At 33.8% G+C, this 266,568-nt stretch overlaps 2 protein-coding genes across 13 annotated transcripts; one reads left to right on the forward strand and one right to left on the reverse strand.

The window, feature by feature from the left end:
- Window positions 1-20,465: 20,465 nt before the first annotated feature.
- On the reverse strand, window positions 20,466-139,018 carry Pign (phosphatidylinositol glycan anchor biosynthesis class N). Of its 7 annotated transcripts, XR_006848152.2 has the most exons (32): window positions 138,830-139,018; window positions 131,870-131,982; window positions 129,708-129,960; window positions 125,651-125,772; window positions 125,104-125,202; window positions 122,559-122,665; window positions 117,732-117,856; window positions 116,402-116,532; window positions 115,367-115,483; window positions 112,152-112,192; window positions 105,592-105,651; window positions 103,352-103,444; window positions 102,658-102,713; window positions 87,335-87,413; window positions 85,980-86,162; window positions 81,273-81,412; window positions 78,354-78,453; window positions 78,162-78,254; window positions 76,928-77,019; window positions 71,115-71,223; window positions 68,575-68,683; window positions 59,058-59,160; window positions 53,179-53,281; window positions 51,197-51,283; window positions 47,312-47,367; window positions 46,750-46,825; window positions 44,637-44,710; window positions 42,233-42,275; window positions 39,943-39,995; window positions 36,321-36,487; window positions 35,658-35,825; window positions 20,857-20,993 (listed from the first exon to the last, which is right to left on the reverse strand). XR_006848152.2 is itself a non-coding variant. In XM_058573854.1 (31 exons), exons 4-31 carry the CDS (start codon window positions 129,926-129,928, stop codon window positions 20,870-20,872), a joined length of 2,796 nt encoding a protein of 931 aa, XP_058429837.1. In that variant the 5' UTR covers window positions 129,929-129,960; window positions 131,870-131,982; window positions 134,359-134,480; window positions 138,830-139,018; the 3' UTR covers window positions 20,466-20,869. The 7 variants fall into 7 exon arrangements, 4 of the variants coding, with proteins under 4 accessions (XP_058429837.1, XP_046284152.1, XP_046284154.1 ...); XM_058573854.1 differs by lacking the exons at window positions 35,658-35,825; window positions 36,321-36,487 and adding an exon at window positions 134,359-134,480 and having other exon boundaries at window positions 20,466-20,993; XR_006848153.2 differs by lacking the exon at window positions 36,321-36,487.
- Window positions 139,019-139,211: 193 nt separating this feature from the next.
- On the forward strand, window positions 139,212-239,210 carry Relch (RAB11 binding and LisH domain, coiled-coil and HEAT repeat containing). Of its 6 annotated transcripts, none has more exons than XM_046428188.2 (29): window positions 139,212-139,979; window positions 155,189-155,278; window positions 164,880-164,951; window positions 165,063-165,118; window positions 165,222-165,335; window positions 169,605-169,808; window positions 169,905-169,996; window positions 170,632-170,925; window positions 173,413-173,488; window positions 175,294-175,389; window positions 183,864-183,976; window positions 190,126-190,216; window positions 193,000-193,071; window positions 198,019-198,159; window positions 198,748-198,912; window positions 200,672-200,819; window positions 204,691-204,847; window positions 205,664-205,787; window positions 207,915-207,963; window positions 209,561-209,640; window positions 212,183-212,289; window positions 213,991-214,090; window positions 218,686-218,768; window positions 219,769-219,832; window positions 221,201-221,339; window positions 225,401-225,517; window positions 229,149-229,237; window positions 230,531-230,601; window positions 237,499-239,210. In XM_046428188.2, the coding sequence occupies exons 1-29, from the start codon at window positions 139,451-139,453 to the stop codon at window positions 237,617-237,619; spliced, it is 3,654 nt and encodes a 1,217-aa protein (XP_046284144.1). In that variant the 5' UTR covers window positions 139,212-139,450; the 3' UTR covers window positions 237,620-239,210. The 6 variants fall into 6 exon arrangements, 5 of the variants coding, with proteins under 5 accessions (XP_046284144.1, XP_046284143.1, XP_058429843.1 ...); XM_046428187.2 differs by lacking the exon at window positions 218,686-218,768 and adding an exon at window positions 219,488-219,570; XM_058573860.1 differs by having other exon boundaries at window positions 209,570-209,640.
- The last annotated feature ends 27,358 nt before the right edge of the window (window positions 239,211-266,568 follow it).

Here is a 266,568-nt window from a genome sequence, read left to right on the forward strand (position 1 = left end):
TCTGGAGCATCTAATACCATTTACTATAATCTTCTAGAAAATTTCTCCTCCCTGTCCTGAGTCTCTTCTTCTTCCTCATCTTTATAGTCCTCCTTGGTCCCTTTTATCACTATCTTTTTTTTCCCTCTACAACTCTTACCTTAGCTCCTTAAATTTTTAGGTGAACGGGGGCTTCTCCCCATTTCTTACTATCTTTATATGCATCTAAAGGAAGAGTATACTAACTCTCATGGTTCAACTCTCACTCTTTAATTTGTCATTAAATATTGATAGTGATCTCTTTACCAGACCTTGGCTAAGTGTTGGAAATGCCACAATGAATCAGACATTGTCCCAACTCTTAACAATGCCATGGAAGTGCTAAAAAGGGAAATCTTGACCACTCTTCTGAGTACCTGCTGGGAGAGGCTTTTCCAGAGGAAGAAACATTGATCCAAGTCTATGATGGATGAGCAGGACAGCGACTGAGAATGGACAGTAACAAAATTGCACACAGTAACTATGCCACAGTGTCATCTCTCTATCAAAAGATATAAAAATAAGCCCAGATAAATGGAAACACGCATCATGTTCATCAAGTTGCCCTATTCAAATTGTTGGGTTTTTTGCTTATATACATATTTGCTACATACTGTGGAAGGTGAGGCCCTAAGAAGGGCATCATGGTGTGCCTATCCAGCTTAATTTGGACATTTTCGGTCAACATTAGGCTTTGTGAATATTCACATTGATAAATGTAGGTCTAATCCATCCACTATAATTATTGCATAATATTCCATTATATGAATAAACCAGTATACATGCTATGTCCTTACTGAGAGACAGTGATTTTCTTTTTGTTTTTTGATATTTTTCCCAATTACAGAGAAAGGTGTTTCAGGAACAATGAAGGATATATATATATATATATATATATATATATATATATATATATATAGAGAGAGAGAGAGAGAGAGAGAGAGAGAGAGACCAGAGGCAAGAGAAGAAAGAAGCTGCCTGGAAAATATAATGAGAGAGGTGAGCTGCACAAGATAAAGCTGGAAATAAGTAGCACTAGTTCACTAAAGCCTTTCTATGGCACACTGTGGCAATTCCCAGATGTACATATTTTGCCCATAATTTAAATACAGGTCTCGATTATGCAAACCTCCATTGGGGATTCCCCCAGGATTACCTATGGCCAACTCACCTGGAGCAAGTCTAAAATAAAACTCTTTTTAAATCTTGCCCTTAAATACCTCTTCTTCCTGGGTTTCTTAACTAAGTCCATGCACCCATATTCAGTATCTCTTAGTACCCTAACAGAAAGAGCCACAAAACTGTGACTCCTCCATCCCCCTTAGTCACTCCATTCGACAAGCCTGCAAGAAATTTCTATACCTCCATCTGAAGTTCAAGTTCCATTTGTCCTTTACTTAATGTATTGCTATCCATCTGTCTGGTCCTAAACTCCTCCAAGATAATGATAAACCTCTCAACAAGAACTTTTCGTATGTGAAATCTCCCCAGTCCCTCTACCTTTTCAGAAGTTGTTGAATTGTCCTCTGGGATACCACATAGTTTGGGACATATATTTGTTATATTATTTGTATCATGATAGCCCAGTTACCTGTTTATGTAGTTCTTTCATTCACTGGAATGTGAGTAGCACATAGTAAAAGCTTAGTAAAGGAATGAACAAAACAATCTCACAGAATCCTTCCCTCATAAGAACGTTTTCTAGGTTCCAGAAATGTGAATGCTGAGATTTAAATGTCAGAATCAGATTAATGCTATCGTCCCTTTTCAACAGATAATTTAAAAATTGGTAGGAAGAAAAAAAACCAAAAAAAACTAAAAAAGACCTGAGAAGCCAATTTGAACAAGAACGAATTCTAAAGAGTGGTACACAGTTAAGCCATCTTAGCCCTCCTTGAACATCAAAAACAGGTGAAAAGTTTCAGTATGTATATGATTCTGACAGACTCAACCACCCAAGAACTAACCAATGGCAAACCATATTGATACTGGACAAGAACAGAGATAATAGTGGCCCACAGGCCCCTCTTTAAAACCCAAACTTTTTCATTGGAGAGTAATCAACTTTAAAAATGTCTTGGGTAACTGTTCTGTAAAGTTTGATGCCTGTTATTGCTTCAAAATGTGCTCAATAAGCTTTCTTCACATGGGGAATCCTAATAGCCTCACAGCTCTGGGTCTGCTACTGCCATGGCTGTCAGAAGATATTCCAGAACAAATTTGCTTTGGGGACTTGACAGACACACCGGAAACTGCCAGGGAAGGAGGAAAGAGGTGACACTTTTGTCATCAAAGAGCAATGTAGAGCCATAAATATTGTAAATGTGCAAATACGAGGGGCTGGTGAAGGAATGTTCCCCCAAGGGACTTCTGTAAAAATGTACCTTTCTCCCATCCATGCATAGTACATTCCAGCACCATCACTCGCACTCCCCGGCAGCATGGTGAATGCTGGCACTCTGTCCCACACTCCACAGACGTCTCCAACCTCAGGCTGACAAAGTCAGTTCCAGCTCCCCCCCCCCCCCTTGCTCCTAATAATGCTGATGATCCCGATGATGAGGACAGCTGATGGTTTTCAGGTGCTTCATGCTTTTGTCTAGCCACTCCTCCTGGGGAAGTCTCTCCTTGCCAATTGTGACAACAAAATCTGCAATAGCATCAATACAGTAGAGGAATTCTGCTGGCTTTATTCTCCTGGGCCATTCAGTTGTTTATCCTTCCAAGGTTCCTCTGCAAGAATCAATTGAGTCATCTTGGATAGGCTTAGGCCCTTTAGACCATCTGCTCTAAAAAGAAATAGAAGAAATTAAGACAGGAAGGCTTTAAAAATATTTTAGTTGAAGGGAAGGCCGTTATTTAAGTGGTAATAGCAGGCAAATCATCATCATCATCATCATCATCATCATCATCATCATCATTTTGATAAAACCTCAAGAATTTTCTGCTTAAAATGTTTAGAAGCAAGTTTCTGTTTGAAACTTCTTGTCTATGTTATGATTCTTTTCTTTTTTTAAACTAGGGCTTGAACCTAGGGGGAATCATTAAGCTACATTGCCCACCCTGTTTTGTTTTTTGAGACAGGGTCTTGCTAAGTTGCTGCATCTGGCTTTGAACTTGTGACCCACCTGCTTCAGCCTTCAGAGAACCTGGGATTGCAAGTGTGCACCTCAGTGCCAGGCTTCATGTTATGATTCTAACTAGTCAAACTGAAAAGCAATGTGCTCTAAAGGATAACAATGCTGAACAAGGTGCCATTTTGAAAAAGCCCACATTTTCATGTAGATAAAAGTCCCTGAAAAAGAGGGGTTGCTCTTCCTTTAATAGCAGAGCTAATAAGGACAAGGTGTAGGAGTTACTTCCTAACTAAGGAATTTACCAGCAAAGGTAGGAAGGGCAACAGTCTGTACCCATAGAAACACCACCCCAATTTCCCAAAAGCAATTCAACATGATTATCTTTTGGGTCAGGAGGTCAGGATCACCACCTCCCTATATGAAGAACAGCACAGACATTGTAGAGCTATAAAATGGTCACCAGAGTCAAAGGCCACAGAGGGCTCCAGTATCACACAGAAGGAACAAGCCATGGGATTGGGGATATAGACTACTGGTGACTGAGACCCTTCCGTGTGGCTCAGGTGGAGTCCTATGTAGTCTTAAGGTTTGACTGGGCACAGAGAGAAGAATGGCCTCATTCCCCTCAGGAATTTATACCGCTTTTTTTCCTGCCCCTTTTGGACAAACTGATCCAGAGAACCATCTGGATCGCTCCATTTCCCTTTCTCCCCTTATTTCCTCTGACCTTCACCTGCAAAGTCTAAGTAGAAGGTGACTGGAAGGTCAATGGGAGTGTTTAACCATTTCAGCTTCCTTGATCCAACCTCACAGCTGACGCACAAGGGCCCAGCCAGGATTTCTGAAGGGACACATGGAAAGAGGACAGAAGGGTCGATGGGTAGATAGATGGATGTAAGAAAGGATGTGACACTCCTTCGTGCTTGACACTCCTTGCTTGACAGCCAGTGGAACTGGTTCAATCTAAAAAAGCTAAATTGAATGTGCAGGGAATGGGGGTTACTATTAATGATTCCTACACCCTAAGGTATATTCAGGAGCCAGCCCAGAATATCAAACTGCCAGTCAGAAAAGCAATAATAAAAGCTGCCAGGTGGGGGCAGGAGGAACAACCAGGAATAGGGGAAGAGAGCAGAACAGAGCTTCTAGCAGGACAAGATATTGGTCTTTCACTAAGGAACCTGGCAACAGCAGTCACAAACACACGCACACAGTTCATTTCGATGCATTCATTGCAATGGGCCGAACTCATAAAGCCAAATACAGACACATACACTTGGCTCTCGATGTCAGTAGCATCTTGGAGGAGCAAGTCTACCAGATAAAAGAAGGCGGCTGTGAGTGAGCCCCTGGCCACACAGGCTCTCAAATACACAGGCCCAGGGGATGGATAACAGGTCCTCACCTCATTATTCTCTTGTCTCAGACTCCACTGAGTTCAGTCAGCCTTGGAGGCCCTGGAATAGCAGCTCCAGCCATCAGACTGACATGAGATAAGATCTTATAAACCAGAATGTCAGTTAGCATTACACAAGACTTGGGGCTTTACAAATGAAATGGCACTCGAAGTCTTCACCCTGAAATTCAGAGAATGTTCTTATTATGGTGCCAGGCGCTGCTAAGGGATTGTGTGGTAGAATGTCTAACGTATGCCAAATCCGGATGAAGATAAGGAGAGTTGTGTGTAGGGCTCCTGGGGGAAAATTCCCTCCTGTATCCTAGATTTGGTCATGGATACCACAGAACTACCTAGAAAACCCTTTTCTAAGTTAGTCCCTGAGGGCAAGGTTTTAAAGGAAAACCATTTTATCATTAGTTTTTGACTTTCTGGTTTCAGATGGATCCAGGTACACACCAAAATTTTCAAAGGGAAAAGGAAAGTTTCAGGATATCTTACCATTCCCAGAAAAATATGCCTGGAATGTTCCAGAAAAGTCAAGCCATCAGCCATCTTGACATTAAAGAGTAATTAACTCTACCCTCAGGTTTATGTGCAGATCTTTTGTATCCCTATTTCATGGTGAACTACCGTACTCAAAGCAGTAAGTTGCTTGAGTTAGCCATGAAAGTGCTATGACTTGAAGTATGTATACTGTGGGTTTCCAGGTCTTTATAAAACTTTAACTGCTTAAAAAGAGACAACAAATATTTACTCCCACTGTTTAATGCTGATAAAAAGAAAAGTGAAAAAAATTATTGCTTGCTGTGTATACCATTTGGAAAATAGCTGGACCATACCTGAAAGGTAAATGTTAAGAATCTGATGGCAGCATGCACCACATCAACTTCACACATGAGGGAAACTTTCAAAGTGTTTTTTCCTAAGTGTGCTGGTTCTACTGGGTTATCTGTACACAGGGGAGAGTCTAGTTCTCACACTGTCTGCTTATGTTCCGCAACTACATCTCTAGAAGTAAAATATCGACAAATGCTCTTTTGCACATTATAGGATAGAATGTTTGGGAAAACTATCGATTTAGAATTAAAAAAAATAAAATCTCATTGTTTGCTTAGCTGTGAGTTCTTGGGAAAGCTATTTATAATTTTTCTGTGTTTCGGTTTTCCAATTTGTAAAATGGCTTAATAATATGTATCTCACAGGATTCTGAAGATTAAATAAGTTAGTATTTGTAAAGCAATTATAACCATATCTGGCACATTGTAAGGATTATATAAGTGTTTACTAAATATTTTTAGAGCTATATTAGAAATCCCCCTAAACACTGACAACATATGTTTACAAACACAAAGTATGGCATATCAAAGTTCTTGGTTTCAAGTAACAGATGCAGTCAATTTTTTCAAAGCTAAATATATTTATAATATTGTTTTTCAAAATGTTTAGAATAAAAATGACTTGAGAATAATTGGGAAAGCTTAAAATTGGTTGGGGATCAAGGGAAGCAGGGCAACAGGGGACACAGCCAAGCGGACCTACAAAGAACCTCACTGGAGCCCTGGCCACTGCTATAGCCTTGGTTGCCATTGGTAGTATCCAATGCTAAGCTGCCTGGAATAGCAGCATGGAGCCCATCTTCTTCTTCTAAGTAGAGGGAGAAGAACACTGCATCCCCAAAGTGTCTCATAATGGAGAGCCACCCCAAACAGGAAAAGGTCTGAATGCAGAGCAATGAAAATAAGATCTCTACAGTATGGCTCATGTGCACAGAATTCCTTGATTTGTGAGGAGTTAGATTGAAAGGAAAGAAGAGCAAATTTAAAAGGCTGTTTCATGAAATTTATAGCTATGAATGCCTACATTAGAAATATATATATAAAATATAAAATGTATTATATATATATATAAAATATTTATATATATATAAAATACACACACACACATATATATATACATACATATATGTGTATATATGTGTATATATATGTAATGAGATTAAAATGATAATAAAAATCCCCCCCCCGCAAAAAAAGCCCAGGACTGATGGATTTAGTACTAGTTTTATCAGGCTTTTAAAAAGTTAATGCCAATGTTCCTCAAACTATTCCATAGAAAGGGAGGAAAGCTCCCCAACTCATTCTAGGAAGCCAGTATTACTGATACTTAAATGTGGTAAGGACACAGTCAAAGCAGAAAACAACAGATCAATACCCCTGATGAGCATAGATACGAAAATTCTCAATAAAGTACTTTCAAATAAAATTAAATAGCACATTAGAAAATATTATACACCAGATCAACTTGGTTGCAATACAGGGATGCAAGGATGATTCAACATATATGCGAATCAATAAACATAATACAGCACACAAATAAAATCAAGGATAAAAATCATGTAATCATGGGCTGCGGTTGTGGCTCAGTGGCAGAGCACTTGCTTCACACATGTGAGGCACTGGGTTTAAGCCTCAGCACCACATGAAAATAAATAAACAAAATAAAGACATTGTGTTCATGTATAACTAAAAAAAATATTAAAAAAGAAAAAACTCGTGTAATCATGCTGGGCGCAGTGGCACATGCCTGTAATCTCAGCGGCTCAGGAGGTTGAGATAGGAGGATCACGAGTTCAAAGCCAGCTTCAGCAACAGCAAGGCATTAAGCAACACAGTAAGACCCTGTCTCCAAATAAAATACAAAATAGAGCTGGAGATATGGCTAAGTGGTTGAGTGCCCCTGAGTTCAATTCTCAGTACCAAAAAAATTGTGTAATCACCTCAATGGGTACATAAAAAGCCTTTGATAAAATTCAACATGACAAAAGGCCTGAATAATTAAGTATAGAAGGCTCATACTGCAATTTAATATAAGGCTATATATGGCAAATCCATAGCCAACATTATATTAAATGGGGAAAAACTAAAAGCATTTCTTCTAAAATCAAGACAAAGGCAAGGGTGTCCATTCTCACCACTCTTATTTAATGTAGTACTTAAAATTTTAGCCAGAGCAATTAGACAAGAGAAAGAAATAAAACAGATATAAGGGAATGGGGTTGTGGCTCAGCGGTAGAGCGCTTGCCTAGCATGTGTGAGGCACTGGGTTCGATAAGTACTGCATAAGAAAATAAATAAATAACATAAAGGCATTGTGTTTATCTCAACTAAAATATTATTATTTTTTTGGTACTGGGGATTGAAATTGGGCACTTGATCACTGAGCCACATCCTATTTTGTATTTAGAGACAGTGTCTCACTGAATTGCTTAGTGCCCTCCATTGCCGAGGCTGGCTTTGAACTCGAGATCCTCCTGTCTCAGCCTCCAGAGCCACTGGGATTATAGGTGTGTGCCACCATGCCTGGCTTCAACTAAAATAAAATTTTTAAAAAAGAGATAAAATAGAAAATGAGGAAGTTCAACTATCCCTATTCACAGATGATATGATTCTATATTTAGAAGATCTCAACCCCTCCACCAAAAGACTCTTGGAACTAATAAACACAATCAGCAAAGTAGCATGATACAAAATTAATGTATACAAATCAGTAGCTTTTCTATACACCAATAATGAATTCACTGAGAAAGAAATCAGGAAAGCAATCCCATTCACAATAGCCTAAAAAAAAGAAAAAAAAGAAGAAATGAAACAAACAAACAACCAACAACAACAATCAGGAATAAACCTAATCAAAGAGGTGAAAGACCTCTATCATGAAAATTACAAAATACCAAAGAAAGAAATTGAAGAACACACTAAATGATGGAAGGACCTCCCATATTTATGGATTGGGAGAATTGATATTGTTAAAATGGCCTTACTACCAAAAGCAATCTATAGAGTCAACATAATCCCCATTAAAATACTGATGACATTCTTCATAAAACCAAAAAAAAAAAATCCTAAGATTCATATGAAGACACAAAGACCTTGAATAGCCAAAGCAATTAACACCGAGAATGCTAATTTTGGAAGCATCATAATACCTGGTTTCAAAATATACTGCAGAGCCATAGTAACAAAATAGCATGGTATGGGCATAAAACCAGACATATAGACTAATGGAATAGAATAGAAGCCAGAAATTAACCCATATATCTACAGCTAACTGGATCTCAACAAAGGGGCCCAAACCATATGACAGAGAAAAGACAGCCTCTTCAACAAACTCTGCTGGATATTCACATGTAAAAGATTTAAACTAGACCCATGTCTCTGACCTTGTGCAAAAATGAACTCAAAATGGATCAAATAACTTAATGTAAGACCTGATACTATGAAACTACTAGAAGAAAATGGAAAATTCTTCAAGATATTGGCCAGGCAACAATATTTTGAATAGGACTCCAATAGCCCCAGAAACAAAAACAAGAATTGGTAAATGGGATTATATGAAATTAAAAGTTCTGCACAGCAAAGAAAACAATAGACAAAGTGAAGGGATAATCTACAGACTGGGAGAAGAATCTTTTCCAGTTATTCATGTGGCAGAGGATTAACATCCAGAATATATAAAAACTCAAAAACTTAGTATCAAAAGAACAAACAACCCAACTAATATGGGCAAAATTTCTGAATAGACACTTCTCAAAAAGAGAAGTAAAAATGGCCAATAACATATGAAAAAATGTTCAATATCTTTAGTCATCAGAAAATTGCAAATCAAGACTATATTCACATTTTACCCAGGTTAGAATGGTTAGAGAAAATATAATAATAATATATGCTGGTGAGGATGTGGAGAAAAAGGAACCCTTATACATACATGCAGTTTGTGGGAATGTAAGTTAATATAGTCACTATGTGGTATGGAGATTCCTCAAAAAACTAAAAATAGAACTGTCATATGATCCAGATATACACTCCTGGATATTTAACTGAGGGAAATGAAGTCAGCCTAAAAGAGGTACCTGCGTACCCAAGTTTGTTGAAGCTCTATTCATAATAGCCAAGATACAGGATCAGCCTAGATGCCTATCAACTGAAGAACAGATAAAGAAAATATAGCATATACACACAATAGAAGATCATTTAGCCATAAAGAATAATGGAAAATGAATTGAACTGGGGATTATATTAAGTGAAATGAGCAAGGCACAGAAAGACAGCTATCGCACATTTTTTTCTCGAATGTGGAAACTGGGGGTGGAGGGGAGACATAAAAGTAGAAGAACGTTTAGGGAAGGGGAAGGGAGTATGGCCCAGGGCTGGCAAGAGAAGGTAGAAGGGAGTTTAGATATGATTAAAGCATGGTATGTGTGTGTGTGGAAATGTCACAGCGAAACCCATTAATTTATATAATTGATATGCATTTAAAATGATACTAAAAATAAATTTAAAAATGCAAAGCTGTCTCATACTAACCTGCTTGAAATCAGCAGCTGATCCACTTCTCAGCTGTTTGACATGGATGGGTTACCCTGAGTCTGTTTCCTCTTCTACTAACTGTGAGTAAATAAAGGTTAGATTAACTAATTCTTCTAAAGTAGTTAGCAAAGTGCCTGGCATGCGGTAAGGGCTCATTAAGTATGAACTCCTGTAAATGTTTGATCAATGGAATTAAATCCTTTACTTCTGAATATAAATTGTGTTCTAAAAATTCGTCAGATTGATTCCTGACTTTTCTCGGTTGTTTGCAAATGTTTCTTTGTGGGACTACACTTTTTTGAAGTCTTTCCTCAAGGCTTTAGTGGCCATTCTTCTTAGCACACTGGTTTTCCTGAGCTTTCTCTGTCTCTAAACATTTATTTCATGCATCGCTGACAGGGCAGATACCATATGTTGCCTTGGCTTAATAACTTTAATCTATGCACAAACTTTGAGTCTGCAAGGCCACCAAGCAACTAATATTCTTACTGGGTTATAAAGCTTGCACACATTACTCAATGCATTTAATGTTTTAATCTAATTTGTGATAAGCAAAATGAGACCAAAAAAAGTGCCACGGGGCTGGCGATGTCACTACTGTTTTACAGATAAGTCAGTTCAGACTCAGAGAAGCTTGCCTGAGGTCACACGCTAATAAGAGGCAGAGCCCTCTGTGTGATCCAAGAGTGTATATAACGCTTATAACCAAGGGACACAGAGTTCTTTCTCCCAGTTCAGATGAGTTTCTTCAGAGCACGAATCAGGTGGAATATGTCTGTATGTATCCTTATCATATGGAAAATCTTGGATGAGGGAGGGGTCTAGATTTGGGAACTAAAATGAAATGCAGATAACAAACATTTTAAACCCATACAACCCGCTGGTGAACAGCTAGAAGCCAAGGTGGTCTTGCTTTGTTTTTGTTGCTTTATTTTCTGAATTTAATAAATTTTGTCTGCATGAGCGAAGTGTTATTTTGAAGTTTTATACTTAGTCTGTTCGATTGTTTGTCTTAACTAACCAGTCAATTCAGTTAACATATAATCCATAAATTGTAGAAGAAAAATCAATCTGAGTTTGATAGGTAACATATTTAATAGGACTGTATATTGTGTGATATATCATGCGTAAATATATACTCTGAAAAGAAAATGCACCCCAATGATAAGTAATTAGAAAATCAACTGATTTTTGTGTAGTTTTCTGAAGTTCAACTAAGACCTTGAACCAATGTTTTCATTCCAACTACAAGAAACAGGACCCATTGTCATAATGTTAAATTCCCACATTGATGCATTTCTCTTGAGACCAGAGAGTTCAATCACATTTATTCATAGAAGGCTAAATTTAAAAAATTGATTCTTAATAAGTTATGTGCTTACATTTCTAATTTCAAAACATGTTTCAGAAACATAAGGATCACAGAATTTAGGGTGCCTAAAGAGGTTTTGTGTTTCTCATGTATGAGGAAGCTGGAGGGGGCTGTCCTGGGCTAGGATGTCGAGTGGCTGAGGGTTCTATCATGGAAGCCAGCCATCTTCCATCTACTAGCTTAGCCTTTCTTTTCAGGTATTTTAATTTTTCGTGTTGCAATGTTGTAATAATCCTAGTGATTTGAGAGGCTGAGGCAGGAGGATGGCAAGTTCAAGGCCAGCCTCAGCAACTTAGTATCTCAAAAAATAAAAAGGACTGGGGATGTAACTCATTGGTAAAGTGCCCTCTGGTACAATCCTCCCCCGCCAAAGTGGAAAGGTCAAAAGGCAACAGGCAAAAGGGGGCACACCAGCTGAGTTAGAACTTTCTAGAAGCTCCACCCAAAGACTTCTGTATCTGTTTACATCTCACTGGCCAGAGCTACATTGAGTTGCATTGGCAATCCTCGTTGTAATGAAGTATGGGTTTTTTAAAAAAAATTGTGCATATTTCTGCTATAAACAAAGTCCCTGTTCTGATTATACAAGAAGGTGAGAATGGATGTTGGGTAGAAAACCAGCAATGCTTGCCACAACTAAAGTAAAAGTGTGAGTCTGAAGAACTGGTGTATTCTTTTTCCATCCTCTGGACATCCCATTATTTGATCTTCTTACATGTGATATGGTTATGGAGGAAGGAAACTCTGGAGAGATTCTAAACTTGGACCCACGAAGCTGTTCACAGGTTTAGTTTCATTCTGCAGCTAGTTTCTCAGTGACTATACTGTTCCTTTCACCTCTATCAACTGCTAGTTAGAACCTTGGCAATTCAGGCAGAGCACATAACTACCACATGACCTTAAAAAATCCTCACTTTAATTATAATGTTAACCCTTCACTAGGAGTGCTTTTTGCCCATGTCTGACCATTTGTTTAGCATTTGCTTAGTATTATACTGTGGGTCTTTGAGGTAGGACATAGGAGGAACTTGAGCACAAGGGTCTGGCACAGAGGGAGCACTCAGTAAATGGTATACACAAGCATAATTATTATCTCCTCAGTCACTGCAAGCTCTTCAAGGGCAGGGCTGATGTCTTATATTTTGTAGCCCCACTCTGCCTGGTAAGGAGAGGATACTGAAGTATTTGCTGATTAATGCAATGGATTATTTTAATTCATGTCACTGACTTGCAGATCAAGGCAACTACTGTCATTGTGGTGTAATTCCACTCATGCAAACTGAATGAAGGCTAAATGTATTTAGGCTTTAAAATTGCCATCCTATGTGGGCCATTTTCCTAGCAACCCAGGATGCAGTTGTATATCCTTAAAGGAGTCCACAGGTGTGGTGGTTAAAAGTCTGAGCTTTAGAGTTAGAATGAATTAGGTCTGGGGTGACTAGCTAGTTGGGGAGTTCCAGGAAATTCACATAACCTCTTTGAACACATTTCTTTTATGAAATATGAGGTCAATACCTACTGTGCTCAGCACTGGATAGGCCACAGCCAGGACTGCCCCAGAAAGCCCCTAGGTATACATGGGTGGGATAGTCTTGAATCCCATAGTGCAGCTGCAGCAGGATGTTGAGGCCTGGTTGGGCTAGCTCTCCTGAGCAGGCTGACTACCTCTTTTGGTGACCTATGGGAATGCTGCCATAGCTGGGAGCATGGGTGAGACCACACTCGGCTCCTCTACTTGGGTTCCCAAGAATCCCCTTTTTAGGGGGAATCTAGGCAAGCCTGAGAGACCTGTGGAGGTCAAAACCACCTATTCCCGCCCCACCTTTAGTATTTTTCCGGGTGTTACTGTAGATTAATTTGGATTGTCAACTTGATTGGGTTGAGATGCCAAGGATTAAGAGGATTATGGGCGTGTTAGTGAGGGCGTGTCTAGGAATGATTGGCAAGTGGGATAGCCAACTGAAATGGAGATCCTCCTAAGCATGGGCAGCACTGACCAATGGGATGACCACTTGGAAGGACGAAAAACTGCAAGAATGAAGCAGCAGCAGCAGACGCCTATTCCTTGAGGATATCAGTCTCGCTTCTTCACTTTCCCAAAGCATACTCTGACAGTGATTCTCCAGAAGGCTTAGGTCTTAGACTAGGGTAGCACTGTGATCCCTCTTGTTCTGGGGCTTCAGCCTCTTGGACTGTGCAGCTACTACTGGTTCTTCCAGCTCACCAGCCTGAAGATTGCCATTGTGGCTATCCAGCTTCTGGTTGCATAAGCCAACCTAATAAGTCCCCCTTTTTATAATTATACTTCCTGTTGATTCTGTTCCTCTAGAGAACCCTGTTACTTTTTACTGAAGTAAAAAGAGAAGTGAGCCAAATCCCAGACATTCTTGAGAGTATGGAATACAGACCAAGTTCCCTGAAGGAGTCACAATGGTTCGATTAAATGAAGTAATGAATGTAAAGCAGTTGTCAAAACATTTGGCATGTGGTAAGCTCTCTGCTGATTATTTATACTTGTGTTTGCTCAATAGGACTGAGAGAATTTTTTCTTTTGTTTTGAAGGAATAAATGTGAAAGATCTCTTCACATTTCCTGGAGGTGGAGGATATCTACAACTAAGCAAAGATGCATTAGTCAAATTGTAATTTTATTTTTGTGGCTTCAAACTTTAAGATTTTAAATTACTATTTCCAATACATACAGCTGCACCAATTTGCAGTCCCACCAGCAATGCATGAGTGTGCCTTTCCCCCCACATTCTCACCAACACTTACTGTTGTTTGTATTCTTAATAGCTGCCATTCTGACTGGAGTGAGATGAAGTCTTAGAGTAGTATGGATAAAGAAAATGTGGTATATATACACAATGGAATATTATTCAGCATTAAGAGAATAAAATCAAGGGCTGGGTTTGTGGCTCAGTGGTAGCATGCTTGCCTAGCATGTGTGAGATACTGGGTTCAATTCTCAGCACCACATACAATAAAATAAAGGTCCATCAACAACTAAAAAATATTTTTAAAAAAGAGAATAAAACCATGGCATATGCAGGTAAATGGATGGAGTTGGAGAATATAATGCTAAGTGAAGTTAGCCAATTCCCCCAAAACAAATGCTGAATGTTTTCCTTGATATAAGGATGCTGATTCAGAATGGGGTGGGGTGGGCGCATGGGAGGATTAGGGCAAAGGGGTGGGAGGGGAAGGGGAGGCATGAGGGTAGAAAAACTGGTGGAATGAGATGGACAACATTACCCTAAGTACATGTATGAAGACATGAATGGTGTAACTATACTTTGTGTACAACCAGAGATATGAAAAATTGTGCTCTTTTTTCACATGAATTGTAATGCATTCTGCTATCATATATAACAAATCAGAATAAAATATTAAAAAATGGGGTGCCTACATACCTTGTACTATTAGGCACAAAACTATAAAATCAGGGTGATGAAGACAACTAGTTTTCATAGAATTATTCTGCCCCATCAATTCTAACTTAAAGGTGGAATTGAGCATATCATCTAAAAATAAACATTTTAAATGGAGCTTTGGACTTGTCACAATCCACTATTTTTAGAAATATCAGTGAAAGCAACCCCTTTTTTGAGGGGGTGGGAGTAAGGTATCTGATGGAAGAAGAGTATTTATTGGAAGGCTACTGGAGTACCTCAATTAATTAAACATGGCCACCACTAGCTCTTAAACTTTACATCATTAGAAATATTCTCTCAATTCAAGTTGAAAATCTTGCAAAAAGCTCAGACTAGCCTGGCTTGGGTCAGATGTGAACCCCTAAACTAGTCACAAAAAACCATTTAACTTCTGCAGGGACTCAAGGCTGGCAATGGAGGCACAACTGTCTCAAAGGGGGAGTGCTAAGCAAATACACAGATGCCTGCTACACACTCACACTGCATTTACAGGAAGTGTACTTCCTGGAAACTGTCAGTTTCCGTTAGTTAGTACAAAAAAACACATTAGTACACAGGATGAGCTAATAATCAAATGGCTAAAGATAGGAGTGATATGACCAGAGAAACAAAAAGTAAGGGAAGAGAAAAGTAACATGGAAAAACCAAGGAATATACAAACCACCCCTTCCCCCACCTGCTTACCTGTCATGATACCACATATGCATTTATGTAAAATTATTTGTGCACAGAGTAAAAATTTAAAACCAATGAATCTTTTTATTTTAGAAGAGTTCCATAGAAATTCACAAAAATGGTAGTTACCATACACTTCCTTACCCAGTTACTCCTATGTTTAACATCTCGCATTAGTAAGGAAAATTTTCATAATTAATGCACCAATAGTGATATTAACTCAAGTCTAGAATGTTTTCAAAGTTCTTTAGTTTTTTACCTAATGTTCTTTTCTGTTTTAGGATCCCATCCAGGATGCCACATTACATTTAGTAGTCATATCTCCTTAGGCTCCTCTTGGCTATGACAGTTTCTTAGTCTTTCCTTGTTTTTGATATTCTTGACAGCTTTGAAGACTATCCCTATCTTGAGAATTATTTTTTTCCTCATGATTAGATCAGAGTTATGAATCCTAGGGAGGAAGACCATCTAGGTAATGTGGGTTCTCATCATATCACGTCCAGGATACTTGTTATCAACATAACTTATCACTGTTGGTGTTGAACTTGATCACATGGCTGAAATGGTATGACGAATTTTTTTTTTTTAAGACAAAGGGAAAGGATTTATTAAGCACCCATTATGTGTCAGACATTATGTATTTTATACAAAATATTACATCCTTGACTTCTCCCCTACCCCACTTTCCAGATGAAGGATTTAGGTTCAATGAGTTAAGCTTTTGCTAAAGATCCTACAACTGGAAAGAAATGGTGTTAAGATTTCTCATCCAAAAAAAAAAAAAAAAAAAAAAAAAATCCATGTATGGTAAGAAAGTATTTGGAAAGTCAATTCAATATGTTTTTCCAGAATAATCAGTTGCCTCCCAGATTCGCTCTTGACCTTTTCCAAACTTGCATCTCTTCCAGGGTTTCCTTCCTTGGTGTGTAGAAAAATCACCATCTGGTTACGCTAAACACCATGCATTTCCCTCTCCCCAACCCCTGCTCTATCCATCATAGACTGCTCTCGGTGTCACTTCCGGGATCCTCTAAACTTCTCCCTTCATGAAGCTTCCTTCTCTCCCCAAGACTGTAACAAGTAACTGATCTAGCCAGATCTGTTCTTGACCCCGTATGATGAATTTTTAATAAGATAAAACCAATTACAATAACTTCAGAGATAGGACAAGGAAAGCAAAGATGCATTAGTCAAATTGTAATTTTATTTTTGTGGCTTCAAACTTTAAGGACATTACTTCTTATCTGTGAGAAGAGGAACTTTTAAAATATTGACTATCAATTACTAGCTATTCTAGAAATATTGAATGTCACAGGTAAAAGCTAATGTCTGCAGAATTGACAATTATCCTTGTCAGTCATATTATTCAAGTCCATTGAATACATTAAAGAAATACTTCTAAAAATCCATAAATTGCTGATATTTGCTACAAGTGGTATCTGAAGCAAGTCAAGCTAACTAAATTCTGTGAAAAGAATTTATCAGTTCATTAGTTTAAACAAGAGTAATAGTTTTATATGTTAATGTTAGTCCTTTGAGGTCCATTAAAGAAAATCTTGACAGCTGATGTTTTTAAAATTTTTTTTGTGACAAAGCATCATTACATATTTTAACTCCTATCATCTTCAACAGTGTCTAACCCCAAGAAAACAAGCTGATATTTGTTGTGAATTTATTTTTCAGATAAAGAATGTAAAATATAAGAAACTCAGGATGCAATCCAGTAGTAGTAAATGTTCCCACATGAAAAACTAAATGATACTAAACAATTTAAACAGAGGCAGGCAGTACATTTTGAAGTTTTCCCACATTAAAGGCTAAAGTAAGTATGATTTTGCTGTCTTCAGGAAAAATTATTCAATTAAACATACAACACCCTATTTTTCAAAACAGTGTGACAAATTGAGTATGAGAGTTTATGAGGACATTTCTATAGTATGTCATCAAATGGGAGGGAGACTCTCACATGGGGTCTGCGATCAGGTAAGCAGAAAATTTGGCATATGGCTATCTTCCACTCTTCACAATGCACATAAATTAAGCTTCCTTAATAAAGAAATGTACCTATTTAACTTTGATTGACTATGTGTTTCTCAAGTATATTTCATCAAGGAACCCTTCTTATTATGACTTACATTTGTATACAAAGGAACTGATGTTCTATGGGACATGTTTTCAGAAATGCTAGTTGGTGGCTCACAAATACTATAATTCTATTGGTGAGTAATCAACAACTGCAATACATTTTAATATGTGATATATCTCAAATGATTTTTTATTTCTTCCTAGAATTAATATCAAATACAGAAATCCTACCCACTTTTACTCTCTTTAAAAACCATGCTGATGTGTGTTGGGGATGTAGTTCAGTGGTAGAGCACCTGCTTGGCATGGGTGAGGCCCGGGTTCAATCCCTGGTACCAAAAAAAAAAAAAAAAGTATATAAAAAAATCCCAAAACATGTTGATGAAAAAAAATGGAGAAATGCTATAAAGATATTACTCTAGTACTGAAAGCATACAGCATAACAATAATAAATGCTTTAAAGCATCTTACAGAGGACAGGAGGACTGTCAACAAGAATGACTGTGAAAAGGAAGGAAATTACTAAGTTATCTCTAAATATACTGTCATTTACATTATTTTCCTAAAAAAATGAAAAAGAGGCTGGGTGTGGTAGCACTTGTCTGTAATCCCAGGTATCAGGAGGCTGAGGCAAGAGGATTACAAATTTAAGGCTGACCTCAGCAATTTAGTGAGACACTTTCTCAAAAGAAAATCAAAACAAAACCAAAAACCAAAAAGGGGTAGGGATATAGCTAAGTGGTTAAGAACATCTGGGTTCAATCCCCAGTACCATAAAAGAATCCCAAGTACCATAAAATAAGAAGAACTTTAAATAACTTTGTGTTCTCAATGTTGCACACTAAATGTAATAATATAGAAAATTAGTCTATTGGTAAATTATTCACAGGCTGCAGTTCATTTCCTTAAAGCCTTAGTGCTCCCTCCCAAATTTAATCTTCATCCATGAGATACAGCATGTTTTTTTTTGTTGTTCAAGATTTTTCTACTTGATATGTCCACTTTACTTTATATAGCATTTTCTAATTTAAACCATGTGATTAGCAAATATCTTTTAAGTCCTGATTCAGAAATCTAGTACATTATAGATAGAATGAAAAAATATATGTCTTAAACATAAATACATTTTGCCTAAATATAATTTCTTTTTTGGTTATTCAATACAAAAATATATATTTCAAACACTTTAAGATATCTGAGAAAATGTACCATAGAGAGGTTCATTTCTCAGTGAGTCTGAGAGATCCAATTATAGTGCAGCAACATAAGCCTGGGGCTGTGGGTGCACTTTCCTCTTCTGCCAACTCACACTGACCCCAAAAGGCAATGTGAAGAAAAAAGCAGGCTTCAAAGAACATAATAATTAAAGATAAGGCACTGAGCACCTTTTACAATGTTGTAATAAAATATCCATTAATTTTTCTGTATGAAAATCTGGGAAAAAAATGAAAGGCAAAACTAAATATAAAAAGAGTTAAGTGATAAGTCTTTATGTAATCAGTCTTATCTGATTAGTGAAAAAAACTGATAAAAAGCTGAGCACAGCCTCCCAGAGACTAGAGGCTGAGGCAGGAGAATGCAAGTTCTAGGACAGCCTGGGTAATTTAGTGATACCTTGTCTCAAAAAAAAAGGACTGGGGATGTAGCTCAGTGGTAAGCGCCCCTGGGTTCAATCAATCTGCAGTTCCACAAAAAAAGAAAAAAAAAAAAAGATATAAAACTCTCTGAGGTTATATGAAAGTTCATGGATTCTCTTTCTGCCAATAGCATTGTTTGCTATGGTAGCTTAATTTTATATTATAGACTGATGCATGCAGTCTTATATTAACATCAATAACTCTCTATTAATATACTGATACTGCTGTATTCAGTGTCATGTCATCACAGTAAATTATATTTCATCATAAATAAAAATACAGAAAATATATTTTATCAAATTGAGTTTTGAGCTTTTAAAAATCGTATCTAATCACTTACCTTCAAATGTGAAAAATCTAGTAATTTGTAAAGGGTTTTCTTGTCACTAATATGAATTAATAATGCTATAACTAATTTCAAAAGCAATTATTTTTTAAAAATGGGTCATATACCAATAAAGGTTAGCATCAGCCAAATGCTTCTGGCATACCATGGGCAAAAGGCCAACTCTTCAGTGATATGTAAAGGTCACTTTAAGAAAAATCTGAATAAAAAATTACTCTCAAAAATATCTTGTCCATTAGAATTAGTTTACAAATGGAAATCTAAATTTAATGAGATGAATTTAGGCCCTTGGATTAGAATCTCACAACCAGAAGAACAGTTTTAACAAGAATTCTTATGATATTGTTTTAACCATTGATTTGAAAAATTCTGTTGAAACAATATATGAAAAAAAAAACACTACAGAGGTAAAAGATGTTGCATCTACAATTAAAAACTATTCCTTTTAAAAAGACACAAATACCAAGCATTCTACTTTCCCACCCCTAGAAATTCCATGATAAACCATAAATGGGGGAAAAAATGTCAAGGTTAAACTTGCATCTAACTATTGACTATGACACCCCTGGGCAATAGCACTACGCGTAAGACAGTATACTGCATACTGAAGAAAAATGACAAGAACTTGCAACTAGTAGAGCTTTAGTCAATTTGAAATAAGATTCCCTAATTGTCTTATAAGTGATATTATTGAGCAGTTAGAACTGCTACAAAACCAGTGCTGAGAGCTGATATATATTTACAGTGCCATGTGGTGAGCCCTTCAAGTTCAGCCACACCAGTGATTTTGGATGCCACCACTACCGCCCTCACAGAAGCATGATCTTCTTGGGGCATATGGGGAGTGGTACCTTGATGATCAGATTGTGATAAGTGCTCTGAAACATCACTGAGACAAGCAGCCAGCTAAAAGAAAACAAAATGAGAACGGAGAATGCTTTTCTATAGACATCATTACTGTTTCACAATGACTGAACAATCTTAAAAGAAAAAGAAAGAAAAGGAAGCTCTGTCGCGACCCCTTGCCCGCAAGGAAGACGCAACTCAGGAATCTTCTTTCAGCAGTTTATTCAGGCCCTTGATATTTCTTCTTCTCTCTCTCTGATGCCCCTCCCAGCCTTAATAAAGCATCCCAAGCCCCAATGCAAAGCTGCCGCGTGGAGCTTTCTCACAGGGTGGTGAAAAATCATGTGCCAACTCTCCCAGATAAGGAGTTGTTTGTCACAGACCACAGCGGAGCCAGCGTCATCTTGTAATGGCGACCATAATCTGCAGAAACGGCAGAAGCGGCTCACCACAAAGCTCCTTTATCCCAGATATCCTATAAGTTCAGAATTCAAAATATTATTTTTTCTACAGAAATATACAATGCATCAAAATGCATTTTCCTATTGAATCCTTAATGGGATTTTAGATGAGCAGGAGAGAGAATCCAGATGCTAAATGAAGGTTTCCATAACATCATATGAGATGGCTTTTGGGTTTGCCATACAGTCTGAGTTTCTTTGTTGTGAGCAGCTGTGCCAGGCCATTGAGAAACACCAGAAAGATGGTCATGGACATGACAATCACATAGTGGCTAATGCTGTAAAAGGAGAAAAATATGCAATCATTAGAGAAAAGAACACATGAGGAAGAGCACAAGATTCCTAAAAACGTTTTAAAACGGATATATCAATACATGGAATTACAAAGGTAACGATGATTTCAAAATAGAGACCAAAATATTTTTTTTTAAATCCAAACTTGTTATATAGTAATATGAGTACTGTATGTACTTATTATTAACAATAATAAACTATATAATAAGATCAGATTATGATTTCCAACCTATATTAATGTACCTATTTCACTGACATAGTCTCAGAATTGCAAACTTGGGACTTAATGGATTAATTTCTACTGGTGACAAAGTCACAGGAACTTGGTAATGTATACTGGACATTAATAATGCATACTGATTACATATTAATATTAATTCCAATAACACAAACTACCATTATGCTAAAATAGTGATGAAGATATTTTGATATATCTGTAACAATTGTAATGTTATAAAAATGTCTGTTATATGTTATAAAAATTATATTATATAACATATAAAATAAAAATATTTTATTATTTAAATTTATTATAAAAAATAACATAAAATAAAAAATTATATAACATATAATATAAAAATATATTATATAACATATAACAGATAAAAATTATTTATATAACAGAAAAAATTATTTATAACATATAACATATAAAATTTAGCAGTTCCTGTGACTTTGTCACCAGTAGAAATTAACCTATTAAATCCCAAGTTTTCAATTCTGAGACTATTTCAGTGAAACAGGTGCATTAATATAGGTTGGAAATCATAATCTTATTATATAATTTATTATTGTTAATAATATTTTAATGAATATTATCACTAATAATTCACTTATTACTTTTTATAAAAGAATAAAACTCTAAGACCATAAATACTTATTTTGAAGTTACCATAAGTGATGTATTTGTTGCTCAATTTAAATTTTTTAGGTGTTCCATAAGTGGGACAATAGGACATCTGGGTTAAATTTCGAAAACTTGTAAGAAAAACGAAAATGATTTTTTTCCCAATTCTTGAACCCTGTGGATTCTATCCACAGAATCCCCAAAGATGTCTGATGTTTTAGAGCATGCCATCTTATGCTCTGAAGTAAGTATGGAAGTACTTTGTCAAAACTAACAGTCACTGTAAGTAAAATTTATAACAAAAAAATCCCATTATTATGTACAATTATAATGCACCAATAAAAAAAATAATGGGGGGAAAAACCCTTTAAACTACCAGTCACTAAGAAAGAAAAACATTACTCAAGCTCAAGTTTTAGTCAAGAAATTTTAGCAAAGGAGAAACAGACACATCTCTTCATTAATCTCATAATCAAAAGCTATTATCTTCCAGACTATCAGAAAAAGAAGAGTGATACTATTAGAATTTCTTCATTCCTATCTATCAACAATAGCACATTCTGTTTTCCTTTTTAAACACAGTACTTATACATTGCATAGAACATATTAAAAAATTTTCAAAGAATGGAAAGAAATGTAGGTTACAGATCTGACAAAGGTACAGTAGGGGGGAGAGGCTTCATGAAGTGACACTAGTACAGTACTGCCCATACTAAGCTAAGGTGTATATTGTAAAGTTATTTCTTTTCAATGCCTATCAGTTACATTTAACTATTTACCTTTACAATGGATTTGCATAAATATATATATATATATGTATATTTTAACACTGTTCAACAAAGAGTGGGGAACAATATTTTAGCAGGCCTACAACACAGCTAGTGAGGAAGGGAGGTCATATTTTCTTTCCCTTCTCTCATCTACCCCCAGCAAATGGGAGAATAGTTTCCTTCCTACTTTCCCAACCACTTCAACTTCATAGCTAAGCAGCCCCAAATTGCTGGATTTAGGTCAGCTTTACCATGTTGTCATGTCTTTGCTCATTGGTAAGACTCTCAAGACCAAGAAAGAAGGGCTTTCTAGTTCGTGCAATTTTTTTTTTTTTTAAGTAATGTTACAGTTTTTAAGAGCCTCCAATGGTAAAGTTTTAGTCTGACAAAACTGTCTTTGGAAAGGCTGAAGATCCTTATTTAGAATTTCTCTAGGCTTACCCTGTAAAGTAAATATGAAACAAAAAAGGAAGAGCTGGAAAATGAAACAGCAAGGATTATAACCAGTTACGTTAGAAATCTGGCTCTAGTCTAGGATAGACTCCTTACCCAAGAAGAAAACAATAAAATTATATCCTTAATTGATGAACAAATATCAACACTAAAGGCAGTTTTTAAAAACTATTGTTTTCACTGTAAAAGTAATGTAATAGGTATTAGACATGAATTTTTCTACTTAAATTTATCTTAGTGTATGTGCATATTTTTTTTTTTTTACCTAGAATGAATATGATTCGGATCTTACCTTCTATTTAATTAAATTACTGATAATTATTCAAAAATAAAAACAACTATAAGACTATTATTATCTAGATGTGCTGGGAATAAAATTATATAGAAATTTATTTTAACATAATACTTTGGAAAACCTCATGCCAAAATAAACAAGATCGTTAAAATTAAGTGAGCCATACTGACATTTCATTACACAGAATTTGGTATATTGGTAAATGGATCTTACTTTAAAAGTTTTCCCAAGCAAGGTAACTTAAGTTCATCAAGGCACATGGATGCTGGGAAAATGAGATGAAGTAGGTGTGCTATCCCGTACTCCTCCTGCTAAGTACAACTAAACATTTTGGACATTATATAAAACTAACACAAGAAGACTCCAAATGGCAGAAAGAAGGTGGCAGACTGGCTAGGGCTCCTAGAACCCATGGAATCCACCAATGTGGGTTTTCTTTTTGTCTCATATGTATCAGCTTGCAGAAAGTATAAGCCCTTGGGGTTGGGGCTGTGGCTCAGTGGTGGAGTGCCTGCCTCGCACCCATGAGGCACTGAGTTCGATCCTCAGCACCACATAAAAAAATAAATAAAGATTAAAAAAAGAAAGAAAGTATAAGCCCTATGGAACTAGGAGCCATCAACTTTTATCTTTTTCCCCCATTGCATCTCTAAGGCCCTTCGGACATTCAATTGATGTCTATTATATGAAGAGGATAATTTGTAATTAAAATAAATAATAAAATATTCTTTTGTTTTATATTACCTCAGCAGATTTAATAAATCAGACTTCCCTAAAAGAGTAGTCATAATCAAAATTAAATGTTTAAAAAAATTTAAAGAAACAAAAGAATCTCTAGTAAAATGAGTCTTATGAGATATTAAAACATGAAGTGAGGGCTGGGGTTATGGATCAGCGGTAGAGTGCTCGCCTAGCATGTGCAAGGCCCTGGGTTTGATCCTCAGCACCACATAAAAATAAATAAAATAAAGGTATTGTGTCCAACTACAATTGAAAAATAAATATTTAAAAAAACATGAAGTGAAGTATATTGCTGGTATTAGAATCATTACTTAGAACAATGGATGAGAACAGAAAGCCTTGTCACACTATAAGACAATAAGATAAAGGAATAACTGTGAAAACTCAAAACTGCTCTGACTGGACTCACTTTAAATTTGTAAGCAAGACTAGGATTTTTTTTTTTCTCATCAGTGGCAGAGAACTCTAAGGTTGACTTCATAATTACCACAGAAATCTTCAACTCTATTGTATCTCTCAGACCTAACAGGACATTTAAAATTTGTTGACCAGTTCCTGAGGTCAAAATCTTCAACTCAATAAACTGCCTAAAAAGTTACAATTTCGTGCTATAAAAATGTTTATTTCCCAGGTTGGGGACCTAAGTCTATATTCAAGTGGTGAGATGACTAAGTTAAGGGAGTACAGTACAAAGTGCTCATTAGAGAGCCTAAAAGATCAAATACAGGAAAGCTCCATTTGATTTTGGAAACCAGGCAAGAAGGCTGGGAGCTGGGTAAATGAAGAAAAGTACAAGGAATATAATGTAAAAGACTACATTATGGAATGGATAAACAAAATATCAGCACAATGGATCACTATTTAGCAAAGGAAAGGAACAAAGTATTGATATAAGCTACAATATAGATGAATGTCCCTCACCCCCAATCATTACACAAAGTGAAAAAAATCAGGTGCTTATATGAATTGTCAAATCCCTGAGGGCAGAAAATAGATCAGCATGGATGGGTATATATATATGTTTCAGTGGTAAAGCATGGGCCTCACATACAGGAGGCCCTGGGTTTAATTCCCAGCACTATGAAGGAAAAAGAGAGAAGGAGAGAGGGAGGGAGGGGGAGATACAAGGCTGATTAGTGGTTGTCTAGGTCTGGGTATAGGAAAGGGGATAGATTGTAAACAGGTTCAAGGGAATGTTTTGGGTGATGAAAATGTTCAAAGACTAGATTACAGTGATGGTTGTATAACTCTAATAAACTGCTAAAAATTACTGAAATGATTTTAAAATCATTTGAGTAAGTCAAAACTTTAAACTGGATGAATTGATGGTATATAAATTATATCACAATAAAATTTCTAAGAGATAGAAAGAAAAAGCTACATGCCAGCAGATTTTTGTTCTGTTAAATTTTGTTACTATTTTAAGGTCAAAATGTTATGGCTGACTTTATCTCTTTTAACAAAAATGTTTTTTAAAACCAGTAAGTGACCCATTCTCAAATTTAATGAAAGTCTATCTATGGAAGGCATTCATACCACAGATCACTTATCTTCTTACAATGGCCTGAAATTACTGACTCTTGGCTCATTTAAACTAACATCATTGGCAGAAGACAGCTGTAAAGCTCATCAGCATCATGTCATTGAGCCGTAAGGCATCCAGCTCGTGATATTTTGCATCAGTCAAGTCTTAGTGTCATCTAAGCATTAGCAGAGTTAAAGGAACATGAAGTCTCAACTTGAAATGAATTCAGCTGTTTCCACTCTCCCCCAACTACACAAACATCATTTAAGTCAGCAGTTCTCAAGGTGTAATATGTGATGGAAGAGAAGGACAGTGTACCAGTGGAGGGGCATATAGAACTGCCAGGCAGGTCTTTTCAGCCCACACAATAAGTGATATAAGCTTGACTATAACTATATTCTTCTCAGTCAGGGTGATGGGTTATAGAAGCAGGTTATATCTGTCAGATGTACTGCAGCAAAAAAAGGTTGAGAACCACTGATTTGAATATAGCTTGATATTTATTCAAAGAACAAAGACACTTCATTGTTCACTTATTAATTATATTTAGGACATTCAAGAATAATCAAACAGAATCATGAATTTTCATTATATCTAAAGAGAAATGATAAATACTTTAGCTGTCATTTGTATTTTAATAAGATATAACAATAGAGCATGTAGGAAACAATTAAAGACCAAATGAACACTGCTATCAAATCAAACTGCAGCTCAATCAAACTGATGATCCTGACTCTATTCACCTCACTACAAACACATTTAGAGCGTAAATTTAAATGTAGATTTTTATAGTTGTGAATATTACCTCACAGGAATTTTTTCTCTAGTTTTAAAAATGCACTTTCAGTATGCCATATAAAAGGCAATACTCTGTAAAGTTTATGACCTGCAATAAATGAAGATAAAGTGTAAAGCTCAAAAGAAGAAAATACTAAATTAGCTCTGTCAGCTGAACACAACTTTATGGCCTGGGCAGGATATTTTTCACATGGTTGTTAAATGAATACCTGGATGGCACAGGTTCTCCAGAGGAAGGCTGCACTTAACCTGGGGCTTCAGCTGAATATATGGACTGCAGTGTATTCTCTTCAGAGTCCCAATTAAATTTTGGAAAAAATCTGCTCTGAAGATGCACTGTAAACAGAGAGTACTATACCTATAAATGGATACATTGTCTCATGTCCTGGTAAGGTGTCTTTATTGTTAAAGAAAGTACTACTTACTGATTAACCAAAAATTAAAAGCTGAAGAATCTCTCAAAAGCATTGGAAATCTACTGCAGTCATTTCAACAACTCTATAAACATTCCAGACACATGCCAGGCTGCATTCACAGGGCTCCAACTCCTCTCTAAAATTCTGGGATAGATTCTCACCACTTCAGTATTCATAACACAATACAATACTGAGGAAAAAAGGACAGCATTCTATTCCTATGAATAACAGGCATGAAATGGCTGCAGTTATTAACTATATTACTAACAAAAAGGAGCTTGAAAATAAAATGTCACGAAGGGAAACCACTGCAGGAACACATCTCAAATAACCTTGGTTCCCACTAAGGGAACACCACCAGTAAGTTTAATAATAACGGGAGCAAGACAAGAAAAATCTCTGCTTTTCAAATATACTTTCACTTAGGAATAATTAGAAACCCCAAATCTTAAAAGCAACAGTCTCACAAATAAAAAGCAGAAAAAGTATGATAATGAAATTCTGACATGTGAACCCTATTAACTGGTGTTTTACTTTTTAATCTGGAAGTATATCTTCCCCCACTACCCAAGCCTTTTCCTGGCAATAAATTAGATGTTTATGAAAATGCATGAACCGCTCCTGCCATTAGACCAACACCACGTGGTTCACTGAGGCACTATATGCTATTAATGGTGTACAGGGTAAAAAGGAAAGATTTTAGGATTCTAACTTGCCAACAAGAGCAGGGGGGAGGGCTGGGGTTGTGGCTCAGTGGTACAGCACTTGCTTAGCATGTGTGAGGCACTGGGTTTGATTCTTAGCACCAAATAAAAATAAAGATCCACCACCAACAAGAGTAGGGGAAACAAAACCAAAACCAAACAAAACCCTCACATTGTAGCATTTTTCAGGGACAATGCCACTTAGAAAGCCTAATTTCCCTAACTCGGATTTCATTTTGTCCCTTCAATCACATTCTCTTAAATTGGGCATTTTTTGGATGATACAATAAGAAGAAAAATAGAACTGGGAGATATTTCAATAGAATAATTTATATAGTTTAGTCCAAAGCCCTTACCCTGATGAACAGAACTGTGATCTGTGGTTCTTTACTGTATCTGCCTTCAAGAAGTTTTTGAGAACAAGCACCTATGATATGATATGATAATGAGATTTTGACATGTGAACCCTATTATATGGTGTTTTACTTTTTAATCTGGAAGTTAGATCTGGGAGTTAGATCCCTGAGGATAAAGCACTAAGGATGAAGCACTGAGAATAAGATAAACTAGGCTATACCATTAACAGGCTTGCCCTTTATCCTCTTCCCATCCACTTTGGGCCTTTAATATTGTATAGACAAGGCCATCCTAGGTAAACCAGGGAATATGATCACCATATGTATAGTGCAGTTACCATTATTTAATAAAAAAAAGAACATACACACATAAGATACTTTGATAGCATATTGTGCTCTGTATGCCATTAGTTAACTATGGAATATTTTAATGTGTATATATAATTTACTTAGAATACTAAAACATGGAGTTAACATCCATGTTTATGACTAGTACTGCAGAGAGGAGGGTCATCAAAACATTTTCAGTCTACATGTGCTAATATGCCATTCTGTTTCACTTGGTTTGGATGGTGCTCACTATTTTATGCCTTGTATTTTCTCTTTTTGCTATATTTTATGCTCTGATGAATGTTTTATTTCCATGATGACTACATAAAAGAATGCAAGGAATAGGGTGGAAGTGTCACACACATGCCAGGAAGAATGTCATGCTAGATGTTAAATGCAAGTTTTGCAACAGCTCTTTTAAAAAATGTATCAAGCAAACACACGTAACAAAAGCAAAATTAATAAATTGTACATCAAAATGAAAAACTTGTGAATCAAAGAATACAATAAATGAGTAAAAAGTCAACTACAGAATGGAAGGAAACATTTGCAAATAATATATCTGATAAGGAGTTAATATCCAGAATATATAACAAATTCCTACAACTTAACAACAAAAAACAACTAACCCAAACTGAAAATGAGAAAGTGACTTGTGTAGACATTTCCCTAAAGAAGATATACAGATGTCCAACAGGCATATGAAAAGATGCTCAATAGGAGGAGTTACAGTAGTCAACTTCACAGAAGCAGAAAGTAGAATGGTGGTTGCCAGCTGCTGGGAAGAGAAAAATGAGGAGTTGTTTAATGAGCATATAGTTTCAGTTATGCAAGATGAAACAGAAATGGAAATCTGTTGTACAACTGTTATGGTTTAGATGTGGTGTCCCCGAGAAGCTCACATGTGAGATAACGCAACAAGGTTTGGAGGAGAAATGATTGGATTACAGCCCTAGCCTAATCAGTGAGTTGATCCCTGACAGGATTAACTAAAGTGGCAGGGTGTGGCTGAAGGAGGTGGGAATTGGTGTACATATTTGTACCTGGAAAGTGGAGTCAGTCTCTCTGCTTCTTGATCACCATGATGTGAGCTGCTTTCCTCTGCCACACCCTCTGCCATGATGTTCAGTCTCATCTTGAGCCCCAAGAAATGGAGCCAGCCTTCTCTGGACTAAGGCCTCTGAAACTGTGAGCCCTAAAATAAACTTTTCCTCCTTAGAGTTGTTCTGGTCAGATCCTTTAGTCACAGCAGCAAAAAAGCTGACTAAAACAACAATATGAATATATTACTGAACTCTAATTCAAAAATGATTAAGAAAGTAAATTTTATGTTATATATATTCTGCCACATCTTTTTTTTTTTTTTTTTTTTAAGGAAAGAAAAGAACTTCAATGGAAAAAGAGGATAAAAATGGGCAATTTGGGTTTGGTGCTGTTAAATTTAACAAGTTTCACCTAAGTCTGTTTCTGTAGCAGGATGATAAATTTGTCCCCAAACTGCCTCCACATGTAGTGAACTGCAACCTTACTTGATATGTAAACAAATTACAAACTAATCTCAGAGTATTACAGCTGAGTGTCAGACAATCACAGCAGTTGAGCTTCAGCCAGGAATAGGCTGCCAACTGACCAAACTATGTCCTATAAAGCAAATAAAAAGCTTCATCACACCATGCCCATATAAGGCAAATACTGACTGCAGCCAATCAGGTTGTTCCTGTATGTCACTTCATTTTCTCCAGCTATAAATATAATCTGCACAGGCAATGGGGCTCAGCATTCTGAACTAACTGCAGTCCAGAATGCAGTTCAGTTCTAGAACCTTTTTCTTGCTCACATAAACTTGAAATTTAACACAGCTATTGTTTTTCTTTTTTAAGAGGGCAAAATACTATGACATGGTGAAGGGCCTTCTGAAATCACTGCAGTTTGAGTATTCTGACTTTGGGAAAAAATATGCATGAGCCACATAAGGACTTCAGGGAAACCAAAATCAAAACCCAAACTAAAAAACTGAAGACTGGTGGCCAAAGTATGACACTAGAAATACATAAGGATGCATGGTAATAACCCCGACAGTGCTGCTAGCCCAGTTATTACCTCCATTTCAAGGCACACATTCCTCACTCCCTTGTATAATAAGGTAACCAAGACTCCTAACTCATAGGCAATCATTCATTTATGAAAGTTAACACCTAAAATGGCAGAGCTCAAATAAATCTAAATATGGCTCCCAACTCATATGCCAATGAATGTATGATATAATTTTGTATAAAACTTTCACCATGTTAAGCCTCCCAAAAGCTATTTTCTAGAAATTTCTTTATTTAAACCTATGTTCTTTGAAATCCAAATTATTTTTCACATATCATATACATATGTATTAGTTTTTTTTTTTTTTTTTTAATCTCTATAGCTTTGCTCATATCCTTCTGTGGGCCTGAAGAACTCTTTCCAAATCTCTAATTCTCTTCATTGAAATTCTACCTTTTGTTCAGATACCAGTTCAAGTGCCAGACCCCACACAGTGTTCCCTCAGTCACTGGACGCTGAACTGGAGTGGCCCCTACCCACACTTTCTTATATTATAGGTATTATATGTCTTTCATATGGCCTATATTTGGCCATAATCTCCCAGAAAACAGGGCGATGTGTTAGAATCCTATACTTCTAGGGTTAGAATGTCCCTTATATGTTATTCATCAGAAGTTTTCATTCAGTGCTTGAATCCCCTATGCAATATCCCAATGAAGCAGTTATATCTCTCTAATGCTAGATATAAAGTCTCAAGGCAGGCAATTCCATTCATCTTTGGGAACATAATAATGCCTGAGAATATTTTATGCATGGCAAGTGTTTAATATGTGTTTTTCTGAAGAAATAATTTATATATTAAATGCATATATGATGCAAGAAAGAAAGAACACCTAGGTATGCTACTTCAATCAGTCTTTCAGAACCAGTTTCTCATCTGTAGAACATAAAAATAATTATATTTTCCCACATGCTAGGCAAATGCTCTACCATTGAGCCACATCTCCAAGTCCCAATAAATGAAATTTTTCCCCCTGTACTGGTGATTGAGCCCAGTGACACTCTACCACTTAACTACATACCCTGCCTTTTCTACTTTTTGTTTGTTTTGACACAGGATCTTGTTAAGTTGCCATGGCTGACCTCAATCTGTGATCTTCCTGTGTAGCTGGGATTGCAGGAATGCACCACCACACCTGGCTAATCATAATTATTATTATCATCAATTTAATATCTTTTCCCAATAATTAATTTTCATAATCACTGCTTAACTCAACTTGGCTTCCTCCAGGTTTGAGTAGAAGTTTTTCTGTGGCTAAACAATTCAACCCCCAAATAGTTTCTGGAAACTTCTGGGGATCCCAGGGAAGAAAACATAAACATGACTGCACTAAATTACTTAAAACAGCTTAACATGACATTTCTAAAGAAAAATAACCCATAAGTTTCAAGAGAAAAATGGTGACTGTCTTTGAATAAGCAACGTGAAAAACTGTGAGGGGGATAACTCCTGAACAAAGAGGTATATAGAACTTTCAGAATGGATAGGGGCCTGATACTGATGCAAGAAGGGAAAATAAAAGGCTAAAAGAGGTTTTCTTTTTTTCCCTCCCTCCCCTTCCCCTCTCTTTTCATCTATTTCCATCTCTTTTTCTTTTAAATGAAGGTGTATATTATTAGTGAGGGAGAAAAATAGAAGATAAGTTGTTCTGTTGTTGTGGAAAATACTCTCCCAATTAATTTTGGGGTGAAACCTAGTGGGACAGAAAGGAAATAAGAAAACATATGGAACCCGGGATGAACAAATGAGGATCAAGTAAACAGAATTAGAAATAGTTGTTGAACTAAATCAAGAAAACCTAAATAAGCAAGAGGGGAAAGGTCATGAGTTCATGGAAAGCAATCTTCTGTACTTGAATTCTGGGCATAAAAGTAATCAAGGTAAGCAAAGGGAAGGCTGAAGCTGGGAGAATGGGTATCTCATTCTAGCACCACTTTCTTGAACAGCCCTACCAGAAGTCCTGCTGGGTCGTACACAAAGTTTTAAGGTTTTAGCAGCATACTACTCCTGCCAGCTTCCTTTAACTTTTAACTCTGCTATCAGTCTTTTTTATGTCACAAGGCTTTCCTCTCAAGCACGGATGTGAGATTCACTACTTGTTTGCATCTCCTGATGTATATAAGAAACCACTCTGTTTATTGTGCAGTTTGGCAGTGTGCGCCAGAATGGGCAGTGCCTGTCTGTTACAGCTGTGTGACCTGTGAAAGCCGTGCCCTATCGGAAACCTGTTTTCTATCTTACCCCCTGCCTTTCAATATTTTCCCTTTGAAGACAGGACTTATACTCTGTACTTTTAACAAAGGTCTCTGGTCAACTTTTCTCACCTAAGATAACCTCATTCTTGGCTCACTTCCTCCTAAACAATATTTCTTTCTCCTTTACTTCTAAATTTACATTATTCAAAGCTTTCCAGTGAATAATTCCTTTGCAACAATAACAAATATAAGATTAGATACAAAGCCACTTTTTAAAAAAGAATTAATTAGATTACAATATATAGTCTTTGGGAAATTCTCTGTATGTAGAAGCAATGAAGGGCAGTTGGAACACTAGAACCTCAGTTACAGAAGTTCTACCTTTAACATCAGTTGAACAACTGGGTATAGTGGCATACACCTATAATCCCAGCCACTTGGAAGGCTGAGGCAGAAGGATCTCAAGTTCAAGGCCAGCCTTGAAACTTGGTGAGAACCCGTCTCAAAATAAAAAAAATAAATAAATAAAAATAAAGAAAGAAGAAGGAAAAAGAAAAATCCAGCTGAATTGAATTTTCAAGACCTGTGACATGAGCAAGTCAAAATCTCCATAGGGCCAATGTCCTCACCTGTCAAGTGGAGAGAGTAAATATATCTAATGTGAAAGATAATATCTATCTCACTGTCTTGTGATGAGGATGACATGAAATAATGTGTTGGAACATATTATAAATGGTATAACACAAAACATTTTTGGCAGAGGTGTGACTGATGGCCATCCTTTGACTGACATTCTGGACCCCTACTCAAGTTGAGCTTCTGTCTTTGCCTTTTGCCTAATATAAACTGATTCTCTTGTCTCTGAACTTCCATTGTCATGCCTTTTCAGGATTCATATCTCGAACACCCAAATGTTGGGTATATGGATTCTGCAAGCACAACTTTACTCTTATCTTGAGGGCAGTTCTCTGTCTAATCTGTGAACAATCTTCCTCCACTTGGGTCCCACATATTACCTCCAATTAAGATCAATGAAACTAGTGACATTCACTCCTTCCACCTATAATTTTCTTCATGCTCATTAGTAATAAGAAATGAAAATTACATCTCCCTCATAGAAAGGTGGGAAGGTACACTCATGTGAACATTGCCCTATATTTCTTTCCCTTTCTAATTAAGCTTGAAAAGAATGACCTAAACTTAAAATTCTACTTCCTGACTTCCAATTCCATTTGTGACTTTTCCCTTTAATTTTTAGTGGAGTTGTACATGCAGTACCAAAAAAGCAATATAATGGAGAAAGATTTATAACGAAAAGTAACAATCTCTCTTTCCTTCTCACCCACTTCGCAGAGCATCCACTCTATTTCTTTTTTGGAATGTCTGCTAGTTTTCTCCCTAACATGAATTAGTATCTTTATGTTGCTGTTTACTGAGCATCAATTTAAAGCATTATTTACTAGGAAAGAGGAGGATTCATGCCCTCCTACTCATTTCAATTTTAGATACTTATCTTAGTTCTTCTATTTTTCTTTATACATCAATTTGAGGTATAATTTACATAAGAGAAAATGGAATTATTTGAAGCATCCAGTTAGCTGAGTACTGACAAATAGCATACCCATGTAACCATCATCACTGTCAAGATATAGAACATTTTTAGTCCCATAAAATCTCCCAATGAGCCTCCCCTTTAAAAAAATTTAGTTGTAGATGGACACAATACCTTTATTTTATTTATTTTTTAGGTGGTGCTGAGGATTGAACTCAGTGCCTCACACATGCTAGGTAAGCACTCTACCACCAAACCACAACCCCAGCCTCCATATGCCCTTTTGTAGTCAAGTCTACCCTTGCCCCAGCCCCAGAAACTACCATTCAGTTTTCGGTGACTACAGATTAGTTTTGTTTATTCTAGACTTTTTTTTTTTTTTTGGTGGGGTGGATTAAACCCAGAGTGTTTAACAACTGAGCCACACCCCCACCTCTTTTTTCTATTTTATTTATAGAAACAGGGTCTTGCTGAGTTGCTTTTAGGGTCTAGGTTGTTAAGGCTAAATTTGAACTCAGGGTCCTCCTGCCTCAGCCTCTTGAGCCACTGGGATTATAGGTATGTGCCACCACACCTGGACTATTCCAGAATTTTTTTTTTTTTTTGGAGGGATACTGGGGATTGAACCCAGGGGTGTTTAACCACTGAGCCACATCGCCCCTTTTTTTCTGTCTTACTAAATACACCTCCGACTTCTAGCACTTTATTAGTTATATAAAAATTGCAATGTGTAGGGCTGGGGATGTGGCTCAGCTGTAGAGCACTCGCCTTGCACGTGCAAGACCCTGGGTTCAATCCTCAGCACTACATAAAAATAAATAAATAAAATAAAGATATTATGTCCAACCTCAACAAAAAAATAAATACATAAAAAATTTTTACAATGTATAGCCTTAAGCAACTTAGTGAAATCCTGTCTCATAGTAAAAAATAAAAGAAGGGCTAGGGATGTGGCTCAGTGGTTAAGCATCCCTGAATTCAATCCCTCATAACCCCCCAAATACAATGTGTATACAAATATATGTGTGTGTATATATATATATGTGTGTGTGTATATGTACTTTATCTTTCCTAAAGCACTCCTCATATATAATCTCATTTTAATGTTATCACCAAATTTTCTCCTTTTGCTGTCATCAGTAAAGGAAGAAAAGTAAAGTCTAGCAAGATTAAGTGATTTGTCCTTAGTCACAAAATCAAGGTTAGAGGTGAAAGATAGCTAGGTTTTAAGATGAGCTAGAAGTACTTGATAGAAATAAGGTTGGGAATGTAGCTCACTCAATAGAGTGCTCACCTATCATGGTAAGACCAAAAAAACAAAACAAAACAAACAAACAAAAAAAGCTGTCACTTACTAAAAACCTGTGTCTGTATCATAATCTACCAGGCTGACTTCAATTTGAAGTCAAATTTATTTCATCAAAAAGCTACTAAATAGAAGTTAAGTTCCCAGAAAGAAGTAAGGAAATGCCCAAATAATCCTGTTCTTGTATTCACTCCTTGCTCCAGTTAAATTATTATACTAAGAGGAATGTGAAGATGCCCAGGCAAAGCCAGGTGAACCCCCGTACCAACTGGGTGGCCATGTAGAAGGCTTGGATGATGATCTGGGGGGTGAAAACCCTCTTCTATGTATGATTTCACTTCCTTCAGAAACTCTGAAGCCAGCAAGGTCACTGAAGTGGTACCATCAACAACCTCAGCATCTTGGGACTTGGCAATGTCCACTAAAGGCTTTGCTGCAGGAAGGACAACATCAAGCAGTTTCAGAATAGTGGCCCCATCATTAGAAACTGTTGCTTTGCCTCAGCTGTCTACAATAAGTTTGTCCATGCTATGAGGACCCAGGGTGATTCTTACAACCTTGGCCATCATCTGGCAGGCACTGTTATTGCTTACAAGCTAAGGGATACCTTGGGAGCTATCAGTTCCCTCTTTCAACAGGATAATTGGTGTGGGCATCATTTTGGAAGCTTGATCAATGGCCCGCTAGTCCTGTTCTTCCTGTTAGGGCTACCCAGTAAACCCACCCCTACCCCTTTTTTAATATTTTATTATAGACAGGGTTTCATTGAGTTGCTAAGTGCCTTGCTAAGTTGCTGAGACTGGCTTTTTATGAACTCATGATCCTCCTGCCTTAGCCTCCTGAGCCACTGGGATTTAATAGGTGCATGCCACCATGCCCAGCTATAATTTTATACAAATGTAGTAATACATTATATACTCTTATATACCTGGCTTCTTTCACTCAATATAGTTTCTGAGATTAATCCATGTAGTTGAGTGCATCAGTCATCAATTTGTTTTTATCAATAAGTAGTATTCCAGTACATGGATGTAGCACAATTTGTTTAGCCATAGTTATGTGGTGATGAACATTTGGGTTGTTTCTGGATTTGGGCTATTATGAATAAAGACACAATAAAAATTCCTGTACAAGTTTTCTGTGTACATGTTTTTCCTTCTTTTGGATAAATACATAGGCATGAAATGACTAGGTCACAACATGGTGTGTATTTAACTTTTTAAGAAAGTCTCTTCCCTCTAGGTGTCATCCAGAAATAGAATGGCTACCAGTAAGTTCTATGTATGTGATAGAAATTTCTATGTCATGTTTTAGGCTAAGCAGTAGGGGTGCTTTGCTCTCTGGGTTATAGAGGGGAGGAAGCTATGAATGCCAGAATGGGGAAGAGATTTATTTTGAGTAGGCAGCACATATAACAAAGCAGTGAAATTCTCCCCAGACTTTTTTCAGTCTCTTTAGAGGCATCCTCTGGTTTTTTCCTGATGGTAAAACGCCTGTAACACTTTTTGCCCAGGAGTGGAGGTAGAGGAGAGACTATGGAGAGCTTGTTAATACCATTATTTGGTATTTGGTAGACAAGCATTCAATTAATCCCCTCTGGTTCCCTTTTATCACCCTTCTACATTATAGAGTCTGGAGCCTTCTAAGACATTTCCTGCCTATAGATTCTGGGGTGTTCCTTCTCTGATTATCCTTCTTCTGGAATTTGTTTAACTCACATTTGTGGATATTCCTTCTCTTGTCCTCTTCACTTTTCCTAGTTTTTTTTTTTTTTTTTTTTAAACTGGGGTCTTGGCAGAGAAGAAAAAACAATAATCTTTTGGTCTGCAGCACTCATCCAGAAATTGGTGGTCTAACTCAGTGTAGCAATCTAATACCAGATCATACCAGTAAACCTGTTCTAGCCAAGCTCATCAATGACCATTGATGCTTACTCTAATGCTCACTTTCATGTCTTTCCTTAATCTCTCTGTAACACTTGACACTGTATGACTTCCCTCCTTCCTGAAATACTTAAAAAAAAATCTTTATTTTACTTATTTCTTTTTATGTGGTGCTGAGGATCGAACCCAGGGCCTTGCACATGCTAAGCGAGTGCTCTACCACTGAGCCACAATCCCAGCCTCTGAAATACTTTTTGATCTCCACAATACTACTCCCTCCTGGGTTTCTCCTGCTGTGTGGCTTCTTTCAGTTTCAATTCCACACTTCTGTTCTCTGCTCTTCATCTTCTCTTACTTTACATTTTTTCCCTCAGTTCTGTGACTCAATATACTCTTTGAAACCTTGTACTTGCCATGTTCAGACAGCCCCTCACCTAAGAAGCCTTTTGTTACCCTGCAAGGCTGAGAAAGGCACTCTGTATGCCCCCACAGGACATAACAGACTGGCCTAGAATTTCTCCCATGGTCCCAGATTGCCTGATTAGGGATGTTTCTTTTTCTAGTTATCAGCTCCCTGAGGCCCAGGACTGTGTTTTTATTCCCAATTCCTCTGACATACAGTTGATACTTAACACACAGTTAGCACTCAATAAATATTTGCAGAATTGAATTGAAATCATGGATATCAAAAGGTGCTTTGTATTTTATACATGTTATTATTGATGGTAAAAATTAGGTTTTATACTGTGAAGCAAAAATATGCCAGGTAAAGATAAGCCTCAAGCCAATCAGAGAAAAGTCTAACATTCTTAATTAGTGTAATATAAATTAGTGATGCACATTTTAATGTGAAAATCAAATCCACTTCATTCCTTGGTACCTCTTTAACATCAAACCAATACAGATTTCTCCCATATAAAAGTCTTATTTCTATATTCATAGCACCATTCTTTACAATAACCAAGATGGTTTGTATGTCCACTGACAGATAAATGGATAATCAAAATGCTATATATACATATAATGAAATATTATTCAGCTTTAAAGGAATGAAATTCTGATACATATTACAACATGGAAGAACCTTAAGCATATTACACTAAGTAAAATAATCCAGTCACAAAAAGACAAATAGACAATAGAGGCTCTTGAGTAGTCAAATTCCTAGAAATAGAAAGTAGGATAGTGGCTGCTAAGGGCTAGGAAGAGGAAGAATGGGGAGCTGCTGCTTAGTGGGTTCAAAAGTTCAGTTTTGTGAGATGGAAAGAGATCAGGAGATGGTTTAAAATATGATTATGATGGTAAATGGTGTACATTTACCACCATTAAAGATAAAAAGTTAAAAAGAAGATAAAGAGTTTCACACAAAAATGCTATATTTTATCATAATATTTGTCAAACAAATAAAATTCTGACCTATGTTGAAAATGAAAATAAATAAATTAAATTGTGGAGGGAGTAAGGAGAGGTACATTAAATACCAAAATACTGTACAGTATTAAAAACACACACAGAATAACAGTAATAATAGTGGACATCTATTGAAATTTATTAGATGCCAGGAAAATGCTTTAACATGAATTCATTCCTTCAAAATGACTATGCCAGAAATTCGAGCTTTGAAAGATTAAGTCACTTAACAGTGGCCTCACAGATAAAAAGTGGCCAAAGAGGGACTCAAACCCAGGCACTCCAGTCTAAGCCCATGCTCTGGCCTACTATCTGCCTGGGCACCTTGGGATAAGAAGAAGATATCAAAATGTTCCCTCTGCTTTCGTTGATGAGACAAAAGAAGATAAAGTTAGTGATCTAATAAGTACCTTCTATGTGTCAAGTACATATGGCATATCAGAGATTCATATCAGATGCAGATCTGAGGGAATCCACAGTGTATTGAGAAAGGTGAATATACATGTGTGTGTGTGTGTGTGTGTGTGTGTGTATAAAACAAGTCAAGGCTATATAAGCCGTGAGCTGGCCAGAAAGGCAAAATGTCTAATGAAGTGTCTCATGCAAACACACACAATTCCTAGCAACACAAAATGAGACTAAATATAAACTAAATCAAATAAAATCAGTCTATTAAAACATACTCTAAAATAATAATAATAAAAAGAAGAAAACCTCATACTCTGTCTCAGAATGTTTTGGGGGAAAGAAAGAAAAAAAAGGTCAACTTTGTGTTCTTTTCAAAGAGAAAAACTTAACAGATTCTGGTGACTGACATTCATATCATAATAAAGAGGATAAAGATATTTTGTTCAGATTACACTTTCAGAAACAATTTTACAGGTATACATATTAAAATATTCCCACATTAAAGATTCTAAAAGTCACAAAATATTTTTTTCCAAAGGTAGATCACTACCAGGACACTGTAGTGATCCACTATTAACCCTCCAATTCAAGCAGTTTCTTTTATATCTTTCCATTGCCCTTTAGTCCTCTCTAGACATAACATTCCCCCTGACCACAGCATCCGAAGAAAACACTCGCTAATATGTTAATGCCAAGAGTTAGAGAGATGTACCTTGCTTCCAGAGGCTTAAAATAATTGCTATTTTCTATGTTTAATGCAAAATCACATTGGTGCCTTCTGTACTAACATATCATATAAGTTTTACTTTTTTACTACACTGGTAAGAACTATGGGAATATATACTATACCTTGTTCCAATATCAAGCCAGCTGCCATAGTCCTTAACCAGGAAAAAAAAATGCTGTAAAATAAAACAAAATGTGACTCCATTAAAAAAAAAATCTAAAAATAAAATTGTTTTAGAATCATATGTATCATATTTCTTTTGATCTTTCAGAATAACTATCTGTCTAGAATCAATAAGAATACACCTTTTACTGAAACTTTTGCTTGGACTAAAATGATCAATAGTCTAAAGCCAGAAACAGAATTATCATCCAATCAAATAAACATAAAAGTGACATTTTTGAATAACTAGAAATAAAAAACCAACCAACTTATATAAGACAAACTAAATATCAAAAATATATATGAAAAGAAGCCATATCATCTATTTATCAACTCCATTTACTTAAACTGCTTACTGTGTATTAAAAATCACTGTGTTAGTTCCTAGAGATAACTTCCCCTCATGAGACACATAATCTAGTGAATGATTCAAATTATCAGGTGTACCAGCATGTGAGGGAGGGAGGAAGGAAGGGAGGGAGAGAGGGAGAGGGAAAGGAGGAGAGGGAAGGGAGCGGGGAGCGGGGAGTTAGTTAGTTAATTACTAGAAAATACAAGCAATTACAGAATCACAGAAGGAGGGGTATAAGGTAAGGCTTCTCACTGAAAGGTGAAATCTGAGTGAAAAGTAGGAGTCAAATGAAATAGAGGATGAAGGGAAGACAGATGGGAAGCATGTTTCCAGCAGAGGGAAAAGCCTACATAGGCATCAAACATTCAGATAGTTTTATAGGTTCAAAGTGAAAACCTGGTGTAAAGAGAAAACAAACATGGAGGGGTGAGAAGCAGAAGCAGATCACAAATGGCTTTGCAAGTTAAATTACACAATCTGACTCTTCATGTAGAACTAATCAGGGAATTTCAGCTCTCTTTTATTACCATGTCTTGCCCATTTCTTACTTGGTGAGCAAAACTGAAAGCTGGTTTTTTGTTTTTTTTTTGTTGTTGTTGTTTTTTGAGATGCTGGGTATTGGCCCCAGAGCTTCATGTATACTAGGCAAGTACTCTACCCCTGAGCTACACTCCCAGCTCTGAAAGATGCTTTTTGTTCTAAAACTATGTATGATCAATTTCAGAAACATTGGACACATAGTTCCACAGAACACAAAATGCTCTCAACTAAATCTATTGACAAGGAAACCTGATTTGGAAGGTACTCAAATCTGTGTCTCTAGACACTTCTGACATGGGATGTTATATAGAAAAACATTGATCTTACTCCAAAAGGGTATGGCTTTTGTTCTCAAATTACTGGAAGGTCATTTCTAGGCCTTAGGATGTCAATTCTGACAGAAGTATTTTGCTTGGGGCATTGGTCACCAGATAGTCTAACAATAGGATTTATGATGGGAGTTTTGGGCCACATAGTACCAGTTTTACCCTGGGAAGACAGAAATTAAAGATCAGTCTTGTGGGTAGTATGTGATCAAGCTCCGATAAAAGACCTGGACATCAAAGCTAAGGTAAGCCTGTCTGGCAATGGTGACGTGTACTGTCATGCCTGAATGCTGAAAGAATAATGTTATCCTGATTCCACAGGAAAAAAAACAACAAAAGCTTTGCATCTGCTGTCTTCCTGGACTCTGCTCTATGCATCCTTTCCCTTGGATGATTTTAATCTATGATTTCACTGCTATCAACCATAACTGAATATAATCCTGATCAGGGATGCTTCTAGTGAATTATCAGACCTACAAGGGTTTTGGGGGAATCCTCAGACTTATAGCTATAAAATAGATTCCTCTTTGTGTTAATACACTATACAGAAGCTCCTCACTCAGAACTCATTTATTATAATTATTATCTTGATAACTCTTCCTAATGGAAAAGCTCTATTTCCTTTTGCCTTCCTACAATTCTTCCTTTTTTTCTTTCTTCTTTTAATCTGAAAGAAGGGGGGGGAAAGTCTACATTTTAAATTGGAGAATGATGTGTTACCTAAATCAAACACTAATTTCTGTTAACTTCCTGTGGAAGGTTCATTTCGGAAACAAAGCAATATGGAAGAATAGCTATAAAATGACAGGCTTGAATAAATCAAGTAATGAGACTTTTGACACCTTAAGAAGAGTGCTTTTACTACACACATAGTTTAGAAAAAATAATTTATCTGTGTCAGTTATGTCAGCACTTGGAACTCAGTATCTAAAGATTTTATGTGCAGAAATACATTCACGTGTCTCTTGATTAAATTATCTCAGCACTTAAATTCTCAATTTTATTTATACCAAATATACAAAAATGCCTTACCAAAGCCATAATGTCTGATATCACCAGGACAATGAGAAAAAGGCTGGAAATTAAAAAAAAAAAAAAAAAGAGAGAGAGACACACAATTTATAGTTAATACAACAGGCACAGTCAGGTACATTAAGATTCAAATGAAAATAATTAAATAACCCTTTAGGAAAAGCAATGCCCTAAAAATGGGAGAGTGAAAGGTAGGGTTACTCATAGCGCCACCCTAGCTCTGTGTGACTGACCTCTGGACTCCCTTTTACAGGAGACACATCTACCACCAGTTAGATTTTTGTTACAGCCAAAAACATTCCCAACAGATCATCCATCCGGTACTTTTCATGCCCCACACTCCTTCTTTTGGGCCTCTACCCAAAATATACAAAGCTTTGTTGATGAATCCAGTTACTAAGAGAAACTGATATTTAGAAAAGTTAATTTTAAGTCATGAAAAATAAAATAAAGCTAATAAAGCTTTTCTTTTCTTTTTTATTTTTATTTATTTATTTTTTTTGGTGATGCTGGGGATTCAACCCAGGGCCTTGTGTTTGTGCAGCAAGCACTCTGCCAACTGAGCTATATCCCCAGCCCCCTAACAGAGCTTTTCTACTTTACCTTTGTTCAATACATATTTTAAGGAATCAGAAGAATATAATTAGAATCATCTCAGTGGTTTGATGAACTAAGCCTTGGAATTATGGAACTAATAACCAGGTTATTATTAGTATAAGCTACACTCTTACATTAATCTCTATCCTTTCAAGAGCTATAAGAAAATGTTTAGCAACAAAAACCCCAGGAAAATGTGCAAATGAAGGAGTGATGGTATCACTGATATTTAAAAAGTGAATATGGCAGTAAAGGATAGATGGACTTAGGCTTGTGTGAAAAAGGAAACAAGAAAGGAAACTGCTAGGTTTAATGTGTGATATTCAATCTTAGAAGTCTGTGTGAAATCCTGGGAGAAATGTCAATGTCTTGTAAGAATTTAATGGGTAAAAGAGAGTATTTTTATAAAACCTTAGTTTGGCTACCTTTTGCGTCAGTTCTCTCTCTCCCTTGGTGTTCGGTTTTTCATTGCATCAATATCAAGATATAATTACTATACACACAGGCATGCATACACACAAATATACACACACACACACACATCCTGACAAGCCTTTGACTTTTCATTCCACGTGTCCCAGTTTTCAATCAAGTCTTAATTAAAACCCTCTGTAAAAAGTTTATTCACGGAAATGGAGGGCAGTACTTGTCATTCATTTTTTTTAATTGCATCTGAATAACACTTCCATGTGATATTGACAAAAAGTGTAAATGCTTTCAATATGATATTCATATAGACATCCTGCAAAAGTATACTAACATTTCAAACTACAAACAAAATTTTTACTATTCTTACATATTAGAAAAACATTTTTTAAAAAAATTATGGCACAATAGTGTGCTAAACTAGTTTTAGGTTAAGCTCATCAAGAGCAACATTTATATTTATGTTAATGCTAGTTGTTTCTTTCTTTTCTTTTCTTTTCTTTTTTAAAGAGAGAGAGAGGTAGAGAGAGGTAGAGAGAGAGAATTTTTAATATTTATTTTTTAGTTATCGGCGGGCACAACATGTTTGTTTGTATGTGGTGCTGAGGATCGAACCCGGGCCGCACGAATGCCAGGCGAGCGCGTCACCGCTTGAGCCACATCCCCAGCCCTGTTTCTTTCAACATTTAGTATGCCATTGTGATTCAAGAATAACAAATTACTAAGAACCTTTATATTTATATCAAGTGTTTTTTGGAGAATGCCTATGCTGATAATGCAATTGTACTAGTTTAAAAAAAATAAACAGATGACTTAACAGCTTCTCTCCCAGAATCTTGATCAAGACTGATTGCTCTAGAAATGCATCAAAACTCAGAAAGAATACTTTCTACCCCATTTCTCAAATGTGTAAAAATCAAGACTAGAAACTCAATTACTGATATTTAGAAAAGTTAGTTTCAAGCCATGGAAAATGAAATGTTAAAAAATTTGTCTAATACATATTTAAGAAAAAAGCCAAAAGAAGTTAGAATGATATCTCTTGTTTTAGTAGGCACAGTTATATGTAAAAGAAACAAGTAATTAATTATAATATTTAACATTAATATTTCACCCTTTGCTAGGGAAGTTCCTCACTAGTTAAATAATATTCTAATAACATTTTATTGCTTAGAAAGCATATCTGTCTGCTAGAGGATCTAATCAATTAATTTCCTCTGGCAACAATTGAACTCTGATTAGAAGGGTGAAATATTTTTCATTTTTGTAAGTAACAATCTATGTAGCAGGGTCTTAATAGCAATACATGAAATATCTTCAAATGTTTACTCTCACTTATTAAAAATGGGAAAATCCAATACTTCTCAATCATTAACCTTACCTTTTTGATGATAACTGTGTAGTTAACTGAACTGCTTCAAAAGCACACATGACAAGAACAAAAGGAATTAGAATCTGTTTAAAAGAACAAATGATGCCACTGGTAACTGAAGCATTTGAAACACTCTTTTAAACAAATACTTTCTCAAATAACTTTCACATATACTAGTGTGGAGCAAACACTGAAGTAAAAACATGATTCCAAGGACACAGAACAGTGATAAAATTGATTTAAAAATCTACATTAATATACACAGCATAGAAGATAACAAACATCAATACATACTCCAAATAAAAACCTATTATAAAATTTGCCGTGTTTAACTCATTTTAATAATTAGTATCAATTTTCAAACCATTCCAAGCAGCTGTGAAAAGCATAGAATGCCCAAATAAAATAGATTAAGCACCTGGTAACTTGATTTACAGATCTCTAAACTCATCTGGCTATTTGATACTGTAACACTATAAATATGATTCATATTTTATCAGTGCCTTTTGTTTTTTAAAAGATACATATTTATTTCTGGTTATAAAATTCTTATTAATTGCAATACATTTGAAAATATATACAGAAAGGTATAAGAAAATTTATACTACTTGAAAATTCATAATACAGAGCCAAGACTTTTAATGTTTTGAGGTATTACTTTTCAATGACCAATTAAAAAAATATGTATATGTATATATATGCATACACACACACACACACACACAAACACACACGCCACACCATGGTGAGCATGACTGTAATCCCAGTGGCTCAGGAGGCTGAGGCAAGAGGATCGCAAGTTCAAAGCCAGCCTTAGAAACTAAGCAAGGATTTAAGCAATTTAATGAGACCCTGTCTCAAAAAAAATTTTTTTAAAAGATGAGGGAGCAGGAGATGTGACTCAGTTTGTGGCTCAGGGGTTAAGTGCTCCCCTGGGTTCAGTCTCTAGTTAAAAAAAAAAAAAGACTGTATAAGTTTATTTTCCAAGTGAAGGACATATGAATAAAACAAGGGGGGCCCTCACTGATGACAGATAAGTCAACAAAAGTCATCTTATGTATATGCTGTTAAAACTCACTGAATTATGCTGGAGATTACAGATCAGTATTCAGTATTCTAATGTGAACCAGTTTGCCAGCTTCCCTGTCTGTCTTTGTTTCTGTCTTATTTTTAATTAGGCTTATGGTCTTTTAATAGAGAAAAGAACAACCACGATTTAAAGAATGTGAATGAAAATTAAGAAAGCAATAACATGTTCTCAAATAATTCAATAGAGAATAGACATAAGAAAATCCAGAATATCTTTTCAACATTTCCTAAACTTAACTTTTGTATTAGTACATTAATGAAACTCCTTAAGAGAATATATACCTTTAACAATTGCTACTTATATGATCTGAAGAGAAGGTAATAATTTTAGGTAGGCATTAATTACTTTATTTAAGTAAATATGTACTAACTACATAAAATGTGCCAGAGACTATGGTAGAGGAAATTTGTTAGTGGGAACAAGAAAAGTAAAATGACCTTGGAGAAGAAAAGGATGAACATAAATTATACTCCACTGGAGAGTCTACACCCATGGAAATCTGAGAATACGTCATTTTTCTACTGCTAGAACTCAGGTTGTGTCTGCCACATCCATGAATGAAGCACTCAATGACATATTTGTTGAGGGAATGAGTCAATTCTAGGTACTTGGATTATGAGGAAAGATTGTAACATGCTGTCTGTCTCAAGGTGGGGACCAGAGGTTCAGGGGACTTTAGAATCCTGAACAGCACTGCAGTTTTGATCACAGCTTCTCCACAGGCTTTAATAACCTTTGATAGGCCTTTATGAAACTAGCATGGAATCCTCTTTTGGAATCAAATACTCTTTCAGAGTAGAGCAAGAAAATTAACTGTATTTAGAAGTAAAGGGAAGAATGTACTACCTCCAGTTTAGTATTGGTGTCAATGCCAAGTCTTAAAGGTATCTTCTTTCTATGGCTACTTAACTCTATTACAATGACTTTACAATTTTAATGTCAAATTTTATAATTTAATAATCTTAAATCACAATGAATTCATAATCTTAGTCAACCAACAGCTTAATACAAACAATGAAAAAGAAAACTAACCTTCCACATCATCAGGGATCCCATCATGAAAGGACTAAATACAGTCAGAAAGCAATAGACAGAGGCAAGATCAAAGCTAGGGAATCATAAAAAAAAAAAAAAAAAGAGGAATTTAGAATTCATACTGTAACTTTTAAAATAATATTCTGCTTAAATGATGTTTAAATTAATTCTCTATAACCTACTCTTATTAAAGCACAAGCAGGGGCTGGAGTTGTGGTTCAGTGGTAGAGTGCTTGTCTAGCCTGTGTGAGGCACTGGGTTCGATCCTCAGCACCACATAAAAATAAATGAAGGCATTGTGTCCCTATACAACTGAAAAAAAAAAAAAAAAAAAAACAAACAAACCTACAAGCATACATTATACAGAGGAATATTGTAAAGCCACTGAAAATAAACAAGATAGGTCTGTGTGTGATGATACACACTAATCCCTAAAAGATATCATTGAGTATGAAAAACAAGGTACAGAACAAAAATCAGGGAAGTTCTAATTTGTATTATTCTTTTGGATATGCATGCACACACACACACGCAAACACATACTTTCATTTAAAATTACCTGTTAATAGAGGCTATATTTCCAGTTCCAAAAAATGCTGTCACTAAAAAGAAAACCTAAAAAAGAGGTAAGGAAATGCCAAAGCAAGTTGGAATTCATACCAATTTCATTTAGAAAAGACACGCCCATTCAACATGAGGGGAATTTACTTTTTGACTTGTACACTGATCATAATTGTTTTAACTGAATGTTTAATCATATTCCTCATATATATATTTTGAAAAAACCAGCTGAAGAAGCAACATACTGAGAACTGAGGCCTGGTAAGTCATTTTGGTCACTAGTCACTTTGGGAAGATTAGTTTCCTCTTCTTGAACATGAACAAGTTGGACCTTATCTGTAGTTAGCTGTTAATGACTTTTTCAAAAGAAAAATGCAGACCTAGTACATACAACAGACACCTTCATATGCAAGAAAATTTAGTTCTTAACCGCCTGCTATGTGCCCACAACATGTGAAACACATGCTAGACTCTTTGAAAGGCTCAGAAAGAAACAAGCATGTTTCAGAATAATTCAATTCGAGAATGAGACTACAGAAAAATTTGAGCATCTTCTTGGCATTTCTTAAAGTTAGATGTATGTTAGTACAGTAATCAAAAGTAGGTATTAATCTTACAGGTGCCCAGAGTTTACTGCTAGTAACATTCTTAAAATAATGCCTCACCTATGAAAGAGCTCAATAAATGCTAGTTATCTTATTATTATATATGTAAAAACTGGTACAGAAACCCTAAATAAGAAATATGAATCACAAAAACTTTCAGTGAAATAGTGGCATATGAGTTGGTGAGTTGAGCTTTAAATAGATTCATGCATCCATTCATTTAACCAATTATCTAACCAACTAACATTTATTGTCTAGTATATGTCAGAGACAAAGCAAGGCACTACGACTATATAAACAGACTGATATGGTAACTAAAATCAGTAAAGAAACAGTGGGAAAAAATAACACAGTCAAGAAATAGAAAGATGTGATAGAAACTTAAAAAAAGAGTTTATTGAAGGATAGAGTAAAAGATGAAATATGAAATACAGATTGGAGACATATTATTAAAAACCCTGAACTTTACTGTAGAAAGAATGAAAAGTAGCAAGTATTTATGTGAGTCACATAATCAAGAAATATCAGTGATTGTATAAAATTCTGATCAGAAAAACAAACAATTGGAGGCAAGAAATCCACCAAGGGAGTTATTTCAGTAGTCCATGTCAGAGATAAGGAAGTCTGAATCAGTGCAGTGACAGTGGACATAGAAAGACTGTGGGGAGGCAATGGGACTTTAGAAATAGGCAAGGAGCAGTTTGAAAAATTTGTGTGGTTGTGAACATGGTGATGGCATTAAATGAGAGGAGGCCTGTCACAGAATAATTCTGGAGAGGAGTAGAGCTGATAGGTTAGAATCTATATTTGGTGATGCCCAGGAGAACGTTGGACATGTGACACCTGACGTCAGGAGAGAAGTCAAAGCTAGATTAGCAGAGGTGAAGCTGTTAGCACAGAGGTGTCTGTCACCACTATAGGAGAGGATGGCAATAACCAGCCTCACAGAAAAAGGTTAATGGTGTATCTTGGAGAAAACATATGGTTCAAGGTCAGGGAAAGGAAGGGGTTTTAGAGAGGAATCATGATATAAAAAGTTAAAAGGAGAACTTGTATAGAGTCCTAATGGTCAAGGGAAAAGAAAAAAGAAAATCAATAGAATTAAATGTTACAGCATGGTCAAGTAAATAGATGAAACTGTGAAGTCAGGAAACCCCTGCATACCATTCAGAGTACAGTTTCAGCAGAGACATTTGACGAATATTGATAGAGCACTACTATGTGCCAGGCACTGTTCTAAGGCTTGTGGATATAGTGAATAGATTATAAGGAAATAATGGCAATTACTACGGATTTTTCTTTCAAGAAGTTTGGTAGTAAACAGGACAAAATACAATTGTAACTTAGGGGGATGTAGTATTCTGGGGGAAAAGTTTTTTTCGTTAGCATTGACTGAGTGGAAAGAATCTGTGAAGACAGAGAAAAGTGAAATTAAGAATGAAAACCAGGGGTAGAGAGGGGAAAATGAGAGTATTTATTTTTTTGGAAGAAAGTTCAAAGGAAATATTTGTTTATTTTATAGTAAGTTCAAAGGAAATACCTCTAATACTTACAAGCCATATATATGATAAGGGGTAGATATCCAAAATATATAAAGAACTTGCACAGCTCAAAATTAACAACAGCAACAACCCCCACAAATAATTCAATGGAAAAATGGGCAAAAGATCTGAAGATATTTCTTAAAACAGACAACACACACACACACACACACAATGCCCAACAAATATATTAAAAGATATTCAACATCACTAATGATCAGGGAAATGAAAATCAAAACCATAATAAGATATCACCTCATACCTATTAGAATGGCTACACTAAAAAAGAACTGTTGGCAAAGATGTAGAGAAAAGAAAATCCTTATAAACTGCTGGCAGAAACATAAACTGGTATAGCCATTATGGAAAACATTATGAAGATTCCTCAAAAAATTAAAATACACCTACCACATGACCCAGCAATTCCTCTTCTGGTATATATCTAAAGAAAATGAAAGTATCTTCAAGAGATATCTATACTCCCATGTTCATTACATGATTATTCATAATAGCCAAAACATGTAAAAAACCTAAATGTCTATTGGTGGATGAATGGAGAAAGAAAAAAATATATATATACATGCATGCAATGGAATATTACTTACCCTTAAAAAAGAAGGCAACCCTGCCATTTGTGACAACTTGCATGATCCTGGAGGACATGATGCTCAGAGAAGACATAGAAAGATAAATACTATAAGATTTTACTTAGATGTGTAAACTAAAATAGCTTTAGAAACAATAAGTAGAATCAAGGTCAGTAGGGGCTGGGAGGAGGGGGAAAAAAGAAGGTGTTGGTCAAAGTGTATGAAGTTTTAGTTACCTAAAATAAATAATGTCTAGAGATCTAATGTATGGCATAGTGATGACAGTTAACAATGTATTAGCTATTATATTATATATTAGCCATTATACACTTGAAATCTGCCAGAAGAGTTGATCTTAAACGTTCTCACCAAAAAGGAAGGAGGGAAGGAAGATAAGAAGGAAGGAAAGAAAATGATAACTATGTGAAACAAGAGGTATTTATTTAGTTTGTGATGATCATTTTAGAATGTATATGTATATCCCAGCATCGAGTCAAGTTAAACATTGTAAATATATATATATATATATATATATATATATATATATATATATATGTAAAATTGTTGTCAATTATACTTCAATGAAGATGAAAAACATTAAATTTTAAAAAAGGCATAACTCCCTATGAATTTCTTGGAGCTGGTCAGCCAGCCTTCCCAAAGTGACGCTTTATCATACTGACTTTCCTTTTTACTATATATACTTCAGCAACATTGCCTCTGATGTGACCCCAAAACCCTTATGAGACAGATGTTACATAATATAAATTTCATGTGAAACACATATAAAAAGATACAAACCCATAACAGTGATGGCTTCCAGGGTGAGAGAAATTAGACTGGAGTTAGGAGTTGAAAGGAGACTCCAGCTTTACTATAACATTTTAATTTTTGTAAAAAAAAAAATATGCCTGTGTGATAAAATCTCAATTGTTGATATCTTGAATGATGGAAAATATACACATTTATTTATTACATTATTCTTTATACTTTTCTGTATTTAAAAACTTTAAAAATGTGAACTATATATATGAGAAAGCTATGGCTGAGATGAGTTAATACACTAAGAGCTATTACATTAATACCTTCCAAGTATTCTCACACCATTAAATGGGAGGTAGCAGGTCTTAAAACTTCCAACAAAGGATACAAGGAAAAAAGCTCTACGGATGTCATCCAGACAGAGATGTCGAAACTGAATTATATCAGTATTATAGGAGAACTGGATACTTGTGAGCTGTGAGATAATAAGAAACACATTAATGCACATTAAAAATTGGCTTACTTCTACCTTCAAAGGTTAAACTTACAATGGCCAAGTTATCATGGCAGAAATACACCATGTGCTAGCAAAATGATGGACAAAAATTTTTTTCTACAGCAAAATTACACCTTAAAAAAAATCTGCAAAGGCTGGGCATGGTGGTGCACACCTGTAATACTGGCAGCTTTGGAGGCTGAGATAGGAGGATCGTGAGTTCAAAGCCAGTCTCAGCAATGGCGAGGTGCTAAGCAACTTAGCGAGACCCTGTCTTTATTCATTTATTACTTTTATATGTAATAAAAGTGGGAATTCCCTTTTTTTTCCAAAGGTAAGAAGGGGTTCTTCAGAGAGAGTCCTGATCTTCTTCTTCTTTTTTTTTTAAATAGTTTTTAATTGTCAATGGACCATTATTTTAGTTATTTATATGCGGTGCTGAGAATCAAACCCAGTGCATCATGAGTGCTAGGCAAGCGCTCTACCACTGAGCTATAACCCCAGCCTGAGTCCTGATCTTCTTAAACCCAAGTATGGTATATTAAATGGCATGGGAAAATTAAATGTTTCTCTGTTTCTTTGTTCTGTTAATTCTATTGCACTCAAAATGTTATTTTTTTCTCTAAGAAAGCAAAACATCCCTGGTCTTGGTAAAATGGAGAGTCACTCAATTACAACAAGCTGGGTGACTTTTGCTTAACTCCTCTGCCCCAGGTTGACTTTACAGAAAGACTACCCTCACCACTACTTCCTCTTTAAGTTCCTGGAGTGCTTTAATACTATTTTCTAGAAAAAGACAGATTTGCTTTCAGTTAAAAATAGAATATAAAAAGTGACAATGACCCTCAGTTAGTCTGTCAAAATATTTAATTCTTACCATTTACATTAATCTGATCAAAACGGCTTTTTATGTATTAATATTCCAAGGCTAAGAGTTAAACACAAGAAATTACTTAATATACTTCAATAAGGAGTCTTTGGTACTTAAATTAGTTATTCTGAATTATCAATGCTTCTCTATAAACTCAATTGCAGCCATTTAAGGATGGATCAACTGTCAAAGTATTTTTCTGCAATATTCATTTATCTGACCTCAGTAAAACTGTAAATATTCTATCACCAATTTCTCAAGACCTTCAGTTCTAAAAAAGGCAACAAACATCAATTTAGTTCTCTAACTCAGCATGATCAAGGTGTCCTTAAAAATGTGGTTGGCTTCTAGCCAATTCCAAGTATACTGTGTGGCATAAGCAGTGTAAGATGTGTGCTAAGGCCACAACCACTAAGATGACAGAACAAGCATCTTGGATTAGAATGTGGAGGAAAAACAACAGTGGGAACTTAAATGGTGACTTATGATCAAATTTATAAATTAACTTATGACAGCATGAAAATTCTTTTGACTAAAATAAATTGACAAAAGGAAATGTTGGATGTGAAAACAAGGAAAAATAAAATGAAGGGCATTTTTCTCTAAATATCAACGATTAAGAAAAACTCAATGGAGGGCTGAGGCTGTAGCTAAGTGGCAGAGTGCTTGCCTTGCATGTGTGAGGCACTGGATTTGATCCTCAGTACCACATAAAATGAACAAATAAAATAAAGGCATGCTGTCCATCTATAACTACAAAAACAACAACAACAAAAACTCAACCTATCCATTGCTTTTAAAACTATTAAATTGTGTTTTTCTGTGATAAGTGAAACTTTTTCTTGCAAATTATTTAACTTAATTGCTTATGTTAAATAAAATTTACTAAACTTCTTTAAATACTAAAATTTCAAGTACATAGAATTTTCGATGAAATATCATGACTCCCTTATAGTACACAGAATATTTCAATGTTCTCAGATAAATGCAATTGACAAGTCACCTTTTGTTTACAGCAAACACCAGATTGTTGTAGGGTTTCTTGTTCCATATGTATCCAGATGAACATCAAACATGATAACACTAATGGAAAGAGAGCTTCATACCTAAGTAGTGAGAAGTAGGGGGAGGAAGGGTAGAAACGAGAAGAAAAATACATGAACAAATAAAAACTCAAATTTATACTGGAGGTCTCTCTTTAAATAATTTTGATAATACTCCTCAGCCACACTGTCACAAATTTAAATTTTCTAGGTTTTCTAGAAGAAAATAATATTTAAAATTTAACTCTTAACACTATCATCTTTTAAATTTATTAAATCTTGAGATAATTACAAGTTTTAAAATAGTAAAGATATTTAAAAATAATTAATAAAATAAGTTATTCATAAAAGAGAAAGAAAGCATTAAGACAAAAGTAAAAAGATAATTTCTAATGCAAAATTTTATATATATATGAAAAAGATGAACTTTCCAAATTTCCTAAAAAAATGACTGCAATACAGGAACACGAACTTCTTGAAAAAAAATAAAAGATCCAATAAACACATAAAAATGTTTGGCCTCATCAATAACTAATATGGAAATCAAAACGATAATGAGATACTATACACTTATTTATCAGCATTAAAAAATATTCTTGACAAGAGTGCAATGAAAATGAACTCTTGTGTTCTCTTTATAGAAATATACACTTCTGGAAGGCCATATGGTAGTAGACATAAATCTCAAAAATATTCATAATGTATAATACCATTTCTAGAAATGTGCTCTGAGAAAATTCCAATTATAAAGATTTTGGATGTAATATTGTTTACAGAACAGAGAGTTCAGAGAAAACTACATGCCCAAGAGAATGATTAAATATGATATATTTGTAGGCTGGAGTGTAACGTGGCCACAAAAAAGAAAAGTGCCCACGAGGTAACATGGTGACAGAAACTTTTTTTAAGCAGCTTCTGCTGTGGTTTGGGATAAGTGTTCCACCTTTGCAATTACAAAATGCTTTATTATAGTACTTACACAGTTTTAATCACATGTCAATATGAAGACAGCACCTATTAGTTTATAAAGTCTTTGAAAAACAAACTCTGTTTTGTCACTATGGCAGGTCCAGCTCACCAGAAGTGGTTTTGAATGAGCTATTAACCTAATTGGAAGTTACAAGATAAAAGAAGGTAAACAAGCTTATTTTTCTTTTAACTTTTCAACTACTGAGTTCTAGGCCATATGGCACCATTTTCTTTTTTCTTTTTTGTCAAAATTTTATTTATTTTTTATTGGTTGTTCAAAACATTACAAAGCTCTTGACATATCATATTTCATACATTTTATTCAAGTGGGTTATGAACTCCCATTTTTACCCCGTATACAGACTGCAGAATCACATCAGTTACACATCCACGTTTTTACATACTGCCATACTAGTGACTGTTGTATTCTGCTACCTTTCCTATCCTCTACTATCCCCACTCCCCTCCTCTCCCATCTTCTCTCTCTACCCCATCTACTGTAATTCATTTCTCTCCCTTGTTTTTAAATTTTTTTTCCCTTTTCCCTCACTTATGGCACCATTTTCTAAGCATGAGACACCATAAAAACAAAATACTTTTAATTCTACCACAATCATAAAATGAAAACACTGAAGCTTGGGCAGGAACGCCTTTGAAAAAGCAAGCACAAATCTTTTGGTATGTAAGATTTAGAACATCCATGGATGTGAACAGATATTACATACATGAGAAAATATCATTAGTAAAGCAAGTATAGAAAACTGTACAAAGCAGTACCATTTATGGCCTACTAAAATAGTATTTAATATTATTTAAAAATGAAATGCCAAATGATTAAGGATATGATGAAATAATATCCCTTATAGTTTGTTGGCAACCTCATGAAATGGCACTGTTGTTAAGACAGATGCAAGTTTCTAGAAAAGTATATATTCAAAGGCCATCTATGCTATATTGAGAAAGAAAATAATTAAACTATGTAAAAAGCTTATGCATAATACTATAGCTCAAAATATTATTTATAATAACAAAAAGTATAAATAAATAAAATGATTAAAAACAGAGGAACTTGGGTGCATTCATATCATGAAATATTAAATATCTATCAAAATGAAGGCTAGTGAACTATGAGCCATTCGGGGAAAAAAATGCTTGTAAAATAATGTTAAATAGAAAAAAAATGATACAAAGTAGGACATGTACTATGATAAATTCTACGTTAAAAAAAAGATAAATACAGAGTTAGGGCTAGAAAGAAATATAGCAGAATATCAAAAGGAACATGTAATAATAACTTTTACCCTTATCATTCTTTTCTAAAATATGGCAATACTACTTTTATAATGACAGAAAAAAAGGAAGGAAGACAAAATTTAGAATGCCATTCAAGTTCAACTTCCACATGAGAGCTTGATGGCCCTAACTCAGTCCCCCTACTCAAATTCCTTCCTAGTCACTCTTCACATCATACAATCACAACTTAACTCAAAATAATTTGTTCCATTTTATAATTTACCTAACAGTCCTCATTATATAGCACTTTATAACTCTGTTGAATGCCTACACTACAGTAATAATTCTCTCTGTATGACTTCCTAGTACTCAGGACGTTGGAGATATGAAAGAAAAAACAATTGTTGGTTAATTAATCAAGAAGGTACATATCTAAGCAAAAGGGGACTGTAATTTATAAAATACTTGCAGTTATATATGAAGTTATTCCTTCCTAATGTATAAAAACAAATCCCTTAGTTCTACAAATGGTGCTACAGATTTATTTCCTTTCAAAAAAGTATATACTATGACCACTTTTTTTTTTTTTGGGTAAAATATAGATGAATAAAATCAGATCATGACAATCTTCCTATGATATATTATCTCATAAGACAATGAGAATTTTGTGTAAAGTCTGCAAATATGAATTAAAAACTGAAATATCAATAAAATGTCATCATGGGTTTGAAGAGAAAAAACCTTACTAAACTAGGATCTGCTGATTTGGTCTCTGTGCAAACTAAATAGGGCTGATAAGGTATTTAGGTTTATATTATAGTTTGCTATACAATGTGATAAGGTAAATAATATTTCAGAGGAAAATGTTTAATCAACTTACAAGACAAACTATTTTCAAGCATTACCATATCTTTCATTTGCATAAAATAAATCTTCACTAAATAAAATTAAGGATTGCATTGTTAGGATTATTACAACTGCATTAAAGCTGCATTTCTTTCAAGTATCCTATATTTCTGAAAATTCCTTAATTTACATAGAGAAACCTCTAGGTTATCTAAAATAGTGATGCTGAACCCTAACAGGTAGAATAAATTTTGCAAAATTGATCTGACACTGAAAAAAATGTACTAACCTAACTGATTGGACTGTACTATTTCAAGATATTTTTTATTTTTTTGCAAAGCTAAATATAGGTTCTGATCTTGAATACTATATCTCTTAATGCATTCATTAATAAGGTCATATTTGGCCTTAATATTTTGATTTTAGACATGAACTCTAACATTTTTTCTTCTTAAAATAAACATCCTTCTGATGATCTGTTTTATTATCTCTCATGACCACTAAATTGATGATTTAAAACCTTTAATATGCACCCCCAAGGTAAGTTATATGCTTAATTAATGCTACATTATAAAAGTTTTTCCACTCAAAATTAAACTTAAGTATCCTTCCTTTTTTTCCTTTCCTCCTTCATTTCTAACCCAACAAACCAGATCTATTTCTGGGTTTGTTCCTATTTTTTAATTTACTACATATTTATTTGAACATATACTGCTTTAGAATTTAAAGGTCCAAAAAGGAAATGAATTTATTCATAATTAAGTGACTATATAGAAGCTAGCACATTATTTCTGGACCCACTCAAATATTTATTTCCTTAAGTCAACTTCTGGGTAAAAATCTAGGGCTGGGGTTATAGCTCAATGGTAGAATGCCTGCCTAGAATGTGAAGGCATTGGGTTTGATTCTCAGCACCACATATAAATACATGTCCATTGACAACTAAAAAAAAAAAAAATTAAAAAGAAGGATCTCTTAATAAAATTTGTATGTCATACCAAAATGGTGGGTAAGAAATTATTTTATTTTTTTGCTTTCTTGTTTAGATTAAAAATGTGTGCATATTCTAATTCATTTCTACCTTGAAGGGTGCTAATATAACAAAATTATTTATTCTAAAATTTCATCAAAAAAGGAGGAAAACGTGAAGGGTTTTAAGGTCCTATGATGGTTAACACTCTTGAATATATGGTCACATACTTCAAATTTTATTTGAAAGTTCAAAGTTCTGAATCTCAAAGCAAGTCCATCTTAAGATCTTGTTAGGTAACTGGTAGAAATTTCTTTCATGCTCATATTATATCTTCATAGCTGTGGCCCACATCTGGTTAGGCAGGGAAAAGAGAGAAGATAGAAGGTGTGGAAAGCTTTGAGGAGAAAAGGAGATTTAGAATCCTACTTCATTTCCTATCTGGGTCTACAAGAACTCTCAAGGTCACTTAGGATGCTAAGGGCAACTATGAAAAGATTTTGAGAACTTGTCTCTAAATCCTGAATTAGAACAAGCAAGTTTCCCAAAGATTTAACCCAGGTTTTGGACCCAAATGGCTTTTAAAACTTATCTACAAGGGTAAATCCCTTGGTTTAGTCTAATTTGAATCAAAATACTCTATTTGGGCCAAAATTTGAACTTTGAGTAGTATTTATTCAATTTGTCTGTACTACTGATCAATTTGTCTGTTCTACTGTGTGTTAAATGTAAATATTTCTCACTCTCATAAGGATGAAATTTGAAAGCAAGTGAAGAATTCTTTCCTTCAAAGTAATTAGGGAGTGTATATAATTAAGTTCTAAAGAATGCTTCAGAATTCATGTTAAATCAAGCTACTGAAGACTTTATTTTATTTTGTAAAAAAAAATTTCAATAATAAATAAATTATTTAACCTTTGAGAAAATATTTTGAAATTTCCTTGAAAGAATATTTGACTCTAAAACATGTAAGAATAAGAATAAAACTAAAATATTATACTCAAATAACAAATAAATTAGACCATATATATATTTTCTTTTTTTTGCAATACTGTGAATTGAACTCAGAGACCACACATGCTGGATAAGGGCACTGAGCTATACACCCAGCTCTAAAGCATCATTTAAAAAGCATGAGCCAGTATAGTAGCCCACACTTGTAATGTCAGTGACTTGGGAGGCTGAGGCAGGAAGATTGCAAGTTCAAGCCAACCTGGACAACTAAGCGAGACCCTATCTCAAAATAAAAAATAAAAAAGGGATGGGGATGTGGCTCAGTGGTAAAGTGCCTCTGGGAAAATTCTCTACTACCCAAAATAAACCAAAATAATAAAATAAAATGCATGAAAAGAATGCAACAAAAATGAAATCCTTTTTTTAAAAAAAACAATATCTTTATTTTATTTATTTATTTTTATGTGGTGCTGAGGATGGAACCCAGTACCTCACAAATGCGAGGCAAGCGCTCTACCGCTGAGCTATAACCCCAGCCCCCCAAAATGAAAATCCTTCTAAATCTTTGAGACATTGTTTAGATTAAACTTTTAGAGATGGAATGAATTTTCTAACACTGTAGTTGAATGAAAATTTAGCAACTTCAGTACAAAAAATAGAAAAAGACAACAGACAAGGTATGAAAATGATAAAGAAAATAGGAGATTATGGATCAGGTCACATACAGAGTAGAAAATATTTATAATTTATACTTCAAGATTTACAAAACACTCTTTATCTCCACAGCTTAAATACTAATAGAGAAAATGTCAATATGTTACTTAAAATTTGCTATTATGAAATTAAAAAATGTGTCTATGTTTATACCCTGTGCTTAGGAGCAAGTAGGTTGACATCAAGGAAAGAAGTATGCTATTCAATCGCTGAAAGAGAACTGGAGAACTCAGCAGTGGCACCACCAAGGAAGAGGCTGCAATAAAACAAAGCAGGCCATCTGTCAGCACGGAAGACACACACATTGCAAATTTAGAAGTTCTAAATCATCTATTGTCATTTACGGTGCTTAATATTTGTGTGACCTTTATCATGTGGAAATATTTGCCTTATAGATTTCTCTAAGAAACCAGAAGCTTCACATTTTTAATTAGAATTACATTTTATTGTTTTAGCTATATTTTAAATAACTAAGATTTTCTCAATTTATATTCAGAATAAATGTACTACAATGATATTAACTCCTCAATGCCTAATTTGTTATTTTCTAATGAAGTAAGAAATATTACTCAAGATTCAGCAACTCATCTCTTAATTAGGCACTTATATCTCAGTTCAAGACAACTTACTGTCCAGAAACTGACTTTCCCTAATCCCTCCTCCTACCAAGTTTCCCACTATAAAGTATGCTTTGACAGCTGTAGTGGGCCACTTGGAAAATTGGAAACAGAAAAGAATGACTTCACTGTGCATGAGACTTATAATAAGAGTCCTTTTCCTCATAGGATAGGAAAAGCAACTACTTCAATGGAGACCAGGCAGATACAAGAGGGTGAGGACAGCAAAATATACACTCTTTCCATCTCTGTTTGGAAAGAAAATGTACATAACTTCCTAATTTCACTCCAGAGTATGGAGATGGGATGAAATGCCTCTGAATCACTCATCAACTGTTTAATTGTAGGGCAAGTTTGTCAACATATAGAAACAGAAGTTTACCCATGTCAAACAGGGATAACACTGAAAAGTTGTGAGATTTAAATACAATTTCACCTACAAAATGCTCTCCAAGCATAGTGCCTGACACATAGTGCTTAGTAACTCTCAGCTGCTATTATCATTACTAATCAACATCTTATAAGTTAATTTAAACGTAAAGACAATTTCATTCAAAGTCAAATTCCTGAAAGATTTAAATATGCAAGTTATATCTCTAACACCCTCAGATGAATAGTTTCTGAATTTCATAATGTTATTATCTGATACATACTTTAACTGGAGGAAATAACGTATCAATATTTCTTATTTTAAAAGTCATTTCAAATGAAACTTATTCTATAAATTGTACTTTGTCCTTGTTTCATTTTTGCCTAAAAGCTAAGGTGCTAGGGGGGATTAAGAGTCCCCATTCTGAGTAACAAAAATTAAACCCAGTTTTATAACTTATCACCCATCTAGAGATTATAGTATATTAGCAAAAAATGCTTATTGTAGCTGGACATGATGTGTGGTGTATTCTTTGGAGATGCTGATGACTTACCTATGAGTAAACATTTTATGCCTCACTTCATTTGGTAGTTACCTAATACCTACCTCTATCAGTCCCAAGGTAGAAATTTCTCACTTAAAATATATGCTTTCATATTGGGAAAATGACAGCAATAGGTTGATTCTGCATTTTCTCCCCACCGTTCAAAAAATAACAATAAAGACAATGAATAAAAGTATATAAGATATTCCAAATAGGGAAAAAGAAGCATAGAAAATATTATATAATATGTACATATGTTCTACAATGTAAGACAGTATGACAAAATAGAGATCAAGCTTAAGAGGCAACAGTAATTCAAAGATTATAAGCAGAGATTACAAATAACCCCATCTGAGATTCAAGACGGTAGGCTAGAGGGAGGCTGCGTTCCTTGTTGCTCTGTGATCTGGGATTCAAGCAGTGGGAATACTGTTCTCTGTGAGTTATTAGAGGGTCCCCAGCCGCTGAGCCTGTGCAGACCTCCCTCTACCAACTTGCAGCTCCCTGAATCATCTCCATCTTGGGACAGTGCAACCACTGCCCTCCATATGGTAGCCTGCACCTGGGGACACGGGAAAGGGTCTGGAGACAGCTGTCCAATACAGCACTGCATGTCACAGAGCAGGATCTCCAAATACGCAGCCCCATGCCACAGCCTGGCCTACCCTGATGCCCCATCTCTGAAAGTGGTCTCCTCCATCTTGGGATACCTTCATTGCCATCTTGGGTTATCCTCGCTACTGTCATCACCATCTTTAGTTGGGGTAACTCCCATCTTGGGACACTGGCTGGGGCCTAGTAGCAATATCAAGGTGCCTATAGTCCCCCAAATCCTCCCCACACCCAGCCACTAACCTGGCACAGCAACTGCAACTACATGGCTGGCCATAGCTTGCAAAGCCTGGTCCTGATCTGACAGATTGAAAATAGCTCTCCATGACAAATGCTTAGGTCCCAGAGTGCAGCACACAGGACCTCCAGAGAGAGAGGTTCCTGACTGAGAAGTAGAAAGGGACGGGGTGAGTGAGACATAGTTTAGAGACTAAATTAAAGATCAGGAATTGTGAGGTCTACAGGCGATCTAAGGGGATAAGACCAGGTGCCCACATCACATGAACGGGCCCCAGAGGAGATCCTTGGGATGCAGTCTTCCACTGGGGACCGGAAAGTGCTATATCCCACCTCTAGGAGTTCCACCTCCAAGACCAACCCTTCCACCCTAATAACCTTCACCATGCTGAGGATGGAGATACCAGCAAAGAATAGACAACTCCACCTGCCAGATGAGAAGGGAAGCAGGAAGGATACTGGGCTCCAACAGAAACAATCCTTTAACTTTCCTTTGAGATTCATGCTACTGAGGACTGGGATGTCTAAATAGTATATTAAAGTTGTGCTGCATATTCTTCTATCTTTTATTTTTACATTTTCTTTTTCTTAATATTTTTTTGTTTGCTTTTTGTATTGTCTCTACTTTCTTCCCACTCACCTGTCTCCCTAAAGTCTTTTTCTCTCTCTATTCTCCTGCTAGCAGCCAACTTATTTTGAATCTTCTTTCACGCTTCCTAAGATCTAATAACTCTATATTCTCACCTCCTATCTCCATAACATCTCATCCTACACCTCCCCCTGTGTTCTTTCTGTCCACCATAAAAAACTGTTGACACTTTGGAAACCTACTGTTTATACTGTGTAGATAATAATTGAATTTACCATTTCTGTCTATTGCGACAAAACTGTAACATCTTAATAGGAGCTATTTGATTTAAGGCTGCATATTGTTGCGATTGGGATCTGTCAATATTGATCTCACCCTTAAAAAAGAGGTATTGGAATCCTCCAGGGACATTCTAAGCCTACAGGGTAAAAACTGTAACACCTCAGATCTGAACTCCTAGAGGACTAGACACATAAACAACATGAAAAAACAAGAGAAGAAAGTGCCCCAAACAAACAAAGATACTACATTATGAGAATCCCTGGCCGGCACAGAAGAAAAAAATATCAAAGAAGGAGTACAGGATGTACATAATTAAATGTTCTATGAATTAAAGGGTGATATAAAAGAGTAAACACAGGCAACAAAAGATCATTTTGATAAAGAGCTACATAAGCAAATACGGGACACAAAAGATTAATTCAACAAGGAGACAGAGATTCTGAAACAAACAAACAAAAAACCCCGGAAATCCTTGCAATGAAGGAAATGATAAACCAAATTAAAACTCAATAGAAAGCATCAACAGATTAGATCACTTGGAAAACAGAACCTCAGACAATGAAGACAAAATATATAATCTTGAAAAGAATGTTGAACACATAGTGAATATGGTAAGAAACAATGAGCAGAACATTCAAGAATTATGGGATAGCCTGAAAAGACCAAATTTAAAAATTATTGGGGTAGAGGAAGGCACAGAGTTACAAACTAAAGGAATGAACTGTCTATTCAATGAAACAATATCAGAAAATCTTCCAAACATGAAAAATGAATTGGAAAATCAAATACAAGAGGCTTACAGGACACCAAATTATAAAATCACAACAGATTTATAATTTATACAGAATAAGGAGAAAAATTTAAAAGTCACAAGAGAAAGGAATCAGATTACATACGGGGGAAACCAATTAGGATCTCTGCCAATTTCTCAACCCTGACCCTCAAAGCTCGGAGGACCTGGAACAATATATACTAGGCTCTGAAAGAAAATGGATGCCAACCAGAATCATATCCAGCAAAATTAAGCTTTAGATTTGATGATGAAATAAAAACATTCCATGATAAACAAAAGTTAAAAAGAACTTACAATTAGAAAGCCTGTATTACAAAACATCCTTGGCAAAACATTCCATGAGGAAGAAATGAAAATGATCAAAGGGAGGAACTACACTAAAGGAAAAGCCAATCAAAGGAGAAACCAAATCCAGTTAAAAACGAAAAACAAACAAAATGACTGAGAATACAAACCATGCCTCAATAATAACTCTGAATGCTAATGGCCTGAACTCATCAATCAAAAGACACAGACTGGCAGATTGGATTATAAAAAAGGGTACCCAATAATATGTTGCTTTCAAGAGACTCATCTCATAGGAAAAGAATTCACAGACTGAAGGTGGAAGGTTGGGGAAAAGCACACCACTTAACATGGATTGCATAAACAAGAAGGGGTTTCTATCCTCATATCAGATAAAATAGACTTTAAGCCAGTTCGTCAAAAGGGATAAAGAAGGACATTTCATACTGCTTAAGGGAACCATACATCAATAGGACATAACAATTATAAACATATATGCCCCCAAATATGGAGCATCTCTGTTCATCAAACAATCTCTTCTTGAAATAGAGTCAAATAGACTACAACACAATTATACTGGGTGACATTAACATGCATGTTTCACCACTGGATAGGTCTTCCAAACAAAAACTAAACAAAGAAATTATAGAACTCAATAATACTGAATAACTCAATAAATAATTTAGACTTAACAGATTTATAGAATATTGCATCAATCAATGAGTGAATGTACTCAGCAGCATATGGATCCTTCTCTAAAATATACCATATATTATTCCACAAAGCAACTCTTAGCAAATACCAAAAAAAGAGAGAGAGAGAGAGAGAGAGAGAGAGAGAGAGAGATTCTGCATTCTATCACTTCATAATGAAATGAGAATAGATGTCAATTATGAAATAAAAAACAAAAGCTACTCCAACTCCAACAACTGGTTAACCACTTCTATTTAATGTAGTCCTTGAAACTCTAGCTACAGCAATTAGACAGACAAAAGAAATTAAAGGAATATGAATAAGGAAAGAAGAACTCAAACTATCACTATTTGCTGATGACATGATTCTATACTAAGAGGATCCAAAAAATTCCACCAGAAAACTTCTAGAACTAATAAATGAATTCAGCAAAGTAGCTGGATATAAAATCAACACCCATAAATCAAATGCATTGTCTGTACATCAGTGACAAATCCTCTGAAAGAGAAATTAGGAAAACTACCCCATTCATAATTGCCTAAAAGAAAATAAAATACTTGGGAATTAACCAAACAAAAGATGTGAAAGACCTCTCTGATGAAAACTACAGAACCCTAAAGAAAGAAATTAAAGAAGACCTTAGAAGATGGAAAGATCTCCCTTGTTCTTCGATAGGCAGAATTAATATTGTCAAAATGACCATACTACCAAAAGTGTTATACAGATTTTAATGCAATTTCAATCAAAATCCCAATGACATTCCTCATAGAAATAGAAAAAGCAATCATGAAATTAATCTGGAAAAATAAGAGACCCAGAATAGGCAAAGCAATCCTTAGCAAGAAAAGTGAAGCAGGAAGCATCACAATAAAACCAGACCTTAAACTATACTACTGAGCTAAAACAGCATGGTATTGGCACCATAATAGACATGAAGACCAATGGTACAGAATAGAGGACATAGTGGAGCAGGGGAGTAGAGAATGAAGGATCTTTGATTGGCAAAGTGGAGGGAGGCGCGGGGAGAGGACACAGGGCAGGAAAGATGGTAGAATGAGATGAACATCATTACTGTAGGTACATGTATGACTGCACATACAATGCAACTCTACATCGTGTACAACCAGAGAAATGAAAAGTTATGCTCCATTTGTGTACAATGAATTGAAATACATTCTTCTGTCATGTATAACTAATTAGAATAAAAAAATAACCTCATCCCTACAATATATTTATCCTAAGACTTTTATTCTTTCAATACCTATATATCCACTTTTTGTTCCTTCTATACTTATATATTATCACTGGAAGAATGTTACCTATTTCAATATAAGTATAGATATAAACATGGAATGAGAGAAGGCAGAATAGAACTGTGTGACTAGAATTTGAGGTATCAGTGTAAATGATGATTTCTAAGATACGTACATATATGTACTTGGTATATATATGTGTGAATGTATATGTGCATAGATTTATATGTAAATGCAAATATATGCATATATACTACATACATGAGTATAATTTCTAGTTCTGTCCCTTAGAAGGCCAAAGAAGCAAAGATATCCCAGTAGTGAAGTGTACATTCAAAGGCTAGATCTTGGTTTCTAATATTATTTCCCTACTAAAAAGAAGCACAGTACTCAAAAAGTAGATGCCAGAACTGGGATAGATAGACAAAAGGTAAGCCTAACAAAAGGTAAGCACCACATACAAACATTATCTTAATACTAGAAAACAGGAAAATGCTAACAACAATTTTGGAGTGCTATTACAACACAAAATTAACTACAGTAATACATTTACAAACTTTGAAAAATAATACGAAGTGATGAGTCCACACCAATATTAAACAGAAAAGAGAAGAAATGAATAGGAAATAAGAGAAAACTTGTATACTTAAATATTGAGAGCCTTATGGTATTTGCATCAGAGTTGGAAAAATCACCGTTTTGTAGCCATCACTGCAAAGATTGGATCAGGAAAGAGTCATGAATGGATGCTACATCTAGGGGAAATTTTGATAAGAATACTTGATGATCTTAAGAGTGTCTGCCCCAGACAGCTCATTAGTAAGTCTGTAATGGAAAAATGGCAAAACCTTGATAGAGTGACCGAAATTGACATTACCAATAAGGGACAGATCATGTACCAGATCTGACCCAAAGAAGGATATAACATTATTACACAGTACTCTGGCCAATAAGGCAAAAATCTCAATTTAATTATAAGGAAACATTCAATAAACATAAATTGAGTGACAATCTATGGAGTGAGGTACCATATATATTAAAAATGTCAATGTCATAAAACCAAAGGAAGGAAAATGCCATAAAGGTCATTACTAGGCAGCTGAAAAAATAAGGATGACAGGATAGAATAAAAATTGAATCAATAAAACACTTAAAATTTTTATACACACAGATAAAGGAAAAGAACAAGAAATGAGTGATAGCTTTCTATAATTCTTGTAATGTTCTGTTTTCTTGGTCTTTTTATAGATTTAAAATGAGACATAATGATATATGGATAAAGTCTAGGATTTTAATTTTGTTTTGTCTTCTTCCTTGTGGTTTATTCCTAGGTAGATAAGAAAACTAAGGAACTGAGTAAGGCTACACTGTAAGGACATGAGGTTATGCAACAAGCAGGAGGTGGGCAGCTGCTTAAGAACACCTGATCTCCAATTATTATTCGCCATGTGCTATTTATCTGCTGATATGTATCCTATAGGACTGAATATTTGTGAAGTTACATGATATAAGAGAAAGACTTCTCTTTAATATTATAATTCCTATTGACAATTTTGGGGTTTTCTGTGTATTTCAAAACATGTCACATGAGAGATCATTATATAAATATTCTCCTCACTAGAATATTACTCCGCTATTCCTACAAATATAAGCTCCAACAAAACAGAAATTTGGTCAATCTTTATACATCTTAGGGACCAGAACAGTGCCAGAATACAGTACATACTGAGCACAATGTTTTTAATATGAAAGAGCAGTCCTTTATATTGCTTATGCAGAATAAATGCAAATATTAATCAAGATTATTTAGAAGTAAAGGTAACCGGGGCTGGGGATGTGGCTCAAGCAGTAGCGCGCTCGCCTGGCATGTGTGCGGCCCGGGTTCGATCCTCAGCACCACATATAAACAAAGATGTTGTGTCCGCCAAAGACTAAAAAATAAATATTAAAATTCTCTTAAAAATTCTCTCTTAAAAAAAAAAGTAAAGGTAACCTGTAGAATGCTCTTAATGAAATTTTATATAAGTATCATGTATACTTAAATATAGATAAATAGGTAGATAGCTATTGTTGTACAATAATTACTTTCATTTGAATACTAACCAAGACATCTAGAAAATGAGCAAAACAAAAATTTAGGAGGAATCATGTCTGATTCCTATTGTTACATTTTTAATCCTCTGTTGGACTTTAAAAACAATCCAAGGAGATGTGAGGAGTGCCACCTGCCTATAATCCCAGTGACCTGGGAGACTGAGACAAGAGGATCACAAGTTCAAGGCTGCTTAGCAACTTAGTGAGGCCCTAAGCAACTCAGTGAGACCCTGGCTCAAAATAAAAAATAAAAGGGGATTGGATGTAGCTCAGTGATAAGGTGTCTGTTGGCTAAATCCCTAGTACAACAAAACAAAACAAAGCAACAATAAAAACAATCCAAGGAAAAACATTGGTATCTCTTAATCTTCTTTTCAATGTAAAGTCCCAAAGATTTTTTCCTTTTAAAGGATAGACAATAGAAATCATTTTTTTTTAGTTAAATTGTATGCCAAATCATTCACAGACATAACAAAATGTCTTTTTTAAAAAATTTCCTCTCCCCCCCCCTCTTTAAAAAGAGGGGGGGGGAAGAGGAGAGAGAGAATTCTTTTTTAATATTTATTTTTCAGTTTTCGGTGGACACAACATCACAACATCTTTATTTTATTTTTATGTGGTGCTGAGGATCGAACCCAGCACCCCACGCATACCAGGCGAGCGCGTTACGGCTTGAGCCACATCCCCAGCCCACAAAATGTCTTTTTTTCAGTGAAAAACCGGACTTAAGAGCTTGTTCTTGTCTTATAGTTGGAAGGGAAAGTGTACATCCTTAAATTACAGGTTTGCTTCATACATACATTCCAATGTTCTTACATAAAAGCGCTAGAGAAATATGCTTTAAAACATTTAACTGGCTTTGTAAAATATATAATATGTTGGAAGGTTATCAATCTGTGTTTTTTTCACGAAGGAAACACATAAAATTTAACTGTTTCCTGGTTTCTATATAAGAACTCAGAATTTATGAATTGACATGAAAATTAAACACAAAATCCCCTTCAGGAAATTCTCTTCTCTTCTGGAATGACTCAGTAGATTTTCTCAAATGTTAATAAACAATCTTACTATTAGGTCTTAAATATTCTATCAAGTAATTCTTACTAACACATGGGTTCATAAGAGTTCCATCTTTCTTTGTCAAATTCCAGAAAGAAACAAAAATAATAGCTGGTTATTTATTATTATTTTCCTGCAACAAAATTGTTTCTTTAAATAACAATAATATGGACATAAATGGATCATTTTGAGATAAGGGACTTGATGTAAAGTTATCTCATTTGGTTTGAGTGGCTGCTTACCCAATATTGCCCAGCTCACAACCTGATTCATAAGAGGCAGTCCTTGTTTCTTGAGTAGACTATTGTGGGTACTATACACAACATACATGGAAAGCACTGTGCTCAGCATCTAAAAACACAAACAAAACAGGTCAATAAAAGAGAAGGTGGTGAAAGTCTATCTACCAGGAAAAAAAAAAAAATGCTTAGGAAAGTGCTGAGAACAACTGGAACTGGCCAAAATACTACTAATGTTGGACAAGGTATTGAAATTGGATGAGGGCACCTTCTTGTGGCCAAGGCTAAGCATTAGCATTCCTATACTAAACAAAGGTCCTCCTTTGTAAGTATCACATGAAACACTTTACATTTTCAAGAGCATTTTTGACATATATCATTACAATTTCTATTTGGAAGTATTTGTTATAAATACTTCTTAAAAGTATGGAAACAAAGATGGTGATATGTACATAACTTAGTGCCTTCTCCTTCTGGACCTCTCCTATAGTACTACTGATTTATTCAGTCAACTGTGGTCTGAATATTGATGACAGAGGGAATACACAAAGTATAAATACTCTTCAGAGAATATTTATAAATTAGTATAGAAGTTGACAAACTATAACTCATAGGCTGGTGTCCTATTTTTATAAATACTGTTTTGGTGGAACATAATTACTCCCATTCATTCACCTGTTGTTTTTCTTTGCATTAAAATAGAAGAGTTGAACATCTGTTAAGACTCCATATTACCCATCAATCTAAAAATATTTACTATCTGGTTCTTTAGAAAAATGTTTGCTGAACCTGAACTAGTAGCTTAATTGCCATCTAAGAAATGAGCTAAATTTTGACTATGAACAAACTAAATTCTCTTATTAGAGTTTGGATTAGCGGTCTCACTACCAATGTTTCCTAGAGAAACATTTAATTTACTCTCATATTTTCAGTGTTAAGAAGCAAAACAGAAAACAATGCTGTTGTTAAAGCTATAACATAGTCCTACAATCCTTTTAACCGGAAGATACATTTTGGGGTATCGGGACAGTGCTGGAGATTAAACCCAGGGCCTCATCATGTAAGCCAGGTAAGTGTTCTATCTCTGACTTACAGTCCAGTTTTCTTTTCTTTCTTTTTCTTTTCCTTTTTTTTTTTTTTTTAAATTTTTGAGACAGGGTCTTTTAAAGTTGCCCAGGCTGGGCTCAAACTTGGAATCTTCCTCCTGCCTTAGCCTCTTGAACAATTAGTATTACAGGCATACACCACTGCACTTGGCTTCTAAGACACATTCTAATTTCAGAGATGTTAAAATGGGATAAAAATGTGTCTTAGAGTCAATAAAGTATGGCAGGCAGTACAGGAATTAATGCAAACTAATAAAATGAATGCAAAAAGGAACACTGTAATGGAGTTACCTAACATTTGGGTCTTTCTAACAAAGCATATAACAATTTTAGCAAGACATTCATTCTTTGCTCCTTTAGAATAATAGTCAGAAACATTCATTTCTGTCAAAGTTCTGGTGAAATGATAGGTGAATGCTGTCAAAGCTACTCTGGCTTTGGTGTAAAGCCAGCAAGTGCACCATTTCAAATGAAACATGTTTCAATGGCTTGACAGGATCTTTTTTTTTTTTTTTGGTGCTGGGGATTGAACCCAGGGCCAACTGAGCTATGTCCCCAGCCCTTGACAGGATCTTTGACAAAGCATTTCTTCTCTTTATACAAGTTCTCTAAGAATGCATTTAACTTATCATCTTTTCTGTGGCATATTTTTATTTTTGACTGTTTTGGGAAATATTTTCTATTATTCCAACTCTGTTCTGAGGAAATTTGAGAAGACTCATATGAGTTTTGTTTCTTGTCACTGTTCTAGATGTGGTTATTTATTCACTTAAAAAGAAAAAAAGTAGTTTCAATCTTGATTTCCAACAACCAAAAAAGATAAAACTTTATAAAATATTTCATTATATAATCTCTAAAATTCTCACAGCCCTATTAGATATTATGTCTACTTACAGGTTAAAAACAAACTGAAGTCAAAGTTCTGAAAATTATACATGTAGAATACAGTGCAACTGGGAATTGACTCAATTTTGAAACATGGAGTTTAAAGTTCTTTTCACTACACTAAGGCCACCAACCAAGATGAAGTTTATATTCTCCTAGGGTATCATCTGAGGTCTTAACCTAAGGCTTTTCTTCATATAAATATACTACAGGTTGCTTTCACTTCAAAGAATCTTGTCTCAAATGAGGACAACAGAGAAATTCAGTCCAGAGGAAGCTCTTCTCAGCTCACGTTTTGGTCAGTCCAGATACCTTTTAAATCACTACAAATTCTCTGCTCTCTGTGTATCTTTCAGTTGCCTCTTGTTGACCTTTTTGCTATTTCATACCTTTGGGAGAACCTATTTCTATCTTAGAAATCTTTCTTCTTAGCTGGAGGATATTGAATGACATAAACATAATGGCACATTAAGAACATAATTAAATATGACTATAAGACATATTTTGCTATATCATTGGTATAACACATAGTATTGAAAATCTGCAACTCACCTGTAATAGATGTACCAATAACTCTTCCTTGATAAAACTATTTTTTCTTTTGATGAGAGATGTTATAACAAACAGGGATAGTAGAAGAACCAGCAAGCCTGCACTCATTCTGTTTCAAAATACAATTCACAATTTAAATTTTCTTAAGACATTTCCTGAACACATCATATGATAACATGATGCATTTTATTCTAATATAGAATTTCTCAATCATCTGATTTAATCAAGAAGCAGCAGCAAAATGGACACAGAAGTTTAGCAGGAAATATTAAAAATGTTAGTATAAAACATTTTAAGGATATATTTATTATTTCCACAATTTTTAGTAGCTTTACCTGATTTTTTTAATTCAACTTAAAAATTATTTTACATATACCAACAACTATAATTCTTGGCCTGAACTGAACAAATTTAAAGTAAACAATATAAAAGATAGCTAAATAAATATATTATTAGCATCTATAACATACATTTTTCGACTATGAGCACTTACTTATTCACATAAAAAGTATCACATTTAAAATCTAAATTATTTCTAGCAGGGACAAACAGTTCCTTTCTAGCACTGACCCTGGTGCTTTCCTCAGTTGCCCTGACTAAAGGAAGAGTAGGGCAGTGGTCACAAAGGTGGCATACAGGTGAGTACATTATTATACATTCTTTTTAAAAAAATATTTTAGTTGTAGATGGACACAATATCTTTATTTATTTATTTTATGTGGTGCTGAGAATTGAACATAGGGCCTCACACATGCAAGGCAAATGTTCTACCACTGAGCTACAACCCCAGTAATGAAATAACAGATTATACTTTTCAAGAATACGAGGTATAAATACTTTTCAAGCTACTTCGGGAAATAGAAAAAGAGGGAGAACTTCCAAATTCATTCTACGAGGCCAACATCACCCTGATACCTAAACCAGACAAAGACACTTCAAAGAAAGAAAACTACAGACCAATATCTCTAATGAACCTAGATGCAAAAATCCTCAATAAAATTCTGGCCACTCGGATACAAAAACATATCAAAAAAATTGTGCACCATGATCAAGTAGGATTCATCCCTGGGATGCAAGGCTGGTTCAATATACGGAAATCAATAAATGTTATTCACCACATCAATAGACTTAAAAATAAGAACCATATGATCATCTGGATAGATGCGGAAAAAGCATTCGACAAAGTACAGCATCCCTTTATGTTCAAAACTCTAGAAAAACTAGGGATAACAGGAACATACCTCAATATTGTAAAAGCAATCTATGCTAAGCCTCAGGCTAGCATCATTCTGAATGGAGAAAAATTGAAGGCATTCCCTCTAAAATCTGGAACAAGACAGGGATGCCCTCTCTCACCACTTTGGTTCAACATAGTTCTCGAAACACTGGCCAGAGCAATTAGACAGACGAAAGAAATTAAAGGCATCAAAATAGGAAAAGAAGAACTTAAATTATCACTATTTGCAGATGACATGATTCTATACCTAGCAGACCCAAAAGGGTCTACAAAGAAACTATTAGAGCTAATAAATGAATTCAGCAAAGTGGCAGGATTTAAAATCAACACGCATAAATCAAAGGCATTCCTGTATATCAGCGACAAATCCTCTGAAATGGAAATGAGGACAACCACTCCATTCACAATATCTTCAAAAAAAATAAAATACTTGGGAATCAACCTAACAAAAGAGGTGAAAGACTTATACAATGAAAACTACAGAACCCTAAAGAGAGAAATAGAAGAAGATCTTAGAAGATGGAAAAATATACCCTGTTCATGGATAGGCAGAACAAACATCATCAAAATGGCGATATTACCAAAAGTTCTCTATAGGTTTAATGCAATGCCAATCAAAATCCCAACGGCATTTCTTGTAGAAATAGAGAAAGCAATCATGAAATTCATATGGAAAAATAAAAGACCCAGAATAGCAAAAACAATGCTAAGCAGGAAGTGTGAATCAGGCGGTATAGCTATACCAGACTTCAAACTATACTACAGAGCAATAGTAACAAAAACAGCATGGTACTGGTACCAAAACAGGCGGGTGGACCAATGGTACAGAATAGAGGACACAGAAACCAATCCACAAAACTACAACTACCTTATATTTGATAAAGGGGTTAAAAGCATGCAATGGAGGAAGGATAGCATCTTCAACAAATGGTGCTGGGAAAACTGGAAATCCATATGCAACAAAATGAAACTGAATCCCTTTCTCTCGCCATGCACAAAAGTTAATTCAAAATGGATCAAGGAGCTTGATATCAAATCAGAGACACGCCGTCTGATAGAAGAAAAAGTTGGCTACGATCTACATACTGTGGGGTCGGGCTCCAAATTCCTCAATAGGACACCCATAGCACAAAAGTTAATAACTAGAATCAACAAATGGGACTTACTCAAACTAAAAAGTTTTTTCTCAGCAAAAGATACAATAAGAGAGGTAAATAGAGAGCCTACATCCTGGGAACAAATCTTTACTCCTCACACTTCAGATAGAGCCCTAATATCCAGAGTATACAAAGAACTCCAAAAATTAGACAATAAGAGAACAAACAACCCAATCAACAAATGGGCCAAGGACCTGAACAGACACTTCTCAGAGGAGGACATACAATCAATCAACAAGTACATGAAAAAATGCTCACCATCTCTAGCAGTCAGAGAAATGCAAATCAAAACCACCCTAAGATACCATCTCACTCCAGTTAGATTGGCAGCCATTAGGAAGTCAAACAACAACAAGTGCTGGCGAGGATGTGGGGAAAAGGGTACACTTGTACATTGCTGGTGGGACTGCAAATTGGTGCAGCCAATTTGGAAAGCAGTATGGAGATTTCTTGGAAAGCTGGGAATGGAGCCACCATTTGACCCAGCTATTCCCCTTCTCGGTCTATTCCCTAAAGACCTAAAAAGAGCATGCTACAGGGACACTGCTACATCGATGTTCATAGCAGCACAATTCACAATAGCTAGACTGTGGAACCAACCTAGATGCCCTTCAATGGATGAATGGATAAAAAAAATGTGGCATTTATACACAATGGAGTATTACTCTGCATTAAAAAATGACAAAATCATAGAATTTACAGGGAAATGGATGGCATTAGAGCAGATTATGCTAAGTGAAGCTAGCCAATCCCTAAAAAACAAATGCCAAATGTCTTCTTTGATATAAGGAGAGTAACTAAGAACAGAGTAGGGTCGAAGAGCATGAGAAGAAGATTAACATTAAACAGGGATGAGAGGTGGGAGGGAAAGGGAGAGAGAAGGGAAAATGCATGGAAATGGAAGGAGACCCTCAGAGTTATACAAAAGTACATACAAGAGGAAGTGAGGGGAAGGGGAAAAATAATATAAGGGGGACAAACGAATGTCAGTAGAGGGGGCAGAGAGAGAAGAGGGGAGGGGAGGGCAGGGGAGGGGAGGGGAGGGGAGGGGGGATAGTAGAGGATAGGAAAGGCAGCAGAATACAACAGACACTAGTATGGCAATATGTAAATCAATGGATGTGTAACTGATGTGATTCTGCAATCTGTATATGGGGTAAAAATGGGAGCTCATAACCCACTTGAATCAAATTGTGAAATATGATATATCAAGAACTATGTAATGTTTTGAACAGCCAACAATAAAAAATTAAAAAAAAAAATAATATGGACTCCTGACTTGCTGGTAAATATGTTTTTACTTTAGTGCACTAAAATAATAGGGACACTACAAATATATTATACAGTTTTGCTTTTTCCTCCAATTTTAATCTGTTTCACATGCGTCTTTGTAATTTTTTAAAGAATGAAGTTGCTGTGATAGATCAAGTACAGAATAAAAATTTCTCCACAAACCAGGAATTAAAATAAAGAAGTTACAAATGTAACTATAGCAAGAAGCCAACATATAGTTAAAATCACTGAGCAATTTAAATTTACAGAAACATTATTTTAAAAATACAAATTAGATTTTTTATATTTGAATAGGTTTATTTGCTTCCTGCAGTCATCTTTATATGCAAGAGGCAAATTTCTATGGACTAATTATATACTTTCTTTTTCTTTTAGTATAAAATAAATTCTGCTTAACTGTCAATACTGTTTGAGCAGGACTAATAGGCAAAGACTGATAAAATAAAACGGCTTTACAAAAGCAATAGAAGAGCTCAAAGAGCAATCTTCAGTAAGAAATAAATGAAAATATTTAAATTCATTTTCTCACATACTATTTATAGTTTATGATAGTTGCAAAATGTTTGATAACACTATTTAATGAAGTATGGCTTAGACAGTATAGTCTTGAAATTCAATATAATTATTTTGTGTTCTACTAATAAACTGACTTCTTGAGATAATTCCTGATGTATTGCACATTGATTTTCTTGCACCAATGAAAAAAATGTGCAGAAACTCCTAAATTACAGCACATACTTTAAAAAATCAATATTTTTTGCTAAAATAGATATATCCTCATCTATTAAAGATTACATTAAAATGTATTTTAAATGCTTATAGAATTCAGAAGACAGTAACAAGGATGATGACATCATTAGAAAAGAAGAAAGGAAATGTTAAATGAAATAATGATCATTTAGCTTGCCAAGTACACAGAGATACACAGACACACACAACTGGTAGGTTATTTAATAATTTTAAAATATGGTTAAAAGATTTAGATTTATTTTGGTTATATTGAGGGGAAATAAACACATCAACAGAATGAATAACTTAGGTAAGATACATAGAAAAGTTGTCCAAGTAAATAGTTTGGTGCCATAAAGATCTTTATATTCAGATCAGAGAAAAATTCTTTTTTCTAAGACATTTTAGTGTGAAAGGCAAAGTCAAACGCAAAGAAGGATAACACAATAGTTTTTGGACCTTTTTCCTTAACAACAAAACATTTTATCACATGAAGCTAATTTTTTTTTCCAATTCCCCAATACATGAAAGAAAGAAAATCTAGACTTTCGAGGGAGTATTATGGTTTGGATATGAAGTATCCCCCGAAAAAGCTCACATTAGAAACATGGTATCCAATGTAGCAATGTTCAGAATTAAAATTATTAAATTATGGAGCTAAAATCTAACCAGTGAATTAATCCATTTGATGAATTAATAATGTGATGGACTACATGGGCATGGATGGTGAGTCACTGAGGGTGGGCTCCTGGGGACCATGTTGTCCCTGGCTCCTTTCTCTCCCTCTCTCTGATACCTGGCTATCATGAGCTGATCAGCTTTCCTCTGACAAGCCCTTTGGCCATGACATTTTGCTTTTACCTCAGGCCAGGGCAATGGAGTAGGCTGACCATGGATTGAGTCCCTGAAACTGTAAGTCCAAAATAAACTTTTCCTCATCTAAGTTGTTCTTTTCAGATATTTTGGTTACAGAGAACCAAAAAGCTAAAAAACATGGGACATTATCTTAAATTACATTTTTTAATAGAATTTCATTTTCTGTGTGTTTGTGATATTGTTAAGTTTCCATTGTTTGGCACAATTTTATTGTTTGTGCTGGAATGGAAGCATCTCCAAGGAGACTTGATGATTTTAGCTTAGGCCAAAATCATGACTAATAATTTGATATTAATATTTTCATGTCTAGTTTGCTTATTTATTATTTTTATGTGGTGCTGAGGCTCAAACCCAGTGCCTCACATGTATGAGGCAAGCGCTTTGCTACTGAGCCACAACCCCAGCCCTAATGCTTAGTTTGTTCATATGATTTTAAACTCATAATCAAGATTGGGTTCAAATTTCATAGTATTGACTGAGGGGAAAAAACTACTGAAAAGAAAAGAAGATACTGTTCATACACCAAAGAGAGATCTGGCTTTCGACCTACAACAGGCATCAGTGGGAACACTGCCAGGAGCAAAGAGAAGAAAGTCCAACTCAAGGAGGTGACCTAAAATCAAGGGAAAAAAAAGTCATCTTTAGACAAATATTGTTTATCTTCAGACAAATATAGTGAAACCTGCTTTCAGTGTTTCAGGCTACCCAACTGTGAAACTAAAAAGAAAATGCAAAGCCTTAGAGCCATTTGCTTTATTTTTTATTTTAAATTTCTTTTTTAGTTGTAGGTGGACATAATACCTTTATTTTATTTATTTACTTATTTTTATGTAGTGCTGAGGGTCAAATCCAGTACCTCACGCGTACCAAGCAAGTGTTCTACCACTGAGCTACAACCCCAGCCCCCAGCCATTACTTTAAAAAGTAATAGAGTAACTGTTGGTGATGGACCTGATCCATAGTGGGTGCTGAATTCAGTACAATATGAGCATTATCTCACACAACAAGTAAATGAAATAGGATTTAAGCTTGGGCCTGATATTTTAAAACAAGTGTTTTCTTAATGTTATACCATATATTGATAATGGCATCTATAAGAAAACTACTACTGCTGCTGCTGCTGCTGCTGCTACTACTAATATTTACTAAATTTTAATTGAGTCTAGAAGAGAAATAAGTATAAATACTATTATAATTAATTAAGACAAAACTGATCAATAATTCCATTAATTAGAGATTTTTGTAAATTCTCCAAGGTAGAAGATATGTTTATCCTCTGTCAAAAGTATCAAAGTGGAAACATAAGAGTGTTCTTTGTAGAAATACACTATAATTCTCTACCTAGCTAAAGGAAGAGTATATAATGAATACATATTTCTCTGGTGAAAAATTGAATGGTTCAGGCCCAAGAGGGAGGTGATTTCTCAAGACTCACTTTCAGAGTACAGTCCCCTAAGCCACTGCCCTGTTCTGAGTAGCTTTCTCCATCATTTAGATATTTAAAGCTGAAGGAATCCAGGAAATGCTTCACAGAAGGGCAAACCCGATCTGCTTCTTCAGCATTTCAATTACCACATAATTGGCTCATTCTGATATGCAAGTCTAAGTGAATCACTGAAACCTAAAGCCAACATGAGGCCTCCTGTCAAAAGGACCAGACTCTTTAAGGACACATGCTACCTTTTGGTTTAAAAACAAACAATTCCTTGAGTTAAATACATATAATCTGTTCTATGTCAAAATGAGTACTTATACCTTTGCTCGCATCCACAGCTGAGTGAGAAATGGCCAGCCCGCAAATATAACAAGTCCAGCTGTAAGCATATAGCGGTAGAAAAAACTGAGAACCTGGTAATGCATTCCAAAAAGAATGGAAAATGAGGTCACTGAATACCAGTTACATACATATGAAAGAAATCTGGAAATGTAATCTGGTAAATTACTTACTAATACTTCAATTCCCAAGGTACAGATTAACAGGTGCCCAACAAAATGGCTCAGAGGAAAGGTCAATAGTGATGCAACAAGGTCTTGAATAACTTGAAATCTGTTTTAAGAGATTATTTATGAAGAATATTTATACTCTGCATTGAACTAAAAAAGTCAAATAGCAAAAAATTAAAAAAAAACTTTGCACAAATCTAAAAATCAGGAAATTTTCCACTCATAGATTATTTTAAAAGTAAGATAAATTCCAACAGATATATTTCAATGGCTTTGGCTCATACAATTTGGGTGAAGGGCAGTCCACAAGTATTTTGGAAAAAATGTAATTTTTGAATTAATTTGAAATGATCACAAAAGTTTGCCTGGTTTCTTTTTTTATTCTTTTTTTTTTTAACATTTTTTAAAATTGTTGTTGAACCTTTACTTTATTTATTAATTTATTTATATGGGGGGCTGAGAATCAAACCCAGTGCCTCAAACATGCAAGGCAAGTATTCTACCACTACGCCACAATCCCAGCCCAGTTTGCCTGGTTTCTATAAACATTAATGACAATAAATGAGCCTTATCTTATTTAAGTTTAAACACAGGTACATACAATTACAGATGTAATACCAGAAGTAAAATATAATGAACCCACACCTAGGCAATCTTATATTAAAATCTCAATCATCTTCATGAAATAAAGGTAGGTTTTTCCTCACCTAGATAACGGAAAATCCCAATTGCACTTTATGGTTGAGCTAAATAACCTTTTCCAAACTCAATTTAAGATGTCATTAATTGTACAATAATTGTATTTGGGAATTTATAACCATAAAAAATGTATTATATATTCAATAACTTTTATATTTTATTGCTGGCAAGAAAAACTTTTAACATTTGTAGTACATTAAGTGGGTAATTATAAAAGGTCAGTATCATTTACTTTATGACCTTTTTCTGATTGAAAACAATGGCTGCAGAATTTTATCAAACTATTAATAGGAAAGGAAAGGAAATACCAGTCCATGTAGGAAAGGAAAGCTAATACCAGTCAAAAGATTATTTTTTGTTTCCAATAGTGGATAAGTACAGAGTAAAAAGAGATTATTCTATATAATCAATTTGAAGATTATTTTCTAGGAGGAAAACGAATTTTATGTTTCATTTTCCATATAATCTATCAAAAATATAAAGATGGAATATAAAATACTTTCAAAATCATAGCTTCCCTTAAAATTTAAACATACATGTTATCTTCATCATTAGGAAATTTATAGGAAAAAAATGTAAAACTCTTGTAAAACATGTTTTCAAAATGTGTTATCTTCATTTAATAATTCAGAGGCATTCTATAGCAGAATAGAATTTTCTTCTTTTTGTTTTTTTGGTACCAGGGATTGAACCTACGGGTGCTTAACCACCGAGCCACATCCCTAGCCCTTTTTTGTATTGTTTTCAATAGTGAATAAGTACAGAGTAAAAAGAGATTATAATGAATTATACAGGGTCTTGCTGAGTTGCTTAGGGCCTTGGTAGGTTACTAAGGCTGGCTTTGAACACGCAATTCCCCTATAGGTGCGCCACTGTGCCTGGCTAGAATAAAATTTTCCACAAGGATAAAAAAACCTTTCAAAAATTATAAAATCAGGGAAAATGACATTAGAAAAAAATCTGAACTAAATAAGCATATCCAACAACTCTATCCTTTCAAATGGAGAAGTAACAGTATGTTCTTTGGTCAATGTCTTTATGCCTATGTTTAAAAATAGTTACTAACCTAAACATTTTAATACTATTTTTATTTTTATATTTAAAAACTAAAACATTTTTAATACTTCATGTTTTTAAATAATGGAAGAGCTATCAAAGCTAGTCATCAAAAATTAGAATAGTCAGGCCTTGTGGTATACACTGTAATTCCAGCTACTTAGGAGGCTGAAGCAGGAGGATCACAAATTCGAGGCTAGCCTAAGCAACTAAGGGAGGTTCTGTTTCAAAATAAAAGAAATAAAAAGGGTTGAGATGTAGCTCAGTGATAAAACAACACTTGGTTCAATTCTTAGTACTACAAAAGAAAAAAATTAGAATAAAAATATTCATAGTGTTATGATGTACAGGTAAGGCAATCTTGAGGATATCCTTATTTTAGGTTCTCACCCCCTGGTCAGCTTTAAGGGTGTAGTTTTCTGAGAGGATATTTTGATAAGCAAGACTAAGTTTAAGTTCCACTTTGCTTATGTAAATATAGAAATCCACAAGATCTCCAACATGATTCTGGCTGTCTTTGAACATGAATCAGTGGTTTTACGTAAAAGTGCTTAAAACTCACCTTACATCCTTCCTTTTGAAGCTTTCTAGAATGGTGACAATCCATTTTAAGTCCAACTTGTAAGGAAGTACTATAAAGTACTTAAAGTACTGACAGCACATGTGAATGATAAGGACTAATCTGTCAGTATACCTTACTGTATTAGACTTAACTACAAAGTTTCACTTATCTAGGCTGAAAGGTTGAGCAGGAAAAGAGGGGGAGAAATTTACAGGAAAAAAAAAATGTAAATTTCTTTGTAAGACATGAAGATATTCTGGACTCTGAGATGGTGAAACATGTTCAAATATGTTATTTTATGCCCAGTACAATCAATGTTAATTATGTTATTTTTATTCCACATTTTTTCTTATAAAAGACACACAAAAAAGGAAACAGGGTAACTGCTATCTCAGTGTAATAAAGATGAAGCCAAAAGGGAAAGGTAAAATAAACAGAATGTTTATATGCAACATTTACATAGTTATAAATAAAGTGAGAGAGTTTAGAGATTTGAGAATATTATAAATATCTTTGATGATGTATGCCTCAGAAATCTAATGCATTTTAAATGTAGATTTAGCTGTCAATGAAGTGAAAAACAAGGCAGTAAGATAGTTACTTACTCTTTTAGAACTGCATACCATATTGGCACTGGCAACAAACAATATACATAGTAAGTCCAGGGACAGGCTTGAATCAGCAGGAAGAATGTTACTAAAATGCCAATAGCTACAAAACTACATGGCAGGAGATGGCTTGCTTTCTGAAAATCAAACATAATATTGAAACGCTTCCAACAACCTATGCTAATTGATAGGCTTTTAAGAGATTTTATAAAGTGAAGAAAACATTTTACTGTCTTTCAATAGTTCTACAATTAGATGATAAATAAAAGAGCTACATTAAAAAACAAAAGAAAATAATCTGTCATTTGAGGAACATATTACAGAAGAAAAAACTGGATATTTTGGGATTGTTACAGTTAGACAATTCTGAAGTCACAAGTGATCATGGTCCTAAAGTCTGTTTATAATAATAAATTGTTCAAAACTTAACGTATTCTCTCAATTTTATAAATGTTTACAGAAATTTCTGGATAACTCAAAAGCTTATTTAATCCATAATACATTATAAGACTTAATGTTCATTTAGAACAATGTTTCTATTTATTCAAACTACAATTTGACATGCTACCCAGGCTACTCCACTGCCCAACTACCACAGGTCCTTTCAGTCATATCTACTCTTCCCAACAACCTGCCAAACAAGGGAGTTCCTTCAAAGTACGTCACCATTGATAATCTCCATGGGTCAGGCAGGCCAATGGATGCTCTGGGCCAGTTACATCAATAAGTATAATAAAGACTTTCAGAAGAGTTAAACACAGCTGGAGAGAAGAAGGGGTGGAAAGGAAACATGGTACTCTTCTGCTTCCATTTCATGTTTTTTCTGTTTTTCTGTTTTAGCCAAAGCTAAATGAGGTAACAATAAACAACTACTTTCTGAAAGTAGGGAATTTCAAGGAGGAAAAGGAAGAGATTCTTTTCCTTTTTTATAGTTCTTCCCTGCTGCATAAAATGTTATCAAAAACAAGTAAGAATTAAGCATAAACTAGGACATAGTTGTAAAGCGGGGGGGCTAACCCACAATATTGTAACTAAGAGTTTGGAGCTGGGTAGATCAGATTTCATACCCTAGCTCCCATACTTTCTCACTGTGGGAATCATAAGTATTAAAGCTTTCTGAGACTTAGTTTTATCCCATCTATAAAATGGGAATAATTTCATACCTACTTAGCAATGCTTATAATGCTTACATGAGATTAAATAAAGAGCTTAACAAAATGCCTAGAATATTACTACTACTTAGTAAATGATGGCTACTGTTATTACTTTTATTTTTATTCTCTTTCCTCTCCTTCTTCTCTTTTGCATTAGTCCCAGGTCATTATAAAAATCTGTTAGTGATAGCACTGGAAAGAGAGAAGTGAGAGTCAGTAATGGTCCAAGGGAAAGCAAGAGTAGTCATGGGATGAAATAAGAATATTTGGTTATAAAGCAGAAGACATCTGAACTAGCAAGGGATAAGGAGAAGGTAAGCATATATCAAAATTAAATACAGAACTTAATTAAGGAGATGTAGAAAATTACATTTCAAGGAAAAAAGATTACTCACTGCATTTGCCTATAATAGTAAATAAATCAGAAATGACTCTAGGATCTGGGGAACACTGTCTTGTAGAAGTGACATAAGCTTTAGAGTCACACCTAAATTTAATTCTGATGCTACCATTCTATTTGCTTGTCAATTTGACTAAACCATTTAGCTTGTCTGAAACTGTTCCCTCATCCAACAATGGATGATAATATCTGTTGCAAAGTCATCTCTCATTTTGCTACAGGTGCTCTATACACTTAAAGTTCTTCCAACAGACCATTCTAGCTTACCTCTCTCCGGGCACAGGCTGAGAACATCCTTTTTCTTGTTGGGTTATTCCACCCACTCTTTAAGATTCTTCTTTGGCAATCGCCTCTTCTGCAAAGCTTCCCTACACCCCATTCTAATCAGAACACAGCTGCAACTATCTGACATTCTAACTGCTTTCCACACTTCCCTTCAGCTAATGCTATACACTATGATATATTATTCCTCCTATGAAACTGTTGAGGTTGTATCACTTCTCAACACTGTAAACTCTACACTAAAGGGAAATAAAAATATTTTTGCAAACAGGACCAAAGGATTCAAAATACATGAAATGATCTCAACTGTAATGGTCAGTTTTATGTGTCCACTTGACTGGCTATCATCTCCAATTATTCGAACACTATCCTAGCTGTTACTGTAAAAGGTATCTTGAAGCCATGGTTAAAATCCATAATCAATTGACTTTAAGTATTCCATATTTAGTCTACATAAATGGGTGGGTCTGATTCAATCAGCTGAAAGACTTTAAGGGTAGAATTGAAGCTTCCCTAAAATACAAATTTCATCCACTGGTTGCAGCTTTAGTTGCTATCTGCTTGTCCAGCCTGCCTTCCTGATAGCCTGACCTATGGATTTAGGACTTAGTTAACCAATCCCCACAATTGAAAAGCCACCTCCTACATTAAATGCTTAATATATATTTCCTACTGATCTCCCAATTTTCCACTTAAGTGAAAATGTTATAGTTCAGCATTTAAAGCCTTTGACTTCCTTGGGCTGTACTGTCAGTATATCTCTTATCAGTCACTTGAACAAACCTACTACATTCTACCCAAATTTATTTTGAAGTTACTATAGCATTGAAACAATGAGAATTTAAGTGTTAGAAAATATGAGTTTTGTCATTTAGAACACTCAGGACAGTCTTGGGTAGTAGGGCTCAATAAAAACTTACCATCCCCAGCATAACAGTCCATTTTCCCAGCTTTGCCTATTTTCATCATTCAATTTGCTTTAATTCTCATCCTCTCCCTACAGTCTATTAAACTTTTACCAAAACTTACTTCTTCCTTGCTATCATCACCTTAGTTAAAGTGAGTTCACCTTTATTTAAAATGATAATCTTAACAGGAAAGACAGTAGAATGAAATGGACATAACTTTCTTATGTTCACATATGAATATATGACCGGTAAAACTCTACATCATGTACAACCACAAGAATGGGATCCTAATTAGAATAAGTTATACTCCATGTATGTATAATATGTCAAAATATACTCCTCTGTCATGGGTATCTAAAAAGAACAAATTAAGAAATGACAGTCTTTATATCATCTCACTTAACTTATATTAAGGTTGTTTTTTGTAATGGAGTATAGTGTACCAATATCTGGTAAGTTGGTTATGTGTGCACATATCTTACCTACTTAATTCTAAGATCCTTAATGTCAAAATCTGAACTATGTATCTCTTTGCATAGTCTACATATTATCTAGCATTGTACTATACACTCAATGAATATTGGATACATTCTCCAGATGAATAAAGAACTATCAGGTATAAATCTTGCTGACATATCAATGTAAAAACATCATTTCCTTTCCCAAGGACCTGAACATCAGGATAAAGATAAAAAAGCAATATTTGGCACAAAATCGTGTGGGATTAAAATCTTAGTTCTTCACATTATAGCTGAGTGGTCTTTAGCAATGCTAGTCACTTAATTACCCTCAGCTTCAGGTTCTTCTTTTTTAAACAGAAATTATAATGTTTACCTTAGCACTGTTATGAGTCTTGGTTAGTAGAATATATTTAAAGTACCCAGTAGACTGTCTAGATATACCCATTACTAAAACACAGTAATTTCTGTGTTTTTTCCTACCATGCACAGGAAATTATTCCTATTTTACTCAACATCACATATATTCAAATAATTAAAATTACTTGCGGGAAATTATATAAGATACGCAAGCATTGTGACAAATTGAAATAAACACTAATGTTCTGCCCTCCATTACAGAAAAATAAAATGTAAAATTAGAAAAGTTATCATTGGAAATGTTTGCAGTCTACTATTATCAAAAATATAACATGAAAATATATTACTCTTTAGAGGATTTGGGCACTGTAATTATTATTAGAATGAAGAAAAGGAAATATAAGTGGCATATTTTCACTGGTAAATCCTGGTTAGCAATTTATTTTAAATAAGAGAAGTGTTTCAATGCAGTAAAACTATATATGTACTATTATATTTTCTGTGTTTAAAGAGGTTTTTTAAATGTTTTTCATTGAAATTACAGTAAACTAGGGTACATTCTTAAACAGAAAGTTCTATTAGAATTTGGTATTTTGAATAATTTCAGAAAGTTGAAGGAGAAATAAATTACAGAAAAATATACATTACTCAGAAATATTTGGAGCAAGTGATCATAAATTTTCAGCTTACAGAAAATTACAGAAAAATATACATTACTCAGAAATATTTGGAGCAAGTGATCATAAATTTTCAGCTCCTAAACTGATAAGCAGATAAGGTTAATTACATTGCTTTGAAGTAGTTTTCTGATTACCTATACTGGAAAGATATAAAATACTTATATTAAATAGTTACAAAAAAGAGCAGAAATCAACATCATTAACTATAGAATTTAAATTATTTATGTAGATTATAGCCTTCATATGTTACAGGACTAATATTAATATATCTTCTTACCAAATAAAGAACTAGAGATAACAAAAGAGATCCAATATACCAATACAAACAAAGAAAAATAAAGAGTTGACTTAGCACAAAGACTTACACATTATATGAACTCACTACACATAATTTGGTTAAATTTCTTTCGTTAGTGATTGTTATACCATCATGTAAATCTTCATTATATTTTCTGAACCTACCTTAACTTCTTTACTAATACTTCTTGTTAGGTTGGAATGAGACTTGATGATCAGCAAAGAAACATAAGAAGTCCAACCCACAAAACCAATAGCAACACTGATGCCCAAGAAGAATCTGTCATAAGTGTGATAATAGGACAATCCTTTTAATGCAAGATGAATCAGTTCTGTGCAAAGGGAAACCTATAGAGGAAAAAAAAACATATAACTTGCACCTGGAAAGAATAAGAAAATCTAAATTTCAAAGAAAGAAAAAAAGTTTCTAACAGCTAAACCACTATAGTAAATCAGAGTGAGCTTATAGATGACAAATTTAAGAATAGATTTTGTCTAAGAATATTCTTGCAAGTACAAAAAAAATTCCAGAATACAATTAACTTTTAAATCTTGATGAAAAGGGGCATTTTAATGTAAATCATTTAAGATACATATGTAGTATTCTAAAATAATTCTTTTTGCAGAAATGATCTTCAGATGACACATAGAAGAAATGAAGGTTCTCTACTAAAGGTGCCAAATAATGGAGATTCCCACAATGTGTGAATGTATATATGTGTGCATGTACACCCCCACACATCCCTTTATATCTTTTCATATCAAATGACTCAAGACCATTATAAAACATCACTAAAATAGCTTACTATTGCAGAGGAAAAGAAAAGCTTATCATTTAAAATCATAATAAAAAACAAACATTGGAAATGCATGGTTTCCAATTACTTGGGCACTTTTATAAAATGAAAACAGAATTCTTTCTTACTTTAAAAGTATATGAACATTTAATTAAGAAAAAAACTAAAGAAAAACATGGGGAAGGAGTTGGGAAGAGTCAAAACTTCAGTATGAATCATTAGATCTTCATTTTTTTTTTTCCTGGCACTGGGGATTGAACCCAGGAACTCAAACATTCAGGGTAAGTGCTCTATCACTAAGTTACAGCCCAGTCCTTTTTCACTTTATTTGTCCAGGCTGATCTCAAACTTGCCATCTCTGTCTCAGGCTCCTGAGTAGCTGGGATTTGAGCCTCGCACCCAGCATTATTAGACTTCTGATAGTGCAATGACACATGCATGGCATTCTAAAATATTTTACATAAGAAAGTGACAGTAACTTGAAATTTATTTTCTCATTTTAAAAAATGGGAATAAGGTTCATTTCTAATGCTAAGTCAGTAAAGTGCGCCCATAATATTATCTGAAATAAAGAGAAGTATGTCCATGGCCAAAGCAGATCCTCAGGAAAGTATCCTGGCCTGCCCAATGTGCTGCTGCTCTTCATCACCATACCTTGCCCTTCCCCAACTCTGAAATGCTAATCAGCTATTTATGTCCACAACACCTGGATACTTTACTTACCGCTTCATCAAACTTTCCCTGTTTTATGTACAATCTTGCTTTTCTTAAAATGTCTACCTGTTTAGAATCAGAGAGCAACCTACAAAAGAAAAAGAATACGTTTAAAATGTTTTCTCATTTCAGTTACATTTGCTCTTGACTTTTATTTTCACTTGAAAAAAAAAGGATAGTGAAAATTGAGAAAACAAAAAACAAAACAAAGCAAAAATGCAAGAAAGAAATCTTAAACTAAATTGTATTACTTCTGGCTGTTTGAACTCTTCTAAGAAATAGCTTATAGCTAGATCTAGTTTTCTTGACCCAAAGTTTTAACTATAAAACTACACTATGAAAATCACATAAGCCAACTTTATGAAGAAATGTTAAGACCCTGACAAAGATATTCTGGTTAAATCAAAGTAATTAATGGAATACAGAGTAAATGGCATAAGTTCTATCACTAAGCCCTCATGTGTTTATGGCAGACATGAAACACAAGGCAGGACCATCAATGCATTTTTCACTCCCAACCCAGACAGAACCTAACCAACAATGCAAGTCAGTGAATAACCCGAACTTATTATACTATGCAATATATGGGGAAATACTAAAATATACAGCATTGCCTGAAACTATAGAAACTGAGGAAACATAATAATGAAACAAGTATGTACATTTAAACACAAAATTGCAATACAGAGCTTAACTAAACCTACACTCCTAAACTTAATATATTAATGTTTAAAAATTATAGGAAGTAAATATTTTAAGCAATCATTACTAGTTTCAGGTGGGAGGGTCAGACACTTATTTCAGAATCTGAGATTCTTGTCTAGAAAACGCACACCAAGGGGGTAGAGAGAGAAGAGGGGAGGGGAGGGGAGGGGAGGGGGGATAGTAGAGGATAGGAAAGGCAGCAGAATACAACAGACACTAGTATGGCAATATGTAAATCAATGGATGTGTAACTGATGTGATTCTGCAATCTGTATATGGGGTAAAAATGGGAGTTCATAACCCACTTGAATCAAAGTGTGAAATATGATATATCAAGAACTATGTAATGTTTTGAACAACCAACAATAAAAATTAAAAAAAAACGCACACCATTTAAAATTTTATGTTTTTTCAGAAAATTTATTAATCTTAGGTGCCTATCTATTACTTCCCTTAGAGTTTTATGGGAGACTCTGATAAAGAATCTGTGCCTATTTCTAAGAGCTATCAGATAGTCCAATCCAATCAGCAGGTTCTCATATTTTAGACTCCAGGAAAATTCTCCTCCCCGCTTATATTATTGGAAATTGGAAGGAAAAAGTACCAAGAAGCAGGAATACATGAAAGAAGAACAAGCGACTTCAAAATGTTGCCTTGATCCATTCTCTATCCCTTCAGACACCAAACATCGTTTGGGAATATTTTCCTGGAAGTTTTAGAAATTAAATTACTGAGCCAAAGTGAACAGACATTTTTTGAAGATGCTAAGTTGAATTTCCCAAATTTCTAAAAAAGACTTCTAGTTGATCTTTTTCCTTTTGCTTTGATCCACTCAGATTCTTAAATTACCGAGTACACCATCAACTTCCTTGTAACTGATACAGGCTTATTGTCTATTTCATCAATTCTGATCTTGCTAGACTATTGATGACACTCTCCTTCTATTCAACTTAATTTCCCATTATCCAAAATGTATACCATCTGCTAAATAAGGTTAAACTCTTTGTTCTTCATCTATCATGTATTTATATCTGAGTTCTTACTCACAAAGATCTTCTCTGCTTTCCAAAATCAAATCTTCATCATTCATTATGGTCCATTCCAAATCTCACCTCATACCACTAACACTTTTGTGTGGTCTAATGATCAGTTTATTTTCTTTCAACTAAATTATAACCTCTACATGGATCAAGATAATAATATTCATTAATTTGCCCAGTAATACTTAGCCAAGTGCTAAGCACATACAATAAATCAATAAATCTTAATTGGTTAATATGCTATCAAAATTCTGTAGACCTAAGAAAGGAAAAAAGTAAGAGAATGGAATACATTGCCATTCTTAAAGTATCTAAGGATTTGCTAAATTAAATAAAAAGATGAAAAGGAAGATTTTCTGAAACCAATTACTTATGCTAACTTAAGAGGCCTTCTCAAGTATTAAGAATGAAAGAAGAAACATTTATGCTACATTATATTAAGAGTACTCACATAAAGAAACAAGTCAGGCTAATTTATAATTTTTCATAAATGGACTATTAATAAATCTTGAGACATATCAAAATAGACACACCAAAAGCCTGCAATATATCTGAAAATCATCAAAATATTCTGTATAAACCTCACTATGGCCCCATGACACTTAAGACTCATAAAATTGTCCCCAATATAAATTTCTTAAAGTTTCATATCAAGTTGAGAAGGGATATGAAATAAATATTTTTATTTATAACATATTTTAAACATAAAGAACTTTTTGAAAAACAAATTCCAGAATATAAAGTAAAACACACATATTTTTGTAATAAAGAAAACAAACAAAATAATAATAAGTAAAGGGAACTGGGAGGGGAGTAGTGAAAAGAATATCACGTACAAATGAAAATAAATAAGGGAGCTCTGATACATAATTATGAATAAATCTTGAAAGCCACATGAATAGAAAAAAAATTGCAAAAAAACTGTATTTTAAAAATAGGGATTCAACTATGTCACATCATTTAATATCCTATTTTTAAAAAGAATCTAAAGAAACATGGCAAAGTATTAACCTCTGTTATGGGTAGAAGAATTTTTGTTATAATCTATATTCTTTTCAACAAGCTTGAAATATTTCTTAATTAAATCTTAAAATACGTTAATAAGGGATATGTTCATACATATAAACATGTACACATGAGATATATTGGCAATGCAAAATAAACTGGAATTTACCTTCAGAGAAAAAAACAACTATGTAAGATTGGGATATGAGAGGAAAGGTAAATTTTTCTTGTTATGCAATTTTTATTGTGTGCACATATTATTTTTCATGAATATTTTACCAACCAGTTTTTTTAAATAAAATATTTAAAACACTAAAATTTAGTCATAGCTTCTGGCTATAACAGAGAAGCTTTGGCATATCAACACTCTCACTAGGACAACTAGAAAGCCTAATAAAATAAATTAAATATCAATCTGAAAGTACTAAGACAATTAAGAAATGAAGGGCTAACATCCTAAAGGGAAAGAAACCATAAAGAAGGAACCCAACTTTCTAATCAAGACATCTGCCATTTGTATCTTGGCCTAATGCAAAAGGCTGAGAATTTGGGCATATAGATGCAGCCCAGAGGTAAATAATACAATAGAGGCTTTGGCAATCTTGCACAACTGGAGTGATAAAAAATAAAGTTTGTAGCTGCCAATGCAGGCAGGAATTGGGACCTAAAAGGCAAGAAAAATAAGAAAACAATTCTGGGTTTCAAAAAAATAGATCTCCTAGAATTATTTTCTAGAAGAATTACTTAAACAATTTTAATAGATTCTGAGGTGAAGTCGGGATTTGTTGTTTGTTTGTTTGGTAATGGTGTGCTTGGAACCAGTGGCCTCACACAATTCTAAGCCAGTGCCCTTCCATTGAGCTACATCCCCAGCAAAAGAAGTCAGGTGAAAATGAGAATATACTGTGTGAATATAAAGCTCAGAAACAGGGATAAGTACTTGATGGTATTTATAAATCAAGGTTTAGATCTGGAGGAGGCATAAAAGAAACTTGGAGGTAGAATATTGATGTATTTTTTGATATAGATGCTGGTTACAAGAGTGTATATTTTGTACAAATCCACACTTTAAACTTAAAATTTATGTACTTTGTTCACATGCTTTAATAAAATTTACATTAAAATTTGATCAGTTTTGAAACAGGCTAGATAGAAGGAAGATAAGCCATTTTCTTTCACATACTGTAATGAAGAGACTAATGTAATACTGAGAATGATTTAAAGTACAATTGAAAGTCAGAGGTATTTTTGAGGAAAAAATGACTACAATGACAGCCAACAGTGCCATCTCAGCTTGAGGAAGTTCTTTCAGTAAGTTTCACAGAGAGGACACAGTTCCTTGTGCCTAGACCTCCTCAGAATTCAACCATCAATCCATAAAGGTCAAAATGTCCACTCTAAATCTATTAATAGACACTTTACCAAATCCAAGCACTTTATCATTTTATTATTAAAAGTTATGCCTGATGCACAGTATTTTATTATATATATTGAATATAACACATAGATTATTTGTTCCATGGTATAGATAAAGGTCTACTTCTCAAAGTCACAACTTTTAGGGATAATTCTATTTATTTGAATGGATGGTCAGAAATTTTTCAATCTAAAATTCCTAGATGGCACATAAAAGTTAAATTACTTAAAAACTATGTATTATTCTTATTTCAACTAATACTCTTAGAATTCAATAACAGACTTTTTATCATTTTCCTCTTAATGAATACATCTGCTTAGCACTTCCTTGCTTCTAGATTGATGGCACAAAACAGTAACATGGACATTTGGAGAGAATTCAGAATAGTAGCAATTAAAGGGCTGAAAATTAACTTTCTTTAAGGGAAAGCTGAAGACACCACCTAACCTAATACAGGAAAGAGAAGGTTTCAGGAATAAAAATATATTCTCAGATGCTAATAAGGAAGAAATTGATCACCTGTTCTACCTTTTGGAAAGTGAACTTGGTCTAAGAATTGTTGTTCAGAGACTGTTTTCATTTTTAAAAAGCAGTTTAAACATTGACATTTAAGAGTTAGACAATGATATACTAAATTAATTTCACTCTATATCTGTGCTTCTACTTTTCCTGAAGTAATACAAGTTTTAGATATGATGTCATATAATGATAAATTATTCATCTACACTTTAAATAAAGCCTCTGGAATATCTGCAGCATAATTAGCTCTCATGCCCTTATAAAAAAATAAGGCAGTGATGGAATATACATTTTTTATGCAGAGAATAACAAAAAAACCTTAATAATTGCTGAGTGATAAAAATATACTGTCAGATGGAGGACACTGTGGTAAACAAACAAACTGTCCTGGATGAAAGAAAAAGCACATTACAAACTAAACGGCAGAAAAGCCTATCATAATATTAATTTATTGATAAAGACTTTCCAAGAAAATTTCCTTTTATTCCATAAGCCAAATGGAGTTTCCAAAATCAGGATGAAAATAAGAGTTAGGAAACTGAGGGATATTTGAAAGCAAGCAAATTTAACAAGAAATATGATAATATGACATTATTCAAATCTATTCAGTTTTTTAGTTTTAGATATTAAGAAGGGAGAGTGCGATTGTAAGGGATAACTAAAAAATTTTTAACTGAGTGTCCTACGTTAGCATGAGTTGGGTGGTGAGATTTGAGATAAGAAAGGACACTTGAATGGAGACAGCAGGAAACTTGGAAGGACACAGAACCTAACGTTTTGTTGCACACTGAAATTCATCACATTTGGGCCTGGGCTGTGGCTCAGTGGTAGAGGGCTCGCCTAGCACATGCAAGGCACTGGGTTCGATACTCAGCACCACATAAAAATAAATAAATAAAATAAAGGTATTGTGTCCAACTACAACTAAAAAATAAATATTTTTTAAAAATTCATCACATCTTTTGTGACTATAAAAATGGGGTGGGGTTGGGAGGAGTAAGCCAAAACTCTAGAAAAAGATTTTTCAAATTATCTTGTAAACTAAGTAGGAACTCTAACACATGGAATGTTATAGAGATTTAAGCATTCAAAAAAACATTATTTCCATAAGGCTCAGGGTACAGTTCAATAGAAATGTATAGCTCAGTAGAACAGCACTTGCTGAGCATGCATGAGATCAGATCCTCTGTTTGATCCCACAATTGCAAACAAAAAATTTTTTACAAAGTTATGATATAAAATTTGCTGGCTTATCTCACTAACAATTATTTATTCAGAGACAGAATAAGTTCTTCCCATGAATATTACTGTCCACATTATGATGTAAATATTATATTATTTACTGTCACTAAGATCAGATTTTAATAAAATGTGTTTATATTTATTTTGGTACCTGGGATTGAACCCAGGGGTTCTTGACTCCTGAGCCACATTCCAGGTCTTTTTATGGTGGTTTATTTATTGTTTGTTTGTTTTGTTACAGGGTCTCACTAAGTTTCTTAGGGCCTTGCTAAGTTGCTGAGGCTGGCTTTGAATATAAGATTTCATTGAGCTTATGTTTCAGCCTCCCGAGTCTCTAGAACTATAGGTGTGCCTGGCTAAGGAAAATTACTAAGTATATCACAGCAAAATCAGCTATGGTAGATTGACATTCTAAAGACCAAACATTCCACAAAACTGTACTGACACTAATTTACTTACTGAACTACTAATGTATATGAGACCTAAGTATGCTTTTAAAAAAATTATCAAATTTGATTAATTTACTAAAAAAAAAACCTGATAGCCCTGCCTTAAAAAAATAATTTACTGTTTAGTATAGCATTTGAGACAGAAGAAATAATGAAAAATAGCACAGTTAGGAGTTAGAATATCTGGGTTCAAGTTCCAGTTCTACATCTTACTAGCAGTGACCAAGGACTGGGAGGACTCAGTTTTATCACCCATGTGGTAAAGAAAATCTCGTTTCATTCAATTAGCTGGTTTCTCTGAATGGTTTCTGTAAAATGCAAATCTGACCATGCCTTAAAATACATTATTTTAAGAACAAAGTACAACCCTTCATCTGCCCACCAGGACAAGTCTGGCCCCCACTTAATGTTCTCTTTTGCTCTTCCTACATTCCTTCAAATGCCAAACATAAGTTTAGTGAATTCTTCTCCAATCTTTGAACATTTTGTTGTGTTTTCCCATAGTCTTGTGTCCCACAAACAAGTCTATGTTCCAAAGAGGCAAAAGTATATTCCTTTTCTTTACTTTTGCCAGGTGCAGTGGTGCATACCTGTGATCCCAGCAACTCAGGAGGCTAAGGCAGGATGATCTCAAGTTTGAGGTCAGCCTTGGCAATTTAGCCAGGCCTTAAGCAACTTAGAGAGACCTGTCTCAAAAGAAAAAATAAAAAGGGCTGGGGATGCAGCTCAGTGGTAAAGTACCCACTTTAAAAATTCCCAGTGCTCGACCTCCAAAAAAATCCACACAAAAACTTGACTTCTCTTTATGCATCTTCACATAGGATATGTTCCAAAAAACTAGGAACTACAGAAATGCTTCCCTTAAAAAAAGTTTTCTCTATCAAAATACATATAATTTCTAATAATTGATAAATTAAAATTAGTAAAAAACTAAAATTACAGACCACAAATCTTACTCATGTTGCATTTTTGGTTCAATTTCCTTCTTTCTCTCACTAATTTTTAATGTAGTTGGAATACACCAAATGTTAACTTAATAACTTGTATTTTATGATTTTGTTAAAAACATACTAAGACATATTATACCTGAAAACAGAATGTTTAGTAGTTATTTTACAGCCTATATAGTACATACATTACTGTTATTCAATTATATGGTTCAATTATATGTATGACGATTAGTGAGGTTAAGTTTTATAACTTATTCTATTATAAATTTTTGAGCAAAGGCCTTAAAATGGATGTTTAATAAAGCTGTAGAATTAAAATTGCTTTAACTATTTTAAAATAGGATAAACCCACCTTTCTGATAATCATGTTATAACCTGGATTAATTTGATCCAATCATGGTATAAATCATATAATGGTGAAATCATTCTTTATAATAAATGCTTAATCTAATCTCAAATTAAAGATGATTAATAAAGTCCATCTTTATATAATTATACAATAGAATGATGGACTAATTGTACTTACGAATGTTCCCTAGTAAGACTTTTTTTTTTTTAAGAGAGAGAGAGAATTTTTTACTATTTATTTTTTTAGTTTTTGGCGGACACAACATCTTTGTTTGTATGTGGTGCTGAGGATGGAACCCAGGCTGCACGCATGCCAGATGAGTGTGCTACCACTTGAGCCACATCCTCAGCCCGTAAGATTCTTTTTGTTCATTTATTTTGTGGTGCTAAGGATTAAACCCAGAGCCCTGGAGGCAGGCACTCTACCACTGAATTATACCCCTACCCCCAAAAGATACTAATATTCTTGAGTATTTAAAAAAATCATTTTTTTTAAAAAAATGTTTTATTCCCATGATAAAAAACTAAGAAAGAACGGTTTAGAAAATCTAAATTTTATATATATTTTTTTTTCTTTTTTTTTTCCTTTTTTTTTTTTTTTTTGGCAGTATTAGGGATTGAACCCAGGGGTAGTCTACCACTGAGCTAGTCCTTTATTACTATTATTTTAAATTTTGAGACAGGGTCTTAATAGGTTGCCAAGGCTGGCCTTGAACTTGACATCCTTCTGCTTTAGCCTCCCTAGTCACTGAAATTATAGACTTGGGCCACCAAGCCTGGCTTTTAATAACAATTCTTAAACATAAAGATGTTACAAAATTTGTAGAACTTACTAGTTGGTGATTACTAACACACATACAAATATACACACATGTGTAGATATATTTATTTATTTGTAGTTGTTGTTTGTTTTTGAGACAGTGTCATGCTATGTTGCCCAGGTTGGCCCTCAACTCCTGGGCTTAAGCGATCCTCTTGCCTCAACTTCCTAAGTAGATGGGGCTACAAGTGCACACCACAACATCCAGCAAGAACTATATATTTTTAAAGTTTGCAATTAAAATAGTATGAGAAGCTTCAGCAACAGCAAGGTGCTAAGTAACTGAGACCTTGTCTCTAAATAAAATACAAAATAGGGCTTGGGATGTGGCTCATTGGTTGAGTTCCCCTGAGTTCAATCCCCAATACCTCCCTCTGACCAAAAAAAAAAAAAAAAAAATAGTATGAGAAGGAGTGGGAGTACAGCTCAGTGACAGAACACTTGCCTAGCACACATGAGGCCCTGGGTTTGATCCCAACGACAACAGCAACAACAACAAATCGTTATACTATTCACAACATCACAATAAAACTTTTAAAATTTCCTTATTTCAAAATTTGTGGAGATGGGAGGTGGGTAGTAGATTTGATTATTTTCTTCCTCTCTCATTCTATAATATATTTATTAATCTTGTGGCAAAATGAGGGAGAGAAATCATCTCCTGAAAGCCAGCCAGGTGGAATGCCCAAAGAACTCCTAAGTGATTAGACTACAGAGCTAGAAACAATTAAAATCACTGGGCCACACAAGGTTTTACATTTAAAAAAGGAATTTTGGAACAGATGGGGTCCATAAGAGATCACCAAGAGAAAAAAGTGACAATTCAAGAATCACTGCATAGATAATCCTTAGAAAACACTGTGTGGCTCAGAGTACAGCTGAAGGCTCACATGTGGCCTTTGAGATTAAAAAGACAGGGAGAAGAGCTCATTCAGGCCAACATGAGAAAGAATTCCCCTTGGTTTTGGGGTCTTGAGTCATTAAAATAGCTTAGTAAAAATTTTAAATATGCACTAAATTCTATAAACCCCATTATTTCTAGCTAAATCCTTCTGCCTCAGTCTCTTGAGGTAGCTTACAGCATGTTCACCATCCCCAGCAAGTTTACTGAGTTTATACAGTAATTTTCAAATAAAAGATATCAGACGTTCTTGCTTCTATTAGTTAGATACATCTCTTTCTTAATTCCATTTTCCCCCTAAAAATTGTCTCTAAGAGACCTTTTGATATTTTTATCATTTCATGCTTTTTTTTCTTTTAATTATTTTCCTTATCTTATTTTGGGATCTACAGTGTGTACTTTTGGAATATAAAAATGTTTTTCTTTCCTTTTTTAAGGTACTTTCACATTTACACAAACCTTTTATGCTTTTCCTAGTCATTTAGCTCCACCTGCTGGTCATGCCTTAGCATACTATTAGAGTCCACAGGACCCAATTTGAGGTTCTTTTCTATTTGTTAGAACAAATATTTCAAGACTTTTATTCTTTTTAGTGATATAATATGTAAGATATAATAAAGAAATTTTACTTATTTTAAAAAATAAGATACAATAGCATATGAAATTACCATATGTATCTACTGGATCCTTCTATAAATCTAAGATAGATAATCTTAGTGTTCTTATTTATTTTTCCTGCATCTTAAAACATTTGCTACTTCATTTCTTAGAAATTATTTCAATATTTGGACTGGGGCTGTAGCTCAGTGGTAGAGCACTTGCCTTGCACGTGTGTGACGCACCGGGTTGGATCCTCAGCACCACATAAAAATAAATAAAGATAGTGTGTCTATCTATAACTAAAAATAAAATTTAAAAAAAGAAATTATTTCAATATTCATCAAATGTTCATAACTATGCTAGAAAGGACCAAACAAGGTAATAGCAGAAATACTATTACACTAAAATCTAGTAATGCTGATAAAATTAATCATGTAAGTAAAACCAATTTCGGATGTTAATATTGTAAGACAAATTTTCTTAAATTTAAGAACAGATGAGGGCTGGGGTTGTACGGTACAGCGCTCGCCTAGCATGTGCGAGGCCCTGGGTTTGATCCTCAGCACCACATAACAATAAATAAAATAAAGGTAATGTGTCCAATTACAACTAAAAAATAAATATTTAAAAAAAAAAGAACAGATGAAAGAACAGCAATTTTCTAAGAACAAAAAGAAGTATAGGTGGGCTGGGGATGTAGATATCCAATAAAAGAGTGCTTGCTTAGCATTCATAGAGTCCTGAATTCTATCCCCAGCACTGCAAAAACAAATAAAAAGAAGTACAGTATTCATTCAAGAAGAAAAGATTTCTTTACACAATGGTTTGTGACAAGAACATGTGTTGTTTTTCTGAAAGAATGTGTCACAACCGTATCACTTCATCTTGTTTATTTCTGGGCCCACATTTACTTGACAAAGTCAGAGTAAGGGAATGGGAAAAACAGTATAATGAATTGGACTTAACTTTCTTTTGTTCATACATGAACACACGACCACTGTTACTCCACATCATATACAACTACAAAAATGGGAAGTTATACTCCATGTACATAGGTTATGTCAAAATACATTCTACTATCATGTATAACTAAAAAGGACAAATAAAAAAAATTTTAAAAATAGGCAAGACAACCAGTTGAACAGAATAGAAAACACAGAGACAAATCCACATACCTACTACAGCCATCTGATATTTGACAAAAGTGCCAAAAATATATCTTGGAGAAAATATAGCTTTTTAAACAAATCATGCTAGGAAAACTGGGAAACTATATGTAGAAAAATGAAATTAGATCTCTCTCCCTCACAATGCACAAAACTCAAATCAAAATCTATCAAAGACTTAGTAATTAGATTAGAAATGGCAAATGCTAGAAGACAACAGAGGGTCAACACTCCATCATACAGGTGCTAGTTCTGACTTCCTTAACTGACTTCCCCAAAGCACAAGAAGTAAAACCAAGAATCAATAGATGGGATGCCATCAAACTAAAAAGCTTCTGTACAGCAAAGGATATGATTAAGAGTGTGAAGAGAAAGCCTATAAAATGGGAGAAAATCTTGGTTAGCTACTCTTCCAATAGGAAATTAATATCTAGAATATTCAAAGAACTCAAAAAACTTAACACTAAAAACATAAATAACCCAAACAATAAATGGCAAAAGAATTAAATAGAACATTCTCAAAAGAAACACAAACAGCCGACAAAAATATGGAAAAATGTTCACCATTTTTAGGAATCAGGGAAATGCAAATGAAAACCACACTAAGATTTCGTCTCACTCCAGTCAGCATGGCAATGATTAAGAATATGAACAACAATAAATGCTGATGAGGTTGTGTGAGAAAAAGTACACTTGTACACTGTTGGTAAGACTGCAGACTAGTACAACCATCTGGAGAGCAATATGGAGATTCCTCAAATGAATAGGGATAAAATCACCAAATGACCCAGCTATCCCACTGTTTGGTATTTTCCTAGAAGAGCTAAAATTGGCACACTACAGTGATAGTCACCTCAATGTTTATAACAGCACAATCCACAATAGCTAAATTATGGAATCAACCTGGATACCTGTCAATAGATAAATGAATTATGAAACTATGATACACACACACACACGCACACACAAAATGGAGTTCTGCTCAGCCACTTCATTCAGAAAAGAATAAAATTATAGCACTTGCCAGTAAACAGATAGAAATGGAGAATATCATACTAAGCAAAATAAGCCAAACAGAAAGTCAAAGATTAAATATTTTCTCTTAAATGTGAAAGCTAGATTAAAATAAAGGAAAGGGGGAGGGAGGGACAGGATAATACAAAGAACTAATCAAATATAAATTAATAGAGGAGCGAAAGGAAGTCAAGTAGAGTATAGGAAGGACAATGGGAGAGGGAAAGGAGGTTGGGAAGGAAAAGGAGGGAGATCATGAACTGATATTAATTTCCAGGTGTGTATGAGTTTGTTGGGATGAACCCAACTATTACATATAACTATAAATCTCTAATTTTTTTAAAAAAGTTAGAAAAAGCATTATCAAAGCAATATATGCATATAATTTTAAAAATCAAACAGTTCAAAAGGGCACCATGACAATCAATCAATAAATTCCTGCTTCATTCTTCTCATTTCTCAATTTGCCAAACTGGACACAAAACTTTCCACATGTGTTTATATTTAGTTATTCTGGTAGTTAACAATACTTTTCTCATAAGTTTTCCTTAGTATTTCTTTGCTTGTTGACCTGAGGCACTTTCTGTTGACTCCTGACTATTTCCAGCCTTTCTCCTCTCTCAACAAAGCCATCTCACCATTTTAACCTACTTGTTGGTTATTTTGGTTACTTTAATAATATTAAAACCTGTATTTTATTCTCTTAATCACAGGAAGAATTCTCCACTTGCTGATTTATGAGGATGGTAGCACCACTGTCACTTTGCGTACATTTCTTTTCCCCTCTGCCTCCCAAACTTTTAACTGCCTTTGTATATTGTCAAGGTTGCTAACATTTGCATTCTATTCTGTAATCATTTCTTCCATGCTTTAACTAAAGATCCACTCTGAAAGCTGAAAACCAATATGTACATTAGTATGACTAATATTTAAATACAATTCAGTGAATAGCAAAGTTTTATGCTGTGATTAGATTTTTCTCATTTATTTCTTAAAAGGCTTCACCCATAAGCAAGGTGGAATTCCCTTTGTCCTACTAACAGCAATTGCTCAAAATCATGGCACAACCTAGAGTGCTTCATATTTGAAACATGCTTACTTTTTTTCTAGTTTGAAATATTTCATTTTCCCCTAAAATTTCTGTCACTGCTAAAAAGAGTGGGGAATTAAGAAGTGTATTCTTCCCATGCAACCAACCTGTTGCTAATCTCCCCCTCCTTTTTGCTCAATCCATCTATTACTTAAAATACATTTCATTTAGCTTCAGGCCTACTCAGTTCCTATTCTAATTTAGAGGATCTGCCTTCCATCTGCACCATCAAAGAAAGATAAATTTTCTAAAAGTTTTTAGTTGCGTTTCCCATCCTTATTTTTTTTAATGCATTCTATATTCTTTTTCATCTTGTAAAGTTCATGCTTGTTTTTATGGACATAATAGTTTCTTAACTATTTGAGTATTTTAATACCTTTAGGTTCTCTTCATTGAATTATATATCTTGAAGAGTTAGTTTTTCATTATTTCTTAGGGTTTTCTGCTAATATTGTAGGCCATTAACAAGTGGCGAATTTTTTGCCAGAAAAAAATCTGTAGGCAGGGCTAGTCACTTTGCTCAAGGATGGGTGAGCCAGTAGTTGGGCCATGCAGTAGATGACAAAAAGTTAGCAATGATTCTAACTATGTACAGCAATGTTCAGGCAGAGGTTGAACATCAATGTAGGCGAAATTTAGGATCATCCTGGCAGCCAAGCAGAAGAAGGAAGATAGTATGTATAAAGAATGCTTCCCCGACTAGCCTTTCTAAGGTGGCTGAACTAAAGTAACCCTCAAGTATTCTCACTCTCAGCATTCAATGCGTTTTCTTCATGCAGGAATTGATAATGTATTTCTTGTTCTGCTGTTTATTTTGTTATGGTCTGTATGTACTGCTACAGTGTAGAAAACTCTACGAAGGTAAAGCCTTTGCCTATCCTGTTCACTGCTACGTCTACAATACACATAGTAGTAAATGAATAAATGTTTTCTAAGAGAACGGGATAAACACATATTCCTCAGAATCAATTCCATTAACAAATTTCAACTCTACTATAAAAAAAAAGAAAATTCAAATCAGCATAATAGATGTATATGCTATAATATACTAATGATATTGCAAAGTCCTAATTTTGCTTTATGTTTACTCTTCTATACATCCATATGTATACACATACATACATACACACACACACACACATACAAGTATACAGGCACATTATTGTGAAGGCAATACAACATTTCTTTCTAGATTATGAAGAAAACACTAGTGTATATAAGTTGTCCAAAACAATTCCAAAAAAGTCATTCAATTACATCCCCAAGACTCATAAATGGAAAAATTTCAATGTTATTTAGTCATTAGCAAAATCATTGATAACTGAATGTGAACCTCAGAATGTTCAGTAAACCTGCCAAGCGTGCACCTATAGTCAGTAGTACCAAACAAGATCTGTGACTCGGAAACTGCCCATTGCTGATTCAAGGAAAACATGTTTTCCTGGGATCTAAGAAAATGAAATCTGGTGCCACCAAAGTGGGCTATCTTCTTTGTCACATGGTAGAAATTTCTCAGAATGCAAACCTTCACCTTTTATTGTCATTTTCTATATTCTCCCTAGAGCTTCCTACATGTTTAACAATTTTCACCACCATCTTCATTCCGACAGCTACAAAGTCTTCAAAAACAATCCACATCTCCTGAGATCCAAACCCTCATTTCTAAGGAATTAAATGATGTAATCAAACTAATAACATTAATCCTTGCTCCTCAAATCAGCTCTTTCTTCTATAAACCATAATGGTATCAGCATCTTCTCAATTAAGCAGGCCAAGAGCCAGGAAGTGACTCCCTCTCCTCTTTCTTACTGATCCAACACCTTCCCAATCAACTAGGCAAGCCCAACTGACGTCATCTCCTTAAAATTCCTCATCTATCGCTCTATTTCCCCATCCCCTCTTCTAGACATTCAAACATATCTAAGCATCTGGATTATTATTTAACAAAAGTAAAAGAAAGGAATTTAAAGGAGTTTGCACTAATATACACAAAAAGACAAAGTTCATAAGTAAACTAATCTATCCTATCAACATCAAACTCAGCTAATTTTAAAAAAGGGACTTACTTAAATGGTGTAAACAAAAATGGTAAAGTAGCTTCTTTTTTCTGAGTCATTTTCACCTGGGAACCAAGCACAAAAATATTTTATTACATTATAAATATTAAAAAATTAACTAATTTCATTTGAAATACAAATATCCATTAAAATGGTTCTTCAGAGTTGGTTAACTACTTTGAAATAATTGGAATTTTGTGTTACTATATTGTTTCATGCATATTTTAAAAAATTTGACACTATCTTACTATCTTAATATGCTGAGAATCATATTAATCCTGAAAACATAATATGCTGTAATGTAATTAAAATTTTATTTATTAACTTTTTGAAAACAAAACCTGCCAAAGTTTTAATCTGAATCACTTCATTAGGTTGTAAGGTATCTAACAATGTATGTGAAATGACAAGAAATGTTACATCTTTAATACTACTTCTGTGGGGCAAATTCTAGTCATAAAGATCAACTTGTAGTTGTTACAAGTGTAGCTGGTAATTTATAATTAGGGACACTCCTCAAAGGCAATTCTACACCCTTTGACTCATGGAACCGGCACCTCAGAAATGACACTAGGCAAATACAGAAAATTTAAAGATAATGAGTTGTAGGAAATATTTAAAACATGAACCACCTCACTTAATATGTTCAATTTTTAAATAACAGTATTATGCATTTTTATGTCTTTTTTTTTTTTTTTTTTACCTTGAACTGTTCAAGAATCTGTACTGCATTTGTAAACATGCTTTCTGCTTTGAAGAGATCAGTATTATTAAGATATTCCACAGGAAGGATTCCCTGCAAATAATAAATATAGGCTTAATATTAGTATTAGTAAAACTCAGGCTATTCTTATAAAACAAAACAGACTTAAGAGGGAAGCAAATATAGACAAGATATACAGTCAAATAAATCACTAAAGAAGAATCTTTTATAAAACCATAATCAAAATATGTTGTTATTTTTCTCACAAATTACATGTTATTTTTCTCACAAATTATTGAATTAAAGTCAATATAACCTAACACTAAGTTATTACTGCTATGGTTTAGATCCTAAATGTCTCCTAAAGGCCCATGTTTTAAATGCTTGGTCCCTGATGCTATTGGGAGGTGATAAAAACGTTTAAAGGTGGGGTCTAGTGGAGGGTCTTTGGATTTACTGGGGGTATAATCTCAAAAGAGGATTGTGATACCTCAGTCTTTCCCTTCCTCTCTCTCTTTTTCAAACATTTTGTTGTAGTTGTAGTTGGACACAATACTTTTATTTTATTTTTATGTGGTGCTGAGGATCAAACCCAGCACCAGGCATGTGCTAGACAAGCACTCTAGCTCTGAGCCACAACCCCAGCCCCTCCTTCCTCTTTTTGTTTCCTGGCCACGTGGAAACATTTTGCTCTGCCATGTATTTCTACTATTATACCACCATGGACTGAAACCTCTAAAACTGGAAGTCAAAAAAATACATAAAACAAGAAAGAAAATTAATTAATTAATTAATATAAATTTGAGACAATATAAATGTTTTCTCTTTATCGGCTGACTACCTCAGGTATTTGTTAGAATGAAAAAAAGAAGAGGTGGGGAGGGGGGAGGGGGGAGGATGGGAAAGGCAGCGGAGCACAACAGACACTAGTATGGCAATATGTAAATCAATGGATGTGTAACTGATGTGATTCTGCAATCTGTGTATGGGGTGAAGGTGGGAGTTCATAACCCACTTGAATCAAAGTGTGGAATATGATATGTCAAGAAATTTGTAATGTTTTGAACAACCCACAATAAAAAATTAAAAATAAAAAAAAAAGAAAAAAAGAAGACTAATACAATTACTATACGCTAGGCAGTGAATTAAATGTCTTATACACAAAAATAAATCAATATGGTGGGCCACAGCTTGCATACTTAAAAATAATAAGACATACCAGAGTATACCGTACATTTTAGAAGTAAAGACTGTTTTATACAATTTTATTTCATTTATATACATCCACACACTCATGACTGTCAGGGTCATATTACTCAAGAGTTTTGAGTTATATGACATTATTTTTAAAGTAAATTTGATTTTTTAGAGCTAATAAAAGTAAATGGAATGAGTATTCTTGGTTTCCTTTTGGCTTTTCAACATACATGCACATTAATAACAGCATTATTAAGTAATTAAATTAAAATTACTTAAGTATTACTAAGTAATTTTCCTCAAGGGATATAACATGGTGGTTCTATAATCAGTGGGGAAACTCAAGAATTAGGCAAATAACTTGGGCCAGATCATGTGTAATTCAACTCTTGAGCATCAAGCAACAGAAACTAAAACAGGTATAATGCTACCCATTCTCTACCTTCCTCTAGTATTGGTACCATAAGCAGAACAGTCCTGCCATGGGACTGCGGTTGTGGTTCCTTTTTGTAAGTCTCCAGAGCTCCCTTGGTTCTCAGTAATTTTAAAGCCTGGTGTTTGAGCATCCCTGCAATTCAGTAAGCCATCAATACCTTTTTAAAAATTTCCTTTTAAACGGACTCAATCTCTGCTGCTTATTACCAAAAAGTTATTCATATTTTTATCACTTGTAACTAGAGTACACAGATATAAATCATATGTATTTTAGAATATGAAAAATGTTAAAGCTATTGAGTGTGTCCTTCATGTTATAAAATACTATAAACACACAATTGTAAAGTATTACATGTTTAGAAATAAATATATAAAAATGCACAGTTTTTAAATCTAATTAAAGATTACACAAATGGAAAATACTGGGGAATGATATTGGTAATATTATATGGTTATATTGTGTGTCTACAAATGTGTAACAAATCCTAATATTATGTACAATTATTACAAATTTGGAAAAAATAAAGATTATAAAAAATACAGAAGAGTAAATTTTACTGTGCAATTTTTAAAACGCTCAGTATTGATAATAAAATTTTATTTCCTACCACTGAATTAAGGGGAAAGGGAACTCCAATAAGAGAAGCCATCAATGGTGCAATATCAGCCTACAAAGAGAAAAAAAAAAATCAGTTCTAAGAAGTCTATGGATGTAAACATAGAAATAATTTAATCCAACTATATTTTTAAAAATAATCATGATTGTCATAACCAATTACCTTTAAACATTCAGTTAATACACAAAAGATGTTAATCCCTTAAAATGTCATTTGCTAAAAATGAACTTCTGAAACAATAAATTTGAAAAGTAAACATTAAGTCCTCAGTGCAAATACATGAAAACAACGATCACTTATTCTATTAGCTAAAATAACCTGATCATTTACATCGGTTTTTCAGTATTATGCAAAAGAATGCCTTAACTAGTAAGAAAATATACAGCAAAGACAATAACTACAGAAAAGTGTACAGAACTAAAGAAAGTAAGTATCTTACTTACTATTCAACTGTCTTTAATAAATATCATCTTCCCCAAACTGGAAATCTCTAAAGTCCTTCTAATTTCCCTTTTGTCCTCTCCCAGAATCTATTATTGGCCTCCTCTAATCTGTTCATACAGCACCTAGAATTCTTTCACATAAATTTGAATCATTTCATTCTCAAGGGCTTCAAACATTTCTAGAACTTCCCCAACTTTCTATAATCCACAGTACCCATAAGGTGCCACAGGATCTGTGCCTATCTTCCTCTGCTCCATACCACATAGCCTTAACAATTTCTTACACACCAAGTACCTTCTTTCAGAGCTCTTTGCAAATGTTTCCCCTTTGCCTAGAAAGTCTTCCTGCTATGCACTGAACTCATAATTCCTACTTATTCTTTAACCTCAACTCAATCCTCAATTTGAAACTTTTGCTGACCAACACACTTGATCACATCCATCCACTATTTGTTATTATGGCTTTACCGGTCTCTTCTATAGTATTTAATACAGCTATAATTCACATTTATTTGTATACTAGTTTGATTAGTATCAGTTCTCATCTCTGACATATAATCTTCCCAGGGAGAGATTGTGTTCACTTTTACTTATCATTATATCCTTCCAATTAGCATAAAATGTAAAACACTGCAGGCATGTGACAGTGTTGATTAAAGGAATGAACAGATTCTTATCTAAGTAGATATGAATGAAGCAAGAGTTTGACAGCAGACTGAGTATTTAGATAGCAGTAGCTGAATAATGTTCAATTTCAGTTATGATCCAGTCTGGCTATAAGAAAAATATGTTCTAGTTTTGTGTTTTTCCAACTTTGACAATGGTTTTCAAGTGTGTGTACATGCACACGCGCATTTGTGTATTTATTTATCAATGGACCTTTATTTATTTATATGTGGTGCTGAGAATCAAACCCAGTGCCTCACACTTGCTAGGCAAGGGCTCTACCACTGAACTACAACCCCAGCCCAACAATGGGTTTTTAATTGTAAATTAATGAATAGATATTCTGATTTCATAATTGTCATTTACTTAGTTAATATGCATCTATCTTGAGATCATAAAATAAGAAACCTTCTTGTTATGCTGACAAGTGGCCTGAAAGTGGGAGCCCAGACCTTGGTTTGTCTACCACAGTAAGGAATGTAAACTTATGCATGACATGGAAGGCAAGATACTCCTGCCACTTTGGAAGCCACATCATTATATCCCATGTCTTCTACAAATAGTGAAAATGGCTCTCTAAGTAGCATATCCTAAACAATGACAACTGTGGGTTTCATATTTACAGATGCCACAAGTCTAACTTTATTAGGTTTTCCACACACTTTCCTATAACAGAAAATTTATAGTTGAGTAATTTATACTCTCATAATTTTTCCTCATTACATTTGTAAGGATGGTGGTTAAGTAAAAAATCAAAATATAGTTAAAGGCAATATATATGTTAAAAAAGAAATGGTAACAAACACAATACAGAAAAGAAATCCCTAATAGATCTGTATTCAGAGAAAACAATGAAACTATAATAAATCATCACAGAAATATAACAATCACGAAAATTCTAACTGATATAATATGAATTATCCAGTGTTATTTGGAGTGAGCTTTCTTTTATTGTCACTTGGGATTTTTAAATATTTTGCCAAGGAGAGATTAGTTGGGCTAAAATATTTGCATTGAAAGTATTCTCTTTAGTTTGGAAATGTTTTTGGAAAATCTTTTGTCATTCTTATTAATAGGCCTACTTTTCATATTTTTCCCCTTTCCCTTACCTGCTCGTTCCCCTGGTCTGCTTATCTTTCTTTGATTCCTCCCCATCCCCACCCCTTTTATTATCTTTTCTCCTCTCCAGCTTCCACATATGAGAGAAAATATACAACCCTTGACCTTCTGAGTTTGGCTTGGTTTGCTTAACCTTATCTCAAGTTCCATTGTTTTCCTGCAAATGACAATTTCATTCTTCTTCATGGCTGAATAAAATTCACTGTGTATATATATCCCAATTTCTTTATCCATTCATCCGATGACCTACAGTAGTTCTACAGTTTGGCTAATATGAATTGTGCTGCTATAAACATGGGTATGCAGGTATCACTATAGCATGATGGCTTTAATTCATTAGGATAAATACCATAAAGTGGTATAGCTGGGACTATACTATTTTATTCTAGTTCTAGTTTCTATTTCTAGACTTTTTTCTGGTTCTGCGAAGAACATCAGTGGTATCTGATGGGGACTGCATTGAATCTGTATATTGCTTTTGGTAGGATGAACATTTTAACAATATTAATTCTGCCTATTCATGACCATGGAAGGTCTATTCACTTTCTTTTGTCTTCTTTAATTTCTTTCCTCAGTGCTCTAGGTTTTCATTATAAAGGCCTTTCTCCTTCTTGGCTAGATTTATTCTTAGTTTTTGTTTTTGAGACTACTGTAAATGGAATTATTTTCCTAATTTCTTTCTCAGCATTTTAATTATTAGCATATAGGAAAGCAACTGGTTTTTGTATGTTGGTTTTGTAACCTGCTACTTTGCTGAATTTCTTTATTAGCTTGAGCAGTCTTTTGGGGAAGTTTTTTTCAGTATTATAAGTATAGGATCATATCATCTGCAAACAATGACAATTTGACTTTTTCCTTTTCTATTTTTATCCCTTTTATTTCCTTCCATTGCCTAACTGGTCTGGCTAGAATTTCTGGTACTGTATTAAATAGAAATGGTGATAGTAGTCTTGTTCCAAATTTTAAAAGAAATGCTTTCAGTTTTTCCACATTCACTACAATGCTGGCTTTCAGTTTTTTACATAGAGCCTTTATGATGTGGAAGTAGATTCCTTCTATCCCTAGTTTCTTCAGTGTTTTTGTCATGAGCTGAAATTTGTACGTTTTTTCTGCATCTATTAAGAAGACCAAGTGATTTTTGTCCTTAATTCTATTTATGTGATGGATTACACCTAGCTTTGCATATGTTAAACCATTCTTGCATCACTGACAAAAAATTTGGTCAGGATATACTTTCCTCTTAATATGTTGTTGAATATAATTTGATAATGTTTTATTAAGGATTTCTGCATCTAAGTTCAATAGGAATATTGGTCTGTAGTCTCCTTGATATGTCTTTCTCTGGTTTTGGTATGAGTGTATATATATATATATATATATATATATATATACACACACACACACACACAGAGAGAGAGAGAGAGAGAGAGAGAGAGAGAGAATGAGAAGATGAGTTGTTGGTAGATCTCTATTTTATTCATTTATCTGCAGTGCTGAGAATCAAACCCAGTGTCTCACACATGCCAGGCAAGGCGCTACCCTAAGCCACAGCCACAGCCCCTGTTGGCAGGCTTTTTATTACTGCTTCTATCTTATTGCTAGCTATTGTTCTGTTAAGGTTTTCTATGATGTCTGTATTCAATTTAGGCAGGCTATATGTGTCTAGGAATGTATCCATTTCTTGATTTTCCAATTTATTAGTGTAAGTTTTCAAAATAGTCCTTAATGATATTCTGGATTTCTGTGATGTCTATGGTGATTTCTCCTTTTTCATGTCTAATCTTATTAATTTGAAAGTCTCCTGTCTTCATTTTTGGCTTATCAACCTCGTTTATCTTTTCAAAGAATCAGTTCATTTCCTTGATCCTTTGTATTTTTTTTTTATTCTCTATTTCACTGATTTTGGTTTTGATCTGAATTATTTCCTTCCTTCTACTGATTTTGGAACTGGTTAATTATTTTTCAAGGCCAATGAGATGCATCACTCCGTCATTTTTATTTGGGATCTGATTTTTCTGAAGTAGGCATTCATAGCTATAAACTTTCCTCTTAGAATTGCTTTCACAGTGTCTCAGAGATTCTAGTATATTGTACCACTACTCTGATTTGATTCTAAGAATTTTTAAATCTCTCCTCTGATCTCTTCTATCAGCCACTCATCATTCAAACATGTATTTTCAATATCCATGTGTTTATATTGTTTCTACAGGGTTTTGTTGTGTTGATTTCTAATTTCATTCCATTATTATCTATAGAAGAAATTATATCAACTTTTTTATTCTTTCTAAGTGCTTTGTGACCTAAAATACAGTCTGTTTTAAAGAAGGTTCCATGAGTTGCTGAGAAGAAAGCATATTTGACTGTTGTTGGATTACATGTTCTATAGATGTCTGTTGTCCATTTAATTTATAATATTTTTAAGGCCTGAGGAACCTTAACTGAGTTTATAACTGGATAACCTATCTATTTATGAGAAAGGTATGTTGAAACCACATAGTATTATTGTATTGGGGTCTATATGAGGCTTTAATTCAAGTAGTTTCTTTTATGTTAATAGGTACACCACCATTTGGGGCATAAATATTTACTATTGTTGTACCTTCTTGTTGGAGTGTGTCCTTTACCAGTATAAAGTGACCATCTTTGTCTCTTCTGATTAATTTTTGGATTGAAGTCTGCTTTGGCAAAAACCAGAGTAGCTACTCCTGTGTGTTTTAGGATCCATATGCATGGTATATCAATTTCCATCCTTTCACTTTTAGTGTAGGGCAGTCTTTGCCTGTAAGGTGAGTCTTATGCAAACAACATATACTTGGGTCTTGTTTTTTAATGCCTTTTGCCAGCCTATACCTTTAATTAGAGAGCTGAGATATTCAATGCTACCATAGTGAGATATTTATTAATTCATACAGTTTTGATTTATTTCCATGTTTAATTTGGACCTGTTTATCATTTGCTGAGCTGTTCTTCAAATGAGATTTGTTCATTTGTGAGCTCTGGAGTTTGTTTTTGATTTCTTCTGTGTGCAGTACTTCCTTTAGTATTTTTGTGGTGGTTTAGTAGTCATAGATTCCTTTAGTTTCTGCTTAATGTGGAATGTTTTTATTTCTTCTTCAATTTTGAAGGATATCTTTGCTGGATATAGCAATCTTGGTTGACAACAATTTTCTCTTGAATCTAGAACATAAGTTTTGGTTTTTAGAGTCTGTGCTAAGAAATCAGGAGTAATTCTGATTGACTTGCCTCTATGACCTGATGATTTACTGTGCTTTTCATTTCTTTAGGGCCTTTAAAATTCTATCCTTGTTTTGTAAGTTAGGCATTTTCATTATAATGTATTATGGAGAAGTTCTTTTCTGATCTTGTCCATTTTGAGTTCTGAATGCATCCTCTATCTGGATGCTCATCTCAATCAAAAGGTCGGAAAAATTTCTGTATTATTATTTCCCTGCAGAGGTTACCCATTTTGTTAGCCTGCATCTCACAACTCTCTTCGATTGCCATAATTTATTTTTTTAGTTACTATAGTTTTCTTCTCGATTTTGCTTATTTATTTTTATTTTTAATTATACATGAGAATAGAATGCATTTTGATAGAATATATACACATAAATAACCTATTCTATTCGGTTTCCACTCTTCTGTTTGTACATAATGTGCAGTTACCCTGGTCATGTATACAAATCCAAGGCTAGGAAAGTTATGACCAATTAATTCCAATAATTCTTAAATTTGGCATCTTAATGTGATCTCAGAGTTCTTGTACATTATGATTGGCTACCTCTTTTCTTTTCTTTAATTGTCTGAATGTTCAAGGCCACCCACTTTGTCTTCCAGCTCTGAGATTTTGCCTTCAGCATGAGCTCCTCTATTAGAAAAACTTAACTCAGTATTTTATTTGATTTACTGTGCTTTTCATTTCCTAGATTTCTTTTTGTTTTTTTCAATAAATATCTTTATCTTCTTAGTAGTTTTTCCTGTGTTCTCTTGGACCTCATGAATCATTCTCTTGAATTCTTTATCTGACATTTCATCCACTTCAATATCTTTACAGTCATTTGCTGTAAAGTCAATTCCTATTTTTGTGTTTTTCACTGAGCTGCCAGTTGGAGTGGTTGAAATAGCTCTTAGCTTCCCTTCTCACCAGTGAAAGATAGGACAAAACGGTAATTACTGTCAGTTGGAGTTTTGTCTGCACGGATCACATCGTTGCATTCCCAAGATGAGGCTACTGCAAAGTTCTATTTTTCATATTTTTAATCCAAATTTCTTATAGGAGATAAAATTAAATTTGAACATGATTAAATTGAAATAGACACCTACCTGATTGACATCTTGCCTCTTCCAGGACTCCAGTCTCCATTCTGAAAGACACAATCAGACACAAGATAAGATTCAAAAAAGAATAAACCACTTGATTTTTAGGAGTGTTCAATACTTCATGGAAAAACACAGATACTGGAAATAACTCTCTTTTAAGACAAGTATGAATAAAAAAGGCTGCTTAAAAGGCAGAGGTACATGTTTCTTAAAAAGAATTTTAAAAGAAACCAGGCATGGTGGCGCATGCCTGTGATCCCAGAGGCGAGAGAGGCTGAGGCAGAAGGATTGCAAGTTCAAAGCCAGTCTCAATAAAAGCAAGGTGGTAAGCAACTCAGGAGACCCTGTCTCTAAATAAAATACAAAATAGGACTGGGGATATGGCTCAGTGATTGAGTGCCTCTGAGTTCAATCCCCGATACCAAATAAAAACAAAACAAAACAAAAAAAAAGAATAACCAAAAAGCAAATATTTGATGTTTTCTGTGGTTTATTAAGCTTCTTAGATGCTCATTTAGAGAAAATTGTTTTAAAACACTGTCTAATGAAGGAAAGACAGAATTTAAAAAGTACAATGATGACTATCTGTATGACCACAACTCATTACAATCTTGTTTCAGAGAGTTATTAAGGCAACTGATAGCACAGTAGTCAACACAAGTTTGTTTTTGTTTGTTTTCTTTCTGTGATGGCAGTGGCTTACAAAATATTTTTACATTGTAGCTGTGAAATTCCTATGATTACTAACCCCAAATGTTTAAGATAGTATACTGACTTACTATTAAAAATCTTCAAGGATGACCCAAAAGGTTCTACCAAGAAACTTCTAGAACTAGTAAATGAATTCAGCAAAGTGGCAGGATATAAGATATAAAATCAACACCCATAAATCAAAGGCATTTCTGTATATTAGTGACAAATCCTCTGAAATGGAAATGAGGAAAACTACCCCATTCACAATATCCTCAAAAAAAATAAATAAAATACTTGGGAATCAACCTAACAAAAGAGGTGAAAGATCTATACAATGAAAACTACAGAACCCTAAAGAAAGAAATAGAAGATCTTAGAAAATGGAAAGATATACCTTGCTCATGGATAGGCAGAATTAATATTACCAAAAGCACTTTACAGATTCAATGCGATTCCGATCAAAATCCCAATGGCATTCCTTGCAGAAATAGAAAAAGCAATCATGAAATTCATCTGGAAAAATAAGAGACCCAGAATAGCTAAAGCAATTCTAAGCAGGAAGAGTGGAACAGGCGGTATAGCGATACCAGATTTTAAACTATACTACAGAGCAATAGTAACAAAAACAGCATGGTACTGGCACCAAAACAGGCTGGTAGACCAATGGTACAGAATAGAGGACATAGAGACCAACCCACAAAATTACAACTACCTTATATTAGACAAAGGTGCTAAAAGCATGCAATGGAGAAAGGATAGCATCTTCAACAAATGGTGCTGGGAGAACTGGAAATCCATATGCAACAAAATGAAATTGAATCCCTTTCTCTCACCATGTACAAAAGTTAACTCAAAATGGATCAAGGAGCTAGGAATCAAACCAGAGACTCTGCGTCTAATAGAAGGAAAAGTTGGCCCTAATCTCCATCACGTGGGGTCAGGCCTCAAATTCCTTAATAAGACACCTATAGCACAAGAGTTAAAACCAAGAATCAACAAATGGGACGAATTCAAACTAAAAAGTTTTTTCTCAGCAAGAGAAATAATATGTGAGGTAAACAGGGAGCCTACATCCTGGGAACAAATTTTTACCCCTCACACATCAGACAGAGCTCTAATCTCTAGAGTATAGAAAGAACTCAAAAAGTTAAACACCAAAATAATAAATAACCCAATCAACAAATGGGCCAAGGACCTGAACAGACACTTCTCAGAAGAGGATATACAATCAATCAACAAATACACGAAAAAATGCTCACCATCTCTAGCAATCAGAGAAATGCAAATTAAAACTACTCTAAGATACCATCTCACTCCAGTAAGAATGGCAGCCATTATGAAGTCAAACAATAATAAGTGCTGGTGAGGATGTGGGGAAAAGGGTACACTTGTACATTGCTGGTGGGACTGCAAATTGGTGCAGCCAATTTGGAAAGCAGTATGGAGATTCCTTGGAAAACTGGGAATGGAACCACCATTTGACCCAGCTATTCCTTCTCGGACTATACCCAAAAGACCTAAAAAGAGCATACTACAGGGACACAGCCACATCAATGTTTATAGCAGTTCAATTCACAATAGCTAGGCTGTGGAACCAATCTAGATGCCCTTCAATAGATGAATGGATAAAAAAAAAATGTGGCATTTATACACAATGGAATATTACTCAGCACTAAAAATAACAAGATCATGGCATTTGCAGGGAAATGGATGGCATTAGAGCAGATTATGCTAAGTGAAGTTAGCCAATCCCTAAAAAACAAATGCCAATTGTCTTCTCTGATATAAGGGGGGGGTGACTGAAAATGGGATAGGGAGAAGAGCATGAGAAGAAGATTACCACTAAATAGGGAAGAGAGGTGGGAGAGAAAGGGAGGGAGAAGGGGAATTGCACGGAAGATGGAAGGAGACCCTCATCATTATACAGAATACATGTATGATGATGTGAGGGGAAAAAAAAAAGAAGTGTGTCACATTAGATTGGGTAGAGAGAAGTTATGGGAGGGGAGGGAAGGGAAAGGGAGGAAGGGAAGGACAGCAGAATAAAATAGACACTAGTATTGCTGAATGTATATATGTGACTGTATGACCAATGTGATTCTGCAACCTGTACACTCAGAAAAATGAGAAATTATACCTCATTTGATTCAAATGTCTGATATGTCAAGATCATCGTACTGTCATGTGTAACTAATTAAAAAAAAAATAGGGCTGGGGATGTGGCTCAAGCAGTAATGCACTCGCCTGGCATGCGCAGGGCACTGGGTTTGATCCTCAGCACCACATAAAATTAAAAAAAAAATAAAGATTGTGTGTCCACCAAAAACTGAAAAATAAATATTAAAAAAAATTCTCTCTCTCTAATAAAAAACATATTATTTATAATAAAGTTTTCTTAAAATCATTTGGATATAGAAAAGAAACTATAATTTGAAAAGTGATTATTAAAAATTATTTTAAAATGTTAATTTTAGTTTTACTTTCAAATATAATGTTTATAAAATGATAAAAACAAATACTTATACCTTTCAAAAACTCATCCTCAAATTGTTGAGCTGATACTTTTTGGGGATACTTGATTCCAGCTCCCCAAGTGACTAAAGGAGTCAAAGTCTCTGAAGGATGACCAGCCCCATGGGAACCTATAAATAAGGCATCAAGAGTAATAAGACACATATAAGAACTTATCACTATTTTAAAAATATCTTGTTTTAAAGAGTTAATCCATATATCACTAATTCTAGCCACCACATTCTAAATGCTTGTAGATTTTCAAAACAATTAGTTTGAAATATTCCCATAAGTCAGAGCATCAAAACAAACAAGTAAAAACAAAAACAATAATAAAACAAGAATGTCTGCTGCGTAACTTATTGAAAGAAGAAAATTAAAATAATAACAGGAAATGATGGAGAAGCTGTTTCTATTACCAGAGTAGTATGGAGAAGAAAGAACATGGGAGGGCTCCTTGAGGGAGTAACCACTCAGACTTGGAGCAAGCAGTATAGGCTTCTGCAGAGAACAGCAAGGTCTATGGATCGTTTTCTTTCAGGCCTCTTAAAGCTGGTATAGCTAAAAAAAATCCTTCATAAAGTAGACCCAGCCACTAGGATTCTTTCATGTGTTCTGGAGGTCCACACCTCATCTTGACATTCATTATTTCATTCTCTTGAGTACACAGTACTTTTGCCTTGGGAGTCTAACAGGCAACATAGGCTTATTTCAGATAGAATTTTAGCAGTTCTAGGCCCCTCAGTAATACTGTCCTAATATCACCCCTTTATCATCATATATGGTAAATTCTAGGCAGACAGATATTTCTTCTCCATACTTTTTTTTTCTAGTTTTTCATTTGCAAATACTTCTTCTTACAATTAGAAAAAAAGATTCTTTACATAAGATCATTCTTTTTCCACTAACATTTTAAGGATATGACTACTCTGTGCTAGCCACTTTACATGAAATAAGACACCTAATCTTCTCAACATTATAAGATACCTACAAACTACATTTTTCACTATTTTACCTGTAAGGTACATATCACTTAAAGAGATACTAACCCCAGTCTGTCATTCCATGGTCAGAGGTAAAAATAAATGCTGTTTTTCCATCATTTCCATAAAAATGTTGAAACATGGAGACAATTTCTTTTACTCTATCATCAACTATTTTAATGTTGTCTTTATACTCCCTGTTTATAAAGAAGCAGAAGAGCAAATTAAATTAACTTGAAGAGAAAACATTTATTCAAAAATGGACTCTTTACATTCAATGTTAGGAATTCATAAAATCCTTTTAGTCTTTAATACAAATCAGAGCTCTTTAGATTATGAAAAATAATTTTTTCTCCTTTAAAGAACAAAAGAACCTGAAACAGTTTTAAAAGATGGTTTAAAAGGAGGTACTGATTAGCACATATATTTTAATGAACTCTTTAGGTCCCAAATGAGATAACGATGACTTCATATTCTCTGATAATATAAACTCTGCTGTTCTGACTATCTGAATAGATAAGTGTCACTGTTTCAAGGATAGAATGTCTTCATCCTAAAAAGAGTCTGATATGTCTTGAGCAAATTATATTTAACCTTTCCATGCAGTTGAACAAAGATGTTCTCATATGAATATATCAATCAATTAAACAATACTGGCAGTTATTTCAATATACTTTATATTTGTATTATATGTATCAATACAAATTCAAAATAAGGAATAAAAGAGATTTCTTTCTCTTATGCTCTGCCAAAGTGAGAAAAAAATTTGCTACTATATATAAAGAGTGCCATGAAAATATATAGAAAACTTTATATCATTATTTGCTAGATACAATGCAATGAAACACACAAGGAATTACATCTTTTTTGTGATGTCAAAATTAACATCATAAAAATATTTTTTATTTCAAGATTAATTGATAAATTTCTAAAATATAGATATTTTAAATGAAATATTTTTCTTTGCCTTGATAATGAAAAGAATATGGAATATATGTACAGGAGATCTTATTTTAATAAGTAACACAACTATAGCACATGTAATTTTAACTACTCTACAATTTTTTAATTTTTTGGTATTGGGGATTGAACCCAGGGGTGCCTTACCATTAAGTAACATCTCTTATGCTTTTTATTTTTTGAGACAGGGTCTTGCTAAGCTGCCTAGGCTGGCCTTGAATTTGTGATACTCCTGCCTTAGTCTCCCAAACTTCTGGGATTACCACCCATCTTATATCTCATATAATTAAGAATTTGCTGTATATTATACTACTTCTTTAAAATATTAGCTCTGTTGTTATAAATACAAAGAAAATGGCATAATAATTTAGAATTTCAAGGGGCATAGCGATTCCCCTCAAACAAAAAAAAATCAAATTGAACACATTAAAATTACCTTGATGATGGTCGGTGGGCATGTCCATTTGTATCAAGTCCTAATAAATGTAAGAAAAAAACTACCTTTTCTTCATTTACTTTAGAAAACAAAGATTGATTGTTTCTGGCAGCATGAAAGAAGTCCTATATGTAACAAATCAGTTTAAAAATTAGTTCATTTATTTTATTTAAAAGGTAACAGAAAGGAGATCTTAATTTTATGAAAACTTAACATCACTGTTATGACATACCTAACTTAATAAAATATAACAGGTTGAAGAAAAATTTCAGCGAGAACCAAAAATAGAACTGATTTATTATTTTTAAATATATTCAGAGCTGAACCAGTTCTCTTTCTCCTGTCCGCTACCATTCTAGTCCAACCATAATCTCTCATTAAGAACATTGTGAGTAGATTCCTAAATACTTTTTTTACCTCAGCAAGAATCTGTTCTTCACACTATAATAGAAAAATATCTACTTAATGAAATAAAATTCAAAAGTTATTTATTGCATAATGAAAAATTGGATTCCTGACCCCTTCCAAGACAAATGATTCATCTTATACTCCTATACACATGAACATATATGCAAATACCCATGGAAAGTACTTTTAAGTAATTTTAAATAAGCCAACTGGCTATACCAAAATATATCATTGTTGTTTATATAAATGCCTCCAACTGTAGAAAATGTTAATTTTCTTTTTTTTTTGTATCAAGGATTTAACCCAGTGCACTTAACCACCGAGCAACATCCCCAGCCCTTTACTAAGTTGCTGAGGCTGCCCTCAAACTTCCAATCCTCCTACCTTAGCCTCTTAAGTCTCTGGGATTACAGGAATGTGCACCACACCTGGTTAGAATATGTTAACTTTCAACAAGCAATGTTTAATTTTTCAACAAAGCTTTGAAGCTTTTTTTTCTCAAATAATTCTTCATTATTATAAATGTTAAAAATATAAATGGGGGTTGGGGTTATAGCTCAATTGGTAAGAGCATTTGCCTTGCATGTGTGAGGCACTGGGTTCGATCCTCAGCACCATATAAAAACAAATAAATAAAATAAAGATTTTATGTCTGTCTACAACCAAGCAAGTATTTGTGTGTGTGTGTGTGTGTGTGTGTGTGTGTATATATATATATATATATATATATATATTAGAGAAATTGATCAAAAGTAGGAATAATTTTTTTTTTAACCAGGCTTACACCTATATAATCCTAGCAACATGAGAGGAGGAGGTAGGAAGACTGCAAGTTCAAGACAAACCTTCAGTAACTTAGTCAGACACTCTTATCAAAATTTTTAAAATAAAATAAAGAACTAGGATGTAGCTATTGGTAAAGTGCCCCTGGTTTATATCACAATTAAAAAAATAAATAGGAAATGCTGTCTTAAAAAATAAATTTTTAAAATATGTAAATTTCTACCATACTCCTCAAAAGTATACAGCTATTTCCCATCTTTCCTATACATTCTACCTAAACCCTAAGAACTTTTAAATCTAGATGGGAATAACAAGTTTTTTTTAAAAAAAGGAGTTAAATTCTAAACTTATAATTGAAAGCTAACAAGCAAAAACTGAGCAACTAACTTGAATTAAATTTCTAATTTCATGACTAGTAAAAAGTAATCAGCTATGTAAAAAGTGCTGTTCATTCATACATAGACAGAAGATTTGGGAAGCTATGAGATATGAATCTGGTAGAGCTCAACCTGTTTCTCAGTGCTAGATTTCCATTGTCTTTTAAAAAGTTGATTTGCTGGATGTAAGCAGTAAAATGTGCTCCTAGCTTCTTTCCCCTCAATATAATCTCTTAAGCCCATCAGCCTCTACTTTGCCTTTTTTTTTTAATACTCATAAGTAAAACTATTTTATTTATTTATATTTTTATTGCTGTATTATTATTGTACATAATGGTGGGATTTGTTGTTACATACTCATATATATTCATGATATAACAATATAATTTGAATAATATCATTCCCCAATATTTTCCTTTACCTTCCCCTCCTCCCTCCTCCTGGTCATTTGCTTCTATTGAGGTCCCTTTGATTTTTCTTGAGAACTCTCCCCACACTTTTATTTATTTATTTTTTTATCGGTTGCTCAAAACATTACAATGATCTTGACATATCATATATCATACATTTGATTCAAATGGGGTATGAATTCTTATTTTTACCACATGTACAAACTGCAGGATCAATTGGTCCATTTTGCATCTAAAGCATTCATTCATTTCTGTACCCAACTAGTACTTACTATGCATTCAGGGAGACTCCTTAAGACTCATCCAACATATAGTCTCCCTGTTTACTTGAGTCAAAACCTTTGATTTTCATGGGACACGGCAATTCTCAAAACTTAAAACCTACACATTTTCTCCTTTTTTACAGTTAGATGTGCCTTGTGGTTGTGACCCATGAGATATGAATCAAACATTTCAGTCAAATAGCTATGTGAACCTTAGGTTCTTTGAAATAAATATAATTCAGTAGGAGAGAAGGTCCTTTTTGATTCCTTAGACTGATGCCCTAAACACTGAAATAACAGTTGGAACTCCAACATTACCTTAGATCATGAGATGACCTTGAAGATAACTTGCGCTCTAAGAATGGAGAACTTTCAGAGACTGGATCTTATTGATACTGTGTAGCATCCTAGAGGGCTTCAATCCCTCACTACTGACTTCTGTCTTATAGAGACAGAAGTAAACTTTTAAATTATTTTTTTCCTATTACACCTGACTGAATATAACCTAAGTTAATGCATGTAACTATGTACCAAACAATTTCCTGATAGATAATAATAATATATATAAAATGCAGTGTATATTTTATATATTACTATATATTATATAGCACATATAATACAAAGAGAGAATTGAAGGGGAATATGTAACATATCAACAATCTCAGTATAGCATGATAAAACAGAGAATAGAGGATATAGAGGATTGTTACCTAAGTCAATGTAGGAGTAGGATCAAGCAAGAGAAGTTACAGAAGATCTATCAGGAGATGATGTATAAACTGAGTTTTAAAGTGAGTAGATTCAACATGGATGAACTAATGAAGGACATTATTCTAAGTGAATTAAGCAACTTATAAAAAGACAAAAGCAATATGATTCCTCTTTTTATGAAATGAAATATCTAGAGTGGTCATATCATAATGTATAATAACAAAATGGTGTTTGCCAAGAATTGAGAGAAGAAGCAAAAAGGTCATTTAATGGCTACAGAGTCTCAGTTTTGCAAGATGAAAATGTTCTGAAGGTTGCCTGCACAACATGAATGTACTTAACACTACTAAATTGTACATTTAAAATGGTTAGGATTAAAAAAAATGGTTAGGATGGTATGTTTTATGTTACGTGTATTTTTGCCACAATTTAAAAACAAAGTGAGAGCTGGGTGCAGTGGTGCATACCTGTAATCCCAGAGGCTTGGGAGGTTGAGACAGGAGGATCACGAGTTCAAAGCCAGCCTCAGCAATAGCAAGGCGCTAAGCAACTCAGTGAGACCCTATGTTTAAATTAAACACAAAATAGGGCTGGGGAAGTGGTTGAGTGGTCCTGAGTTCATTCCTCAGTCCAAAAAAAAAAAAAAAAACAAAGTGAGTAGAAAATAGAATGGATTTGAAAACAGTTTGACTTGATAAGACCCTGCTTCTCGCTCTAGCCTCACCTGAGACCTCACTCCCAATCAGTGCTTCTGATGCACTAACCTTTCTTTCAGGTCCTTAAACCCTTTCCGCTGGCTCTTACTTTAGGGCCCAAGATTTATATAAATTGTTAGCCTTAAGTCCTCTGTTCCACACTAATCTTTCCTTCCTTCCCAACCATTTCTTTGCTTCCTATATCTCTTCAAAGGATATCTCAAAACTCTCCAGAAAGACATTCGCAAAACTGTCCAGTCTCAATTAAAATGTTATAAAAATATATTCTTTATTTTTCCTTCTTACCATTTACCACAGTTGATGATTGCACATTATCTGGTTAATATATATCTACCATATTTTATGAAGAAGTCATGGGCAAATTCTTTTTTTCTGTTTACTATCATATCACCAACACTAGCAGCATAGGAAAGTGCCAATAAAGCCAATCAAATAGAGCTTCTAATCCATCTGAAGTTGTTATTTGGATATAAAGAACAATGGACTAATAGGAAGGAGAGAACTAACAATACAACTGAAATTTTTTCACATGATTTTTGAGAATATAAAGTCTATAGTATTATTGGCAAAACTAACAATTATCACTATCAAATAGTTTTTAAAACTTCATTACTTAAAGAAACTCAGAGGTATTTAATAATTCATAAATTGCTATCTTTGCTGTATTTCTGTCTTTGCTTACCTTCCTTTAAAATACAAATTTTTAAAAACATACCACCTGCTTTGTTATTATCAATGCTTTACATTTGAACAGCAGTTTTCAAAATGCTTTTGCAAATCTCACATGATCCACTACCTTAAGAGTTAAGTTTCTAAGGTTGACAGAAGATCAAGAAGATTTAGCTAGGATGATTCCCCAAACTAGAAATAGAAGGTACATTTTTCTGAATCATAATCTAGCACTCATATTACCTTCAGAAAGAAACACAGAATTTTAAAGGGGTATATTTTTAAATTAGTTTTTAAAAACTTCTTGGTTATTATAGAATGTGTAATTTCCTAAAATTCAGTCTTTTTAAAGTAGTGTGCTGTAACATAGAACTTTCAACTTCACACTAGCAAAAAACAAACAAACAAAAAACTCAAAGATATATTCTAACAAGTTTCTAGTATCTTTGGTTAATATGTATTTAGTAAATTAATCACTTAATAACATTACCTTAACTTTATCAAAAACCCATGTATCCAGTTTTGTTGCATCATCAGCACCAAAATCCTCTCTTTCAGCATCATAGCTGTAAGTATAAACATGGTCTCCACTAGCACCTAAAAAATAAATTGGGAAAAAAATAAATTTTTTAATAAATCTCATAAAAAATTGATAATCATTTAAAGAATTTTTAAATTTTTTTTTTCTATTTTTGGAGACTAGACCTCATTATGTTACCCAGGCTGACCTAAAACTCCTGGACTCAAATGATCCTCCTGCCTGGGCATTCCAAGGGCTGGGATTAAAGGTATGCACATCGATATCCAGTTCCATTTAAAGATTTTTTATGAGTAACCAGAAATATTTTATAAAGCACTTTGTTTATGATAAATACAGAAGGGAGGAATAATTAGCATGAAGCTATGTTATGTGCCCTGGAATACACTATATACTTTTACATTTTTTGTCCTCCTACTAATTTATCCTAATTTTACAGATACATTACTTGTAAGTAGTCAACTTGTCAAAGTCAACATTTTAATATGCAATAAAACAACAACAAAAAGCAACAGTTTCTCTCTCTTTAAGGGTTAAACTATTCAAAAAATATGTGCCTCTTAGGATGTTAAAATCTAAAATAGATGAAGAACCTTTCTAACACAAGAAAAAATTCAAATATTTCAATTTTCTTATTAATAGACTGTATTTTCTCAATAAAAGGGAATAAATAACTGCTTATTGCCAGTTTGAAGAGATCAACAAATTATTAATCATATAGACTTGCAAGACTTTATTAAGAATCTAAAACTAATTTCTGGGATAGACAGGCTCTTACAGATCTTAAGGGAGAGAAGTAACAAAGTAATGACAATATCTATAATATCAGTTTAGCTATAATGACTCTCTTCCTCTGTTTAGTCATTCTACTTCACACATCCCAAATAAAGAGACTTGAATGAGTTGGCTAGTTATCATAAGAGAAATGGAACATTTCTCATAGACTATGTTTGATATAGGCACTGGTCCCCCTTATCAACTGTAGCCAGGGTAGTGGCTTAACTTTGTAAAGCATATCAACTTAATCTGCTCTCACCACTGCTAGCTCCTCTAAAACCTAAACTGCTTCCCAACAAGGGAAATATATTAATGGCTGAACTATTTTGGCCTGCTCAGTATAATATTCTATGAATATCATATATTAAATTCTGAATATAGATTTTTGCTTTCTGAACACAAAATAATCTTCAGTAGTTCCAAATATTATAATTATATCTATGGCTAAGTATCATGTTATAAATCTTTCCATTAAGTAAAATAATTAATCATTCTGCTTTCCATAAAAGATAATGATGTAGCCGGGTGTGGTGGCGCTCGCCTGTAATCCCAGTGGCTCAGGAGGCTGAGAAAGGAGAATCACGAGTTCAAAGCCAGCCTCGGGAATGGTGAGGCGCTAAGCAATTCTGTGAGATCCTGTCTCTAAATTAAATACAAAATAGGGCTGGGGATGTGGCTCAATGGTCGAGTGCCCTCGAGTTCAATCCCTGGTACCAAAAAGAAAGCAATGACATGAAGTTCATCCAACTGATTTTAGAAAATAATATAATAAATTTTCTGATCAAGAGATATCGTAGTACTTGCAGATTTGTGCACAAGAACAAATGCAACAAATCCAAATGTCATATTTCAAGTTAGCAAATCGAATATATGGCATTCCAATAGGCTAAAAGCCATTAATGCCATATATATCAAATGTCAACACATACGCTATAATTAATAAATTAAAATAGGAATAATAAATTTTAACCCTTAAATCTTTATTTGAATATCTATTAATTTCTTTTAACAATTTATTGAAATTTAATGAAGCATATATTAACATTATCATAATGAAGCTATGTGACAAATATGTGGCTAAATGTCTCACATGAATTATCTAATTTAATCCTAAAAACAAACATATGAGGTAGAAATTATTGAGATTACAGGCCAAAAGTGGTAGTGCACACTTATAATCCTAGCAGCTTGGGAGACTGACGCAGGAGGACCTTGAGTTCAAAACCAGCCTCAGCAACTTAGCAAGGCCCTAAGCAATTCAGCAAGATTGATCTTTAAATAAAATACAAAAAAAAAACTAAACAAACAAACAACAACAACAAAAAAACAGGCTGGGGATGTGGCTCAGTGGTTAAGTGACTCAGGTTCAATCCCCAGTACCAAAAAAAAAAAAAAAAAAGATTACATATAAAGGAAAATAAGCTTACAAAGGTTATCTAACTTACCCAAGATTATAGAGTTGTTAAATAACAGGCATCTATACCATTTCACTGAATTCAAACTACTATATAACAGTATCATGTGCTAATATTTCAAATATAAGAAAGATCACTGTCAATGAAACTGGCATATCTATCCAATGTAATATAAATCCCTATTTCAGAGATATTTAAAATAAGAAAACATGTCTGAAAACCAATAAATGCAGAAATATATTTAAAAACATACTATTTTATTATTTATTTGTCACCTGAGAAAATATAATCAATGGCTCTCTTACCTTTGGCAAACATAGGTAAAATATCTGGGCTTCCCCAGCTCCATGTGTACTTGCTTTCATTAAAAAGAGAATCAAATTCTACAGGATTTTCCTTCCATCCTTAGGTAATCGAGAAAAAAGGCAAGCAATAAGGGTAATAACTACATGGTAAAAGAAGCCCCCAAAGATGTAGTCTTCAAATAATACCATTAATTGAAGAACAAATACAAAACTAAAATAGATTTTATATTATGCATATTGTATCACTATTTTAAAAAAATCTAACAATAGATAATCAACTTTTTTCTAAAACATAAAAGCACTTTTGAACTCTTAAAAGTTAACTCTAGAAAAATCACACATTCATCCAACTACTCAGGATGATGAAAAACTAAAGTTTAATTCCAGAATCAATATCAGTATGTGTTCATGTGAATAAAGCATGCTAAAAAACACTTATCAAAAGTATCTGAAAACAGACTTTTCACTTTATGACATAATTGATTAAAAAAAGGAATATTTATATGATAAGTGTTTCATTTAATAAAACTGTCTAAACAGACAATACCTTTGGCAACTGCACTGACATCTTCATAAAACCCAGCTATCATGGCTACATGACCCGGCCGAGATTCTGTTGGCACACGTGTATGAGATATACCCCAGCTGCCCTCATGCATTATGATACTCCTAAAAGATAAGGGAGACAAACAGTTAACATAGACTATCATTAATTACACTCATAAGTCATTATAAAAATACGACAAATACAGAAGGAATCAAACCAAAAGTAGTGGTAGGGTGCTGACCTTGGTTTGATCCCCACTACCATGAAAACACCAAGAGTTGAGATTTAAGAAGGAAAGGAATCTTTCAAAACCCAGCCAAGCCTATTTCTAGCCCTCCCACCAGCTCATTGCAGTAGCATGAGTGAGCCCAGGCGAGACAAAGAAACACTCAATTACAGAACAGAATCACAAGAAAAAATATACCACTAATGTTTTTTTTGTGTGTGTGGGTTGTTCAAAACATTACAAATTTCTTGACATATCATATTCCACACTTTGATTCAAGTGGGTTATGAACTCCCACCTTCACCCCATACACAGATTGCAGAATCACATCAGTTACACATCCATTGATTTACATATTGCCATACTAGTGTCTGTTGTGCTCCTCTGCCTTTCCCATCCTCCACCCTCCACCACTAATGTTTTAAGCCACAAAATACTATGATGGTTTGTTACATACAAATAACTGATAAAAATTGTATTATTATTTCAATGTTAAATTTTATTTAATGTTACGATAGTATTGTCGTTATTTGAGAGTAAGTCCTTGTTCTTTTATTTATTTATTTTTGTACCAGGGATTAAATCCACGGCACTTAACTACTGAACCATGTCCCCAGCCCTTTTTAAATTTTTTTTTTTTTCTGAGACAGGGTCTTGCTAAGTTGCTTAGTGCATTACTAAGTTTCTGAGCCTGGCCTTGAATTTGGAATCCTCCTGCCTCAGCCTCCCAAGTCACTGGGATTATAGGTGTACATCTCTACACCCAGCTGTTCTTATTCTTAAGAAATGTATGTTGAACTGTTAAGGAATGAAGTATTACAATATATTACTTTCAAATTGCTCAGGAAAAAATATTTAAAAATTGGGCATACGCAAATGCATATCTCTGTCTGAATATGTTAGAAGACAATGCAATATTTAAAAAGTTAAAAACAATATTTTTTTTAATTGCACATCAATTTATTTTTATAAAGGATTCAGTTTGCTTTACACAGTATAAATGTGACTCAGGGTCCTCTAGGGTATTCAGTTAGTGGTAAATGTTATGAAGAGAAAAATAATTAGTAGAGTTTTGATTCACCTGTGAATATAGAAAGTTAAAAGGCAAAACTAGGACTTGAATCCAGTTTTTTTCTTTATTGAAATATTCTTATTTTTGAAATACTTTTGGTACCAACTGAGAATTCACTTAATAAGACACTTCAATTTGTAATGAAATGTCTTGGCTTTCCTCTATTTGTAATGACAGTATAAATTATTTTTATCTCAAAATACTTGGAAGGAAAAAGAAATTAATTCAAATGATTATGTCAATAAAACATTGTTAAATTTTTGAGATCATACATTTTGGAATCTGGGTTAATGAAAAATATTTTTATTATTTAAATTAGTTAAAAACAATATTAAACTAACTTAAAGATATACAGTTGTTCATCATATAAACTTTTTTTTTTTCTTTTTGAGGTCAAACCCAGGACCTTGCACATGTTAGACAAGCACTCTGACACTGAGTTACAACCTTTATTTTCATTCTTATTTTTATTTTTAGACAGGGTATTGGTAAGTTGCCAGGCTGGCTTCAAACTTGCATCCTCCTGCGTTAGTCTCCCAAATAGGTGGGGATACAGGTGTGTGCCACCACACTTGATCCAATATGTAATCCTTTAACTTCTGTGCAGTTAAAACATTGTTAAAAAAAATTAAGGGGAGAAGAAATGTGATAATCCTAATTAGGAGTTAAATTATATTCCTATTTAAGATTAAAACAAGAAATTCTTTTGCTAAAATGTATCAATATTATTTAAGTTGTATTACAGTGATTGACAAAATGTGAGAAGAAAGCAAAACCACCCTAGATGCTATTACTGGTAGAAGGCCGGCAGAGCAACAAATTATATAACAGTAAACATACCAATAACACATTTGATAATGTTTTAAAATCATTATATTCTGAAGAACAATACTTATAATTATTGGTTTATGTTATTTAAACATTGACTAATCTCACAATAAAACCAGAAACCATACATAATAAGGAAATGGTTTAAAAACCACTGGATTGAATACGAGAAATAGTCTTTCACTTTTTGAGTTATACAATGAAAACTAGAATAAAACAAATGGGTTAGTATTAAGAAATCTGGATATTTATATTCAAGAACATTAATTAGATTTTTCATTAGATCATTTTATACCTTCTCCACCCGCCACCCCTGCCCAACTAGGGATTGAATCCTGGGCACTTTACAATTGAATTACATCTGCAGCTTTCCCCCCTTTTTTTGAGACAGTGATGCATTAGGTTGCCAAGGCTGGCCTCAACTTGTGATCATCCCGTCTCAGCCTCCTGAGTGAGTGGGATTACTGGTATGTACCACCATGCAGGGTTTATATCAGATTTTCAAAAAATAAAATCTTTCAAAAACCATTTTAGAAGAAGTTACAAGATTTCTGAAGTTATAAATATACAATGGCATGCAATACAGAATTCACAAACTGTTTGAGCCTTTGACTTTAAGCGTTTCCTTTAATAAGACCCAAACCAGAAACAAGTGCTACCAGAAAAAAAAAAAACTTTTTTCTTATAAACCAGTATATATGTACCTTAAGAATCTTAGGAAATGGATATAGCTCAGTGATAGAGTATATGCTTAGCATGTGGGAGGTACTGCATAAAATCCCCAGGACCACAGGGAAAAAATGAAATAAGTTATATATCTCTTTTCTTTGGAAACTAGGAAATTCACACAAATACATTATCCAAATGTTATACATTTTTGTATACTGTAACCATAGTCTGCTCTTATTTTCCTATTACTATTTCCTTGTTGACCTAAGTGGCTCATTTATGTGTTTTTATTCTTTATTATATTATGCATTTCCCTGAGCCACTATACATTTGTTTCTGGAAATTCAACAAAGCATTCAAGATCATTCCTTCTTCCAGGAGTCAACAAATAATTGCCTGTTTATATTCTAAAAACTGGAGATAAAATGGCATGTAATTCCTGGCCCTCGTAGAACTTGCACAATTATAAGTACTATAATAAAAATAAAATAAAACACGGTAAAGGGATAGAAAATAATGATGACAGTTAGGGATGGGTGAAGGTAGAGTATTTTAAGAGAAATTTCCTCTTGACTTTGATTTTTAATCTGTCCACAACAGCATTAGGAAGGGTTATTGAGGTGTTTGCCACTAATCAGAAAAAGAAAAAATATTTATTAGGAGCCTCATAGGTCAAAAAATTAAAATATATTTCAAAACCACTCAATAATTAATAATTCATTAATATTTATACCTGTCATTATTTTTAAAATGAAAACAAAAACCTGCAGTCTTATTTTTTGAAGAAAAAGATAATACCATGAGCTAAGAGCCAGGTTTGGGAAATAAGGACACATTAACAAAAGCAACTAAGGCCACATTTTTTTTTTTTTTTTAAAGATAGTATCTTGCTGTATTGCCCAAGCTGGCCTCCAACTCTTGAGCCTAAGCCATCCTCATCCTCAGTCTTTTAAGTAGTTAGTACTACAGGTGTGAACCACCATGCCTGGCTAAGGTGCCTGCCTAAGGCACATGTGTCAATTCACATGACATCAGCTTCTACAATAGTAAAAATAACACCTACAAAGAATTGGCATTATAGTGATAATCTATAAGACATTATAGATAAAACTGGCATTATAGTGAACAAGTGCTCTATTCTCTTACTGTTTATCTCACTACCTTTGCACCCAATGTAAGATAAACAGTAAGATATTTTACTGTTTAATAAAACTCAGGATAATATTTCTAAGAGATATCGCTGTACCAGTTGACAAATTTACCTAATAAATGGTGCTCTTGAATTTCCATTTTCATCTAATTCATAAAGTGAATCTGCTCGAAGGCCATCAGCAACAAACAGCACTAATCTTCTTGCTGGAGGTGGCAATGGTGTAAACTGAGGAGTCATTCCATGAACCAAAGGAGATGTAAAATAAATGTCAAAGATGGAGGCAAAGAACACAAAATGTACAAGCAATCCCAAAGTAAAGAACAGCAGCATATCTGGTGTAACTAATTAATCTTCAAGAAAAACTGAAAGAGAACAAAATTAACTAGTGTAAATCTTAATGCAATCATAGGTATTTCCACATATTTTAATGACTACAAACAAATCAAACATATATCTTACAATATTATTTATATAACTCACAACTTCCTTTCATTTATGCTGGTAACAATAAACATTAATGAGAGATAATACTGAAATAAAATATATGATAAAGTACACCTAAGCAAAAAGAAAAAGTTCAAGTATAATAAGTAATTAGGACTAATAAACTATTTATAATAAATTTAAGTACATTCTAAAACACAAAATTTAACATAGGATCAAAGAACAAAGAATTAAATCAATCCTAAAATAAGTTAGGATTCAGTCAAATCAAATCCTACATAATATGAAACAACTCATGCTCCTTTTGGTTGACCATATGACAACTGTTGCTATTCTGAGAATTTTATTTTAATTAATCCATAAATATTTAAATGTTTTGAGTTTAATTTTTTTTTTTTTTTTAACTTTGGTAATTAGCTCAAGGTCCTCTGGCTCTCTTGACTATCAACAAATTGGGCAGAAAACATGGATTCTATTCATTTAGCTGAGTCATTTGTAGGAAGTTAAAAAAAAATGTGCTTCACTAATCTCTAGAATATGTAAAGAACTCAAAAATCTTAACACCAAAAAAACAAATAACCCAATCAATAAATGGGCCAAGGAACTGAACAGAAACTTCACAGAAGAAATACAATTGATCAACAAATATATGAGAAAGTGTTCAACATCTCTAGCAATTAGAGAAATGCAAATCAAAACTAAGATTTCATCTCACTCCTGTCAGCATGGCAACAATCAAGACTACAGGACATGATAAACGTTGGCAAGGACGTGGTGAAAAAGGCACACTCATACATTGCTGGTGGAACTGCAAATTGGTGCATCCAATATGGAAAGCAGTATGGAGATTCCTTGGAAAACTGGGAATGGAACCACCATTTGACCCAGTTATCCCACTCCTTGGTTTATATCCAAAAAACTTAAAAATAGCATACTACAGTGATGCAGCCACATCAATGGCAGTACAATTCACAACAACTAAATTGTGGAACCAACCCAGATACCTTTCAGTAGATGAATGGATAAAGAAACTGTGGAATAAATAATACACAATGGAATATAACTCAGCATTAAAAGAGAATAAAATCATGGCATTTACAAGTAAGTGGATGGAGTTACAGAATATAATGCTAAGTGCAGTAAGCCCATCCCAAAAAACCAAATGCAGAATGTTTCTCTGATATAAGGAGGGGTGGGCAGCATGGGAGGAACAGACTACTTTAGATAGGGCAAAGTGGAGCAAGGGGAAGGGAGAGGGTATGGGCATAGGAAAAATGGTGGAATGAGACAAACATCATTACCTTAAATACATGTATGAAAACACAAATGCTGTGACACTACTTTGTGTACAACCAGAGACAAAAAATTGTGCACTATTTGTATAATATGAATTGAATTACATTCTGCTGTCTATATAACAAATTAGAATAAATAAAATTAAAAAAATATATATAACACAAATTAAAAAAAGAAGAAAAAATATGCCTCAGAAACTTTGCATTTATTAAGGAATATTTTATTTCCCCAAATTAATTTAAAAAAAGTCACATGATTCATTCAATAAAAATGTTCTGTGTACACAGTGTGCACAATTGTGTGTTAGGGTACTGCAGAGAAGAGAAAAAAGGTCAAAGGTTTGATGAATTTACAAATACTAAGGAAAGAAAAGTCAGCAAAGTGAAACATTTAAACAATACTGTAAGACAATATGCCATTACACTGCCAAGATCAAACCATCTGTAGGAATATTTTTCAAATTCGTCCATAATTTGTTTTTGTTGATGAATCTCTGCATATTAAGAAAAAAATCACTTAAATTTGTCTTACTTGCAGCAAGCAGCATTTGTCACATATAGTGAGCCTGGGCTGAAAGACAAGATCTTATTCTTCCTGGCCTGAATAATCATCACATCATGGAAAGAAAGGATGGCAAAAATATCCTGCAAAAACAAAAGAGACACTGGAAAAGGACTTATCAAAGACAAACACCTCAAAAAATAAAATAAAATGTAAGAAAAAAGAGTCCAACTACCAGCTACTTTTTTTCCTGAGAGAACAATTAAACATCAAAGATAATCTGCAAAGTATAAAAAGTGAGTAGATGGTATTTTGCCATGTATGACAATACTCTTTTGAGTAAATGTTTGCTTCTTTACTAGTATATATGAGCTTCAAGTATATTGTAAGCACCATGTTTTAATGTTATTCTAAATATTTATAAGATAAAATCATTGCAGTAAGTTTAGAAAATTACATAAAATTATCTGATTCTACCATCTGAAAAAAAATCTGTTTTCTTATAATTTTTATCCTATCCACATTTTTACAGAGGCACATAATTTTAATGGTAGATTTTTCCTGGTATACATTTAGCATATCTTTTTATTGGTATATTATGATTATATATAATAGTGGGATTTATTGTGACATATTCACACATGCACATAATTTGATCAATTTAATTCCCTAGCCTTTTCCTTCCCCTCTTCCCTCCTCCTGATCCCCTTCCTCAATTCTACTGGTCTCCTTCGTAATTTCATTAGGTCCCTTTTTTAAAAAAAATTTTTTTTCTAACTTCCACAAAAGAAAACATATGATCCTTGACTTTCTGAGTCTGGCTTATTTCTTCAACATCATGCTCTCCAGTTCCATTCACTTTACTGCAAATGACTCAATTTCATTCTTTATGGCCGAATAAAACTCCATTGTATATACATACACCACATTTTGTAAATTCACCTGCTGACAGACAAAGAGTCTGGTTCCATAACTTGGCTATTGTGAACTGAACTGCTATAAATATGGGTGTATGCATGTATTACTATAGCAACATAAGTATATCCTAAAAATCAAACTCTTACAACATATTAATTACCCTCAACATTCTCCATTGAATGGGGGCTTATTCATTTTCCTAATTACTCCTATATGGATAAGCACTGAAATGTTTTTCCCATTTTTCACTATTAAAAATTATCAATGTGATTAATTTAAATTTATATGTAATTTTTATGTCCTAATGTTTGATACATGTCAGATTAAGTGTTAAGATACTACCTATACATGTAGTCACTGAGTCAAAAACCTATGAGCAGGGCTGGGGTTGAGGCTCAGTGGCAGAGCACTTGCTTAGCATGTGTGAGGCACTGGGTTTGATTCTCAGCACCACATATAAATAAATAAATAAATAAATGTCCATGAACAACTAAAAATATATTTTTAAAAAAACCTATGTGCATCTTTAAGGCTATTGATATACTAAATATGGGAAAAATTTTTTCAGTTGAATATCGATTTTCCTAATGGTAAATTAAGTAACTCATCGATATAGACTTCATTTGCTTATCTGACAGCTTCCTAAAGAAAAAGCTATCACTCCAAGTATACCATCTCTCACCTGAACCACCTAAAAATGCTCCCAGAGCTCTCCCCATAGAGACTGACTCTTTTCTGATCTATTTCTTGCCATTAGCCATAGTATTACTTTTTAAATGCCAATCTGTACATCTCACCCCTTGTATAAACCCTGTAGTGTCTCTCCCCCTACTAATCAACACTATAAAGGTTTTACAGGGACTGGTCTCTGCTTCATTTTCTAACCTTGCTTCAAAGCACTTTCCATTGCTCTAGGGTTATCTCACCTCACTAGTCTTCTTTAGTTTCTTCAAACATTCCATGCTCCCCAATGCTGTGAGACCTTCATAGATAAAATTTCTCTTCATAGAATGACCAACCTATCCTCCACCCTCTCTCACTCCACTGTCTCCTAATATCTTCTTTCAAGGCTTACTTCCTCAGGGATTGTGCAGGCTTAAGTCAGAAGTCAAAATCTTGTTAGTAATTATATAACTGTGTCTTTGACTATTTGGATTAATGTCTATCTCTGCCACTTAACTATAATTCCATGACAGCAGGTCCAGGCTTCATTAGCATCCATCACAGTCCTAAATACTTAGTAAGGACTCAGAGGGTTGCTGAATAAATTGTTTAGGATTACCATTTCAAAGCTAAGTGCAATATGCTGTATATCCACTAGAGGATGCCTTGCTCCTCTTTTTGAGCCTCCCAAACAGGACCTGTGAAGGTTCTTCCAAAACAAAAAGCTCAACATTTTATGCTTAAGTAATTTATTACACATAAAAGTGAAGCGACTGAAAAATATTCACATACTACTTATTATTGCAATATTATTACACAATATTTCTCTTTAGAGAGGATCACATTTGATTCAGACTTTTTGAAATATAAAGCTGTTTGCCATGAATTGTTTGGAAACCTCCAAAATGAATATATAATTATTATTTAAAAGGACATACCCAGCTAGAGAGGATGGCACATGCCTGTAATCCCAGCAGCTTTGGAGGCTTAGGCAGGAAAACTGCAAGTTCGAAGCCAGCCTCAGCAATTTAGAGAAGCCCTAAGCAAACTTAGGGAGATCCTGTCTCAAAATAAAAAAAAGGGCTGGAGATGTTGCTCAATGGTTAAGTGGCCCTGGGTTCAATCTCTGGTACCAAAAAATTAAACAAATAAAATAAAAGGACATATCCACGTAACAGTAAAGTTACCTAGCTTATACTTGTGGAATGCAAATAATAAAACTTTTGATATTACTAAAACTTTAAATCAACCAAAACTTGCATTCAGAATGTTACTTGTGGTTATTGTAGGACATTTAAAACCAAAACATCATTTTTAACATTAAATGACTGAAGTACTTAGAAATTTTCACTGCTAATGTACAAATTTCAATGATTACTCTTATTATTCAGGTGAAACATCAGCTGTAAAATTCTAGATTAATGCAAATCTAAGTAGAGAGAAAATTTCCCAACAGTATTAATAATAAGTTATGATAGCAATCAGAAATTAATATTCCAGTGTGTGCTAATTATACATTTTCAGTTTATCAGTAAACCTCTACATGTGGTAGGAGGGAAAATGTACCTACTGTAAAATTGGCTAGTTGATTCGTGAAGGGCTTATACAGTCATATAAACAAATCCATGATTACAGGATAGGAATCAGAAGCGGGAAACCAGATTTGTATGGGAAATCAGTCATGAAAGAATTTCTATACTCACCTTCTTATAACTCTCTTAGGAAACATTTCAAATCTATTTTTAACTGTGCTTTAAAAACTCAGACCTGAAATTAAAACTATTCCTTCTTTTAGTCCTACTGACTTAATTGCTTTTCCAAGTTTTAGTTGCCAAAAATTCTTTGTTTTTAAAAACTTTCAAATGCCCACATTTAACAATTGTTGGTATTTACTAATATTTCATTAATTAATAACTGACCAAAGTAACAACATTTACTGAAAACCAGTGACGAGAGCATTCACAATTCTCCATACATATTTTCAATATTTATCTTGATAGATATGCGAGTCAGGCTGAGAGAAGTTTGGTTTAACTTTTTTGAAGGTCCCACCTTAAATAATGGGTGGAATTGAGATTTAAATTTGGATCTTCTATTTGATAAACACAATTCTCTTCAGGAACCCCAAGTGTAGAAAATTTCTAAAATTCCCCATTATAGAAATGGAAATATTGTATGTGAACAGTTTCTAACCAGGCCCTTCCCACACCATTGACTAATTCTCCATTCCTACATTCTGGAAATTGGTTCAAATTTTAATCTCTCTGGCAAATGCAATTAAAATAAGAATCAGCAATGCCAATCAAAATCCCAACGGCATTTCTTGTAGAAATAGAGAAAGCAATCATGAAATTCATATGGAAAAATAAAAGACCCAGAATAGCAAAAACAATGCTAAGCAGGAAGTGTGAATCAGGCGGTATAGCTATACCAGACTTCAAACTATACTACAGAGCAATAGTAACAAAAACAGCATGGTACTGGTACCAAAACAGGCGGGTGGACCAATGGTACAGAATAGAGGACACAGAAACCAATCCACAAAACTACAACTACCTTATATTTGATAAAGGGGTTAAAAGCATGCAATGGAGGAAGGATAGCATCTTCAACAAATGGTGCTGGGAAAACTGGAAATCCATATGCAACAAAATGAAACTGAATCCCTTTCTCTCGCCATGCACAAAAGTTAATTCAAAATGGATCAAGGAGCTTGATATCAAATCAGAGACACGCCGTCTGATAGAAGAAAAAGTTGGCTACGATCTACATACTGTGGGGTCGGGCTCCAAATTCCTCAATAGGACACCCATAGCACAAAAGTTAATAACTAGAATCAACAAATGGGACTTACTCAAACTAAAAAGTTTTTTCTCAGCAAAAGATACAATAAGAGAGGTAAATAGAGAGCCTACATCCTGGGAACAAATCTTTACTCCTCACACTTCAGATAGAGCCCTAATATCCAGAGTATACAAAGAACTCCAAAAATTAGACAATAAGAGAACAAACAACCCAATCAACAAATGGGCCAAGGACCTGAACAGACACTTCTCAGAGGAGGACATACAATCAATCAACAAGTACATGAAAAAATGCTCACCATCTCTAGCAGTCAGAGAAATGCAAATCAAAACCACCCTAAGATACCATCTCACTCCAGTTAGATTGGCAGCCATTAGGAAGTCAAACAACAACAAGTGCTGGCGAGGATGTGGGGAAAAGGGTACACTTGTACATTGCTGGTGGGACTGCAAATTGGTGCAGCCAATTTGGAAAGCAGTATGGAGATTTCTTGGAAAGCTGGGAATGGAGCCACCATTTGACCCAGCTATTCCCCTTCTCGGTCTATTCCCTAAAGACCTAAAAAGAGCATGCTACAGGGACACTGCTACATCGATGTTCATAGCAGCACAATTCACAATAGCAAGACTGTGGAACCAACCTAGATGCCCTTCAATAGATGAATGGATAAAAAAAATGTGGCATTTATACACAATGGAGTATTACTCTGCATTAAAAAATGACAAAATCATAGAATTTACAGGGAAATGGATGGCATTAGAGCAGATTATGCTAAGTGAAGCTAGCCAATCCCTAAAAAACAAATGCCAAATATCTTCTTTGATATAAGGAGAGTAACTAAGAACAGAGTAGGGTCGAAGAGCATGAGAAGAAGATTAACATTAAACAGAGATGAGAGGTGGGAGGGAAAGGGAGAGAGAAGGGAAATTGCATGGAAATGGAAGGAGACCCTCAGAGTTATACAAAAGTACATACAAGAGGAAGTGAGGGGAAAGGGAAAAATAATACAAGGGCGACAAATGAATGCCAGTAGAGGGGGCAGAGAGCGAAGAGGGGAGGGGAGGGGGGATAGTAGAGGATAGGAAAGGCAGCAGAACACAATAGACACTAGTATGGCAATATGTAAATCAATGGATGTGTAACTGATGTAATTCTGCAATCTGTATATGGGGTAAAAATGGGAGCTCATAACCCACTTGAATCAAAGTGTGAAATATGATATATCAAGAACTATGTAATGTTTTGAACAGCCAACAATAAAAAATTTTAAAAAATAAAATAAGAATCAGCAATCCTGTTTGCTAAGAAATAAGTAACAGGATACAATACTGGCCATTTTTATACTGTGTTCCTGATATCAGGGATTTTTTTTTTTTTCAGTATATGGCTCAGAAAAATATTTAGTATTAGGAAATCAGGAGCTAATATCTTAAAAAATACTTGGAATTCTTAGTACTAAACTATTCTTAAAGCTTCTAGCCAAAAACAAAGGGAAAAAAAAAAATCCCAAAGTCTCATTCAAATGAAAAGGTTAGTTTACAGAGCTTGGGTAAACTGAAATTAAATCCTACACTTAAGGGTTGGCATACCTTCACATGGAAACCAATAACCTGACCTAAGGTTATATAAGAATGCTCTATTTTTATTTTTCCACAGAGCTAAAGGAAATGCTTTACTGTTTCAATGTAACAGGTAACCTACCTGATAGTCATAATTACTGTTGCCTATTTATTTTGGTGGAATAAATATTTTGCTGGAAGCTGTACAGCAAGAAATCTAAAACCTGCAAAATGGCAATTTGTGTGTGAAGGAAATAGAAGCTACCAGGAATATCAGTCTAATACAGTTGACTGGAAAACATTCCTTTACCATCTCAGACTGTAACAAAGGAATGACAGAAAAGATAAAACACTAGTCTTTCAAACTTAGGAATATACATGAAGTAATAACGCTTCACAAAGGAAATCAAAACTCTCTACTACATACAACTGTTAAAACCATTAAGTTCCACAATCAAAACCTTGATTCTAGCCTACACGAAGGTGTCAGAAAGGATAAAGGGCATTGTGAGAGAAAAGCTTTGGACATAAGACAAAGGCTCTTAGCTCTTTTGAAGATCTATTAATGAAGTTTGAATATTAATAGAAGACCATTGACTCTCTAGGCTTAAGTTTATTTATTGCTCTATTGAAGCGACAGCACTGGATATTCTGAGGAGTCTCTGTTGTACACTTTATGTATGAAATCCTAAATGTTTACTGAGCACTAACAGTTCGTTGTCCAAGCCCAGGCTGTTCACAGATGCAGACAGGTGCAATCCTCCGCGTTCCGTTTTCCCTTCAGTCCCTGCACCCCACACCTTTACAGGGCGACGCGAGAAGACTGCGGCTGCTGGCTCAGGTGAACACGTTGGGGAACGTAAGCAACAGGAAGGAAGGTAAAATCTGACTACACCTGGGTTCTTTCTATCCCTGCAGAGAAGATGCCACCGACTGCCAATAAACGGCGGGAAGAAGTGAACCCACTAAGAGAACAGCGGTCCGCGGGCAAGAGGACCCCGTTTCAGCGCCGCCGCACCTCGGCGCCCTGAACCCTGGACTTTACCTGGGGCTTATCCGGGTCAGACCTGAACTCAGGAACGAGGCCTCCTCGGCGCGAAGGCAGGACCCAGAGTTCTTAAAGCCCTCGCGCAGGGTTTCCCACAGCCCCTTCAAACGATAGCCAAGTGGATACCCCTCTACCACCTCCACGTTCGCCCCTGAAGCACGGAACGCCCAACACTTCCCGGGCCGCAGCTGTTCTCGCGATAACTCCTGGGCAGGCCCCCCCCCTATAAGTCCAACCAATCATGGAGAAGTTGTGGGAGGGGTTTTGCTTTTGAGCCGGGAGCGGGTCCTTGGATCTTCGAGGTCTGGCGCCGAGAATGGGCGGGGCTGAGGCGTTCTGGGGCGGGGAGAGGGCAGGGCACGGACCAGTTCTCGCGAGACTGGGGACCAGGAAGACGCCTGCAGAGCCGGCTGCTGGTGCAGCGGCTGCTGAGGCAGCGAGTGCTGCTGCATGCGGATTGCCTATCTCCGAGGCTACGCCTGGTCTCTAGGTAGGGAGACCGGACGTAGTCAGACCCGGGCTGTGTAGGTGCTCAGTGCCTGCCGAGCTTTAGGAGGGATTCAGGCTGCGGCCTGTCGGAGCCAGTCAGGGAGGCGCCCACACTCCTGACAGGATAAAATGGCGGCGATGGCGCCTGGAGGTAGTGGCAGTGGCGGCGGCGGCGTGAATCCATTCCTTAGCGATTCGGATGAGGACGACGACGAGGTAGCTGCGACCGAAGAACGGCGGGCAGGACTTCGGCTGGGTGCCGGCGGTGACCTAGATCCTGGCTCTGCTGGCTCGCTGTCGCCACAGGATCCCGTGGCCTTAGGGAGCAGTACGCGGCCAGGGCTCCCTGGGGAGGCGTCGGTGCCTGCGATGGCCCTGGGGGGCACAGGGGAGACCCCAGCCCGCTTGTCAATCGATGCAATCGCGGCTCAGCTGCTGCGCGACCAATACTTGCTGACTGCTCTGGAGCTGCACACCGAGCTGTTAGAGAGCGGCCGCGAGCTGCCTCGGCTGCGCGACTACTTCTCAAACCCGGGCAACTTCGAGAGGCAGAGTGGGACCCCGCCCGGGATGGGGCCGCCTGGGATCCCAGGAGCAACCGGCGTCGGAGGCGCTGGAGGTCGGGAGCCGAGTACGACGTCGGGCGGGGGACAGCTTAGTAAGTGGACTAGCCTGTCACAGGCCCGCAGGGTTGTGGGATTGTGAAGACTTACTGCAGGGAGAGGGGTGTTTCTAGGCTGGTGCCAGGTTGAGGATATGGACGTTTTAGGGAGCGAGAGAATGTTGGGCGACCTGAGCGGAGAGGGTTCCTTTTGTGTTGGAAGCAATGGGATCCAGCAATGACTGTTCCCTTTGACTGCCTCCAATCTTTGGTGTGGTGTCACAATCTGTAAAATATCAAGAGTTTCCAGTTAACTGGCTATTACGACACTCCAGGGAAGGCTACCTTGTAAACTGTCTAATTGTTCTAAGTGTTTTTCCTTTTTCCCCAGTCTCCTGAATCACGCCTATCAGGAAATAATGTTTCTCAAATTGCCTGCAGCAATTCTTTGGTTCAAAGTCAAAAGAGAATAGGAAATACTGTTGCTGTCTCAGTGAAGTCAGATAAATGTAAGACCTGTTATCATTGAGATAGTTATCTTTCTCAAAATTGGTTTTTCTGCTGCATAAAATTTGTTCTGTTTAATTAAAGTCAATATAATTCAATTTCAGTGCCTTCATTTCAGTGATGATTAGTGTTCAGAATTACAGGAAAACTGAGAAGCAGGACGCCTGCAGTCTGTCTCACCATCCTACCACCACGCCGGCTTTTTTTCACTGCTTTAAATAGGAATTCACTGTTTTCTTGGAGTCATTTTAGTAGCATTTAGTCCTATACCGACTTCATCACTTATTTGTAAGCATTTTTGATAGCTTGAAAACTTTACTATCAAGGATGTATATTAAGATTACCAATATCCTCCTTTTGAGAGGCATCTTCAATTTTTTACCCCCCACTGATACTGTGAGCTATTGTAGTGTGTTATATGAAGCCATCTGGAATTTTCTAGCAAATGCAGATGTGTGTGTGTGTGTGTGTGTGTATACACACATGTATTTTCTAATGTAATATTCAATTTTAAAACTGTAGCCTGTTTGCTTTTTTTTAATTTATTCTGATTTTTTATACATGATGGCAGATTGATTTTTATCTGTATACTTTTGAATGATTCCAGAGACTTAATTTCTAAACTTAGTGGAAAGGCAGAGTGCATTTTCTATCAAGGTAAACAAACACATTTCCCTTTTGGATAAGTAGTTTTCTCAGTAGATGTAACTTCCTTACTTGAAAGAATAACCCCCTTTCATGGAGAGATTTTCTTTTCCTTTTCTTTTCTTTCCTTTCCAGATTGAACCCAGGGACACTCTACACCTGAGCTATATCCTCTGACCTTTTTAAATTTTTATATTTTGAAACAGGGTTTCACCCAAATACCAAGGATAGCCTCAAACTGTGATCCTCTTGCCTCAGTAGTTGGGATCACAGGCAGGTACCAGGAAGAGATTTTCTTATTGCCAACTTTTCTTTTAAGACTATAAAATGTGACAAACAGCAGTGTAACAAAATAGTTATGTAGCTATTTTTTCTTTTAAATTTCTAAATTATCTAATGATTTTAACCTGACAAACTCTTGCTCCTTCATCAAGACCCAGCTCAGGTGTCACCTTCATAAATGCTTCATACACTCCTCAGACTTAGTTGCTTGATTCTTTAATTGTACCACTTTCATCATAGCCTTTAGCTCTTTTTTATTCAACTTGATGACTATCATAACTGAATGTAATAATTTCACTTGTGAGCTTGGAGCTTTCTTAAATCATCTTCCTCATTTTTATTTTCTCTCTCATGAGCTTATCTATCTTTTTCAGCTCTTTCAGAGTACATATCTCACTATAATCAGCATTACTTTCCTTAATATCCCCAATGCTAAGATGTCATGATTGCTTTTTTTCCAGGGTTCCCATCTTTTCCATTTTACAAAGATATTCCTCTGTGTTAGGTTGAGATGAGTTTAGTGCTGCTTCTACCTTCTAAGAGAAAATATCAACAGAATATTTCTAAAATTATTAGGTTCACTTCTACCTTCTAAGAGAAAATATCAACAGAATATTTCTAAAATTATTAGGTTCACTTGTATTAGCTGAATGAGAGTTTCCACTATTGCCTATACCATTGACATTTCTATATATGTTTATTGCATAACTGTCATTTTTTTTTTGCCTGTGACTTTCTAGTGTTTTTAAAACTATTATTTTCTATGAAAATTTAGTTCAATATTTTCCTTGTCTAGCACAGTGACACAATTTTACATTGGCTTATTATTAAACTGTGATCATTTTAAGGTTATAGGGATCTAAAAGTTTAATGCACATCAGAGCTAAGAGGCAAAACTCATACAAGAAAGAATTATAGAGTAGACTTCTATGGTAATGTTTACATTCTTAAAGAAAAATAATTGGTGATTGTGGCAATGAAATGACCCTCGTAGAGAAAGTAAAATTTAAGTTTGATCCTCAAAGAGAGTGAAATTTTGAATAAATAGTAACTATTATTTATTTTAAACTTCTTATTCTAAGAAAAGGAAAAGGAAGTGAGTGTAAAGGAAAGATAGTATTTTCTATTTTTCCTTGTATAAAACATGGGAGAGGGTTGTGGCTCAGTGGTAGAGTGCTCACCTAGCATGTTGAGGACCTGGGTTCAATCCTCAGCATAACATATAAATAAGATAAATAAAATAAAGGTATTGTATCCAACTGCCACAAATACTTAAAAAAAAAATCATCTGGGAACATGAAGCTCTCTGCTGTTACTTGGCTCATATATTGTAAGGTGGTTCCATTTGGGTAGTTAAAAAATGCAGTAAGATATTTCAAGCCATTGTGACACTATACAAGGAAGCAAAATAGGGGTATTAATCTAGGAACACAGACCTTATTACTCTCAAAAATTAAAATTGCACTATTTTCCAAACAAGAATGTTAGGGATGATCTCTAAAATGTTTGTTGATGCCTTTATTGAAAGTATTGATTAGGGCTGGGGTTGTGGCTCAGTGGTAAAGCACTTGTGAGGTGCTGGGTTTGATCCTCAGTGCCACATAAAAATAAATAAATAAAATAAAGGTATTGTGTCTGTCTACAACTAAAAATAATTTTTTAAAAAAGTCTTGATTAATACTTTAGTATTTTTAGGTTAGAACTAAATTTGATGAACTGAAAAATTGAGAAAGATCTTAATATTGTGAGACTTGATGATAAAATGTGGGTTTTGAAATTACACTGAAAACATGCTCATTGATATAATGTTTGTTATTTGACTATACTTTGAATGCAGTGCCTCTTTGATTTGAGGTGGAGAGGATTGATTTACGTTGGGGTTGATCTACTTCAGTTGTCTTACAAGTTTTCATTTCAGTAACATAAACACAACTTTTATTTATTTATTTTTTTGAGGGGGTGTCAGTGATTGAACCCAGTGGTGCTTAACCAGTAAGCCACATCCCCAGTCCTTTTTTATCTTTTATTTAAAGACAGGGTATTTGCAAAGTTGCTTAGGACCTTGTGAAGTTACTGAGGCTGGCTTTGAACTTGTGATCCACCTGCCTCAGCCTCCTGAGCCATTGGGATTACAGGCATGCGCCACTGCATTGGGCATAGTAAGACACTTTTCTGAGGTAATTTGACAATGTCTGCCACATTCACAAATATACATTCTTTAATCTTCAATTTCATTTCTTTAATTTTTATAGACATTTGCATAAACACAAATAAATCTTAATTTTTAAATTTTTACAAGTAAGGGTATTAAAGTCTGAAAACAAAATGTCCAATAGTAGGAGATGGATTAATTAAAGCATAATGATCCATATATGCCAATATAGAATGATCACTAAGATACATTTAAATTGAATAAATTAGGGTGCAGCCATTATTTATGAGATGATTTCATTTATGTATGAAAAGAGAAATTTGCATATGCCTAGCATACTCTTAAAAGGATATGGAGGAAGATTGTTCCAGCAGAGTAAGATTGCTAGTTGGAAGATGGGGATGGGAACTTTTCTTTGGAAAAGAAAAGTATGTGGTAAAATATCCTTTTATATTTTACCACATACTATGTCTTAAGTGGCAAAACTGGGATTCCAACCCAGATCACTAATTTCAAAGTCTATGCTCTTTCTGTTTTATCACAACTATTGCTGTATGTCTGCTTTAAAACACAGTTCAGCAAATTTTAGGTCATTACAGCATATCAAACAAAGTCGATTTTAGTTATCTTAGTAACTCAGAGTATGTTTTATTTACTCATCATGGTCAATCTTTTATTTAATTTATTTGTTCTGATCAGTTATACGTGACAGGAGAATGCTCTTCGATTGATTGTACACAAATGGAGCACAATTTTTCACTTCTGGTTGTATATGAACGAAGTAGGGTCATACCATTCGTGCAATCATACATGTACCTAGGGTATAATGGTCAATCTTAACACAGAAAGCAAGCCAGGTGATACAAAACCAATTATTTTAAAAAATAAAGTGACAAACCATAGTATCATACTAAGGCGGAGCTGAATCATCTGTCTGAAGCATCAATTTTCTTCTAGGCAACCATGAGATACAACATTTAACTTAATTAAAATCAGGACATTCACATTGTAAGTAATTGTAGAATATACCAGCCATGAACTGGGATCATCAACCAATCTTATACTGAAAACCAAGTATATTCATTGGTGGTTCTGAATGAAAAAGTCTAACAAGGCCAAATTGGCTTATACTTTTTTTAATCTAAAATTTGATGTTAAGATTTAAGTTTCCAGTCTAGTAATGGAGCATGGCTAAGTCTCAAGGAGGAGCAGAACACAGTTGAAATTATAAATGTAGTCTTCCAGATTTTCTCACCTATTATCTCACAAGTTCTCAGAAGTCAGAAATGATGTTCATTTGTTTTTGAAACCAGATGGTCATGTTGTGTGTAGACAGTATTGTTCAAGGTAGTATCAGATTTTTATATTGTTTCTAACCATCTCTCAGTTCTGTGCTGTGTGCTGCCTTAGTTAAGGCCTTTAGTTCAAATCTGGATCATCAGTTTTAGGATTATCCTGTGACTTTAATGTCTTCCTCCATCTTGATTTTCAAAGCTATTCTTCATGTCACTAAAGCTAAAACCTTTGAAAATTGCTTCCTCATGTCCCAAACAACTCTTTTCAGTCGCTTTTTAATTGGTAAAATATATATTGCAGAAAGAGGATTTACAAACCTGTTTAGGAAATGTGCATCCTTGTCTTTCACATATAAAATCTTTATTCTAATCACATGGTTTCTTCAGTGTCCCTGGAACATACATGATATTTTCCTGAACTGGTACTTGGAAACTTCTTGGTATATTACCTTGAAATACTTTTCTTCCTTCCTCCTTTTTCTCATAACAAGTGCATCCTGAAAAGAAGATCCTATTTATATTTATTCCTTTCCCTAAAGCTTCTTCAGTCTGTAATGATCTTGAAATCCTTTAAAGTATTTTTTTTCTCTGTTCTACTTAGGGAAATTTACTATATATAGACTTGTGAATTTATATGTGTCTCTAATTAACTCTAATGGTACTATTAACTTTTAGGTATATTTAGTTGATTTTTTTTTTTTTTTTTTTTTTAAGATATTAGTGTGAAGGGGGCTGTGGTTGTGGCTCAGTGGTAGAGTGCTCGCCTTGCACCCGTGAGGCACTGGGTTCAAACCTCAGCACCACATAAACATGAAATGAAGATTTAAAAAAAGCAAAAGAGGAAGAAGAGGAATCTGTTTAAAAAAAAAAAAAAAGATATTAGTGTGAAGCTTTTTTGGGCAAGGGATACCAGGGATTGAATTCAGGGGTACTCGCCTGCTGAGCCACATCCCCAGCCCTATTTTGTATTTTATTTAGAAACAGGACCTCACTGAGTGGTTTAGCACCTCACTGTTGCTGAGGCTGGCTTTGAACTCAAGATCCTCCTGTCTCAGCCTCTTGAGCTGCTGAGATTACAGGGTGTGCCACTGCTCCCAGCGAGTGTGAAGCTTTTATATGTCTCTTTTTTTTTTACATATAGCATAAATGCTTAATGTAGGCAATTTACAAATGATTATTTAATGTGAGTATAGAGAAGAGATCATGTTTTATTTTTCTATGCTTTACCAGTGTTTAACACTAGGCCTGGTATACAAGCTTTCAATAAATGTTGAAGTTTGGTTAAATAATTAATTTTAGATAGTTGTATTTTATAATATTGTTAGTTTGTAATGTAGTCTGTTTCCCTAACCCTACCAAAGCAAGATTGTGTCAATGATGCACTTTTCTGAGGCCATGCAGAGTATTACCTGGAATCTAAGAGATCAAAACCTGGATACTCTTACATATTGTTCAAGAAAACTAATGTTTAAAGCTTTGGTTTTGGTGTTGTAGAGCTTAAGGTTCACAGTTCTATTCTTCTACTACCTAGTTGCATGACTCTCAATAGTCTGTGCCTTTACTGTAAAATACTGATGGTAATGACTATTCTTACATGGAGTTCTTAACGCAGTTAAATAAGGTTGTCTATATAAGCACAGAGTACATAGTCAGAAAAAATGTTAATTATTTCTATTATTGTTATTGCTAGTTATCATCCTCTTAATCTAATAGCCTTTCATATTGCAGAATCATCTGTCATTATAGAAATCTTAACCTATGTGAATAGCTTGTCAATAAAGTTTCAGCTTTTAAATCTCTTCCTAAATTTAAATATTTTGACTTTGGAATTTAGCTTATAGTAGAATCCTCTTTCTTCAGAGTAAAAAATAGTGGATTGCAAGCTGAAAGATTTGAATTTTATTCCTAGCTTGATCACTGTATAGGTGATATCAATGTATTATTATTTGTGTACATGACTTAATTCCGATGGCTTACAGAGTTATTTAAAGTAAGGACCAAGTCTTACTGAGTTTTATATGTAGCAGCATGGATTAGTAAATATCAGTTGAATAAAAACAGCCTTTAGTTTCCCAAATGAGGGCATTGGACTCTCTAAAATTTTGTTTTAGCTCTCAAATATTTTGAAAATATTTGAATGGCCAATGAAAAATGAACCCCAGCATTGGAAAAGAATTGAGGATTCAAAGATATAAATGTGAGTTTTGCAACTCATAGATTATAGAAGTAAAAGGCTCCCCTCTGTCCTGCTTCCCCCAACCCCCAAGGAACAATATCTGGATTCTGGCGTATCCAGACATTAACTTTTTAATACATAGGCATTTCAAATAATTTCAAAACTGACCTTGAGTTGTAGGAAGCAGAGTACTATTGTGGTTTTACTCTGGCATTCATAAATACACTATTCACCTAAAAGAAAATATTCCCTAGTATTGAAAGCAATTTTATATTACTTCCAAAGTAGCAAATTTATAGTTAGTCATACTCTTTTAGCTTTCATATTTTAGAGTAACTTTATAGGTTTTTTTCTCTTGAACATTAATCTTTGAGTTTCATCCTTAAGTATAATATATAAAAATGCTTATACATAACCTCATATATAAATGCAATTACTTTTCAGGTAAATTTTTATTAGTAGTATCTTTTTTTTTTTTTTTTTTTGGTACCGGGGATTGAACTCAGGGGTACTCAACCACTGAACCACATCCTTAGCCCTTTTTTGTATTTAGAGACAGGGTCTCATTGATTTGCTTAATGCATTGCATTTTTGCTTAGGCTGGCTTTGAACTCATGATCCTCCTGCCTTAGTCTCCTGAGCCACTGTAGTATCTTTTTATTTGTTGAATATATGTATCTTATTATATATGTTTACGTCTGTGTTATTTATCATGACATGCTTTTTAGGCATGTTTTCAGTAAATAACCTTTGCTGAAATAATCATAATTTAAAGCTAGCCACTCTATTTTTTTCCCCCTAAAATTTAACTGTGGATCGGATACTTTCAGGACTTTTTCAGTTATAAACTGTTTATCGTAAAGAGTAAATGTATGGAGAAAATGCCAACTACAAACAAAAACGTTCAAATAGTATAGTGAGGAGTATGCATTGAAAAACTAAAATTTTACTCCAAGTAGTCAGTTATTATTAATAACCTGAGTGTGTTGAAAAAAACATTTGGGCTAGGGTTGTAGCTCAGTGGTAGAGTTCTTGTCTAGCACATGTAAAGCCCTGGGTTCAATCCTCAATACTGCATAAAAATTTTTAAAAATACAAATATTGGGTCTATCTACAACTAAAAAGATTTTAAAAGAAAAAAAGAAAAACATATACAAGCATACACAATACACTATTCGGACTGTATATACATAATCTTTAAAAAATTATATTTTGATGATGTATCTTTCCTTCACTAACCTGTATGTAGTAGTTAAACAAATGTTTATTGAATTAATCAATACTCTATTAGCAGCTGGTGAGTATTTTTGATATATTTAGTTCGTAAAGTACTGTGTAATTCCTACAAGATACCTTTTCAAGGATTTGGGGCTAATTTTTTTTAACTATAATAAAAGTGCATTCCTTCATCAATAGTAAGATATTACATGTAAATATAAACAAAGCTGTTTTGTATGTGACTTATGAAATCATACTGCATATCTTATAGTCACACTGTGTGTAATGAATTTAGTTCTCAAACTTGATAAACTTATAAACAAGTTTTACCGGTTTTCCAACTATGATGAAAGTTTCTAATCATTAATTTCTGAGTTATAAAATGAATTATCAGGAAGTTACACAAGCATCCTAGTATTAAAGAATATGTTTTGTGGTTAAAGTACTTCATATGGTAGCTTCTTGCCTTTTCCTTTTTTTTCTTCTATTATTATTATTATTGTTTTGTGTGTGAGGCAGGGAATAATGTCCCTATGATTTTTTTTTGTCATAGATGGACACAATACCTTTATTTTATTTGTTTATTTTTATGTGATGCTGAGGATAAAACCCATTGCTTCACATTTCTAGGCAAGTGCTGTACCAATGAGCTACAATCCTAGTTTTCCCAGGTTGATCTTGAATTCCTGGGCTCAAGTTATCCTCCCACCTCAATCTTCAGGTGGTATTGGGACACATAAGGCATCTGGTTGTGCCATAAAAGAGTTGTGACTGAATTAAAAGAAGCATTACCAAAGTTAAAATCACTTTTTTCCATAAATAATATTTTTCTGACAAGGTGGAATAGATTTTAATGAATTAGATTTTTTTGTAACATAATTATTATTTTAAAAGATATAAGAGCTTTTTTTATTCTTATAGATTATAAACTTGTTGACTTGAAACTAAAAAAATTTTAGAAAATATTTTTTAGTAGTCATAATAATACCAAGTTGAAAATTAAACTGCCTTTACCTTCCCCATAGATCCTACTTATTGCATAGAAGAGTTCTTTAAAACTTAAAAGAGAAATATTAACAGTATAAAGGAAGAATAATGTATCATGACCAAAGAGATTCTAATCTAAACATGTATGTATAATTAAAAATATTTGAAGATAAAAGGAGGAAGAAAAAGACTTAATAAGCTAGTAAGAGATGAGAACATTAAAAAAGTTTATCTGAAATCAGCAGCCACATCATTCTTACAATTTCATCGACATGAGGAATAATACACATACCAGAATGTTGGTTTTTAAAAGTTTATCCTATTGAGTGTACATGTATTCATATATAGGTTGGAAGCAGAATAGCTAGTGAGGAAACAAGACTTGTGACTAAAAGCAGAGTATAATACTCAAGTGGACTTAATGGTAGGGATAGTGATAGCCAGATGAACTCATATATCAGATACATTAACCAAGGATGTGACTAGAAAATTCATTCACATATCCATAAAAGGTAATGGCCAGTGTATTTTTCAAAAAAAAAAAAAAAAAAGTTCAAGTTCATTAGGAATCAGAGATGCATTATTAAACAAGATATAATTTTACATTATGTTCAATTAATGGAAGATTTAAAAATAATGCCAAGCATTGACAAATACAGTTATATACTACAGGAGGATTCAAATTGCTATGTATGCTTATGTTGGAAAGCAGTTTAGTAATATGTATCAATAGTTTTAATAGTATGGCAAAATTACACTGTACAAACTTCATTTAAAAAAAAACCAAGATAATCGTGTATGTGATTTCATTCTATTCCTACAAAAACATACATATTTAGGGCTGGGGTTGTGGCTCAAAGGAATAGCGCTCACCTAGCATGCATGAGGCACCGAGTTTGATCCTCAGCATCACATTAAAATAAAATAAAAGTATTATGTGTCTGCCTACACCTAAAAAATAAATGTTTAAAAAAATACATGTTTAGACATGGAAAAAAGGTCAAAATTGAATATTTAGAAATTCAGTGGAAAAAATTAATCTAATTCATTTCTAGTTCTAGTGGGATTGGGATGATTTATCATGTATACATATTCTTTGATATTCGTAAATATTTATAAAATGTGTTTTTTTTAATTGGACTGAAAATATAATTGTGGTATGATATAAAACATTGGAGAACAGTGTTTAAGTTGAATTTTTTTTTTTTTGGGGGGGGGGTACCAGATATTGAACCCAATGGTGCTTTACTACTTGGCTAAGTCCCCAGCCCTTTTTCATTTTGAGACAGGTTCTCACTAAGTTGCTGAGATTGGTCTTTAATTTGGATTCTCCTGCTTCGGCCTCCTGAGTCTCTAGGATTATAGGCATGTGCCACCATGTCTGGCATAAAATTGGAAATTTAACTCCTATATATATTTTGACCCAGGAACTTTGTTTTATAATATGTCAAATTAATTATTTACCAGGCAAGTGTATTTATAATGGTTTACATTTTCACCTATTTTAATGTCTATAAGTAAAACTCCTCACTAGGTTTATATTGTGAAATTTATTTTTCTTTTAGTGACAACATAGTCTTACTTTGGTTCAATATCAGTTGGGGTGGCACACAAAATTTTATTTAAGACAGTAGAAATAGTAGCTACTCTAACATTAGAACTTTATGAATCCTGATCTGTTAGCTGATTTCTCCCCTTCATTCATATTAAGTTATTTTTTCTGATACTTATAAGTTAAAAAATATACAGAAAAGTTGAATGAAGTTTATATTTATATATCCATCATCTAGGTTCTACAATTTTTACTCTATTTGCTTTATCTCTTCTCTATACATTTCTTAAACCTTCCTTTCATCTGACAATCATATTTTTTGTTTTTTTTTCATATTAAGTTGCATGTAGCAGTATATTTTCACCTTAACACTTTAGTGTATATGTCATTAATTGGAAGTCATTATTTTAAAATTTGGTCTTTTTCTTTTCAGGTAAAATTTTAAAATAGTAAAGTATGTAACTCTTAAGTGTACCATTTTATGCATTTTGACAAGTGAATGCACCATACTCCTACAAAATACTCAACATTACCATCTCCCCTGATAGTCCCTCTTCTCCTTCCTGATTAGTTCTCACACTTTCCAGCCTTTCACCATAAGAACCTTTATTATCACATTTTTTCTGCCATAAATTACTATTGCCTGTTCTAAAAAACATAACATTTATGAAATTATATTGTAGATACATCTAAGGTTTTTTTATTCAACATACAGCATTTGAGATTTCATTATGTTGTTGCATTTATCAATAGCGCTTTTTATTTATTTTTAATTTGCTGAGTAGTTCAGCCCATTTTACTGGATATAGATTCTTGGTTTATAGGATTTTTTTCCTTACTCTACTCTGAAGATATTCTTTCATTTTTTTAACTTAGTATTTTTGTTGGGTATCTTATAATTCACACATTTAGAGAATACAGTTGACTGTGTGTTAGTATGTTTACAGAATTATGTAATCATTACATTATTTTGAAAGCATATTCATAATCACCAAAACAAATCTCTCCTCATTAGCAGATACCACATTCATCCCCCAATCCCCAAGCTAAGAAAACCATTAATCTATTCCCTGTCTCTTTAGAATTGCCTGTTGTATACATTTTGTATAGATAGAAATTATACAATATGTATTTCTTTGTGACTGGCATTTTTCACTCAGACTAATGTTTTCAAGTTTCACTCATTATTATAGCATATATCATTATTTCTGTTTATTGGTGAACAACATTATATTGTACAGATGTTTACCACTTATTATTTCTCCATTTATGAATAGATAGACATTTGGATTTAGTTGTTTCTCTTTTTTTTGCCATTATGAATAATGCTCCTCTGTACAGTCATGTGCAAGATGTTGTGTGAACATACATTTTCATTTTTCTTGGATGGAGATAGAATTTCTGGGTCATATGGTCATTTTATGTTTAGCTTTTAGGAACTGCCAAACTGTTTTTCAAAGTAGCCATGCCATATTGCTTCCTCACCAGCTAGATAGAATTGTTCTAGATTCTTCACTTCCTTGCCAACACTTCTATTGTCTAATCTTTTTTATTGTTCCTGCTTTTTGTAGTACTGGGTATTGAACCCATGGCCTAGCATACTCTTGGTGAGTGATTGCTCTTCGGAGTCACATCCCCAGCCCTTGTCTTACCTTTTAAATGAGATAATTCATATACCACAAATTTACTTTCCTTGGTCTGGGAGTTGCGGTGCTGAGGATACAATCCAGGGCCAAGTCCTCATGAGTGCAAGGCAAGCGCTTTACCAATGAACTGCATGCCTACTCCTTTTTAAATTGATTTGAGATCAGGATCTCACTATGTTGTCCAACCTGACACAAGTGATCCTTCTGCCTCAGCCTCCTGAATAGCTGGGATTACAGGTATGTGCCACCACACCCAGCTAAATTCACTTTATAAAATGTATGATTTGGCGCTGAGGTAGAACGTTCGCCTAGCGTGCATGAGGCTCTGGGTTCGCTCCTCAGCACCACATAAAAGTAAAATAAAGATATTGTGTCCACCTATAACTAAAAATAAATAAATATATATATATATATTTTAAATGTATGATTTGGTAGTTTTTAAGTGTATTTACAAAATTGTGTGACTGTTACCCCTCTCTTCTCTCAAAGCATTTTCATCATCCCAAATCAAATTAGTAGTCATTACCAGTTTTCCTCTACCACTAGCTCCTGATAGCTAGTGACGTACTTTGTGTTTCTGTGAATTTACTGTTTTGAACGGTTCATCTGAATGGGCATATAATATGTGGTTTTATATGTTTGACTTCTTCTACTTCACATGTTTTCAAGGTTCACCTGTGTTGTGTGATGTGAAAGTACTTCATTCCTGTTTTACAGCAGTATAATACTCCATTTTGTGATTATACCACATTTATCCATTTTTTAGTTGATGGACATTTGGTTTATTTGTATTTTGTGATCATTGTAAATAAAATAAGACTGTTAATAAACACTTGCAAACCAGATTTTGCATGAACCTGTTTCCATTTCTCTTGGAAAAACTTCTTACCCCATTGAATTATCTTGGTGTCTTTGTCAAAAATCAATTGACCATAAATATAAGGGTTTATTTTTGGATTCTTAGATTTATTGCATTTAAACTTATGCTAGTATAATGCTGTCTTGAGTACATTGGCTTTGTACTGAGTTTAAAATAAAAAAGCATGAGTCTTTCATTCTTATACATTTTATGGATTTTTTTTTTTTTTTTTTTTTTTTTTTTTTTTTTTTTTTTTTTTTTTTTTGCCTAGGTTGGGGGAAGGAGGCTCTTTTGTTCCCATAGGAATTTTAGAATTGTTCCCAAAATTTGCAAGAAAAAGAAAGCCAGATGGAGTTTTTAGTAGGAATCATTTTGAATTTAAAGATTAATTATGGAATATTATCATCCTGACTCTGATCTTCTGGTCCATGATCTTGGGTGTGTTTCCATTTATTTAGATCATTTTTAATTTCTTTCAACAAGGTTTTGGCTTTTTGTAGGGGGGCAGGAGATGGGGAGGGAACCCAGGTGTGATTTACTAATAAGCTACACCTCAGCCCTTTTTTATTTTTTCACTTTGATACAGTTTTTCCAAATTGGCCAGGCTGGCTTCAAACTTCCAATCTTGCTTCAGCCTCTTTCATTGTACAGTTTTACACTTTTTTTGTTAAATTTATTTTTATTTTTTTTCTTTTTTGGTGTTATTGGAAATAAAAATAATTTCTAAATTTTACTTCTGAATTGTTCCTTTAGCATATAAACATCTGGAATATTTTTATTTATTGGTTCTTATGTTCTGTAACCCTGAGAAACTCATTTATTAGGTTTGTTTTTTAGTAAAATTGTTAGAATTTCCTCTATACAAAATCATGTCATCAGTGAATAGAAATAGTTTACTTCTTCCTTTCCAATCTGGATGCTTTTGTATACAAAATCAGTAGTTATTCAAATCATTGTTCCTCTATATGAATGTATTTTTTTTCTGTTTGCTTTTAGTATTTCTTCTTCAGTTTTGGTTTTGAGCAGTTTGCTTATATATATCTAAGTTTCTGCTCTCTTTACATATCCTCTTTGATGTTCTCTGATCTTGAATCTGTATCTCTCCCACCTCTTGTCTCACATGTTGCTGATTCCAATCCTGCATATATTAGACGTGTTTTATGTTGTCCCACAGGTCCCTGAGTCTGTGTTAAATTTTTCCAATCTTTTTTTCCTCTACCCTTCAGATTTAATTAATGTATCTTTGAAGTCATTGACACTTTCCTGTCTCCTTTTCATTCTGTTATTAGAACTCTGTAGTAAAATTTAATTTCAGAAATTTTTCAGGTCTAGAATTTCTATTGGTATTTTTTTATATTCTGTATTTTCTAAGATTTCCACTCCTTCCACTCATTGTTTACATATGTTCCCTTACTTAGATTTATATATATAGCTAGGTTTAAAGTTTTTTTGTCTACTGATTTCAGCATCTGGTTTATCTTGGGGTTGTCCTGGTTGATGGTGTTTTTCTCTTGACACTAGATCACATTTTATCAGTTCTTGCATGTAGAGTATTTTGGACAGTATGATGGACAATGTGTCTGGTAGGTTGTGAAGTCTAGATTCTCTTTTTTCAGAATATTGTTTGTTTTTTAGTAGGCAATTATCTTGTTTAGAATAACTCTACAAAATCTTTCTCTCTGATGGAAACTCAAATTTCTGTTCTGCTTTTTTCTGTAGCTAGACTGCTTTGCAGTGTATGTACATTATTCAGGCATTGGCCAGAGATTTGGGCAGGGAAACTTGGTTATTTTGAAGTAGTTCAATTGGTTTGAACTTTTTACCTTTTTTTGTTTCCATGGTTTTATTAACTGGAAATATTTGTTGGTATTTGAATTCCAATCCCTTATTTTGACAATTAAATAAGATACTGGTTATCTAATGCTTTTGTTTTTCTATTTATTACAGATCGAGCTGGAAGCATCAGTACTCTGGATTCTTTAGACTTTGCAAGATATTCAGATGATGGTAACAGGGAAACAGATGAGAGAGTGGCAGGTAAGATTGTGAAGACAGACTGAATTCTTGACTTTGCAGAAATAATGAAATGGCTTGAAGAATTATCTTTCTTCAACAATATGGTATGTTAATATAATATGCATAGTTATTATATAAAATTGTGCTAATAATTTATTGTTATTAAATTCTAATTTATTGTAAGTTTGGAGTACCCCAACCAGGGTGCTAAGAGTTTCTGGATATACATACCTGAATTTGGCCTGTAGCCAGCAACTTACAACCAACTAGTATTAAAACCGGTGTTAAACAGACTTAACTCAGCCACTGGGTAATACAAAGTTAGTTGAACCTTTGCCTCATTGCTTTGATTCTCCAAACCAAGGTTCATATTCGGGTATGTGTATCACTGTAATTCTATTGATTGTTCAAAACTGATTCCAGTCTCATTGGTGAGTAAAATTTTATCTTGAATTCCCTGGGTGCTCCTGAGCCATAATAACATATCTCTAGAAACTTTTGACTTTCCCCTGATTCAGAAAATAGAGGTTAATAATTGGTTCGCAGGGTCCTCCAGGACCCCACCTATATCAGTAACAAGGACAGCATCTTTCTAATCTATTTCTCAGTCAGTCTACTTACCTTCCATAGCTCACTCCTCTCCCTAGAGCCCTGCCCTCTAAGTATCACCACTATATTTGCAAGTACTTCAGAGGACCAGATGAGCCCAGTGGAATCTGCTGAGGGTCCACCATGAATTTGCCTAGCTCCTTAAGTATAAATATGTAAAAAAAAAAAAAAAAAAAAAAAAGTATAAATATGTGGTACTTTCTGGTGCCTCAAGGCTGAGGCTCCCTGCCCTTGAAGGCATTCTAGATTGTGTTGCAAGCATTGTAGTTTGTATAAGACTTTGTCACTGCAAAACATGAGAAAAGCAGGCAGGTACCGCTTGGGTATTTTGAGCTCCACCGGAATGTAGGTACTCATGAAATAGGAGGGATGCCATATGGATAGATAGAACCTGTGAAGGAAATATGAGGTCAGAAAATAACCATAATTTGGATTCCTCTCTTGCCCAGCTCTTGAATTTTTATTTGATTTACTGGAATAAGTTTGGTAAAACCTACCAAAGATGATATTACCTGAAATTGTCACTATGAATGAAAATGAGTACTAAAGAAGGCGCAAGCACCATTCTGGATACTCTAAATGTTGATTAACTCATTGAATAATAAAATTATCTTCATCGTCTCCTCCCCAGAAAACTGAGGCACTCAAAGGATTATATAAGAAGAGAGCTAGGATTCAAATTCAGATAGCCTAGCAACACGAGCCCACAATTAACTATACCACAGTCTGTCTCCTTTCATAAAAGATTAGGTTTGACCTAATTAAAAATAACATTTCAATATACAATTTTCCATTCCTTGCCCAAGAATAGATATTGAACATTTGAATAACTCAGACATTGATATAAGTTAGGGAAAAAAATATTTGTTTTTCAACAAAAGCTGAGACAAGACTTAATAGTCTAAACAATAGCATTATCAATTAATGGGGAAATCCCTAGAAGAGTTTAATGTGACTTCCCTATATCAAATTACAGTTTAGTGATAAGCATCACCTATTGGTAGTCATAACCAAACAGCAAACTGAATACGTCAGTAATATCTAAAAATTAGCAAATCAACTGGAAATTTCTTAAATAATTTTGGGATTATTTTATCCTATTGTATCATTTGTAAAGTAGCATTGTTACATGTAATTACATATTAGGTATTAGCTGTAGGTTATATATTAAATATGTGAAATTTTAGTTGATTTAGACTAAATATATCCCAACTGTTTTACTGTATATATTGTTAAATATTAGAAAAAAACTCCTACCCAGAAGTTGGCCACATAATTATGTTCTTTTCCTCAACTTAAATTTGAAAACTTACCTTTTTGATTGAGACAAATTAAAGGGGTTCATCATTATTCTCACTATGTAGGTATTTAATACCTCTTATTAAAGGAAAAAAAGCATTATAGATGAAAAAGCAAAATGTTTAGATTAAATTTATAATCACAAATTCCTTGGGATAATCTATTCACAGCAATGTAAGTAGAAAAGAAAATTAAAGTTTCTCTAACCAAATTTCACAGTTATGTACATTTTCATTCCTTGCCTAACTTTTTATCAGAACTCTGAGTAAGAAGGTTAAAAATCTCATTCAGCCAAGTGTGGTAGCACACACCTGTAATCACTTATCAAATTGTAATTTGGTATAAAACCCAGTAAATATAGTTCTGATGGTTAACAAATATATTTCATTATTGTGATAACCTAATATATGTTAAACTGCACGTATTTTGATATGATACAACACTAATTTTGTACTAGGTTGCAAGAACTACATTAAATGTTAAGAATGCACCCTTGACCTTTGAGGGTCTTTGTGTACTTGAAATAAACTAATACATAACACTTTCTGATTTATAAATGTTGCCAAATATAACTGTTTGGATATGTATTATTAAAGATAGAGATGACGATTGTTTGGTAGCTACTCAGTTTTTTTTCCCTTTTTTTAAATTTGTGCATCTCAGTTTTGCAGAATGATGGGTATCATTGTGGCATATTCCCACATAGATGAAAACCCCGTTTGATCAGTTTCATTCTCTAGTAACCACCAACCCTCTCTTTGTCCTTTCCCCCATGCCCACTCATCCAAATGCTAGACAGTGAACAAAGAAGTAGTAGATCTGGATGCCCTAGAGACTTACATAACCAACAGTGAAATTTATTAAATATGTGATAGTTTAGACCTTACATTTTTTTTCTTGGTGCACTGTTATCATTTATTTAAATAGTTATCCTAAATCATCATTATAGACCTTACATTTTTTATCTAAAAAATGTATCTCTAAGTTTGGAGAGATAAAATAACTTTTAATTATTACATTGTGCTTGTTTTAAAATAAATGCTTTCATCTTCAGTAGAAAAAGGAGAAAGAACATATATTATCCCAAGAGAATAGCTTTCAATCTTTTAATGGTCTTCTACTATAGCCTCTTATTGAATAAAATGTATTAATATGTGGGTGAGACTTCACAACAATTTCAATTAATCACAGTTACCACTTTCCAAAAGATTTTGAGTCTGCTAATCATTGGTAGTAATTTAAAAATTATGAAAAGACAATAATTCAGAAAAGATACTTGTCTTGTCATCTGTCATTGGATCAAAGGCTTACCTCACTAAGAATAAAGAAAGTTTTATTACATTTCTGTGCCAGTCTTGTGTAAAAGGAGGTTATAGATAATACAGATAATGAGCCCATGGTCCTCCCAGGCAAATATAAGGTCTTTTCCAATCTTTAAATTACCTGTCAATATTTATGAAATAGGGGCTGGGGTTGTGGCTCAGTGGTAGAGCGCTCGCCTCGCACGTGCAGGACCCTGGGTTCGATTCTCAGCACTACATAAAAATAAATAAGTGAAATAAAGGTATTGTGTCCAACTACAACTAAAAAATAAATCTTTAAATAATATATTTATGAAATAGATACTACATTTGTTTTTAGCACATTTTTATTACCATTCCCCTAAATTCACTGATTGGGTTAATACTCTAATAACCCAATCATTTCTCCTTTAAATCTTCTTGCATTGTCTCACACATGAGCTCTTGGGGGACACCTAATATCAAAACCATAACAAATATGGAAGTATACATTTTCACGTAAAAGTGATTTAAGTAGAGAAGAAATCAAACCAAAATGAGCTTAATTTAATTGATTTTTAAGTAAAAGCCTTAAGTTTTCTTAGAAGTATCAAGAGAGATCCACATTCTAAGTATCGGGATTGCCATTATTTAAATTGTTTTTTTGTAATTTGAGCATCTGCTATGTTCATCACAATGTTAGACCCTCAGTATGGAAGTACAAAAGAGATTAAGTTTCTACCCTAGAGAAATGTGTTCTGAAATATGTCTGTGTCTGTAATAAAAATGTATTCGGTGCTTTGGAAACAGCAACAAGGATCTGATTGCTTTTAGAACCACCAGTATTCCTGTTTGAGTTCATAAGATTTCATTTAGTGTTGGCAAGGACGTGGGGGAAAATGTACATTTATACATATCTGGTGGGACTGCATATTGGTGCAATCACTCTGGAAAGCAGTATGGAGATTCCTCAGAAAACTTAGAATGGAACCACCATTTGACTCAGCTATCCCACTCCTCGGTATATATCCTAAGGACTTAAAATGAGCATACTATAGTGATGTTGCCGCTTCAATGTGCATAGCAGCTCAATTCCCAATAGCTAAGCTATGGAAACAACCTAGGTACCCTTCAATAGATGGATGGATGAAGAAAATGTGGTACATATACACAATGGAATATTACTCAGCCATACAGAAGAATGAAATTAAGGCATTTGCCAGTAAATGGACAGAACTGGAGACTATCATGCTAAGTGAAATAAGCCAAGCCCCAAAAAACCAAAGGCCAGATGCTCTCTCTGTTATGTGGGTGCTGATTCACAATGGGGTGTGGGGAGTGGAGATTCACTAGATTGGACAGGGGAATGGGAAAGACAGTAGAATGAATTACATATAACTTTACAATGTTCAAAAATGAATGCACAACCAGTGTAACTTCACATCATGTACAACCACAAGAATGGGAAGTTATACTCCATGTATGTATGTCAGAATATATCCTACTGTCATGTATAACTAAAAAGAACAAATTAAAAATATATATATTTCACTTAGCTTCAGAGTCCCTGACTTTGTTCTCATATCTCTACCTGTTACTAGATAACTTCTCTAGTTTGTTGTATCTCAACTCTTCTAGGATCTAGAGAAATAAAAACTATCCTTTCTAGCCAGGTATGATGGTGCACACCTGTAATACCAGCTACTCGGTTGGCTGAAATATGAGAATTGCAAGTTTAAAGTCAACCTGGGCCATTTAGAAAGATCTTCTCAAAATAAAAATAATATAAAGGAATGGGCAAGTAGTTCAGTGGTGGGACACGCTCAGGTTCAATCCCTAATACCACCAAAAAAATAAATAAACTATGTTTTTTAATTTATGTGATTTATCACATAATAGCATCAAACATTGGAATGTCCACTCACAAATATTTGTGGAATAAGTTTATTTTCTAGGTATTATACTGTCTTAGGACCTGCTGTCAACACAGACATATGTGGCCTTTATTATGTTTACAAGTTCTACCAGGCATTCTAAAATGGCATTCAGATTTTTGCCTATAGAATATTCTGCCCCTTTCTCCTGCTAGGATCAAATTCATAGAGGAGGCATCAGTAGCGCTCTCATTCTTTTGGAAGTAGCTTGGCAGCATTCATATCCAGCTTTCTCAGGATTAGGAGGGAAAAAGCCCCCTGTTGCACATATATCATTTCCTTCCTATCAGTAATATGATTTGATTTTCTTATTTTAAAATATTATATAAATCTCATTATTTTATATCATTTAAAATAGAATAGGTCCTTCAACAAGGCTGAAAAGAAGATAGGTAGCATTTTCAAAATGGACTTATCTTCATATGTTACCATGAAATTAATAAGATAGACTCAAAAAAATACATCATTGTTGTAGGTGGTTATATTTAAACTAAAAATTATATAGTCATAAATTTTTGTGGATTTGGGTTTCTATTTTCTTTAACATTTCCTAAAATGTATTTCATGATGATGTAAGTTTCATAGAGGAAGAACAAAAATAGAAGAATAAAATCAGAGAATTTCATATATATGTTTAGAAATTCATAGTTTTTTGCAGAAATTTTCAGAACTTTTAATATGATTATAGGTTATTATAGTAATTTATATGACAAGTCATAAAGATCTTAGCTATATAACAGTTATGGGAACAGATTAATGTATATTTAGAGAGTGATTAAAGGGTTAAAAATCAATATGGTATGGACATTTAATTGATAGGATAAGTAAGCGTGAGGGATAAATATAAGTAACCTCTAGGCTTCCCGTTTGGCCAGCTGGGTAGATAGTGGTGCCATTAAGGGTGTCAGACAGCAGGAGGAAAATCAGATTCGAAAAGAAGATAATGAAATTCATTTAATTAGGATCAAATTCAAAACTTAGAAGACTCTCAGGCGGCCATGTCCAGAAGATAAGTAAGTAAGATTATATCGTAGGAAGAGAATTTAAGGATTTCTGAGTCATCAAAGGAATTGTGATAGTTAAAACCACAGAAGTATCATCTCAGTGACTAGGTAGAAATGTGAAGAGAAAGGGGCTAAGGATGACACACTGAGAAACACCAACTTTGAAATGAGTGACAGAGGAACAGAAATGTAAACAGGAAGAACAACAACAGGAAGAAGTTTTTTCTTTAAAGGTTACAGGATAAAGGATGCCTTTTGCCCACTAAGATACCTATAGAAAAGGGGATGTTTACAAATTATGGAGATTACACCATGCTTTAATTCATTTACTTATCATTCTCTAAGTCATATCTAATGGTATGTTTCTTAAATCCACAGTGGGCATGAGAATTTTCTAAACTCAGTAGAGGGTAGAGATTGTACTGTGTTAATATTTTTGTATTATTTTAAAAATAGAGGCTGCACACATTTGCACACGCCTGTGATCCCAATGGCTCAGGAAGCTGAAGCAGGAGGATCGTGAGTTCAAAAGCCAGCCTCAGCAAGTTAGCAAGGCCTAAGCAACTCATCGAGACCCTCTCTCTAAATAAAATATGAAAAAGGGCTGGAGATGTAGCTCAGTGGTTAAGTGCCCCTGGATTTAACCCCAGGACCTATTCCCCACCGCCAAAAAAAAAAAACAAAGAAATGGATTTTTATTCTAGCATATTAAGAAAATTGGAGAGAATTTTTCTTTTCATGGGACTATTGTTAGTATACTTAAATAAGTGTTAAAGATTCAGAAGTATTATTTTCAATCACCTTATATTAAGAAAAAGAAATCCAGATAATCCAACTTGGAAGAAAACAGTTGTACATTTACTATGAGATGGCAAAGTCCTGATGCGAATATTAATTTGAACTGTTCTTCAGTGGTGAGCTGGAATGAGAATGAAAAAATACTTAGACCAGTGTTACAGAAAAGGTCTTCCAAGATAATATTTTGAGTTTCATGCCAAAAAGAATTAAGTTTAGTGAGTATTTCAAGATAATATTAGTGATAAATTGATTGGGGCCACAAAGGATTATTATTTTTGTTTTGATCTTTAGCACTTCACCTTTGATGTTTTCACATAGTTGTATATCTCCTAAGTCATGAAAGAGTGACCTTTAAGTACTCACGTACCTCTAATATCCTTGTAATATCCAGCACAGGCTGAGAAATATTTCAACTATAATTTAGAGTTGCTTTCCAGACTTAATCATTAATTATTTTGACAAATTATAGTATGAATTATTAATATATACCTGAATATTTGCAGTTATTTTGAGCTGAAATCCAATGATTTAATAAAGAAGAGACATACTCATATAACATTGCCATAAAGAGCCTTTCTTGAGAAATTCTCATATAACTGCAATTTCCTGATTATATCCCTTATATAGATGTGCTATAGCCTCAAAGATATGCATTTGTGTTTTAAAATCAATATTGTATACTAAGAAACATGCAGCAGAGTGAATTCATATTGATAGTCACTGTCTTTTCAAAGTATTGGTAATTTCTGATGACATTTGGCAATCATATATGATATATATATATATCAAGAGGTGCTAAAAATATAAATTCTTGCCGTCTGACATGGGTTTTTCTGGCTTTCTGTGCCTTTATCATTCAGTGTTTTGCTCTTGGTCACCTAAACTTTCACCAATCCAATTTTGAGTTTTTCCTAGTTTGTGTTTTAACCAGCCACCCTCCCTTCCCCTCTTTTTTCCCCACATTTCTATCATTCTGGTGTAGGGCATTTCTGATCTGCAATTGTTCTGTATTATGTCTTAGTAAATTTTAAGTGATATTGAAAGCATAATGTATATACTTTTAAGGTACAAGCTAGATATTTTTAAATCAAAATCGATTACTTAGAATTTTGAAATTAAAAAAAGGTAAACCAATATTCTACATAAACCCATTCTGTAATGTGTATAGTCTCACTGTAACACATGTGCTTAGAGTTTGCAAAATTTGATTTAGAGAAAATGTTTTCACTTTGTTGCACAGAAATCTTTGCAGATCAGCATTGCTGACTACCGAAAAACATATAGTAACATACAGTGTCATCTGATTTTTAGTTTTGCTTCCATGTTGCTGCAGTTAAATTCTGTGCATCAAAATAATTGGCCATTATGTACTAGATGTGATTGAACAACATTTTAAGTTTTTATTGAACATATGCAAACTGAGTGAATCCTAATTTTTCCATATATTTTTATACCTTTATTTTCTCTGATGTTTTCTGATGTGACATCTTTTTTCTATGGTCAATCAGGAAAAAAATGCATCTTTAAGATAAAACCTTAAATTTCCTAATTTATATGCAGGGCTATTAACCACTATGGTTTTAACACACATTTGTATCAAAGATCGCTTAAATTTCTCAGAGCTTTACTTAACAGAAATGTCCTTTTTTCAAGTCTAAGTTTGCTTTTTCAACACAGTATTCATCAATTTTAAGAAAATTTTTCCTTTAAGACAATTTAATTTTATGATGAAGCATTTTAAAGAGATTATTAAAAAGCTTCCCTAGTATTCATATTTATTATAGGAGAAATCTTTGAGTTTCATTAATCTTTCATAACATGAAAAGATTTGTTTACTATTAAATTTCAAAGATTCTGTTTACTTGATACTAAGTAATAGTATATACAATCATTTTAAAAATGATTGAAGTGTACATAGTCATTTGTTTTAGAATTATTTTCAATAGATATTAAAAGAAAAACCATTTATTTTTGGCTTTAAATGAAAACTAAAATAAAACCTTTAGAACTTTTTTTAAGGATATGTGCTTAACATATCTATGCTTGTTTTTAGAAAACATGCTTGTTTGTAGAAAAATTCATAGGCATTCCAACATTTGTTAAATATTTAAGCTATATTCTTTCAACATCTTAATAAAGGGATCTCTATTCAGTAATGTTTCTATATATTGATTTATAACATTGTTCTAGACAATGTGTTTAAAAATAACTTTAAAAAAATTTTTTAATGGGTATTTGCTTGAATTTATCTATTTTTTACCTTGGATATTTGCTTGAACTAATCTATTTTTTTTACCTTTTCTCCTAAAATTGCATCATCCAAAAAACATGTCATTACATTTTCTCTCCTAGACTGAGTGAAACAGAAGTACCCAGATTGCTGATATTTTTATTTAACTAAATGAAAGTATGCCATAGATTTTTATTTTTAAATAGAGCTATTCCTTGTCAGACAGCTAGAACATTTGATTTGATAATAGCCCCCTGAATTCTACAAAAACTATGGAAAACATTCACCAGTTTGCTTGCAAATCAACTCTGCTGCATGCGTTCACAAGTTTCATAAAGATTGCATGCTTTCTGTTTTCAATACAAATTGTATTTTTTTTCATACCCATCTTTGCTTTTTATTTTTTTATTTTTGTTTCCCTTTTCTTGGTTGGATGCCTGTGTGTGTTTATTCCAAATCCCTGTCCAGTCCTGGAGTTTGAACTACGGAAAGCCAAGGAGACCATTCAGGCCCTCCGAGCCAACCTGACAAAGGCTGCAGGTGGTGTACATAAAACTTTTTTGAGACTTTTTCTACTTTGACAATGTAGAAGTAGCTGGGATATTTTAAAATATAAAATAGTAAAACATTATTTATATTTTTTTCCACCAGAACATGAAGTTCCTTTACAGGAACGAAAAAATTACAAATCAAGTCCTGAAATTCAGGTGGGTGAATGACAGATCTAAATGTATCTTCCACATAAAATGGTAGTACAAGTATTAAGGAGCTAAACTTGCAGTTTACATCTGTCTTTTATTTTGTTTCCAGGAGCCAATCAAACCTCTTGAAAAGAGAGCTCTAAACTTCTTAGTCAATGAATTTTTATTGAAGAATAACTATAAGCTTACATCAATAACTTTTTCAGATGAAAATGATGATCAGGTAAAGTCACTTTATTTTAAAGTAATTTGTTTCCTTTTTTGACTTAGTTTACTTTCTCTTTTATCTGTTTCTTTTGTTTGTTTGTTTGTTTTAAGTTACTATACCTGTAGTAAATTCTAGTACCATTCTACTGGTTAGCAAAAACCACAATCCCTAACCTTCTCAGTTTTGTATTCCATTGGTTTACAGAGTATTTTGTTTTCCTGTGGCTTCTACATAAAGACTTTTTGTTCTTTCCAGATAGCTTTTTACAACTTCCAAGTAATTTATAATCCATCCATAGTTGCATGTATTCATAAAGTGTGCTGTTTGTTTTTAATTTAAAATGTTTACTCAGTAACATAGATTAATTTACACTTAGAAATTCAGTTTAGGGTTGGGATTGTAGCTCAGTGGTAGAGTGCCTGCCTAGCATGTGTGAGTCACTGAGTTCAAGCCTTAGTACCACATAAAAATCAATTAATTAATTAATTAATTAATTAAAGGTTTCCTGTTCATCTACAACTAAAAATATTTTTGTTGAAAATAAATTCATCATAGATAACAAATTAGACTAAAAAGTAATAAAAAAGAAATTCAGTTTAACTGTAAAAATTTCAGTAGCGTTATGACAATTAAATGTTAGGTAACACAATAATTAAGATGGTGTTTCAAATGAAAGTGAAAATAGTAGCTGTACTTCTGAAGAGGGACCAATTTTAGAAATTCATTCTTATTTTCCTGATAAAATCTTCTAAGTAAAGAAATGATGGCTAAATTTAGTGCTGTCTTTTAGCTCTGGAAATCTTGGCTACTTAGTATTAATGGATCTGTTTGAATTATATACCTTAAAAAGCTGAATTCCAGAGAGTTCATTAGATAGAAATAAGGAGCCTGTCATTTCTTGTTTTTTTTTTTTTAATGATATTTTATTTATTTTTTTGTTGTGCATGGAGATTGAACCCCAGACCTGTACATGCTGGGCAAAGACCATACCTCTGAGCAATACTTTCATCCCCAGGAGATCATCATTTTATTTTTATTTATTTATTTTTAAATTTATTTATTTATTTTTTTTTTTTTTTGAGATCATCATTTTAAATTACATTTATTTCAATGGTTCATAAAATCTTACATGGATCTTTTTGCATCTCTTTAAGGGAGATAGCATTTCAATAGCCTCTTAGTTATTGCAAAGGGCTACACTTAAATATACTACAGTAATGCACTGCTTAATAGAATAGATGTTTTCTGAGAACCACATCATTAGGCAATTTCATCATTGTACAGACATTATAGAATAAACTTAAACAAACTAAAATGGTTATAACATTGTTAAGTGATATAACCTTATTGGGACCACCATCTTACATGAAAGCTGTCAATATCTAGTTACTTTTTAAATGGTAGCTTTACTGAACATATACTAAGTAAAAGACATTGAACTGGTATTTTGCTAACATAAATGCTTACTTTACTATGGTTATAGCTTAAGTGAATTGTGTTTATAAATGATGACTAACCAAAGAACAAGAAAAATTTTGACTGTGGGAAAGACTAAGAGGCTAAAGCAAATGCAGAAAGGGGAAAAGAAAAACAAAGAATATTTAGGACACATATAACAAATAGCAAGATTATAGGTTTAAACTTCTGATGAAGGCCCAGACACTATAAACAAATTTGTTGAGAGAAATTAAAGAATACTTAAATGAAGAGATATATTGTTTTCATTGATAGTTAACATTGTGCTCAATGTTGTCTGTTAATTTTGATTTGTATTTTTAATGCAATTCTAATCTTTATGTCCCTCGCATTTTTCATTCCTATGGAAAAAGTAAGAAACTAGTATAGCCAAAACAACTTTAATAAAGAACAGAGTTGTAGCACTTAAACTAAAGCTACCTGATGTCAAGTCTTAAAAAATTCTGCAAAACAAGACAGTATCATTTTTAAACAGACAAGATAATAAATGAAACAGAATGGAGTCCAGAGATAGACTCACATATGGAAGGTTCTTTGATCCCCCACAAAATGCAAAGTAAATTCCATACGTAAAGAATAGCATTTTGGCCTTGGGGTTGTGGCTCAGTGGTAGAGTGCTCGCCTAGTACATGTGAGGCACTAGATTCGATCCTCAGCACCACATTAAAAAAAAAAAAATGAAATAAAGATAAAAAAATGAAATAAATTTAAAAAAGAATAGCATTTTCAAATGATCCTAAAACAATTTGATATCCATATGTTCTCCAAAATGAAAACCAAACCATATTCCATAACATATACAAAAAATCAGCTCAAAATGAGTCATAGACTTTAGTGTAGATCCTGAAAAGCTGTGAGGCTTCTAGAGGAAAACAGGGAGAAAATCATTGCAATTTTGAAAGGTAGGCAAACATTCCTTAGATCTGACTACATGTTTGTTCTCCATCAGATATGCTGTTATACAAATTAATAGCTTTTGCTCTTTGGAAATCATTCACAAGTAAACAAAAAGACAAGTCAGTGTATGTAAAAAAAAAATCTGTTTATATTCATTTTTTAGCTTTAGGTGGACACAGTTATCTTTATTTTATTTTTATGTGATGCTGAGGATCGATTGAACCTAGTGCCTTATGCATGTTAGGCGAGTACTCTACCACTGAGCCACAACCCCAGCCCCTGTAAAAGTATTTTTAGTGTAACAATATTTATATGTAATATATCTCAAACGAATTTGTTACAGTTCTCTAACCTCAATAATAAGAAGTTAACCCAATTTTTAAAAGAGATTTATGCACGTACTTCACCAAAGAAGATATAAGAAGATATCGTCGTGGCAAATAAGTGCATGAAAAAAGATACTCAACCCCTTTATTTATTAGAGATATGCGAATTAAATTACATTGAGATACCACAACACATTTCTTAGACTGTCTAAGATTGTACAAGTCTTGACAAAGATGTAGAACAGTTAGAAAGTCTTTCGGTTGCTGGTTCTAAGCACAATTTAGATATATAATAAATTTTGGGTTAATAATAGATAAAAGGACATTTGACTAATACGTGTAATAATCATTTAATATTTTTTACAAGTTAAAATTTGTTTAATTCTTGTTGTAGGCCAAGCACTATAGTAAGTCTTTTAAAATTATTGCATTTATCCTAAGAGCTAATAAGTAATATATCCATTTTACAGATGACTCATTTAAGCCTCAAATTATAACAACAATGAGTGGTAACTAACAGAAATTTCATATGTGGGTTTGGTTTTCTCCAAAGCTCCCACTCTGACTATGCATATTCATGTCAAATTAATCCTTAATAATAGCAGTCTAATTATTCAAATAAGCCTTTTCTAATGTATTAGGGAGAGATGGGTTTGTAAGAAAGTATATTGAATGTTGATTACTCAAGAACTTCTAAAGCTCTTCTAAAAATATTTGCCCATAGAAGTTGAAATGCTATGCCTTTTTTAGTTTTAATAAAGTTGTGTTAGATTGAATAAAAGAATGTTTCAAAATGCAACAAATCAAAAAAGCAGATATTTGGATTTTGAAAATTGCCAGAAGCATTTTTTTTTTTTGATAACGTACATTAGATTCAAAGAGCTTCAGCAAAAAGACAAGCAAATTAAATTAGCTGTTTATCCACTTGAGTTTATACTAATCATATATAGATTGGATAATGAAAGAAGAAAACAGTGCTATCATTGAGTTTACTTGTAATGTGCAACATTAGGTACAATTTATGAACTATGACTTAATCTAAAAATGTTGAATGACTTCATGCTGTTATTTGAACACGTTTTTTAAGCTGTTAGAGTTTACATTTAAGACAATTAAACCTACTTACCTAGAATGTCAGAAAACTTACGAATAATATGATAATTCTTATCACTTGGAACATATTTTGACATTACAGCAAACTTATGGTTATATTTTGTTTTTCAGATGTTATCAACAGTAATTTTAAAAATGCAAGATAGGGCTGGGGTTGTTGCTCAGTGGTAGAGCGCTCTTGCCTTACATATCTGAGGCACTGGGTTCAATGCTCAGCACTACATAAAAATGAATAAATATATTGTGTCCATCTACAACTAAAAAAATATTTTTAAAAAATGTCAGATAAGGAGCTGAGGTTGTGGCTCAGAGATAGAGCGCTCCCTTGGCATTTGTGGGGCACTGGATTCAATCCTCAGCACCACATAAAAATAAAATAAAGGTATTGTGTCCACCTACAACTAAAATAATAACAATAATAAAATGCCAGATAAAAATTGTCTCTACGATTTTTTATGTTATTATTTTTTAGGATTTTGAATTATGGGATGATGTAGGATTAAACATTCCAAAACCTCCAGACTTACTACAGCTTTACCGAGATTTTGGAAATCATCAAGTGACTGGTAAAGATCTTGTGGATGTTGCCAGTGGAGTAGAAGAAGATGAATTAGAGGCTCTTACACCAGTTTTGGGCAGTCTTCCTCCATCCCTTGAAACACCTCAACCTGTAGAGGTAAGAAATACAAACTCAAGTTCATAAAAAATACTTAAACTGTGTAAAAACATATGATGAGATATTGAGTTACTTTTTCTCCTTTTTTGATTTTAGAACTCTTTGCTAATACAGAAATTAGAAGATAAAATTAGTTTATTAAATAGTGAGAAATGGTCATTGATGGAACAAATCAGAAGACTTGAAAGGTTAGTACTTAGTCATTATTTGTGAAAATTCTCTTTGAACTTTGTAAAGACAGTGGTAGATTATATACATATATGAAACAACTTTTCAATTGTAAAGCATAATTTTTCATGTTTTAGTAATTCTGAAAGAATTATAATGGTTTTATGTATGTAAAATTAAAAATCCTTTATTCCCCCAAAAAAGTTCTTAAATCACTGTGGTGGTATTATAATTGCTTACGTCTTTAAACTAAGAAATAAGGTATTTTGATCTCCTGTGTTGTGTCAGTATTGATAAGACAACTCTTCCACATTAGTGTTGTACATTTTTCCCATTATTTTATTTTGTTCTTATAATATACCATAATAATCTTATAATAATCTAATGTCTCCCACTTTGCACATGAAGAAAGGAAAAGTAAGTGCCAATCAAAAGCTAAGTATATAAGGCCATTTTTATGACTCATTGTTCAAGAGTTTATAGCTGTGCCTTTATGTATATGAAACATTTGTGAATATTGTAGAGCAAAAGATTATTATTTGCCAAACCATTTGCTATTAATGTTACATTTTTAAAGCATTGAACCAATTATGGGGTTTATGCTATTGACAAAGTTTTCAAGTTGTTCTATGGTAATTTCTCTTTTGTTCTGCAGTGAAATGGACTGCCTCAAAAATGAACACTTTGCTATCCCAGCAGTTTTTGAATCTATTCAACCTTCCTTAGATCCATCTCCCCACAAAGACTCTGAAGACAGTGGACAAAGTCAAGTTGTAAATAATTTAGAGAAGGGAAAAAATAAGGATATCCATCCTTCAATAACAGATAAAACTGATTCCATTATTCTTAAAGAGAATTCTTCAGATTCTTTCCCCAGGATAGAAAGGGAAGGAATGCCATCTTCTTCTCCAGCAAGTAAAACCACAGTTCATTTTGATAAACCCAACAGGTTAGTATGCATCCTTTATTTTGAAATGTACCTTTTATTTTATTGAACTGGAAGAACTTCAGTTATTATTTGTACTCATTTTTCTTATTTGCAGATCAAATGTATGAATTTCTTTACATTTTACAGGAACATGGCATATAGCAAAGTTTATGACACCAAGGAGAAATAAATAATAAAGGGGCTAGGTTTTGAAGTGCATAAATAATATGTATGTTACTATGCTGTATACACTTAGCCAGTGTGTTTTACCTTTTCTTTGTTCAATCAGTATCAAATTCTGAAGGTTTTAGTGCTGCACAGTTGCTCATGTACTAAAAAGGGAATAATCTTTGCTCCCAGTCATTTTTCCTATATCTACTTCTATTGCTGATATTGTATTATAAATATTCTCTTAATCTCTTTATTTAATTTTGGGGGGTTACAGTGCTTGAACTCAAAGAAATGAAAAAAACATGGTCCCTGTCCTTCATGATCTATTTGAGAAGGCAAAATATAATTTTGAAATCTTTTAGGATATAATTTGAAAAAATATTTTAAGATAGGAATATTCACTAGGCTGTATTTATATGTTTTGGGCATATAATTTAGTTCATAGTGCTTTATGTATACTGACTCTTTTAATCCTTATAAATATAATGTGGTGTATTTTTATCCACAAACCTCTTCCTCCTATTAAATAGAGAAATATTGTACCTACTACTAGGATGCAATAGCAAGGCATTACTAAATTTGCTTTAGGTTCAAAAATCCTTTTTATTAGTGGGAAATATTGGATTTTTTTTATACCTATTAAATTTTTTTTCTTTAGATAATTATGGGGGTTAATGAGATGAAATAGATGTTGTACAGTCCTCAAAATGTATTTTTTCAAAGTTCCAATATGTAAAAGATATTTTAAAAAATCTATTGTAATACTCAATTGTAACACCATTATAAGTTCTTTAGTTTTTAGAAGAACTACTGTATTTATTTATTTTTTTATTCCAAAACAATCCAAAGGAGATAGATTAAATTCGTTCAACTAAATTTCTTTTAGTTTTTACTGTGTTCCCCTCAGTGTTACAAGGATTGCAGTAGTAAGCAAGACATATAGGAATTCCTTCAGTTACAAATTTATAGTATGAGAGAGACAATCAAGCAATTACATTGAAGTATCAAAAATGGTAGTATAATTGTTGCTTTGGAAACACACAATCAAGTCCCCTAACCTTTTTATCAAAGCGGGAAAGATTTCATGTATCATCAAAGTGTCATCTAACCTGGGACTGAAAGACTTAAGTTACAGGAAAAGAGATGAGTGTTCCATTAAGAAAGATTACCTTGTACAAAAAAAGCAGTGTGCTTTTTGAAAAATAGGATTTAGTATGATTTGGTCAATAAATATAAATGAAAGGAATAATTGAAAGCATCCTGCAGGGTAAAGATAATTAGAAGGTAGCAAGACTGAAAGAGAGGAGACTAATATAAAGTGTATATATTGGAAGAATCCAAATAAGAAATGAGTAAGACCTGTTAGAGCTTTGAGAATGAGGATTGAGAGATTTTTGGTAGATTTGCAAGATAATTGAAAGTTAAATGATTGATTGGATTTGGGGTTAAAAGAAAGAATCAAAGCTGATATGTGTTTTCTGGCTTAAGCAAGTGGGTAGATTATGGCCCCTTTCTTTGATAAAATATAGGAGGAACATAAAAGAACAAAAGACTCAAATATTGGCACACCACTTGAACTCTGCAATCATAGAGATTACTGGGTACCACTTTGTGGCATATATTAAATAAGCATTATTATATAAGTTTTGGTGTTAGCCTTTTCTTTATAAGTTGAGCACAGAATGTATAACTTAATCATAATTTTTTGAATGCACTATAATAGAGATCAGTGTTGTGTTAGAACTGTAAATGGGTCTAACCTTCTGTATTAAATATAAATAGGTTAATATTTTCTATTACTAAAAGACTTTTTCCTCTAAAATGTATTATAAACATTGGTTTATCTTTAAATTTTGTCACTTTGTTCAATCCCACAGCACCACATGTGGGTCTCTAACATGAAAGTTTGTTATTGTGATACATATTAGTACAACTTCAGTTGCTCTTAGCAATATACTAGGTCAACCTTTGTATCTACTTTACCTTCATTAATCTTTTTGGAACCATGGAGAATTGGAGGTGAGAAAAGTCCTCATTTTAGAATTTGCAAATATTTTCTATAGTCATTGCCACTATACTATTTCAGATTTGATCCAATAACTTAATGGCCATTTGTTCACTCACATAACATCAAGCTACTTCAGGATCATTGGTTTGTGTTTTCCCCCCTGTATTTTTCTTCAGTAAAGTGTTCTCTAAGTAACTGATGGTTGAGAAATTTGGTTAACGTTTATAAGTTAGAAATAATACAGAAATAGTAATATGCACTACTTTTGCCTTAAATGTCAGTGATAATTCTTTGGTATTGTCTCCTTTTCATCCATTGTTTTCTTCTAGGAAATTGTCTCCTGCTTTCCACCAAGCACTACTTTCTTTTTGTCGAATGTCAGCCGATAGTCGTTTAGGATCAGAGGTAATTGACACCAGATATTCTTATTAACTTCCTTAAAGTATTCTACTATTTTCTTCTTCATGTCTCATATAAAAGCATATATGATAACATTGTAGTTCAAATGAAAGTCTGTTATTAAGAAATAGTACCTTAAATTTTAAACTTATAAGGAAATTAGTTGATTATTTCTGCTTTTGAATGATGTTTTTTTTAAGTATTTTTTAGTAGTAGTTGACACAATATCTTTATTTTATTTATTTATTTTTATGTGGTGCTGAGGATCAAACCCAGAGCCTTGCACGTGCTAGACAAGCGCTCTACTGCTGATCCCCAGCCCAGATGATTATGTTTATTAATATTAAAGTAATCTCTTGTCTCTGTTTTTAAAATGGTATTCTAATGATAGCATCTTTTGGGCACAATTCAGAAAACTAACTTAGGTGTATACTGTTTTATGTTTCAGGCATTTTTAGATAGCGGTTATTTTCATTCAAGGTGATTGTTTCTGATAGCTGAGTTTGTTAACTATCATAACTGTTTTTCTCTTACAATTGTTGTAGACTCATTTTGAGAGCTTTCCCCCCCTGTTCCCCATCTTTGTATTCACTTCTTTTCTAGCTGTTTTTTAGTTGATTCCACTTGTCCTTTCATGGGCTGTGTCTTAGATTATCTCTGGGAATATCAAACAGCTAGAGGATGGTTTGGTTGCACTCTGGAAATCTTCATTATAAGATTATGTCCGCTTCCTTGGGCTGGGATTGTGGCTCAGTGGTAGAATGCTTACCTAACATGTGGGAGGCGATGGGTTCAATCCTCAGCACCACATAAAAATAAATAAATAAAATAAAGGTATTGTCCAACTACAACTAAAAAATAATATTTTTTTAAAAGATTATATCAGCTTCCTTGGACCACCTTTTATATGCAGCTTTATTGTACAAACTTCCTGGATAGTAATTGCAGTCGTATATTTCAGGGATAAAAACATAAACAACCCCAAACCTATGCAATCCCTACTTGTTCCCAGAATTAAAGCCTGATAGGCCTCCCTGGCTTCACCCTTATTTTTTTACTACTATTTTATTTTATCTTTTAAACATTTTTATTTTTAATTGGCACATAGTAATTACACATATTTATGGAGTATGTTGTGACATTTCAGTACATTAATACCCGGTAATGATAAGATTAGTGTAGTTGATATGTCTCTCACTTCAGACATTTATATTTATTTGTATTGGAACATGCAAAATCATAGCTATTTGAAATATTCAGTTAATCGTTGTCCACCATACTGATCCTATCGTGCTGTAGAACATTAAAAGCTCTTCCTTGGGCTAGGGATATAGCTCAGTTGATAGAGTGCTTGCCTTACATGCACAAGGCCCTAGGTTCAATCCCCAGCACCACGAACAAAAAGAAGAAAAAAAAGCTCTTCCTTCTAGCACTGTAAAATAAATAAAGTTATTCCTTCTATCCAATGTGCCCCCTTTAACTCATCTCTGGCCCAAAAAACATTAATGCCATTTGGGGTCAATGTTGTTGTGGTCTTTACTACCGTAAGTTATAATGTTGGAATGTGTGTTCAGAACAGAGGTGGCAGGATCCAAATCATTTTTAACTACTCTTTTTATTATTATTATTATTACTTTTAGTTGTAGGTGGACACCATAACTTTAGTTTATTTATTTATTTTTATGTAGTGGTGAGGATTGAACCCAGTGCCTCATACATGTGAGGCAAGCGTTTTACCATTGAACCACAACCACAGCCCTTTGCACAGAATTCTTCCACTGTCAACATTTTTTAATTATTTGGTTTTGTAGGTGTCTCGGATTGCAGACAGTGAAAAAAGTGTTATGTTAATGCTGGGACGCTGCCTGCCACACATTGTTCCTAATGTACTGTTGGCAAAGAGAGAGGTAAAACACATCAAGTATTTTCACCTTAATAATGCCATCGTGTTGTCCATTTTTTGTCATTTTTGAAGTTTAGTGTTATATTTTTATTTTGTTAAAGTCTGTTACTTGCAATCATATTCTTACTTTTGTGCATGCATCTCTGCTCCTAGAGAATGGTTTTACACCTCTGTCAGGTGAGTTCAGTAAAACTGCATGGTATTCTTGTTTTTCCAATTTTGCTTAAAGCATTATTAGCTTCTGCAACACTATTACTGTAGGTCCATTTATGTGTCATGAACACTTTTATTTATATATATATATACATATATATATGTGTGTGTGTGTATATATATATATATATATATATATATATATATAACCAGTTGACTAATTTGTTTCTGCTATTATAATGTACTTGTTAAGTATTGAAAATTAACAGGGGCTAATAATTATGTAATTCTTTCCTCAGATGTACTTGTAGTTACTTATTATAAATGTTAGTTTTATTATGTGTTTTTGCCAGTAACACATGATAGTGATAGAATAATTTTTATAGTGATAGGATAGATAGAATAGATACTGACTGTAATAACTTAAATACCTTTAGATTTTACCTTGTAGATAACTTGTTGATAGATTCCTTAAATAAATAAGGTACAATTACAGGTATATATTTTATTCCATATAGTCTAAAAACTTTCTAGGAAGTTATTTTCATAGTTACATTTATAAATCATATTTAGCCAATAAAGGATTAATGAGAATTATCTGTAATCTTATTTAAATGACAGTAGATTATTTATTTGCTAATAAATTGTGTCTTGAAATTATTCAGTTTAAGAGATAAATTTCCAGTTCACAAATTTTTTATTATAAATGGATTGACTATTTTAGAACATAAGTTTCTTTGTCTTAATATTTACCTCTAATTTTACTTATAATTCATGGGACCTACAGTATGATAGGTACATGATGCATTGGCAAAACCCATTTAAAGCTCATCCTTAGTTATCCATTTAGCAGAAGAAATTTGTACTGATCCTTAAGAAAATTTAAATGTAGAGTATTAAAAGCTTTTATTCTTATAGTTATTTTTTAATTCCAAGAGGTTAAAAAACTATTTGTGCTGGTCATTTTATTTTTATCTAATCATTTAAAAGCAGTAAGATAATAAGAATTATGGAAGTTTTCTATGTCTTGAAGGATCAGTGTCCAATTTCAGATTGTTTTGCAGTTCTGCCTGGCAGAATGATGTTTGAGCTTCTTTTTCTTTTTCAGCTTGTAACATAACCATGCATTAATGTTTGCATCCCTTTTACTATGTTTTCTTAATATATCTTTAAATGTCACAGAAACCTAATTATGAGATGAAGTTTTAGCTTTTTTATTTTAGTTTTCCATATTATCATAAAAGACGAGCACTAAATTCTGATTGAACTGCATGAAATATTTATAAATTTGCATCATTGGTAATCAGACACATTGTAATTTATATATTATATATATAGATCTATATATACTCACACACACATACATATATCTACTTTGAGGTATGTTTACTTTTCTGGCTGATTTTTAAATTTTTAATGTTTAAAAAGTACATAATTATAATCATGAAGAAGTGATAATTTTTATTTATATAGTTATTCGTTTCTTGTCCTTTTTATCTTAAAATTAGCCATTTGTAATAAAACAAAGTTATCTTCTCTCAAAATTAAATTGCTGAACAATGAAGTTTATCTTGGTCTGGTTTAAAACCTGTCCCTGGGCATAAAAAGACAAAACCGGAATCTGGGGTTGTGGCTCAGCGGTAGAGCACTTGCCTAGCATGTGTGAGGCACCGAGTTCGATCCTCAGCGCCACATAAAAATAAATAAAATAAAGGTATATGTGTCCAACTACAACTAAAAAAAAAAAAAGAAGAAAAGAAAAAAGTAAAAAAAAAAAAAAAAAAAAAGACCTTATGTGTTTAGCACATACAAAGCCCTGGGGGGTTCAATTCCCAGCACTACAAAACAAAAAGAGTGGAAGTTTTGTTTCATTACATTCCTTGAATTACTTTTTAATATTTGACCCCAACTTCTTAAATCTACATTTTTTAAAAAGCTCGTCTTGGGGCTGGGGATGTGGCTCAAGCGGTAGCACGCTCGCCTGGCATGCGTGTGGCCCGGGTTCGATCCTCAGCACCACATACAAACAAGGATGTTGTGTCTGCCGAAAACTAAAAAGTAAATATTAAAAAAATTCTCTCTCTCTCTCTCTCTCTCTCTCTCTCTCTTTTTCTCTCTCTCTCTCTCTCTTTAAAAAAAAAAAAAAAGCTCGTCTTGTATTGAAGGATTAATATTTTAGATTTTTTCTTATTACGTTTCATATACCCCCTGTCAGCATAAGCCTTTTTATTGATATGTTAGTATGGTTAAAATGTTTCCTGTTTTCTGTTGTTGTTTTTAATGTTCATCAGCAAACTAAAGAGCATAATAATATCCTAGCTGATTACATAAAGCATTAGAAACAGTGTATATGGTTTTGATTAGGTAATATATTCACTTCATGTAACACTTTTTAAATGTAAAAAGACTCAATGAAAGCTTTTCTGTTTCCCCTGTCCTTTCACAACTGTTCCAAACAAAATATTACTGACTTCTAGAAGGTGTATTTTTTCAAGTCCTTTGATAATTTTATTAATTGGATTCTTTGTTCAAGGGGTGGGGGTTCCTGGGGATTGAATCCAGGGACATTAACCAGTGAGCCACAACCTCAGCCCTTTTAATTTTTTATTTTGAGACATGTCTAGATAAGTTTTTCAGGCTCGCTTTGAACTTGCAATCCTCCTACCTCATCCTCCCAAGATGCTGGGATTACAGGCATGCATATCATGCTGGGCTTTTGTCTTATTTTTGAGTTGTAAGAATTCTTTATTCTGGATATGAAACCCTTATCACATATATGATTTGCAAATATTTGCAAATATTTTCTCCTATTTTTACATTCTTGATAATATTCTTTGATGGGCAAATGTTTATTTTTATGAAGTCTGATTTATATATGTTCTCTTCTATGGTTTTTTCTCTTGGTGTCAAATCTAAGAATGCACTGCAAAATCTAGGGCCAAGAATACATACTTCTGTGCTTTCTTATATAGTTTTAGTTATATTAATTAGATCATTTGTCCACTTTGTGTTAATTTTTATATAGAGAGAAAGGATACAGGTTTATTCTTTTTAATATTAGCTATCCAGTTGTTGTTTCTATATTCAACAGAAATAAATTTTTCCCTGTTGAGTTCTTGCCACTTTTTTCAAAAATCAGTTTGCTATATATTGTTTATTTCTGGACTTTCAGTTTGTTCCATTGGTCTGTATATCTATCCTTGTGCTACTCCTATACTTTCTTGATTGCTGTAGTTGTTAGTTAGTTTTAAAATTAGAAAGTATGAATTTCTCCAGTTTTTTCTTTCTTTCAATATTGTTTGTGTGAGGATTCTTCAGTCCTGTATAAATTTAAAGCTCAACTTTGCATTTTTGCAAAATGGATCATTGGACATTTCCAAAGCAGAGGGGGGGGGGGGAAGTGCAAATTTTTCACTTGATTAAATTTATTCCTGGTTATTTATTCTTTTGGGTGATACTGTATATGTCGTTGGTTTCATAATCTCCTTTTCAGGTTATTCATTGCTGGTGTATAAGAAATATAGTAGATATTTGTGTATTATAAGATTCACACACTTTGAAGATTTGCTGAATTTTTTAATCTACTCTAGAGGTTTTTATAGTGGTTTGTTTCAAAAGGATTTTGTGGTGTTTTCTATATGTAGAATTATGGTGTCTACAAACAGATCCTTTTACTTGTTTCTTTTTCAATTTGAATAGCTTTTTTTCCCCCTTGCTTTTTATTGTACCAGTACATTGTTGAATAGCCTTGGTTTCGGAAAGCAGATATCCTTTTCTCATTCTGATCTGAGGGGAGGAATACTTTTTGTGTGTGGGGTTTGTTTTTGTTTGTTTGTTTGTTTTTTTAACCATTCAGTATGATGTTAGTTCTAGAATTTTTATAAATGCCTTTATGGAATTAAGGAAGTTCCCTTCTTTTCCTGGTTTATTGATTGTTTTTGTCATGGAAAAGGCATTGAATTTTGCCACATGCTTTTTCAGGATCTGTTGAGAAGTTAATAATATATTGATTAAATCTTATTATGTTGAGAAGTTAATCATATTTTGATTAAATCTTATTATGTTGAGCCACCTTTGCATTGTTGGGATATCCATGTAGTCAAGATTTATACATTTTTTATATGCTTTTGGATTTGGTGTTAGTATTTTGTTGATCCATTTTGATTAAGAGATACTGATTTATAGTTTACTTGTTGGATTTTTGTCTAGCTTTATTATAAGGTTCAGATTGTCTTCATAGGATGTGGAGGAATTGTTCTGTCCTCTTCCAGTTTTATCAGTTTGAGTAGAATTGGTGTTACTACTTCTTCCAATGTTTTTTGAAAGTCACCACTGAAGCCATCTGATCAGACTGACTTTGTTGGGAAAGCTGATCATTGATTTGATCTATTTACTTCATTTCTCCCCTGCCCCTTAACATTTAATCGTTCATTTTGTTTTACATGCTTTTTTCCTCCTGCTTTTGTGTTAGAAACACACACCAATCTTATATTCTCAGGTGACTTTTTTTCCTAACTTTAAAACCCTCAAATAATAATATCTTGGGAAAATAGACTGTACATAGGAAATATTTTGGAAGTTTGTCACAAGAGTAAGGAAGTTAAATAAAAATAGTTATACAATCATGTAAATATTTCTAAAGAGATTTGCTATCTCTAAAGACATTTCATTAGAAATTGTTTCACTCATAAGATTAATATTAATATGCTAGAGGGCTTTCCTACTGACTCTGTAAAATTCAATGGGTAACTTGGGACTTGAGAGGCAGGAGATCCTTCAAGTAGAGAAAAATAGATTTGTTATTAAAATTGCAAAACCCAAATGAATTGCAACTAATGTTATTTACTTAAATAAAGTGCAAAATCCTAATAATCCCATTAATTAATTCTAAAAGTCTTAGGAAATATATAATAGGATTATCACACTGATTTCTTCTGTAATTATCAGAGGGCAATCAGTTTTGTATTTCACTTCTGTACACACTATTGATTACTATCCAGATGGGAAAAACTCATTTTAAAATATTTAAGATTCTTATTACCTCTAAATGTGGACATACAACTTTTCATATGTGAGAGAAAAAATTACCTTTGGATCTAATGTTACCATTAGAGTATTATTGTTATTGTTTTAATATTACATGGGGCATTAAATCTAATAGGCTTAAGGATTTTTGTCATTAAAAAGGATTTTTGTCATTAAAAAGGATTTAGATATATCTTAAATAGATATTAAAAAGGATCAGATATATCTTACATTGCTCTAGTTTCAATATGTTTCTTTTATATTTAATGTCCCAGAGGCATTTTTAAAACATTTATCACTTGTCTTGAAGAAAATTCAGGGACCATTTTTTAATTGTTGCATCAGAATTGTAAGAAAAGTTTTTAAAAGATGATAGAGGGAGCTGGGACGTAGCTCAGTGGTAGAGCACTTGCCTTACATGTGTGAGGCATTGGGTTCAATCGTCAGCACCACATATAAATAAATAAATAAATATCGTGGCTCAGCAGTAGATTGCTTGGCTAGCACATATGAGGCCCTGGGTTCGATCCTCAGTACCACATAAAAATAAAATAAAAATATTGTGTCCAACTACAACTAAAAAAATAAATATTAAAAATATTTTTTAAAAGACGATAGATTGTTTCTAATGGAGAGACGAAACCAAAGGAAACGGATTGATTCAAGTCCATAAATTTATAAATAGAGTGAAAATGATAAAAATGGATTGTTGAGAAGGGCTTTGGTAAGTGCTGTGTTGAGGCAGCTTTTTGAGGCCAACTTTAATTTCATAAGGAAAAATTAACAGCAATAGATTAAGAAAATTGCTGCATGTGTTTGAAATATTTTTCATTTCTACACTAATCTTAATTCCTACATGTTTCACTTGAGGAAAATAAGAAGTTTTTGCATTTCCTTACATTCTCAGGTTCTAAGTAGTGTACCAAGACAGAAGCTCTTCTAGTTCCTGGGCCAGTGATCTCAATTTTGCACACGTGTAGCCATATTCCAGTTACAAGATTGTCGGTATTAACACAGGACACTAAACCTTCCTTTTGATTAAGGATTACTGAGCCTCATGATAAAATAAAATATAAGACGTACAGAATAAACAACAACAAAATTATTTTGTTATGCTTATTTTTTAGATAAAGCTAAAACACTACTACTACATGTTTTAAACTGTGTATGTGCAATTATAGTAAATATCTTTTATTTATAATTTTACCTTTAAAGAATAATGAACTAGGGGAGAATGAAAAAAATATTTTAAGTATACATGTAGGGATAATAAAGTAGAGAGATTAGGAGGAAACAAGTAAATTATCAGGAGAGAAAGATCTGACATGAAGAGTAAATATAAGTAAAACTTTTACATCCCTTTTGGTTTTCAGGCATCAGAATAATTTCTCCTTTAGTTGGTGCTTCCAGAATAACTCCTTTTCATCCTTAAGGTTAATACTCTAACCACACCCTTTTAATACTTTGTGTTAGTTCTCTCATTAGTGACATTGGGTTCAGCAGCCTAAATGGAATCAACTAAGAATAGTCCTTGGTATTAATGGTCTTAACCCTAATTTTGTTAAACTTACAAATCAGACAAAATATTTAATATGTTATAAAAGTTTTATTTTACCCTACAATATCAGGACTAATCCAGCAAGCATCACATTAAGTGTCTAGTGAAAATATCAAGTGGTGGTGGTTGTTGCTTGTGGGGTGTTTGTTGGTTGGTTGGTTGGTTGGTACTGGGAATTGAACCCAGGGAGCATTTAACCACTGAGCCACATCCTAGCCCTTTTTATATTTTATTTACAGACAGGGTCTTGCTGAGTTGCTTAGGGCCTTACTAGTTGGTGAGGCTGGCTTTGGACTTGTGATCCTCTTGCCTCAGCCTCCAAGCCACTGGGATTGCAGGTGCGCACCCCCACACCCAGCAAAAATATTAGTTTTAACATATCCATATACTCTTCCTCATTTCAGTCCAAAATTATTTTCCCTATTTTGTTTTTCCCTTTTCAGTTACTTTGTAATCTGGAACCTACAAAGGCTTACAAATAGGAAGATTGAAAATGACAAAACAATAGTTTTCAATTTCTTCTACTACTCATGTATCTCCTCTTTTGTACCATAAATTTAAGATTTAAACCATATAGTTATAACATAATATATAAAGGCTTCAGAAATAATGGAAAGGGCCTTGTAGTCATGCCTTTAGGATTAATAATCAACTTGAAAAATTATATCATCTATCTAAGCAAGCATCTTCAAAATGAGGAAATACTTCTTAAAGTATAAACTTTTATCATATTTTTCTTGGGTTTATATCATTCTCTCCTTAGTACATTATAGTGTTTACTTTAAAATAGCTTCAAAGTATTATTTTTAGAGTATTTGTTTCCAAAAATATTGTATCACTTTTGGACTTTTATTCCCATTAGATTTGAAAATCCACTCCAAAATTAAAAGTATTAATACACTTTAACGTATTCAGTGTTCAGAATTTTATCTTAATTTGATTAAAATGTGAAATAACCTTAGTTTCAAATATTTGTGTGAAAGAGAGAAGTAAACTTTTGGCTATTACATTCTTACAAAATGTTGAATTTACCTCTGCATGTTGAACATATGGTACAATGTACAAAATATGTTTAAAAATTTATAGTTTAACTTATTTCTACTGATATTCTGTGTTATTAAGTGCTGAGAAGATTTAACAACCTGTGTAGGTGTTTTGTTTTGATTTTTGTTTTTTCCTGTGCTAGGTATGGAACCAGAGCCTCTAGCATGCTAGGCAAGCACTCTGCCCCTGAGCCAGCTACCCCTCCAACTCAGAAATGATGTTTATAATTAGCCATTGGATTAGATGTGAAGGGTTTAAAATTGTTAGATTCTATTTAATCCTAAGGAAGATACATTATATTTGTGGATGCAGGGAGGGTTGTTTTTATTTTCTGTTATCTTTTTAAATTTTGAAATATAGTGAATTTCTGCAAGTTTCACTTAAAAACAGTTTCACAATTAAAATTACTATATCTGCTTGTCAAATGATGGAAAGTTATTTAGTGTAAAGAACTAGTGGAACCTTGGGAATTACTGGATAAAATAACAAGGTTAGTTGACTCTTATGTAACTTTATTACATTATTATTTATGCTTTCCAAAACCAGCATAAGTTATGTTTTAATGTTTTCAGTGTTTCAAATTATCAAACTTAGAAAATTAAAATTTACTCTTTTTTATGTTGATGTTTAAACATCCATTTAAGAACATTTTGCAGTGTATTTTCATTTTGAAATTTTCCACCTTCGTATTTCTTCAGGAGTTGATCCCCCTCATATTGTGCACAGCATGTCTACATCCTGAGCCTAAAGAGAGAGATCAGCTTCTCCACATACTTTTCAATTTGATCAAGAGACCAGATGATGAGCAAAGGTGGGTGTGATTACTTCTTTGGGAAATAAATACAGTATTGATCTATTCACTTTTCTAATTTGTCAACAAGATGGGCATTGTAATCTAAATGCCTTTTTTCCTTCCCTCTATCTGTTCTAGTGGCATTGGAGCTTTCACTATCCTGGTATCACTCATTGATAGTTTCAAATTCTAAAAAATGCATTTCAAAGTATAATGTCCTATATCAAGTTACCTTCCCTTCCCATTTTCTTTTTTAAGGAAATCTGGAATTCATGACAACAAACAAAAAGATAATGCAGAATTCTCTGAGAAATTTATCCTACATATAATAAATAAAACCTAAAGCAAAAATAACTTTTTAAAGTTAAAGTTTCTGAAAGTCACTAGACAGGTACAGGTTCTGATGGATATTATCTAAATTATCTTGTATTTTTGAGGACTAATTCACATTGAAATTGTCCTAAATTTTAGTGTAATTTTATTTTATTTTAAACATATAAATATTTTCCCTTGAAACACTGCAGGATATTTAAATTTTTTATCTGAAAATTCTGTCTTCTACTAAAACACTTTGCTGTTTTCTAGTAAAGTTTCCTACTAGTTAGTGATTAGATTACTCTAAACCCTCAGTATAAGGAAAAGGGAGCAAACAGGCATGAGGGTCTTAATAGGGGCTTTACAAGTGGTATAGATAAGTTGCATATTGCCCAGAAAACTACTGTTCTTTTTTCCCCTCCAAATGCAACAAACCATAGTTAGGTGACATAGCATAAAATTGGACATACCCAATGATCTCTCAGGCATTGTAATGTTCCACAGATAGAAAACTAACCTTCCTCCAGGAAAGAGATTTTCAAAGAAGCCTGACTTTATCTGCCTACATATGTTCTTGGCACTTTTTTTAATGAGTACTAAGACCTATAAAAGCAAGCAATAAAACCTTTATAGATTCTAAGCTACTTCTTATGATTTACCCCATAAGGAAATGCTCTCAACGGAAAGCAAGTTTTGCTTTTGTTTTGGGTTTAAGGTTGACATTTCTTTATTTTGTTTCCAGTTTGGAATTTGCTAGGAAGACATGAAAATGTATTTTTAAAAACTAAGATATAAATACTAAGCATTTGTGAGAAAAAAGTTTAACAGACAACCATTTAAAGGATCTGAGAAATTTTTCTGTTACTCTAGTATCACTGAGTGAGGCTGGATTAAGGAGACCAATCTAAGATCCTTAGTTTTTACTTTGATGAAAGTATTTTTTATTTGAGTGAAAGGTAGAAGGGCCTCAGTCATTTGTTCTTTTATGTAAGGCAGCCTGTTACTTCTACCTTCCTTTATTGTCCAGACCTCTTTATCTAATCAGATTAATATTTCCAATAAACATGAAATATAAGGAAATGGACAGAGGGTGCCTTTCATCCTTGAATATATGGTCTTTTGCAAAACCCTAAAAGCCAGGTAAAGACCAGAAATTGCCCTAGAAGTACACAGCAGATGTTAATTATTCATACATTATATTTGGTTGAATAAAAGCTCCAGATTGTCTCATCTTTTACAATATAAATTCCCATCCTTGTCAAGAAATACAGATATTGAGAAAAGAGAAAATCAAACCTAGATTCTGCAGAACCAAATTAAATTATCTTGTTTCATGTACCTGAGCTATCTTGGGAGTAAAGCTGTTAGTCATACTCTCTCCCTCCCTTTCAAAATAAACTGGAGCTGGATCAATTTCTTTTAAAGATTAGTAAACAGAATTGACATGAGCCCTATAAAGTTCTATATAATGAAAATAGCAATTCTTCTAAAAATTCAGATTAAAAGTATTTCCTGAAAATTGATTACAAAAAAGAAACATTATTTGGAATCCTAAAACTCTAGAGGCAAGAGCTCATTGTTGTTATGTAAACTTAGATGGAAAAGACTGTTTAAAGAATAAGAGAAGATAACAAGGAGAAAAAATATACAATATTTTCAAATTTACATTGAAGACAAATTAATAGATTGGACATTACTGAAAATTGAATCCGTGTTGTAAATCATAAATTTCAAATTATTGGTATACCGCTATATCCACTGGCCACTTGAAGGGTTGAAGAATTGTTTGCCCAAATGTCCATGGTTTTAGTAATTTCCAGGAACTCTTCAACACTTGCTATTTATTCATGATGATGGACAAAATGTAATGTATATGTTCCTAAGATATTATGCCTTATTTTTCTGTAAAATGTTTTGAAAAACTGCCTTTACAAGGCATGAGTTCATATTATATCAATGGATTAATAGCCTTGAAAGCATGTTGACATGAACTACTGCTTCATCCAATAGAAGTTTATAAAAATGCATGCATAAAGCTTAAATTTTCCTTCATAAACTTCTGTACAGCCATTTAAAATTTTCCCTTATAATGACATTTTCACAAACTTAACCACCATATATTTTATCCAAGTCTTTCTGTTTTAAAATGAGCAAGTTTGTTAATCCTCTGAAATATGTCTGCAGTCACTACCTCAACAGTGAGATCTTAGTTCCTCTTTAATTATGAATGAAGTTTGAAGGTACATGTAAATTAACAGTAAACATTTCTTGTATTTTTTTTAATTAACAGAGGAAACACTTGTTCCATTCACAAGGCTCTACAGTGTTTTCATTCTTATTCTAATTCTCATTTTGAATTTGTACACTTTTGTATTAATTACCTATGGACTTCTAATTTGAATATTTCTTTGCCTTCATTTTTTATGCTCGATTTCTCCTAGGTATCTCACAGATGAACCTGGTAGAACATGATCATAATAGTTATGCTTTATAAGAAATAACATGAATTCTGTGTCATAGGGTTATCCATAAATCATTTACATTGTGTCTAGAAGGATAGTGTTTTGTTTTGATTATTCTTGAGACCATTTGCTCATATGGAAAGACAGGTCTGAGTGATGAGTTATCCTTAAGCTAGTGAGAGGGAAGGGCACAGATCACAATGATTCATCAGAATAAAAAGACATGAGTTTTGATCAAGCAACAATAGATATCTACTTCAGAGAGTAAAAACCTTTAAATATTAAGGAAAGTTGTGCAAATGAGGGCTTGCACAAATATTTTTTTAATTATGGTTGGACACAACACCTTTGTTTTATTTATTTATTTTTATGTGGTGCTGAGGATCGAACCCAGGCCCTTGCACACGCTAGGCAAGCATCTACCGCTGAGCCATAACCCCAGCCCTCTTAAAGAGAAAAAAATGCTTTTTTGCTTATAATAATAAACAAATTGTATCATTTCGTAGGTTTATGCACCTTTAAGACTAGGTTTTTGGACTTAAAATTTTTATGTCTTCTGAGAATTTGAGAGAATCATGAATAAGTGAACCATGAGACAAATCAAGCTCAAAATTTAAAATACAAGGAACTCTTCAACAGCGAGTACAGAAACAGTCTTGTTGACTTTGAAACTCTTTTTTTTTTTTTTAAACTTTTTATTGTTGGTTGTTCAAAACTTTACAAATTTCTTGACATATCATATTCCACACTTTGATTCAAGTGGGTTATGAACTCCCACCTTCACCCCATACACAGATTGCAGAATCACATCAGTTACACATCCATTGATTTACATATTGCCATACTAGTGTCTGTTGTGCTCAGCTACCTTTCCCATCCTCCACCATGCCCCCCTCCCCACCTCTCCCCTCCCCTCCCTTCCTCTCTCTCTACCCCCTCCACTGTATAACCCTGAGGGTCTCCTTCCATTTCCATGCAATTTCCCTTCTCTCTCCCTTTCCCTCCCACCTCTCATCCCTGTTAAATGTTAATCTTCTTCTCCTGCTCTTCGTCCCTACTCTGATCTTAGTTACTCTCCTTATATCAAAAAGACATTTGGCATTTGTTTTTTAGGGATTGGCTAGCTTCACTTAGCATAATCTGCTCTAATGCCATCCATTTCCCTGCAAATTCTATGATTTTGTCATTTTTTAATGCAGAGTAATACTCCATTGTGTATAAATGCCACATTTTTTTTATCCATTCGTCTATTGAAGGGCTCTTATAGTAGCTATCTCTCCTGCTCTTAAAATATGTGAGAGCAAGTGGAGAGGGTCAAGTGTAATTTATACCAGCAGCCTTCACATGCTAGTCAAGTAAGAATAAGATAAATTAAATCACCATATTAGTGTCAGTCATTGTGATCTGAAATTTTTCTAAGAACAGTTTGGTGGTACTGTATAGGAAAATTAGAATTTTATTTTTTCCTTGAAAAATATCATTCTCTAGCTTGGTAACTGAGCCCATTATGCCCTACCATCCCGTATGTAGGACAACTATAAAAACTTTAACAGGGCAAATAGTTTGTCTTTTTTTTTCCTAATATTTTCTTAGTTGTTGGTGGACCTTTATTTATTTTTATGAGGTGCTGAGAATCAAACCCAGTGCCTCACACATGCTAGGCAAAGCTCTACCACTGAGCTACAACCCCAGTAAATAGTTTGTCTTAATGCAAGGACATAATGATGTATATATGTAATTATGTATATATGTAATGAAATACATATATTACGTTTTTATTCCTAGATTTTCAAGGCAAAAACCCAAGTCTTTAGAATCCATTTTTAGACTTTGCATGTAAAATATATAGGTGCCACCTGGTGGCCAAAAGTACTACTAGCTTTATTTCAGGTTAAGCTACATCAGGAATTAAGCACTGATTTCCATTCTTTATCTGCTTTCACCTTTCAGAAATATATGACTGTTTACTAAAATAGACTAACTAATAAATTAACAATAACCTCTCTAAAACAAATAACAAATGAACAAAGCAAAAAATATAAGATAGCATAGTATATTTGACATGATTTGTTGTTATTTTTCTTTAATGACTTAGGCTTCTTTGATAGTATCCTAAGAAAAATTTTTATATTAAATATGCTTTTGCCAATTCTTGTTTTTTTATCTTTATTTTATTTTATTTTTTATACCTTTATCTTATGTACTTATTTTTACATGGTGCTGAGGATCGAACCCAGTGCCTTACACGTGCTAGGCAAGTACACTACCACTGAGATACAACCCCAGCCCCTTGCCAATTCTTTTTTAACAACCATAACTGATGCCATATTTCTTCTACCTGTGTTATTTACTAATCATGCAATCTTGGTTTTCTTTGTCATAGGGGGCTATTTTCTTCTAGTGCTATTAGTGATCTGTAGGCCATCTGACCTCTTCTATTTTAACTATATTTCAAAACTAAAATATTTTCTAGAATGTTGAATGTTAACTTTGCTAAGAAGTTTGTTTTGAAGGACCTAATGTTTTTTCCTATTGAAATTTATGTGTATTTATGATATGATGATTTGAAGTCTCTAATAAGTATTCAACATACTTAAATCCTAAGAAAATTGATTACAGCCACGTGGGGTGGCACACTTATAATCCCAGCGACCCAGAAGGCTGAGGCAAGAAGATAGTGAGTTCAAAGCCAGCCTCAGCCACTTTAATGAGACCCTGTCTCAAAACATTTTTAAAAGGCTGGAGATGTGGCTTGGTGGTTAAGCACCTTGATTTCAATCCTTTGTACCAAAAAAAAAAAAGAAAGAAAGAAAGAAAAGAAAAAGAAAATTGATTAAATTATCAAATATTTCTGGAACATACATTACATATATATAGTGGGGGAAATATTGGTCATATATTAGGAAATTTTCATGAAGGAGTAGGCATCTAAAGTAGCTTGAAATTTTCTTGTCACATTTTCTTTCTATTCACTTCAATTTATTTACCCTCCTAAAGTGAAAGGGAATAAAAAAGTTTAAAAAGCATATATATATAGAGAGAAATAGACACATCAGGTATTATAAGTATTAAGGAGAAGCATGTAGATAAAAGTAACAAGGATTAGGCTGCAAGTGTAGCTCACTGGTGTTTGAAGGCCCTGAGTTTAGTCTCCACCACTGGAGGTGGAGGGGTGGGTTGCAGGCATTGTGGTAAATGAGTAGCTGTTTCAGTATACAACAAAGATTTGGTGGATCATTTTGTACTTAATTCAAATTGATGTGTATTGAAAAACAGCAATGAACAGTGCTTAGGAGTAACTCTTTTTAATTCTTGGTCCTGTTTGTGTTTTCTAATGTAAATACAAGGTTGTTGGTTTTGTTATTGTTTTTGTTTTGTACTATTTTTCAGGCAAATGATACTGACAGGTTGTGTGGCATTTGCACGTCATGTTGGACCAACACGTGTAGAGGCTGAACTTTTACCACAGTGTTGGGAGCAGGTAAATTAACTATACTAGATTTTGCCTTAGCTGTTATATTTGAATTTATTATAAAGGTTTATATTGTTTTTAAATGCCATTAGGAAATTTATGGAATGTAAATTATGCAGCTATTTCTATATCTCAACATAGTGATTTACAATTGCTAAAGGATGCTTTGGAATATTTTCCTTTATGCACTCATTCAACAAATACTTATGAAACACTAATTTCAGTGCTAAGTATTTGTGTAGTGACTAGGGATATAGTGGTGAACAGAAGAGACATCCTAGTGGGAGATTAGAGTTAACAAATAATATGCTATCTTGTAGTGAATATACCATGAAGAATGATAAAGCAGAAGAAGGGTTAGATAAACATGAAAAATGCTTTCCTAGAATGGACGGTAAGAGAAGGGATCTCTGAGAAAGTGATGGTTAAGCAAGAATCTGAATGAAGTAAGATGAAAGAAGTACAAAGGGCCTGAGATGGGAATATGCTTGATGCATTCAAGGACAAACAAAAAGTAAATGTGTGTGTGTGTGTGTGTGTGTGTGTGTAAATAGAAATGTATCTTGTATATACTGTATACTTGTATATAATATAGATACATTTGTATAAAGAGTAGACCTTTTATATGGGAGGTTTGTGTATTTATAATTTAACTCATTTTATTAGCGGTACTTTAATTTTGTATTGAATTTTGGCATTTCCATTCCACTTTAGAACCTGGAATTACTGACTTTTTAGATGATGTTTAGATCATTAAGCACCTTATTTTTCCACCTTAAAAAAAGATAGATTTCTCATTTATGGAGACAGATTTTATGGCCTTGTTTACAATAGTATAGTGAGTTTCTTAAGAAAAATAATGATCTCTGGAATATCACTAATGTATGTAGTCATTTAGAGCTCTACTCCTAATTTCTTTGGTCATTTTTCCCCCCCATTAAATATGGTGGATCCACTAGGTTTAGTATGTTAAGTGAACAAAACATATAGCAATAATTACCTCTAACAGTGTCATACATCTATATATTATAGTGAATACTAATATAGGCTGAGGTCTAATCAAAGTCAAAATTAACTTGGATATATAATATATGCAACTTTGAATTTATAATTATATATACAGTTATAAATATGTACATTTTAACAGTTTTTTATTGTTTTTTTGAGAGAGAGAGAGAGAGAATTTTTCAATATTTATTTTTTAGTTTTCAGTGGAGATAACATCTTTATTTTATTTTTATGTGGTGGTGAGGATCGAACCCAGTGCCCCGCGAAAGTCAAGCGAGCGCGCTACCACTTGAGCCACATCCCCAGCCCAACACAGTTTTTTAAAGTTAATTCTAATAACATATAGCTAGCCCATTTAAAGTATACAAATTAGTGGTTTTTGTATATTCGCAGTTATATATTCACCACCACAGTCAATTTTAAAATACTTTTATTACCCTAAAACAAACATTGACCCCTGAATTTGGTTCTCAGTGAGGACTATTTTATGGTTTCCTTAGAATTCCATATGAATGTTAGGATTAACTTGTAGATTTTTACAAAGAGCCTAGCTGGAACTTTTATAAGAAACTCATTGAATCTATAAATTAATCTGGAAAGTATTTCCATTCTAGTAAGTCTTCTAGCCTGTGAATTAAGGTAACTTTTTTATTTATTTGGGTCTTTTAAATTTTCTTTCAATAATGGCTTGTAGTTTTCAAAATGTAGTTCTTTTTTAAATTTATTCCTAAGTATTTTATTATTTTTGTTACTATTATAAAATGGATTATTTTCTTAATTCTATTTTCAGTTTGTTCATTTCTAATATGTAAATTACAATTGATTTTCGTATGTTCATTTAACTTGGAGACAAAAGAAAAACAAAATGAAACTTTATATGTACCATATTCTGACATTCAAAGCATTCTTGTTTTTGAGGTAACTGTATCTGGATTAAATTTAATTTAGAGATGTCAGTTATAAACATCTCTACCACCACCTCTTCTGTAACATGAATAAACATGGATATCAGGGATCTGTCTAGCCATCTACCTCAAGTTTGTTGCCCAGTAGATTACTATATAATTTCTTTTCTTAATTTTAGGCATCCAATACATTATTGAATTATGTCACCTTTTCATATGGGAATATGAGAACAGATATACTTCTTTTCCAGTCAAAGAAAGATTTATATTCTATGAAGAAGACATACGGGAACAAAACCCAGTATGTGTCCTTTCTTTTGTTATTTTTTGTTATGGTTCAGTGTAGTCATAACGATAGCAAAACTGCATCAGTTTGCATATGCAAACAAAAAATAAAGTCTTCTTCCTTTAAAAAGAAAATCATGGTTCTAGTCCATCTGGTTAAATCATTGATTAACTTATGTCCTAACTCTTTAGCTAAAAAGACTGGCATATATTATGGACCATATCTATATGATCCAGAAGCTGGATTTTGCAAATTAAAAAACTGTGATGCTGTTGCTAGAGAAAGGTTCTGATTTCTCCTGACATCCTAAGGGAAGTCTAGTCTTAGGGAAACACATAATTTCTAGACACCTTGCCAAATTTTCATCTTTGGTTTTCCCTTTTTTCTTTAACAGATGACCCCTGTGACCTCATGTTTAGGCTCTCCTTGATTCCCTTATTCCTGATCCAGGTATAGCCACACAGGGATTCCCAGAAGTGGAAAAGGAAGAAGCTTGATTGCGTTCTTAACAGGATTTGTGGTGAAAAGTAATTCTCTGTTGGAAGAAGAGAGGGTATGTTATTTATGCTTGATTTATTTATTTTTTGCTCTAGATTAATCACAAATACCCAGAAAGACGACTACTTGTGGCGGAATCCTGTGGAGCATTGGCACCTTACCTTCCTGTAAGAATTGTCACTGTTTTTTTTAAAAAGTCTTTTCTTTTATAATAATAGAGAAATATACTTTCAAGTGTCTTATACATTTTAATCTAAATTCTTTTAGGCATGCTGTCTTAAAAAGAGAAGGAAAAAAAATGGAAAAGCTCATATTAATATTGTGTGGTGGACAGATAGGTATATTACTGCTGGTTTTGCATGAGTATAAATATATTAAACTGTATTACCAGAGTGGACTGGGAAACCTGGATACCTGATCCTTTCAGAGAGGATCATGAAATGAAACTATTTTCATCATAATAAAACTTTTCTTAAAAATTTTTATCACATGTTGACGTTTATATTGTTGGTACCAAAGCAGTATTGGGCAAAAAATGTTCATGCATCAGCACTATCAAAACACCGCTCCCCCAAATGTGTACTAATAATGATTCACAGCCATACTTTGGCACAATTAGCCAATTTCACTTAAAAGGGAGCTGCTCAATCAGTAAAATTATTTTTACTAAATTTTGAACCTTTCCTCTTTAATACTCTATAAGACAAATACAGGGTATTTGTAGAAAACCCATTTACTGTGTACTGAAATCTAATGGCTGTTTCCAGAAAAGTACTTGTGAAGTTGTTTGGGCTGTGAATTCAACTAACCCCTTTTTCCCATAGGTCACCAATTTTTTTTTTTTTTTTGGTGGAACCACTGACAGTTAAGTTGTAGCTATTCAGACTTAGGTACGTGGCAGATATTTTCGTTTTTGTGAAGTGAGCCTGTCACTTCAAGGAAAACAGTCAGATAACATTTGTTACAAATGATGAAATTGGAGCTTTTAGATGAGTTCTAGAATTTTAGAAAACTTGTGTCTGCCACTGTGAGCTTGACAACTTCTAAATATATATAGACTCTTTGATGAGATTGTGGAATTTTTTTGGTTATATAATTAAATGTGTCAGTATTTTTAAAGTCTGCATAATGTTATGGTCCAATTTTTTCCCAAATAAACAATGAAAAGTGTAGAGACAATAAAAATCAGATTGACAATGGAATTTAATGCATAAAAAAGTGTTTGTTATCATGGAGACATTTTTATCTGAAAAGCCTAGTAATATACTTCTCTTCCTTTTTAATGACACCTTCTGTGAGGTCATCTTTTCTTTAAATACTTCAACCAAAACAATGTATCACAACAAACAGAGTGCAGAGCAAATAAGAGAACTGTCCTTAATCAGACATGAAAGAAGCTTGGGATAATATATAAAACATTCTTCTCACTGATTTTTGTTTTGTGTTGTTTTATAAACTGTCATTTTAATGAAAATATTATTTACTATTTATTCATTTAATGAGTTCTTACTTTTTAAATTAATTGATATATTAAAATCTTTTAGTTTTAATTTCTAAGCATGGTAACTAAATGAATATTACCCACCCAAACAAAAGCTACCAGAGGTTCTTACTAATTTTAAATAAATAAATGCTTTCTGCCACCAAAAATATTGAGAACCACTGGACTGTTATGCTTTTATTGGATTTACTGGACTCGTATGCCTTCCCATAGGTCCTTGTTCCTTTAAAAGGGAACAAGGTGGCATCACAATTATTTTAATTTAAATACTTGAGACACTGTAGCCTGTATACCAAATCTAGCCCATTGCTTGTTTTATAAGTAAAGTTTTCTTGGAACACAGCCACACCCATTTCTTTATGTATCCATCTTTGGTTGCTTTCTTGAGAGTTTGATTGGAAGTTCAAGCAGAGGAGCACTACAGTTACTTACATACTTAGTACCAAACAAAGGTCCTCTTCTGGTGTGGCAGGCAAGCCAATCCTACACACTTCAGTGCCCAGGAACACAAGCTTTCCAGGCTTAGTCACTGAGAATATTCACACCCACATGTTCAGACCCCTGGACTGCTGGTCTCATGAGCTGCCATATTCAAAGGAGAAGCCAGTTGGGCTCCCTTTTCACTTTTTAGGCCTGAAACCCCCTGGGCCCCATTGTCTCTAGATGAAGATCTTACCTCTGAAGGGAGAGAGAATTATGAGGAAGGGCTAGTCCTGGAGGAAAATGCCTCACTGGATAGGAAGAAGGAGCAGGAAGCTGAAAATTAAGGAACATGAGCAGATGGAATCCCAGAGGCAGCTGTCGGAGGCAGAACAGAAACTGGAGTTGACTATTGAGGAATTAGGGAGCTGCAACAGAAAAGTGAAGAAATGGAGAATCTACAGAAGCAAATTGAGTCCCCCTCCAGATTCCAGTTCTGTATGGCTACAAGAAGACACAACCCCCAGCTCTCACCCCACAGCTCCTTTCCCAGAGTGGGCCTACATGCTCTACTCCATATATGACTATTTATCATCATTCCTGGGCCATGGGCCACCTCTTCTGCCCTACTGGCCTTTGGGACCTCAGCCATCACCCCTGCCTCCAACATTTGTATAACCATTTTGAAATGTGAAGAGGACATTGAGCTATGGTATACATGCTGTGGCTATGAAGTAATTGAGAACATTGAGATCTGGGTGTTTTTCCCTGTCCAGTTCTACTCCTCTCTCTTTGATCTATCACAATGCAATTTCTAACAAACGTTTTGCAGCCATTAAGGTGGGGGGGGGGGGAAATTGTCCTATTCTATCAGGGAAAGTCATCTTCTCTGATGGAGCACCCCGCTTTGGGAAGGGTGCACATCGTAGTAAGGGAGGAAGGAGACTCCTGCCTAGTCAACCAGATTAGCCAAATCAACCCTAGTGATCAGTGAGAGGACATGTTGCAGCCAGCAGCTGTCATATCCAAGTTTATTTCTTACTACAACTGCAAAGTTGAATAGTTACAACAGAGATCTTTTTATATTCTCAAAAACCAAAAGTATATACAATCTGGCCTTTTATAAAAAGTTTGACAACCCCTGCTTTATAGGGACATTTTTGTAAGATTGTTCTTTTAAAAGGCTACAAGAATTATACACTAGTGCATGGGCTATTTAGTTGCATTTACTCGAAATTTCTGGGTTGTTTTTTGGGGATTTTGCTTTTTGTTTTGCTTTTTTGCTTGTTTTGGGGTTTTTTTTTTTGGTTATGAGGATCTGACCCAGGAGTGCTTTAACACTGAGCCCCTTTTATTTTTCATTTTGAGGTAGGGTCTCACTGAGTGGCTGAGGCTGGCCTCAGACTTGCAGTCCTCCTGACTAAGCCTCCAGAGTAACTGGGATTATAGGTGTGTGCCTTCACAGCCAGGTCTCTGTGCATTTTAAAAATTACTTATATTGCTAGTTATCTCTGCCTCTTGCTTCTTCCATCATTTGCATTTTTTATTTGTGACAGTTTCATATTTATCCTAACCAAAATAGCATGGATTTATAATCCTATTAATAATACATTGGAGTTCTTCATTTCTCATACCTTCACCAGAGACAGGAATGATGGATTTTTTTTTTTATCCTTCATTTAATGGGAGAAAACTGGTATCTTATTGTTGGGATAATAACAATAGGAACATACAAATGCTTAGATGAGTTGGAATACCCTATTATGTATTGTTCCAGATCACATGAGCATCACTTTTTTTGTAAAGGGTAAGTAAACTGTTCCACTCTTGATACTGGAATACTTAGCGGTCTTAATAGACATAATATTTCCTCACTGGATCTTGTACTGGAGCAAAAACTACAGAAGTTCCTTGGTGCAATCATGCCTTAAATAGAGTAATCCTACTGATCTGTCCCCTAGACGAGGGTCCCTATAGCATACTAAAACTTATAATCATTATTGACTGCAGCCCAGATCAATGTAAAACTGAAGTTTGCTTACCTCCCTTTCTTGCCTTGTGCTAACGCCAACCAAGAATCCCTTTGAGATCCTTTGCATTGTTTTTAGGGCAGTTTTTAGCCTAAAAGGTAAATTCAAAGATTGTGCTAAAAGGCATTTTCTAAAAGTGTTCAAAATTTACTAAAATTTACTCTTGTTTCTAAAAATTCAAAACAAAAACCAAACCTTTAAAAAAATGTCAAGCACTGGTCTGCATACCTCATCAAGCTATAAATGTATGAAAATTGTCACCTCCTCCACCTTTAATCTTGTTTTATTCTGTTACACGCAGAACTGATCTACATTAGTTTAGGTTTAAAGAATTTTATGAATCAACCAAATTGTAATAATAGTCCAAAGTAGGGTGGGCGGGGCACGCATTTGAATTTTGATAACTCTGTATCTTAACCTCAGCCATTAATTACCCTAAAAGATTTCTTAATATAACTGGAAAAAAATATTTGTGTGGGGGCTGGTGGTATAGCTCAGTGGCAGAGTGTTTACCCAGCATGCATGAGGCCCTGGGTTCTCTGTGCAGCACTGCAAAAGAAGAAAAAAAAGAACCTGTGTGACATCAAGACATTATGTTTGACCTTATATTAAATATTAAAGTAGCAGTGCATTGCTATTCTATATTTTAATTTTTTCTTTACTTCTTCAAAATAATAAGAATGCCAGGATTTTGTATTTCTTCATCCTATCTCAGGCAGATGTTCCAATTTCCAGAGTAGTTGTCTCCTGTTATAATTCTCAGCACTCTTCTCTGAATTGAACAAATAGTGGTAAGAGAATCATGGTCCATTTGCAACAGAGTGTTGACTTTGTTGATTTGTTAAACATGTCTGATAGAATGTCCTGTAAGGATTTGAAGGATTTTTACACTTAGTAAAGGTATAAAAACATGCTGAAAGATAATGCTGAATTCAAGATAGGTGTTTTTACCTCTAAAGAGAAAGGGTAGAGAGAAGGACCAGGGAGAGAACAATATTTTGGATATATCTACAGTGTTTTATCTTTGAAAAATAAAAATTTGAAGCAAATACAGAAAAATAATAATGTCTTTTTATCTAGATTTCAAACACATAAGTGTCTGTTATTACTTCCTTTTATGTTTTAATGGAAATAAATAGTAAAAACATTTTGTTTATTTTCAGAAAGAAATTCGTAGCTCCTTGGTTCTTTCAATGTTGCAACAGATGTTAATGGAAGATAAAGCAGATTTAGTAAGAGAAGCAGTGATCAAAAGCCTTGGAATCATTATGGGATACATTGATGATCCAGACAAATATCAACAAGTATGTGTTTTTTATAATGAACCTCTTTTACCCCATTATAAAATTCCAAATAATACAATTTTGCAAATCTCTGATTCAGATACTTAATCTATAGTACGAATGATAGGTTTGTCAACTTTAATCAGTTGGGAATAACTGTTATCAATCTTGCAACTCAGAGGAAAGACTGCTGTGATTCATTTATACTCTGTCAGCACTTTGTCGAGAAGTCAGCAACATGTATGCCATGTTTTCCATACCTTCTTTTTGGTTTGGTCATCAATAGATATGTAACATTTAAAAAAATCGGGAGGGGGTGATATTATGAATAGCTTTCTATCTTGTTTAAAGCATTTTCCAAGTTTCTTAAAATCTGTATTTCTTATTTTTATTAAGCTTTTTGGAAAGTTTATTATTTATTTATTTTTTAGTTGTATAGATGGACACAATATCTTTATTTTATTTTATGTGGTGCTGAGGATCGAACCCAGGGCATCACACGTGCTAGGCAAGAGCTCTACCGCTGAGCCACAACTCCAGCTCCAAGAAAGTTATTCTTTAAAAAAATCTCCTTTTTTTTTTTTGTTTGTTTGTTTGTTTCTTTGGCAGGGTTTTGAATTGTTGCTGTCAGCCTTAGGCGATCCCTCAGAGAGAGTAGTTAGTGCAACACATCAAGTATTTTTACCAGCTTATGCTGCCTGGACTACAGAACTTGGAAATTTACAGTCTCATCTTATACCTACACTACTGAACAAGATTGAAAAGCTTCTTAGGGTAAGTTCTTCCTTTGCTTATATAGTTTATAACAATTTAAAAGATCTGTTGTAAGCCATGTTAGGGCACTAATAATTGCCACTTAGTTGAATATTTTGATACATTACCAGTTAAAGATTCTCTTAGACTGGACCCAAAAGAGATTTGAGGTCGTTTTGCTTTGCCAAAGCTACAAGAGAAAAAAACAGCATGGTCTCTGTTTCTCAGCTCAAAGAGCACCTTTATGGAAGTAACTCACAAACATTAATCAGAAAGCTAGCTCTACTTAACCTTCTGACAACTAAATTATTTTACAAAGCATCAGCTTCCAGTTCCAGAATACAGAGATAACTAAAATCTGAATCTATATGGCTTTTGTTTATATGATGTCAATATTGCTTTGCCTCTGCTTATTATTCCAATTATTGCAGTTATTCATTTCCTCTCTTTGTAAAGTGAGCTTTTTCTGCTCATATTAAGAGAACTGAAGTTGGGAAGGAAAAAAAAAAAATGATAGCAACTTCTTGACTAATTTTTGTTCTGAAAAGTTCTTTTAGATTCTAGAAGAGAAATTTAACATTTCCTGAACATCCATTAAGTGCCATTAAGATAGATGCCTAGATATAAAAATCCTTTTTCATTCTCGTAACCCTTTCAATTCTATTTGTTTTATGTGGAGTCTGTGACTTGTTGTTTAAGTAACTTGCCAGTATCCCACACTGTCACATGACAGAACCAGGATCTGATATACGTCTGTGACTCCAAATTTTCACCATTTCTGCTTCAAAATATTAAAAGACAATGCTCTTAATCATAAATCATTGCAACTTTTCAATAGATGTATCATACGTGTTCATATGTATTTATTTAATTTAAATATTGGGCTGTTCTATCTACAAATTTAAGAATGTATTTTTAAAAATCCTTAAGTAGATAACCAGACTAAAGTATACTGTTCTGCAAAACTTAAGGAATGTTTTTTCAAATGTTTTGCATTCTTTCTGAGAATAATTCATAACTGGTTTTTCTTGTTCCATTTTATACCACAACTAATTCCACATTACTACTAAAAACATCTGCAATATGCAGCATAGATAGTAATTCTTCCATGAATAAATTAACTAAATTAGAACTTGATAGTAGATAATTCTTATTTCTGGTTCTGACAAGAGTTGCTATTTATTAATATGGTAATGTCATCTCAAGTGAATTTGAGCAGCAAAAATGCTTTCATCTCTGGTGATTCTTTTTTCACTTTGTTTTCTGATCCTTTTAAACTTTTTTGTCATCTTTCTTCTGTTTCCTTTTGGAATATCTTCTCCTACACTTTATTTATGCATAGGATTATTTTAAAGTGCTTTTAATACTTGCAGATACAAGTATCACCAAATGTATAAAAGGACCAGAGAGGAATCAGCAAGCACTGTTGCTAATTTGGCCATTGAGTATTTAAAATTATTCCTCTGGCTCACTTTAATTTCTTTACCCTAACTTATAAATTTTCACAAAATAAGACCCTCCCTAAATAAAAAGAGAACCTATACAAAATGTCCCAACTTTGGAAATGACTGTTGTGTTTACCCTTAATGTTTCCATATGAAACACTATTACTTCTGCAATGCCTTATTTTGAATGGACATCTCCATTAAGTGTTATGTTTTGAATCCAACATACAGGTCCGTAAGTGTTTTATTTGCCTCAGAAAGGAAAAACATCATAAATCAAATTAGCAATGTAATTTCAGAAAACTAAAATTAGCTTCCACCTCCTTATATTTCAGGAAGGAGAACACGGGCTGGATGAACATAAACTCCACATGTATCTTTCTGCCTTGCAGTCTTTGATCCCATCTCTCTTTGCATTAGTGCTACAAAATGCACCTTTCTCCAGCAAAGCCAAGCTTCATGGTGAAGTGCCACAGATAGAAGGTACTGAACTTAAATTCTGAAAGGAAGATGTAGAATATTAGCAGTTTAGCTTCCCAGAGACTTGTTTTTGATGAAAATTCTAAAAGTCACTGTATAATGGCATAATTACTAAAATGTATTGTATGGGTAGGATTTTGTCTTTGTAGACTATATGTCTAAAGTAAGCTATATGGCTTCATCTTTTATGGATAAGCCTCATGATATTTATACTTTTCATTCTTAAGACTTTCTTATAGCCTTCATTGGGAGGCTAGAATAAATACTTGTGAATAAATCTGAATCAATGAAAAAATTTACTTAATAGTTACTAGTTTAGTATTTAAAGCTGGTCATTTATACTTTCTTTATGCATTTTTTCCTCCCCACTTTTTCGTTTCCTTTTTAATAGGGGAAGGTAAATATAATTACTTTTTCCCACTCTGAGTTCTTAATAGAAAGGAATATAAGAATATGTGGCAGAATTTTCTTTTTTTCCTTGGAAGAAATATCTTATTTTCAGAAATGCATGAAATTGACAGCAGAGGCCAGATAGTTCCTGTCTCGCTTTCCAGGTAGCCAGTAAGTGATCTTTGCTACGTGACAACTCCACTGCACCTAAGCCCCAAGATAAATGCCCATAAATAAGCTATTGCTATGTGTGAGATACCTTTGCAACTTTTTCAGATTTGTGCAGTTACCTATGTTACTGGCTTCTGATTTCTGATTAACAAATAATTATGACATTGAAACATCAAGAGTTAATGTTTTCATAATTATACCTTTCCTATAAAGTAAGCTTGGGCTACCTGTAATCTTTGGAGATAAAAAGCACTATATTCCAAGGTTAATGAAGCCACAGACTAAAAGTAATGTGCGCTATTCGGATGCCAGATTTGTTTGGAAAATTAAGAATGGATGGAGTAGATTTAGTTTGATATTTTTTAGTGATATTATTGAGGATAATAAAAAATCAAACTTCATAAGATAAAGACTTTGAAGATAAGACTTTAATATAACTGGCCACTTCTGATTCTGCCATTTTACTCATTAAAGCACTTATTCTGCCTGGAGATTTTCCTGTCTTTCCAATTCCCCCTCCTCTTCTTTCTGTTTGGCTGTATTCGTTTGGTACGGCTGTATTAAGAAAGTACCATACACTAAATGTATTATCTCATAACTCTGGAGGCTGGAATTCTGAGATCAAAGTGTTGGCAGAGTAGGTCTTTCTGAAAACTATGAGGGAGAAGGTATCATTTGCCTCTCCCCTAGCTTCTAGCAGTTTGCAGACAGTCTTTGGTGTGTGTTAGCTTTTGGATGTATGATCTCATTTTTCTGCTGTTATCTTCAGATGGCTCACTGTCAGTATGCTTCTTTCTGTGTCCAAATTTCCCCTTTTTGTGAGAACATCAGTCATATTGGTAAGGGGCCTACTACTTCATCCAGTATATGACCTCATCTAATGTATCTTCAATGGTACTGATTCCAAACATAAGACTACGAAGGGGTGGAGAGAACCCATTTCAACCTGTAATGCTTGTTATTTCTTCATATACTTAACAAATAGTCCTTTAATATTAGCTGTTGGGAAGTTTTTATTGGAGATTAAATAGAACAATTTCAAAACAATTTCTTTACCATTCTGAACATAGTCTTTCTAATGTTTATGTGACTTCTTGTGATTGTCATTATACCAAAAATAAACTTTTGTTTTCAGTTCTTGTTGGCTTACTTTGTGACTTTTAACAGTAGGTATAAATATTAATATTATTGTATCCTTATAAGGTTATAATGTCTTCATTATAAGTAACGATTTATTATATCTTCATTTAAGGGATAATTTATTTCTTTCACAATTTAATCAATATATCAGGCACTGTTTTGGACATTTGAAATAAGCAACTTAATAATAGGTAGCATTCTCTGCCATCATAGAGTTTATATTCTTATGGCAGGGGATACATCAAAGATTCATAACAGCTGTTGGGCAGAATCATTAAAAATAAAATGCTAGTGTTTTGCCAGCTAATTTAAATAACGTTCTGGGAATCTTTCTGTATTATCGTTATGTTAGATACTCAGTTTTTTTTTTTAATCACAGTTAAATAGAACAATATTTTGAGTCTTCTGAATCATTCTAATTTTTTTAAGAGGGAAAATTGTAATTTTTTTATTATTTTTATTTGTTTTATTTAGTTGTACATGACAGCACCATTCTAATTTCTTGCCTATAACTATTCACAAAATTACTTATTTTCAATCATTAGACTTATCTTTAAACCTTTAGACCCTACTCTTTTTTACCATAAATTCCAACATATCTATTTTACTTTTAATTAATTCACTTCATCATACTATAGCAGGGTTTGACAAATATAATAGAACGTGTTTGAAATTATATCAGATATTAAATACAAAAATCCCTTATCCGAATCTGTTTGATTTCTGGGTTGGGGTAGTGAGGGATAACATATCATCTAAATTTCTTCCTCCTTTTCTTTCTTCCTATTTAATGATAACAAATGGAAGAGTTCAGATAGAAAGAATAACCATTGTCTATACTTAATATATTATTATATATCTGGTGCTGCATAGGAATACAGTAATATTTTAATGTTGTGTTGGAGCATTTTTTAAATTGTTTCAAATTTTCTTAACTCCAATAATTATTATTAAATGTGTTTTGAGAAAATGTTGCCTCGTGTGTCTTTTTAAGGTGATGCCTTTGCATAGGAGTTGCCTCCAGTCCAAGTTACTGACCTACAGCTAATGAGCTGTGGGCATGAATTATTCACTTAATAGTTATCCAGGAAGTATTCCCTTAATAAACTGGAATCTGATTACTGTCTGTAGGATTATAGATGTTATTGATGTTTAAACTTTTAAAATATAATAGTATAGCCAGGCATGGGGTGGCACATGCCTATATCAGCCATTTGAGATGCTGAGACAGGAGGATCACAATTCAAGACCAGCCTCAGCAACTTAGCAAACCCTGTCTCAAAAATAAGAAGAGCTGGGGATAGAGCTCAGTGGTAAAGCACCTTTGTGTTCAATCCCCAGTACCCAAAGAAAACAAATGAATAAATTAAAACTAAACTAAAATATATTAATATGTATATGAATATGCATATGTGTAAACATGTATGTATACATGTGTACATTCATGTTTTATTTACACAATTTTAAAAGTTTTTTAGTTTTCCCTCAAAATTGTGAAAAGCACATGATATGGAACCTTGGTTTTAATGTCCATAGTACACTGTGCTTTATCTTACCAGACCTTGACTTCAACATTTCTTACTAACTTTCTGTTTATCAAATGCTGAAAAAAAAAATTTTTTTTTTAAAGATACAATGTTGGGGAATGAATACTGAAGAAATGCACTCAGTTCAAGCTTTAGTGTATTTTATGTTATTGTTCTTTGCTATTAAATGGTATTTTCCTACACTTATTAGTTTCTTACTCCCTGAAGGAAACATTTTATTATTTATTATTTCATGGACATAAACAGTATAGTGGGATTATAAGTATTTTTATATTTTTAAACTAATTTCAAATTTACATTTTATGTAGGAGCCTTATCTTTGGCTCAATTTTAATTTAATCAAAAATATGTTTTTATTAAACTTTCATTACAATATTCATTTATTAACTATATAGTTAATAAATGAATTCCCATAAAATCTCAATTTTTGAGATTTGTTCAAGTGACAAGAATTTTTTTCATTTATTTTCCATCAATGACTTGATGAATATGTTCCAGTTTTACACTTAAAGTTTATAATAAGCGAATTAAGTATTAGGGGAAGGACCTTATTTTTCTTTTGACTGAATAGCTAAATTCCCAAATTATTGTTTTTTGTGTAATTATTATACTTCTGTTATTTTTAGTGACTAGGTTTCCTCGGCCTATGTCACCTCTTCAAGATGTGTCTACTATTATTGGAAGTCGTGAGCAATTGGCAGTGCTCCTACAACTTTACGATTACCAACTAGAACATGAGGGTACAACAGGCTGGGAGAGTTTGTTATGGGTCGTCAATCAATTGTAAGTTACTATCTCCATATTTATTTGCTATACCTAATCAGTTCAATGGAAGATAGCTCATATTTATCCTTGAAACTGAGGGACAAAATAATTTTTAAAACATAAAAAAATAATAATTAACTTGGCATCATCAATGATAAATTTTGTTAGAAGAGATTTACCCACCCCCCAAATATGTAATTAATTATCTGTGAAGAAGTTGCTTTTGTATTATATCAGAGCAACCAGTCTGCTTCCTTATTTGTGTATTAGTGGTGATGGATTTTAAACCATATCCAGACTTCTGATTTTTTTGTTTAAAATGGATGCTGTGTTAGCCAATCTCTTCTTGGATTTGAATCTCATTATCTCCGTACTCAGAACTCTACCATTAAGATTTTATGCCAAGCTGTTTTATCTTAAAAAGTTTTTTCAGTAGAATATAATCTTCTTCACAAGGTTCCAAGCAATTCCTTTGCTTTCAAAAAACAAAACAGCCAGGCATGGTGCACACGCCTATAATCCCAGTAATTCAGGAAGCTGAGGCAGGAGGATCAAAAGTTCAAAGCCAACCTCATCACTGTAGGAAGGCCCTAAGCAATTTAGTGAGATCCTGTCTCAAAATTTAAAGAAAAAAAAAAAATTTTAAGGGGTTGGGGATGTAACTCAGTGGTTAAGTGCTCCTGGGTTCAATCCCTGGTACCAAAAAAAAAAAAAGAAAGAAAGAAAGAAAGAAATAGAGTTTTTGAATTTGGATTGCATTGTTCCAGAAATTGTCAAGGAAGTGTAGTAATTTATATGTATCCCCTGCCTGTTTTTCTTTCCTTTCATATTCAGGTTGCCACAACTTATAGAAATAGTTGGCAAAATTAATGTTACTTCAACTGCCTGTGTCCATGAATTCTCCAGATTTTTTTGGCGCCTCTGCCGGACATTTGGCAAAATTTTTACTAACACTAAGGTAAAAACTTGAATTTCATATTTTCTTCTATGCAAAAAACATAGAAATATAATATGTTAATACTGTAACAGTAATCGAATATAGAGTAAGAAAATGAGCCCTTCCTGATAACTTAGAATATTATGATAATAAAAGAAATCCTAGTTGATAGTAGTCTTATCTTTATTAATGTTCAGAAAATGGCTTACCTAAGTTTAGTTTGTATCCACACTAGTAAGATTTACTCACTGCAGATATCTCAAAGGTTTTCAGCATAGGAAGTATCAATTAAGGAACTCAACCCAAGTCTATGAATATACTTTTTGTACTTACTACCATCTGCCACAGGATCTGGAAGCAATTGTTTGTTCAGCACACTTGGATAAAAATTCTGAGGTGATTGTGGAACTGCAAAACTTTCTATTTCGAACGTGCTGTAAGGATGCTACCTCTTAGGAATAGCATGGACACTTGAGATGTATTTTAATCATTACCCAAAGTATAATTTTTTACATAGGCCTATATGGGTTATTCTGTAGGTTTAGGTATTAAAGTCAAAATGTCCTAAGATCCCAATTTCTTCTTTAATACTATTACCCCACTTTTCTTTATAGCATATTGTTTACTTGTTTGGAGATCTAATAAAAACATTAAAAGTGTATTTGTTCTAATCAAATATTAAACAAGACATTTAAAAGTTAACATTTAAATATTGCATTTATTTTAGTGCAGCTCTTTATTATTAAATCTGTGGTTGTTGCAACGTTTAAAGCAAAAGAGTATGGTATAATAAACTAGAAAAAATTCAGAGCATTTAGGTTATGTTCTATTATTTGCTGACTAATGGTCTGTGACCTTTTTTTATTAAAGGTCAAATAATCTGAGTTTAGTCTTTTCATGTGTGAAAGGAAGATGTTTCACTGTCTTTTAATTCTATAAGTATGATTTAGTAGATTAATCTTTAACAATGGTATTTCTCTCAGTTTATTTGAAGTATATGTAAATTAATATGTTGGCCTGTTGTACTCTAATCAGAAAGCAAAAACCAGATCTTGATATTAATGTAGGAAAATCATTTTACATTTCTCATTAACATCTAATTGTCAAATATAATTTGATTTCGATGTTATCAGTATTGGCAAAAATTGTTCAACATGTCCCAAACAAGAAGCTGTTTTTTCTTTTAGAAAACCAAGTGGGAGTCATTTTAGCACTTGACACTAATTGATTGTCTTCAGTAGTCTGAAATCTTGTGGTAATTCTAATAATAAAAAATTGAAACAAGCATTTGCTCTAACTTAATATACTTAAGTTAAATTCTTTACTTCATATTTAAATGTTAAGGAGTGCAGTAAAAGATTAAGATGGATTTCACACGATAAATATGTTAGCTGTGAAAATACCCCAAATAAATTTATTTCTTTTAAACATAATCAAATGCTATTTTTTAGTAATTCTAATCAGATAATAACAATCTAAGTAAAGCTTTTTATCACTACGTTCACTTTTTAGGAGGCAGTAATTTTGAGCATTTAAAATGATTTTGGGACTTGGCGCCGTGGCACACACCTGTAATCCCAGCAGCTTGGGATGCTAAGGGAGGAAGATTTCAAGTTCAAAGCCAGCCTCAGCAAAAAGCCAGGCACTAAGCATCTCAGGGAGACCCTGTCTCTAAATAAAATACAAAATAGGGTTGGAGATATGATTCAGTGGTCAAGTGCCCCTGAGTTCCATCCCTGGTACCAAAAAAAAAAAAAAATCATTTGGGGGCCTGGAAATGGAACTTGGTGGTAGACTACTTGCCTCACATGTGTGAGAAGGCCTTTTCTTTGATCCCAATACCACAAAAAATAATAAATGAAATTATCTTTGGAATAATTTTAATTTAAGGAATAAAACCAAAGGCCATCAGAAAATAGTTGTTAACCAAAATTGATTTTTATTCTTAAAGGTGTTATTTTTAGTAACTTGATTCTTATATTTAATATATTTCTGACTACTTAAATAGGTCTATAAGCAAAATAAATTAATAATAAATAGTAGTAGCAGCAGTGGTAGTAGAAGCAGTAGTAAACATTTTATTAGTCATAAACATTTAATTAGTCATTGAACTTGAGACTTTTTGGATCTTCTCTTTGGTCTGCTTAGGTCAAACCTCAATTCCAGGAGATCTTAAGACTGTCTGAAGAAAATATTGGTAAGTTTGTTCATTACTACCTCTAAAAACAATTGAATCTCTTTATTCAGAGAAAATGCTATATTCAGTATATTTAAATTATATAAACCAACAAATACAATTTGAAAATGCAAATTTTTATTATGGAAGTTCTTAGTTTTACAACTGGTTACATCTAATATATTCTTCCAATGTGTGGTGTCATGAAATTAATCTTTATTCAGATTGATTTTAAATATCTTAAATATCTACCTTTATTGTAACCAAATTGAACTAAGGCCGAGCTTCTCAAACTGGATACTTGTTAACTTGTGGGAAATGGTAGAAGGAAAGTATAACATGCCCCCCCCCACCCCTTTTATCTTGTTTTTTTTAAGGTTTGGGGGCTTCTTTGTTTTGTTTTTTTCTTGTTGTTTTTGTTTGACACATGCTCCCCAAAGGTTATTTTTAATAGCTTTTTAAATTATTGGTGTTTGAAATTCATATTTGTTAATATTACATGTTTAATTATGAACTCTGGTAATAAATTAGTGAAGAAAAAATTAAAATTTTGGAAACTGACATTTTTTGGAATTATTAATTGAATGTTTGGTTGTTCAGATAGATGGTGATTAGCCTCTGTGTATACAGTTCACATCTATGAATAAAATTTACACTCAGATTTATCTCTCAACTAACTCTGTCATCTTATATCAGTACACTTCTCAAGAACAAGTTATTTTTATCGAGAATAAACAAAGCTTAATATTAAATTAATGTGAAAATGAAGCTTTCTGTTTTTTGCTAAAGTTTCTTCAGGACAGTAGATAAATACGTCTTTTCAACTCAATTTCTTTATGACTTTGAAAATAATTTAAAGCCATATAAAAATATAAATATAATAAGAAGAAAATTATGTGAGCATTGAAGCAAATGTAAATCACGTAAAACAGTACCTGATGATCACTAAATGAGAGCTATTAGCACTGTAAATAACTCACCTCATTATCTTCTTTGGAACTTTTCTTTGAAATTGTCCACAAGTACAGTAAAATAAATTTTTTTTATTAAAGTCACTGGGCACACCTCAGTGGCTGGATAAATTTTCTTCTTTCCCTGTTTTACTTAACCTGATTCTTCCTTGCTCCATGAAAATGATCAGGGTGCTGAAAACTCTACTGCGGGTGCAATAAGTGCTCTCCAGTTACGATAGTACTGGAAACTAGGGAGAATCTCATATCTGAAAGCAGATTAAATAATATAGATCTAGGATCCTGCTTTTAGCTGAGTGACTCTACATTTTACAAGCACTGCAAATGGAAAGCATTAATGTTTTGGAAGAAAGACCTAGCTATATGGGTAATTGAGATACTTTTTTATTAGTTCTAATTTCTGATTTGGGAAATAGGAATATAACATCTCATTTTGGTTATTAGATTTCTTTACCATCTATCAGAAATTTTTACACTAATGGTCCTTCAAGAAGCATTATGTTGTATTTTATAATAACCAGTGGAAATATGCTTTTACTACAGTGTTTTCCAAATGTGTAACCTTGCTAAAAATTTTAAGTATTATGACTTTTTTTGTTTACATCTAAAACATGCTTGGATTTTTAAAAATATTTTAATAATTTTAGATTCCTCAGCAGGAAATGGGGTCCTCACCAAAGCTACAGTCCCCATTTATGCAACAGGAGTCCTTACGTGTTATATTCAGGTAAGGAAATAATTCTTATTCTCCAACAAAAGTACCTTCAAGGAGTTGCGAGTAGAGTGCTTACCTAGCATACACAAGGCCCTGGGTTCAATCCCCAGCACCACCCAACAAATAAAAACAAAGTATCTTCAGTTTAGAAAAATACCTAGTATTATGTTTTCTCTATGTGAAGACATAAATTATAAATCTGAACCCAAAAGAAAAACAAAATTTTAAAGAATTTATAATGGAGAACATATTTAAATAATATGACTGAGTAAAATATCAGTTGAACAGTAAGTTTAGAGATTATGTGCTTTTTGATATTTTGTTAATGTTAGATTGTACTTATTTAGTAGAGTTTCTTTGTGTTTCATAAGAAAATCATAAGATTTTCATAAATAAATGACAGCACATGTGTTAGGTGATACAAATTACAAGATGTTGTAGAGTACTTTGTCATTGTTTTCATCACAGTACTTTTTAGTAATACTTTATTATTTTTTGTAACTACATAATATCTGCCCCCAAACGTAATACCTTATAATTATTACAAACCATTTTATTTGTTCATTACTCTTCTATCTGGGCTTTGTTCAGCTGGCTTCTCTTCTGTTGCCTTGGTTTGGTTGCTCATATTGCTGCATTAAACTAGTCTGTTGGTAGGGTCTCAGGGAGGTTGGCTGATCCCCACAATCCATGTAGTTTTAGGGCCTCTCTTTACTCCGTGGCCTCTGGAGCAGCAGAGCCAGGATTTAATACCTAGTGGCTGAAGGCTTCCCAGAGTGCAAAAGCAGAATTTGCTAGGCTAAGGCTCAGGCCTAGAATTAGTATATCACTTCTACAGTATGTTGGTTAAATAAAGTCTCAAGCCTAACCCAGATTTAGAAGACAGGAACTAAGCCAGAATGATATTAAGAGATGTGGCTCATTGATTGCCACCAACTGAACAGACTACCTAACTATCCTTAGCATTGTTTTAAGTAAATAGCACATGATATAGCTGAAGGCATATTAGTAGGCAACTAAAAATGGGTGGAATCTCTATTGCAGCTTTGCTTTGATACTGATTTGTTACTCTCTACCTTTTCACTAAATGCACTGCTGTGTTTTTAAATTGTTATATCCTTCCTTTTTCATTTTAATCATTGATTTTTGCCAATCCTTTATCTTAACCTCATTCAAAACTAACCTATATAGGGGAAATAAAGATAAATAGTAATATAGTCTTTCTCATGTTTCTTTTTTAGAAAATATTGTTAGTTGTAGATGGACACAAAACCTTTTATTTTATTTATTTATTTATTTCTGTGTGGTGCTAAGGATCGAGCCGAATGCCTCACATATGCTAGGCAAATGCTCCACCACTAAGCCACAAGCCCAGCCCTTCTCATGGTTCTTTTGAGATATTTAGAAGCTATTAATTGTTGACCTCTTATGTCTTCTGACAACTTCATTATATATTTATTTCTTGATAGAATATCGGATTCCCCTTTTTTCCAGGTCAGGTTAATATATAACATACAAAGTTTTTGGTTTTTTTATTTTTTTTAACTCCCCTAATTTAGTAGGTTTGCTTTATCTAATATTTCCTTTTTAAAAAATTTTTCTAATTAGTTATACATTACAATTTTGATATACTGTAAACAAATGGAGCATAACTTCTCATTCCTCTGGCTGTATATAGTGGATAGTCACTTCAGTAGTGTATAACATTTCTTAATAAAAAATTTCCTGATTATGAAAATAATAATAGCTCATTGAAGAAAGCTTTGAAAATTATAGATTTATTTTTAATCAAGGGAGAGCAGCTGTTTCACTTCAGAACACATTAGTCTATATTTCAGTATGCAGTTTTTCTCCACTAGAATATTACAAAGATAATTTCTTGGAAATCAAATTTCTACTACTAGGAAGATAACTATTTTAATAGTTTATATTTAACTATGTAGAGCCAAAATTCATGGGAATTAAATTTGACAAATTTTAATAAATTTTTTTTTAATGTTCTAAATCACGACCATTCAAAAGAACTTTCTGCAGTGACAGAAACAATGTATATATGTGTTGTCCAGTAAGGTAGGCACTAACTACATGTGGCTATTAAGCCTTTGAATTAATTATAGCTAGCGCAACTGTAAGCTACTGAATCTTTTGTTTTATTTAATCTTTCATTCAAATTTAAATAAAAATAATTACATTTGACTAGTGAATGCCATATTGACGGCATAGGTCTAAACCAAATAAGATAGTTTTTGTCCTTATGATCATACATATGCTTAAAAAGTATCTGTATTTTGTTTAAAAATAGATGGGTAGGGGCTGGGGATGTGGCTCAAGCGGTAGCGCGCTCACTTGACATGCGTGGGGCACTGGGTTCGATCCTCAGCACTACATAAAAATAAAATAAAGATGTTGAGTCCACCGAAAACTAAAAAATAAATATTGAAAAAAAAAATTCTCTCTCGCTCTCTCTCTTAAAAAAAAAAAAAAGATGGGTAATTATGGTATGTAGTCCTACTTGATTGCTTGAAAATTCATCATCAATATTTTTCCTCTATAGGAAGAAGACCGAAAACTGTTGGTTGGATTCTTAGAAGATGTAATGACCCTGCTTTCATTATCTCATGCTCCTCTTGATAGCCTGAAGGCTTCTTTTGTGGAACTGGGGTAAAAAAATAAATTGTAGTTTACAGTTTTTTAAAAGGTACATAAAAGAAAGAGATAAAAGATCCAGGTAACTGAGAACTGTTGAGAGCCACAGCCGAAGGGGCCCCAGCAAACTTCCAGCTGCCGGCTGATGATTGGCTCACAGCGGCCCCAGCAACATCTAGCTGATTGGCTCCTCTGCCGTGATGCTCATTGGGCTGTTTCCCTGCCCTTTCAGACCACAGAGCTGCTCATTGGGGGACTTTTTTGGCTCCGCCCACGTGACCCAGCCAATCGGCCTCAAGAGCAGGAGGATTGTAGGAGGTGGAGAGAAGCTTGTGTGGGAGAGAGAGGCTTGTGGAAAGCCGGTGGTGGCAGTTGAGGCTCTGAGGGTTTTTCCTGAGAGGCTGTTTTGTTTGGCGTGTGTGGTTCTAAAAATAAAGTTAGTTTCTTTTGACAAGTGGCTCCTGATTGTGCCCAGCCAGACTGCGGCAGAGAACCAAGCAAGGAAGGGAAGCCCCAGGATGACGGCTAAGGGAAGTCCCACTCTAATAGTTTTAAAGCAGACCAAAGGAGCGCCTACCCATATTGGAACAGGACTAGTTTGAAGAAACAGGGGAGGAGAGGGACTATTATATGTTTCAGGTATTGCAAAAAACAAGTAATAACAGGCTTTTGAAAAAAAAAGACAAGTTAACATTCTCAAATTAGATTTATGGAGTGCAAATTTTGTCTCATTACACAATAATTCTCTTGGTTTTGAGACCTAATTTTTTTGTTATGTTTCATTTATTTAGATATTCTTAATACTTTTTAAAATCAATTCATTGTAGTTTTAAATGGAAAGGGTGCAGATAGGTTTTCTTTGAAGCAATTGGAATAATAAAACAGCAAATTTGAAAAAAATGTAGTATCCCAGAACTGAAAAAGCACCTCAACTAAAAGCCAGCCCCCTAGACTCCTTTTTCCATTATGTTTGATTTGCTTAGTTGTACTCATGATCTCATTATCTGGCTGCTAAAGTAGCTTTGTCTCAGTCTTTACTGAAAACAAGCTTAGCATTTATTAATTATACCATATTATATTTGAATATTTTCATAGCCAACATAGTTCTCCATACAGGTGGTTTTAGTTGATCTTATTTGATCCTACAGCTACAACCATATAACATAAACAGGACATGTATTGCTTCCCCAAGTTTTATAGATGTAGAAACCAAGACTCACAGAGGCTGTAACTTACCCATCTGATTCTTATTAATGCTCTTTCCTGTTTTCTCCTAGAGAAATCTTTCTTTATTTATAATTTTAGTTTTCATTCTATTAAAATGTTAAGGTTTCTGGGCTGGGGTTGTGGCTCAGTGGCAGAGTGCTTTGCCTAGCATGTGTGAGGCACTGGGTTCATTTCTCAGCACCACGTATCAATAAATTAAAAAAAATAATAAAGGTTCATTGAAAACTAAAAAAAAAAAAAAAATTTTTTTTTTAAATGTTAAGGTTTCTGTTGCAATTGCAGATGCTTAGAGAAGCTGAAAGAATGATTTCTGAATGTGGTTTATGGTTTTATTAGATGACTTTATTTTTTAAAGAACCTTAGCTATACAGCAGAATGCCATATGTTCTGCCAATATTTTTATCATTAATATTTTTTATACATAGTGTATTACAGTACATCAGTAAGGCACTGTGGCTTTTAATTTTAACAATGGTAATTTTTTTCCAGTGCGAATCCAGCTTACCATGAGTTGCTGTTAACTGTTTTGTGGTATGGTGTTGTCCATACTTCAGCACTTGTAAGGTGTACTGCTGCTAGAATGTTTGAGGTATGTTAATATGTGTCTCTGTTGATTCCAAGTAGAGGGAGAGGGGGAAAATTTTTTAAAGTGCTTTGTACACCATGTTGATATGTATTTTATGGCATTGAACACTGTCTAGTTGTGTACTGTGTGATGGGGCAGAACTTTAGCTTTGACATATTTTCTAGCCTTATTGGTTCCTTAAATGTTATTCTCAGTTCTAGTTCTCAAATTCTTTTAAATCTTATTTTAATTTCAATCTTATATAAATCTTTCTGATTCTACTTTTCTACTTATTGAAGTAAATGACTAGTTAAATAAACTAAAATAACCTGGGTATCTTTCAAGTTATGGATTCATTAGTAGCATTAAAAAGTCAATTATTACAATTATGGAAATATTTGATTTATTCATTACTTCAACTTGACTATTCCTTCTTCACATGTTTTATCTGGAATAATATCCCTATACATTAACTACCAATAGACTTAAAAAAAAAAAAAAAGGAGATTGTTCACATAATTTACCTTGATTTTATGAAATTGCCATCTACTCAAGTTTGAAAATTGAAATATCTATCTGTTGTACCCATTAGGTAGCAAATTACAACATAGCCAAGTATATTCTTATAGAGAGACATTTTTAGAACTTCAGTCAAGCACTCAAGTTGGTTTAGTCTTTCTTGATGCTTTTGTCTTACCATAGTCGGGCTTCCTGGGTTCAGTTTCCACCTCTGCCACCGGGTGATCTTATAAATTACTTTGGCAAATTTGAACTTCTTCATATCTGAATTTCGTGATCTACACAATGAAGACAGTAATAAAAGTGTTCATCTCAAAGGACCGTTGTTAATATTAAATGAGTTAATGCTTGAAAGCCACTAATACAGTGTCTGGAATATAAGAGCATATAATAAATGTTAACTATCATTATAGTTTTTATATTCACGCTGTTACTTCACAAAATAATATAATAGTGCAGGGAATATGTATTTGCTTATCCAGACTTATCTCTAATGTTCATGGGATTCTTTAAGCATTTATTTCCATAAGAATTAAATATTTTTGAATTTCATAATTTCACCACAATTTAAGACAAATTGCAGTCAAAAGTATAGAATACGGATATACTTAAAATATTTTCCTTCTAAATTTTTTAAGATATACTATTGCCTTCTAAAAATTTTAGGGCTGGGATTGTAGCTTAGTGGCAGAGCACTTGCCTAGCACGTGTGAGCACTTGCCTCAGCAGCACCACATAAAATAAATAAATAAAATAAAAGTATTCTGTTTAAAATAAATAAATAAAATGAATAAGACTTTTAATATATAAATTAGATCCATGACATCTAAAGAAAATCCCATTGTATGAGGAAGTTGAAAATTCTCTATTCATATTATTCCGTCAGTTGTTTTACATATTTGATTAAAAATCTGTAATCCAGGGCTCTTTGTCCAGGTGAATGCTAAAATAACTATTTGGTTTTATGTCTAGTACAAGTTGGTTCTGGTTACAAGGAATTTTGATCTTTCAGCATGCTGAAAGATCATTGTAGAAAAATGAAAGACATTGTAGAAAAGTCTCTCTTCACTCTCATCTTCCCCCTCTAAAGAAAAAAGAAGTAACCTTTTAAATGAAGAGCTGTCTCTTTAATATGTTCCCCTCATAGGATTTTATTCTAAGACCAAAAAAGCTAATTGTTTTTCTTAAACCCTTGCTTTCTAAAATGTATGTAGGCACTATTGAAACATTTATATATAAATATAAATAAAATATTATATATATATATATATTATATAAATAAAAATAATTTAAATAAATAAACTGAAACATCCCTTGTTTTTGTTTTGTTTTTCAGCCTTGTTTCTTATATGTATCTATTGTCTGATCTGTGTCACTACTGGTCTGAAAACTATATCCAAACTTAAGCAGTTTTCAGTGTCTTCTCAGATTGATTATGAACTTCTGAGTCTAGTTTGAGAGACTTTCAAAATTCATTTATGAGGGCTGGGGCTATAGTTCAGTTTTACAGCACTTGCCTTATATGTGTGAGGCACTGGGTTCAATCCTCGGGACCACATAAAAATAAATAAATAAAGGTATTGTGTCCATCCACAACTAAAAAAAAAATATTTAATAAATTCATGATAAAGATTTTACAGGGCATGGTAATACACCTATCAGTAGGAGAAATTAAAGGTCCTTTTTCTTTAGTGATCCTTATTTTAAACAAAATTGTATTAAATACAGTTCATGAGACTTCTTTTGATATTAATGCTTTATAATGAGAGTTATGGCTGATTCCCCTCAAAATGAATTATTTCAAGATGACAACATAAAAGGAGACTTAAAATAACTAAAAAATACGTGAGAGCAAAAACTCTTGAGGAGAAGGTGAAAAATGGATATATCTGGAACCTAGTATAAAGTACTGAAGTCAAACAAGAAATTAGCCTAGTTTTTAGATGGTAAGGCACAAGGGGAAACCTAATCAGTTATATTGTTCTCATTGTTAAATAAGAGTCCATGTCTTACCTTTTTAAAAGGGGAACTTGGCGTCTGGGATTGTGACTTAGTGGTAGAGCGCTCGCCTAGCATGCGCGGGGCCCTGGGTTCAATCCTCAGCACCACATAAAAATAAATGAATGGAATAAAGGTATTGTTTCCAACTACAACTAAAAAAAAATAAATATTAAAAAAAGGGGGAACATACTGTGTGAGTCTTACTGTGATGCATTAGATTTTCTAAATGATGCAGTAAAAAACCTCTTTCATATAAGTGTTTATTGTATCAATCATAAGGAAATCAAGAAGAAGGCATGGACATTAAGTCAGATAAGACAGAATCCATTTTCTAGCTCCACTATTTATTGGCTCTAAATGCCTGGATAAATAACTTCTCCAAGCCTCAATTTCTTCAACTGCTAATATGCTGATAATAATGTACTTGGCTTATATAAAAAGCAAATGGTATATTGCTTGTGAAGTGCATAATAATAATTGATAACTCTTTACTTTCTGATTTTCTAGTTTAAGAAATTGAACTTAATCTCAGAGCAGCACAAAGTTAAACTTGTCCCCTAGATTATCCTCTTTTTTAATATTTTTAGTGGGCACAAAAGCAGATATTTCAAGATATACTTTATGGATTCAAAATCTGAGCTATCTTAGTTATAAGATGATACAGAGAGAAGAAGGTTTTCTTTAACGTATTTGAACTTCCTTCTCCTGTTCCTTTATACATGACATCTATAACTAAGGTAATAACGAAAGTTCCTTTGTTGTTTATTCCTAATCATCTGTGGTTTTATATAAAAATTTCTTCAGAATTTGGAAGTAGATTCTAAAATGAATTCAGTTGGTAAGTGGAAACAAATTATTACAAAATTAAGTATCTTCACATAAAGTGAGGTATGCTCTCATGTGTTGCATAGGGATGTTCACATATGCACATAATGATTTCTGTTATTAAAAATTCCATGGCTTCTTGATCTTCTGTGAGGACTAGTTCCATTATTAGGTGAACAGACTGATTCGCATTTAGGATTAAAAATGCTTACACTCTGAAGTTGAAAAGAGGGTTTCCCTTCTGTATTAACCTCAAATTTAGTAATCTTTATAAAACAATAAATGCATACTGCTCAATATAGTTCTGTTTTGCAAATTAGTGTTATCTAATAAATGAATTATTTTAATATATTCTGATTATGTTTATTTGAAAATTTATTCAAGGTTTTAGAGAAATATAAAACAAAGAACTGTTTAAAAGTTAGCTACCAAACTTTTAAAAATTAATTTCATTTTCCAAATACATCACAAATCATATTGTTGAAGTAGTTATAATAATTAAGTTCTCGTTTGTTTCTTGAATGCAAATTCTTTATCATATAAGTATATTATGTGAAAATCAATAGTCAACGGTCCTTTGAGTTAAATATTGCCATTTTCATATAATAAAACTGAGTTTCAAGAGATAATGTAATATATCTACAACTACAGGCTAACAAATGGAGAACTGGAGTCTGAACCCAGAGCTGATTCTCAAGTATATTACTCTAGGAGTATTATGTTGCATTATGCTCTATACCTCTAAAGAGAAAGCTCTGTGATTTAAAAGGTTGAGAATTTCCCTATGTGTTTTTTAAATTTACTTACTATAGAACAATCATAAGCAGTTTAGTCATGGCTGTTAGACATTCCAGTTTGGTTTAAAAACAGTTCAATTTGTACCGTGTTGGTCATAATTAAACCACACCAGATTTCCTTCGAGAATTTAACCATAACACCTTGTGTGTGTCCTCTAAGTTCAATTTTCTTTTCCTCTTACATTATATTTTAATTGAACATGGAAGTTACATAGACTGTTTGACCAAAAGTACACTGCCATTCAATCAATGATGAAATTTCTTTTCATAGCTGCTAGGCTGTTTAAGCTTTTATTTTCTTGCTAAGCATTCTCTGCCTTTGTAAAGCACTCTAGTAGCTATATTTGCTTAGCTTCTAATTTTGGTTTTGCTTTATGTTTTCTCTCTTTCTCTTGGTTGTCCCTTTCTTCTTCCCGTGACACTGTATTTGCTCTTTCCGTGCATCACCTGTGAATACCCCCTGTGCTGACCAATCAGCTGTTGGTGAAGGGGGTGAATGAAACTCTGGTAGCTCAGAGGGTTGTTCCTGCTCTCATTACACTCTCCAGTGACCCTGAAATGTAAGTGTCATCCCTGACTTTTACGTTCAGCATCCCTTTCAAAAATGTGCCTGTCAGGAAATAGCCATCAGCTTTAGAATTCATTGTAGAAGCTCTTTGAAATAATAATACTGGCTGGGCTTGGTGGCTCAGGCCTATAATCCCAACAACTCAGGCTGAGGTAGGCTGAAGAAGGAGAATTGAAAGTTCAAGGCCAGTCTTTGAAATTTAGTGAAATTGTGTCTCAAAAAAATACTGTTTTTAAAGGCTAGGGGTGTAGATTAGTGGTAGAACACCCCTTGATTTAATTCTCAGTACCACAAAAATAATAATAGTAGTAACATTACTGGATTATGCTTATTTGATTTTTAAGCTTTATCGTGTTACTGTTCATTCATCGTTTTTTTAAAAGTGAACCCTCACAGTAAGACTAATTTGGAGGCCGTGTATTGGCAAAAAAAATATCAGTAGTATTAGTATTCAGTTAACATTTTCAAACATAAAATGTGCTGATGGACTATTTCTTCCAAGCCAAGAAAGGATGCTCTGCTAATCTCACTAACAGGTTGTTACCAGTAAGTGTAGTGGCATGAACCAAAGGCTTAACATTTTAATGTCTCATGTGAGTGACTAAACCAAGAAAGGCCAGTGAGTCTGCCTGCCCATCCTCAGTCACAGCTAACCCAGTTCTCATTCCAGTTTACCAAACCATTTTTTATTGCATGTTGACTGGTTTACAGCTGACTCTTCGAGGCATGAGTGAAGCGTTAGTTGACAAGCGGGTTGCTCCGGCCCTTGTTACCTTGTCCAGTGATCCTGAATTGTGAGTTTCACAGACTGCGACCTTAAGTTATCCTGCCTGTCTTTTTGAGCATTCTTCTTGGTCTGCTTTTTAAAATTTTTAATTTGTCATTGCTAGAGACTAATACAGTATTTTTACCTACTATGATTCACATTTTATTAATACTTACTTTGTATCTCAAAGAAAGTTTCAGTTTCTTTCTTTTTTAATTTCTAACAGCTCTGTCAGGATTGCCACAATTCCAGCTTTTGGCACTATTATGGAAACAGTTATTCAAAGAGAGGTAGGAAATCACCAAAATGTATTTATATATGTGTATCTCATTGAGGTGATGGTGACACATTACCACACGTGTCCCCATTGATAGGGGCAGAAGGATTATACCTTTTATGTTATTTCTTAGTTGTGGGCAGAGGAGTATCTCATATTTGAAAGCAAGATAGCCTAACTTAATAATAGGCATATCCCCATATCCTAAGGAACTAGTCCATATTCCATATGTCCAGTCTTCTCAACTAATTAATTAATTAATAGGCCAACCTCAGATGTTCTGTTTTAAGTCTAACTGGATATTGGAGTTTTGAGTAAGCTTTCAAATCAAGCCTAACTCCAAAGCCTTATATTTTCTAGCCAAACTGTGTAAATTCTTGATTGCAAGTTTGCACAGACTTGAAAATTATTTTACAAGGTAACAGTTGGAACACAAATCTATTTTACAAATGAACAACAGAAAGCACCTGTATTCTGATAACTATGTCATTGATGCTACCAATGTGGTATCATCTTAATACTACATCTGTCACTAGTGATTCAAGAGAATACCAAAGCTTTCCTCCCTAAAGGTGTATTTTGAAAATGTGATTCCATTTCAAGTTTTTTATATTCTGTCTGTAACATTAACTGTAAGACACATCTCAAAATTAGTATCAGAGGTTATTATTTGTTTTCATATTGGACATGTCTTTACACAAATGAAAAGCCCTCTGGATTAGAAAATAAATTACTTGTGGATATAGTCCCTGGTCACTTAAATGTAAATAGTGCTTTTCATTTAATGACATTTTACCAAAAAAAGAAAAATTTAATATAATTTCTTTGTCATAAAGATTAAAATTAAGTAATTTAGTTAGAAACATTTTTAATTTTTCTTGGTGAAGCAACAGAAAAAAAAAAAACATCATTCTGCAACACTTGCAGTCTTGGCAGAATTTCAACATATTCTTAAATCCTAAAATAAAAAATGTCTTAGGGAAATATGAGTAAGATATAAGTCATTAATGACTCATTGCTTTCAGAAGGTGGATGATTGGGTAACTCATACTGTGACTTAAGAGTTATCATTTTGATACAGAATCATAAATTTAACCATCTTTGCCCTAGTTACAGGGTTTTTTCCTTTTGGTTTTACATTTTATCAGGGAATATTTTTATTTTTTTAAAAAAAGAATTAATAAGAATAAAAAATGTGAAAGCTTTTCTGAGCTAAAAGACTACATAAGTATTTTATTATATCCAAATGTCTAATTTCGTGGGGTTATAAATTGTTTGAACTTACTGCTGTAAGCTTTGTTTAGTATGTATATCTTTCATTTTAACAACAGTATTCATTTTTAATATTCTATAAAATGACAATATAATATCCAATTTTAAGTTACTAGAAAGAGTGAAAATGCAGTTGGCTTCTTTCCTGGAAGATCCTCAGTATCAAGACCAACATTCTTTGCATACAGAGATCATAAAAACATTTGGTAGAGTTGGGCCTAATGCAGAACCCAGGTTCCGAGATGAGTGTAAGTTGCATTTTTCTACCTTTTTTCCTGAATTGTCAGATCAAAGCCAGAAGCTTCTCTGAGGATTTGTCACCTGTTAAATAAAGCCTTGACTGCGTTTTATCTTTTGTGTGTTGAAAACTGAACTCAAAACTAGTTATTTATTATGAATCCATTGTGGTAATTTGACATCATAAGGTGCTAATTTATCCATGTTTGAGGAATATAGAAAATTTCAGTACATATTTAGACAGAAAGACATACACATATCCACACATGTGTATATGCATACCATTCAAGTTCTGTTAACTATTAACTGCATGAATGCTTTATTCCACAAAACCCCCACACCCCTATTCCTTACTATATGTTATATTATCATATATTCAGTACATAGTATATATTTGGTATACTATATATCAGTTGCTCTAATACATGTGAAAAGTGACTCTAAACTTCATTATTATAGAATCATTTCTTAATAATAGCTAATTGCAAAATACTGTGCTGCCTTGTGTTTTGAGGGTTTTTATTATTCATAGGGAAATTTTGTATTTCTAGATAAATTTTTTATTTTTGGTTTTAGGTGGATACAACATCTTTATTTTATTTTTATGTGGTGCTGAGGATCAAACCCAGTGCATCAACAATGCTTGATGAGCACTGTACCACTGAGCCACAACCCCAGCCCCTCTAGACGTGATCTTATGAAAGCTATGCATTTCTCCAACTTAGCGTGTTGTCAGCATGACACACCACTTTGTTTTAATGCAGTTTGTTGATCCGCTAAATGATCTGCATGATTATCTGCTAACACATTTTCTCTAGTTTCTCTTTTTTTTTTACTGTGGTCCTCAACCTTTATGACAACAGTTTCTTTTGGTAGCTTCAGTCCATCTAGAAATTATTTCTCAAGACACACATCAGTTATCATTGTTATACTTTAGCCCTTGATTTTAGCAATTTGTCATGATTTAGAAAGGGCCACAGGTTCAACCACTTAATAATCAACTTGGTTTCTAATACAGAGTTGGATTCTCCAGTAAACTAGTTTTTGCAAATCCAGCCTGATATTATTTCTTAACATTTTTAAGATAAGAGTAATCAAAAAGTATTAAGTCAGTATTGAGGCTGCAGGGTCCAAAACATATGTTGAGGGAGGACACCACACTTCAGAAATGGTCTTTTCACTGTGCAAATGTATTCATAGTTAACCAACCAACAGAAAAAGCATTGGTATTTTAGTTTTGCAATAGGGCTAGACCCACATGTGGTAACATCAAATTGACAGATGATTTTAGTAGGAGCTCTGAGGTACTTTGACTTCATTGAGGCTGTAATTACTCTTAGGCAAAGAGAAACTCTTGTCTTCTGGACTAAGGGGATAGTATAAATAGTATTGGGTCTTTAGGTTATACTGTGACACTGAGTTAAAAACCTCTCGAGCATGATCTAACCTTTGTATGTACATTCAAAAGAAAAGCTGTTGATCTTCTATGAAGGATCAGTCTGGATTCCTATACTTTTGTTAGATCATTGGAGTCTTTTTTCTCAGTCATTCTAGGTCTACAGTTATTTCTCAAAGCAAACATAGTGTCTGTATCTTAATGTCTAAAATTTTGAGGAACTTTTAAAAATAATCATACTACTTCATATGACAGATTATTTATAGAGTAGATACATACCTATTATATTTGTAGGATTTGCATAACAAGGAACTTTCTTCTCGTAGTAGCCCTAAATTAACAGTTAAAAATGGGCTTAAGAAAAAAAAAATGAGCTTAAGAGAAGATTTAGGATAGAAATTCCCACTGCTTAGGGCTGGGGCTGGGACTGGGGCTCATCTAGCGCTCATCTAGCGAGGCGCTGGGTTCGATCCTCAGCACCACATAAAAATAAATAAAATAAAGGTATTGTGTCCAACTACAACTAAATATATATATATATATATATATATATATATATATATATATTTAAAAAAAAAAAAAGAAATTCCCACTGCTTTAGTAGGTCTAGTAAACCATTGTCCCTGACATCTCCTTTAACTTATCATATACCTGCAAATACATTTTTATACAACCTTTCACGTTTTGATATAATCAGAATGGTTTTTAAGATAAAAATCTCTCCCCACCTTCACTGGATTTATTGTCCCGTGAAGTGGCTTATTTAACTGTACTCAAGCAACTCCCTTTTGGAGTTTAGAGGAAGAATAGAGAATTTGGGAGTGGTAATGTCTTCCTTGGAGAGTAGCATTTTAGGTACGTAGATTATTTGTCCCTCTACTTCTTAACTAATAGAGGACATTAGTTCTTTCATTAGCCTTTGTTTTTCTAACTTTTAGTTTATCTCGGGAACTTTGGTTCTGATTTTTAAGAACCAGTTGTTTTTTATCTGAAACCCTATGGAGTTAGTTTGTTTTTAGTTATTTTACTTTGTAAGGTTTTCTAAAAATATTCAGTGATATCCTGGAAATTTGCTAGAGGGTCAATTTTCCATTACAAATTAGTTTTTTTTCTTGGTTCCTTATTTCACATCTGAGCACATTTATTTAAAAAGAGGAAAAGATTTCCTTTACTTTTACTGCCAGATCTACCCTAGAATATTTTTTGAAAGTTTTCTGCAATATAGTTTTATAAATTCTCCTGTTGATTTATCTTTATTTTAGTTGTGATTTTTAAATCTTTGTCCAATCTGCCCTGAAGAAGACAACTTTACAGTTGTTTTATGTTATGTATTTCCTATTCTTTTTCCCTGTGAAGATTAATTTTAGAATTATGCTCACCTAGGCTACTAAACCTTTTCTTAGTCTTTAGTATCCTACTGCTTTTAACCATTTAAATCCATCTGATGTATTAAAATTAAGTAATTAGAACAGATGAGGTTGCCCAGGATAATACAAGTACAGTGAAATCTTGGATTCTATAGTACATTTTTATGTTCCTGAGAATTAAGAGGATCCTTATGTAAAGCCTTTAACTGCCTCTACTTTAAAGTTTAAATTAACTTCTGTAGATTTATCTTTTAGTCAAGCATTTTTAAGGAATATTATACAGTATGATCATTGTATTTTTTTAGAAAAACTGAGGAAAGGTCAAAGACGTAGGAACAATAAAAGGGCTATGCATGATTAGATCAAATGGCAAGAAAGGTAAGTTTCAGAAGGTTGGGTTAGAAGTGAACTATAGCCTTTGGGAGAACCTAAGCCATCTCTCCTAAGAATCCTAGTTTTAGTGGGAAATGGTATTCAGAAAACACAGTCTTGGGCACTAGGGATTGCTCATTGCAACTGCATAGGTTATTGTTTCTTCAGTCATTGCTTTTACTTTATTTTTTTTTAATTTTTAGTTGTAGATGGACATAATACGTTTATTTTATTTATTTTTATGTGGTGCTGAGGATTGAACCCAGGGCCTTACGTACTAGGCAATCACTCTACCGCTGAGCTACAACCCCAGCCCTCCCCACCATTGCTTTTACTTTAGTAGTAGGCTATCTGTATTTATGAAGCTTTACATTATTCTATAAGGGTATTGAACCCTCAGAACTTAAAAATTCAGGCACCAGTGCCATTTGACATTATTTTTTATGAAGCATTTTAGAAACTAAAGGTAATAATATTATTAGGGAGTAAAATAACATTATTAAAAAAATTGTGAGTTATTGAGAAAATAATTAGTGTATTATAACAATAATAATATTTTTATTAAAAAGCTTGTTTGTAAGGACAAATAACACAAGATATAAGTTGTTCATATTTGTATGTGTGTGTGTGTGTTTCTTTTTTCAAAATTGGGAAAATGAATTACAGTGAGCCAAAATCACCCATATGCATCCCCATAACTAGTTAATAATTACAGTAGTAAATAATCTATTTCTCCCAAATCCCAGATCACTTTTTGTTTTGAAAAACATACTTTCTTCCTAGTAAGAAAAAAAAAGCATAGAATGTTGATAATCTTTTGAAAGCATCAAGCAGTAAATAGAATTTTAGAAATTAAAACGGTAAATCTTTTATAAAGTATGAGGGTTTCATATGCGTGTTTGGGATAAAAATGTAACAATTTCTTTTTTCTTTTCAGTCGTTATACCACATTTGCATAAGTTAGCCTTGGTGAACAACTTACAAATTGTGGATTCTAAAAGACTGGACATTGCTACCCATCTTTTTGAAGCCTACAGTGCACTTTCATGTTGTTGTATCCTTGCTTTATCAAAGTATATCTACCTTTTTGTAACCAATTTTACAATGAACCTTAGTTTCAACTTATAAATATGTAGAAAATTGAAATTTTTATTTTCCTTTGTCCGCTTCTTTTTTACAGTTGTTTTATAATTTTAAAAATAACTTAAAATTCTGTTTATATTTCTACCTTTTTAAAATAATAAGTTTCTTAGACCGAATTTTATTATGTTAATCAGCTGTGTAACAGAGCAAAAAATAAAGCCAGAATGAATTATAGTCGAGAGACTTCCATTTATCAAAAGACTGCCTTATATATGTCCTGGCAGTTAAGTTTTTCAGTGAATATTTAATTGTTGGTATCCGGTGAATTTCTCTTACAGAGGTATCACTCATTGGAAAAGTACAGGGACAACTAGGAGAAAACTTAGATCATATAAGCCCACATCAACTCTATATTGTAAATAAAGAAGCAAAGGCTTAAAGATGATAGTGACTTATTCTGTTTTTATAGTTAAAAGCAAAACTGTGACCTGAACAAAGAACTTTAGTCATTCTCCCCCAACTCGCATTAAATATTCTCTTTACTATCCTATGCCTAGTAAAATAAAAACTAAGAGGAAGTAAAGACGGGCAAAATGAATACCAACTTCCTGGCTCTTATTGAAAGGCAGAAGAGTTCAAAAAAGGAAATAAGAGACTGAAAAAAGATTGGAATGTTGAATATTCAAATAGAATAAATCTGCACACTAGACACAGAATCAGAGAATTATGATATAGAGGAATCGGAAAAATGATAAGAGGTTCCTGGAAAAAACAGCAAAAAGGAAGAGTTTCAGGTTTATGATTTCTGATACTGAGTATATAATGTTCTTAGATTTTTACATTTTTCCCAATTGTTTACACATGGTTGCTTGTTACTATTGGTGCATTTGAATTTATATAAAATAGTGAGATTCATTGTGAAATATTGTACAGCATTTAATAACAAAGTAAGCAGGTACTTTTAAATAAGATAAATGCACAACATTATTGGCACTGGATTTTTGACCAGAAAGTATCGTGGGAGATTGTTTTTACTCAGAATAAAACAGAAAAAGTAGAAAAATAGAGCTGTCTATTAAGGAGCTGCATGTCCTTTTGAAACTATTAAAACTTTTAGATAATTGGATTCATTATTGAGTGTATTTTATTTTTGGAATCTACTACAAATTACCAAATCATATGGATGATATAAACCATGTTCTTTGGAATATAGATTATGAAGTGGGCATAAGTACCCTGTTTCAGTAATATTGTACCTCAATTATGTGTGTCATCTGTAAATTTAATTCTACTAAAAGGAGAACTTACTATCATTCCTGATTTATCTTTTTGGCTCTTTAAACTTAGAGAAAATAGAGGAAGCAAAAAGAGGAACTGATATTCTGAATTAGCAAGGAAGAATTTTTTAACAATGGAGAAGTGACAGGATCCCTGCAAGAAAGTAGTAATAACACGTCAGAGTTTTATCACAAAAGAAGGAAAATATTGTTTCATTCATTAGACTTAAGCAGAACTCATGTATAATATTAGTAGAGAGTTTCTAAAGGAATGTGCCAAAAAGAAAATGATCAAAAAGATCAAAATTTTTATCTTTATAAAATCCAAAAATCAAAATTTTTATCTTTATAAAACAAAATTTTCCAAGTGGGAAAGACATTGGTTTCTGAAAAGCATAGAAATCTATATAGAAAAATATTATCATGCATTTCAATACACAGATTGTTCCAAAAATAAACACAATAAAAAGTTTTTATAGCAATATGGTATAAGAAAGAACCATCCTAACAATAGTGCTTAAGAAGTCATGTTTAGGAAAAGCTAGAAGGAATTTAGAAATGTTTAACCTGGAGAAGGGATAGCTTGAGGATAGAAAGATATTTTGACAATTGCAAGTACCTAAAGATTAGAAGGAAGGGTAGGTACTGTATAGCTAAAGGTACAGAGCTAACACTAAACAAGCTGAGGTTCCAGAGAGACCAGTTTTGTTTATGGGGAAAACTTTATAATTGGTCTATCTAAAACTGCAGTGATCTCGCTTATTAAATTATAAATATGCTATCATTATGAACAATTAGAACCCTTTTGACCATCATTCATCAATGAGGTAGAGGCTATTTCAAACATGAGTAAATGATCTGTGTATTTGCAGAGCTTGAAAGACTGTGATTCTTTGGGGAAAAGGTGAACTGAAAGGAGGAAAGTATCTTTCCTCTTTTCTCTAAATAAAGCCATCTTAAGCTTCTCAATCCATGCCCATATTTCTGACATCACAGGCTGCTAATCCAAAGGTCACTCACAGCTTTATCTTGGTGGTACTTTCCCTATATCTAGAGAAGAAAACTACATAATCATTAGGTTGCAGCCCTCTGTATTCATATTTTTAGTGACTATTGAATTTATAAGCCACTAATTATAGGAGCTTTGTGCACAATTTTTATTTAAAACTGTATTTTCAAGGAAATATTTATATATTATGCTGATTTTTCTTGATATTTTTTATTAAAATTATTTTAAATTTATTATAATTTATAAAAATTTTATTTTAATTTTTTTCAAAAATAATTAAGCCATCTTTCTAAGGAAATTTATTTAGTGTCATTTTTTTACTTTAATATGGTATAATCTTTTTAAAGAACTAATTTAAATAGATAACAGCTAGAATAAGGTAAGAATGTGCCAGAATTGATGTGAATGAACAAGATGAATTATTTTCTTGACAAATATGTCTGCTTTCCTGATTCTTTAGAATGTCAAGATAATCAACAGAAATTAAGATGAGCAGGAACTATAAGTAATACTAAACTGATAGCAAAATCTCTTATTACCTCAAAACTCTGTTATCCAAGTCTATCAGAACCAATAGAAGGTCAGTTCAACAGGATGATTAAAATAAGAAACCAGGAAAATGATATAAACCTTAGATAACTTATTTTAACTTAAAAATATACTTGTATTTTTATTAATCTTGATATAAAACTGAGGCATCTCTTTTGTGGGAATCATTATAGTTAAATATCTTTCTTAGATAAACCACATCCATGGTGCATTTGTGTATAATTTTAAGATTAAGGTTCTCTTAACAGGATCCAGAAACATTTCTGATACTGAGTATATAATGTTCTTAGATTTTTACATTTTTCCCAATTGTTTATACATGGTTGCTTGTTACTGTTGGTGAATTTGAATTTATATAAAATAGTGGGATTCAGTGTGAAATATTATACAACACTTAATAACAATGCTTTAAGCAGTTTGCCCTTTTTTTCCAAAACTTTCAACTTAATTGTCATAGAAACATTGATTTTCTTTTCATACTCATTTAAATCTGATTAAGTTTCATGATTTAATTGTCATCCTTTTTTCACACATTTACATAGCATATTATTGAATTATGGTATACCAGAATGAATGCCACTAGCATGAATAGATTGTGAGAATAAACACAGTAACCTGCTCCAAATAAAGAATCATACAGGACTGTTTACTTACGCTGAGCATCAATAGAACATAGTCCTCCTTTCAGAGGGCTTCTTTATATATAACCTCTACTGTTTGGTTGAACATTTGGTTTATTAAATTTTTCTTAACTACCTTCTCTCAAGTCATTTCAGAGGATTTAATGGTAAATCATTTTTTACCTGGCCTCAGGTGTTTACGCACTGACATGGAACATCTCTCTCCAGAACATGAGGTAAGCCACTGTGATTATCACTGTTATCACTGTGATAACACTGTTATTATTTGATATGTTTCAATATCTCCAATATGTTTCAATATCTCCTGTGCAAGCTTTCATTACTCTTTATGTAAGGCTTGATTGTGATATGTTGTGTTTAATTTTTTTTTAATTTAGCTCAGTGTTATTATTTGATTTATTTACTAGTTGTGATATTTCAAGCAACTGCTTTAACATCTTGAAGCCTCTGCTTAATTCTGTGAAGTAGATATAACATGCTCACCTTCATTTTAATTAATAAGAATTTAATAAGATTTACATGGGTGAAATGTTTTATAACTATAAAATGTTAATTATCTCTATCAACTTTCTTAAAAGCCAAGTTTCTATTTTCTATCTCCATTTCCTCATAACTCTTTCATTTCTTGCTCTTTGCCTCCTGCTTCCTCTATCATTTGTATCCTCAAGCTATTTTTCTGCCAGTTTTTCCTATTATGTTTGACTTTTTTTCTCCTAAGTGAAACAAAAACTTCCCTTCGTTGTTTCCCATATCTCTTTTTCTTCTCAGTGTCTATACCCACTCTTTTCAGCTTTCACACTGTCTATTGGTACATATGCCTACTTGCAAATCAGTTCCTTAATACATCTTTTTTTTGTTCAAATACTAAGAAGCATTGAGTTTATTTACATCTATGAATTTTTTTTAAATTAGAAACAAACTCAACAAAAGACTTGTTCTTCAGTAATATTAACTTTTAAATTATTTTTTCATGTCTTTATACATGTAGTATTTTTTTGCATTAAAATTCTTATTACACATATATACCACAATTTTTCATATCATGTTTGTATATAAAGTAGGTTGACACCCAGTTTGTGTCTTCATACGTGTACTTTGGATAATGATGTTCATCACATTTAATTCAGCTTCTTGCCGGTCTTCAAAACATTCCTTTATCTCCTTCAAGTTTTTGCTTAAATCTCAACTTTACCTCAGTGCCTACCCTGAACTAAAGAAACCTAAAAAAAATAAATACTAAGTGATTGAGATTTGGGAGTGGGATACGCAAGGAATGCTGGGGAATTGACTCGGGGCCTTGCACTATACCCAGCCCCCAGATTGAGATCTTTTAAAATTGTTCCTGTATTTAGTCTAAGGACCTAATATGAATCCTTTAACAAAGTAAAACTGCCATATTTTTAAAATTTTAATCAATGTGTTAGTTTATGAGATACTCAAAATTTAGTTAAAACTTTAGATAAAACCATCGTGTTGTGCTCTTCACTAAAGTAATTTTTCTCAATCAGGTTATTTTAAGTTCTATGATAAAAGAATGTGAACAAAAAGTAGAAAACAAGACTGTCCAAGAGCCTCAAGGGTAAGACATTTTTTCTTTAAGGCTTCATATTTACCTTAATTTTTCTATCTAAATATTGTTTATAATGTTTCATGTTGTATTATTTTGTAGTCATTTATTTAGAAGACAAGAAAATTATTCAGTTCAGCTGTTCTTTCAATGCTAGTCCATAAACCATCTCATCAGAAGTATCCCGGGAATTTAAAACTCGGATCTTGTCCTCATGCTTTGTACCTTCCTCTCAATATTGTGATTCACCCTAGGAATCTTTACATTTAACAGTCTCCAAAGAGATTTTGCTGTGGAGCTGGATCAGGAACTCACTGATCAAAACAATATCTAGAAATTTGTGTCAGAAATTTGTGAGCTAGGTGGCACATGCCTATAATCTCAGCTGCTTGGAAAGCTGAGAAAGGAGAATCATGAGGTTAAAACCAGCCTCAGCAATGGCAAAGCCCTAAGCAACTCAGATCCTGTCTCTAATAAAATACAAAATAGGGCTGGGGCTGTGGTTCAGTGGTCAAATGCCCCTGAGTTCAATCCCCAGTATCAAAAAAAAAAAAAAAAAAAAAAAAAGAATTGTGTCAGAAGTTGAAAGATATAGCTGTTTGCTGCATAAACAATTGTAAATTTGGGAATGTCATAGCCAAACTAATGCTTCTAAACAAGCTAATTAGAATTCAGAGAGTCAATGAAATTAAAATGTGACAAGCCAGGCAAGGCTAGGTGGCCATTACCTATAATACCAACTACTCTGGAGACTAATGGAGTTAGAGACCAAGTCAGGCAACTTAGTGAGACCCTGTGTAAAAATAAAATAAAAAGTCTGGAAATATAAATTAGTGGTAGAATGCTTGCCTAGCATGCATGAGGCCCTGAGTTCAATCCCCAGTACTGCGGGAACAAAAAATAGTGAACACAGATGAGGAAGAGTAATTAATGTTAGGCATTCAGAAAAGGAATAATTTATAAATAGACTTTGTGTACTTTAATTCTTATTGAAGTAATCTTCAGTGATTAATTTTAAATGGATTTAAACATTAAAAAAAAAAAAAAAAAACCTCAGAGTGTTTTCTTTAAGTGTAACTATTAGGAGTACGTTTCATCCTAGCTACTCTTTCATACACAGAGTCTCTTAGTCTTTGATGTAACAGAACCTTTTTTTTTTTTTTAATTAAGCTTACTAGGATAAAAGGAGCTCTTCTTCATACATACCTGCTATTTCAGCAGTGGAGGATTCAAACAATAAGAAGAGCTAACTAGGCACAGTGGCACATGCCTGTAGTCCTAGCAACTCAAGAGGCTAAGGCAAGAGTGTTGCAAGTTTGAGGCCAACCTCAGCAACTTAGACCCTGTTTCAAAATTATAAAATAAATTTTAAAAGACTAGGAATGTAGCTAAGTGCTAAAGCAGTCCTGGATTTGATCTCCAGTACCCAAAAATAATAAAACAATAGTAATGTAATGAAACAAAGATTTCTGATCTAAACAAAATCTCCAAAATAAACACCAAAACAAATACTTACATTTATTTATTATATGTTAAATATCAAGATTATTTGGTGTCTTCAGATTATTGTTTTAAAACGTGAAAATTTTTGGAACAAAATTCATTTTAAATGAAATTTCATGGATCTACATGTAGGAATTAAAATAGAGAAAAATATCTTTGCAAAAGATTGCTTTTTCTATATGTGACCCTTCTTTTAAAATTTTTTTTTTAAAAAGCTTTACTTGTGTAATCATGTTTTTTCATGTCATTCAGATCATCTGTATTGTTACTGATTTTTAGAGAATTTCAAATAAACACAAGAATGAATTCCCATGTTTTAATCACCCAGCTTCAACTCAGTTTTATTCCACTATTATACCATTTACTTCCCTTTCCTATATATACAGTGCTATTTATCTTTAAAAGATAACAAGTATTTTGGGGGCTGGAGTTATAGCTCAGTGGAAGAGCACTTGTAGCATGTATGAGGCACTGGGTTCAATTCTCAACACCACATATAAATAAACAAAATGAAAAAGTTCCATCGACAACTAAAAAATACTTCTTTTTAAAAAAGGTAAGGAGGGGGCTGGGGTTGTGGCTCAGCGGTAGAGCACTCGCCTAACACAGGCGAGGCCCTGGGCTCAATCCCCAACACCACATAAAAATAAATAAATAAAGATATTGTGTCCAACTACAACTAAAAAATAAATATTTTTAAAAATCCCAGCCTCTCAGGAGGTAACAAGTATTTTTTAAAAACATAAGCAATAACAATAACTCCTTAATGTTGTCGATTCTTTTGTCCCCATTTAAATTTTGAATTTTTTCATGAATATTATCTGATTTGTTATTTAATGTTTTTATTATAGTTTGTTCTTTGAGTCAAGATCCAGATAAGTTCTGTACATTATATCTGGCTGATATGTTAAGTCTCTTACTCCATAGATACAAGGTTCCACTCCTCTTTTATTCTTCATAAAATTTGCTTGTAAAAGAAACTGGGTCATTTGTCCTTGAGAGTTTTTCACAGTTTGAATTTTGCTGACTACATTTCCCTTATATTGTTTAACATGTACTTCTGTATTTCCTGTAAATTTGGTAGTTGGGTCTAGATCTAGAGACTTAATCAGATTCGGGGTGTCTTTGTTTCTTTGGGCAAGACTACTTCATAAGAGGTGGTGTTTTTTCCTCATAAGGCAGATAATGTCTGCTTCTTTCCTTTTTTGGTGATGTTAACAAGCTGTTAGTGACTAAAACCTAGTTCCACTAATTCATTACAGGTTACAAAATACAATACTCTCTAATTCTATCGTTTCTATATCCTTTATGAGCCAGAATACTTCAGAAAAGAAAATTTTTACCCCGTATGTACTACCGTGACTCAGTGTATATTGTTTGCATAGTAAAGATAAAATAAATGTTTGGGTTTTTTTTTTAACCAATTTTCAAAAAAACTGATTCACTCTCTGGTGAACACCACATAGTTGTTTTTAAATATCATTATGAACTCATATATTTAAATATAGTTGTTATTCATTGCATCGAATTATTCTAATTGAATCACAAATTATCCCATCTTTAGCCAATTTGAGCCCTTTCAAGTTGACATGTTAGTCCTGTTGACATGGCCCTTCTTCGCAATCTGGTATGACAATATCATAAACATACTTTGAGAGTAAGGGTCAGAAAGTAATACTGTTACAACTTTGTATATAAATTGTTCCAAGTAATTTTTTAAAAAAAGTTTTTTCATCATTAAGATTTATAAAACTGCCAGGCATTGTAGTACATTCCTATAATCCCAGCCGCTCAGGAGGTTGAAGCAGGAGGATCTGGAGTTCAAAGCCATTTTCAGCAAAAGCAAGGTGCTAAGCAACTCAGTGAAACCCTGTCTCTAAATAAAATACAAAATAGGACTAGGGGTGTGACTCTGTGGTTGAGTACCCCTGAGTTCAATCCCCGGTATCCCCCCCAAAAAAGCTTAATGACATGGATCTGTTGTTGTTGTTGTTGTTGTTGTTGTTGTTGTACTCTAAAAGTGTGTTTTGAAATATTTTGTACTTGGTAAGAGAGTTTTCTATAAACACCAAATGAAGTAGGAAAAATATTATATGTTAATCTTTAACTTAACTCATTTTGTAACAAAAACAAATGTGTGAAAACATTAACCATATTATCAGTCAGTAGATATACAAGAGAGAAACAATAGAATTTGGGCATGAGTCCTTCTATCAGGAAGCTCACAGTCCTATAGTTAATCAAGACATTTACATAATTTTAGCAGAACAGAGACTTAAAAATACCAAATAAATAATACAGGAAGTATACACTGAAGAAATGAGAGGAAATCTGATACAGTTTTTCATGTGCAAAAATTTCTTCATTTTGGGCAGTGTACTCAGGATTGGAGATAAATAAATAAAAATAAGTAGATAGCTTTGCCCTTCAGTAACTTATTTTAGAGCAAGCCTAGACAAGATATGGAAATGGCATTGTGGTCCCTATTGTAAGTAATATAATAAATCCATGATGAAATTATACTGGTTATGTAAGTAAGGAAATGGTCTTAACTACCAAGGACAGCCAAGAGAGGTTCAGTGGAAGGCTTTGGGAGCCTCAGCTCTACCATACCTGTGCTCCCTCAGATCTTCACACAGAGAAGTCCATCTGCTAGGAATATTCTTACTCTGTCTTAGCTACTTCCTATTGATCCTTCAGGCCAAAGCTTAGATGTCACCTCTTCAAGGAAGTCTTCCTTCACTATCTCCTCCTCTGAAGTCTATTATAGATCAAAAATTCAAGAGGAAAACCTTGAACGGTAAAGAGAACTGCTTCTAAGTTCTAAGTGAGAATTGGGGCAGATAAATGTCGCGTTCCTCACAACTAAAACACTCAAGGTCACTCCAGGTGAACTGGGCTGCACGAAATAACCACACAAGAGACAGAGATTCCTTTTTCTTTGGGGTCCTGTGACAGCTCCTCTGACTTCAAGGGTCCGCAGAAAGAGTGCGTGCTGAACCCTTTTATTGAGGAGAAGCCATTCAAATGAGGCAAGGGGTCAAGTTTCAGGGGATTGAGTCTAGCTTCGAGATGTCTGCTGTCAGTAGGTTGACTGACATCCAGGAAGGCCACACCCAAAGGCAGAGCAAGAGAAGGGGACACACAAAGGGCGTTTCCATGGAACATTCTATCCCAAATAGGGCAAAGGGGTAATTTCACAAAGGAACTGGTGAGCGTAGCTCAGTCCATGGGGCGACACACCTACATCTGAAGACGAGTCCTCAAACTTCCAGGACCGGGGCAATGTCCAGGTCACTATGAGATGTAGTGACGGTCAAAGCCTCTCCGCTCAGGGAAGGAGAATGCGAATCATTCAGAGTGACTACCTCCCACAGATATATGCTCTGATATTTGCTGTGACCCAGTAGGATAGCATTAAATTAATTGATTGTGATAAACATTTTTCCCCAAGAAATAGAATCAAATAGAAAATAAAGAGTATGTCTATTTTACTTAGTAAGGATGAGTATTTCTTTATAGATACAGTAGGTATCTCTTACTGGGAATCATTTTCAGAAAGTTTAAAAGCCCTGATCTACAAGAAGGAAATATAGTGCATAATTATTTTAATATCCTTCTTGTATTCATTAAATATTTAGTAAAATTCACTGAATACTCACCCTGAGCTATTGAGCAAGCCATAGTGCCTTTCCTCAGAGTGTTCGCAAATGAAGTGGAAAAAAGAAGCAGTTAAAAGCGTAGATTAAAATAATGTTAAAAGACCAAAAAACAAAAATCAGCACTGTGTACAATGATAAAAGTTATAGAAGACCATGTTCTGGGAATGGTAGGTAAAGTATAAGTGGGTGAAGATGGGCAGGTACAGAACTTTGTATTGCTACACTAAGAGGTTGGGACTTCATAGATCAGGAGTTAGCAAGCTTCTATAGACAGCAAATACTATTTTAAGCTTTGAAGACCATACTGCCTCTGTCACAACAACTCACTAGAGTATTGTTATAACAAGAAAGCAGCTATTGACAAAATGTATATAAATGGGCATGATCCAGTTCCAGTGAAACTTTACAGTAGTAGGCAGCAGGCTAGATTTGGCCCGCTACCTGGAGTTTCCAGCTCTTAGGAACTCTGGGTCTCAAGCTTTAGGGTTTGTTAGAATTAACTAGAGATTGCTGGGTTCCATCTCCAGAGATTTTGATTCAGAAGATGTAGGGTGGATAGGGCTGGGGTTGTGGCTCAACAGTAAAGCACTCACCTAGCACGTTCGAGGCACTGGTTTCCATCCTCAGCACCACATATATAAATAAATAAAATAAAGGTATTGTGTCCAACTACAACTAAGATTATATTTATATATATATATATATAGAAGATCTAGTGTGGAGTCTGAGAATTTGCATGGCTGACAAGTTCCCAGGTGATGTTGATGCTCCAAGTCCAGGAACCACACTTTGAGAAACACTGCTTTTTAGAAGTTGGATTCTGATTAAGAAAAGCAGGTGGAACAGATTGGAACACTATCATGGGATCCATGTTGAGATCAAGTGTGAGTGTGGATGCAAAGGTAATAGGAAGTGACACTTTTCAACCAGATAACACTCTAAGCGGTTTTAACATCCTTGATAACAATTGTCTTAATAACCCTACAAAGTGGATACTATTCCTATTTTCATTTTATAGATGACACAGAGGTAGGTAACTTCCTCAAAAGTCATCAGGCTTCTAAATGGAGGAGCCAGAATTCAAACCCAAGCATTGAGGTTCTTAAGACCATGATCTTAACTCACTGCCTGGGGCAGTGAGCTTGAGAAGATGGATTACAAATGTACCTCAAATGTGAACTCAGTTTAGCAACAGATTTAGATTGAAGGAGAACAGATATAAGAATTCCCAGATCTCTGATTTGAACATTTAAGTGGATAATACACAGTGCAACAAAACAGAACTATATGAAGAACAGTTCTGAAGAGGAATATTAAAATTTGAGGTAGAGCTAGGGAAACACCACAGGCAGTTATTTCATTGAGATTTAAGAACTATTAATATACAGGTGGTAGTTAAAGGCTTAGGTTCAGGGAAGTGATAGAAAGCTAATAGCCCTATGGGGAAGGTACTAGATTGTCTCCCTTTTACAGATTAAATAAAACTTTTTCAAAGTCATGCAGCTAGTAAATAGCCAAGATTTGGACTCATCCCAGACTTGCTCCTAACTATTATTCTTTAATATAAATGATGAACATGAAAGTGCCAACTTAGTACAATACACAAAAACTCCCTTTTTAAATAGTAGTTTCCCTTTTGTGACACCGATTTAAAATGTATTGATAATATGTTACTAAAGAAATGAAAAGTGGATAAATTTGTTTTTTTAATTGCTTTACATGAATTTTTAAATTTCTTTCTTAGCTCAATGTCAATTGCTGCAAGCTTAGTGAGTGAAGATACAAAGACGAAGTTTTTAAACAAAATGGGTCAGTTGACAACATCAGGTGCCATGCTGGCCAATGTGTTTCAGAGAAAGAAGTAGAAGGAAGAAGGAAACCCCCAATAAACACTAAGATGGACCTCAAGCAGACTGGCTCCTTGTACTTGAAGTACTTGCCTTTTTTTATTTCCTCAGTTTTGTGTTCTTGCGTTATATTTTTATCCTAACCTCCAAAAATATTTGCACTGCTTTTGATTATTGCTGTATATCTTCTGTTGATTTGGGAATTACAACTGTGGTAATAGAAAATTGATTGGTTGGTCTGTACCAAGTCCCTCTTCTATGTTCTTATCTTTAAGAATAATTTTATATATATATATGTATGTATATATATAGTGAAGAGGTTTTTGTTTTGTTTTTGTTTTTTATTTTTGGATGGGATATTAGCAAATATCTGTATTATACTCTAAGCTATTACAATGGTACTTAAAATAATGTAAATTTGAAGTCATTGTTATAAAGTAATAAAAGTGGAGATTACTTAAGTATTTAAATTATGAAAGAATAATGAAGACTTTTTATTGTTTCTTAACTGACTAGAAAGAGCCACCAGCATTACTCTGTGCCTTTTGGACTTCAGTTTGTGTGTTCTGTAGGAATTATGTGCATTCCATTCACACAGTATTTCTTTAGGCTGCTGTGATGAATTTGAATTACAAATCCTACAGCAAATAGATAATGACAAAACTTTCAACATTTCAGAGCTCTCATGAATATTCCTTAAGTAACTATTTAAACCTCCCCAGCACTTCCATGCATGTAATGGACTCACCTGAGAAAAGACAGCACATAAGCATGGGGAGTAATGACCAAGGTAAACTTTGCAAAGAGTGTAGTAGACTTTAATGCTCAGAAAAAAATGTAACTGAGAAGAGCTAATACTTGTGAATTTTTTCCCAAATCAAAATACAAAAAAAAATATGGTTCGGAAATTTAATATCTTATTTATGTAAAACGTTTTCTTGAAGATGTTTTCTGATGATTTTAATTCCATAGGTCACCTTTTCATTCTGTGTGTTACAGAGAAGTATTGAAAAGGACATTTGGGAAGTGCTTTTTTCCCTCTAAACTAAAAGTGACGTTGGCTAAATTATTATTGGTTAGTTACCACCTTAAAGTCTATTCTTAAAGTGACTATTCTTGTGTTTGGTGTATTTAAGTTAATATATAGTTCCACTGGGATTTGACTATTGTCTCTACAGTAATAGAACTTGAAGTAGAAAAGGATGCTGGACACAGAAAACGGGTGATTGGTTTGAGGGGTTAATGTGAGGCTTTTTTGAAAAATGAATATTTTGATAAAAGAAAATCATCATTTGAGCACGGTTGATACTCATAGGTGATTCTCATATTTGTTGTATAAACTGGTTTAATATTCTTGGAACATAGTTGGACTATATTCACTTCCTAGGAAAGCTAGCTTGCCATACATTCAAACTTACAAAATAAGTTGCAATAGGCAAAGCCATTTAAAAATTTCATTCTAAAATTATTTCTTTTACCTACAGTGAAATAATTGTTGACAAACTAGTTCTTCTGAAAACTGTTGGATTCTAGGCATTCCTGAGAAATTGAAAGTGGCTACCTTTCATGTCAAAAATGTTGATCTATTATAAATAAAATGTTTTGCATACTTGTTTTGTTTGGAGCTATATGTTTTGTTTTCATTTGGAAACTATGTCCAGTCAAAAAAAAGAGAGCATATATTCATAAAAATGTACTTATATTTTAGAAATTTAATCTATATAAGTACCAATATATTTCAGGGATGACTCAAAAGAAAAATATTTAAATTCTCCCTTGCTTTGAACTATAATAGAATACATCTATGTTACTAAACAAATAGATATACTGTTCCTCCATATCCATTGAAATTGATTCCAATCCTTTGCAGATACCAGAGTCCACAGATGTTTCAATCTTTATAAAATGGTATATTATTTGTATATGACCCAAGCATATTTTCCCATGTACTTTAAATTATCTTTACATTACTGACAGTATCTAATACAATATAAGTGCTATGCAAATAATTGTTTTACTGTATTGTTTAAGAAATATTAACAAGAAAAGAAAGCCTGGAGATATTTGAAATAGAAGCAGTTTTTTCTTTCTGGAATATTTTTAATCCATGGTTATGAAATACGTGAATGGAGAGAGCTGGCTGTAATGCATTTCTGTTGTGATAATTTTTATTAATTAATGAATTCATGTACCTAAATGCTATTCAGCAAAAGCAGTCAAGCCATCCAATATATCTCAAGTGAGTCTTCCTTAATTTGCTTTCGTATATCTTAATATCATTAAGATTTCACATGTTTGGGGGGGGGTGGTTGTTGTTGTTTTGGTAAAATATGGATTTTTTACAGATAGATGCTAATTATTGATTCTAAGTATGTTCTTCTAAAGCAGGGAATAAAACACTGATACTATTTCTTTTTAGACAGAAATTTAGGGTTTAAGTATTCGACTTAATAAAAAGCTAATTCAAAATTATTTCTATATTTCTAAAACAATCCAAAGATTGTTTTTTTTTTTTTTTTCCAGAAATTTGAAAGTGCCATAGTTAATAATTTAGCTGAATTCTTTCAGGTACATACTTGAATGGTAGCCGTATATATCTGCATACACAGGAGTTCTTGACATTCATTTCCATCAAGCACCCCTCTTGAAAGATTACTAAACATCAAATTGACTTCCAACCTGAATGAAATTGTGGTTTAAGTCAAGCCATATTCATTATAGATTATCACTGGACTATAGCTACTACTGTACTCTACTTTATACTTTTAATGGGATTCTCAAGTTATGGTGTCATCAAATTTCTCTTTCTTAAAAGAGTGATAAATTTCAAGGTGGTGAAACCAGTATTACTGAATTGTTTTCTCATTACTCCATTTTTCAAGACTACCAGTTTGGGTCATTATTTGAACTTTAAGGATATAACTTCCCCCAGATACCACCTTGTTGGTCTTTAAATTAGAATAGCTAACTATAGCTATATAACATTTTGTACCAGTTACCACTTTCTTAACTATCCTTGGTGTAAAGAACGTATCCTTAAAGAGCTTTGAATTAGCAGTTCTAATTTCTAAAATTCTCCAGCATGGCCAGGTAATAAAGTTCCAACTTTAATCTTGGATATTAACTTTTATAAGCCAACTGCATATAAAGTTAGCCTTTCATCTCAATACATGTGTTTGAAAGTTCTATGTACTTTATCTATTTTTGTCACTATTTCAGTACATTTTAAAATAATAAAGAAATATAATCAAAAATAATAAATATATCTGGTAAATTTCTGCATATTGACAAAATAATTAGATTGTAAACTTTTCATACTACATGAGGATGTGCATTTTGTCTATTGAATCAGCACTGTAATTACAATCTGAAGAGGGCCACATCTTATCATTCTTACTGCCCCTTCAGGACCAGTTATGGGAAGCTTTTGATTGCCTTCTTATGATTTACTTTGTTTACATGTTTAAGAAAAATCAACGTAAAAAATTCTATTCTCTGTAAGACCACAAAAGTTCATGTAAACTTAACACAATATAAAAATCTAATTTAGGGGCTGGGGCTGTGCCTCAATGGTAGAGTACTCACTATGCACATGTGAGGCACTGAGTTCGATCCTCGGCACCACATAAAAATAAAAGGTATTGTGTCCATCTACAACTAAAAAAATACATAGTAAAAAAAATCTAATTTATTAAGTTTATTCCTTAAATAATTCCTTCAATTCAGTACTGTGAGAAATGTAAAGTATTTGCTCTTCTCCAACAAAGAACAAATCTGAAAAATTTTGTCCAAAGTATACTTTTATAGAAAGGGCTATATTACTAATTTAATTCCTTTTATCCCATTAAAGACTAATTCATTATATTCTCTTCAAGTAAATTACTGCATGAATAGATAAGAGACTTTAATGCAGTAAAATTTATGTTGTCTACAAACTGGCATATTGTGGTATAGGTATTAAATTATTTATCAGTAATGTTTTTTAGGGTGTCATTTGTTGATAGCATCTTTTTATAATTTTAACAAATTACTTTCTTACTAGAAAAGTAACCTTTTCTTGAACTCTTGCCATTTTCAATCTTAAATATTTTTAGGATATGCATTTTCAGTGAAGCAAAAAATGTTACAAATATTTTTATATATTGCTGAGTAATGTCAGTCTAGTAGTTTGTCACTGGCTATGACTTATAGATGCTTTAACTTTATTTCTGGTTATTTTTTGATAGCTTTTTAAATTATTAGTTTTGTCTATTCATAAGCCTTTCCATCATGTATTTAAAAAGAAGCCTTATAGTGATTACTTTCATAATGTAAATTGTTTTCTAATTTAATTTTATATGAATTTTATAAATATAGTTAATTTCTAACAGATTCCTATCCCCAAACAATATGAAAATGTTTTTTATTCATCATAGGACTTTTGTGAAAGTTATATAATAGTAAACCTTAATGTCTTTTACTACCACAAATGTGTTAGTTCAAGGTGAAATTAAAAATTTTAGTTTTCTGAATAACTAAAGAATGGATAAACCCCCCCTTTCATATTTTTGTTAGATATAGTTTTCCAGTAAGTGAATGGGTACCCAGGACAAGTATAATTCAGCTGTAGAAGCCGCTTTTGATTGCTACTTGTGTGTACTTTAGCGTCCCCAAGAATTTCAAACCTAGTGATAATCAGCAAGCCTATTTTACTTTTAATTTACCAAAAGCTGTGATTAAACTGAGTAGCCAACTTAGAATTTTCCATTACATGATTTATTTAGGTTTATGAAAAAATATTTTATCCATTGTAATTTTATTTATGTCTGTTAGTACACATCTTATAGAATTTACTGGTTTCTCATTTTTAAATCATTTTTTGATTTTTGAAATTTTTGAAAATTTCCCATCTCAAGTCTCTGTCTTCATTTCTTGAGGATAATAATTATATTACAGTGGCATAGGGTTTTAGTAGTGTAACAGAGAGAACAAAATGGTCTCCAAATTTGATATATCACATTTACATCCCAAGACCTGAAGATTTTCATGGCTTCAGCAAGAAAATTGGATTCTAACATTTTTCATTATGGATCAATGGTTAGCTGAAGAGATTCTTTCTTTTAGAAAACACTAGCAGTCAGTTATTTTCAAGAAATGTCTGTTCTTATTTTTCTTCCACTCATATGAAAGGTGTAGTTACAAGATTTTTAAAAAGGAGCCTAAAGACTCAAATCAAGTATCAAAGGGACCAAGTTCCCAGAAGAATCAAATGTGTACTAACACACGTGAATGAAATTACCACTTAGTTTCAATCTAAATAATGCCTCCAGGTTGGCCTTTTCTGACCATCCAAACTAAAGTAACTCCCTGTAATTCCTTTATAGCATGCGTGGTTTATCATAATTACTCATATCAGTCCTAATTTTCTTGTTTTTATAAGAAGCCTTTTTTTTTTTCTCTAGACCCATCTCCATGAGATAAAATGTCTGTCCTTTTAAAACTGTCCACTACTTGAAAAATGCCTGCTATATAATAGGTACTCTATAGGTATATAGGTACTATATAGGTACTATATAATAGGTACCTATATAATAGGTCATTGAACTTGTTGGTAGTTCCACTCAAGTTTACCAATTAAATTAAAAGAGTGGTTAATAGGTATAATTAAAAGTTCCCCAGAGCAGTATGAGTTTGCTAAGACTACATGCCAAACTAATTCTTTTTTTCCATATTTTTTATTGGTGGATTATAGTTGTACATTATGATGTAATTTGTTGTTACGTATTTGCACATGCCCAAAAAGTAACAAAATAATTGGGTTATATTATTCCCTTGTTAGTTCCCTTTCCCTCTCCCTGGTCCCTTTCCTCTGCTCTACTGATCTCTCTTCAATTTTCATGAGATCCCACTCCCACCTTTCTTTTCCTTTTTCCTCTCTAGTTTTCAAATGTAAGAGAAACATGCAGCCCTTAACCTTCTGAGTTTAGCTTATTTCATTTAACATAGTGTTCCGTCCATATTCCTACAAATGATATAATTTTATTATTATTTATGGATGACTAAAACTCCATTATGTATATATACCACATTTTCGTTATTCTTTCATCCATTGATGGACACCTAGGCTGATTCCATAGTTTGGCCATTGTGTGCATGTATCACTGTAATATGATGACTTCAGTTCTTAAGGATAAATGCTTAGGAGTGGTATAGCTGTTCATATGGTGGTTTCATCCCTAGTCTTTTGAGGAACCTCCTTACTGATTTCATAGTGGTTGTACTAATTTATAGTCACCAACAGTGTAAAAGTCTTCCTTTTTCTCCACTCGTCTCCTGCATTTGTTATTGTTTGTATTCATGATGGCTGCCATTCTGACTGGAAATGAGATGAAATCTCTGTAGTTTTGACTTGCATTTCTCTAAATTGCTAACGATGGTGATCATTTTTTCATGTATTTGTTAACCATTTCTATTTCTTCATTTACCTATTTATTAATTGGGTTATTTGGGGGGTTTTGTTTTGTTTTTTAATTTTTATTCTAATTTGTTATATATGTCAGCAAAATGCATTACAATTTATTACACAGATTGAGCACAATTTTTCATATCTCTAGTTGTGTATACAAAGTATATTCACACCATTCGTGTCTTCATACATGTACTTAGGGCAATGATGTCCATCTCATTCCACCATCTTTTTACCCCTTGCCCTCACCCTTCTTCTCCCTCCCTGTTGCCCATCCAGAGTTCGTCTAATCTTCCCATGCTCCCTGTCCCAACCCCACTATGAATCAGCCTCATTATATCAGAGAAAACATTCGGCATTTGGTTTTTGGGGATTGGCTAACTTTGTTCTCCAACTCTACCCATTTACCTGCAAATGCCATGATTTTTATTCTCTTTTATTGCTGAGCAATATTCCATTGTGTTATGTATTATCACATTTTCTTTATCCATTCATCTACTAACGGGCATCAAGGTTGGTTCCACAGTTTAGCTATTGTGAATTGTGCTGCTATAAACATTGATGTGGCTGTGTCCCTCTAGTATGCTGTTTTTAAGTCCTTTGGGTATAGATCGAGGAGTGGGATAGCTGGGTCAAAAGGTGTTTCCATTCCCAGCTTTCCAAGGAATCTCCATACTACTTTCCATATTGGCTGCACCATTTTGCAGTCCCACCAGCAATGTATGAGTGTGACTTTTTCCCCACATCCTCACCAACACTTTTTGTTGCATGTATTTTTAATAGCTGTCGTTCTGGCTAGAGAGAGATGAAATTTTAGAGTAGTTTTGATTTGCATTTCTCTAATTGCTAGAGATGATGAACATTTTTTCATATATTTGTTGATTGATTGTATATTATCTTCTGAGAATTGTCTGTTCAGGTCCTTGGCCCATTTATTGATTGGGTTTTTGTTTGTTTGTTTGTTTGTTTGTTTGTTTGTTTTGGTGTTTATCTCTTTGAGTTCTTGATATACCCTAGAGATTAGTGCTCTATCTGATGTGTGAGGGGTAAAGATTTGCTCCCAGGATGTAAGCTCTCTGTTCACCTCACAGATTGTTTCTTTTGCTGAGAAGAAACTTTTTAGTTTGAATCCTCCCATTTATTGACTCTTGATTTTAATTCTTGCGCTATAGGAGTCTTACTAAGAAAGTAGGGGCCTAGTATGATATTTGGGCCTATTTTTTTCTTCTAATAGGTGAAGGGTCTCTGGTTTAATTCCTAGGTCCTGGATCTACTTGAGTTTTGTGCATGGTGAGAGATAGGGATTTAATTTCATTTTGTTGCATATGGATTTCCAGTTTTCCCAGCACCATTTGTTGAAGGGGCTATCTTTTCTCCAATGTACATTTTTGGAGCCTTTGTCTAATATAAGATAATTACTTATATTACATAACTGTAATTATGTAGGTTAGTCTCTGTGTCCTCTATTCTGTATCATTGGTGTGCCAGTCTATCTTGGTGCCAATACCGTGCTGTTTTTGTTATTATTGCTCTGTAGTATAGTTTAAGGACTGGTATAGTGATGCCAACCATTTCACTCTTCTTGCTAAGGATTGCTTTAGCTACTCTGGGTCTCTTATTTTTCCAGATGAATTTCATGGCTGCTTTTTCTATTTCTATGAGGAATGTCATTGGGATTTTGATTGGAATTGCATTAAATCTATATAATACTTTTGGTAGTATGGTCATTTTGACAATATTAATTCTGCTTATCCAAGAGTAAGGGAGATCTTTCCATCTTTTAAAGTCTTTCTTTAGTATTCAGTAGTTTTTGTTGTAGAGGTCTTTTACCTGTTTTGTTACATTGATTCCCACATATTTTACTTTTTTTTTTTTTTAGGCTACTGTAAATAGGATAGATTTCCTCATTTCCCTTTCAGAGGATTTGTCACTGATATACAGAAGTGCCTTTGATTTATGGGTGTTGGTTTTGTATCCTGCTACTTTGCTGAATTAATTTACTAGTTCTAGAAGTTTTCTGGTGGAATTTTTTGGATTTTCTATCTAAGTAAAGAATTATATTGTCGGCAAGTAGTGCTAATTTGAGTTCTTCTTTTCCTATCTGTATCCCTTTAATTTCTCTTGTCTGTCTAATTGCTCTGGACAGTGTTTGAAGAACTGTTAAATAGAAGTGGTGAAAGAGGACATCCCTATCCTGTTCCAGTTTTTCGAGGGAATACTTTCAATTTTTCTCCATTTAGAATGATGTTGGTTGGGGTTTAGCATAGCTTTTACAATATGAAATATGTTCTTGTTATTCCTAGTTTTTCTAGTGTTTGAACATGAAGGGATGCTGTATTTTGTCAAATGCTTTTCCTGTGTATATTGAAATGATCATATGATGCTTATCTTTAAGTCGATTGATGTGATGAATTACATTTATTGGTTTCCATATGTTGAACCAACCTTGCATCCCTGGGATGAACCCCACTTGATCACGGTACATGATCTTTTTGATATATTTTTGTATTCAATTTGCCAGAATTTTATTGAGAATTTTTGCATCTATGTTCATTAGAGGTATTGGTCTGAAGTTTTCTTTCTCTATTTCCTGAAATAAATTGAAGAGTATTGCTATTAGTTCTTCTTTAAGGTCGTATAGAACTTGGCTGTGTATCCATCCAGGCCTGGGCTTTTCTTGGTTGATAGACTTCTGATGGCGTCTTCTATTTCGTCGCTTGAAATTGATCTGTTTAACTTGTGTATATCATCCTTATTCAGTTTTGGCAAATCATATGACTCTAGAATTTGCCAATACCTTCAATATTTTCTATTTTATTGGAGTACAAATTCTCAAAAGAGTTTCTAATTATTTTCTGTATTTCTGTAGTATCCATCATGATATTTCCTTTTTCATCACAAATGATCGCGGTACATGATCTTTTTGATATGTTTTTGTATTCGATTTGCCAGAATCGAATTTGAGTTTGAGTGATTTGAGTAATTTGAGCTTTCTCTCTCCTCTCTGTTAGCATGGCTAAGGGTTTATCAATTTTATTTATTTTTTCAAAAGAACCAACTCCTTGTTTTGTCATTTTTTTCAGTTGTTTCTTTTGTTTCAATTTCATTGATTTCAGCTCTGATTTTAATTATTTCCTGTCTTCTGCTACTTTTGGTGTAGGTTTGTTCTTCTTTTTCTAAGGCTCCGAGATGTAATGTTAAGTAATTTATTTGTTGACTTTTTCTTCTTTTAAGGAATGAACTCCATGCAATGAACTTTCCTCTTCATAGTATCCCAGAGATTTCAATACATTGTATCTGTGTTCTCATTCACCTCTAAAAATTTTTTAATCTCTTCCTTAATGTCTTCTGCAACCCATTGTTCATTCAGTAGCATATTGTTTAGTCTCCAGGTGTTGGAGTGACTTTTATGTCTTATTTTATCATTGATTTCTAATTTCATTTCTTTATGATATGATAGAATGCTGGTAGTATCTCTACTTTTTTATATTTGTGGCATAATATATGGTCTATTTTGGAGAAGGATCCATGTGCTGCTGAGAAGAAAGTGCATTCTCTCGTTGAAGGATGAAGTATTCTATATATGTCAGTTAAGTCTAAGTTATTGATTATATTATTGAGTTCTATAGTTTCAGCTTTTGTTTGAATGATCTATCCCATGGTGAAAGAGGTGTGTTAAAGTCACCCAGAATTATTGTGTTGCATTCTGACTCTTGGACTTGAGAAGAGTTTGTTTGATGCATGTAGATGCTCCATTGTTTGGGGCATATAAATTTTTAATTGTTATGTCTTATTGATGAAAGTTTCCCTTGAACAGTATGTAGTGTCCTTCTTTATCCCTTTTGATTAACTTTGAATTGAAGTATACTTTATTTGGTATGAGGATGGAAACCCCTACTTACTTCCGCAGTCCATGTGAGTGGTATGATTTTTCCCAATCCTTCATCTTCAGTCTGTGGATGTCTTTTCCTATAAGTCTCTTGGAGGCCGCATATTGTTGGGCGTTTTCTTTTTTTTAATTCAATCTGCCAGTCTGTCTTTTGATTGGCAAGTTGAGACATGACTTGTATTCCCAGCCATTTTTGTTTATTTTTGGTATTTAACTTGGTTTCTCCTTTGATTAGTTTTTCCTTTAGTGTAATACCTCCCTTTTGCTGATTTTCATTGTCATTTTTCATTTCTTCTTCATGGAATATTTTGCCAAGGATATTCTGTAGTGCAGGTTTTCTAGTTGTAAATTCTTTTAATTTTTGTTTATCATGGAAGGTTTTTATTTCATCATCAGATCTAAAGTTTAATTTTGCTGGATATAAGATTCTTGGTTGGCATCCATTTTCTTTCAGAGCTTGATACATGTTGTTCCAGGATCTTCTAGCTTTCAGGGTCTGGATTGAAAAATCTGTATGTAATCTAATTGGTCTCCCCCTATATGTAATCTGATTCCTTTCTCTCATGGCCTTTAATATTTTCTCCTTATTCTGTATGTTAGGCATTTTCATTATAATGTGCGTTGGTGTGGATCTGTTGTGATTTTGTACGTGTGGCATCCTGTTAGCCTCTTGAACTTGATTTTCCAATTCATTCTTCACGTTTGGAAAATTTTCTGATATTATTTCATTGAATGGATTGCTCATTCCTTTGATTTGAAACTCTGTGCCTTCCTCTATCCCAATAACTCCTAAATTTGGTCTTTTTATGCTATCCTCTTGAATGTTCTGCTCATGGTTTCTTATCATTTTCACTGTGTGATCTACATTCTTTTCAAGATTATATATTTTGTCTTCATTGTCTGAGGTCCTGTCTTCCAAGTGGTCTAATCTGTTGGTGATGCTTTCAATTGAACTTTTAATTTGATTTTTATTGTTTTTTTCATTTCAAGGATTTCTGTTTAATTTTTTTTAACCTCTATCTCCCTGTTGAAGCATCTTTTGCTTCCTGTATTTGTTTATGTAACTCTTTGTCAAAATAATCTTTTGCTGCCTATATTTTCTCTCTTATATCATCCTTTAATTCATAGAACATTTTAATTATGTACATCCTGAACTCCTTCTCTGTCATTTCTTCTGCTGTGCTGGCCATGATTCTAACAATGTGGTATTTGTTTGGTGTCACTTTCTTCCCTTGTCTTTTTATATTGCTTGTGTGTCTTCCCTTCTAACACTGTGGATCCTAGGGATTACCGTTTTTACCCTATAGTCTTAGAGTGACCCTGTAAGGTTCTAATACTTCTCCTTTGAAGTCAAGGACAGTGTTATCAGATCCCAATATAAACAGTATACACTCCCAAAACAAATGTTTGCTAATAACGCATTTACAGTTTGGTCACAATGTACAGAAATGGTGAATTCAATTATTATCTACAGTATACTCAGTAGGTTTGTAAAAGGGTTTACAGTTTCTGATGGTGGACAAAGAACTGGGGGTGAAAAGTAGGATGATATGCTGAGGAAGTAGGAGGTGAGGTTATAGAGTTATTATATCTTAGGGAATGTGAAAGAGAAATCTAAAGAGGAAGATTAGTAGCCGAAGAAGGAGAGGAAGTCATTTTGGGTAGGCAATTAAGTGGGAACACAGTAGAGTACATAAAAAAAACATATATATAAAGAAAAAAATGTTAAAATATTAGAAATTGTGGGGGGGGAGGGGGAAGAATATACAACACAACTGTAATATACTATTCTGATGTCCCAGTCCTCAAAATCCTAATTTATGCAAAGTACTTGGTTTCACATATGTTGGGGATATAAGGGCAGGAGAATAGAGAGGGAGAGGAGAAAAAAAGAAATCTTGAAGGAAGAAACAGGGACTGTTTTGGTTAGAAATCAGTATCTTTTCTGCTTCCCTTCTCATCCAATAGGTGGGGTCGTCTACTGTTAGCTGGTATCTCCACCGTCAGGATGGTGAAGGTAACCAGGGTGTCACTGTGCCTGGTTAGTGGCTGCTGGGGAGAGGGGGGAGTTAGAAACTGGGTACCTGGCCAACCGGAGTTCCAAACTGGGAGTTGCCCCGCTGAAGATGGTGATGAAGGTGACCCAAGATGGAAGCACCTGCTTTCAGTGGTGGGGTGTCGGGTTGGGTGGGGGGAGCCGGGCAATGGTGTTGGACAATGAGCTCAATAACAAGCTCTGTGGCATGCATTGTGTGGCTGTTGCTGACTTCAGAACCTGTGTGAGGTTCCCAGGTGCAGACAGGCTACTGCGCGTAGGTGCCTATCTCTGCTGCTGCAGAGTCCTAAGATGGTGGCGACCAGGGGAGCCCCAGGTTGGTAGATGGGGGTCCACAAGGAATAGTGGCCAGAGTTCCTACGTGTGGGAAGCTGCTGGGTGTCCTGTGTGGGAGTGGCATCTATTTTCTGCTTGGGTGGGTGGCTGAGAGTTCTCTGCAGCTGCTGATGGTCCTACTGAGGTACCTTGTACCTGGTAGTCCTGTGTGGGTGAGTAGTTGGAGACCTACTCTGAGGCTGAGGCCTGGAGCCCTGCATGGGCACAGTGGCCGTGGCTCACAGAGAAGCAGTATTCTCACTATTTGAGTCCCATGTAATTGAGCGGCACAGAATACTGCCTCCCTCTGGCCCTCCATCTTGGATCTCCTCGGGTTATTTGTTGTTTAGGTGTTATGTTTTTTGAGTTTTTTATATACTCAAGATATTAATTCTTAAATGGGTGCTAATCAAACAAAAACACGCAGTGTGTCATTGAAACTTGGATTTGCACCTCATGTTTAATTTGACTATTTCCACACATCCCTTTAACTGTTTTTCTTCCCTGTCCTTTCTCTAGCTATTATTTTGGATAATGTTAAGTGTCACCTTTCCATACTTTTGCCAATTCCATCATGAATTCATTAGAACAGTGATTACTTTGTAGAGCTTATATGCGGTACAGCGGTGCATTTTGATTCAGAGGGCTTGTTTCTTGATGTAAAGAGTTTTTAAATAGTGCTGTGTATAGTGTACATTGTTTTGCACATAGTTTGTTGCCCTGAATGGGTTCATTTTTTATCAAGTCCTTTTTTCTTTCTTGTATTTACAATCTGGAGCACCAAGTTTCTCCTCTTTTAAATACAATGTAATTTGCTGTATTTTACAACACTAAATCTGCTTTAAACTTCGGGTGCATTGGACTGATTGCACTGGCGGGAGTTAGAGATGGTTCCAGCCACCTTTGTGGTCTGGTAGAGCAGCTCCCTCAGCTTCTGTGTTTAAGCTGCAGCGTAGTCAACGGGTGCCATTTGTTGTGGTATTTAACATTCTTATGTTAGGATGATGATTGTACCAAATGCTGAGTTGTTTTATTTCTAGATGTAATTAGTTCACTTTATGTAATTTTCTTCCTTCTCTTGAACTGACTTTAAAAACAAAGTTTTATCATTTTCATTGTATTTGTATTTATTACAGAGTGTTTTAGCTTTGATATTCTTTGTATTTTCACTCAGTTACATGAGCTTTATCAATAACATCTACATAAATGGTTTTTAAAAATTAACTATGTATGTGCCCATGCCGAAGTTGAGCAATAAAATGAATGCTGTTTGCACTATCACAGCATCAAAGTTTTTAAAGAAAAAAAAAAGATATTAATTCTTTGTCCGAAAAGTGGCTAAAAAAGATTTTCTCCCATTCTGTACATCTCTCTCTTTACATTCCTGTTTCCTTTGCTGTGCAGAAGCTTTTTACTTTGATGTCATCCCATTTATAAACTCAGCATTATTTTCTAAGCTTTAGAGGGTCTATTGAGAAAATTCATAGCCTGTGCCTGTACGTTGGAGTGTTGACTCTACCTTGTCTTCTAGAAGAAGTTGCATAGTTTCTGGTCTAATTCTACTAACATAATTTTTATTGACATAAGAGCTATTATGTCAATCAGGAGAATGTTTTAGTATTGTGCATCTTGAACTCAGCAAAATATTTGACTGTTTCTCGTAGCATCCTTATTTACATTCAAGATAGGAAATATGGGCTTAGTAAAAGTGAGAATAAGGAGCTGTGCCATGTTTGTATGACCAGGAAAGTCATAGAGTTTATATTCTTATCTGGCTCTCAACAACAGCCCTTATCAATACACCTCATCAAGTTGACCAAGTGGTTTGTAAATGTGGAGATGTCATCCTTTTTGAAGATCATTCATCATTGTGAGCCTATCTTACACTCAGCACACAGAAATAGGGAATAAGACTGACACAGAACCCACCTTCACAGAGCTTACAGCCAGACTAGTAAAAATAGCTAGTGAAAGAAGGGCTAAGTATTTACTCTGGTTACAGTGATTCTTGTTTACTTTGGCTTCTCTAAAATGACATTGTATGTTTGATGAAGAAGAATAGGTTTTAACCTGTGGAAACAGGAAATTAAAAAAAAAAAAGTCTGTGCATAGGCTTTGTATGCTATGGCTAGATATTAGAAAGGGAACCTTTGAACAGCTCATCGCCTACTTTTCTGGCAAGAATAAGTGCATAAATAATGAGTGATGATAAAAGTGAGGACGTAAAGAACAAGCTTGGAAAGTTAGTTTATAATTTTGTTTCAGATGTGTTAAATTCAAGATGACCCACAGTTGCCTATGGAAATGTCTTGCAAGAAATTATCTAGCCAAACCTTGAGGTCAAGCTTGAAGATAAAAGTCATTGATATTGATATTTGAATAACAACATGGGATGAGATGAAATGGCCTGGGGAATTAGTAACAGTGAAAAAGAGGCTCTAAATCCACCCTGGGATGCTCATACTTGGAAATTTCCACAGAACAAAAGGGGTTACTAGAGTCAGAAGGAGTGGACAATGAGGCAGGAGGGAAACAAGGAGACTATGGAATCAAGGAAGCAAAAAGAAGAGTGTTCCAAGGCGGGCTGACTAACTAAATCATTTGCTACCATCAGTCAAAATGAGGATGGATCTGCATCCCATTGGAGGATTAGTCAGTGATGACTACAGTAGAGTTTCAGTGGACTGGTGGATGGAAAAGCATGATTGGGTTGAATTAATGAGGAATGGCTTAGCTTGTCTTTCAAGAAATTTAATTATGAAGGAAAGCAGATAGACCATTATTTCAGATATACCATTACTTATGGTAGCTAGAAGGGACATGGAGTCAAGGAAGGGTTTTACTTAGTTTTGTGATGAGAGAAATTAAATCATGATCATACACTGTTGAGAATTTGGCAGTAAAGTGACAGATAGTGAGAATATAGCAGCAGCAATAACTGAAATGGAATCCTTGAGAAGGCAAGAAGGGGTGAGACTCAGAACCCAAGTGAAAGTACTAGCAGCCATTGTAATAGGAGAGAAGGAAGAGGGTAGACATGCTTGCAGGTAATTGGTGTAATTAACGGTGGGAAGATTAGGGGGTTTCCACTTAATTTCACCCATTTTTTCAGTGAAGTATGAAGCAAAGATATTAGCTTGGCTAGCATGTAGGCAGTATTGGAGGCTTGAGGAAAAAGAAATTAAAAATGGTAACTTCAAGAATGGCAGAGTGAATTGTGGGGGGGATTGTAGGACTGCCAAAGAGAGCCCACTTGAAATTTTTAACTATGAATTTGAAGAGTGGTCAGTTAGCACAATTATTTGCTTTTCGTTTCTCCAGTCAAGATCAACTGTTCTGGGCTGGGATTGTGGCTCAGTGGTAGAGCGCTTGCCTCGTACATATGAGGCACTGGGTTCAATCCTCGGCACCACGTAAAAATAAATAAATAAAATAAAGAATAAAGATATTGTGTCCAACTACAACTAAAAAAAATTTAAAAAGATCAACTGTTCTGGAGCAAATATGCTCTCAAAGGAATGATCATAGTGATGGCCCACACAATCTAAACAAGGTAAAAGGAAAATAAGATATTGGGGTGAATTTGGAGGAAGAAAAAATTTGAGGACTGGGTCTCAATAAAGCAAAAAAAAAAAAATGTGTTATAATGAGAATTTCCAAGTGTACTGAAAGGATACTTCCTTGGATGTAGAAACCAGAAACAATACAGTATCTATTCTGCCTTCAAGCTCTTAGACAGGGTTTATGAGAAGGAAAATTAAAATCCTCCACTGAAAACATCACAGGGGCAATGTCCTGGGGGCTCCAGGATTCAGTTAGCATGAGATGCAGCAGATCCTGTAAAGAGGCTGTGGGTAAAAGTGAGATCTCCAAACACCCCTGTGGGTTCCCACTGCCAGTGTCTAGGGAAGAGGGAGAGATTAAATTACTTTTAGGAATGTTCAGAGTGGCTCAGGAATAAGAACTCAGGTTAAAAAAAAAAAAAAAGCTATTGACTTCACTCACTGGTAACCAGGTTTGTGTCAAGATTATACTTGATAATCTGAGAAACTGGATGGCTCCTTTAAACTAGAAGTGTAGGTGTGTTGGGCCTCCCTGGAGTCCCAAGATCCTGTTTCCTTTCTATGTTTTTCCTGTGTAAATGTCTTGGTTGTTTTCCTTTGGAAGTTTAGGATCTTTAATCTTTGTGTTCTGAAATATCAAAATAATGTAGTACTAATAAGGCTATTTTTAACTCAGTCTGAAACTTGTCTTTATTCCTGTAAGCTTTGTGCCCAGTTAATAAGGTGTTTGATAAGAAATTGTGTATTTATGCACACACACATACATCACACACACACACACACACACGAATGCATATATTAGGGAGAAACTAGCTGTTCCACAGTGTCACTTTTTATCTTTAATATTTTCTACTTTTATTTTCTGAAACAGTTTCTGAACTTTATCTTCCCACTCTTAAATTTTTACAGGGGGGAGTCTTTTGGCATATTTATATTTATTCCAAGAGTTCATTTGTGTTCTCTGATCCTTTTTGTTAGGATTGCATTCTTGTGTCAGTGATGCAAAACTTCTTTAATCTTGGGAATACTAATTAAATTATTTCAAATTTTCTACTTTATTACATTATTCATTTGCTTCAGGCTTCAGTGTGATTTTTCTGTTTGTTCATATTTTCTGTCTTATATTGAATAGTCCCTCAAACATCTAGTCACCTTTAGTTATTTGTTCATATTTAAGAGTCAAATAAGAAGCAAACTGGGACCTTTGTGTCAATGTCAGGAGAAAACTGCAGGTCTAAAAACAGAGACCCCCAACTGCTTTAGCTTTTTAGACAACACTGGAAGATTCAGTATCTCTCTCTCGAACAAAAGAAATCATTTGTTTTCTGCCCACTATAATGTCTCCTTCCAGGTCATGTAGATTGACCACCTATTTTTAACAACTCAGCGTCTCTAAGCTCAGGACTCCTCTAAGGCAATTTCAGTTGTACAATTTCAGGTGTCGTGTGCCTCTATTTGCATCACCCTCTGCAGACTAGAGTTCAGGGAACTGAAGAAAATGTCAATAGTCTGGTTATTGCTATTGAAATGAATATCAGACTATCCTTTTTCTTCATCCTTAGAAGCCTTGAGTTTTCTGCTAGCACTCATGAATCAGGCCAACTTTCCAGCTTGCAAGCAGGGTGAAACTTGTGGTCCTGATAGCCTTCATTGATACTGAAACCCAACAAAATTTTTTCCCATGAGTCTTCATGAAATGGAGTAACCGTACTCGTCTCAGTCTACCTGTGAATCATTTCAGTCCCTATTAACATGATCTTCTCTTGATCCTACTCACTGTCTGCCAGAAACAATGCATATCTTCTTTCAGGGAAGAAAACATCATTCCAGGCTCAATTCAGGTTTTTGTACTGAACATCTTTAGTCAGTGAAGAATTGCCAATTATGCCACAAGATAAAACCAATTAACTGAAAACTATTAGGGGAGGGAAAACATAGAAACCAACTTACACAGGAGCCAGATGCTCGAATTATATACAAACTTTAATATGATTATATGTTCAGGGAAATAAAGTGAAAATTTCAACAAAAAGCTGAAAACTAAAAATGAATCAATGGAAATTCTTTAAATGAAAAACACAGTAACTGAAAAATCAGAACTAAATGAGAGGTTTACAGCAGATTGGATATAACTGAAGAGAGAGTTGATGAACTGGCACGATAGATCCAAGGAAAATACCAAGAATTAAGACAGTCTCAAATTCTATATTCAGAAAATAATACCTTTTAAAATGAAGGAAATTAAGATAATTTTAGACCAAAAAAAAATCCCCCAAACAAAACAGCATGTATCACTAGCTAAATGAAAGACCACACTAAATGAAGAAACAAAAGAAGTTATTTAAGGAAAAGGATCCTAGATAGTCATCTAGGTAAAGGAATAAGGAGCAATGGAAAGGTTAATTACATGGGATCTAGAATATACATACTGACCCAAAATAGCACACAAGGTGGGGATGGATGTGACTGAATTAAAGTAGCCTAAAGTTCTTGGTTGTCCTAAGAAGTAATAAAAATAATACTTTGTGTAAGGCCTTAATAAGTTAAGGATGTATGTTAGAGTAGGTAACCAGTAGAAGAATGAGAATCTTCTAGAGGGGGAAAATACAATTTTTAAAAAACTCAATATTTTTGCACTTAATTAGCTTCAGAATATATTGAAACAAAAATTGACAACTGAAAGGAAGAATCATCATGCATTTTTGAGTCTTAATTTTAACCCACTCAGAAATCAAAAAACAGCAGGTTAAAAATCAGTAATGATAAAGTATTTGAACAACAGTTTTAAATTTGACATGATTTTCTTATAAAGAATTATGTAGGGGCTGAGGCTGTAGCTGAGTGGCAGAGCACTTGCCTAGCATGTATGAGGCACTGGGTTCAAGCCTTAGCACCAAATAAAAATAAACAAAGGCATTCTGTTTATCTACCACTACAAAAAAAAATTTTTTTTAAAGAATTGTGTACCCAACAACTGCAAAATACATACTATTTTCAAATGAATATGGACTATTTACTAAAACTAACTATATGCTGGGCCACCAAATAAATTTCAGTGGGTTTCAAAGTATTGATATCCTACTAAATATGTTCTCTGACCACAGGGGAATTAAGTTAAATCAATAACAAATATTAGAAATGTAAACAATGTATTTCTTTTTTAATTCTGTTTAGATATACATGGCAGTAGAGTATATTTTGACATATAATTATGCATGAAATATAACTTAGGATCCCATTCTTGTGGTTATACATGATGTAGAATTTCACTGGTGTGTATTCATATATGAACATATGAAAGTCATGTCCAATTTATTCTACTTTCTTATTCCCATCCCCCTCTTCCCTTCATTCCCCTTTGTCTCATCCAATGAGCTTCTGTTCTCCACCCAGCTTCTTATTTGTGTGTGTGTGTTAGCATCCACATATCAGAACATTCAGCCTTTGTTTCACTGTATATCAGTGACAAAGCCTCTGAGAAGGAAATGAGGAAAACTACCCCATTCACAATAACCTCAAAAAAAAAAAAAAAGATACTTGGGAATCAACTTAACGAAAGAAGTGAAATATCTACACAATGAAAACTACAGAACCCTAAAGAGAGAAATCAAAGAAGACCTTAAAAGGTGGAAAGATCTACCTTGCTCTTAGATAGACAGAATTAATATTATTAAAATGACCATACTACCAAAAGCACTATACAGATTTATTGCAATTTTGATCAAATTTCCAATGGCATTTCTCCTAGAAATAGAAAAAGCAATCATGAAATTCATCTGGAAAAATAAGAGACCCAGAATAGCTAAAGCAATCCTTAGCAGGAAAAGTGAAGCAGGTAGCATCGCTATACCAGACCTTAAACTATACTTATAGAGCAATAGTAACAAAAACAGCATGGTATTGGCACCAAAACAGAATGGTAGACCAATGAATGGTACAGAATAGAGGACACAGAGACTAACCCACAAAATTACAATTATATTAGAGATGCCAAAAACATGCACTGGAGAAAAGATAGCCTCTTCAACAAATGGTGCTGGGAAAACTGGAAATCCATATGCAACAAAATGAAATTAAACCCCTATCTCTCACCATGCACAAAACTTATCCCAAAATGGATCAAGGAACTAGGAATTAAACCAGAAACTCTGCATCTAATAGAAGAAAAAGTAGGCCCTAATCTTCATCATGTGGGATTAGGCCCCAACTTCCTTAATAAGACTCCTATAGCTGTAATGTTAAGTCATTTATTTGTTGACTTTTTTCTTCTTTTAAGGAATGAACTTCATGCAATTAACTTTCCTCTTAGTACTGCCTTCATAGTGTCCCAGAGATTTCAGTACGTTGTATTTGATTTCTCATTCACCTCTAAAAAATTTTTAATCTCCTCCTTGATGTCTTCTACAACCTATTGTTCATTCAGTGGCATATTATTTAGTCTCCAGGTGTTGGAGTAGCTTTTATGTCTTATTTTATCATTGATTTTTAATTTCATTCCATTGTGATCTGAAAGAATGCTGAGTAGTATCTCCACTTTTTTATATTTGCTAAGAGTTGCTTTGTGGCATAGTATATGGTCTATTTTGGAGAAGGATCCATATGCTGCGGAAAAGAAATTGCATTCTCTCATTGAAGGATGAGTATTCTACATATGTCAGTTAAGTCTAAATTATTGATTGTATTATTGAGTAGTGTCCTTCTTTATCCCTTTTGATTAACTTTGCCTTGAAATATACTTTATTTGATATGAGGATGGAAACCCTGCTTGTTTCTATAGTCCATGTGAGTGGTATGATTTTTTACATATAAATAGATAAAATGGAAGTGTTGTGTCCAACTACAACTAACAAATAAATATTTGTTTAAAATATTTTAAAAGTCAATAAATAAATTTTTTAAATTACACAAGAAATTAATAAATACAAAGTTGCCAGATATAAAGTCGATTTGGAAACATTAGTTGTATTCATATATAACAGAAATAAACAACTAGTTGTTTGTGAGACTATTCATATGAGAAATACCATTTAAAATATCTTAAATCCTAGAATAAATCTAATGAAAGATGAGGAAAAACCTCTGCACAGAGAACTCCAAGACTTAAGAGAATTTAGAGGTCTACATTGATGGAAGATACCATGTTATTACACTGAGAGACTCCATTTGGTCTAATTATAGATCAAGTTGTACAATCCAATAACAAAATCCCATTCATGTTTTTGTGGAAATTAACAAAATGTTTCAAGATATATTTGGAAGTTCAAAGGGCCAATAAGAACAAACTAATCATGAAAAACAAACTTTTAGTGAGATTTCTTACAAAGCTACACAAAATAGTGTGGTAATAAGATATAAACAAATAGATAAAAGGGACAGACAAAATAATCCAGAAACAGACCCACAGGTGAATGGACACTTATGGCAGAAACAGCAAAGTGGTCAGAAAGGAACGGTCTTTTTCAATAAACGTTACTCTGTCAAATAATATACATATGGAGAAAAAAAAATGGACCCTGGTGGATTGTGAATGTAAATTCCAACAGCACAGCAGTCAAGCTTCTAAAATGATAACATGGGACAATATCTTTATTCTTAGGTTAAGGATATAACATTTACATAACAGAAAAAGTCATTGATTATAAGGGAAACTATTGATAAATTGGAGAAGTTATCCTCAAAGGACACTATTCAGAGATTTAAAAGAAAATCCACAAAGCAGGAGAATGTATTTCTAAAACACATGAGCAACAAAGGAGTCATATCCACACTCTATGCAGAATTCCCACAGACCCATAAGGAAGACAAGAACAAATGGAAAAAGGGGCCACAGACTTGAACAAGCACCCCCCAGAAAAGTATCCAAAGGCCAGTAAATTAATCATTAGTCATCAGGAAATAAAAAGATACTAATGATACATCATTAGATGTGATGGCTTGTCATTAAGATGATGCATCACATAATAATAAATCATCAAAATGAACTGACACTACGATAACACTAAACACCTACTAGAAGAGCCAAAATTTAAAGGCTGATAAAACCATGTGCTGACAAGGATGTGGAGCAGATGGAACTCAGCACACCCTCCTGGTAGGAGTCAACCACTTTGTACCACACATTGGAAAAGTAGTACCTACTGAAATTGAAAATAAGCCTCCTATGACCTAACAATTTCATTCTGACAGAAACTGTAGGACTATTCCTGTATTCACCAAAAGACACCCATGAATGTTCATTAGCAGTATGATTTTTAAGAGCCCCAAACTGAAGTTAACCTTAATACCCCTCAATAGTAAAATGACGAATAAATTGTGCCATATTCATACAGTGCAGCACCGGAGAGTAATAACAGGCATGTAGTTCACAAACATGACACTGAACAATAGTTGTACACAAAATAATAGTTTTGAAAGTAAACTAGTTTGTCTCCTTTTGAGCTTTCTATAAATGGAGTCTCTATTGTAAAAATGATATTATAAATTTAAATCTATTAAGGAATTTGGAGCCCAACCCTACAATATGTAGATCGGAGCCAACTTTTTCTTCTATCAGATGCAGAGTCTCTGATTTGATATCTAGCTCCTTGATCCACTTTGAGTTAATTTTTGTGCATGGCGAGAGGAGGGGATTCAGTTTCATTTTGTTACATATGGATTTCCAGTTTTTCCAGCACCATTTGTTGAAGATGCTATCCTCCCTCCATTGCATGCTTTTAGCTCCTTTATCAAATATAAGATAGTTGTAGCTTTGTGGATTAGTCTCTGTGTCCTCTATTCTGTACCATTGGTCCACCCTCCTGTTTTGGTACCAGTACCATGCTGTTTTTGTTACTATTGCTCTGTAATATAGTTTTAAGTCTGGTATCACTATACCGCCTGATTCGCACTTCCTGCTTAGAATTGCTTTTGCTATTCTGGGTCTTTTATTTTTCCATATGAATTTCATGATTGCTTTATCCATTTCTACAAGAAATGCCATTGGGATTTTGATTGGCATTGCATTAAACCTATAGAGAACTTTTGGTAATATCGCCATTTTGATGACGTTAGTTCTGCCTATCCATGAACAGGGTATATTTTTCCACCCATAGCACAAAAGTTGATAACAAGAATCAACAAATGGGATTTACTTAAACTGAAAAGTTTTCTCTCAGCAAGAGAAACAATAAAAGAGGTAAATAGGGAGCCTACATCATGGGAACAAATCTTTACTCCTCACACTTCAGATAGAGCCCTAATATCCAGAGTATACAAAGAACTCAAAAAATTAAACAATAAGAAAACAAATAACCCAATCAACAAATGGGCCAAAGACCTGAACAGACACTTCTCAGAGGAGGACATACAATCAATCAACAAGTACATGAAAAAATGCTCACCATCTCTAGCAGTCAGAGAAATGCAAATCAAAACCACCCTAAGATACCATCTCACTCCAGTAAGATTGGCAGCCATTATGAAGTCAAACAACAACAAGTGCTGGCGAGGATGTGGGGAAAAGGGTACTCTTGTACATTGCTGGTGGGACTGCAAACTGGTGCGGCCAATCTGGAAAGCAGTATGGAGATTCCTGGGAAAGCTGGGAATGGAACCACCATTTGACCCAGCTATTGCCCATCTTGGACTATTCCCTGAAGACCTTAAAAGAGCGTACTACAGGGATACTTCTACATCAATGTTCATAGCAGCACAATTCACAATTGCTAGACTGTGGAACCAACCCAGATGCCCTTCAATAGATGAATGGATAAAAAAAAAATGTGGCATTTATACACCATGGAGTATTACGCAGCACTAAAAAATGACAAAATCATAGAATTTGCAGGGAAATGGATGGCACTAGAGCAGATTATGCTTAGTGAAGCTAGCCAATCCCTAAAAAACAAATACCAAATGTCTTCTTTGATATAATAAGAGCAACTAAGAACAGAGCAGGGAGGAAGAGCAGGAAGAAAAGATTAACATTAAACAGATACATGAGGTGGGAGGGAAAGGGAGAGAAAAGGGAAATTGCATGGTAATGGAGGGAGACCCTCATTGTTATACAAAATTACATATAAGAGGTTTTGAGGGGAACGGGAAAATAAACAAGGAGAGAAATGAATTACAGTGGATGGGGTAGAGAGAGAAGATGGGAGGGGAGGGAGTGGGGATAGTAGAGGATAGGAAAGGTAGCAGAATACAACAGTTACTAATAGGGCATTATGTAAAAATGTGGATGTGTAACCGATGTGATTCTGCAATCTGTATTTGGGGTAAAATTGGGAGTTCATAACCAACTTGAATCTAATGTATGAAATATCATATGTCAAGAGCTTTATAATGTTTTGAACAACCAATAAAAAAATAAATTAAAAAAAATAAATAAATAAATTTAAATCTAATCTAGAAAAATGAGGAGTAATAACTAAAGTAAGCATAAACAGGTTTGAATGCTAGTAATATTGTACTACATGATTTGTGTGTTGGCTACATGTATATTTTCACTTTCTGGTAATTCTCAGCTCTATATTTTGTTGTATGTCAATAAAAATATTATTAAAAATGGTCACTCTCTCTCAACCTGGATAGGAATATCAGTCATTCATTGAGGCCAGCGTTAGCCTGACCATTCTGGAAGTAGAATTTTGCCATCAGCATATAGGGTAACACAAGTGCTTCTGTACATGGGTAAGGGATGCACAGCCACCTTCTCCAAATACAGCATCAAATCATTAAAGAGTTAAGGGGGAGGGGAATAGAGAAGATGCAAATTATATTTATCACGTGCAACCAAAATTTAATTGTGTATATGCTTATAAATGTGGGTCTCTTTAATCATAAATAACATTTAAAGTAGTATCTGTAAATGATGATTTGATTGATTCCATTGGATGTTATGTTATCTGTAACAAGATAACCAAAAAGTATGTCATAACTACTGGTTTTACTCATAATTTCAAAACTCATTTATGTTGAATACCAAATCTATAGAACTAAAAGTTTTTTAAAAAAAATTCATACCAAAGTGAGCAAGAAAGGACCCTATGTATACAATTCAAAAGTTTTCCTCTTATGTTTGGGTTTCATTGTGCACCTTGATTTATCTCTGGGTCAACACTGATTTATCAATGGTTTAATTTCATTTGAAAATTGTTCCAGAGCCGGGAGCAGTAGCACATACCTGTAATCCTAGCAACTCATAAGGCTGAGACAGAAGGATTGCGAGTTCAAAGCCAGCCTTAGCAAAAACGAGGCACTAAGCAACTTATTGAAACCCTGTCTCTTAATAAAATACAAAATTGGGCAGGGGATGTGGCTTGAGTGCCCCTGAGTTCAACCCCCGGTGCCCCAAAAAAATAAAGTGTCCCAGAGGAGCTATGAAAGGAAGAGTAAAACATTACAGAGTGGGTAGAAAAAACAATTCACTATATGGAAAACTTATGAAATCCTATGTTTATTTAATAACGTTGTCTTTTATGTATTCTCTTTAGCTTTGTGCCCAATAACAACTCTTTTAAATATTGTCATGTGAAAAAATATATAAACTGATTACTTCTTATCCAACTTGACATTATATAAACATTTCATTTACAAGACTGTGCCTGTTTTCAGGTGCTTCAATAAGACCTGTGAAAATGTAATATAATACATGCAAGCCATCCACCAGAAACAAAAAAAAAATGATAACCACATTCTTATTTTACCTTTTTAATTCTGAAAACTAGAATTAATGCAGAAGTGAGGATAAATGGGGATTTCCAGGTTGAGGTGCACACTGTCCTTAAGTCCTTTTCAGTATAAATCTGTGATTCCTGTATAGGCATACTGTGCTTTGTTTCTCCCCAGTACAAATAAGAAAGTTCATTGTCAACTGATTACTCTTTAAAAATTGGAAATGCTTTAATTTTAATAAACATTAAAGCATTTATCACATGCAACCAAAATTTAATTGTGTATATGGTTATAAGTGTGGGTCTCTTTAATCATAAATAACATTTATAGTAGTATCTGTAAATGATGAGCAACCACCTGAGCTGTAATTGTGTGCATTCTTCAGTTCATACAGAGAAGTAATATTGGAGATGATCTGCTTCCATGTTTCCTATAATAATCTAACATGTATAGGAAAGAGGATACCTTCATGCCCATTTAATGAATGTTATTAACAAGTGGTATTCTACATTAATATTTGTAAAATATTTGAATCATTTGATAGAGTGATACAGATAGAATCTTTAAAAAGTAATTTAGTTCTACTGTTCAAAAGTGCTTCCAAAACCAGCACACTCACCTCTGGGACTTTCCAAGCAGAAGTTTTAAGTACTCTAATCTCTTTTGAAAACAGAAGGGGGTAATATTGGAAAAGCGCCAGAAGTAAGCCTTGGTACTTCTCATGAAGTGCCACAGTGAAAGTACCTTCTCTCTCAAGTCAGTTCCTTTTAGCAAAATCACATCTCCTCCAGCTCTCCTAACCACTGCTTTTCCCAGCAAGCCTGTCTCCACAGAACATAGGCCAGATAACCCCATGCTATTTCATCTGTACTTAGGATCATTCCTATACATTCTTCACCTAGAGGTTTTTGGTTGTTTGCAGTGCTGAGGCTCATGCATGGCAGGCAGGGGATCAACCTCTGAGCCACATCCCCAACCCCTTTGTTGAGAGTTTTAACATTCACTTACCTAGAACACAACTCTTAATTAAAAATGCAAAAGTATTGGGCTGGGGATGTGGCTCAAGCGGTAGCCTGCTTGCCTGGCATGCGCGGGGCGCTGGGTTTGATCCCCAGCACCACATAAAAAATAAAATAAAGATGTGTCCACCAAAAACTAATAAATAAATAAATATTTAAAATCTCTCTCTCTCTCTCTCAAAAAAAAAAAATGCAAAAGTACTTTTTCCTCTATGTAGACCTTCCTGACTTAAAATGGTTAGGCTTATGACCTTTTAGCTTCATCATGGTGTAAAAGTGTCAGCATTCAATATAAACTGTACTGGGAATTTTGAATTTTGTTCTTTTCTACAGTTTCTACAGCTAGCAGTATACAATACAATCTTCTCTTGCTGTGCTGGGCAGAGGCACCAAGCTGCAGCTCCCAGTGAGCCACCAGATCAAGAAGGTAAACAACCAGCACTCTGCAAGTGTACTTCGTTGCTTAACTATGACATTCAGTGGATTAGGTACAGTCAATGCATTTCAACTTACACTATTCCTAACTTAGGTATATTTTGATGTAACCACAGCATGCCTCAAGGAGCATTTACAATTTAGAAACATCAAAAATAAGAACAGCACCTTCTTCTTTTCCTTCTGCAACTTACCCAGTGTTAAAATTTGGGTGCTTAGTGAGGCAGGACTGACCCTCTAGAGTCAGACAACCAAGATGTGAGTGCCAGCTCTGCCATTCATTGACAAGTGACCCTTGGCAAGTTATCAACCTCTCAGTGCCTCAGTCTTTATCTGTTAAATGAGAGTAACATATTCTTCACAAAGTTGTGATGGTCATATGTGACTCTTAAATATGCTATTAGTCTTTGCTATTATTCTTTCCAGAAACTTCTTTATTATTTGCATAATAAAATCACATTTATGGTTGTTGTTTACAAACATGGGATGATACTGTTCTGTAACTTGCTTCTTTTACTTACTATATATATCATCTTTCCAAAATGACTTAATTTTCTTCAATAGTTGCATTCTATTTTAATATTCCGATGAACCATATTTTCAACCATTTCTCTATTAACAGACAAGCACATTATTTTCCTTTTGTAGTTTTATAAAAATCTGACAGTAAACATCCTTGTGCTTCTCCCTTTAGAGACTGACATGTTAGATTCCAAGATATGGAATTGCTTCATCAAAGTATATTGGCATTTTAAATTTTTTAAGTCAACACTCCCAGATTAGTTTCCAAAAAGCTTTTGGAAACTGGGCAGTGCACCAACCAACCTGAACAGTAAGGAGCTGAAAAGCCAGCGGTGGTGTGACCACGGTGACACAGGTGGAGGAGGCAGAGATGGAAAGATGCTGTTGTAAGTTCTTACAGCACACATAAAGTGGCAGATAACTTTTATATGCAGATTGTGAATCCAGAGCTACCACTAAAACACAAAAGCAAGACAAGATATGGATAAAATGGGCCACCAGTGGAGAGAAAATGGAATCCTAAATAATAATCCAAAACAAAGTAGGAAAAAAAAGAAAAAGAGCAAAAGATGAAAGAGAAAAAAAGCAATATGGTAGACTTAAATTTCACCATATAGAATCACATTAAATGTGAGTGGTATAAATAAATGCTCCAATAAAATCGGAAAACTGGACAAAATGAAAAGCAAGACCCAATTATATGCTGTCACTGTAAACAGGCATAAATTAAAAAGAGAATCAGATATACCACGTGTTATTCATAAGAAAGATGATGCGACTGTACAATTAATAGACTTCAGAACCCGACATCTGACTAGTTCTACATCAGAAAGGAATGCCCTGGCTGCAGACCCAAGGGAAGTGTCAAGACTGGTGCCTGGAACCCACCTGAGCTAGGAGGAGGCGGGGCCGAGGCAGGTGTGGTGACTGACAGCCGGAGAAGGAGAGGCGGGAGAGGCAAGAGGAAGTGGCTCTGGACAAAGCCACTGTGAAGGGAAGACCAGCTATGTGAAGGAGGGCTTTATGAAGCTTTGTGGACGGTGTATGGTGTTGATCCGTTAACCGCCGT

This window comes from Marmota monax, unplaced genomic scaffold, assembly GCF_021218885.2.
Source record: "Marmota monax isolate L192 unplaced genomic scaffold, Marmota_monax_Labrador192_F-V1.1 WCK01_AAM20220418_F8-fsc00201, whole genome shotgun sequence".
Classification (NCBI taxonomy): domain Eukaryota; kingdom Metazoa; phylum Chordata; class Mammalia; order Rodentia; family Sciuridae; genus Marmota; species Marmota monax.

Excerpts from the sequence above, each read along its gene's own strand:
- Pign (XM_046428196.2), bottom strand. The coding sequence starts at position 129,928 with ATGCTGCTGTTCTTTACTTTGGGATTGCTTGTACATTTTGTGTTCTTT. Across the intron at positions 87,414-102,657 it reads TTTTTGTTTACACCATTTAA|GTTGCTCTCTGATTCTAAAC; the intron begins GTAAGTCCCTTT and ends TTTCTTTTGTAG. Across the intron at positions 20,994-39,942 it reads TGGCTTGATATTGGAACAAG|CATTAGCCACTATGTGATTG; the intron begins GTATAGTATATA and ends CTCCTTTTACAG.
- Relch (XM_046428188.2), top strand. The coding sequence starts at position 139,451 with ATGGCGGCGATGGCGCCTGGAGGTAGTGGCAGTGGCGGCGGCGGCGTG. Across the intron at positions 170,926-173,412 it reads CATTTTGATAAACCCAACAG|GAAATTGTCTCCTGCTTTCC; the intron begins GTTAGTATGCAT and ends GTTTTCTTCTAG. Across the intron at positions 209,641-212,182 it reads TCCTTACGTGTTATATTCAG|GAAGAAGACCGAAAACTGTT; the intron begins GTAAGGAAATAA and ends TTTCCTCTATAG.